This window comes from Castor canadensis, chromosome 5 (assembly GCF_047511655.1).
Source record: "Castor canadensis chromosome 5, mCasCan1.hap1v2, whole genome shotgun sequence".
Lineage (NCBI taxonomy): Eukaryota > Metazoa > Chordata > Mammalia > Rodentia > Castoridae > Castor > Castor canadensis.
The window spans coordinates 168,949,820-169,163,391 of NC_133390.1; the positions used below are offsets into that span (position 1 = coordinate 168,949,820).

Consider the following 213,572-nt stretch of genomic DNA (forward strand, 5'->3'; position numbering starts at 1 on the left):
TGTCTTAAACAGCCCCCAACCCCTGACCAAAAAAAAAAATCTAATTCTGTGTTCTCAGGTGTGCTTCAGTGGTCTCTCACACACACTCCTCTCAACAGCAGCGGTCAGACTGACTGACGTACCTGGAAAAGCCTTAGGGGTTGTTTTACCTCCTCCTGGCCCCCAGCCCCAGCCCTGCTCCAAGGTTCTTCTTGGACCCCAATTCCAAGGCAATAAAACCGCCCGACTTTCCCCAGCAGACAGGAGATTTCAACAACTGTTTCCCACAGTTTTACTCTTGATTTGTCTCTTGAGACACCCTGAATTCTAGCCCCAGAGAAAACACTGTCTCACCGATGCCATCCAGATAGGACAGAGATCTTGCGACTGTGTTACACTTTTTCAAAAAAGTCAATCAATTAGCTTTTCGATTTAAAATGTTATTTATTATTAGAACAACTCCTCCTGCCAAGGAAAACTCTATCTTTAATCTATTTCTTACACATCCACACACATTTCTTTCTGTCTTTGTTAACTGTTATCCACATGTCACAGATGGGGGGATGGTACAATGACAGTTTTGGAGTTTGCTTTTTCACACTTGATAACATTCTGCACACAGCGGGGGTCACAGTGCCTTCTCTGTGAGGAGCCAAATAGTAGGGTTGAGGCTTTGCAAGCTGTGTAGTCTCTGTGGCCTTGCTGAAGTGGCCCTTGTGACACAGAAGCTGCCCGAGACATGGCTGTGTGCAAAGAACCTGCTTTACAAAAACAGGTGACCAGGGATCACAGTTTGTTGGCCCTTTGTCTATACTTTTCTCCTTTTTTGGGCGGTGCCAGGGTTTGAACTCAGGGCCTTGTGCTTAACTAGGCAGGTGCTCTACCACTTGAGTCATTCCTGAGTCCTTTTGCTTTTCCAATAGGGTCTTGTGCTTTTGCCCAGGGTTGGCCTCAAACCTCAATCCTCCCACCTCGACCTCCAGAGCAGCTGGGAGCGCCTTGTAAGCGCTTTGCGGGCTCAGGGCCAGAGAACCCGGGTCCCACTTGGGAGCCACCCCTGCCGCACCTTCTTTGCCTGTGCGGTGGGAAGGAAGCAGCCACACCACAGCACTGCTGGGTTACCTGAGCCAACGTGCCACACCGGGACCTGTGGAGCCCCTGGTGGCTGTGTGACTCACTACCTACCAGAAGCCAGTGTCTTGTCTGCCTTCTTGTCCATCTGCCTGCATGAAAGGACAGTTTTTGGATGGATGGATGGATGGATGGATGGATGGATGGATGGATGGATGACTGTCTACTCTCACCTCCTATCCCCAGTCCAAGGCTCTACCACTTCCCTCGTCCCATTTCCTGCACCTGAGGGACCGTAGGGGCAGCAGCTACTAGGTGTGGCATTTCTCTGGCCTGGGAGAGCCAAGGGCAGACAGAGTCAACTGAGTTCCTCCTCGTCAAAGTTCTCGTTGGTCCTCTACAGAGACAAGCGCTCAGCCCCCTGACTCTTCCCTGCCATCGCTGCGTGCACTAAATCCTGTTGAGTTTTAAAGGCTCAGAATTTTGTTTCTAACTCCAAGATAATTGGAGTTTAAAACACAGTAAGATAATTTCTCAGACAGCACTGAGTGTTCCCACAAACATGGGACAGCAGGTGTTACAGAGCTGCTGGCAGGAGACTAATCTGTTGTTGTCAAGAGTCATGACCTGCAGTTTCATTCCTCGTTTCAAAGTCTCCTGTGCCCCAGGACACTCATGTGAGGGTGTTGATGGCGTTGATGGTGGCATTGCTTATAATAGTGAAAAACTGTGGGGGGGGAGACTCTCTAAGTGTCCCAGTGAATAGAAAAAACGCGTGTGTGCAAGTGAATATTAGGTGACTGAGAAGAAGGGCCACGAGTCACATATGGCCGTGTTCTATATGAAAGCCCGTATGATGTGATGTCGTCTATAAAAAAGTTCTTAGAATATGATGAGGCATCATTCACTCATTTGTATAGGGATGGAAGCTGGGCCAGGCATAAGGAAGTCCCCAGTAGGGGAGACGCCATCAGGGGACAGTGCTGTGGTTCCAGTGTGGGCTCTGGAGTCAGAGGGTCCTGGTTTGCATCCGGCTGATTCGTCAAGGCACTCAACTTCTCTGAGCCTCAGTTTCCTTATGTGAAAAACGGGACTGATAATGGTATCCACCCCAGGGTTTTGCAAGGATTAATGAGTGGTACACGTAAACCGCCGCACGGAGGCCGTGCACACGGCTGGATCCAGTGCGTGTACCCAAGGCTTGCGTGTTCAGGATGCATGCAGAGGGGGCAGGAAAGACACCAGCTTCAGAACTCGAACTCTTTCTAATTGTTTTGGTAATTACCGTCATCACAGAGGCCTTGAAATGTACACAGATAGTTATTTTAAAAAAGAAAGAAAGCAAATTAAGGGGACTAAGAGTGTCACCCCAATCCTTGAAAACCACTGATAGCATTTTAATGACTTCCCTTGCAGTTACTCTTTTGTGGTAATATGAATTCACACATACCTAGAGTGTGCCCGTTTCTGTGTATCTATACATCCTGGTCTGTCTGTCTCTCTATCTGAGACACCTTCCCACTCACGGTCTGCATTCTGCCCTCTCTGTTTCTCACGTGGGCAGACTCAATGAGTGTCTGAGCAATCCCTCCATCTTCTCTGCCAACATAACCCTATTTTTGTTCATGTACTTGGCCCAGAGTCCCATGATCTCGGAGAAGATGCATAGAGGTAAATGTATGTATGCTCCAGCTATAGAGTCAAGCAAGACTGAAGATAAGTTTGATGGGAAAGCTTTTAGGAAGAAGTTTTCCACTCTGATAAAAGGCAAGACTGAATTTCTGCCCCTCTCTTGGTCACTTCCCCTTCTTGTCTTTGAATGAGACTGTGATGTCTGGAGTGGTGGCATCCATTCTATGCTCATGAGGTAGCAATCCTAACGACAAACTGTTCACACAACAAGGATATTGGAACGGAAAGACAGACAGAGCCTGAGTACTTGATGTTACCATTGTGGTCCTAGACTAACCCCAAAACCACTAACCTTGAGATTTCTTAAAGAAACAAAGTGCTGTCATGATTGAAGATGCCAATTGTCCTATTGTCCATTACTTGCTGCCAGAAGCGCTGCAGATTCACTTACTGGAGACTTCTAGACAATTCCGGTCTGTTTAAAGAACACGGGTCATTGTTACCTGAAGACCCACTACCGTTTCCGTGTTCTTTTCCCAACTGCAAAGAGCAATGTCCTAGTGCCTTACCTCGCTTTCGCGTACTATGGGAAAAGAGCTTTCCCACGTTCTCAGAGCCTCGCAGCGTTGACTCCGAGTCCTCTGCCAGTGCCGCACCCTGTGGGTCTGCTTCTTCCCTTTCTGTCTGAGTGCACTTCGGCTTTTTCTTCCCTCCTTCCTCCAGGGTCGGCTTTTGCTGTGGATTTTCACTCTGCTGCAAACGCTCACCCCTTGGTCCAGGGTGGGAGCTCGCTCTTGGCAGAACTCAAGCTTCAGCTTGTTCTCTTACTCAGTCAAGCACCAGGGCAGCTCAGCATTCACAGGGGCTTTGCTTCCTCCTGCCTCTGAGGACATCCCCAACGGAGGCTGTGCTCTTCCTCCATACTGTGACCTTCCGTTCTGTGACCTTCGCTGGGGTGAGGCTTAGGTGACACTCTGATGTCACCAGCGATGACATCCCCCGCCCCCGTGCTCCTTCCAAGCACCGTTGCAGAACCAGGGCAGGAGGTGGACAGTGAAGACGGGTGGCGGATCGGCCACAGACACTTCGAGTTACTTTTAGGTACAGTGTGAGTGTGCGTGTGTGCATGTGTGTGTGCACTCGTGTGAGCGATCGGTGTGAAATGCATGGCTGTGTGCGTGTATGTGCACAGGTGCATGTGTGTGGGTGTCTGCGTGTGCACGTGTGAGCCTATATGTAAACACACGTGCCTGTGTGCACGCGTGCTTGTGCGTGTATGTTTGCACGTGTGCATGTGCGTGTGCGCGTGTGCATGCGTGCAGGCGCATGGGTGCTTGTGTGGTTCCCTGCCCCATACAGATGCACAGATGTTCAAAACATTTATCGATTAACTGCCCTTTCCCCACAGAATGTCCTTGCTACCTTTGTCACAAATCCATCCACTGCACACTTGCAGTGTACTCGGGATCCCCTGTCTGCTTCATTAATCTGTGCGTCTGTCCTTCCACCAGCACCGCCCCACTGGCTTAGCCTTTCTGGTGTGCAGTTGGATGGGCGTTGGACGCAGACCTCTTTACACTGATGTTCGGGAGAAAACTTTTAGGCTAGCTCTTCTAAGTAGTAGACACAAGTTTTATTTTTTGGTTTTTGGCTTTTATGAGCTAGGGACTCTCCGTGTAGCCCAGACTGGCCTCAAGCTTGGGGTCCTCCTGCCTCAGTCTCCAGAGTGCTGTGACTAAAGGTGTGTGCCACCACGCCTAGCTTAGTGGTTTTTAAAGATGGCCTTTATCAGGCGGAGGGTGCCTTCTACTCCAAATTCCTGTGAGCTTTTATTTTGATTTTTTAAAAATCAGAATGGTGTTGAGTTTTGTCACATATTTTAACCACATTTACAAAATGAACATGCTTTTCCTTTTTTATTTTATTTTTACAATGAATTACAGTGATTATTGATCGCTAAGCCAGTCGTTCATTCTGGAGTCAGCCCACTGGAACGTGGCAATTATCCGTTTTTATGTCACTTTATCCAACTGTCTGACATTTTGCTGCAGATGTTCGGGTCTGTGTTTATAAGTCACCGCTCTGCACTTTCCTTTTTTGGGATGACTTTGTCCAGATTGGAGGTCAGGACAATGCCACCTGATTAAAAGCCAGAGGCGTTGTCACCTCTTCGAGTGTCTGAGGCTGCGCTTTTCCCTCCTGCGACAGCTCAGCTGAGGCAAGCATTTTCTTGTGGGTGCTTTCAGATTTGCCATTCAGCTAATTTAGTCACTCTGGAGATGATCTGATTGTTCGTGGGACATTGCTGGTTTTAATGTGTTAGCACAAAGGCTTCACGGTGTTCCCTCTTGCCCTTTGCATGCACCTGGGCTCTGTGATGATTCTGACATTGGCAGTTGGTGTTTGACCTTTTTAAAAATCTGCATAACTGTGTAACAGCTTTACGGATCTTTCACAGAATCAGCTTTGGTTTCATAGACTTTTCCATCTTCCATCCTCTGTTTCAGTTTGTTCTTACCTTCACTATTTCCTTCTTCTGTTTACTTCGAGTTTAATTTGTTGTGGTTTTTAGTTTCTCGCTTACGTTCTAAACTTAGTATCTGAAGATTTAAAGTGTCCTCTAAGCACCACTTCAATCGTATCCTCTAAACATTGTGTTCTATTTTCATTGTTATTCAATTTAAGACATTTTATAATTTATGTTGTGATTTCTTCCTTAATATGTATTTTGTCTAATCCTAAAATACTTGGGAATTTCCCTAGGTATCTTAATAGTATTGATTTAATTCCAGGTGTCCAGAGAATATAACCTGCTCTCCGGGTGGCTTCTAGGCACGATGAAGTTGAAAACTGCACAGGATCTGATGGGTTCCAGGGCAGGACCACGGGTTTCATCTTTAGGCTTCTGTTAGCTGGCCTGTAGTGCCTCGCCCCAGGCCTGCACACGGAAGGCCCTCAGTGCACACGCTGACATGCATGCACTGACATTTGTACTAATTGCAGAACGGTCCATCCTTCCTTTGAAAGGCATTTCTGTCTCTGGTCTTGAACTCATCATCGATCTTGCAGCCGTGGGGTTGTGGTTGGTTGAAGTTCACCTGCCAAGTTCATTCAGGGGCGTGCAGGGTTCTGACATCACCGGTGCTTCTCTCTCCAGCTCTCAGTTCTGTTTTCTTAGGGGGTGGCCTTGTCCCACTTTTAAGAGAATCCTGCTGTCAACATTGCTGAACTCACCTGGTCCTTATACTTACTCCTCCAAAGTAAATGGGCTCTGCCCAAAGTCCCAGGAGGACCTGGCTTTAGTCACATGCCCATTCTCCAATCAAGCACTGTCGCCAGGGGGCTGGCTTGCTCTGATTGGTCAGTTCTGAGGCAGGAGCGGCCTGGTGGTGACACTGACATTCCTATGGGTGAGGAAGGAGGAGGCTGAGCGCTCAGGCACAGACAACTCTTACCACAGTAGTTGACATAACCAATGTCACGCCTGTTTGTGGCTTTCAACCAAGAAAAGAAACTTTAGAATTGAATGTGTGAAATGGACCCCCTTCTTACTCCAGGGAGGTTGGGCAAATTCCATAAGCCAGTCATTCCTGACTCTGACTGTAAATCAAAATCACCCTAAAAATTACAGCTGCTGGGACCCTCCCCAGACCTAAAAGATCAGAATCCACTGGAGGTGACAGGGTGGGGGTGGTAATGACCACGCCCTGCCAGCCTGTGTCCTCTCCTTCTCCAGTATCATCCCAGGAGGAGAGGGAGCTTACGACCTGGGCCCGGCCAGTGGGAGAATTTGGTGCCTCTGTCCACAGCAATCGGTTCAGGAAGGGTGGCACCGAGGTGTACCACTGAGCCAGTGAGACCCAGCCCCAGCATTTGATGGCACATCTTGGGAAACAGTCCCATCTCTTTCCGTCAGAAGCACTCGCTGTGCAGTGGCCGGGGCTGCCCCATGGGGAAGCACCTCAGGGAGGATTCTAACAACCCATGGCAAACAGCTCCAGGCCTGGAGAGCTGAGAGCACATGCCACAGAGAGGTGAGGGTCCCGCCCAGCTCTGCGCATGCAGTGAGAGCGCCCCTCACCTCCTGCAGAGAGAAGCAGCCAGACTTTTGCTTTTCTGTTTCCCATGCATGAAGCAAAAGCTTCCTTCTTTCTTTGCAGTGCTGGAGAATGGAACCCGGGGCCTCACACAAGCGCCCTACCTCTGAGCCCCAGCCCCAAATCTTCCTAAGTCTTCCATGCATAACCAGAGCTGACGCATTCACTCAGCAGCTGGTTTGTGAGCCTCTGCTCTGCACTGGGTAGCCACAGTAAGCACCGCATCCCCTGTGGAGACAGCCACCAGAGAACAGTGGTCTGTGACACCTGTCTGCGTTCATCACAAACCCCTGCAGCAAGAGCTAAAGCAGGGAAGGAGGGTGAGGGCAAGGTTGGGGGTGGAATCAAAATGGCCCCTGGGGAAGGTTTCGGGTGACATTTGTGACATTTGAATTGAGACCCAAGGAAGTGAAGAAGGAAACAGAGCAGATACTGGGACAGGAGAGGTCCAGCTGAGGGGACAGCCAGGCAGAGGTGCAGACCTGAAGCATTTTCAAGGAAGAACAGGACGCCTGTGTGGCCCAGGAAAGAGGAGAAGGAAGAGTAGGCATGAATAAAATCAGACACATGCCGGGAGCCACACCACGGGGCCCTTGAGCACCCACATCAGGCCTCTGACTTGTCCCTGGGCCGAGGAGGGAGCTGTGGCAGGAATCTGAGCCGGGGAGAGCTGCGGAGTGCTGACCTTGGGCAAGTCACTCCAGTTCTGAGGGCTTCACTGCCTCATCTCTGAAATGGGCTGATCCTGTCAGACAGGTGCCACAGAACCATGTTGCTGGCAAGATCCACCCAGCTGAAGTCTGCCGGTAAAAGACTAAGGAGGAACGGATCCTTACCTGGTCTCCGAGTTTCATCACCAAGACACTTGCTGATTACAGAGGAAAGCCCAGTAACTTGACAGCAGAAACAGCCAGCAGACACCACCAGGCACCAAGAGGTCAGGGGTAACTCATCAGTAGGAGATACGGTGACAAAAGGCAGTCCTTAGACCATGTCCACATCCCTTCTAAAAGGCTCCGGCCTCAAAATCACAGCATCCATCTAATCACAGGAAGACGCCTGACCAGCCCAATTTGAAAGACAACCTGCCAAATACTGACTGTGGTTCTCCTGGGCCAAGGCCATGAGAAACAGGAGGGTGGAGAAACTGTCCCAGATTGGGGGAGACCAATGGACAGAGTGTCTGATGGAATGTGGACCCCTGGATTGGCATTGGGGATGGAGAAAGGTCATAAGTGGGAACACTAGTGAAATTTGAATGGGGGAACAGGTTAGCTAACAGGATAACACCAATGAGAATTTGATAAACTTGGCATTTGAATTGTGGGTAAGTAGTTAATACTGAGAAAGGGCGTGACAGGCATATGAAAAACCTCTACCATTTCTATAACTTTCCTGACAGTAGTTCAAACTCCAAAATTAGCAGTTCCTACTGTGTGGGCATGGCGTGTTCGGTGTGTGGGTCGAACACCTGTGAAGCCCACAGTGCATGTGGGATGACCATTCTGTAGGCACCAGTGACTGCTACTCCTGACTGCATTGCATCTGTCATCAAACACGTGCTCACTGCTGCTTGGTGGCCTCCCCTATCTCTCGCCCTTGTCAGTGACTTCTCTGTTGGGACTGGGTAAACACAATACTGCAAATCAGTCCTAAGAAAGCAAGAGTTGGAACAAAGGCATTCAGGCACCAGTGGCTCATTCCTGTAATCCTAGCTACTCAGGAGGCAGAGATCAGGAGGATCACAGTTCAAAGCCAGCCCAGGCAAATAGTTTGAGAGACCTTATCTTTAAAAACCCTTCACAAAAAAGGGCTGGTGGAGTAGCTCAAGGTGTAGACCCTGAGTTCGAGCCCCAGTACCACAAAAAAAAAAAAGAAAAACCCCACAAAAACAAGAGGAATAAATGCAAAATACCTTTAACTGTCTGCATCACTCCCCCCATGACACAGATACCAGAGGCTCCTTAATGCCAAGGGTACTAGACCAACAACCTGCACCTGCACCCTGGGGGCAGGTGGAGAAATGGATCTGAGAAGGTCTTTGAGGGAAAAGACGGAGCCTCCATCCTGCATCCACCTGCCAAGGTGACCATAGCAAACAGGCTGCGTTTGGTTCTATCCTGGGTCACGGTTTCCCCCAATCTGTGGCCTGCAAACTTCTGACCAGGCACATCTGCTAAGGAAACCTTGGGACAATTCCTCTAATAAAATTTATTTGCCTAATTCATCATCTAGTCCATGAATAGGAAAGGATTGGAGCAGGGGGAAAAAGGTGAAAAAGTGATCAGGAAGAAATAAATAATATTTTGAGAAAACATGTTCAGTGACGTAAACAGTTGTTACTGTTATTACCTCATGGTTTACAGTTTAAAGTGACATGATGGTGTTTCTAGCAACACTAGGTTTCAGTGGCTGTCACACATGAAGCCATGGCCTTATGAAGACAGTCCGAATGGAGGAGGGAATGCCTCTAAAAATGCCTTCTCCCTTCCAGCTCTATGCACCATGTTTGCAAAGGTTTTGGCTGAAATTTGTCTGGCTCTTGCTATTTCCATTCGGCCTCTGGGTAAGTGGCTGGTCTTAAAAACAAAGTGTTGAATATCTATACTTTAACACGTGTGTCTAAAACTCAATGAAATGCTAGGTTGGAATAGTTTTGGATTATAATAGAAATTTGAGCCAGGCATGGTGGTGCACATCTGCAATCCCAGTACTCAAGAAGATTGAGAGTTCAAAGCCAGCCTGGGATACATAGTAAGGCTCTGTCTCTCAAATAATATAAATATATCAACAGTAATACCTTAATAAGAACTTCTCAAGCCCTGATTTTCAAAAGGTTCTCTGCACAACCCACTCTCTTCCATCCTTCCTTCCCTCTTTCTCCTTCCTTCTTTTTTTTTTTTTTAAACCATTTTTTCTCTCATTTGTTTCATAGAGTAAGCACATGGCTGACCAAGCATGTGGACCGAGATGAAGCTGACTTTCCCTCCTCCAGTGCTCATGTGACAACTCTCATCCTCTCCCAAGGGACTTCTTAGGCCACCTTTTGTTTCCACTTGGGAAGGTCTAACTAGAATGGCTGTGAAGTCCCTGTACGTGTGGCTAAGGGGTTGTGCCACCCACAGCCCACAGGCAGTCTCCAGATCATCCCTCTGGGACCATGGCCTCTCCAGCAGGGTGATGTAAGCCTCTTCCCCAGGGCTGTCCTCCAACTGCCCATCACATCCCATGGGCACTTCCCACAGCCAAGGGGAGGTGAGTGACAGCTTCACAGGCTGGCGGTGCAAACACTGTGCATGAGGCCCCTCCCAGGAGGAGGGAGCTGGGGACAGGAAGAAGGGGGGATGGGCAGGCTGGGCTCTGTTTCAGCCAGGGTAGGGAGAGGTTCAAGAATTCTCCATCTGAACCCAGCTCAGCATTTCAATCTAGAATTGTATTTGCAGAAGCAGGCTCTGTGTCTGACTTGGCATTTTGATATCTAGCACACAGTGCTATGGTTGAATCTTCAATGCCCCTCAAAGGCCCGGGTGTTGGGGGCTTAGTCCTCAGAGTGGCCCTATTAGGAGGTTGTGGAGACTTTAACAAGTGAGGCCTAGTGGGAAGTTTTGGGGAGGCCCCCAACAAGGCTCCCGGGACCTCAGCTGTTTCTCTGCCACAGGCCCAAGCAACAGGGCCAACCAGTCATGAACTGGAGTCTCCCAAACTGTATGCCAAGTAAACCTTTTCTCTTATAAGTTGATTGTCTCAGGTATTTTGTTATAGCAGGGGAAAGCTGACTGGCACACATGGTAGGTGGGCCTCAGTTCTTTGTTTTCCTGTCCTGGGTCCCACAGACTGATAGAAATAGCCAGTTCCTGGCTGATGCCATTCAGCTTCTCCCTGGCAGCAAAGACAGGATGGTCCTGACCTCCTTGGCGTTTGCTCCTGCTGAGGGTGTGCTGTCCCTCCCACAGCCATTGAATAACTTTGCAGGGAGAGGTGACAGGACAGCCAGGCATCCCAGACACACTAACATTTCTTTGTGCTGGCTTATGAACGGCTTGAAAATGTGTTTCTCCCTGTAAATGGGACCAACGTTGTCTTGGGATGAGGTGATGCCTGGCCCAGCAGCTGGGGTCCAAGTTCACAGCCAACACTGCACAATCCTTTCAGCACCCGTGGGGGGCCCAGGGTCATCTCACCGAAGCCCCATGCCCCCCTGACACCTACCTGCCCCCACGAGGGCGTTCTCCCCCTGCCCCTTTCTCGCCCATCCTCGCTACCTGGCCTTCACCTTAGTTGATGTGTGTCTTTGAGAGAATGCCAGGTTAATTCCTGTCCTCTTTGCTTCCCACCATTTCATGCTAATGGCCGCTATTTACACGCATCTCTCGAAGGGGACCTTTGTTTAAATTTGATCCTTCAGTCTTAACTCTGCCCCCAAGCTCGCCAGAGCCATCACCCAATGCTTCAATTTCTAATTTGATACAATTGTACAGAATTATGGGGAAAATAGAGTCTAAACAATGGACTTGAGTTTTTTTTAAAAAGAATCAAGCAGGAATTAATTTTCCAAAATAATTGTCTAGAGGTGATTCAATTTCACGTTCTTTTTAAATATGTATTTTTCAGTGCACTATGGCTGGAAGGGCTGATTTAAAATTAATGTGTATAGTTAAACTGTGAATAAATCATAAAATAAAACTCTGCCATGAAGTAAAACTCCACTCTGACAATGAAATTCTGCCTTCCTGGTAACCTCTCTTCCTCCCCACGCCCCACTGCCAAAATAAGTTTATGGATGGAGGCACAAAGACTTCACTTTTGACATGTTGTTCTGTTGTTGTTTGGGAGGTCCTGGGATTTGAACTCATGTCCTCACACTTACTAGGCAGAGCACTCTACCACTCAAGCCACACCCCAGGCCTGGCTTAGCCTACAACTTAGAGACCTTGTGACAGGCAGAATTCCTGGAAGGCACCTGTGATCTCTCTGCTCCCTGCTCCTGATACCCTGGGTTGAAATCCCCTTGAGAGTGGTGGCACTTGGAACTTGTTTCTGGCCAACAGAATTGGGTATGGGTGAAGGGATAGAACTCCCTTAACTGGGCTGTATTTTATGGCAAAGGTGGAGTATAAATATGTGCATACGTATTTCTTTGTGACTCTAATGTCTGTTTTTCTAAGATAAAAAAACATTTTTCTGGGCTGAAGGGTTTTTATGTTAATTTATGTGACCACACATAAGTTTAAAACATAAAATAATAGAAAAATATAAAGATTTCAAATATAATAAATATATCCAAACATATTTTTAGAGGATTTAACTTTTGGGTTTTTCTTCGGTTTTTTTGTTTGTTTGTTTTTGTTTTTTGGCATTACTGGGCTTTGAACTCAGGGCCTTGAACTTGCTCGGCAGATGCTGTACCCCTTGAGCCACGCCATCAGTCCCCAAACACATTTTTATTATTGAACTGTGAAAAGGCTGAACGGGGCGTGTAGCTCAGTGGTTGAGCACTTGCTTAGCATGCACAGGCCCTGGGTTCGATCCCCAGCACTGGGACAGACAGAAGAAGGAAGGAGGAGAGGAGGCTGAACAATTTCCGTGTCTCCCATCACCCATTGACTGCCTCAGCGTCAGACAACTGGTCTCACTATGTAACCCAGACTGGCCTCCTGTTGTCAGTGCTCCTGCTTCAGCCTCCCAGGTGCTGGGATTACAGGCGTGCATTACCATGCCCTGCTGATTTCCTTCAGTTTGGTTTAGTTGCTGGGTGGTCTTGTTTCTTGCTCTAATGCTGTAGAAACTGTCCCATGGTTTTTTCTGGCATCTTTCCACTTTCTTTTAATGACTTCTTTTTATTTCCTATGGAGGTTGTTCTTATGGCTGAAGTCAGGTAAGGACCAATCTTGTCCCCGTTGGCTGGGTCAGTTGTTCTACATATCCGCTAACCCACGGCTTCCCCCATGAGCAAAACAAACTTGCATCCGTATGCATTGGTCCCTAGACTCCATGTTCTATTTCCTTGGTCTGTTTTGTCTCTTTAGGACAAGGTTTTTCCATTTTAATTGTTACAGCTCCACTTGCTGTTCCCACACCCCAGCCAGGCGAGTTGTTCAGGGAACTGACTTATCCCAGCCGCACTTCCTTCAGGCCTTCCCCCTTCCCATTCCCTTCTGTTCAGTTTGCAGGTGACATCCCCGGTGCATGTGACATCCCCGGGACCACTTGGCCATTTCCCCGCATTGCACTTCCGTTCTCCCTCACTCATAAGTCCTAAGGCGGTTGCAGCGAGCAGGTTCTGCACGGGCTTCCTGCAGACGACCTGCCGGGTCCTCTGTGGAGAGGAGGTGGAGAAGGGAATGACTAGGCTGTGATTATTTATTCATTTGCAGGGCTGAGGATTGAACTCAGAGCCTTGAGCGTGCCAGGCAAGCGCTGTAGCACTCAGTCCCAGCCCACCCCACACTTCATGCCTTAAATAGGTATTTCCAAATTGCCCTCTTAAGTGGCCACACCAAATTTGAACTTGCAAGGATTATTTCACAAGAGAAGTCAGTGTCCTGACCGATTTAATGTTTAGTGTAGCAGAGATTGACAGCTGTCACTCAGTCTCTGTTCTCTCTTTTCACGGTAGTAATAGGATATTTAGCTTGGTACTCTGTTCCTGGACAAAGTGTACATTTCTTTTGAAATCCCATGCAACTAGGCCTGGCCGAATCACTAAGCCTTGGCCAGTAGGATGTAAATAGAGGTGATATTCAGCTTCTGCACAGTTCTCCAAGAAGCAAGAGTGTGCCCAACTGCTCTCTTCCTGCTTCCTCCTGGCTGGAATGCAGATATGATGACTAGAGTTAAAGCAGCCATTTTGGACTACAAAATGGAAACCACCTTATTGATGATGTGTAGCAACAGAACAGAAGGACCCAAATGATTGTGGGGCTATCAATTGGCTGTCTAGACTTTTATGTGAGAAAAAGAAATGTAGTCTGAAAGCCACTTTTTGAAGATGTCTTACAGAGACCATAAATGATCAGATCACTGAATACTGAAAGAGAAAGGAAGGCAAAGAAAGCCATGGGTCCCACTGGAGATGTCACTAGAGGTGACTTGACTTGATCACCCAACAACCCTAGGAGGAAGAGAGTCAGGATGTAGCTATGTAGCAGCTCTTATCTTACAGGTTGTTAAAAACACGGTTGTATACCTACTTCTCCCCTTGGGATTTTTCTCCCCGGTTGCTTCCTGAAGGCCGAGGGATTCTGAGGGATTTGGGATTAGGCTCGCTGGAGGAACAGGAGAGATGGCTTCCAGGGCACCTGGGGCTTTGGCAGGATTGTGCACTTGCTCACTAGCTGATTCCTCTGTCTTGAAAACTTAAGTGGTTCAGCCTTTTAAATCTGTTCCTAAACCCAGGGTAACGAATGACCTTTGTCCCCCTCAGGTCACTGAAAAGAATTTTCTTGTGTTTGTGGCTAATTCCTCAATAGCAGAGGCCCAAAGGGACAGATGCCTGGGCGGCTTAGATCAAAAATAAACACAGGAGGAGAGGGCCTGAGTTTCTTGTGTTCATCTGGCTTTCAGTCACTGAGTGGTGTGGGGATTGCAGAAGCTGTACAGGCATTCTAGGAAATCATTCTGAATTACTAAAGGTGCAATTTACCAAACCTAGTTTTTAAGTTTTTTTTTTTTTTTTGAAATCTGTTGTTCTATTTATGGGAACAGCCTCCCAAAAGCTGGTTATAATTTTAAAGAAAATCCATTATTCATGTCTGGCCCCATTCGTAAACTTAGCCTTGGAATGTCACATTTAAATGGCCTTAAATATTGTAAATGACATTTCTGAGTCTGATATTCTGGATTTTTCTTTGCAAGAACTTCAACTGGCAACATTTCCATCACTCAAGTAAATGCTTGTCATAATAAGTTCTACTTTACAGCAGATCTTAAATCCTTTCTTCCTTCCATCCTTCCTTCCTTCCTTCCTTCCATTTTTGTGGTGCTGGGATTTGAACTTGGGGCCTACACCTTGAGCCACTCCACCAACCCTTTATTGTGAAGGGTTTTTTTTTGAGGTAGGGGCTCATGAACTATTTTCCTGGGCTGGCTTTGAACTGTGATCCTCCTGATCTCTGCCTCCTGAGTAGCTGGGATTACAGGCTTGAGCCACCTACTCCCAGCCTTGAATTCTCTTAAATGTGCCGGTGATTACATACTAACTAAGGAAAACTTCTATTTCAAATTGTGCCCTTCTGGGCTATTTATGTATCTTCTTTTCTGAAGAGTTAGTTCAAAATTTTTGTCCATTTTTTAAATTATTTGTCTTCTTACTGTAGAGTTATAAAAGTTCTTTGCTATTTGTTATAAATTCCACATGTTCGTTATATCTGCCTGATTCGTGTGTTGATTTCTGCCACTCTTGCCTCTTATTTTTTCAGTTTTGATTTTTTTTTAACAAGAATGTTAAATTTTGACAAAGTCTAAGCAATGTTTTCGTTCTTGGTTTGTACTTTGTGTGTTCTAAGAAACCTTTGCTCAGCCTGAGGTTGTAATGATTTTCTCATCCTCGTTCTAGAATTACAATGGTTTAGGGCTCACCTGAAGTCTGTGGTGTGCGCTGGGCTGGTTCTCATGCACCCTGTGAGGTAGCAGGGGATGCTGACGGGGCTACTGCATGCATTCTTGTGCTTTTGGAAGCGTTGTTTTGAGAAGAGGTCCTTAGATGTCACCAGAGAGGCCAGAGGGAAGAGTCCTAGAGACCAAGGGATGGCACCACAGACCCCAGGAACGTATTCTAAGTAGCCTCTTCATCCCACAGGTCTGGGGAGACCCTGGGCCAGAGAACCAACTGGAGTCCTGGTCAAGATGGGGCTAGCAGCCCCAGACTCTCCCAGAGTCCTTAGGACTTCATAACTTCAGAGCGGGTTGTCACAGCTTGGGCTGGTCACAGGAGTTTGCAGCTGCCTCCTGTTTGATACTTCTTGTGTGTCTCACATCCTCGTACTTGTAGCAGATCTAAGTCATCCTGCTCTGTGACAAGAGTCCCAGTTGGCAGGGTTGCTCTTACTGTGTGCTTCATTGTCCATGGTGCCTCTAACACTCGCCCAGGAGCCCCGGGCTCCAGAGGTTTCAGGACCTCTGATTCCACCAGCCTCTTCAGATGTTCCATGTCTGCAGGACCACACACTCTTCCAAATGGAGAATGACATGGGGTGCCATTCCGGACATCAGTGAGGCCTCTCAGTCCCAGACACACACCAGACCCACTTGGTTCCATTCACCAGCAAAGCCCTTATGCTCAGCTGAAAGTCAAATGTATTGAGCCAGAAATCTTGTCATTCTGTTTGCTGCTTCTCTCCAGGGGGAAAAAAGAAAGTAAAAGTGACAGGTCTTTGAAGGAATGGGCAAGGAGGAGAGGAGAGGTAGAAATTCTTGGGGTTCAAATTAGAAAGCCAGCCTGCCTCCAGCCTGGGGGGGAACCTGGATTAGTCAACTTTCCACCAGTGGAATGAAATTCCGGTCAATCAACTCATACAGAGAAAGGATTTACAGCTTGTGGTTCTGGAGGTTCCAGTCTAGGATTGATGACACATTGTTTTGGACCTCTGGTGAGCTCAGCCCATCATGACAGAAGTGTGTAGTGGCACAAACTCTTGTCCCCAGAAGCCAGCAAGTAGAAAGAGACAGGACTAGGAAGTTCCTGGGGTCCTATGATCCCCTTGGAGGACAGCTCCCAGTGACCTACGGACCTCCACTGGGTCCCACCTCCTAAATGGTCCACCACCTCCCAATAGCACCACCCTGGAGCCACCCCAGCTTATTTCTCACCATTTCCAAAGGGAAAAACTCCAATGCATGACGTGTTAACTCAAGCCCAAACCAATCTCCTAAACTGGAACCAAACACTAAAATGCTGCCCTCAGTCTGATTGTTCTGCCATCACAAAACACCCGAGGGTGTGTATTTTATAAAGAACAGAAATTTGGAGGTTGGAAAGTTCAAGATTCAGAACTTCTCAAGGTTCAGAGCAGGTTCAGAGAGCAGGGTTGCTGTCTGATTCCAGCATGGCTCCTTGTTGCTCTCCTTCACAGGGGAGGACACTGTGTCCTGTGGGGAAGGGAAAGTGAACCTCTTCTGTAAGGGCCTTAATCCTCTTAATTCCAGCACATTGGCATTAAGTTTCATCACTGAGCCGTGGAGGGGACACATCTGAGGCACAGCAAATGTCTGTCCGATCAGACGAGCGTGATGGGATGGAACACGCTTAAAACTCGCTTCCCTATCATCGAGTGATTCCTGGCGTTTTCCACAGACTGTGTGTGGTGACAGCCACACTGGCTGTGTGGCACTCTTGTCGCTCTGCTGGGACTATTCAAACTGTGGATCTGGTGTTCTCTCATGGTGGGTGAAATAACTCTTTTCCTTTTGTTCTTTTGATAGAGACAAGCCAATAATTGAGAGAAGCACGCCTTCTGTGACGGTCGGGTGGTGAGGTCACTCCACGGGGAACCCATTTTCTAGAGGGGGGTTGGAAAGGACACTGATATTTGCCTGCCTGGATTGGGGAAGATGTGAGAATGTTTCTCTTCTTTTCTGGCAAAGGAATATTTTTGTACCTCAGATGTTTAAAAAGTCCCCACCCCCACATACATCCTGAGTCACCTACTGTCACTTTCATAAAGACCCTTTTCTATCAATATCAGGCAGCTCTGACCCCCCATGTAACTCTGCCTGTCACTGTCCTCTGTCGTCACTATCCTCGTGCCGTGAAGTCACGAACACAATGGAGCACCTGATCCCCTGGTTTTCAGTTTTGTCTCTGCACAGCTTTGGGAGTTCCCAGCCCCTTTACAGGTACCCACCAGAGAAAGAGGTGACGCTGAAGCTGGGATTCCTTCTTCCTTCTTTCATACTGAGCTCTATGCACACTTGCTTTTGAATACCACTGATATAATTCATCACATTTTCCTCTTTGCATTGGCTGCCAGGAAGCTCAGCATCTAATTCTCAGTCCCACTGGAAGTGTCCAAGACCTCAGTCCACATTTTGTGTGCAAACCTCACCCTTGATTTTTCTCTCCTGTTTCCCTGTCACCTTGCTTTCTTTAGTCTGCTGCCAGATATAAATTTTTACATGCTGTCTCAAATCCTTCATGAAAAGAACCAAGGTTTAAAAACTGCATTTTAAAATGGAGTACTTTTTTTTAATTTTAGCAATACTAGGGATGGAACTCAGGATTTGTGCGTGCTAGGCAAGTGCTCTAACACTTGAACCATGCTCTCAGCCCTTTCATTTGTTTATTTTTGAGACAGTGTCTTGACAACTTTGACTGAGGTTGTCCTCCAGCTCTCAATTCTCCTTTCTCCACCTCTCAAGTAGCTGGGATTACAGGCTTGCACCTCCATATCTGACTGGAGTACTTTTCTATAGAGGAGATCTTTGCAAGAGAGAAGGAATGTGCATTAAAAAATGAGGCATGGTTTTGCACAGGGAACACGTGTGTTTGTAGGAACATATATGTTGAATACACCATGATGTTCATGTTTTTCAAAGTTAACATGGTCTCTTGGCTTTAGAGTATCTTTCCATGGAAGATTCTGGAGAGAAGGGTATTTTATCGCTTAGCAATTTTAGATTTTGTTTGGGATTGTTTTGCTGGTCATTATAAGGAGAAATCAGAGGGAAAAGAGACAGAAAGAGCACTCCTGGAGAGGAAGGTGGCTGAATTTCCCGTGGTCTTGAATAAGAATTGGTGACTTATGTCCTCTCTGAGCTTCTGCTGAATCACCTGGTGTGACTCTTCCTCTCCCAAACAAGGGACCTCACTCTGCTGCACACTGAAACCACTTGGGGAGCGCTGACAAATGCTAAGGGCACAGTCCCATCCCCAGAGAGCCCGGCTTAATTGGTCTGGGTTGGGTCTCAGCGTGGGGATTTTTTAAAAGCTCCCCTGGAGAGTCTAATGTGCCCTGGGGTTGGGAACCACTGCCCTGAGAGAAGGAAAAATAAAATTAACAAGCAGCTGGCTCCCCTGTCTCTCAGGGGCGTGGGCGTGGGCGGGTGTGGGGCGGCCGCAGTTTGTGAGATAATGGGCTGGATTCTGGGAGAGGAAGAAAATTACCTTCTAGTCCTTCAAGTTATTAAGTGTTCAACATTTCCCCACCACCCCCAGGAAGAAATGTCTCGTACCCTGGCTCAGTATACGTGTGTAAATACTTACGTATGCAGCAGTCGCTCAGTGTACGTAGGAGATGGTTCCAGGACTCCATGGACACCAACACCCTTCCTGCTCAAGTCCCTTAGGTAAAATGGCATAGCATTTGCATAAATCCACACACTTTCTCTTGTGTATTTCTATTCATCTCTAGTTATTCCTCACACCTAATGCAATTTAAATGCTATGGAAATACCTGGGATAGCATATTTTTTAGGGAATAATGACAAGGGGAAAAAAAGTCTTACATATTCAGTAAAGATGGAATTTTTTCTCCAAATATTTTCAGTTTGAGGCTGGTTGAATTTGGGGCACAGAACCCGAACATACAGAGGGCCATTGGTGTTCCCCATTTCACTCTGTTTCATTTTAATTCTTCTTCAGAAAAAAAAAAAAATCGAGGCTCAAAGGCCAAGATAAACAAAGCACCCCCAGAGGACATGAAGACGTTTGCAAGATTTAGAACAGCGTGGAGCTCTCTGAGAAGATGCTACAGCAAGGGAATGTGTGCGTGCAGTGATGGGATCTGTTGAGGAATGGCTGGCCCAGCTCCGGTCATAGTAGAAGGTGGACGGCCACCGTGAACTCCATGCGTTTTCACAGTAACAGTGCAAAGCAAGAGACGAGAAAATGAGGGCCAAGGATACATGTGCACTGTGCTTCTAGACGGCAGAGTCACCATCTTCCTGCCTCTAGCTGGCCCCCTTGGAGGACCGCCATGTTTGCTGAATCCTTTGCTGCCAAGGTTGGGGGACAGAAAAGGGATGGAATGAGCTAGGATCAGAGGTGGGGCCAAGAATGGGGGGCCTGGCATATATGCAATATTGGAATCCCACTTAAGAAAAAGAGTACAAAATTATTCCAAGTCTGAAGCTAGATATAAGAGTGGATCATTTCTTTAAGTAAAGCAGAGAATTCACAACAAATTCAGGTTTTAAGAAGCTGAAAAAATTTTGCAAACATTACAATATTTCATCAACTAAATTGTCACACTGCCAGGTACCATCTCCATATCACCCTGCTCCAAGGCAAGTGGAGTCAGAGTGACAAGGGTGGGTGAATGTGACTGCAGCCACATGTGGAAAGTAGCTGACTTTTGTAAATTTTTCATGAACAAGTGACTATGGGAACCTATATCTAGTTCCCTGTTGGGCCTTAGAAGGGGTCCGAGGCCAGGTGTGATGCACACACCTGTAATTCCAGTACTGGGGAGGCAGAGGCAGGAGGATCTCTAGCTCAAGGCCAGTCTGGGTTTCATAGTGAGACCCTGTATCAAAAAACAAAAACAAAACAAACAAACAAAAAACCAAGGACTGGGGTACCTCAGTTGTAGAGAGCTTGCCTGGTGTTTGTAAGGCTTTGGGTTTCATCTCCAACACCAAAAGAAAAAAAAAGAAGAGAGAGAGAGAGGGAAGGAGGAAGGAGGGAGGGAGGAAAGAAGGAAGGAAGGAAAAAGAAAGGGAGAGAGAGGAAAAAAGAAAAGAAAAAGGAGCCCAGGAATTTAAAGGTCGTCAGCTTCCCAGGAACACTGCAGCTGTCAGTGAAGACTGGAGTCTGTCTCAAGAGAGGAGCTTTGGTGAATTTGCTCCACCTGAATGCGTTGGCTCAGCCTCTACCTCCTTGACCTTGCTTTCCTTGACCTTGGCCTTGGTCTTTCTAAAGGGAGCATGCATGCAGCAGCCTCCTCTTGGTGTCTGGGGCATTACATGAGATGAGGAAGTGCTGGGCACATCGGATGAACGTAGAGTTGCCATTTCAGAAAAGTTTTAGTGCAAGTGTGCACCACCGATGGCAAGGGGCATACTTATATTTCTGCAATTCAAATTTGGGCACTCTTTTATTGAGCTCAACAAACCTCAGTGGTTGCCATTGTTTTGGAGTTGGAGCATCCTGGGTATCCCACGAAGGCGTTCGTACACATTGGAGGGGAAAGCCTGCAGAGACCCCATTGAAGACCGTGTTTTGTGGGGGAGACTAAATAGGGTGGCCATGAAGTAAGTGGGTTGTCTTCATTTGAGCTTGTGGGTGGAGGGAGTCATACAAGTTACTTCCCAGTAAGCCAGAGAAGCTCGTGGAACCTCAGTTTCCTGGTCTGTAAAATGAGTGAAGCCTCCTCCCCGAGGCCTCACCGCTAGTGGCACTACCTATTCCCACGGTCAAATGTCACCTCCTCAGAAAGGTCTTCCCGGATTGCTAAGGTTCCGCACCCCACCCCACCAGCACACATTGTTCTCTCCTTCATAGTAACGCAATTTTGAATTCCTCCCTTTTTACTTGTGATCTGTCTGTCCATGTGAATAAGTTCCGGGAGGGCAGAAAACTAGTCTGTCTTGTTCTAGCTGAATGGCCCGCCCTGGCACGGCTGCTGCTGCTGTGTGTGAATGAATGAATGGGCGGGAGAATGAATGAATGCTCCAGCCATTGGCGAGGTCCCTTGCAATCAGCCCCTCCTTTCTCCGGCGGCGCCGGGCTGCAGGGAGGCCGCGCAGCCCCGGGAGGGAGGCGGTGGGGGGCGGGGGTGGGGGGCTGGGCCCTCGGCTCCTCCAGGACCGGCGACAGCGAGCGCTCGGCATGCTGCAGGCGCCGAGAGCAGCGCGGCGACACTGCAGGGCCTGAGCCCCGCGCCGCGTCCCGCCGGCCGTGTGCGCCACGGAGCCAGCGCCGCGCCTCGGCGCCCCCACGCGCCCACGCGGCGACGCGGGCCCGGGCGGGGGCAGCGCAGGGCCGGGCGCAGGGAGGGAAGGGGCCGCTCCTCCCGCGCAGGCGGCGGCCGCGGCAGCCCAGGAGGTGGAGGCAGCGCGGCGGCGGCGGCGGCGGCGGCGGCGGCGGCGGCAGTGGCAGCACCGGCCCGCCGCGTCGGACCCGCGATCGCCCGCAGCGCGCCGGGGCGCCCTCTCCACTGTGCGCGGTGAGTACGCTCGGGCTGCCCCGGCCTGCGCCTGTCCCCACCCGCAGCTGTGGCGCGATCGCGGGGCGCACGCATCTTATCGGGGATCCCAGGGCCACTCAGGCAGCGGGGCAGCGGGTCCTGCGCAGACCCCACCTCGGGAAAGCCCCTCCCAGGCTCCGGTCCTCAATTTCCCCCTCGTGATTGGGGGCGCAGCGACTTTGAAGTTGGCACTCCTGCGCGCGGGACAAGTGCATGGCGCGCAGGCCGTGGAGACACGGCTGGGTCCTCGGCGTATGCCTTGATGGCTGGCGGCGGAGGTCCGCGACGAGCCGCGCGCTCCTCATCCGACCCAAAGGCGCATCCCGGGGCTGGGAGGGAACCAATCGCTGGAACCCCGGGATGGGGCCGCCGCCGCCGGGCCCCGCTTTCTCGCTCCGATTCTTTTCAAGGTCCGCTGCGCTCGGCCCGCGCTGGTCCAGCTCAGGGGCTTTCGGACCGCAGCGCGCAGCCCTGTAGTCCGCCGAAGTTGGAGCTGAAACTTAACTTGGCGGCTAAAGAAAGTCTAGAAGGAGGCGAGGGTTCGCTTGTAAAGGGACGGAAAGCGGTGATGGGGTGGGTGTTTAGCCACGCAGTCTGGAGGTGAAGTGCCCTCGGAATCGTTGATAACACCCAAGGAATATATTAGGCAAGCGTGAATGGAGAAAATATCCTATCGCAAAACCCCAAAGTGCTTTCCTTGGAGTTGAAAGGGAAGCGCCTTTTGCTTGTGAGGTTCCTGTGGCGGCTCAGAGTTGACAGCGCGCACCCGCCGGTCGGGGCTCTTGTTAAAACCCCAGGCTGATGCCGTCTGGCTGTCGGTACCATTGTCTCTCTTCCCTCTTTCCCCGAAATGCTGCGTGATCTTCGCTAGCTTTTTAAAATAACGTGGAGGTAGAAATCACTCTTGGTGGCGGTGCTTTTTAATGACGAGGGGCAGTGAGGTGAGGGACATCCGAGTCCTGTTGGCAAGGGCGGAGGGAAGCAGGGTGATTTACAAACATCATGGAAGAATTTGAGTGCTGAATTAGGTTTGAGTTAGGGACCCCCCCCCCAAGGAAATTATAATCAGGGGACAATTGTATTTCAATCTGAATCTATTAATTCCATGAGCTGCGGCTTGCTGGGCGAAATTTCTATGATCAGACAAGGAGGACTGAGTCAGCAGAGAGACGCATGGTCAGGCCAGCCTGCGGCCCATTTGTCATCACCTAACATGTCCATATGTCCAAGAGGGGAGAGAGGGAGAAGGGGGTGGGAGAAAAGAGAGAGAGAGAGAGAGACCCTTTTCAAAATAATCTTTGTGAAAGAATCTTTAAGGCAATTTTACTCAAGTGTTCACCCCCTCTATACACACAGACATACTTTTCTCTCTGTATCACCTTAAACCCCTCAAAATTGATTTCTCCCTGATTTAGACACCCTCACAGTGGGGAGAGTTAATGGATAATTTGAACAGCAAATGATAATGGTTTGAATCTTGCTTTTGACTGAGCATAAAATTGTATTTGAATTCAAGATCTCGCATTTGGAGGAAACTCTTAATGTTGCCACTGTGGGGGGAAAAAAAACCAATGTGGCTAGATCAGAAAGAACTAAAGTTTCTTTCTACTTCCTTCCTTTTCTTCCTTCTGTCCTTCCTTCCTTCCTTTCTTTCCGTCTCTTCTCTTGTAACTTTAGCTTTTACAACACTGTTAACTATTTTGGCTTAAAGGAATTGGCATTTTTTTTCCTGTCTTGAAATAACTCACCTCATGCAGTGAGTGCCTGTGTGTGTAAGAATGCTCTGTAAACACATAAATCACTTATTTGTACTAGATAACGAAAGGAAATGCAATGAAATAAAAAGATCTGCCCTCCAAAACTTTGGGATTTTTTTTTTAAATAGCTGTTTTAATCACTTAAGATCTACAGTCTTCTTTTCATGCCTTGTGTGTTGTGTTAAGTACATCACAAGGAGATATGATTTGTTGACTTGTTATAGGATTACCATTTGGCAAAAATACCCAAGACATGCTGTTTCAAATACTCGCTATTATTCCTGCTTTAAATTGCATAGAAGAGATTGTGAGTCTTGTTCCAGACGGATAAATTGATAAAATGCTAGCTGCTGTTGGGAGAGCAGAAGAGCCCTCAGCAACAAGGCTCTGAGCACATTTTGAATGGGGTTAAGCAGGCTGCGGAAACCCTGGCAGTTGGTGGAGCGGGGTACGCAGTCCAAGCACGTCTACTTTAAGAAGTTTTTGGTTCCCCCATGACAAGATGACTCCCTTCCCACAAAGAAGAAACCGTTTCCTTATTTTTTCAGCTACTTTTCCAAAGATAACTTATGTCAGCAAGAGACCAGAGTTCTGCAAAAATTCTGCCGTACCCAGCTCACAGCCAGGGCTCCTCTCCTCTTTTCCGCCAGATGTGCTTTCAGTGTCCTCAGCTGTGATGCCCAGTTTGAAACTAATTAGGCCAGCAATAAACTCCTTGTATAATAAAATCGCAGGCTGTTATGAAGAATAAGGGGGGTTCCCAGGCGCTCACAGCAGATGCCTGTCTGGGCAGAGAGCGAGCTATGGCTGTCAGGGGAGAGGAAGGGAAGGAGATGTCTTCTTCGATCCATGCTGGTTGCTAAGTCCCCGTGTACAGTCCTATAGCAGGGTGGAGGTTGTCTTTGGTGGGCAGGGATCCTTCCCATGAAAGATGCTCAGGGAGAAGGAAAAGCCCAGGTTTTAGGCAGTGTCCCCAGGTCTGAGATGTGTTTGTTGTGTGTGTGCCAGGTCTTTGTGCCCCATGGCAGGGGAGAACTTTTCTGTGTCTCACCTGGGCAGTAGATAAAAAGTGATGCTGCGTGGCCTGACATAAACTCCTCTGGGTGGAAAAGAGTTCCCTCCTCAAAGACTTCTGATAAAGAGGGACTTTGCCTAATTCAGTGGTCTTGATCTGTGGGCCAGCGGGGGGGGGGGGGGGGGGGGCGGTCAGTCACCTGCCAAGACCCAGCTCTCTGCCTGTCAGTGACACTGGGTTTTGTTGGAGGGTGGGGGACTTTTTTCCAGCTGTTGTTCTGAAAAAGGAGTTGATGGACGGACTCTTCTCAAAAGGAATGTCCTTACAGAGAATTAAAGCCAGAGTTGAGAAAACATGGCCTGTTTACAGAACACACACACGCACGCACACTCAAGCACACACACACACACATTCCTTGCTCACTCCCAACCTCTTCCTGATTCCCATCCAGCAGATGACAGCGGCATCCCAAAGACCTCTTGACCAGTCCCAAACAAAAAGAAGATTCTGGAAGGAAAATAATTAGCTGAGAATTTGCAGGAGACCGTACCTCATTTTGGCTACTTGACGATCTTAACTGGCCTAAAGGTGTTTGATGAACACCCTCTTCTAATCCCAAAAAGATAAGCCCCTCCATCGGGGAGCAAAATGGAAGTCACACTCAGTGACAATGACTGAGGCTGTAGACCCACTTGTCCTGCTGTAAATGAATGAGTGGTAGGGGCTTGTATTTTTTATTGCCTGTGATTTGAAGCCTACTTGGAGATCGAAGAGTATCTGCGAGGCGTGTTAGGGGAAGGGGGGGGAAGCCACAGACCTTTGCATTTATTTTTACTTCCTTTTCCTTTTTTCTGGATCTCATATTGAGTGCCTTTGCCATTTTTCTCACTTGTAAATTATATTCTTAAATTTCATACTAATGATAAAAATGACTGCCTTTTACTGACTACTTGAACACCAAGGAATGACGTCAACCCTGTCCCGTTTCCTTCAGGAGGATTCTCACTTCCTTGTTAAGGAAGAAACTGAGTCACAGGCAGAAGGAGCCTTCCTTCTCTGTAGAATATGCCTCGCCATGTACCATGAAAACTCTGGGTCTGAGGGTGTTTCTGCTGCCCTTCCTTCCCCTTGCAGGGAGACTCTGAATGGGGATGGTTTGAAATGGCCCAGAACAAATTATTTCCTGAAGCTACCCTATGGTTTTTTTGCTGTTGTTGTTTTTTTAAATGGAAAAAAAATATCATCTTGCGTATTTAGAAAACACAAATACTACTCTCTGCGAGTCACATTTAGCGGGTTGGTATGAGTCTGTCAAGGAAAATGATTATTTACAAGGACGAATTTGATTTGTTCCTTCAATGCTAGCTACAAATTTCACTTCCTAAGATGAGTCAATCAATTCGCCAGCAGTGGAAAGGCCCTAAAACGTTACAGGAGGCAAATCTCAAATCAGGTTTACAGGAAGGTGCTGGGTCACTGCAGTGGCTATTGGTGGTGGTGTTTGGGGAGGTTAAATTATCAGCATTTGAAGAGCAAAGGAGAATTTGGAACAGGTGGTCCCAGAGTCAGGTAACTGGAGCGATCCATCTTCGAACATTAAAGGTAGCCATTGGTGGCCTGAATCTGTGACAGATGGACTGAGAGTTGGTGGGGAGTGTAAGGCACATCTTTGGGAGGAAATCGGGATACACTAGAGAGTCTCAGCATGCGCTCCTGTGACTGTGTAGAGTAAGGGTTCGTCCACACTACCAGCCCCTTCTGACACAGATGTGTCGGCTCCTCCTGCTTTGAAAAGCCAGCCTCTGCTTTCAGATGCATGCAGAAACTTAATATAGGAACTCAGCTGTGATCATGCCAGTTTAAACATCTTTAAACGTGCACAAAGCAGTTCACAGAGGTTGGAAACTTTGTATCATTTAATATGAATAGTGTTGGGTGGGCAAGACAAAATGTGTGTGAGCTCAAAGACATGGGACCTCCCCCTCTGTTTTCCTTTTGCCTCTCTAGTGAACTTGGATATTTAGTCTGTGGGTTCTCAGATGCAGTAGATACAAACAAATCTGATTCATTCAGAGAACTGTCAACCCTGGGAATAGAGCTGAAGGAAAAATGATAAAAATGCACCTATTTTTCCTGCAAAGAATAAGGGACCAGAGGGTCTCGCTACAGCATGGGGGTAGCAACTGACTTTTGTTTGCTTCAATTAAAGCTGCCCGTTCCCTTTTCTTTTCTGCTCATCTCCCAAGAATGGCCTTTCAGAACTGAAATACACAGTGTATTAGCCGAAAGACATTTTAATTTTGTAAAGAAAGATCATGCCAGAGACAGCCGGGTCTGTTTCACCATGATTGTTTCTGCAGTGCACATACTTTGGGTTTCATGGCAAGACGTGAGTTTGCCAAGAGAGAAAATTACAGCAAGAAACTATGCTGAAAACATACACACTTCTGTTTAAGAAATGAGAAAAACACAGGAAAATTCCACATGGTAATTGCTTTAACGTGAGTTTTAAATGTCATTGTTTGACTTATGTCAAAAAGTCCCCCCTAGCTAATTCTCCCACCCGCCATCACCGAGTGTCTCCCCATCAAAGCCACCAACGTGGATCTGCACAGATCAGCCTTGAGACATCAGGAGATAACCTTAGTTCTGGTGCAAACTCCACATTTTTAGGTTTTGTAGGCCCTCCCTTTTTTTTTTTTTTTAAGGGTTACTTAGATATCAATTTTATTTTCTTGACCCAAAATGAGAAAACACAGGGAATTCTCCAAAGCTTTTTACAGGCTGCTGTTAGGAGAAGAGAAGCCAAACCAACGTGTATGAGGTCATGGGCTTGAAGTACATAAATACAGCCCTAGGAAGGTCACCAAAACAGGGCGAAAACCACTGGAGCTCGTTACCAGGCCAAGTCCAAATTCCTGTCTGTTAGACGTGTTCCTGATGGGTTGAAGTGGACGCAGCAGCGGGGTTTCTGGTCCCGACTGATTTGGGTTCTGACTAGTGAAGATGTCTCGTGGTGAAGGGAGATGGCTGGAATTGTCCTTGAATCTGGAACTTTCACAGTTCTGGAGAAAAATTGGGTTCTGGGGTCATCTGTCACTCCAAAGCTCCCTTCCTGATGTCCGGATCTGTGAGAGCCAGAGGTCGCCGTGTTCTATGATCCTCTGGTCAGTTTCTTCACCACCCCATTCCCTCCTTATGGTCACTTTGTGGTTAAAGTATTAATAGTTTCAAAAACATTTCTGTTGTTGCTGTTCCTATTGTGTGTGTGCTTTTTTTTTTGTAGTATTTGGGGTGCAGTATATAAGGAGAAACCTTTAGATTGCCATTGATCAGTAGCTTTCTGGCACACAGAGATGTGTCCCTGAGTTAGGACCAACCCAGGTGCTGATGGAAGAATCATGCAGATAGTAAACTCCTCTTCTGAGAGGCAGAAGAGGTGTTGGGGCGAGGAGATGGTTTTCTTTTGTGGGTGTGTATTATTTGCTTGTATCAGGACTTTTGTTTTGGGGTGTTCTAGGTGCATTGATCTCTCCAGCAAAAGTCTGAATGCCCAGTGTGGTTGGGAGGGCCTGGAGGGGAAGGAACAAAGGGAGGATCCCACACCTCTGGCCTTTTGTACAGTGGGGGAAAGCCGAGACTCACTGCTCTGCTCTGCTTGGACGGTGTCATGTGGCATACAAGTCGTGACTTGCACTTGTGTTGTCAACAGAGTTTTGGTCCCATCCAGCCGTGACAAAGAAAGGAGCCGAGAAGATTATTCACCTCCGGTCTGCGATGGGTCTGGCTCTGTGGTTCTCTCTCGCTAAACAGACCATGCTCCCTGGAGAAGATAATGGCTGGGGTGTGGAGGGAAGGGGGAGAAGGGGGGGAGAAAGAATGTCTTCAACTCAGCAAATGTCTGAAACACTCGCTTGGAATGTCTCAGCATTGCTCAGGCACCCACTGGAAAGACTATGATCAAAAGGACAGAGGGACAGATTTTTGGGGAGCACACAGAGAGAGTTTTCTAACCCCTAGGGACCCCCAGAGAGTCTTTAAGAAGCTGATTTTAAGAATTTTGTCACTTTTTATACTTACTTTCAGTGAGTTAGTTTTTGGGTTTCGTTTTGTTTTCTAAATGAGTTGTAAGACTTTCTTAGCAGTAACAAATTGCCTGTATCTATTGAGCACTTACTGTGTGCCCGGCTCTATGCTAAGGAAACTCTATGTTTTGTCTCCAAATACTGCAGAGCAGAATGAGTTGTTATCACCCTACTTCACAGACGTGGAAACTGAGTCTCAGAAGGGTCAGATCCAAGGTCACATGGCTTGTGTCAGAGCCAGGATGTAGCTCAGTTTTGGTCCCTAACCACTAGGATACCCAGCCTGCCCTTTGGGGTAATAAGAACTCCCCTGCATGTATGTATGCCCCGGAGAGCTGGCTTTTGAAGTCCGTCCCCACTCGTGTTGCTGTGGGAAGATTAACCAGAAAGTAATTGGTGTGGGCTGCTTCTCCCAGGCCCTTGTGGAAGTTAATGAAGGAACGGAGCTGGAAGCAGTTGCAGCAGTGGCCGGTCCGTGCTGCTGTGTGGTCACTGCAGACTGTGGCGCCTGAGTGGCCCTCTTCAGAAAGCTTGCTCACCCCTCAGTTACTGCACTAGTAGACACAGTTTGTTGATAAGAAAGAATGTGCATGTGGCACATTTTGTAAGCCATCTCAAGGTCAAGGACGTTATTTATCAGGTGCCTCCTAGAGACCTGACACACTGTTGGGTGCTGGGGACAATTTCTGGTGCCCTCAGTCTCTTCTTCATTTATTCACATAATACTCCTCTAGCTATGGTCGGGGTAATGACTGGAGATGCCCAGGGAGAAGACTGAGTCCAGCACCTCCTACAGTGCACTCCAGTGCGTTTCCCCAGGAGCCCTGCCTCTTCTTCGCCAATGACCAGAGAGGGCAGAAAGGGTGTGGATGTGACGGGGTTGGGGAAGAGACCCCACTCTGCAGGGCCCTTACCCAAAGAAGCCTCGTTTACCTTGCATCATGGGCCATGCCAGTGTCCTGGCCCACCCCAACAGATAACGCTCTGCTTCCTTACAAGGTGGTTTGCTGTGGGCAGAGGGTGGAGAGCCAGACTTCCTGAGTGTGGCCTTGCTACCCACTTACAGCTGGAGATTAGGGCATGAGGCAGGAGCCAGGCTATTCGGACTGAAATCTCTGTTCTGTATTTCCCAACTATTTCTCTTTGGACAAGCCACCAAACTTCTGTGTGCCTCAGTTGCTCTGTCTGTCCAAAAGGGTGGATCATAACTCATCTTCCTCCGAGACGAAGGTGAAGGTGGAGTTAATAATGTCAAGTGTTTGGAGCTGTGCCAGGCACAGGATGAATTACATCCCTGCCAGCTACTGTTGTGGCTATGATTAATTATAAGCAGCATGACTGGGCCAATTCCTTAGGCCTCAGTTTCTCCCTTTTGCAAATGGGGGTGATAATAGTGAGGATTGCTTCCTAGGGCCCTTGTGAGAATTTAAAGCAGATGTTACCGTTACCCATAAACTCAACTTGGCTATGGCTCTTGCCTGCATGGACTAAGCTAGCAATTGAGAAGAGAGAAAATTGCATACGGCTCAATCAATAAGTGCCTGGAGCTATCAGTCAGACAGAGCTGGTCTGAGCCTCTGTCACCCGGCTGCTCACTGGCTCTGCCAGCCTCACAGCTCGCCACTGCAGGGAGATTGTGCACATTAAACCAGGTGGCACACATAAAGCCTGTAGCAGGGTGTTTGGCACATAGTAAGCACTCAATAAACAGTGACTTGTGTTATCATCACCCCCTTTCCATGTCACCCCCCTATGCCCCCCGAGAAAGCACTGAACATGGGTATATTTTAATTTGAAAATAAAAGGACACATTTTAAAACTGCCAAATAGGCTTAAAATAATATTCATTAAACAAAATTAAAATATTCTATTAAAGCCAGACTTTGGGCTCAGACCAAATTTTTATAACCCAAGCTTAAAGGCCAGGGAGTCCCCCAGCCACAATGGGGACATTGTCGTTGAACTTGAGACTTCAACAGCCACTATTGAGTAGTCTTTGAAATGCACGTTTCCCCATTAAAATGAAAGGGAAGTCATGGGAGAAAAAAATGAGGTCTCGCTCCCCTCAACAAGCCTTAATGAATTGAAAAAGAAAAACAAAAGATTTCTCTCTCTCTTTTTTCCCTACTGCTTATCCTGCCAAAGACGCGTGGCCGCCTCCTCACCCCGCTCTGCTCTGCGCGGTGCCCCCTCTGAACGGTACAGATCTGACAGGCGCCCCCAGCTAACCTCATCTAATTTAGATTCTCAAGACCTCAGATCTGGGAGCCCAATTTCCTGGGTTCAAATCCTAGCTCTGCCTGAGTTTCCCTATTCACAAACCGGTGACGATCTATCTTCCTACGAGTAGAGCTCACTGGGTGTTTTAACATTTTGCTGTCATCTATTGAAACTTCTCAGACTTGGGACTTTGGAGAATGAAAGTATGTGGTTATAGCTCTGGAGTTATAAATCAAGTTAATCTCAATATTTAGGAAAGGCCATTGCAGAGGGAAGAAACAGATTTCAAATCTCTCATGGGAGTTTTTATGTGCCACACACTTTCACAAAAAATAATCTTGAGCAAATAAGGAAACTGAGACTTGGGGTGAACAGCTATCTCATGACATTCTGTCCCAGGTCTGTCTGACCCACAGCACAGGCTGTTCTTCCACGTAGCCAACTGTGGCCATCCTGGAATGAGCCTTCTAGAACCCGCACGCAGACCACTGTAGCAGGCACAGGAGACGTCAGCCTGACCAACTGGTTATTTATGGTCTGTTCTTACATTTCAATAGCATCCTTCAGGGCAGGGCTGCAGCTCAGTGGTAGAGCGCTTGCCTAGTGTGTGCCAGGCTCTGGGTTCCATTCCCAGCACTGCTAAAATAAAACAATACATACAATTAAAAAGCAGTATCCTTTGTCTTCAATGAGAGGCGTTTTTATGGCCTTTTACTCTTCTTTCCATAGAGAACCAGTGGGTTTTTCTTGAAAGCTAATGGAAAAAGGAACCAAGTGGTCTGCAACGTCCTCTAGGCGGACCCATTTGAGAATCTCTGCTGCCCAAGCCAGCCGGGGTGACTTCCTTCTCAGTCCAGGCCAGGTTCAGGGCTATGATGGAGTAGTGGGGCTATGGGGTAGACTGTCAGAGGTAGGACAGTTGTTGCAGAGGGCATGGAGATGGATACCTATCACCAACTTGCTGTGTGACTTTGGGCATGTCACTAGAACCCTCTGAGACCATGCACCCTCACCAGTTCATGGAGCGTTCTGTATCAGGTGTGCTATACAACTTAAATAAAATGAGGTTATACAAGTTAAAATTCTCTTACGGAATTGGATCTGCCCCAGAAGGACTGAGAAAGGGTGAAAGTGAAAGTGATGTGTCTAGGAATGTCCCTGCTGCTCTTTGGCAGCTACAGTTGGACACCGCAGACATTCTGGAAGAATCTGTTAATCTTTTTAATAAGGCTCCTTCCCATATTAGCTTAAAATGTGCATGAGCATTTTTTCTCTTTACAGTTTTGTCGTTTTTTTAAGGGGTTTAGGAAAGATAGAACAAGCATTTCAAGCAAATGCTTTCACAAGTTTACTGCTAAGGCAAAAGCGGTTTCAAAGTCAAGTCCATACAGTAATTAACAGCAAAAGTGTTACACACGTATGGCCTCATTCATGACTAAAGTTTGAGAAATGTGGCCTGGTAGAGCACATCTGTAATCCCAGCACTTAAGGGCATCTGTAATCCCAGCACTTGAGGGCAGCCTGAGCTACACAGTGAGATCCTGTCTCAAAAAAATAAATAAATAAAACCTTTCACTCCAAAAATTCATCCATGTGAGCTGCTTACACCGAATTACCCCCAAATAACCTGACTCTCTTAGTCACCAGAATTGCGATTCTGCATGGCTTGCAGGGGACGAGGAAATCTCCCCAGAAGCCGGTAAAGCCACCTCCATGTACGTTCATGTCTGGCCACATTTAGTCTGTGTCTGGCCCTTTGAAAGAACCCTGATAACTATAATCCAAGTGCCAGCTCCTCCCTGAGTGGTCACAGTTCACGGGCAGCAATACTATTATTGTTCCCATTTCAGATGAGGAGAGTAAGGCACAGAGAGGTTAAGTGACTTGTCCAAAGTCCCACAGTGAGGCGGTAGAGCCCGGCTTCACAAACTGGAGTGTAGCGTAGAGTTCGTCTTCTGGTCCTGGCACTGGCCACCTGTTTATCACCACAGGAAGAATTCGCCCCACCTTCTCTCTGACCCTCACGGGAGTAATTAATGACAGGAATGAGAAGGGAACAGGAGAGACAGTCTCAGTTTTAATCTGCAAGGTTTTTTATAAGGATGTAACTGTGCTCTGTAATGGCTCAGGTGCAGCACAGTGTGAGTGCTAAGAGCCAGTCTGGCTGGGTCCAAATCCCGCCTCTGCTCTAGGCACACGTGGGGACACGTTGAGAGGAAGGAGTCGTTAAGAGACTTTGCGGTTGTGTGGACACCATCGGGCGCACTTAGAGAAACCTGTGGTGCAGGTGAGCTCCAGCACATGGCGTTAGTGTAGACAGCAAAAAGCACAGCTGGGAGATTAATTGGCCGCTGGTAACACAGTAGCGTATTATTTTAGTCAAGTCTTTTTTTTTTTGGTGGTGGTGGGGATACTGGGGATTGAACCCGGCCCTCGTGTTTAAGAAGTTACCACTTGAGCCAAAGCCCCTAGTCCTTTTGGTTTTCCATTTATTTTTCAGATAGAGTCTCATGCTTTTGCCCGTTTTTCCATTTATTTTTCAGATAGAGTCTCATGCTTTTGCCCAGGCCAGCCTTACACAGAGATTCTCTGACCTCTGCTTCCCGAGTAGCTGAGATTACAGCTACGCACTAGCACACTGGGCCTTGTTGTCAAGTCTCACATATTGTGTATAACTCTGTGCTGTGTGTTTATGCTGATCGGCAGCACGATAGGTTTATTTACAACATAAACCAGCACAAACACACCAGGAGTAATGGGTTGACTGCAGCTGCACAAGGGCTACAATGTTACCAGGCCATAGGAATTTTTAGCTGCATTGTAACCTTATGGGACCACCTTCATATATGGGGTCTGTTGTTATGGGGCGCGTGTCTGTACTTATTAGCCTCGGGACCTCGGGTTTACGTAGCCTTTCCCAGCCTCAGTTTCCTCCTTTATGAAGCCAGGAGAGTAGAGTCTGCCTTCTGGGCATTCAGAGATGTGGCCTACATTGGAGGACACCTGACACACACAGTGGTTGTTAAAAGCTGTTTCTTTCCTGTTGAGGACAAATTAACCAGCAGGATCCTATCTCCCTGTTGGGTACAAATGCGCTTTGGTGTGGTTTGCAGTGGAAGAGACGGAAGATGGCTGGAGGCGAAGTCCAAGTGCAGAAGAGTCAGGTGTCCCTCGAGGCTGAGGACTGAGCCCGAGACACTGGCTGTGCCCCCCCTCCCCCCACCCCGCCCATCTGAGAAGTCACCAGGCTGTCCTTGGCGGATTCCAAACTGCACAGATGAGGAAACTGAGTCAGCAGGGGGCTTTGCTCATGGTTACACAGCCAGCTGGTAGCAGAATGGAGACCCCAGTCCTGTCTCAAGAAGAGCCAGGGACCCAGGTGGTGTGGGTCAGAGATCACCAGGGACACGTTGAAATGCACGGGTCCTGGCATGAGTGTTCTGCAGAAGCCGTAGGGTCTGAGTGTAGGGTGTGCCTTTCTTGTGTTTCCCCCAGAAGCATCCCCCCGCTTCTCACACGGAGGCAAGTGGCCTCCCTGCTTTTTCCTCCCCCTCACCTTCCTCCTCCGCTGGGCCACCCACCCCCTTCCTCTTGAATATGGAAACTTCAGCGTTCACGGCATGCCTGTAATCCCAGCTACTCAGGAGGCAGAGCCAAGAGGATTGAGAGTTGAGGCCAGCCTGGGCACAGTCAGGGATACCCTGTCTCAAAGACAAAATGTAAACAAAAGGCTGGGGGCACAAATAGCTCAAGAGGCTGAGTGCTTGTTGGCAAGTGCGAGGCCCTGGGTTCAATACCTGACAGTGCAGGCAAACAACAACAAAAACCAAAAACCCAAATAACCAGAGAGCACTACCTGTGCTGTATTATGGACATGGGGAACGAGGAGGGGGAGGGGAAGAGGAAGGGGGAGGGGAGGAGGAGGAGGAGGAGACAGAAAATAAGCAGAGAAACATGTAATGAACACAGGACATCACAGGGCGTTAGGCAGTCATAAGCTGTGGAGGAAATAGTGGGAAATGTGGTTACGCAGTGCCCAGTGCCCAGGGGAAGGAGACCTCAATGAGGCAATGAGGGAGAACATTCTAGGAAGAAGAGGCACGTGCAAATGCCCTGAGGCCATGCAGGGTCAGTGAGGGAGGAGGAGTGGAGAGATGAGGTCATAGCCGAGGAGCTGCATCCTGTCGGGCCTTGTCCAGAATTCATTCCCATTCCATATCAGCCAGCCATGTCTGAAATCAAATTATTATAGTTTAAAAATGATTTTGAAAAACACACAGAGCTCTAAATCTGAAATCAGAGAGGCCGGATGTGGCGGTTAGGTACAGGCTCCATGTTGCCAGGTGTTGTGATTTTTTTCAAAAATCACCAAAATCTGATTTTTGTGAGGAAGGTCCCGATTTTTACGTCAAGAGCCAACTGTGGGCTCAGAGTCTGGGACCCCCTCCCAGACCCCGGCATCTAGTTTGAGTGAAAAAGACATTAATTACGGGCTCTCTCTTTTCTTTTTCTTACCAATTCTCAACCAGAGCGAGTGCCAGGAGATGCTAAAAATTCCAGGAAAAAGTAGGACTTGAGTCTCCCGGGGCCAGGGCTGAGCGCCTTCCAGGCAGCAATCAGCGCTTGTCCTTGTCTTTCTCGGGAGTTTCCTGATCCCTCATCACGGGGAGCGGCCGGGTGGCCAAGTCCACCCTCGGCTCTCGTTAGCTTTAGGACGATGACTAGGATGTCACTGGCATTGACTGAATTGTGGTGAAAGGTTTGCAAGTGTCACAAATGGTTGTCAGCCACTGTTCAGGACGTCAATTGTGGGGCTGGAGGGAGAGATCCAATGGCCACAGACACGGGGGAGGGGACCTCAGAGGAGTCCACGCAAGGACATGGGAAAGTTGAGTCGTTAGATGGCGATGGGGTGGGGTAAGGGAAACCCTCGGTTTTTAAAGACCTGGGGTGCCCAGGCTGGCAAGACTGAAATCACTGTGTGTCTTCTTTACCCCAAAGTAGTCCCCAACCAAAGGGACTCAGATGGCCCTGGGTGACAGTGTCAAGACAGCTCCCTTCTGAATCGGTCTAAGAAAAAAGAAAATTTACTGACCTGGGAAATGAAGGGTTCTGGGGCTCTGGGCTCAGGTATGGCTGGGCAAGAGCTGAAATGCAGGTCACAGGTCCATCTCTGCGTCTGTCCCTGCTCAGCAGGGTGCTATACCCGGGCCAGGGCCTGAGTGGGAGAGAGGTAGGGGTGGACAGGCCTCTGCGGCCCCAAACTGTGTGACACTGCCTGCAGCCCTGCTGTCCCCACCCTGCTCCCGGGCTGCGGTGCTGCTGATGGAATTTGTGTTTTGTCCAGGCCTCTGCTCAGTTTTTGCTGTGACTGTGACTTAACTCCAACACTCCTGCCAGTCGGGCATTCTCAGGACAGCTCCTGTCTTGTCCCCTCCATCCCCGGCTCCTTCATCCACCCTGGAGATGGTGTTGGGGGCGACTCGTCTTTCCTCACGGTCTCGTTTATGAAGTTGACACTCAGTATTTGGTGCCATCTAGCCAGATGTGGGACAAGTGCTGTCCTCCCCTTCCGAGAAATGACTCAGTTTCTTTAGGAGTAGAAGGGGGACCCTGGGAAAGCTCATGGTTCTGGGCCTCTGATGGTGGGGCTGGGCTTCCTTTTCTCCTCAGCTCTGTGTGTGTGTGCACCCCAAACACACACACTCACATACACCACACCCTCTTCCCTCCCACAACCCCCCACATCCCCCATGCACACAGACACACAGATACGCACACCCATTGCTTACGCTGGACTCTGCACACCCATCTCAGGCACCGCAGTGCCGTCTGAGGCGACAGTGGTTGCGAGCCGGCAGCCAAGATGCATTTTGTTTGCTCTGCAGTGTGTTTAAAAAGGAGAATAGGGCCAGCATCTGAAAGTCTGCATATTTCACACAAAACTGCTGATTTCTGGCTGCTATTAAAATGTCACAAGATCTGTCAACACTGTGTCCATATTTCCATATGACTTTGGCTGACTGGGGCTGGGAAAGGGCTGTTCCTTTCAGATGGATACTGGATACATTAATTCCCCACAGTCCCCACCTTTCCCTATTGTCTCCCTAATGCTCAGGGTTACTGACCATTTCCCACAGGAATGGCAGTAGCTGCTCCCCAGTATATTTAAGAAGGAAAAGAAATCTTTCCTATATCCAGGTCTTCATCAAAAGAATGAAAATGAGGTGAGGTGTTATGGTGCATAGGTCCCAGCTACTCTGGAGGCAAAGGTAGGAGGATCACAGTTCGAGGCCAATCCCAGGCAGATCCTATCTAAAAACTAAAAGCAAAAGACCAGGGCGTGGCTCAAGTGGTAGAAGGCCCTGAGTTCAATCCCTAGTAACCGGGTGGAGGGGAAGTATGAAAATGAAGTGTAGACCAACTCGGTCCTTAGAATTCAACAATGAAAGAGCACAGCTATCCGTGGGGAGGTCCAGTGCCCCTCATCCCCCTCCATGGCACTACCACCGTTTGAGGTTGAGTAGGTCTTTCTGGGGCATCTGTGTGTACAGGAGGTGTTTCACAGGTCCACGTAAGGACCTTGCCACTCTCAGCACAGTTCCCTGTGTCCTGGTACCTGCCACAGCTTGGCACAGTCAGCTTAAGTGGCAAAAATCACTCTCACTGTCTGTCGTGCCCCACGGGCTCCGCACTGGCAATAGGGGTTAGGGCCACCATGGGTCTAATCGTAGTGACCTTGCCAACCATCAAGGTCATCCGAGAAGGGGCTCGCACAGTGAGGCCGTTTCAAAGAGGATTCGCAGAACTTCATTTCCGGCTGAGAGCCCTGATGGCTCTTCTGGTTTTTGCCAACAGAGGGGTCTACCGTGGAGCCTGGGCAGTGATCAAGCTTGTCAGGCAGTGGGCAGAGGGACCGGATGACCTCTGGATGTCTCCTCCAGCTCTGGCCGTGGGAGCTGCAGTGTGGGCAGACTTCCCCAAGTCTGGCTCAAAACGTCACCAGGTCTACCGTGGAGACTCGTTTATGGTGTGACTGGCCGGGAGGAAAATTATTTTTCCCCTGGCTAGTACTGCGGAGAGCGTTTTAAAAATTTTAATTTAATTTAAAATAGGGTAGCTGTTGGCATGGCTTGTGGGCACACTGGCTGTCTGGAAATACAAGGATCTGATTTGGAGCCTTTGCCACTGACGCTGGTGCAAATTCTCTCACCAGAGCCCATGTCAAGCTCCAGTGGTTTAACAGCCGGCTGACAGGATTCACATAAAGGTGACGGTTTCTGTCCAGCGGGCTGGCCAGGCCAGGCTGAATCCAGCACAGACATCACTGGTGGGGACGGCCTCTGTAGCTGCTTTACTTCTGCACACGCAAGAGTCCTGAGTGGGCTGTGGCGGGCAGGAGTAGCTGGTAGTTTATTGTCTCTGGAGCCACACGGGGGAGAGGAACAGAAGATGTGCTCAGAGAAGTGGCATGGGCTGTGACGTAGGACATTTTAGGCCCTGGTCCAGGTTTTGGCTTCTCTCTGAGGTAAATGGGAGCTACGGAGGACTCTGAGCAGAGGAGGGACAAGATCTGACAGAGGTGTAGCAGCCTCGGGCTGTCCTGGGAGCAGATTATAGGGGCTAACGGGGTGCAGGGAGCCCCGAGAGGAGACAGCTCAGGGAAGGACTGGCCAGTGGAAGTGGGACTGGTGAGAAGGAGTTGGGTTCTCGATGCTTTTGGAAGGTAGAACCGGTAGGATCTTCTGGGGTTGGCTCAGAAGGATGGGAAGAGAGGAGGCCAAGATGGTTCCAGGGCTTTGACCTGCACGTGGGGAGGATGGAGGTGCCATGTCTTGAGGCTGGGTGGCAGTGGGAAGAGCAGGGGGGTGGGAAACAGCAGCCCTGAGCCAGCCTGCTTGACTGAGAGCCATCTTCTTCGCCCTTGTGAGAGAATATTTTATTGGGCACATTTTAGAGAGGTGCCACAGAGACCCAGGGAGGCCAATAGTGAGATCAAGATGGCCCCACCGACATGTGCTAGGCCAACTCTCTTCCTGTTTGTTTTGAAGACTCAACAAAGGACCCTATCACATCACCAAACCCAGTCCCTTGTCACTGAGAGCTGCTCAGTGGGCACATCCCTGGCCTGTTTTCTTGACAAAATTGCTGAATGAACCTCAAGAAGATTCATGTTTTGTGAAGAACTCACACTTTGACCAAAAAAAAAACAAAGAGTAGTCCCTGGTGTGGGAGGCTTTGATTTTGCTGAAACCTGGCCTCTACCCCTTAACGGCCTCACCTGTCTGAGCCTCACTTTTCCCATCTGGGGAGTGGGAGTAAGGAGGGAGCCTCCCAGATTAAATGTGATCACATGCTTAGCGCTTAGCCTATGCTGGGCCCATCGTCCACACTGGGCAAATGGAGGCTGTGACAACCAGTGCTGCTCCAGAGGGAGACTAGAAAGGTGTCGTGAGGTTTTTAATCTTATTTATTTGTTTTTTTGGAGGCAATACTGGGTTTGAACTCAGGGCCTCATGCTTTTTAGCAGGTGCTCTACCACTTGAGCTATACCTCCGCCTCCCCCCCTTTTCTTTTGCTTTGTTTTTAGAAAGGATCTCATGCTTTTGCCCAAGCTGGCCTCTGACTACGATCCTTCTATGTCTGCCTCTCATGGAGCTGGGATTACTGGTGTGTCCCACCATGCCTGGCCTGATGGCTTGAGTTTTAGCCAAAGGCCTGGGTGCTTATGATGCGGCTTTTCTGCTGAATCTTTTCCCTTGTGCTGGCCATGGGAGGTCCTGTGCGTCTCAGGAGACTGGCCTTGGCTGTTACTGTGTCCCAGGTCCCGGAGGGGCTGGCAGCAGCCTCACTGTGGCCCCTGCCTTGCGTTGTCATTTGTGAAGGCAGAACAGCCAGCTGTGACCCGCTCCGGCTGCCACGTTTTTCCTGATGAATTCCTGACTTGGTGAGTTGTGTTTTTTTAAAAAACACGCCCACTGCCTCCAAAAACCTCAGCCGGGGAAGAGAAACATTTCCGGTTGAATTACCAGTTTTTGAAATGGTGTCAAATTATGCCCCCCCCCCTTTTGTGGCCTGGATTCCCCATCCTTTCCACTGACTGCTTTTCCCAGGGGTCTGATTGGCCAGAGCACAGATATGGTCTAGGCTAGCCCTTGCATTGTACAGATGGGGAAACTGAGGCCCAGAGAGGCAGAGAAGTGTTTCACTGTAGTGAGTGGGTCTCAGAGCCTGGGCCATGCCCAGATCTCTGGATTCCAGGCCCATTTTCTTCCTTCTTCATCACAAGTCACACACAGGCAGTCTGTGGCCACCTCTGCCCCACAGATGTGCTTTCTTTGGCCCAAGGGTGTTTTGATTTGAATCTGTTGCCAGCATTTAAAAATCTGGAGAGTCCATATAAAAACCCAGGTTTCTGGCTTCTCTTGGGCCATTGGGAGGTATGCCAAATGAGGCTGCATTCCTGTGTGGTGACAATTGAGAATCTCAGCTTGGCCTCTCCCTCTAGCTAGCGCTTGTCCTCGTTAGTTTGCCACAGTCCCCACCCCTCCTTCTAGTATCCCCAGCCCCAGACATGGGGTTCAAGGTTAGATATCATCACAGAACTTGCCCTCTTGGCTCCCCCAGGGGAAGCAAGCTAGTTCTTGAACTTGCGTCTCCATCGAAAACAAAGAAACAAAAAAGCAATCACAATGGCCACTTGCTTAAAGATGAATGGTTCAGAACACTTTGTTGAAATAAATTGAAGAAATTGTCTATGAATATGCAAACAGAATATCAGTGTTGAAACTAGCCAGCCCCTGCGCTCTCTGAGGTGGCTGTCCCTTCTCTGCCAGCGTGACGTGTGCCATCCTGCCTGCCAGGGCATAGTTTCCACTTACGTTTTGAGGGCAAAAATTAAACTTATTTGACCTACATCTGCCTGCTTCTCTGAAACTTGAAATGCCATTAAACCAAATTAAGAAGTTTGAAAAGGTCTAGATAATCTTTAATTGCTCAAGAAGCAGTGTGTGTGAATGTGTGTGTGTGTGTGTTGGCATCTTGCTGTATGGGACTCCCCAAGACAGAGCTGGACAGCACGTCCCTGGCTTTGGGATGGGTCCTTCTGGGTTTTCCCATAAGTGCAGCCGGAGTGCTGAGCCAAGGTGGTGTTAGCTCTGCTTTTAAGCCGTATCACTGAGCTGGGGTGAGCTTGATTTTCCTCCCTGCCTGAGCATAGAAGAAGCTGGGGAGGAGACCGAGGCTCACTCTCTTCCCAGGACAGTGGAGCCGAGAAGATAGCTGTCACTCTTAAGAAGCCTACTGTGTGCCCAGTGCAAGCGAGCCTTTGGGCTGTACAAAGCCTGTCAGCATTTTGCCAAGCAACAATATTTGGGATTCAGGGTAGATGGTGGCAGCTGGCCCATCTCAAAGGGAGGGAAAGGAGGTGTTGGTGAATTTGTGAAGTGACAGTGGCTCGGTTATTTTTGTCTTCTTTCTGTTGTGAGGTGTTGACGTGTTTCCTTTTTTGACGAACACTTCTTATGTGTGACTTATTTATTTATTTTTGCTGGCACTGGGACTTGAACCCAGGGCTGTGTGCTTGCTAGACAGATGCTCTACCCCTTCAGCCACCCTTTCTGCTTTAGTTAGTATTTTTCAGATAGGGTCTCATGCTATTTTTCCTGGGACCAGCCTCATAGCCTGATCCTCCTACCTCTGCCTCTGGAGTAGCTGGGATTACATGTGTGAGCCACCACACCTGGCCCCTCACGTATGGCTTTTAAACAGTTTGCCTGACATATCTACGTGGAATTCCAGTTTTTACTCTTGCTTTTCTGTTTTTTTCAGAGATTTTAGCTGCAGGAATCCCAGAGTCTGGGAACCAGAGACGCTTCAGTCTCCTCCTGAGACAATCTCAGGACAGGTGGAGAAACCCCCTCCCACCACTCTCCAGCTCGTGCCCCTTGGGGACAAGGGCACAGGGCTCCCTGAATCAGGGACACATTTGCAGGGACCAGAGCAGTACCTCCAGGACCCATCCTCAGCTGCACACACAGAGCCTGCGCTTGCTGGGCAGGGCCACTGTCTCTCTGTGAGGACTGGTCACCACAGAACCCCTGGGGCTCCATGGTGGCTCCCCTCCGCTGGTTTCTGCACAGAGCAGATTTTCTTACCCTTTTCTATTCCACTCCAGACCCCTCTCCTCTAAGGTGAATGAAAGTTACCTGAGGAACCAGGTGTCACCTCTGAAAGTCCTCCCACTGTTGACTCTGAGGTCACTTCACCCAAGCTCAGAGGCCACCTCCCCACCCCTGCCAAGGCCCCAGCTGCGGCCCTCTGTCGGGGAGCTGCTGCAGAAGGAAGGCTGCGACAGGCAATGGAGACTTGGGGTTGGAGTACCCATGGGCTTGAGCCCCTGGGGCGAGGGCAGGGGTGCCCTTGGCCTGGGTGCCACCTCTAGCTTCTCTCCTTCCGGCTCTGTCTCGGCAGTGTGTGATGCACCCTGCCTTCTTGGCATTATCTCAGCTTCTCGTTTTCCTTTCTACTTGCTTCTGCCCTCTGCCCAGTTCCAGGTGTAGGCAGGTGGCCTCAGCCAGGGCAATCACCTGCCATCAGGGATGGGTTTGGGCAAGGTTGAATGAGGTCCAATTCTAAGAATTTGGCCGGAAGTGTTGGGGAAAGGTGCCCTCCTTGTTCTGGGTTACTAATCTCATAGAATGTGGCAGTCTTAATCAGAGGAGGCCTGCCTGAGATAAAAGCACCTCAGAGGAAAACAGAGACGAGCTATATAAGGCAAAAGATTACAGATGATATCACCTGAGCACCTGGATGCAGCCATTCCTGAAGCTAGGATCATGTTATCAGCCAGCACATTCTTTTTTGTTGACTTAAAAAGACTGGATGGGGTCTTCTCCCTCTTGCTCTAGTTAACACGGTTGCTTTTCCATGTACTGAGTTATGAGTTCCTCTAGCCATAACAGAATGGCCTTTTCTTTATGAGGTTCTCTGGCAAGCCTTTGGATAGCAACTGGACTCATGTCTGTGAGACAGCATTGGCCTGACTTTGTGCATGAGGCATTGAGGCACAAAAGGGAAGCGATGTGAGTTAAGGCTGGAGCCCAGGCTTCCTGATTCCTGCCTGGTGCTCTGTTGTGCTTGGAGCAGCGTCTCCAGCTTTGGGTTTGGGGAAGAACAGGTTTTATCCCCCAGGGCACCTCTGCTCCAGGGGAGGGGAGCATGCAGCCCTAGCAAGGCCAGGGAAAACTCTAACCACAGTCTGGGGACCGGGGACATCATAGGAGTGAAATTAACAGCAGCTCTAGATGCTCAGAAAATTTCTGGGGCTGAGGGAAAACACAGCGACCTGTGGGCACTGGGGTGTGGAGGAGGGTGGTGCTTGTTTCTAAGCTGTCATCACCATTCATCTGAAATCCCATATTAGGCCCATGAATTGCTTTAAAGTTCAATAAAGAGTGAATTTTGAAAAGTGGCAGTAACAGATTTTCATCTGGAACAGTCAGAGCAACAAATGGTGAATTCTAAACCACTGCAAAAAATACAAATCCACAAATCTCTACCAATAATAAATAGATAAATAAGCAAACAGGGAGGAGGGAGGACTCTGGCTTTTAGAGCAGGAGGCCAGGGGCCCACAGGAGACGTGAGGGGAGGGACAGGGTTAGAAACATGGCTGTAACCACTGTGGTAAAGATTTTCAGTGATCCTCAGAGCACCCTTCATTAGGGTGGGGAGGAGGATTTGCACGATTGTAACGGAGCTCTATGCAGATAGTGTGCTAATTTCAGGTACAAATCAGTCACTATGCTGAGGAGACGTTGGACAACCCAGTGACTGTGTGGCCAGTACCAGTCTTGTCAGAGGGACAAGCTGCCCCAAGAAGGACATGGCACGATCCATGGAATATCCTGGGAGAGGCTGAACCTGAGTGTGATTTCAGGGACGAGAAGGTCAACTGGAATGTGGCCCGTCCTGTTGCAAAACCAGCACCTTACACTTTAAAAACACCCATGTGCAAAGAGCAGAGAAATGCGGAGAAAGCATTCTGGAAGAAAGGAGCCCAAGAGAAATGATAACTAGATGTCCTAAGTCTAGACTGGATCCCATCTAGGAGGGAAAACAGGACAAGGGGCATTACAGTCACCAGTCAGTGTCAAAGCTACCACAGTGGACAGTAGCCCGAGAGCGTGTAAGAGAGCGTCCTTTAGCCTTCCATCTTCGTGCCAGGCATCTGGGGTAAAGGTCCAGGACAGGCCACTTATCTTCAAACGGTTCATAGAGGAAAACTGTGCACATTTGTGTTGGTAAAGCAACAGGTGGCGTAACAGCAGACCAAGTGGATGGAACACATGGAACCCACACTGGGCCAGTAACCTCCCATCGGCTGCCCAGTCCCCCAACACACAGGGCACTTTCCACACAAGTCCAAAAGTCAACACCAAACATTGGTGGTTTGTAAAAGTCTCAATCCTGTTAGCTCTCAACTCTTAACTATAAGCCCAGACAACAGGCTCAAGTTGGCGCTAGGTTTTTAAACACCCAAACACTTGCTCGTTCTCCTGTATAACCAAGAGAGCCACCAGGTGAGGCGGGGGCACCTTGGAAGAGACAGATTGGCTTTCTGTGGGTTCGCCTTGTCTTTATTTTAGTTCCCTCTGTCTCTTGACAGTGACTCATGGTTGTGATTTTAAAACCTTCCTTTTCGGGTAGATGAATCCAAGTTCACCTTTAGTTTGTCATAAAAAGTGAGTAAATTACAAGAAGATGCAGAGGGAGCAAGAGTGGCAGGGTGTAGGCTGCTTGTGGCTATGGCAGAGTTGGGGAAGAACCAAGGTTTGCCACAGTGGAAACTTCTCTCAAGGTCACAGTGTTTAAGTCCAGGTGACACTGTCCCCATCTTTGTCTCTACTTTCTGAAGACTGTCGTTTAGGAGGCACTGAATAGTCATTTCCTCCAACCCTTTATCTCCTCCTTCAAGGTTGTCACCAGCATTATTTCCATCATGCATTCCAGCATTAGTACTCCTTTGCGTGGATATACCATAGTCTATGTAACCCGTTCTCTATTATCTGTGAGCACCTGGATTTCCCCACGCATCTGCCGTTGCAGATAAGGTTACAATAAAAACTGTGTCCAAATGCCACACTTCACATGCACCATTGTAATAAGTTTGGAAAAGGGGATTGCTGGGTTGAACGGTAAGTGCACTTGTAATTTGGATACGTTATACCAAATTGCGCTCCAAACTCCTGCCAGTTTGAGAGGACCTGTCTGCATGATTATTTCCATTATGCATTCCATCGTTATTTTCCTCATTTTCAGAACTTGGGGAGTCTCCTGGGGTGTCAGGTTGGAGTTCACAGGAGCAGGCTGTCGTAGTCTCTGGGGACTGCTGTACAGCTACCCCAAAGTTGGTCGCTTTAAACAACAGAAGTGTATTTTCCCTGGTGTCAGGTGTTGGCAATGACTGTCCCTGAGGCTCTGGAAAGAAACTGTCCCCACAGTTTCAGTTTATGGTGGTGACATTCTTCTGCTTTTGGCTGCGTTACTCTGCTTTCTGACTTTCTTGCCACATGACGTTCTCCCTGTGTGTGTCTCATGGCCGTCTCACAGGACATTGGCCAGATGGGGTTGAAGGCCCCCACTACCCCAGTATGACCTCACTTTAACTAACACAGTGACCCTGTTTCCAAATAAGCCACTTTCTAGGGTCTGTGTCTGTCTGACTCCTATCTGTGTCTTTTGGGGGTATAATTCAATCCATAACTGAGGACCCCAAAACTCAAGGGCTGGAAAAGAAAAATAATTGATGATTGGCCTTATATAAAAATAAACACTGTTGTAGCACGAACACCCTGTGCAAAATCAAAGGCAATGACAACCTGGGGTGAGGCTAGTTTCTCTATCACACAAGAGAGCTTCCCAGAAATGGAGAAGAAGACCACAACCTTAGAGAAATGGGTGAAAGATATGAACAGGCAATTCACAGACAAGGAAATACAGAGGACTTTTAAATATGTGAGTGGATATTCGATCTCACCTAAAGTACAAGATACACGATGAAAACCACCCACACAATTGACAGTCTGTTCCCATGCTCTCTGCGAGGCTTGAGACAGGTCCTCTCAAGCTGGCAATAACGTATCCAAATTACAAGTGCACTTACCGTCCAACCCAGCAATCCCCTTTTCCAAACGTATTACAACGGTACGTGTGAAGTGTGGCATTTGGACAGTTTTTATTGTAACCTTATTTGTAACGGCAGATGTGTGGGGAAATCCTGGTGCTCACAGATAATAGAGGACGGGTTACATAGACTATGGTATATCCACGCAAAGGAGTACTAATGCAGCTATAAACCAGAATGACAATAAGCTCTAGGCACTCGCTAAAAACTTCCAGAATAATATTTCTAAAAGGCAGCAATAGAGTATGTGGCTGTTTACTTTTAAATAACAGGGATAAATAAATAAGCATCGACGTAAAGGATGTATGAATGGCCACAGGAGAAACTACCCAGGTTCTTGGGAGAAGCAGAACCAGAGAGACAGGAGTTGGCCGTGCAATTGTGAAGACTGCCTTCTGCAGCCTGGATGCGGGAAAGCTGCCGGTATAGCTCAAGCCCAAAGGCCTGAGGACCTGGAGAGCCAATGATGTAAATCTCAGTCAGAAAGAAAAGTTAGGGAGGGCGAATTTCTCCTTCTCCCACCACCTCTCGCTCTGTTCAGGCCCTCAAAGGTTGGATGACACCCTCGTATGTTGGGAAGGGTGGTCCACCCACTCAAATCTCACCTGCAGAACCCAGGCCAGACTCAGCCAAGAGCAGTGTTGAATCTGGGCACCTGTGGTCCAGTCAAGGTGACAGTTGATGTTAACTGTTGTCCTAACAAAAGTGGCTGCGGAGATGGTGGGAAGGAGGAGACTTACCTCTGTGTTTCTTTATCATTTTGATTGTTGGATCGTGCGATTGTAGCGTCTATTTAAACATTAACACTGTGTGAGGGCAGAGTGTGTGAGCTCATTGGTTGTGTCACATTGTCACGATGTATGTCCTGAGCTCTGTGACATCCCCAAGACCCATGGACCAATGCAGGACAGTTCTCATCCACAGTAGGTGGCGGGCAGGCAGGGGACAGCTGTGTCCCAGACAAGGAAGCAGCCATTCTCATTTCTTTTCATTGAAGCCGAGAAGTCTTGCCAAGCGTGTCTGCAGCACATGGGAGAGCCTGGTGCTCATTTAAGTACTAGTGGAGCTGACACTAAGTAAATGGGTGGGGTCCACAGAAGTCCCTTTCCTTAGTTAGGCAACTGCTGTCTGGCAAACAGAGGAACAGGAGCTCAGAGGCCGTGTGACATGGGCACCCCTCCCCAGGGATCTCCTGCTGCAGCAGGTAGAGGCAGGGTGGTTCAGTGGTTAAGTGAGACCACGTCAGAGCAGAACTCAAAGCCAGCCCTTACTCAACAGGTGACTTGGGCAAGACAGTTGACTGTCTTGTGGTGAGTGGACTTGTGAGGCTGGAATGGGCTGGCATGGAGGTGCACGCAGTGTGCTTCCACTTGACGGGATGCTCACGGTCACACAATCCAAGTGCTACTTTTTGTGCCGCAGCTGGTCTAAGTCATTCATTAGCCACTGTCCTATGTGACTGTATGAATGCTGATGATTCCTGGCTCAGTCACATGTGAGGGACAGAACTGTGGGCATTACAGGTCCTGACCCACCGACCAACCCGGAACAGAACCAGTTGTTTGGCCTCATCCCTCTGCTGAGTGAGTTCAGGGCCATGAGTCTGAATAAATGTAGAAGTAGGAACTTAACGCCTCAGGTGCACCTGCTGTGGACATGACTCTGAACTTTCGAGCACTGCTTGGGCCATTCTAGAACTTCACAAGCCCTATTTCCCTCCTGTGTAGGTGGGACAGGGATGCTAGGGGCGTCTGCTCTGAACTGAGCACCTGCTAGGCACAGGCACTGTGCCAAGCCCTTATAGGTCTCACTTTGTCCTCTCCTGAGCCTTAAGAGATCATCACCGTCATCCCTGTTCCACAGACGAGGAGACTGAGGTTCAGCGAGGCTCAAACAGCTCAGGCAAGCTGTGGGCGGCAGAGTCAGAATTTGGAGCGAAGTCTGTTTAATTGTAGAGCGTGACCAATTGCCAGCTCTGGGCTCTGTGCCCAGGGCACTGTCATGAGGATAGGACTTAGTTTTGGGGATGCGGGACACAGCGCCGATGTGTGCAATATCACCAGTGCTCGGGGAGTGATGTGCCATTTGCTTGCGTGGTCCCCTGAGCTCGCCCCTGCTTTTCTCCTGGTCACAATGCAGATGCTGGTGACTTTCAGGGCTGCTCTGTGGGCAGAGGCTCTAGAAGGCTGTGTGGCCTGGAAGTGCCACTGGGCTGATGTCAGGGCCTCTACCTCTGAACGACCCACGAATTCTCCCTCCGACGGGAGAACATTGTGTCCCAGCCCTGGCCTCCCACCCAGGCTGCTTGAAATGCAGCTCCGTCTGCCAACAGCTACTTTTAGCAAGGGCAGGCTATCATCAGAGAACGCGGGGAGAGCAGCAAAAGGGAGCCATTGTCCTGAGGGCTTGGAGCAGGCTCAGGGAGCTGCGGGGTGGAGAGTGTGGAGGCATACTGTGCCATCACAAATAAGTTGGGCAAAAAAAAAAGCCACTGCAAGTTTTTCCTTGAGACTGAGAGGAAGAGAGGGCAAGCAGAATGAACTTGGCAAGGATCTGAAACCCCGCAGTCCTGTGGTAGGTCCTCAGGAGGAGCCGGACATGACATCTCGAGGCAGAAAGGGACGCAGGGAAGTTGGTGGGTTGATCCTCAGTGATACTGAAGAGTGTAAGGCAGGAACCAAAGGCAGGAACTGCAGAAAAGAAGAAATTCAAGTTCATGAGCCTTTTTATTCTAAATGACGAAAGGTTGCCAGGGCCTTTCCAACTCCGCGCTGGTAGATCGCCTAGCGTTGTCAGAATGCTGCCTCAAGCAGTAGTGAGTGGAACGAACCCAGGAGCAATCAAGCAGAACTTGGGTGATGAGCCAGGAGGCAGGAATCCCGCAGATGCTCACGAACACTGATCCTTGGGCAAGGGCCACTGAATCGGTTCTCACATGCGTCCATGGTGAAGTGAGGACAAAGAGGACTGAGGAGGGAAAATCTGAACAATGAAATCCGTTTCACTGAAAGGACATCCTTTGGGATTATGCTCTCCCATACTGAGTGTTCCCATGTCCTTTAGGATTGCAGTATAAATGCAGAAGTTGGGAACTACCGGGGTGAGGTGATGTCCACGGCTTTTCCATTGTGGAGATTTGGAGATGGCAGGAAAATGTGTTTCTGATTTGGATGAAACAGGAGAGGAGGAAGGGGTGTAAAACCGAGCCTAAAACTGACTGATGTGGGGTACAGCCGTGTCAGCAGTTTATTTAGAGATGTGGCGTTAATTACCAGGAGGGAGCAGCGAGCAGGCAGCCCTGGAGAACTGGGCTGGAGGTGAGGTTCCTCCTTATGTTCAGCTCTGTATTGGTACTTGAGTTTTAAAAGGACTGCAGTCCTTTTACAAATGTAAAACCTTTAAAAATGAGAGATCATCGATCGCCTCCTCACTGGGTTCTGTGCTAAAAGAGTTTTAGGGAATTTTATGTAATGAATCCCATATTAGAGACGAGGACACAGGCTCAGAGGCTCTACAGAGAGGGCGGCTGTTGGGGTTTTTCAACTTGATAATACAAGCCAGACTCTTGAAATTGATTTGTTTTGGGGGATTTGAACTCAGGGCCTTGTGCTTGCTAGGCAGTCAGACTTATGTACATGACACTCAGGTAGTCCCTGTCCAGGGCGAGATCGTGTGTGTGTGTGTGTGTGTGTGTGTGTGTGTGTGTGTGTGTGTGTGTGTGGCAGAAAGGAGATGATGGCTGAAATGGAGGTTGTGAGTTGGTTTCTAGATTGCTTTTGGTTTGTTTGAGACAGGGCCTTGCTGTGTAGCCCAAGCAGGCCTAGAACTCACCATGCCCCTGTCTCCGCCTCTCGAGTGCTGGGGTCACAGGCGTGGGTGCACTGCATGCCTGGCTGTGGATGTACGTTAGGGAACTTCTGCAGCTGAGCATAAACTAAAAGCATTTATAAGTTACAAGAGCCTAACAACTGCTCGCGCAGACTCTTTTGTTCCTTTCTCCCTCTTTTGGGGCTTGTGGGAGAGTGGCCCAGGGAGGAAGCCAACTGCTTCAAAGTGGCCGTCAAAGCCAGGCTCTGTGCTGGTGCCTCGGGATTATCACATACCCCCACCCCCCCACCCCACCCCCGGTCTCAACCAAGACTCAGAAAAAGAGGTCACCCTGGAGTGCCATGTCAGGGGGCCTCAGCCTTAGAGCACTGAGTCGGAGCCATGCCTCGGGCCTGGGATAGGGCACTGGAGGACATCCAGCAGTATCCTGTCTTCTGGCCTCTGGATGCCAGCAATGCCCATCCCAGCTTGTGACAACTAGAAACATCTCCAGACATGGTCAGATGCTTCCAGGAGGCAAGCTCATCCCCAGTGTGAACCCCTGCCCCCTGTTCTCCAGTGACTGATGTGGCCTCACCATGATCTTTTCACCCTGCCCAGCTGCCATGGTGTCCACTTCATAGAGGGAGAAACTGAGGCAGAGAAAAGAGGTGGTGGGCTGAGAACTGGGCCCTCACTTTTTGTTATTGAATCCAGAAAACCAGATCTGAAGACCCAAACCCAGATCTCCCAGTGAGCTATAGGCAGCCACGGAAGTTCGACATCTTTGCTTTTATAACACAGTGCCCATCTCCAAGGAGGGGCTGATGGCATGGTGGCTGAAAGCCTTCATTCAATCCACTTGCCACTTCTGAACCTGGGTGTTGCTATCCCCTCTGGTCCCGATGGGCAGTGTTAGGATTAAGTGACTTGGGTGAGCAAAGCTGAGTCCAGCAGATGGGTGCGCAGAAGGTGCCCTGCGCTGCTATTCTTATTCCCCGAGGCCCCAGGAACATCCTTTGGGGCACCCTTTCTGGGGTGGCTGCCTCAATTTCTTTATGGCCAGACCCTTGGGTTGCAATTTGGGTGGATTTCTCGCTGACCACTGAGCAATCACCCCCAGGCTGCAGAAAGAGGCAGACTTGGCCTCCTTGTCCTGAAGATAAGCCGGCCTAGATGATGGAGCCTTCGCCTCCTCTCAGCGGGAGTCCCGGAGGAACTGGGGAGCCATCTTTGCACATGGAAGACATTAATTCACGTGGCCGCAGATAGTGCGAACACTGTGTCCTCACTGCTGCAATCAGCAGCCCCTGACATTGTCTCATGGAGTCAGCTCAGCAGCCAGAAAGCCACAGGCCGTCTCAAGCTGCCTGGCACACCTCGGGGACCCTTAGGAATTGTGGAGAGGGTGAGATTAAGTAGTGTAGTTGTGGTTTGTTCCACCCTCCTCCCAGGTATCTAGCCCCTCCACACCCTTACTTTCTGGCCTCCCACACATCAGCCAGATGAAGTGACAGCCCAGTCTCTGGGGTCTCATCTCCAAACCTCTGTCTGCCTATTTCCTCCTCACGGTGTGCCTTCTTTTATCCCCACCATCACCTTCCAAACTCCATGTGACTGAATACCGCCATTCTTCAAGCCCGATGCCACCACCTCCAACGTCCCCAGCAGGGGTTACATGGCACTAAAGGGTGTATGTGGGCTCTGAATGGTGTAAGCTCCAGCCCTGCTGAGAAGGCAAGGAAAACTCAGTTTCTGCCCCTGCAAAATGGGTGCTAGATCCCAAAAAGGGATCTTCATAGGATCCCTTGAGGCTGAAACCTGAGAAGGGGTGCTAGGAGCTCCACATCATGTAGAGCTGTGACAAGGACTTGGCAAGGTCAGCTCAGGGCATGCAGTGCAGAAGGGGCTCCAAGATAGGAGATTGGGAGAAAAACATGGGGTACAAAGAGGCTAGTGGGAGCACGAGTGGCCACACAGTCCCTAGGCAATGACTAGTAGCAGCTACCGGGCCAGCTGGCCACATGTCCCCAGATGTGGCCTGAAGAAGCTATCCCAGACTTAGACACAGACATAGGCAAGACCAGTTCCTATAGCCTTACCCCTCAGAATGACATCAAATGTGAAGGGCCATGTGGCAGATGACATGAGTGGTAGGCCCCTCTGTCGTTGACAAACTACCTCTGGCCTGTGGCTAAGTGGCTTTATAGTCTGCATGTGCCCAAGGCAGGAGGTCCTGTCTCCCTGGAACCTGGGTGGGGGGAGGGGACAGCAAGCAGCATCTTGCTGCAGTTCCGCACGGACTGCATCTTGTTATGATCCAGGGAAGGTCCTAGGGTTCCATCAAGACTCAGAGAAGACTATGGTTGAGCTTGGCTGGTGTGGAGGTGCCGAGGTCACCAGGGCACAACAAATCAATGGAAGAGGCAGAAGACGTTCTGTAAACACCCACAGCAGGGCTGGCCATAGTAGGTAGTCGGTGAAGAGCTGTTGGAGAGTGGATGAATTTACCCAACAACGTGCAATGCGCCCTGTGCTACAGGCTGGGATTTGGAGGTAACACAGACCTAGTGAGTGCTGTCAAGACCTCTCGCTGTGTCAAAGTGATCACTAGCAAAGCCATGCGCTGCTCAGAGGAGGGGTGGGCAACTCTGTGAGGAGGTATACCAGTATTAATAAGAACATTTGTGTATGTGTGTGGCGATAGAAATGTCGAAGCAGCTGAAGAAAAGAATGGGACTTTATTGGCTCACAGAACTAAAAGTCCACCCTTCAGGCATGGCTGTGTCTAGGTGCCCAAACAATGTCAAAGTGGTCTCTCCCACATGCCTTGTCCCCACGCACACACATCTCTTGTTTTCCTCTGTGTCACCTCCCTCTTTTGCAGGCTTTCTCTTTCTGTTTGTGGTGGTCCCACTGCTGTAGGTGCCCACCATGCTGAGGGCGGGCCAGGGCATCAGAGAAAGGGCTTCTCCCACCCCATACCAGCACCTGTCTCTCAGGCTTGCCATGAGGATGAAGTGGACAGTAGTGCAGGCTTGCTTAACATCTAAGAAGTGATAAAAATGATGGCATTAATAGTTGTATTAATTACCGTCATTATCATGAGTGTCTTCGGGCACATCGCCTCCCAACATTCATCTTCCTCTCCTGGAAAATGGGGACCATGGGCACATGTGACTTAATGGAGAGGTGATCCTCTTGGTGGCCATGTGACCTTAAGCAGCTGATGTCACCTCTCAGTGCATCAGATTCCTCATCTGAAAAAAAAAATGGGTCCAAGGTGAGAAGCCACCAAGGTGGTGTGAGTGCATCACCATCCACCACACTTGGGAGAGTCCTAGACATAGCACACTCTCAACAAGTGTCAAGTATTGTCGCTTGTTTATGCAGTGTTGTTGGAAGGGACGGTGATGTGACATTAACATAACACACGACAGCTTACGTTATGAATACTATTGTTTAGTAACAGTAGTGTATTACGAACAAGGAGGGGAAGAGTGACAATTGAAATTATGACAGGTAAGGGCTTAGTAATAGGAGCTAGTCGGAACAATGATGACATTTGTTTTGGGAGACAAAAAGGGCACCATTTCCTGCCATCAAAGTGGGTGTCTTTCTCTGTCTCCTGCCCAGTGAGTGGATGTCAGCTGGGACAGCTGCCTGCACACCTTTCCAAGCAGGACAGGAGACAGAGGCTGGCTTCTCCCTTATACCCGCTCCCACGATGGCTGGAACAGTGTCCCCCACTTCCCCTGACTGCTGTCTAGAGCCCAGAAGCCACTGCTAGCTGGCCTTTTGGTTTTGTGACTCAAGAGATTTTTCTCGCTCCAGCCTGGAAGACTGTGGCTCCACTTACAGGAGCAAAGCTGTGTGTGCCACCTGCTCAGTTCCCGTCCTGGGGCAATAAGGCAGGAAAGGGAGTTGGCAGGGTGAGTAGGGGACCAAGTCTGAAGTGACCTGGGGGGGCTCTTAATTTGTGACAGTCTTTCCCTGTGAGGAATGGGAGACCCTGCTCTGCAGCAGCGTGACTGCCAAGAAATAAATCCCAGTGGAGTGATAAAATCTAACGCTCGGTCAGAAGGACCCGAACTTGTACCTGAGTCTAGGCAAGGTACTTCCTGGAGAGTAAGGATAACGTTTATAAGCATTGGACTTTGCGTTTTTGAGACAGGGTCTCTCCATGTAGCCCAGGCTGGCCTCAAACTTGATCTTCCTGCCTCAACTCCTGAGTGCTGGGATTCCAGGTGTGCCCCACCACACTAGCTTCATCATACATTTTTAATTTACAAGGATTAGATCAGAGACTGCCTGAGTCACCACTTCCTAACCCATGTGACCTTGACCTTGGCAAGTTATTTCACTTCTCTGTACCTTTTCCGTTTAATGGAAAGAAAACAGTACAGTACGCAAGGTTGCTGTACAGATTGAATAAGCCATTGCTATAATACGGTGAGAGCAGTGAACACACCTGGAGACGCGGAGTCACTATCTTATGTGACTTTTATTTGAGGACCGGTGGCAATTTTCTACCTCTCCACGGAAGAGCAGAAACCTGTGATTGTCTGCGTCTCTTTGGTTTCTGGCTGGAGAGCCCAGTGCACACATCATCATGCCTTGGTTTTTTCTTTTTTTCATCCAACCTTTCAGGACATGCTTCCTTCCAGCAAGGCAATTTGGAATTCTCGAATACCAAAGAGACTTTTCTGGCCACAGCAGCTAGTAGAGGAGCTTTCAAAACCTAGCAAAGCCCTCGAGCCCATGGGTTAGAAATTGGTTCACTGGTTCATTCATTCTGCACATATGTCTCACGGGCTTACCATCGGCCAGGTCTCTGTGCCAGGCTGCAGGCCTGAGTACCAGTCTGGATCCATCCCACCCCCTGACATAAAAGCACTTGGTCTTTTGGGAAGCACTTCCTCCACGCTCAGTCCACCCAGCCCAGGAGAGCTGAGATCAACCCCTCATCCCCACAGGACCCTATGACTCAGACCCAGCCAATGAGCACACAGCATTGTCCTGGTGAAAGTGATTGGTTCAGGGATGAGCACATGACCCCGAATGAGCCAATCAGAACAAATCATGGATTTTCGCTGGTCCTGTTAGGGAAAAGCTGGGGTTCAGGTTGAAGAGGTGGTAGTGAGGGAGTTGTCTGTGCCAGCAACTCCTGGAGGAGGCTGCCAGGGAATTAAGCCGACATGGAGGAAAGCAAACCAGAGGGAGGGAGGAAGAGAGAGAGAGAGAGAGAGAAACAGAAACAGGGAGGAGGGAGGGAGGGAGGGAAAGAGAGAGAGGAAAGGGAAGGAGGCATGTGGAGTTTATTTTTTTAAACTCCCTCTGTCAAGCCATGCCTGAAGCTCACTATTCTGGAGATTTCCAGTTATATGAGTCAATAAGATCTCCCTTTAATTTGAACCAATTTGAACTAAATTTCCTGTTCTTTGCATGGGAAAGGGCCTTGACTAATACACACATCTTCCAGGGAGACAGAATGATTTACTGTAAATCTTCACCACAGAAACGAAGTTGTCTGCAGGAGAAGCTTGCTGGAAGAGCTGGGCCATAGTCGTGGACAGCAGAGCCGTTTCTGCCCTCTGTGCAGAAGAGTCTGAGCGATGGTGCCACGAGAACACTCGCCCCTTTCCTTCTGAGAGGGCTTGGCCTGGCTCTTGGAAGCTCATCACATTCCAGTTGTCCCACTTATCACTACTGTGCCATTGAATAAGTCACTTAACCCCTTTAGGCCTCAGTTTCCTCTTCTATACAATGGATATCTTATTAAGACATGAAGGAGAATAAAATCAGAGAATGTGTGTTAGGCATAGGGACAGTACTGGCAGATAATAAGTACTCAATAAAACTTAGTCATTTATAACTGTTATTAGTTGAAGGACCTTCTGTGTGCCCAGTATTGCACAAAGATCTAGAGTCTGATAGGTCCATCTCGGAAATGCTCATGGATGAGGAAGGAGACTGCCTCTGACTATTCAAGCATTCACCCAAATTTAAAACCATAAGAAATAACAGGAGAAGGGTTTTCCCCACCAACTGGCAGGAGCTCAAGGCAACACTAGCAGAAGATACTGTGCACTGAGCACTTAGGATGTGCCGGCTTTTGTTGCAAGTGCTCTGTCCAGGTCAGCCTGAGTTATGGTCCTCACAGCCCCCAAGGTTGGTGCCCCATGAGCACTTTTACAGGTAAGAATGCAGAAGCACAGTGAGGCTAAGTCATTTGCCCAAGGTCACAAGTCATCGGCCCAAGTGAGGAACCAGGTCTCAGAGCCCAGGTTCCTGGACCACTCAACTAATACCACTATTACTGCTAAGAACTAAGTAAGAACCGCAGCCGTGGTTACTGAGGCCACACACCCATGACACACACATGAGGATAAGAAAAGACAGGCCAGGTGCAGTGGCCACACCTGTAATCCCAGCTCGCAGGAGGCTGAGGAAGAGGATTTCGAGTTCAAGGCCAGGCTTGGGTGCATAGCAAGACACTGTTGAAAGGAAAGGCAAGGAAAAGAAAGGAAAGAGGAAGAGAGGAAAGGAGGACAGAAGGAAGAGTTACTAGGCTATCCGGACTCTGGCCTGGGTCTCTGGCTTCTTGCTTTCAGGAATGAAATGCTTTGCTCTGTTAGGGTGGCCAGCAAGGGACTCTGGGAAGGGTAGATACAGGGCTACTGAGGGAGGTGGGAACAGCGCTAGGCAGTTGGTAGCAGTGGGGGTTGTGGCCAGCTGTCTCCGACTGACCAAACCTTTGTACCCCCAGGCCTTTCATGAGCGAGACCCCAACAGCTGTCACAGTAGAATGGTGCCTGCCGGCCACTGGTGACCTACAGAGCGGGGCTAGTGACCCTAGGGTATAAGGCTCGCCTGCCGGTTCTTAGCCTCCTGCCTCGCCATCTGTTTCACCACCTGGAACTGTCATTTGGATTTTTCCCCTTTGGCACAAATGGAGAAACAATGGCAGGAGATGGGAAAGGCATTCTGTCTTTCAAAGACCCCAGCTGGCTGTCAAGGTGTCTGACTGCAAAGCTTGTGGGGTCCCAAGGACCCAGGTTCAAATCTTGCCTCTGCACATGGTCCCCTGACCTGTCATGTGCATTTCTGTAAAATGGGTACAGGCACCACAGAGGCACTAGAAGGGTGAATGAGGTAACTCTGGTCAACCCCAAGGCCAAGCAGGAGTCAAGGCCTCTGATGGTGGAACCCCCTACACAGGGCAACAGGCTTCTTAAGTTTCTAGAGCTCGGTGTCTACATCTATAAACTCAGGGTGATGACATCTACCTATCAGGACAATCAGGAGAAATGAAAGTGTTTGCTACCTGTGAAGTGCCTAGACCTCAGCAGACACTACTAAAAACAGGTAGCTTAGCAAGTAGTTACGAATCTGGGCTCTGTCACCTTCTAGCTGTGTGACCTTGAGCAAGTGACTTTCCCTCTCTGAGCTTCACGTTCCCCATTTGTGTCATGGAAAAACTCATGGTCCCTACCTCAGAGGTGAAACGCCTTGGGGCTTCACGGGCGATGAGTATGTGGCAGGCTTTGGCTCTCAAAGTGGCAGAAATGCTGGTTAATCAGAAAGTTCTTACTTCTAACAGTCTTCCTCTCACAAATGCTCCCCAGGAGAGGCACCAGGTTCTGCCAGAAAGAGACTTTTAGAGAAGAGACTGGGAATGGGGAAAGGTGCCCGCTGAATTTAGGGACATTTTTCACAACCCCAACCCCAAAGGGTACATCTCAGGGGTCACCAGCAACCTGCTCTGCAGCCTCTGAGATTCAACTAGCATGGGGTCAAGCCAGAGAGGAGCCACCCACCCGGGCTGTGCAGTGAGACTTCCTGGGGCTGTGCCTGGCTCTGTCTCTAGACAGATACTTTGGGCATGGCCAGCTGCTGACCCTCCGTGAGCCAGGCTTCCTCCTCTGTAAATGAGGACATGGCAAATCCACATCTGAGGAAGGGTCCCTGAGCGAATCCACGCAGAGCTGTGCTCCCCGGCCAGGCCCCCGTTGCTCTCTGGGGGACCTTTGACAGCCCCTGCAGACATATTTGGTTGTCATACCTTGAGGGTAGAGGCCAGGGCTGTGACTAAACATCCTGCATTGTCGTCTCCACCTAGAAGAAGAACCCACCCCAGCTGTCAGCAGTGTCCATACAAATCCCGACATAGAAGGTGGCTTCAGTTCTGTAAATGATTGCATTTGTTGAGTGACTGAATGTACTTGCCCTCCCCACCTCTCAGCTTTTCCTAGTGTGCAGAGATTGCATAGACCTCACAGACCTGTGGTGAGATTTCATGAGAAAAATACACCAAAGTGCCCATGGGCCCAAGGTGTGGCCTTTCTGGAGTCCGGAGCAACTGTTGAATGACTGACAGCAAGGAGACAGGGAGACCACATCCAAAGTTTAGACAGGAAGCTTCACCAGGGCTACTGCTTGCCTGTGCTCAACTCATACTTCTTCCAGCTCAAAGCTGGTTCTCGCTGAAGGATCTCGGGCATGACACATGGTGAGACAGAGAGGGTGGCAGCAAAGTACGCAGGATCCCTTTTGGCCACCTGAGTCCCCTCCTCTTCCTTTTCCAAAGCTGGAAGAATTTTAAGGGAAACTTCAGCCACATTCTGTGGTCTCATTTCTGCCTAATTCATCAAAATACTGCTTGGTAAGAGATCCTCCCCGTTTCCACCTCTGTGTCTTTCTGTCTCTGCCCATCCCGCTCTTCCTCCCTCCCTCCCCCCCTTCTATCCCTCCCTCCCTCTCTCCCTTTCTTTCTCAACAAGGAGAGGTCTTTGCTGTCCAGTGCACAGAGTTGGCTCCAGCTGAAATCAAGCAGGATAGATGCCGACTGCTCCTGGGGTAGCAGGAGCTTCCAGCACTGGGTCCTAAGCGGGTTCCTGGCTGGACCAGCACCCTCCCCTGGCTCTGTCCCTCAGGCTGGCTCTAGGGAGCCCAGGAATGTCTGTGACAGAGGGAGGCAGGTGTGTGCTGGGTTCCTCCTGTGAAAGGGGGACATCGCCCATGGGGCCAAGTGCTAGCTCGATACTCCTGTGCGCAGATCCCCACGGGTAGTGGGACACTTGCTCCAGGGTTGGGTTGATGACAAGTCGTCCAAAGGTTCCTTCCAGGGGTAGGCATCTCTGCACCATCCTCTCTCGGCAGTGGACAGAGCAAAGGGGTATGTGAGGAGCTGGGGTGAGAACCCACCAGCAGGAGGACACAGACCAGGTGCACCTGACCCTGCCCAGTGAATGCTCAGGTGTGCCAGTCACCCCTGCATCACTGCATCCCCGGGGCGCTTGCTGAACCTCAACACCTTCGCCTGTGAGCTGGGGGAAGACAGCACACCTCCTTAGCACTTCCAGAAGGTTCTGGAAGCTCTTTCCTATGCAGCTTCTCCCAGTAAGACCTGGCCAGTGCTGAGTGGTCCAGAACTGTTTGCTAGGCTTCTCACTCAAGTCTTAACTATGCCACGCATGCCAAAAGGAGCCCAGGTAGATGGGAAAAGAGCACTCGGGACAGAGGTCCCTCCATAGCCGGTGATCTTGGCCTCTCCGTGAGTGGGGTGATTACAGCACATACCAATGGCATTGGGGGGAGAAGCAAGATCTAGATAAAGCGCTCAGCACAGAGCCTGGCATCTCTTAAGAGCTCTTTCTGAGTTTGCCACACTGAGCTGGGTTGGCTGAGTGCTTGGGATGGACTGATGGGTTTTACCGAAAGCTCAGGCTCTCCATTTTTAACCAAGCCCAGGACACCTTGGGGAGTTGAGCAGCCTCTGGCCCTCACCTCACTGTTCCTGTCCCGTGAAAGGGGCCTATTTTCCCAACCACCTGCTGTGTGCCAGGGATGCACCGTGTGCTGTGTGCTAAGCCCTCAGAGGCTGCAGGGCACAGGGTGTATGGGTGCAGGTGCCAGAGCACCTTTTCAGTGCTCTGCAGAGACCCTGGCAGCTGGCTCCATAGGGACTTTTCATGACTCAATTCTGGACACCTTTGGGCATCTGATGACTTGGAGTTTGATCTCTGTGACCACTGGGCCCATTGCAGGCAGGGAGCACATCATTGCCAAGGCAGCTCTCGGCCTGTGCGGTGACCTCGGTCCCGTGATGCTGTGCTCCAGTGGTTTTGAGGCCTTCCTGCGCTCTGTTGTACAGACAGTGGAGGTTCAGTGACAGTCCAGTCCAGATGAGGACTGGATCAGCTGTTAACAGTGGGCCTGGTGAGGCCCCTGATGCCCCTTGGGCTTGCAGCTCAACACTTGGGATACGATGTGCCTGGGACAAGGACGCTCTTGACATTCAGAAGGCCTGAGCACCTTGGGTGGGAGTAAGTGAGTCTGGGTCCCCCAGCCCAGTGGGAAGTAGCATCTGGGTGGCCAAGCCCGTCCTCCCCCAGTGCCTGCTTGTATTTGACCTTCCTCCTCTGGCCCTGCTGGATCCTGTGGGGCCCGCAGAGCCGCTGCCAGGCCTGGCCTCCCTGCCCCTCTGCCACCTCCCTGGGAGGTCCCACCCATGGAGACGGCTTTGTGTTTTATTACTATTTATTGTTCTTGTTATTTTAACATTTACGGAGCACGTCTTAGCTGTGAACTCACTTCTCCATCGTCACTGCGGTCAGAATCTCTCCGGGGGCGGGGCCGTGGGTTCCTTTCACTGTTTTTTTGGCTTCTGCCCTATTTATTAAAGATATTCATTCTTCGTGGGGCTCCCTTTGTCTTAAGGGCTTTTTTGGATAGGTCCTGGCGTCTCCCCTAAGCCCCTAAGCATCATTCTCTGAATGTAAGCCTGGGCCTGAGGAAGGCCAGGCAGGCCGGGGTTGTCCTGTAGGGGGCCAGAGAGCGAAGATTCCAGGCTGGGGGGGTGGGGGGCACATGGTCTCCATGGCAACTGCTTAACTCCGCTGTCATTGCGTGTCTATGTCAAAGCAGCCATTGATAATACAGAAATGAATAAAACTTTATGTATGGAAACAGACGGAAGCCAGAATTGTGCCCAGAGGCCATGGTTTGCACTCCCCTCCCCCATGTAGCTGACTGGCTTTGTTCTAAGGGACCCCATCTTTAATCCTTCCATGGATCTAAAATGTGAGCTCCTCTTACTGCCCTTCCAACCTGTCTCTACTTTTTTGTGGGATCCCCAGGGGCAAGGGTTGGCCAGCTGAGCACCACAGGTCAAATCTGGCCTGTTGCCTGTTATGTAAATAAAGTTTTATTGGCACACAGCCATGCCTACTCACTTCTGAATTGTCTGTGGTGGCTTTTTGCTGTCCAAGGAAGAGACAGAGACTCCTTAATCCCCCAAACCTAAAATATTTATTGGGTCCCCTTTGCAAAGAATGTGAACTGACCCTGCCCTGGAGCTCAGAGAATGGCCAGCTGGAGAATGACCTTCTTTTCCCCGTGTACCTGAAGCAGTTAAAACTGACCCCTCTAGGACATCTAAGAGCCCCTCCCCCACTCTTTAGTCTTTCATGTATTTTCAGTGTTTCTCACTGAACTCTCAATTTTTCCCAAATTCTAGATCAGTGTTTTGAAACAACTTTTGACCATGATCCTCAGTGAGAAACATGTCTTCTACCCTGTAATGACACAGAAAAACTGTGTGCACACAGGCGTCCCCTGCCCCCATCCAAAACTCCTAGATAATTGAAGGTTTCCAGAAACAACACCTACCCTTATTATAGTGATAAGCTCTCATATTTTCCATTAACATCAGTCAGGATCAGTTTGAAGATGCTGAGGTCACAGCCAAGCCCAAATCCCAGTGACCTGAAGCAACATTCATTTATCCAGGTCCTTCCTACACTGTCCGGGACCTGATGCTACAGAACGTCACACACACTGGCAGCCTGACGCTCTCCTGGCGTCCGTTCAGAGGACACTCACCATTTTCTAGGACAATTCCTTGGCCAGTACAAGCCACATGACTATGATTTGGAGCAGGACGATAAAGTGCAGTCCTGCTGTGGGCCCAGGAAGGGAACCCAGAATTTTCAGTGAACAGCCTTGATGAAATATCCTGTTATTCTCATCCAGCAGGTAGCCAGCGCTTTTGTAAAGTGTCAGATGGTAACTGTGTTTGGCTTTTGGTCCTACAGTCTCTGTCACAACTATTCGCAGCATGAATTCAGCAACATGTAAACAAATGGATAATGTTCCAATAAAACTTTATTTATAAGGGGCAGACAAGAAGTGGGATGTGACCCATGGACTATGGCTTATCTATCCTGATCAACTCTCCGGTCAAGACTTTCAGCTACAAGTAACAGAAAACCCAATTTAAACTGGTTTAGCAAGTGAAGGGAATTAATGGGCTCAGGAACTGAGAGTCCAGGGTTAGTATTGAGTTCAGGTATAGCTGGATCAGGGCTCAGACGATACAGTCAGGATTCTAGTTGCTTTCTGACTGTTGACTTCACTCTTTTGATATGATCCCCAGTCTGCACTTGGAGCTAGATGGTGAGGGCAGCTCCAGCCCCACCTCCTCTCAAGCACACAGCAGGTGCTCAGGGAGTATTTACTGAATGAATGAACGCTCAAGTTTGGCTTAGAAGCTTGACACTTTGGTATCAGGAAACCACCAAAACCAGCTCCTCAACCTCCCTGCCCTCGTCAGAATCCTCACAAGCAGAAAAGATACTGTCATGGCCCTCCCCAGCACTTCAGCAAGTACCACATCCATGTAGTCCAACTTCCAAATCCTGGCCATAAAGCCTGTGTCCCCTCACTATGTCTCCAAGACCCCATGTGAGCTGACCCTGGGCTACTCCTTAAATGTGTTCCTCCTATCCCTGTTGCTCTCACTCACGGCATTCCATCTGCTCTTCTCTTTCTGTTCTTCAGCTGTGTCCAGCTTATCTCCACCACAGGACCTTTGCACATGCCGCTCTGCTTGACATTGCTTTCTCAACCTCTTTGAGTACCTGCTCAAACATCACCTCTTCCAAGAGGCCTCCCCTGGTTACCCTGTCGTCAGTAATTACATGTCTTCCCCGTTCGTTGTCTGTCTCCTCTCCTCCACTAGAGGGTCAAGTCCCCGAGGGCCGAGATCTTGTTTTGTTCACTATTCCATCCCCCAATCCAGAGCAATGCTTAGCACGTCATGTAAGGTCCGTACACATTTGTGGAAGGAAAGAAGGAGGCAGGGAGGAAGGAAGGATAGCTATTAAGGAAAATACCTGTGACTTCAGGAACTTAAATGAAGGAACATCTGTCACCCCAAATCCCCACTCATTTTGATTTGTGATTTGGGGACAAAAGATTTGCGTAGCCAACAGGCTGCTGGCAGCTAGCTCCCTTTGAGGGAACACGTTAATATGATAGTTATGCTTTGCCTCTTCAGAAATGCCACAGTGCCCTGTGTGAAAACAGCAGCCTCCAGGACGGGAGCAAGCAAACGAAACCCAGCTGCAGCATGAGGGGCGAGCCACTGAGCAGCCCTGTGTGTGCCCCAAAAGCCAGGATACCCCAGTCACTTACCACTTAACGTTAATCCAGCTCCAATCCAGGAAAATGGTTCCACTAACTCATGGCTGGTCCTCGCTGCAAGGCCTGTGAGGGCCAAGGGCAGGCTGAGCTGCTGTGCCAGACGCAGTGTTGGCCGAGGGCCGCCTCCAGGTTTGCTTGTGTGTAGTCTTGATTGTGGGCGGGGAGAAGCCCTACCAGTACCCCGGTCATGGTCACAGTCGGCATGGCACGTGGGCATGGACTCAGCCTGGGCTGGCCCCTGGGCTTGCTAGCGGGTGGGGGTGGGGGTCCACTGTTCCCTCTTCCACTTTTCTGAGCTACTCATGTCCTTCGTGACTTTTTAACCAGTCATCACTTAATGAACACCTACTATTCAGAGTTGGATTTTATGCCTGCAATTGAAGCCTCTGAAGAGGTATAAGACCTGCCCTGGGGCTGGGGACATGGCTCAAGTGGTAGAGCACCTGCCTAGGAAGCACGAGGCCCTGAGTTCAAAACCCCAGTACTACAAAAAAAAAAAAAAAAAAAAAAGAAGGACCCTCCCTCAACAAGCCCAACTCCCCAGCAAGCTCTGCACTCTTTGGAGTTTGGATTTTTGGAAACCATTTCTCCTTTATTTTATTTTATCTTATTTTATATTTTATTTTATTTCTTATTGTTTGTGGCACTAGGAATCAAACCCAAGGCCTCATGTTTGCTAGGCAAATCAGGTATCACTAAGACACACCCACAGGCCAGCCACTTATTTTATTTTTAATTACAAAAGTAATTAACATGTTCATCCTAAAATGTCACAATGACACAGAAGTTTATAAAGTGCAAAATGGAACCTCTTCCCACACCACCACTGCTAACCATTGTCCACATGGCCTACGGATGTGTTGTAAGGTGACATAAGTCACCTGCAGATGCTCCAATTTCTTTTTACAAAAACAGAACCAAACTTGACACTGGCAATTTGCTATTTTCCATTTTATGCTGTGGACACCTTTTCCAGTCTAATTGCTGTCTCACTGATAGTAATTCACGTGGCAGGTGGAGAGTACACGTTTTTTCCTGCATGGCTCACCTAGCACAGGGTTGGCAAGCTCTCCGTAAATAGCCAGATGCTGATATTTATGGATCTGTGGCCATACTGTATGTCACCTACTCAGCTTTGTCCACCTAACATGAAAGCAGCCATGGACAATATGTAAACAAAGGGATATGGCTGTGTTCCAATAAAACTTTATTTACAAAACCAGACAGTGGGCCAGACTTGGCCTTTCAGCCACGATTTACTCACCCCTGACCTTTTTGTCACATTTCTCCATACTCTGTGTTTCTAAGCAGTGCCCCTCAGGTTTTGTGTTTGGTTTGGTTTGGTTTGGCTTTTTTTAGGAGGGGGCAGAAAGCAGGAAGAATCACTTGATTGTTTTTTAAAGCTATTTCCTGTGCTTACATCTTGTTTCTTTACCCTCAGTGATGTTAATGGAATTGCCTGGCAGCAAATGTAAAAGCCTTATTTTTTATTTCAATGGCTGCATAAAATTCCTTCCAACCTAGAGACTGTATGGGTGAAGGCAGTGCTAGCTGCTGTAACAAATAGAAGCCGGAGACCCAGGGCTCAGCACAATCACAGATAATTTCTCTTGTGAAGACCAGTAACAAAGTTCCTGGTAAACCTGTGTCCTCCATGTGGTCACCCCGGGACCCAGGCTGGTCCTCCCTCTGGAAGGAAGCAAATTCTGTCAGAAAAGGAAAAAGGAAGCAAATTCTGTCAGAAAGTGGATGAGGAAAGAGACAGAACAACTAAGTAGTGGTCTGAGGCGTCAATGGTCCAGTTCCACACACTGCTCATTGTTTTTGTGTGCGTGTGGTACAGGAGTTTGAACTCAGGGCCTTGCTCTTGCTATGCAAGCATTCTATCACGTGAGCCATGCCTCAGTCCTTTTGCTTTTGTAGTTTGTTTTTTAGATAGGGTCTCATGCTAACTTTGCCCTGGCTAGCTTAGGATGGCAATTCTTCTGCCTCCACTTCCCAAGTAGCTGGAATTCCAGGTGTGCACCACCATGCCCAGCCCTGTGCAATCATTTCTGCTCCCGGCCCATGGACCAGAACTCAGTCATTGGCCACACCTGACTGCAAGAGGGACTGGGAAACAGAGTCCACATCTGTGTCCAGGACAAAGAAAGCTGGGCCTGGGTGAACGCCTCAGTGTCTGTACCTCTAGAATTAAATAACAGCAGGGCCTGTTGTGCACTGATAAATACTTCCTCTGTCACCATAGGCACACACCTCTTCCTGTTCTAAGGTGCAACAGTGCTCCTAGGACCTACCACGAACATTTTGCCCTGCAGAGAGCTGCACATGGAATGTCAGAAACTCCCAGCCCTGGGGTCCTTTTCCATCTGAGATCTCAAGAAAGGGTTGCATGGGAAGGGTTACAAGAAAATGACTTTAAAAAGAGCCTGTAAGGCTTGGGGTGGAGCTCAGTGCAAAGCACTTGCCTAGCATGTGCAAGTCCCTGGCTTTGATCTCCAGTGTCACACACATACACACACACACACACACACACACACACACACACACACAGGGAGGGAGGGGTTGCTCTAAACTAGGCGTGGTGATGCAGTCTGCAACCCCAGCACTTGAGAGGCCAAGGCAGGATGATCACAAGTTCAAGACCAGCCTGGACTTGCGTGGCCAAACCCTGTCTTAGAAAAAGTTGACACAGGTCTGAGTTTTGACTAGAGGGACATGCCTAGTAAGAGGAGTCACTGGGATTTGATCTCAGGGCGTTCTGATCCAGATAGCAGTGAGCACAGAGCTAAGCTTTACCACTGCTTCCTGGAGACCAGGTACTGTCCGGAGTGCGTCATACACGGTCATTTGTGCTGTTCTCCCAATGGCCCTGTGAGCGAGTGAGCGATCTCTACAACACCCAAGGTGGGTGGGGAAGCGAGGCTCTGAGCGCTCGTGTGAGCTGCCCAGGGTCACATGGCTGGCTCCAGGAGACCGTTCTAGTACAGAGCGGACAAACTGTCCACTCCACAGACCCAGCCCCTACAGGTGCTTCCCAAGATCATCTCCCAAACAAACCCCTTGCCTTGTCACCCCATCTGCTTCTGGGGGACTCACTCCAGCTCTGCATTCTCTCTCCTCCTTCCTGGGTGTATGTCAGCTCAGGCTTATGCACGCTTCAGTCAGTCATTGAATAGAAGCAGACTGAGCCCTGCAGTGTGCGAGGTACTGTGCTGTGTTGACCTCGGGAGCTGAGATAATAGTGGCAGAAGGACAAGGAAAGAAGCAAATAAGCTTGTCCCTCCGCTTAAGATCCGCTGCTCTGGAGAAAGTCAACGGGGTGATGTGCTGGGCCCTGGGCTTCTATTCAAGTTCACAGCCAGGCTTGTCTGATTCTGTTGGTCACATGCAGGGACCCAAGCACGGGTATTTTTTTTTTTTTCTCTTGAGGTCCCCAGGTATGGAATATGCAGAGAGAGCCTGAAGGAGTGTCGGTGTGATGGAGGCAGTGTTCAATGGATGGGCAGGTGAGCTCCTTCCTGGGGAGGTGTTTTTTGTCCATGCCAATGGACAGGCAACTGGAGAATTTGTTTTGCAAAGGCCCAGTGGCTAGAAGACAAGTACCATGCAAGGCTGCCCGTGGTAGGGAGAGAGGAGGCTGAAGAGCTGTGGGTCCCGGTCTCAGAGTTCTTCAGCCAATGTACAAACTGCAACTGCACATCTTAGCTCACGGTGAGCTGGGCAGTCAGGGTGCTGGGCCACAGCCAGCGTGGGGAGCCGGAGAGAATAGAAAATACCAGCCTGTAGCGTGCATGAGGTCAGCGTGGGTTTTTGAAACTTCCATTTCAAGTTTGATAAAGGGGCACACTGTGCTACACCGTAAAGCAAGTTTCTTACTGTGCGTCTCCGTCAAAGAAATTGAAAGCCTGTGTTTAGTCCCTGTGAACATCTGGAATTTAGCCCACGGGCAGTGGGGAACCATTAAAGACGTTTTAGTGGGGGCATGGCAAGGGCAGATTTATGTTGAAAAACCTCCCTCCAGGAGCCTGGGGAACAGAGCTGGGGGAGGCCGGCAGGGGAGGCTGGGAGGCACCATCCAAGGATGCTGGAGTTGGTTACCCGGGAGGAACAGAGCCTCGCGCGGGTCACTGTGGCAGGGATGCTTGTTCCTGAAGGAAGCAGAGGCTGGAAGACCAAAAGGCTGTTTTCAGCTTGGCTTCCCATTCCTTCTGGGGGAGTCCTGACCCCTGAATTGTCCCCCTTTCTGCAGCCCCATCATCCCAAGTGTGGCAGACACAGGGCTCTTATTTTAACACTTTGCAGACAGTTTGCAAAAGCTTTTCAAGCATGTACTCGCTTAATATCCTCACAACAGCACCATTTCACAGATAAGAAAACTGAGGCCAGGAAGGACTAAGTTACCATTGCCAGAGTTACAGGTGCCATCACGGTGCACAGCTGGCCCTGCCGCCAGGCAGCACGGCTCCAGAGTCTGTGTCCCTGCAGCATCCTTGGTGGTGGCGATGGAATTCAGGGGATAATGACGTGGGACAATGGCTCCATGAGCAGCGCATTCAGGAGACAATTGCTTAAAGCTGTGCACACCTGGCCACGGGTACCTGGAACTGAGCAGGGGAGAAACCAGACCATCTGTGCTGCTATGGGTCCCCACCCTGCTAGAGCTGTGTCCCCCCACAGACACATGACCAGAGTGGCAGAACAGCAGGATTCACACCTGCCTCCACCACTTTCTCCCTGGGTGGCTGGAGGGTGGCATCAGGTCTGATCCTGTGGTCAGGTCCTGAGGACCAAGCCTGCTGCAGTGACAGCCCCTTTGTTAGTGTGAGCTGCTGATCGGACCACACGAGGTCAGACTTGGGGCTGGGATGGACACACAGACATTATTTCCTGAGTCACTGGAATTCACTTTCAAAGAGGCCACGACACAGTCTGGCTCATCTCTGGCCCCTCAAATCTGTGGTCTTGTCTCCTCGCCTCTGACCTCTCACAGTGGTCCCAGCCCTGGGAGCCATCATTCGTGGGCCGCAGAGCACAGTCCACACTCAACCTCCAAGAGTGCTGGGAAGCCACGGTCCCAGGCGGCCATGCCAGGGCCTGGCTTCCATGCCTCATAGCTCCTGATCTGACCTGTGTGCCTCTTCCCATGGTAAGAACTGTTTTCCTTGGCGTGGGATGGAGACAGGTGACCCCACCTGGTTGGTTCGGGCCCAGGCTTGTTCGGCCTTCTGACTTCACCAGGCTTGGCACAACCTTGCCTGCTTTGGCTCCCATCCGCCAGGCCAGGCCCTGTCGGGATGAGTGGCCATTTCTAGAATGTGTTTGTCCAGTCAAGGTTGAGGAACTTCCCAAGCCACCGTCTGTTGACTTTCGCGGGGAGTTCTGGCTGCCTGGTGGTTGCAGATGTTCTGTCCTCTTTCCTGGGGTGTGGAGTCACCTGGGAGGGGGGAAACTGACTCTGTTTGTAGATCTGCTCTCTAGAGCTGGCAGCCATATTTGCTGGGATGAGGCGAGTGCAAGAATGATAATTTTTCCTTGTAGCGCTTGGTAACTCTTTGGAGAAATTTAAAATGCAACCGAGGAAGGAAGTGTACTTGACTGCCAGGATATGAGCAAGGCAGCCTTTGACAGTCTTTTTTTTTTTTCCAGTACTGAGGTTTGAACCCAGGGCTTTGCACTTGCTAGGAAGGTCTCTACCACCGGAGCCACACTCCCAGCCCTTTCCGCCTTAGTTTAGATTTCAGGTCGGGTCCTACTTTTGCAGGAGCTGGCTTTCAATCACCATCCTCCCATCACCCCTTACCCTCTGCACAGCTGGAATTACAGCCATGCCCTGTTTCAGTCTTTTTTTTTTTGTTTTTTTTTTGTGGTACTGGGGTTTGAACTCAGGGCCTACACCTTGAGCCACTCCACCAGCCCTTTCTTGTGATGGGTGTTTTCAAGATAGGGTCTCACGAACTGTTTGCCAGTGCTGGCTTCAAACCTTGATCCTCCTGATCTCTGCCTCTTGAGTAGCTAGGATTACAGGCGTGAGCCACCAGCACCCAGCTCCTCTTACAGCCTTTTAAATTTTATTTGCTCATTCATTCGTTCACCCACTCAACAAATGTTTATTCACAGCATATTCTGAGCCAGTTATTACCCTAAGCCCAGGGGTACAGCAGGAACGATCTTGTCACAATCTGCAACTTCATGGTCTCCCGCAGTGGTCCAGTAAAGCTGCATCTCAAATGCAAGCCACATAAAGAATTTCAAAGGGCTGGTGGAGTGGCTCAAGTGGTAGAATACACGCCTAGCAGGCCCTGAGTTCAAACCCCAGTGCCACCAAAAAAAAAAAAATTTTCAAATGTTGCAGTAAACATAAAACGAGCTTGAGTAGTAGAGAACTTGCATAGCATGTGCAAGGCCTTGAGTTCAAATCCCAGTACAGCCAGGAAAACAAAAATCCCAAAATATAAAAAGCAACATTTTATTTAATACCATATATCAAAATATTATCAATTCAATTTATGCTAAATGTTTTTGAGATCGCTAACACATTACTTTTACTAAGTTTTTGAGATCTGGTGTGTATTTGAACAGAACTCAGTCTGGACAAGCCACATTTCCAGCCTAGTGTGACCTGTGGCTACCATACAGAGTCTAAAGGGACAGGCAAGCATAGCACAGCTAAATACTCATCTGTTAGCTGCAGTGGTGAGGATGGATAGGAGGCAAGGTCAGGGTGCTGCAAAGATTCAGAAGGGAGAGTGGTGATGGTACCAGTGGCATCAGGGAAGGCTTCTTGGAAGCAATGACACTGTGCCATTTATGCAGAAGCCTAAAGATGGGGGAATGGAATAAGCATCAAGGATAGAAGGGACAGTGATGCATAAACCCCAAGGTAGCAAGGAGCTCGCTGTTTTGAAGGAACAACAGGTAGAATGCTCACGTCACAAGAGGATACACCAGTGAGGGATGTGTTGGAGCTGGGTCACATGAAACCACCAGCACAGCCGCTGGTGCCCAGCAAGGCTCTGCTGATCACAACAGCTGGCACTCGGAGAGCCAGCTGCTGCTGCAGTCACCTCACACATCTGGGCAGCTGGCTAAGCCAGGCATGGTGGGTCCTTTCAGGTCAGTCCCCGATGGGGCTCAGCCAGCCAGTAGCCATTGTCCCTCCTTCCAGGCCCACAGAATCCCGATCTTGCATAGTTGGCCATGAACTTGGCCCAAAGGGATGAAGGGTGAGTAGACTAGGCCCTGCATCCATGACTGGTTAGGCCTGATCATATGATCCAGGACTGACCAACGAGACAGATGTCTGCTGGAGGACGCTGGTGGAGAAGGGCATGTGGAGGAGGCTCTTGCCATTTCCCTCCTTCTTGTCAGGGCGTTTCTCCGAGCTGTGGTTCATGTACTCTTGAGACCACAGATGGTGGCCAAGAGACACCCAGGATTCTGACCTACCTGGGCCACCATCACTTGACATCTTATGCCTGTGATAAGCCATGTCTGTACACTTTACTGTCATGTGTGTCCTGGGGACTGAGCCCAAGAATAGCAATGGTTTACTGAGCACTTACTCTCTGCTGGGCATTCTGCAGAGCCCTCATCACAGTCTCTTATGTCCATCATACAGATGAGCCAGGATTCACACCCAAGCCTGTGGCCACAGAGTCCAGCAGGGAAACAGAAATGGAGGAATTTTCAAAATGGCAGCCACCTGAGAAAAGTATTAGATAGCATCCACCCTGGATTTTAGAAAATACTGTCACTAAGCTTGGCTAGCTTTTTAATGCTATGTCATCTCTCCATTTTTAGAAGACATTAGTTTGAAAGGTTTATTATCCCGTCCGCTCCCACCACCCCCCAAAAAAAAAAGACACATAATTCTTCCAAAACATGGTTTCTCAACCTGGGCACTTTTGACATTTGGGATCCAACGATTCCTTGCTGTGGGCTGTCCTGTGTGTTGTAGAATACTTGCCAGCTGTACCCTTTCCAGACTGTGACAACCAGAAGTACCTCCAGGCATTGCTAATACTAGTGGGCGCTCTCTAGTGCTCATTGAAGGCTAAGTGGTTTTGTTTTAATCCTCTCGTTCTGTGTTTTACTGTGTTTGTTGGTTGCTTTGTTCATTTGTTTGTTTTGTTTTAACCGTGACTTTTTATTTTTTTAACTACCCCAGAAATTCCAGACCCTAGGAATTCTTCAGCCAGCTTTCAGTGTTTTGAAGCTAAAGTGGCTAAGCTAACTCGGGAGCTCAAATCTACATTCATAATTCCCTTGGCCTGTTTCAGCCCCATGATGCACTCTTTTGGGGCTCTGCCAAGGGGCCGTACTCAAGGCTGTGTGGTTTTGCCTTCATTTGGAATTTGGAAGGGCCTCCCCAAGCCCCACTCTAATACACTAATGATTACACTGGGTCGGGGAGGGATGCAGAGGCCCACGTGCTCTGACGGCATAGCCCTAAGGTTCAAAGTGTGCTGGCCCAATGCGAGTCAACTCCCTGCATAGCTGTCCTTATCTCTACCAGCAAAAACCCTTGTTCCTTCCTATTATTGCTTATACTCTCTCCACAACAAAATTAGAGATAAGGGCAAAAGAGTTTCCACCGGGTATTGCGGGGATGGGGGAAGGGGGGAGAAATGACCCAAGCATTGTATGCACATATGAATAAAAGAAATTGTTTTTAAATGCTAAAATAAATAAGTAAAATAAATAAAGTGTGCTGGCCGTCAGAGTGACAACGTTATTCCCACCCCCAGGGCCACTCTTAGGAATGTATCCCAGGTACTTCCATTCGGTCCTTTAAGGCATGATGTTAAAACAAAACAAAGCCAAACTAAAAGAAAACCAGATCAACTCACAGGGTCCCTGGCCAACATGGTGAACCCGCGGCTGTGCACTGCAGTTCTTGTGGCGATTCCGCTCCAGGTTCTCCTGGCAGGCATGACGGGAGCATCGTGCAAGATGTGCTCAAATGCAGAGTGGGCGAGAGCTACTTCTCTCCACTGGTCACCATTTCCAAAACCCCTCCATTTCCATCTCCCCGCTGACCTCTGCGGTAGAAGTGGAGTTGAGTGCGTAGATGGGCAGTGCTAGTTTTCACCCCGAGGGACATTTGGTGATAGCTAAAGAGATTTTTGATTGTTAAGAGGGGAAAGGGAAGCCCCCAGTATCTAGGGAGGAGAGGGACAAGGGATGGTGACAATCAGCTGTACAGCTGTGACCCACAGCTGCCCCTGTACCTCAACACGCCCAGCCCCAAGCCGCACAGAAGCACCGTGATGGGTAAATGCTCGTTGCATCATGAATTAAAATGGCTGCATGTTATTTAAGTTCTTTGTCACACAGAGCCAAATCTGTGGGCATACATATGTACGTCTACCTACTTATTAGCTATTTCTCCATAGGAAATAACCTGAATGTCTATCGATTGAGGAAAGGCTAAACAAACCTTGGTTTAGCATTTCAGTGATGTTACTAAAAAGAACTAGGTCCCATGTGGACTGGTGTTGAAAACTGTCCGCAGTGGGTTTTGTTTTGGTTTGTTTTTTTTTAATTATTGTGTGGCATGGGGGTTTGAATTCAGGGCCTCACATTTGCTGGGTGGGTTCTCTACCACTCGAACCACTTTGCCAGCCCCACAGGATATTTTTATATATTTTTGTACACACACACACACACACACACAAAGAAAAAAAAAGCCACTGTGATAGCACACGTCTGTAATCCCAGCCCTCAGGCAGCTAAGGCAGGAGGATTGAAAGTTCAAGGCCAGGCTACATAGTGAGACCCTGCCTCATTGTGTGTGTGTGTGTGTGTGTGTGTGTGTGTGTGTGTGTGTGTGTGTGTGTGTGGTGTGTACATATATATTCGATGACATTTTTGCTAAAAATAAGCGATAATGTTTTTTTGGTGGTGATAAGGAATTTTGTAGGCATGATAATGGTTTCGGCTTTTTTCTTTAGCGATTCATACGGAAACATTTACAAGTGAAATAGTACTGTTGGATTCGCTGCAGAATACCATGAGAGGCAAGGAGAAGGGCAGAAATGGGGCGAGATTGGCCCGGAGCTGCTGAGGGTGTGGGGTCCTGGCTCTGCGTAGGTCTGAAATCCCCTGTGATGGAAAGTTGCTGTGCACGATCCCTCCCACCTGAGTCTGGGAGGACAGCAGCCTTGCTCTGTGACCCTCATCCTCAGCCTGATCCCTTCCTTTCTGGGTGCCTCAGGTGATGCCCTTCTCCCATTGCCCGAGGCAGCTGTCCGTCACATTGCATTTTACCCAATAGAAATGGGGGGCGGGAGAGGGTCCGCCCCATCCCTTTAAGGACTTCATGTTGGGAGCATCATCTTGAGTCCAACCCATGGCCTATCATGAGCAACCCCTGCCCGCAAGAGAACCTGGGAAACGCCATCTTTACTCTGGGTGACTGACTGTGCTCTGTTGAGAATTGGGGGCTTCTGATGTAGGAGGGGGAGGGGTCGCCTAACAGTCTCTACCACCGTGTCCCTCGGACCATGGATGGTGATTACACAGGCCAGTGGGCCCCAGGGGCCGTTATCCTGTTCCTTTGTATGTTCTGTTCAACTTTTTACCATAAGCATATATTTATTTTCTTTTGTAAAAAGAAATAAAAATATGTTACTGATAAATAGTGCATACATAATCCTCGTATAAAAGTCTGTATGAGCAGGGCATGGTGGCCACGACTGTAACCCTAGCCCTTGGGAGGCTGAAACAGGAGGATCAGGAGTTCAAGGCCAACCTGGGCTACAGAGTGAGACCTTGTCTCAAAATACAAAACGTCTATTTGAGGTTCTAGGGTCATTGTCCGTATTTGCTTTACTGGCTGGAGAGTCATTGCCAATTACAGTTACTACAGTAGCTGCTGAGGGAGCAACAGTGTCCCCTGTCCTCAGAAAGGGACAAATAATGTGCAAGACACTGCAAGAGAGTGATGAGAACTGAAAAGACAGATAAAACAGATAGGCTTGGAAAAGAGATTGTGGTGGGGGGAGGGAATGGGTTGATTACATGACCAAGAGTGGCCTCTCTGAGGAGGTGACACTTCAGAAAACACCTGAATGAAGTGCAGGAAGGAACCAGTTGGAAGAGGATTGGTGGCTGAAGGAACAGCAAGGCCAAAAACTATGGGGTGAGCCAGCATGGTGGTGCACACCTGTAATCCCAGCCCTTGGGAGGCTGAGAAGAGGGTCTCGAGGAAAAAACAAACCTAGGCTACATAGCAAGACTTGTCTCCAAAACAAAAACAACAAAACGTGAGGTGAAATCAACTTTCTGGGATTGAGCAATTGCAAAAAGGGTGACGTCCTGTAGAAGAAGCACTTCCGGGAGGTGAGGTCAGGGGGCAGGGAAGGCTTGGACAAGGTCTGGTATCAGGTTTTTTGGGTATTGCTCTAAGTCATCATGGCCGCAGGTGTTCTTATTTTAGCAACTGTGTTCCAAATGTGGAAGAGCATTCCACTGGCGTCGGGTCGTGCAGTGGAACAAGATCCGCCCTTGTTCCAGCTCTGCTGTCATTAGCTGTGTGATCCCAGGGAGTTACTTCATGGTGGCCTCTCAGTCTGTTCGCTTCTCTGGATCCGGCTCTGTCCTAAGAATTTTACAAGAAGGGGGACATTGGCTCCTCACAGCGGCCCTAGAAGACAGGTACTTACTATTTTATCCCCAACTGACAAATGAGAAAACTGAGGCAGAGAGACCAAGCCAGATGCCACCCCACTAGTAAGTGGCAGAGCCTGGATATAAACCCAGGCAGCTGGTCACCCCAGGCCACCACCCTGCTCTCTGCCACCTCCAGGCCACAGGAAGAGTACAATGAAGAGACATTGGTGACAGTGACTTGCAAGAAGTCAATGCTGAACAAATGTCATACTGTAGAATCTCACTCTTCCTTGAAAATGTTCCTTTTAAATTTTCTAAAACCCTAATTAAATAATTGATTCAGTCCACGAGCATTTGTGGGTAAAAGCATCAGATCCAAGGTTGGAGGGGAACCTTACCATCGGAGGAATCCACAGGTCCCTACTGGCATCACCAGTCAGGGTCCCCAGATATCCTGGGTCTCCTGACAAGAGGCAGTGCAGGGACTCAGAAACGCCCCACCCCACGCACACGTGAGCGCACACACACACACCATCCAATCTGAACTTGCTCACACTTTGAAGCTGGTTTATGGGAAATGCAGTGGAAAGAGAATAAATCAATCCCGTTACCTGTCTACAAGACAGCTAGCCTCGTCTCTGCAGTGCGTCAACCTGTTCTCGATTACAGACACGCAAAGGACACCACAAGCAAACCGATGGTGTGCATTCATGGATCCTGAATGCCATATGCCAGACCTTAAAGGGCAGGTGGAGGTGCTTAAGGAAGAGTGAACATGGGCTGCGTTCAAGATGGTCTGAGAAAATGGGGTGAATTATGTCCGATGTGAAATAGAAAATACACATCCATTTTTAAAAGGATTGAAGTCAGGACTCTGTGCTCACTAGGCAGGCACTCTACACCTGAGCCACAGCCCTTTGTGTTTCAGTTTATTTTTCAGGTAAGGTCTTGCTTTTGCTCAGAGCTGGCCTCTCAGATCATGGTCCTCCTGCCTCTGCTTCCCAAGTAGCTGGAATTACAGGTGTGTGCCAACATGCCTGACTAGAAATGCCCATATTTTTGCCGGATGTGGTGGCTCTCACAATCCCAGCAACTCAGGAGGTGGAGGCAGGAGGATTGCGAGCTCAAGGCCAACCTAGGCAAAGTTAGACCTTATCTCAAAAACAAAGTAAAAACAAAAGAACTGGGAGTGTTCATAAAAGAAATTCCCACTATTTGAATGAAGTGTGGCAGAGAAGAGACTTCAAGTCTAAATTTGTCTTAAACACTTCAGCAAAGAGAAAAAAAATAAATGAAAAAGCTTACAAGAGACACGTGTGGCCTTACGTCTTGAAGTGGGTGGTACCTGAGTGATAGGTACTCAGCAGTTTGTATCACTACTCAGTCTGCTTTTGTGTATGTTTGAAATCCAAAATAAGGAATAAGTCTATCCCTCACCATGAAATCACCTTTCCAAAAAGGGAAGGGAAAAAAAAAACCTTCCACTGTGTGAAATTGCATAAAATTGATCCAACCTCAACACAAGAATAAAACCATTTACAAACTCGTCAATCACTGAACAGCCCACTGGATTCAGGCCGATGCTGTAACTAGAGATCAGTCAGAGAAAACGGTCATTTTAAGACATCTGCTGCTGTCAGTGGCAGATGGTAGACAGAAGAATATTCCAGGCATGACATCCGTCAGATGGTGGCTTTAAATCCATCCCTTGCTACACAGTGGATCTAAGGCAAGTGCCTTAACTTCCCTACTCTCATCTTCCTTATCCATAAAATGGGATGGAAACTCCACCAGCCTCACAGGAAGGAGAGAGACTCAAACCTGAGAGGCACAGCCACGCCCCAGCTCACAGAGCAGACAGCGCTGCGTCTAAATGAACGTCAGTTGTGGATTTTGCAGGGGCCTGGGCTTCATGGATCACAAATGAGGATTTCCTCAGCGTTCCTCTCCCACTTAGTCCCCTTCCCCTAAATTAAAACGTGCTGCTCTGCTGCCTGAGAACAAGGCTCGCGGTGGCTCACATGGTTTCAGATGGGTCCAGGTCACCATGATGGGCTGTGGTCGGGGCAACCGAGAAGAGGAACAGTGCAGGCGCCCATGCTGTTGCAGTGCCTCCAGGCACAGAGCTGTGCCTGAACGGAAGGCCAGCGCTTTTACGACCTGAGGGATTCTGTCTTGCTGCGGGCCTCTGGGTGGGATCCAGGCTCCTCCTACAGCCTCCTAGCTCACAGTGTCCTCAGGCGTCCTTGGCGAGGGTGGCCTCCTCTTACAGTAAAAGTTCTTGCCATACTGTTTGAGGCCTTGTTTTGTTGGTTGTGGGTTGGGGTGTGGGTCTAGGATTTGTGATTTTTTTTTTAATAGCTCTGCATGAGAAATGTTCTATAAAGTTCTGCATTTTGCTCCAGGGCCCTGCTGAACCCAACCAGAAACCAGGCGGAACGTGTGTGGTCCTGTCTCAGTCGGCCACCGCATGCTGGGTGCTTTCTTGAAGGCTGCTTCTATGGACCCAGAGAATATCGGACCATGCATTGCAAAATACAGTCTCTAAAATTGCATTGAGCTTTTTCTTAAGTCAATTATAAGATGTCACAATTAAAAAAAAAAAGTGTGATTTTTTTTTTTTTGAGACAGAGTCTTACTATATAGCCCAGTAGCCCAGGCTGGCCTTGAACTCAAGATCCTCCTACCTCAACTTCCTGAGTTCTGGGATTACAGGCATGAACCACCATGCCTGAACTGTATGAGCCATTTTCATAACATTTTTCATTCATTTAGAGACAGGGAACAGATTAGTGGTTGCCAGGGTCCAGGTGGTGATGGGAGATGAGGAGGGTGTGTGTGCCACAAAGGGACTGCTCAGGGAAACTTTGTGTCATAGATATGTTCTCTGTCTCCATGACCTGAACCTACACATAAGCTAAAATGACACAGAGCTGCACCTGCTCTGCACCAATGTCTGTCCTGGCAGGGATGTTGTACAGAGGTTACTGAGGATGACGTCACAGGGGAACAGGTGAGAGGGGACTCAGCACCACTCCGTACTGTGCTTTGCAAATCTTGTGAATCTGTAATCATCTCAAAGTAAAAAGTGATAAAAAACAAAAACCAATCCCGTGGACAACCCACTGTACTAGCCTAGTGATGGGCCCCATTTTCCCTGCTACAGAGAAAGAGAAACACTTAGGGCAAAGCTGCCCCGTGGCCACTTCACTCCTCGCCCAGGTCACAGAGATGAGAACTCAGGCATTAAGTGAGACGGCTGAGATTTGGGACCCAGGCTGGGTTTCCTTGGGGACACAAGACTCCCTGGAACTTAATCAGCCTGGATGAAAGATGGCAGTGAGGAAGAGACCCTGCGGCCCATCTGGATCATTGCTTAGGGCTGGAATGGGCTCTGCGGTGCAGCACTTCCCAGCATGCACCAGGCCTTGGCTTTGATCCCCAGCACCGCCTAATAGGAAAACGGCCATAATTAAGGAGGCGTCTGGCATCATTCTTCCTTCTGGGATGACCAGGGGGACAACAGCCCCCCACTATTCAGATACTTCTGGCTCTGTCCTACATACAGCCCTGATGCCAGAAAGAAGGCCTTTGGGGGAGGGGAGGAAAGTTAATAAATTAGTGAATGACCAGCGGCGTGGCTTTCTGGCGTGGAATCAGCGATTCAGAGATTGGCAACCGACTGGAGGCTGGGATGAATTTACTATCAGTTGCACCCCTATTTTCTGTGCAGCCTTTGCAGAGAAGATTGAAAGCACCTTCTTTATCTGCAGCGATGGTTCCCAATGGATCACACCCTGCCTCCCCTTCCCCATTTAAGGGAGCAGGTTGGGGGAAGGAGGAGGTGTGGACAGGAGGAAGCTATGTGACCACACCCATGTGGTGTGTGTGCTTCTTCCCAGTGGTTGTGGAGGTCAGCCATGGTGAGCCCTTGAACTCCACTGCCTGCACCTGCAGCTGATTCCTGTTCTACCTTTCACACTGAGCACGCAGGAAGTGACGCACAGGGGTCTGAATGCAGAGGAAGCCTGGGGACCAGCACTGCAGGGTGGCCACCAACAGCTGCAGGTAGACACCTTCCACAGCTTGTCCACTGCAGCAAGAGGATGTTTCTTCTCTAGCAGCTCATGGGACCCCACTGACTCACGTGACCACACCACAGAGCCAATCAGAAGGCTAGGAGATGCCGGTTGCCAGGCTCAAAGTCTGTCGGCAGGTGACCTCACCCACTCCACGTGAACTGAGTGAAGGAGAGGCAGCTCTCCCAATGGAAAGAAAGATCACTTTTGCCCACAGAGCTACCATGGTCAAATGTCATGAGTCTGCTGCTCCTGCCGTGCTCCTTCTTAAGCAGTGGCTCTCTCTTCCTGTTTCAGCTCTAGACATGGCTGCCTTCTCCTCTTTGCTTAGTTCAAGACAGGACCACCAAGGTAGCCACAGGCAGGCAGACTTTAATAGTGCAATGGCATTACACTATTACAAGAGGCGTCTGTGTCACTTGGACCATTCCCCCTCCCGGGATGGTGGGACACTGTACTGCCCCTACTATATACCTCTGAATATGTCTTTCGCGCAGTACTGAGGCTAGGAAGAAGAATAGACCAGGGATTCTCAAGCTGTACATCCACAGGACCCGGGCAGGCAATATAAATCAGGGCAGCATCCAGGGACGTGATGATGGCAGTGACCAGCTCAGAACTTGGCACATAAAGCAAGCACTCAATAAATATTGGCTGGATGGGTGCATTTGTCATATGACACATTCATTTCTCACACCATAAGTCTTTATTAAGCCACTATTAAGGACCCTGTAGGAGACTTGGGGGATATAGTACAGGGGTTTAAAATAGACACAATCCCTGCCACTGAGGTTCTGCCTACAAAGATGGTAGTGACTGGTGTGTAAAAGAGGGACTCTGGCCTGTGGAATCTCACTCAGGGGGCCTGGGGAAATCTTGCTGGTGCTGAGGCCTCTGCGGGGCAAGCCAGAGGGAATGGTGTCTCAGGCAGAGGAAACAAACAGCATGAGAACATGGAGTGAGAAGAAGGCCAGTGTGCTGGCATAAGATTCCAGGCAAGGCATGGCCCAGTTGAGAAATCTTCATTTCAATCTAAGAATGGTAGGAAGCAATCAGAGGTCACACAATGATAGGAGGGACGGGGGTGTTCAGATACGTGTTGTCAACTGATATGCAGAGAACCAAGTGGAGGGAGGCCAGAGAGGTCCCAGGGAGATGGGCATGGAGACTGTGGTAATCTTCCAGGGCAGAGAGGGTGTGGCTTGGATGTGGACGATGGCCATGGAGGTAAACTTGACAAGACATGAGAGTTGAGGGCAGGGGACATGGGGTTGATCATATGCTTTTGGTGTGAGCAAGTGGCCCTGATGTGTGGAGCTGGGTCCTAGCCAGTTTGCTGTGAGTAGACATGTTTTGAATTGAAGTCAAATGGGGGTGATGGGGGCGTGCAGCCAGAAACATCCAGGTTTGAGCCGCAGCTGCTGTCTATGCAGACAGAAGTCTGAGATTGCTGTGTTGTCAGCAGGCTTCAATTTCTCAGCCCTCCAAGGATACCGGAGGTTGTCCCTCTCTGATGTCCTCTTGGCCATCTGTCCTCCCCATCTAGCAGACAGGGCCCCGTCCTCACCCAAGGTAGCTCCTGCTGGAGGCGGCGGGGAGAGAAAGGTGAGCAGCACACCCGCCTGGGTCCTCCATCTGCTTTTGATCCTTCTGTGTCTTTGAAGTCACCCCCATCCCTGCCCTCCAGCTGTCATCTCTCAGCTCCTCCAGCAGCCTGCATGCTCCCCCAAAGCTTCTCTGTCCCTGGGGACTGGGGTGGTGACAAGGGCAACAAATGATGCAAGCCGCCTGCCAGGCAGCAGCAGGCCCAGAAGAAGACTGCGGATGGGGGCTTCTGAGAGCCTCTTTCCTCCAGATCCTGGGGTCTGTTCCAAATCAGCCGAGGTAGCAGGGGCTTACAACAGTGCAACCCAGAAAAATCTTTTGGTAAACGAATCCGGTGGCCCTGCTTCCTTGTCCTGCTGGTCTTGGTGAGAGGGAGGCTGGGGCTTTTCCTCCCCCACCCCAGGAAGGCTGTCTGGTGGCTCCGGGCCTCCCTGCACAGAGTGAGCTGGTCTCCAATTTCAATCCATTGTGTGTGTGGTGGGGTGGGGGGCGCCTTCTTCCACAAATTGCAGAGCTCAGCTCTGCCCCAGACCACAGTTGGAACCAGCAGTTTCTAGGTGATGCTCATGACAGGTTCCATGTCCACCTGCAGTGCTGACTGTGTTCTGCAAGCCTCTGTGTGACTTCAGCCCATGTCAGGAGCCATCTTTGTGGAGCACGCTCACTCATGCCTTCTCAGACATAATTTGCAGGGCAACTTGGCCAGGAAACTTCTGTTATTGTTTCCATTCTTACAGCTGAGGCTCAGAATGTAGAATGACTTGTCCGAGGTCACACAATGGACCAGAGGCAGTAGCTGGGATTTGAACCCCAGTGGTGGATGGTGGATCTGGCATGCTAACCAGCTAGTTCTACAGGCTTTACAGCTGAATGGCCCTGGGGTCCAAGTTTGACTCAGTATTGCTCATAAGCCATGGCTAAGAGCACAGACTTGAGCCAGAATGCCTGACTGTGAATCTGGGTTCTATCACTAAGTAGTCAGTTTACTCTGAACCTCAGTCTCCTCATCGCTACCTAGTTCATAGAGTGAAATGAGCTCAGGGCCCTTGGCTTCAAAGTCAGTGCTTCAAATTTTTATTTGAATTTTCTATAAAATGAGGACCACAATCAGGGCCAGGTTAAGACCATTGAAGGCCTCGAAACTACAAGGATCAGCCTTCCTCCTCCTCTGCCTCCTGTAGTTGAACTATAAATCAGTGTGGCTCACAACACACAAAATCCCTGTGTGCTGATTCACAAGCTTCTGCTGGACTCTCATGCAGAGTTGGACAAGTTCACAAAACAGGGCCAGCTCACATTTCCTAGTGCCTGTTCTGTGCACAGCCAACCTGTTGGGAACACAGGGCAGATAATTCTTCTCCCAGGCTGGTTGAGGGAATTCACTAATCCTTTCTTGTGCCAGGTCCACTCTGGTTTTACTGATCTATTGAGTTCTGAGTTTTAATTATTTAATTTTTCGGTTTTATAATTTCCATTTGAGTTTTTTTTTTTTAATCCCAATTCTATAGTAGCATTTTCCATCTTCAATCTACTTTCTAGATCTCGTTGTCACAGTTGTTAAGGATTCAATGTTTGGCAACTCCAGGATCTGAATTTCATGTGGGTTTGTTTCTGTCTTGGTTCTTGCTTCATTTTTTGTTTTTGTTGTTGTTTTTGGTTTTTGCAATAGTGGGGTTTGAACCCAGGGCCTTGCGTTTGGTAGGCATGCCCTGTACCACTTGAGCCACTCCCTGAGCTCTGTCTTGGTTTTTGATCCTTTGGTCTTGTCACCTTGCATGCCTAGTAATTTTTTAATGTGGGTGAAAACTAGTGGAAGATCGCATCTTCCTGAAAAGCAAAGATACTTTTCTTCTGGCAAACAGTGATAGTAGAGGGCTGTCACTTTGATCCAGTATGGGATAAAGATGACACAAGGTGGAATCTACTTATTTTGCCATTATTCTAGTGAATAGCTGATCAGGGGTCTCAAACAAAAGCCTGGGGTGTTTATTAAGACTTCGTCCTTGGTGGGCCATGGACACTAATTTTTGTTTCCCTAATACTGGGATGTTGCTAAATTCTGCTTAGTTTCAAGCTCAGGTAATGCTGTCTACTTGGTTTCTCTGCTTCTCACTCACCGCCCACAGCTGATAACTGTCTCAGGCTCACACCTCTGTGATTCTGGAATTTCTAGGATTTTGCTCCTGAGCTGCCTTAGCAGCTCTGGACTCTAGGTTTGGTCTCCCCAGCCAACGAGACTGGGAAACTCTCAGTTGTCACTTTTTTCTTCTTTGCTCACTGCTTCTGGAGGGAAGCAGTGATAGAGGTTGGACTTAACTCAGCCCATTCCTCACCTTTCTGGTATCTTGGGCCACAAGTCTGCTTTAGTTGTCTTTTGGTGCCTTGAAATCATTTTCGTAGCTTGTTTCTTCTGTTTTTGATCACGACTATGAAACTGATGTAAGAGTACAAGTTACAGTACCATAAAATCAATCAGATACTTTAATATGTACTAGAAAAATGGCTTATTTTCATTTTTCCAATATTAGAGAAAAATACATATAAAAGGCAGACCTTAGATGAATTAAAGACTTAAGTTCCAGCAGGAAAATTCTGAGTGAGTAGCTTTTCATGTAAATAAATTTAAGTCCCAAGAATAAGGAAGTAATTTCTACACCTAAAAAGAGAAATTACTGGCAAATGTGCAAGGAATTTTGTTGTATGAAAGAAGCCAGAATGAAAACAGACAAATGGCGCGTTAAGAAAGGAAGCTTACAGCATCTAAAACCAACAATGAACTAATAATACAAGGCACTCAACAAATTAACAAGGATAAAAACCAGTAGAAGGCTAGGCAAGGATGAAGACCATGAGTCGACAGTTCCCTGAAACTCCCGAGGCCCCAGGTATGTGACTGTGTACTCAAACTCACTGATGGCCACAGAAAGCAAATGCAAGCAAATAGGAGACTGACGTTACTTTCCACCATTAGCTTGTGAAAAATTAGGAAGCCGGGCAATGTCAAGTTGTGTTTGTCAGAATTTTGTCACTGTCACAAATACTGGAAAGAAACAGTTTATAGAAGGAAAGATACATTTTGGGTCATGGATTCTGCTTTGTCAGTTCATGGTTCACTGGCTCCATCCCTGTGGGCCTGAGATGAAGCTGAACATCACGGCAGGAACATGAGGTAGAGCGAGGGACTGGGGACAAAACACATTTCCAGAGCATGCCGCAGTGTCCTATGTCCCCAGCTGCGCCCCCCCTACCACCACCTTCCACCTCCTCCCTCCGATGCTATCGTATTGTGAATCCGTCAAGGGATTAGTTCATTAATCAGGTCAGAGTCCCATGAGTCAGTCACCTCTCGGTGATCAGATCCACCTTCTGGGAACCAAGCCTTCAACGCATGAGCCTTTGGAGGGGGGTATTTGATATCTAAACCACAACACAGAGTTAACAGGAAGCTATAAACCGGAACCTCGTACATTTCTGCTGAGAATCTAGAATAGCACAGGAATGATGAAGACCAGTCTGCTAGTATTTGGCCAAGTTCAGTTCACGCACACCCTGTTACACAGAAAACCTCTCGCTTTGGATGGATGTGTGCATTTCAAGAATGTGAGTTTCCAAATAGATGATAGATAGATAGACAGATGATAGGTTGATAGATTGATAGATAAATGACAGATAGGTAGATAGATATAAATGATAGATTGATAAATGATAGATATCAAAGATAGATAAATGATAGGTTGATTGATAAGTGATAGACATAAATGATTGATAGATAAATGATAGATATCAAAGATAGATAGATAAAAGATAGATATCAATGATAGATGATAGATAAATATAGGTAGATAGATATCAATGATAAATGATTGATAGATATAGATATAGATGACAAATAAAAGATAGATATCATACATAGATAGATAGATAAAGTGGATGATAAAGGGACATAAGCTATATTTTTAGTGAAGCTATTCGAAGCCATATTGTTTATGGTGGCCTAGGGGTGAAGGCTCCCCAGAGGTTCACCACCAGGGCAGGGCACACGTAGCACACAGTGGGCATCAGTATGGAATTATAGCTGCACACCAGATGTCCATCCAGCAGTACGCATGTTTTAAAATCCTAGTGCAGAGGAAAATGAAAAGCCTAACGAGCATGTAAATTGAGACCCACGCCTCACACCATGGCATCCTAAGGAGACAGCGTCACATACTTCATACGTTAGAGTCATTGCCTAGGGTGGGGTGAAAATGGATGAATGCACTTTTAAAGCTCCTGGAAAGAAGCTGACCACTCAAGTCTAGATCTCCTCTCTTGTCTTTCCCTCCCTCTTGTCTTCCTTCCTCTCATCCTGCAACAGATGTGAATTGGATGAATGAAGAAGATTCTGTATAGGTGCAGTGAGGCAATAAAAGCAACTACTGTGCTGACTTGATCTTCTAGGAGCTTTGGTTACTGGAACACACCAGGAGCCGTAGCTGCTCTAACTCCACCCCAGAGCTAAAACTCAGTCACATTCCTGCTCTCTGGAAATCAATAAATGCTGTTTGGATGTGCTTGGAGCTCTTAGGCATGACAGTGCACTCTAAAATAAGCTATGTGACCAGGGCCAGAAATGTCACACTGCTGCCTCTTTCCTCAGCAGGCTTTTCTGAAAACGTATGTGCTGTAGGCCTGTAGAGGCCAGAAGGAAATACAAATGGAAAAATAAGTGTAAAAGAGTAGGGAGCAATGAGGCCTGTGGTAACCTGGAGCCTCTCCACCTGCCCCAGCCAGTGGTTGCCATGCAGGGTTGTGGCTTATTTTTCCATTTTCGAGACAGGCTGGAAATTCTAGAGTAATTTAAATGTGAAATTTGCCTCATTTAAAAATACTGCAACTACTTCAAATATTTTTAAATCTGGGGAGGGGAAAAAATAGTTCATTTTGTTTTTAACTAGATTTGGTCATTTAGCTGGGTTTTTTTCCCCCTCAAATACTCCTCTCATCACATCTGTACACTTGGAGACCAGTACTGTGTTTTATGTCATTTTTTTTAGCATTAAATTATTTGCACACACCCAAAAGAATGAAAGGAATGATTTAGGATAAAATGCAAATTTCTGACACCTACATCAGACAACAGATTCAATATCTGCCGGTCACAGAGACCTTGGTGTGTTCAAGAAGGGGGCACCCAGGCCTCCAACCTGTAGTGCCTTACAGCATTTGAGGAACAAGAAAATAGCCATTCGGGTGCACATGTTCTTGGGAACATAAGGACCAGCTAACATAAAGTCATAAGCACCGGAAGCTGAGTTATATGAAATTCTCTCACCAGATTAAAGCGTGTGTATAAAGTACTCAGGTGCAAGCACTGAGCTGTTCTCTTTCTTTTTAAAACATTAGGTGTCTCAGGTGTACAAAGATGTACAGTAAGCCACACAGTCGTGGTACACAAAGACTCCAGCAGGATTTGGTGGACTTTCTCTGGCCAATAGCAAATCCTTCCAGCTCTATGGGCTGCCTATGGTCTCTAAGGAAACTCCTCTACTCAGAGTTGCACTGCAGAGTAGCCACGGTCAGGACTGCAGACCTAGGAGCAGGGTGTACTCTCCTGGTAGGATTTTACTTACAGACGCTGAAATTTGAATGTGACATCATTTTCACATGTCACAAGATGGTGTCCTTTTGATTTTTTTTTCAACCATTTTAAAATGTGAAAGCCATTCTTAGCTCACAGGTCACACAAAGACAGGTCACAGGCTGGAGGTGGCCTGTGGTTCATAGCTCATGAAGCCCCCAGGCTACCACTTCCCAACTTGCATCCCCAGCCATTCTCCTGAAATAAATACCACCGTCTCGCCATCTCCTGCGTCTGCCCCTCAGTGCCTGCTGAGTAATGCTCATTTGTATGTTTTGAATTTCATAGGGATGGGGTCCCACCAGGAGTGCCCTTCCGCCTTTTGCTCAACCGCTGTGATTGTCCACTGTGCTGTGAGGGCTCCAGTTCAGTCCTTGTCATGGCCACTTTGAGCTTTGTCACAAGAACATACAGCCTGTGGTGATTCCTTCCCGTGGTTCATTGCTGCCTCCAAGTCTTCTTTTATAGCCTTGTCTCTTAACCTTCACCATGACCTTGTCAGGGAGATACTTCAAAAATTGACCCCCATTTTTCAGATGAGAAAACGTTGGTTGAGAGTGGTGGGGGGCAGGTAACATGTTCCAGGCAGCAAGTATCAAACTGGGGGTGGAGTCCATGACCTTCTCACTGTGCCATCCATCCGTGTGTTGGGTTCTGTTAACATGAAGATGACTGATTGTACTCAGGATGAACTTGGGGTAGAGACGTGCCTCAGTAAATGTAGCCTTTCTCTGACGTCAACTTGAACCAGTAGTAACCATTACTGGTTGTCATTGAGATGGTGTGGTGCTGTGTGCATTACCCAGAAAGCTTGTTTCCTGTCTACAGTTAGGAGGAAGTTACGAGGAGTAGCCATGGACATGGTATAAAAGTTGGAGGCATCATCAGTAAAAATAAGCAAGACCCAAGGAGCCTTGTCCCTCTTCCCCGCCTCCAGGCCAGGTTATCAAAGTCAGGAGTAATTTGCAAACCAGAGCATCTTTCTTGGAAGGCACTACAGTGGCGGGCTGAGGAGTTGTGCTGCTTAGAGACGCTTGCTAAAGGTTGCTGGGGCCTCAAGCTATCTGCTTGTGCAGATAACACCTCAACCAATTTTTTTTTTTTGGTGATACTGGGATTTGAACTCAGGGCTTCACACTTACTAGGCAAGCACTCCACCACCTGAGCCACTCCCTCAGCCCTTTTTATTCTGGTTATTTTGGAGGCAGGGTCTCACTTTTTGACCAGGTCTGCCTAGACCACGGTCCTCCTGTTTCTGCTTTCCACCTTCACTGGCATGACAGGCGTGCCCCACCACACACAGCTCTTTTCCATTGAGATTAGGGTCTTGCAAACTTTTGCCTGGGCTGGAACCTTGATCCTCCCAATCTCAGTTTCCCAAGTAACTAGGATTGCAAGTGTGAGCCACTGGCACCTGGCCCATTTTTCCTCTTAACCATGGTCAGCTACAAGTTCCCTCCCCCCACCCCCCTCCCCACCAAGCCTCTGGTCTCTGGAAGTTCAAATCCAAGCTCTGCCTTTCTCTCTTTCTCTCCTTCCTCCACAGTAGTTCATTCCCATGACACTTAACAGAGATCACAACCTCACTTTTCTAAAGGCAAAATACAGAACGAAGGAGGGGATGTTTTAATCAGGTGGGTACATGGGGGGTGGGGGGGTAGGAAGCAGTGTGGAATTTTTTTTTTTTTTTTGCAATACTGGAGCTTGAACTCAAGACCTACACCTTGAGCCACTCCACCACCACTTTTTCTTTTTAAATGTTGGGTATTTTCAAAACAAGTTCTCTCGAACTATTTGCCTGGGCTGGCCCTGAACCATGATCCTCCTGATCTCTGCCTCCTGAGCAGCTAGGATTACAGGCGTGAGCCGCCAGCACCCGGCTCTTCAGTGGATTTTTATTGTGTAGAATTTCTCCGAAGGCTGGGTTTAGGTAATTGGCTTTAATATGCATTACTCTCAGGGAAAGAGATAGGAATCACTACTAAGCGTGCATAATTGATGAATGAATAAATTCTATTTCCCTTTGTCTCCTCTCAGGTACAAGGAAATGTTAGAACTGGTGATCTCACCCAGCCTCACAGCAAACAGCCACCGCAAGGAAAACCTGAGGCTGAGTGGCGACGTCGCTGCAGCGGGGCCTCTGAGTGACAGAGAAGGTAGGCTCCGTGGTGAGATTGGTGCACAGGAGGTGGGCAGTGTCCACCCGCAAATGTGCTGAGGGACCCACATGCATCCTTCCCCAAGTTCTGTCCCCAGGACCAGTTCTCCTCTTGCCCTTTACATCAGTGTTCTGGACCCAAACTTTGGCATCCTGTCCCATCAGTCAAGGGACGAAGGCGTACATTTGCGCCCTGAGTTTCCTTTCTTGGTCACCAGTTCCACTGCCATAGAGTAGAGTGGTTTCAGGCATGTTCTGTGCCCAGGCCTGGTCATGTCCCATAGGATCTGCATCTGGCTCTGTCCCTCGATCCTCAACCTGCCATCGCCTCCTCCCAGCAAGCGTCTTGTTTACAGGGCTTGGTCATTAGGGCGAGAACTTGCTGCCTTTTGCTTTCAGGTCGGGTGGAAGTCAAGGAAGCAGAGGAGAAGTGAAGGCTGTTTTAAAAGTTTTTGGCAAGTGATGCAGCCAGACTAGTTTTCACCAGAACAATCCCAGCCATTGTTCGCTGTGCCGGGATCTGTCAGCCTTCCTGGCAGAGCTGGAGAGCAAAGGCATTAAGCTATTATGTTTAAGCCTCAGGCTTAACCCTTGCCTGGGCCGCTTGGGGTTGGCGGCTCGTGTTCTCAGACCCCTACTCCATGTCCTTGCTGTCTGTGTTTGACACCGCTCAGGGGGCACAAATGGTACAGAACTGTCATGGAAAGCCAAAGGGTCGTGTGTCCAGTGCAGGACAATATCACAAAGAATTGGCCTTTAAGCAAATCCAGGCTTCTGTGAGTAATTATTGCTGTCACCAAGACAATGACATTGTTCTTGATTACTGGTTAGGAAGCTGAACAGCTCTGCCCACCAAAAGCAGAGCGTCCGGTCTTCCATGCCCAGGACGGGAGCAGGGATGGCAGAGGGCACTCCCTCCTTCTCCTGGCACTTTGGAGCATCTGTGTCAAGCACCCGGGCTTTTGAGGGTTTCAGAGGAACAGCTAGGCCTGGTTCAAAGACAGTCAGCCTTTTCTCTCAGGGAAAGGGCACCGTCAACTTCAGATGCCTGTGTCTCAGACACAGAGGGCACAGCGGAGGGCTTGGGCTACTGACAATTTGTTCAGCCTTTCTGAGCCTCAGTTTTCTCCACCCATCAAGTAGGGCTGAATAACGAGACCCACCCCATAGGGTGCTTACGGCAAGGATAAAATGGGGGGATGCTGTGTGGGGTGCCTACCCCATTTTGGGGACATGGGGGATGATTAAATGGACTCGGTTGACATCCTCCTCTGAATCAGATAACCACAGAGAGTTCAAAACCGGACTTACAAACTACCAGCCCCCGGCCAGGGAGTCTGGACTCTCATGCCTTTCGTTTTAGGTAAAAGTGATGAACCTGTAAAGCTTGGGTGGTTCACATAAAATCCCAGACTTCTGGTTTCTTTTGAAATGTGAGCACTTCTGCCATACTGGGCCCACCTTCCTGCCTGGCTGCCACAGGGTGGGGTGAGGGGTGAGGCTGTCTCTTAGGGGCGGCCCTGCCATTCCCTTTCACCCATGACATTGGTGAGCAGGCTCTGTCCCAAACAATATAGATCTGGATTCACTTCCTCTCCTGCTCCATCACCGTTGGGGAAAACAGTCGGCACTTGCTCTAAGCCAGGTGTTTATAGAGTAACTCACTTAATCCCTGCAACTCTGAAAAGTGGATACTGTGCTTAGCTCAATTGCACAGAGAAAACTGAGGCACAGATACGTTGGAAGACTGTTGAAATGGCGCAGATAATCAGTAACTAAAATTTAAACCTGGGTGGTCTCACTCCAAAATCTGCTATCCTAGCCAATACCCGAACTCCTTCTCATTCAATTTTTACCCCCTGGTTGAGCTGTGAGCCCATTTTGCAGATGTGGGAACTGCAGTTTGGGGGTCTGAAGTAGCCAGCTTAAAACCATCCAGGAATCAAGCTGAAGCACCTTGGCTCTGATTTCTGCTTGGCAACTAGTTCTCGTTTCCCTGTCTGCCAAGCACTAAGAGTCTGCAGGCCCAAGATGTTTGGTTCATGCACAGTGGCAGGACCCCACAGACACTCTTCCTGTCTGGGACTTGGAGTTGGCAGCGCCCTACCACTGCCCTGGTGCAAACTGGCCACCAGGGCAAGTCGGCCTTAGAGTATGAATCACGCAGTGTTTGATGCCCCTGCTCCATGGGGGTGTTGGAGATGTGGTAGAGAACTGAGTCCACCACTGCCCGCGTTCAGGAGCTCTGCCTCCTGCCGTCACTCTTCTCCTAGGACACTTTCTGCCTCTCTCCACAGTCATTACACATCACAATCTATAGGCTTGGAGTCATGGTGCATCCCAGCCACTGCTCGATCATTGTGTGAACCTGGGCCAATCCCTGCCCCTCTCAGAGCCTCAGTCTCTCTTCTAGCTAAAGCAGATTTTCCTTGCTGCGCATTTTGTCCAGCAGGTAGTTCCCCAATGCCTGCTGTGGGCCAGGCCCTAGGAAGGAAGATAGTGGGGACAGATAGGCCCTGCTCCCAGAGCAGGTACAAAATCTTTAGGCAGGTGGGAATTTCAGGTAGTGGGGATCTCTATGGAGAGATAAAGCAGGAACATGGCTGGGAGTGACCTAGGTTAGAAATTGCTGTGACAGTACCTGGTAAAGCTTGACTTCTCCAGTCTCTAAGCCTGGCACTTAGAGACTGGAGAAGTCAACTGTGTGTCTCTGCCTCTTTAATGTGCCCAGGGATCAGCTGGGGACTCTGCAGCAGCTCAGATTCTGATCCAGCTGGGACTTCCAGGTGACCCAGCAGTATGAGTTCAGCAGCTGCTCCATGAGGGGCGAGGCTGGAGCCGGCTGCCCTCCGCTGTCCTGTGCGTCAGAACACCTGGGAGGGTTGGTCAGCACAGAAGCCCAGGCCATCCCAGACCTTCTGACTTTGAAAAGGTGTGGGCTGGGGCTGAAGAAGGTAAAATGCTTCCCTCAGCTTCTAGGCAGTGTCCCAGGGACCACACTTTGAGAACCACGCTCCAGCACTGATTTTCAAACTCGGCTGTGTGTTGGAACCCTCCAGGAAGTGGCTTGCTGCTTGCTTGTTTGTGGTAATATCTGGGTCCCTCCCCCAGAGAGTCGGTTTGATTGATCAGGTGGGGCTCAGGCATCTGGGTTTTTTAAAAACCACTTACTGCAGACAATCTTGGTGCACCAAGATTGAGAGCCACTGTTGTAGATGCTCCTTTCCTTTAGGACAAAGATCGCGTCTTGTTTCTTCCTATGCATTTAAATTCTTGTTCCTGGGCTGGGGGGCGTGGCTCAAGTGGCAGAGCACCTGCCTAGCAAGGGTAAGACCCTGAGTTCAAACCCTAGTACACCAATAATTAAACAGATAAATAACAAATAAATTCCTGTTCCTATTACAGTCAATACTGGTGTCAGATCAATACTGGCCTGTGCCTCAATTTTCACTTCTGTTGAGCACAGATAATAATTTCGTCATCAGTTTTTACAGGAATATAAGCAATAATGCTTACACAGCCCTAGGAACCAGGAAACGTGGCCTGTCCTTTGTTTTTTCCTATTGAAGGGACAATTGAGTTTGAATTGCATCCTGCCTTCTGGAAGGACAGGGGAAAGTCATGGACACTAAGAAAGCAAGCTGAGCGAAAGATTTCTCTTTCAAAGCACAGGTGCCTTTCTCCAAGGCCCTGTCGTAATCTCATTAAGCATTTCAGGGGAGGGAGGCCACTGCAGGGAACAAGCTGGGCTTGGCTTCCCTCACTTCCTGCCCCACCTCTGCCCCAGACATGAGGAGGCAGATTTCTCAAGTTCATTCTCGCTGGTTCCAGCCTCAGGCTGGCAGGCTTGATGGTTTCACCCAAGCCAGGTTGAGCTGCTCAGAGCGTTGCCTGGGTCCTGGCCTGGAGAATCACTGATCGATTCCCCACCCACTTTTCTGAGCCCCACAGTGGCTTCCAAGGGGCCTTTGCACCCAGAGCAACCTTCACCTGCAGGCCACGGAGCACGCAGTGTGTGAGGAGTGCTGCAGTGCCCGGGGAACTGCAGACCCCTCTGTAAGAGCAGGGATGCTGCCTACTGTGAATTTCACCTCACCCTCCATGGGTACAGAGGGTCCGCCTACAGCCATGTCTCACGGCACGTCACATGCCATTCTCCATCTCCTGCCCTGTGTTCAAACCACCTGTGCTGCCCTCACTTGCTAGTTTTTCTTTACAATTTATTTAATGACTTTAACTAGCTCCAGATAACTTGGATCATCTTATGATTCTAATATATATTGGAATAAATTTGCGATGGTCTCAATGGAAGAGCATGTATTTACAACCCCTGCCCCATCGTCACACTTTGGGACGTGCTGCCCACTCCTTTCTGTTCTCAGCAACACCACCACGAGACACAAGTGACTATTCAGTCACACACCACTCCAAGAAAGAGGACTCCAAGTACAGTCATCCTGGGCTGCCATCCATGGTAGGGAAGAATTTAAAAGGCTGCTCAAGGAAGATGAGCCTATATCACTGGGACGCCTGGGGATCCAATTATGCTACATGACAGCAGTGGCTGTTTCAGAATCATTACCTTAAGTCCTCCCAGTGAGAAGGGATGGACGGGTGGACATTCCAGTGGGCTCAGGGTTGGATGAAGTAGCCTGAGCAAGGGGCCCAGGACAGTGGGGAGCTAAGAATAGGGTGGGGGGGTAGTTACCATTTGTAGGGCTCCACCTTCTCTGGAGGGAAGAGCTGTTGTCCAGTTTTCAGGTGAAGAAACTAAGACACAGAGAGAGGTGTGACCACTTAAACCTACCTCCCTTCTTTGGAAAGAACTTTAAATTAATAAATGATGAGATTTGGGTTGTAGTCATCCCACAGTAGGTGCAAGACAAACACTGGCCAAATGCACACATGGATGACAAACCGGGGTGTGTAAGTGACACAGTCACTAACACCTAAGTGTGCCCTCACACACAGACTCCAGCTGAGACTCCCTGTATTAAAATTAGGTCTTCGCTTTGCTCATTTGCATAGGTTGAGCATCCCTACCGGAAATCCAAAATCTGAAACGTTTTCAGACCAACACAATACCCAAGCAGAAAATTCTATACAATGAAACTTGGCTTCATACACAAATTATTAAATATAAGAAATAAAATTACTTCTGGCTGTGTGGATGAGGCATCTATGAGACATACGTGGATTTCCTGTTTAGATTGGAGTTCCATCCTGCTGTAATTTTGGATGTTGAATGTCCCCCAAAGGCCTCCATATTAAAGGCTTGATTCCCATGGTGACACAAGTGCATGAAGCCAGGGACCTTTAGGAGGTGAGGCCTGGTGGGACGTCCTTAGGTCTCTGGGAGCTTCCCTCTACAGGGATTGTAGGGCCCCAGCCTCTTCTTTCTTTTTGATTCCCGGCTCTTGGGCTGAGAAGTTTCCTCTACCATGTTTTCCTGTCATGCTGTGCCACCCTTGTCAGAGGTCCAAACAATGAGGGGCCCATCTTGAACTGGAATCTCCAGAACTGTGAACCAAAATTAAGTTTTTCTCTTTATAAGTTAATTTCATCAAGTATTTCATTATAGAGATGGAAAACTGACTAGTACACATTCCCCCAACATATCTCTTTTTAGTAGCTATATGCAAATACTCCCAAATCTGCCAGATGGTGGCTCACACCTGTAATCCCAGCTACTCAGGAGGCAGAGGTAGGAGGATCGTGGTCCAAGCCAGTCTGGGCAAAAGTGTGATAGCCTATCCAAAAAAACAAACCAAAAGCAAAAGGACTCAGGGGGTGGCTCCAGCAGTAGTGTATCTATGTAGCAAGCTTGAGGCCCTGAGTTTAATCCCCAGTTGCCCAAAAAAAAAAAAAAAAAAATCCAAGATATGAAAAAACATCCCAAATGCAAAACACTTCCAGTCCCAAGCATTTCAGACAAGAGATACTCAAGCTGTGTTACTATGCTTTTGAGTTTGTGACCTCCAGAAGGCAGATTTATTTTCATGAACCCAGACTTGTGCAAACTCTTAGAACTTATTGCAGCCTGTGTCACCTGGGAGCATCCACGGCTGCAGACATTGAGTGTCACTGTGGAAAGGTCCCCAGGGGAAGGATGGCACATCTGGGTGCACTGGGCCACACCACCTGCTTTCTTCCTTTGTGCCTCATTGTAATCGTAATTAAGTTCCATTCATTTGGTTATGGTCATACCCAGTAGATAGCAGCTCCCCCCAGGGCCGAGGCCTGGCTGCCTTTGCTGGCTCTGCAACCCAGTTCCAAGCACCTGTGTGGCACATGGAGGGCCATGAATGAATAAATGACTGAGCTGGCTCCAGAGGTCCTGCCATCTGCCAAGTTCATCCCTCTCCCCTTACCCCTAGAAGGCTGGAGGTGGGGCTTAGAGTTTGCCATTCAGAGGACAGTGGAGCAGCTCTCTGTCCTCCCCACCTAGGAGCAAGCTGTCATTTCAGGTGTCACACACACACACACACACACACACCCCTCTGGAGAAGTTTAGAGTAAACAGGTCTGACTGCGTTGGGAGCCAGGTTCACCTCTGGCAAAGGGGCCTTGTGGCCTGCATGCTGTATTGTGATGTCATTGTGACAAGTTCAATGGCCTCTACAAGGCTCATCTCCATCTGCCATTCACCAGATCCTACCGACTTCAAAGGGAGCTGCCACTGAGCAGTGTTTCTGTGCTGAGGCTCAGCTGGAGAGTGGCAGCAAAGGGACCTCATCTCTGTCCTTTGTGCTGGCCCATATTTAAGATGGGGGACCTGGAAGTTGTATGACCATAAGCATTGCTCATCTCCTTCCCCTGGCCTGGGTCTCATGAAGGGACTCATGACTGCCACCTCTCTGCCCCCTGGCAAGCTGTGCAACGATGGCCATGACACCATCCATGGCTCTGTCCCTACCCTGTTCAGTGCACTGCGAGGTCATTGCTGAGGTAAATGGGAAACTGGGGCCTGGCCTCCTGGGTCTGCACCTCTGTGCTTGTCTGGGCCTTGAAGAGATGTTGAGTCTGATGACATTAAGAAAGTGGTGAAGGTCATTGAAAGACATCCTGGCCCCACAGAGGGCCAGTTCATTTCAGCAGCCATTACAGAGATGCCACTTCTCCACCTGCCACCCTGGGGCTGGCATCATCCACAACGACCACTGTATACAGTGATGGCAGATTGCTAAGACAAAGGCATCTTTGTCCTAAATGACCACCAAAGACATATCCCTGGAACAGCCATCGCATGGAGAAGAGAGAGGTGCCGGCTGCGTCCCACTCCTGGGCAGTCCTGGCCCGGCTCTCATGCCCAACACTGAGGCTGTCCAACCTTGACAGAGCCCCATCTAGGACCCTGAAGGAGGGAAGGGGCTTAGAGAGCCGCTCAGCACATCTAACAATGGAGGCTGCCCCCTCCTGACCAGGGAGAATGGGAGGCAGAAAGGGAGGGAGAGGGGAAAGGCAGGAGAAAGGAGGCCACCCATTCGTAACTCGTCTCAGTTCCCCCAGAGTCTCAGGATGAAGGATCAAAGGAGATGCAGCCTATTTTTGTAAACTCGCACCCTCTGCCAGAGGAAGATCTTTACCCGCCATCTTCCTGGTGTTTGTGGGGGAGGGGTGCGTTACAGGTGCACACAGCCACATGGGGAAGGCAGGTGGCTTCACAATTCAGAGGAATCGGTGGAGGTGACAAAGGGAGGGAGGCCAGGCAAACATGCAAATCCCACCTCGGAGATTTGCTCCAAGTGGATGGAATGCCAGGTTAACGTGAGCCCATAGGAATCTTGTTCCTGTACATTCAGATTTTATGAATATTTGCATATTTATTAATAAAATGTTTAAAATGTTTAATTCAGTAAGTTATGTCTTGCTAAACACTCTCGAGTCGTGAGCTTTCACCAATAATGAGACTGTAGCTGCTTCAGAATGAGACGGTTTGTTCTCCGTCCTGGGGGAGGTAGAAGAAGGGGGAATGTGTGGCCTTGCCCACAGTGCAGGCCTGCAAAATCAGGGGACACCTGCTGGGTACCAGGCTTTCCTTGACATTGAACCACTGCTGTTCTAACCTTTTGTTTTTTTTTTTAATGTGGTATGTGAGAAATACATAACTACATACACCACCAGTCAATTCAGATACAGCACGTCTTGCCTTCTCAACAATCCCTTCTGACTATGTGTGCTGACATTTCTCTAGGTTTGAACTCCAACTCATGAACTTTAAGGCCACTCCACCCCCACCCCTACTCTCACCCCAGAGGGAAGGGGCCTTGGTTCCAAGTGTGCACTGTGGACTTGCTCACCCCGTGGGTTCAAGGCTAAGCACTCAGCGTTTGGAGCCCCAGCTTCTCTGTGTGTGCCTGCCTGGTGGCCCTGTGGCGAGGACTAAGATCACATGGCTAAGCCATTAGCATGGGGCCTGGCACATAATCAGCTCCTAACAGAATGCTCACTGCTTTGACACTGGTGACTGTCATCATGGCTGCAGTGCTCCAGGGATGGGCCACCTGGGATCCGATCACAGATCTACACCTTACAGCTAGTGTGACCCTGGGCAAGTTACTTAAACTCTCGGGGGCTCCAGCTCTTCATCTGGAGTCGTGAATAGTGTCCCCCTCATAGGGTGATTGCTAGGATAAAATAATTAACTCAAGTAAAGGATTTGGAGCGTCATTTAATCTTCATGCATGCTTGTGAGAGCGGTGACTTTGTTCCATTGCACAGAGAAACTGAGGCCGGAGATCTGTGTGACCTGCTGTTCTCAGCATTCAGCAGGGGTGGAGTTGGAGGTGTGAGTTGGTCCACTGAGTCTCCAGCTCAGAGCAAGGGTCCCCCAGCCACTGCTCTGCATTTAAGGAGCGTGAGTTGGCAGGTGGTGCCCGCTGTCCCCACCCGTGGGCACATCATGTAGAGTTTGTCACTCTGCAGTGAGGACATTGAGTGACATTGTTAAAGACAATGCAGCACAAAAATATCCCCCATCTGAAAATTACCATTACCCTCTGGCTAATATCTCTCTCTCCCAGCCTAATTTCATCACTTCTTGTCATATCCTGAGTGTTGTCTGTCATGACGGTTTGCTGCTATGTGTCCCGTGGTGTGGCTTAAGGCACCTGTGCCAGGAGCTCAGATGATCCAAGAAATGTGGGCCAGCCCTATGAGTGCGGATGACCTGGGGAGGGAGGCCCAGCAAGGTGTTGCCATCAGGAGAAGGGAAGTGACATCAGAGGAGCAGAGCCAGCCAACATTTGCCTTGTGGGGTTCTTGGGGCTGCTGCTGGGGCAGGAAAGGAAGTAGTTCTGCTCAGAGGAAGAAATGGCCCTGACCTGGGCCAGGTCTCAGGTGTGCTGCTGTCTAGTTACGTGACCTGGCTCAGGCAAGTTCTTCCTGTCTCTTCAGCCTCAGTTTCTCCATCTGTACAAAGCATGGGGGCAGGAATTCTACTCTGATGTGTCCAGATGCCTGTTGATTCTTTGTGTGCCCCAAGAAAGGGTCCTGAGCCCCTGTGTGAGGAGAGCGGGTCAGTGCCACCTCAGAGGAGCTTTGATGGCTGGGAAAGTCCCCGCAGCACTTCTCCAAGCCTCTCCCTGTCTGAACCACTGTCTGAAGGCACAACTTCAGCAGAAGGCCATTTCAGTAGATAAACCCTGCCTGTGTTTCTTTTCCCCTCCAGGCACCTCTGAACCCAGCCCTCTGAGTGTGGCCCAGCTCTTTGCAAGGTGAGTACCTGAGTCTGACCCTGGCTCCAGAGCCGGCTCCCCAACAGGAGGCTTAGCAAGTGACTCTACCTGGTCCTCAGGCCCAGACTGGCTGAAACACCTACTTTCCAAAATGGGGAAAAGTGAACCCTATGTGTGCTTGTGGGTGTGTGTGTGTGTGTGTGTGTGTGTGTGTGTAGCCTTCTGGTTTGAAAATACCAAAAAACGAATTCAAATTAAGATTAAAAATAATAACTACACTGCTTAAAGAAATTATTCCCATGGGTCTGTGGATTGAGTAGCCCCTGGCCACCATCTTTTGCCTCTGTGTTTCTCCATCTGGGAAAGAGGGACAGTTAAGTGGCCTGTCCCAAGAAATAAGCAAAAACATGTGAGAGAGGGCGTAAGACCCTGCTCTGAGAGTAGTGGCTGCTGTTGCATGTCTTCTTCTCTTTCTTCACTTTTCTATATTTTCCTTCCTTTTCCCCGCACAGACTTGATCTCATTTCTTCCCTCCCCTCCTCCTTCCCCGCCTTTCCTTTCCTCCTTCCTTCTTTCTTCCTTCTTTTCCCTCTCCCTTCTCTCCATCCCTTTCTCTTCCTCCCTTCCATTTTTTCCCATCTCTGCTTTCTGTCTCTTCCTCCCTTCTTCCATCTTTTCTTCCTGCTCCAACATTCACTGCATAGTCCTGGTTATCAAATCCGGTACTGAACCTGGGACAGAGATGGTGGAGGAGACCTGGCCCTGCCCCTGGAGGGCTTCCAGTCCAGTGGGATGCTGAGAGTGATTCAGAACCCCACCTGGTGGTATCATTGCCCCACCACAAGGACACATGGGGCAGCAGGAGCCCAGTGATGGCCAGAGCACCTGGGCCCTTTGAGTGTCACCCTTGGGAGCTGCCAGTCAGAGCCCACCACTGTGTACAGAGCTTTGGGTTCGGCCTGGCTGGTGGCCAGTGTCCCCTTAGACCACATGGTATTGTCCTTGGCATCGGGAAGTCTTCCTTTCTCCCCAGCCTGGTGGAGACATTCGCTCAGTCTGCTTTCCCATCTAGAAGAGCTTTTGGGGTAGTGATAGCAACTGAGGATTGTGACATCTCCCTGCTTTTTTTAGGGCCTCAGGGTTAGAGAGCACTGCTGTTCTTTCTCTGGGCGTCAACGCTAGCCCCGGTTCCATCCTGGCTTTGATGGGAAGTAGTTAATTACCTCAGATTCCCACCTCTGCTTCTCTTCTAAGGAGGGGTGTGACTTGGAGCCTTTTCAACTAGGTCTTCTGGTCAGCCCTAACCCGCTGACCCACCTACCACCATAGCTGCGGACGATCTGTCCAGAGCCAGGATGCTGACTGATGAAACGCCTTCCAGGACTGGATCTGGCATCTTAAGCTCAAATGAGTTTCTTAAGCATTCGGAACAAGTTTCTCCAAAAGATTCATTTAATTCAGTAGTAATGTCAGAAAGAAAGCAGGGCATGAGGACACCTGTTGATAATGACATCAGCTTTGTGATCATCGAACACCTGCCACAAACCTTCAGATGTAGGAGAGCCAAAGTGACTTTGTGTCTGGATGAAACATCTGGAATCGAACAGGTTTTAACTGAAGTCATGTAATGGAACCAGGCATGAATTTGGGCTCCCATCACATTTATGGCACACACACGCCATTAGACATAAATGTCAGGTTGTCCCCACTGTGGTGTCTAGAGAGAGCCAGGGAGTGGAGGGCATGGCCGCTAGAGGCAGGGTTCAGTCTATGCCAGATGTGTGCTTTTGGCATGTTATTCAGTGTCTCTCGGTCTCTGTGTTCTTATCTGAAGATGGAAATATGAATATTAACGGTCTGTACAGCTCATCGGAGTTGGAGAATTCAGTGAGCCAGTCCACATAAAGTCATAATTTGGACAGTGCCTGCAGAATTGTTGGCTGTTTTTATCACTAAGTGAAGTGGCACAGAAAGGACTGCTGCAGACAGAGGGTGACACTCAGTCTAGAGGTGGTCACAACTCAAATCCAGCTGAGCGCACACAGACCCAAGCTGGCTGAAACACCTACTTTCCAAGAGGGGAAAAATAAAGCCCGTGTGTGATGTGTGCACATGTGTGTGTGCACATGGGTGTGCATGCATGTGTGTGAATGTGTGTGTGTGTGCAACCTTCTGGTTTTAAGATCTCAGCAGAAAAATCAAATTAAGGGAAAAAATAGCTACACTGATCAAAGAAATTGTATCTGTGGGTACGTGGACTGAGAGGCCCTGCCACCATCTTTCACCTTTGGGTTTGAGCCACTCTCCGTGACAGAATATTACTGTGGGGGCTGGGTGAACCCTGGTTCTGTGTGGGAGAAGCGGCAAAGCTTCGGGGTTCTAAGCGTTCTAGACTGACTCTTCCCACTGGTGACCTCAGGCCTCTGAGCTTTGGTCTCTCACCTCTAAAATGAGAAGTATAAGAGCTCCCACTCAAAGAGTTGCTGAGACACCTGAGAAGACATACTGTTCATCCCAGGTCAGTGCAACCCGATCCCCAAGCCGTGGTAAGAATACAGACTGGTGGCGGCCACTGAGTTACAAATGTCTCAGGGACATGGCTTTTAATAGCCTGGTCCTTTGAGCAACCTGTTACTCATCACGGACCTCAGTATCCATTCGTGAGTTTCTTATGGGAAGTGGAAATGGACTGAGGATTTAAGGCCCCAGGGCCCAGTCTGATTGGATGACCTTGCATCAGGTGCCCACCCATTGGCTAAGAGCAGGATGTCTCGACCAACAGCCCTGTTAAATGTGGAGTGTCGTATGAGGATGGATAGTCAGAGTGTGACGGGCTCTGCTGCAGTAACAACCAAGCCCTGAAGTCTCCCAGCTTCCTACAACCGGGGCTCTTCGTTTCTCACACATAGTGCAATATTGGCAGGTGGCTGTCCTCCACAGGCTGACTTGGGGATCCAGGCTTTGCCACTGCAGACTTGCCTCCCACCGTTACTACCAAAATCAGGAAGGACAGGAGGGTTACAGGGGATGCTTTTGTTGACCACGCCTGAGTGTGGTTTACAACACATCTGCTCTCATTCTGTCTGGTGGAGCCCCACCTCACGGTCACATTTAAATGCAAGAGAGACAGGAGGTGCAATTTCCCTGGTTCCCAGGAAGGGGAAAATGAAACGGAACTTTATGAGCACAGAGGTGTCTCTGTTCTGGAAGGGGCAAATGCCCAAAGGAAAATGGTGGTGGTGATACCCAGATCTAGGGGAAGGGCTACTGGGCTGGATTGGGCTGGGCTGGGAGCCTTAACCTTCTTCCCTTCCACGCAGACCTTGCCCACACGTCCTCCCTAGCTGGCCCTCCCCAGCCATGGCAGCCTACGGCCAGACGCAGTACAGCGCAGGGATCCAGCAGGCACCCCCCTACGCCGCTTACCCACCTCCAGCACAAGCCTACGGGATCCCCTCTTACAGTGAGTACCAAACAAGCCCTGCTCTCCCCCTGGGGTCCCCAACGTCATGGTTGTCATTCTGCCATCTTGCTTCAGTTAAATGCAGAATGATGAATATAGCCAGATTAATTTTGGAGTGGTGATAAAGGAAAAGAAACACTAAATACAGGTCAAACTTTATAGACTATGTCAAGGCCTCTTTTGATTGCATGAATCAGAAACATAACCCAAGCTGGTTTAGGGAAAAGGGAAATTTAATGATACAAATACTGGCAGATCTGAGTTACAACTAACATCAGGTATGGCTGGATCCAGGGGCTCAAATGACATGAGGAATACAGCTCACTTCGTCTTCAGGTGCTTTATTGAGTGGGCTTTACTCCCATAGAATTTGATCCTGAGTAGCAGCAAAGACAGCATCTATAAACTTGACACCCTCTTGGGTCAGCAATCCCCATGTTCATCTTCCCATGAGAAGCCCATATTGGCCTTCACTGACCCAAACTGGTCATGTGACAATGCTTAGAGCAAGGTAAGGGGGTGGAGTTAGGGAACCATGGAGACTGAAGCCTGGGGATGAGGTGGGGGGTAGGGAGGTGGTTCTCAGAGGAAAACACAGTGGTGGTATCAGAGGAAGGAGAAATAGATGCTGGGAACACAAAAACCAGACTTATCGACTTTGCCTGCCAGCCTCTCACTGCTAAGAGCTGCAGACCGGGTGAAGCTGGTGTGTGTTCCCCTTCTTACCTGCCTCTGCCTCAGTCTTTATTCACCCAGTTCCCTCCCCTCTGAATCAATATATCCACCAGAGTTCTTTGGGAGTGAATGACAAAAAAACAACCTTAATCAGCTTAGGGAGAAAGGGATTTTCTCACTTACGTTACTGAAAATTTTTAGGGCACGGAGTTCAGGCAGGGTTGGATCCAGGCACTCAAGGAGTCGTCTAAGTCCTTCTCCATTTCCCTTCGTGTGGGCTTCAGTCTCCAGCAGGTTCTCCCACTGTGGTGGCAAAGACAGCCTAGCACTCCTAGGCTGCAAGTTCTCAAAACAGCTTCTCCTGTCCACGACTGCCACATAGTCCAGGGAGCTCCTCTGACTGGATTCCATGCTATCTCTAATGATGGAATATTCTGGATGGTCTCATGTCCACCCAGGGCTGAGGCTAGCCTCACCCAGAACAGCTGATCTAAAGTGAGGAAGGGTTGATCCAGAAAGCACAAGGGGCTGGTGGGCGCCCTGATGTCCAGTAGGGGAGGTAGAATTGGTGGGCTGCCCTCACTTCCTCCAGCCTTGGTCTCCTCAGCTGTACAAGCGATGGACCCGTCTCTCTCCCCAAACAGACAGTGTTGCTTCTGGGCAGAGACAGAATCTCTGCTTCTTTTCTTCCTCTTCTTCCTTCCCGCCTCTGCCCGGCTCGTGTGCTCATTCACTCACGGTTCATTCACTCATTCAGCATTGGGTTGCATCGTGAGCACACATAGTGTACACATTGAAGCAGAACAGTCTTCTCATGGCGCCTACTGTCTACAATGGAGGTGATGGATAATGTAGCTTTTGCAATTTTTTTTAGCCTCTTCAATACACTTTACATTTTTTAAATCAACTGCCAGTTTTGACGTGGCAAATCTGAAATCCATAATCGCACTGTCTTTAACAAACAGGTGACCGGGTAGCACTGAGCCCACACTGAGAGTACCTGGCTCTGGGAAGGCCTGTCCCCATTAACCCTGAGTCCCTTCCCAATCCGTGTCATTGCTTTTCATCACCTGTCATCCCAAGAAGACATTTGAGTTTGCATTCCCTGGCCTAGAGGGAGAAAAAAAAATTAAAAGTCTAAGTTTCTCTGAATTTCTAACTATGCTGTACAGTAATGAAGGAAGACAAGAGACTCCCCAGGGAAAGGACAGGGAAGACTTAGTCTAGCTCCAAGGCCAGGGATGGGCCTTTAAACAAACATGGGGCTGGGGTGACTCTGTGATAGAGTGCTAGCTTCCCTGGTGTGCCTAAGGCACGGGTTCCATTCTGGGCACCACAGTAAGCGAACAAATGAACAAACAAGCAAGCGTTGAGAGGAGAGGACTTGCTATCTAGCAAGCCCAGGATGGAAGCATCCAGAGGACAGCCGAGGACCGGCAGGAACTTGGTGGGTCCAGGGAGGCCAGTGGACAGAACATGAGGGAAATGAGTGACTAGGTGGGCAGAGCCTGGGAGGCCCCAGAAAGTTTTGGGATTTATTCCATGGGAGCCAAGAGCCATTGAGACCTCAGAAGCAGGGCCGGGGTACTACACTTCAGGAATTCAAAGATGTCTCCAACTGCTGCAGGGAAGTTGACTTAAACTTGGAAGCCTGGCAAGGCCTCGAGCAGGGTGCTGGAGGCCGGGGTAAGGCCATGAGCTGCCAACAGCAGAAGGCGCCAAGAGCTATTCCAGAGGGAGGGGTGACAGGTTCTGTCGGCACATCAGGTCAGGTATTGACAACAGTCGCCATGGTTGACTTCCCCTCATAGCTCTGCTCTGTGTCTTTAATTCCTTTAATCCCTACCACCCCCCTGCAAGGAAGGTCACATCACTATCCAACTTGAGGCTCAGAGAGGGTAAACATCTCACCCAAGGTCACCCAGCTGGCTGATGGTAGAGGTGGAATTCAGCTCTGGCGGCTGAGCCCCCAGCTGCTGATCCCCACTGCCTCATAAGTCCCGGTGGGTTACCTATGACAGACCTGGGCCAAGAGGTGTGGGTCCTCTGTTTAACAGTCCCTCCCTCCTGTGCTGGATGTGACACACAATCACGTGTACATTACCCTGCTGGGCTGACAGCCCAGAACGATGCAGCCATACTATTTTCACATAAAAGAGAAAACTAGCCCTGTTCCCAGACGAAACAGCATCGGATGGAAATTAATGTGGTCTGAAGATATCTCACTGACTCAGTTACTGTAGGCGATCCAGGGTGGTGGTAAGATCTCAGGGCCTGGAGTTCGGCTGCCTGTCTTCATATCCCACCCCTGCCCGGTGCCAGTCCTGAGGCCCTGGGCTAGTGACCTCACCAACCTGACCTCAGTTTCCTCATTCATCTGATGGAAGTAATACCAAATCTTTCTCCCCATGGTGGTTGTGAGGATTGAAGAAAAATCACTATCAGAAATTGTCTAACCTTCTCTCCCATTTTGTGGATTGGATGCTTTCTATCGCAACTATTCAGCTGGGCCATGAAAGCACAAAAGCAGCCAGACACTGTGTGTACTAAAATGTGTCTGTGTTCCAATAAAACTTTATTGACACAAACAGTCAGGGGGCCAGATTTGGCCCCTGGGCCCTGATCTATATAATTGGGCTTAGGTCACCAGGCCCAGCCCACAGGAAGTGCTCAGTAGTGGCAGCTGGATCAGTAGAGGCCAGCTGCCACACAGACCGAGAATGTCCATGTCACAGAATAATGACAGGCGGGGCTGGGAAGCTGTGTCCCCTTGCCTATGCCTGTGCCCAAGCAGGCAGTGTGTGCTCTTCATCCGAATGGTGGAGCCCTGCTGAATCTTGTTGGGAAATGTCTTTCATTGCTCCTTAGCAAACAGCAGTATGGTTAAATAGCTGGGGGGGGGGGGGTAGGGGGGATGGTGCAACCGAGCAAACTGGAGACAAGGGCCTTGGGAGTACTGAGTATTTCTTTACCATGCAACATTTGAGACATCGAGAAAAGCCTAAGGAGTGATGCCACCAATGCCCCGAGTGACCATGCAACGTAAAAAGATTTCTCAGAGACACTTGCACCAGAATCAGAGGTTTACCAGTGCCTGCAGGAATAGAACTAAAGACCAGAGAGTAAGTGCTCCTGACTTTGCAGGCCATACCATCCCTGTCACAGCCACCCAACTGCCATCGTAGTGTGAAAGGACCCTAGACGGTGCTCCCGTGAGCGGCTGTGTCTGTGTGTCACTAAATCTGTGTTTACAAAAACGCGGCAGGTCACATTGACCCTGGGGCTCTAGCCTGCTGACCCGGGATGCAGAGTATGTTACAAGTTTTGAACTTGGCAGTGTACATTGTACCTCTTGCAACTTGCCGTTTCCTCCCAACTTTATGCAGTAAGTTTGTCCGTGCCAGCTGTAGTCACTCTTTGATTTGTTCATTCATTCACTCATTTCTTCTCGCTGCGGTGTCATGTTCCACTTTTCCTTCCACACACCGTTTCTCCATTCTCCTTTGGACAACCATGTAGGACTGGGGGCTTCGCTTGTCCCCCTCACACAGGATGCTCAGTCCACGTCTTTGTATGTTCCTCACGTGCAGAACCTAAGCATGGACGTTCTGGGCCATGGGGCACAGTGGAGCGTGGCCAATGTCTGTGCAGTTAGAGGTCACCCAACACCCAGTGGCTTCAACAACCACTCTTTCTTGATGCTAGGGTTGGCAGGTGGACCTTCGGCTGGTGGCTGTCTCTCAGGCTCTCTTGAGCAGGTCCTCAAGACCACTCCCTCTCAGCAGGGCCTTGCAGCTTGGCCGCTTACATCCGATGGCCCTGGGCTACAAAGCCTCCCGGTGCCTGCTGTCCAGTGCTCACACCCCCTGCAGCCCCTCTGCCAGTCCGTGCCAGGCCCAGGCCAACCTGGGTTCCAGGGCTGTGCGAAGAAACTTCACCTTGGTGGAAGGACCACAATGCACTGCAGCCATGGCTTTCAATCTGCCCCACACATCAGAGTTCTTTCCCACTTTTCCTTTTTCTTTTTATTTATTTAGGTTTTTTGGTGATATTAAGATGTAAACTAAGGGCCTCAGGCTTGCCAGGCAGTTGTTCTACCATTTGAGCCACGGCCCCAGCTCTTTTTGCTTTAGTTGTTTTTCAGATAGGATCTCACTTTTACCTGAGGCTGGCCTCGGATCATGATCCTCCTACCTCTGCCTCAGAAGCGGCTGGGATTACAGATACGCACCACCATGCCCAGTTAGTTCTTTGAGGTAGTGTCTTGCTAACTCTTTTGCCCAGGTTGGCCTAAATCTCAATTCTTTTATCTGCCTCCAAAGTAGCTGAGATTACAGATGTACACAACCCACATCCAGCTCTTTTCTTTTTATTAACATCTACTAACCGTAAATGTTAAAGAGATCCCTGTGTGATATTTTATCACATGCGTATGGTGGGCACAGATCAAATCCATCCTCCCTTTGTTCACTCTGCAGCCTCTGGTAATCACGGCTCTGCATTCAGGTTGTCTTTTTTTAGCCTTCTCTCACGTCTGAGAGAACACTCAGCACTCCTCTTTCTGTGTCTGGCTTCACTTCCTGGCCCCCAGTTCCACCTACTTTGCTGCAAATGACAGGGTTTCATTCTTCTTCATGGCTGCATAATGCTCCACTGCAGTTTGTGGCTGAACTCCATTGCAGAGACCACATGTTCTGAATCCATTCATTGTTTGATGGCACCCAGGCTGATTCTGTATCTCAGCCACGTGGATTTCTTAGTGAAGCCCAAACAAAAGTAATGGTAGAAGGAGAACCGGGAACCAGGAACGGGCAGTGCCCTGAGCACGCATGAGCTCGCCCGTCCACCTCGAAACTCTCAGCATGTGCCTGTGCCACCAGGAGGAACACGTGAGGTCCGAGCTTTTCTTCCGCTCATTCCTGGGGTGGGGGTCAAAGGCCCAACTCCCTTTCCTTTGCTTCCCCTTGGCCTGACCCATGAGGCCCAACCGAGGCCCCAAGGATTGGTGCGGGGCGTGGGGAAGCAGGCACGCTCATTGTCTGGAACACTGTTTAGTGCGCCCGTGGAAATGGGAGAGGCCCTTGCCCTTGGACGGCTGGAATTTACCCAGAAGACACACTAAGCTGCAACAAGCACACATGCTGTGCGCGCACAGGTGTACCCGTGTCTCATGCACATGCGTCTTTATGCGCAGGAAATACTACAGACAGCTACAAACACAAAATCAGGAGGGCCCGCGTAACTGATGGAGCGATGGCCATTGTCACATATTGTGAAGTAATGAAAGAACAAAGGAAGTTGTAAAATAGTGGTTATGGAACACTCCCATTTGCACTTTTGAAAGCATGACTATATTCTGCACACGTGTTATGAGATATCCGTGTCTGTGCGTGCACAGATGCTGGTAACAGTGGATACAGAAAGGAGAGCAGGGGCTTGGGTCAGGAATGGGGAGAAATGTTTTTCTTTATACCTTTGAATTTTCTGCAGTGCATTTATTGCATTTAAAAAAATTATTATTTGGCAGTTGTGGAGTTTGAACTCAGGGCCTTGCATTTGCTAAGCAGGTGCTCTAGCACTTGAGCTTCACTTCTAGCCATTTTTGCTTTAGTTATTTATTTTTCAAACGGGGTTTTGCATTTTTGCTAGGGCCAGCACTGGACCGTGATCCTCCTATTTAAGCCTCTCAAGTAGCTGGGATGACAGGCATGCACCACCACACCCTGCTTATTGGTTGAGATGGGGTCTTGATAACTTTTTACCTAGACAGCCTCAAACTGTGATCCTCCCAATCTCTGCCTCCTGATCTCTGGCTTCCAAGTAGCTGGAATTACAGGCATGAACCACAATGCTTGGTCCTTCATTTTTAATAAAAATAAAATGAATGAGCCACTAGGAAGGGACCATCCTCAACACCACCCTTACCCCAACTGGTGGCTTATGGAATTGGTACCTATGCTTTGGGTAAGGATGCCAGAGCAGATACAGATCCGTGATTGTGTCTGCATAAGCGGGTCCCCATGGGAGGAGCAGGGAGTGCATCTTACCATTAAGTGACATCATCTTTGCAAAGGAAGGAAGGTTGGTTTAACATTTTCAGCCCCAATTCTAATGGACACTTCATCCATCCATGGCACTGCTCAGTGGGTTTGGGGGACAGCAAACCCAGGCAACTATAAGCCAGGCAGGTCGAATGAGACTGGCTGCAGATACAAAATATGAGCCCTACTTGGCCTGCCTTTCCTGTCCCCCTTTTTTCATAGTGTCCTAGAATGTGAAAAATAATAATAAAAATAACAATTTAAATTTAAGTATTTTTTAAAGTCCAACTGCAATAAAAAATAGTATACTCTCTCAAGACTCAATGTCACAGAAAGTTTGGGACCAGTGAATGATCTGGGAGGGACAAACGGGGGTCCTACCAGGGCAGCCTGTCCTCACTTGGATCACAGACATGGCACTGCTGAACCTCTGGTCCATGGTTTCACTGTTGTGGACAGAGCCTAAGTTCACATTTTTTGGTGAAATCTCATGATTTTTTTTAAAAGCAATTAATTCAAATTTTGCTTAAAAATAACCTGGGCCAGGGTAAATGTGGGCTTACTTCAGCTCTCAGGCCACTCCTGGTGTGGAAACTGGTCACAGTGAGTGCCATCTCGCCTTGGTGGCTCTCCCGAGGGTGACAGAAAACATCCTAACCACATGTCCTTGGTGCTTCTCTTCCCTCCTTCCAAGGCATCAAGACAGAAGACAGCCTGAGCCACTCCCCCAGCCAGAGCGGGTTCCTCAGCTACGGCTCGAGTTTCAGCACCGCGCCCGCCGGACAGAGCCCGTACCCGTACCAGATGCACGGTCAGTGTGGCGCCGCCCTCCCCGCTGTGTGTCCCCTCACTCGTCCACTCACTCAGCAGATCTCCTGAGCACCTACTGTGTGCCCGACCCTGGCTCAAGCAGTGCCATCGTGAGGCTAGACAGGACAGGGGATCTCCCTCGGGGTGGTTCCACTGCTAATTTCAGAAGGAACCTGGTGTAATGAAGAAACTCAGTGCTGACTGCGGTGGTGAGCAGTGGAGGGGTCAGGGGACTTGGGACATGTGCCTTTAGAGCCAGTCTTTAAGAAAGGCTCTCTAAAGAGATGACAGTGGACAGAGACCCAAAGGGTAAGGGGGAGCCACCCAGGAGCAGCCCTCAGGGGAGAACACCGCAGACAGAGGAAACAGTGAATGTAGATGCTGTCTGGTGGGAAATGGCTTCTTGTATTTGAGGCACAGAACCGAGGTGGAACCAGAGAACTTGTAGGAGGGAACCTTGGGGACAGAGCAGGCCTCGGGGCTGTGGAAAGGAGCTAGCTTTGAAGTGTGATGGGACAAGCAAGTCGTCCAGTGTAGAGCCTCCTCAGAGGTGTGTGGGTGGTGGGAAAGGCACCCTTCCTTCCCCCAGGGAAATCCAAGAGGGAGGAAAGAGCTGCCCTGTCCTGCGTCTCCTGGGGAACTGCCCTGCTGGGTCCTCCTGTGTCTGCCTCCCCTCTCCCGCCCTCTGATGCCCCCAGGAGCACCTGGAGCTGACACAGAGAGCCAAGGGCCAGTGGCAGTCACTTTGGGAACCCCATCCTGGGGTCTTCCCCTCCAAACAAAAAATGGCCATCAAGGATCTAAAAAGTAAAACGCAAAAGGGAAAGTGTGCTGCAAGGCGGTGAACTCAGGAGGGACTGCAAAAAACATCCTATTGGATGATACTGTCATTTTGTGATTCTTATTTTAATTTTTGTTGAGGTCAGCTTGTGATCATAGGGCTGTGTATAGAGAAGGGGGTGGACATTCATGCCCAGCCCTGGGAAGAGCTTCCAGGCAAAGGCCTGTGTTCATTTCCTGATGATGACATCGGAGCCAGGGTGCCAGCCCTGTTGTGGGGACTCACCTGGCCTCCATGACACTCTTGTTGGCAATGGTGCCACTCCCGCTTTATGAAGGAAGAGAATGAGGTGTGGAAGGAATGATTGATTTACCCAGTGTCAGGACGAGGAGTTTAGATTTTACCGGTACAGTAGAAATGGGCCATATCCAGTCTCTTTGGGATGTGGTGGAAACCCAAACCCCCAGCTCATCCCAAACCCTGTGCCCTGAGCGGGCCATGCTGTCTTCCTGCTTCTGTCACTTCTGTCTCCCTGCTGGTGGCTTTTCTGAGTCCCACCAGAAGGAAAAAGCTGCTGAGATCAATCTCTAAGTGGAGAGTGAATTACAGCACCAATCCCACTAGTAAAGGCTTGTAAGAACATTGAACTTGACCTTGCATTTGGGTCCATCTCAAGCCAGCTTCTTTCCAACTCTTCAAATAGAAACTACACTTATTGACTAGGGGTTTGTAAGGCTGTAGAGAGTGCAGAGTTAACCCAGTGTCCCCCACTCTGACACATCTTCCTCCCCAGCTGTGTATTAAGTGACATAAGTTATGTAGTCTGACACCCCATTCGGTCATTCCCTCATTCGTTCCTTTTGTGTTATCAATTGAGCACCAGCTTTGCACCTGCTGTCTTTCTAGGAACTGGGGGCCCAGCAGTCAGAAAACACTACTTCTTCAGGAAGGGAAATGGACAATAGTCAATTAATAAGTAAACAGATAATTACAGCCTTTGTTGAGGCCGATGAAGGACAAAAGCAGGTGTGGTGATGGACAGGACCAGAGGACAGTGGGGACAATCATTAACCAGGTGGAGAGGGACCCAAGTAATGAAGATGAGGCAGCCATGTGAGGGTTGGAGACAGCAGTCCAGGCAAGGGGACTGCTGGTCCCGAGGCCGGATCCAGTTTCCAGAGTTCGAGGACCACAAAGGAGACATAGGCACGTGAAAGATAGATAGCACGTGGAAGATAGCACGTGGGGGCGATCCACAGCCCTCATTCAGCTTTTGCATGGCTGTTCTGTTTTGTTTTGTTTTTGAATCAGGTTTTCATTATAGAACCCAAGCTGCCTCAAACTCAAGATCCTCCTGCCTCCGTGAGTTCTTTTTTAAAAGTACATCCCAAAGTTTTTATAGCCAACAAGTATTTCTTATGGCTTGACATTTTTTATTTCCTTTTGACCTCTCCTGATTAAAAAAAAAATTGCTATTCACAAAGATTAAACACAAGAAAGAACACGCAGAGAGTGGGTTGTCAGAACTTGCTAGGAGTGAGGGAGTTAGGAACCATGGACCTGGCAGCGTGGGTCTGATCTGTGTCCCCCACAAAGCAGCAGGACTAGGGGAGGTGCGGGCACTGTGTGGTGCCTCAGTTTCCTCACCTGTGACCATGGCATGGCACAGGAGAGATGACCACATGGTGCTTGGGAGGGGGACTGATGGAAACAATTCACAGGCTCATCTGATGAGGTCCTCACAGGCTGGATCTTCATTATTCCTACTTTCCCTCTATAACGTGTTCGAAACCATTAAAAGCACCAACGCCGAAGTCACACTGAATCAGCATCCCAGTCCTGAAGTCCCAGCCATGTGACCTTGAGCTAAGTTACTCTCGGTTCCGCCATTTCCTGCCCTGGTACTAACGGGGGGACTAAGAGCACTGACCTCATAGGGAGTTGTGAGAACTAGGTGTGTTTGCAATGTATGTGAGGTACAAGCTGAGTGCTCCACGAATGTGGCCGGTCACCCAAATTTCAGGTCTGATGGTCTTTGTTCCTTCCAAGTTCACCTCTGACACCTGAGCCCTCAGTTCGAGTGAGTGGTGGTGTTAAGAAGAATGCCAGTTTGAGAGGATTGGGTCATCTGTGTTGTAGGGAACCCTAAGAACCCAGGGAAATTCCTCTTGGAGTGTTAAAACCCTGAGCTCAGACCCCGCCCCTATGCACCATTATCCATTCAGGATCAGCATGGAGAAGGGCTGGAGGATGTATAAGAAAATCAAAAGTTCTAGGAGGAGGGTTGGTAACCAGGGACCTCCCAGGCTGGTTTGCGTTGGCTTTATGAAATAAACCAGGCACCATGTGTCCTTTGGCACCCCCTGTGGCCTTTAAGGAAGACATTATCCCACTGAGGCTTCCAGAAGCTGTAATCTCGTTCTCATAGATCAGATGCTATGACTCACACTTTCTTACTTCACTTAGCTGTGCACTTTGGAGAACTGTCTAAGTAGGTGTGCAGAAAGAGCATCTTCATCATTTTTCATGGGTACATATTATTCCATAGCTCATGTGCTATAAATGATTTAACCAGCTCCTGGTTGGAGCCATTTAGCTTCTTTCCAGTTTTTTGCCATTACTGCCAATGTGCCTATGAAAAAACCCTACATGCATGGTCTTTATTTTTTGTACAAGTGCTGTCGAAGGGCTCATTTCTAGAAATGGTATGTTAGTTCAAGGGCAAGTCCACAGGGTTTTTGTTGTTGTTTGTTTGTTTTCCAATGCTAGGAATTGGACCCAGGGCTCTACCACTGAATTACATCCTCAGCCCTTTTTAGCTTGAGACAGGGTCTCACTAAGTCTCCCAGGCTGGCCTCAGACTTACCATCTTCCTGCCTCAGCCTCCTGAGTAGCTGGGATTACAGGCATCTGCCTCAGGCCTGGCTTGCAAGTCCTTGTTTAAACTTGGTAGATAATCCCCAAGTTACCCTCTGTGGGGTTCTACCTACAGTGTCTGAGAGTTCCTGTCTCCTCCAAAACAAACCAGCAGCCCAGGGTCATGTAACTGTTGAGGCCTTTGTCATTCTGCCTCATGAAAATCAGATGCAGTCAGCTCTGACCCTCATCTCATATTCTGGTGACATTGTTCATCTTTTTGGAGCCTTGACCAATTTGTATTTCCTTCTCTGTGAACTAGACTCAAGCTAATGTACAAAAGAAGAGCGATAAGGTCCTCGGCAAACCATGTGTAAAGGTGTTGTAAAGCCCCAGCCACCCAGGCAGCACACTTACGATGAACAGACCCATGATGGGGGGGGGTCACACGACCTGGAAAGTGACCTGTCACGTGAGGGACTCAGCATCTAAGTCACTGGGGAAAGAGGGCCCATTCAGTCACTGGTATTGGAACCACTGCCTATCCTGGGAGGAAAGAATCTATCCTTATTTCCATACACCAGAAAAAAAAATGGAGCAACAGTTTAAATGTCAAAAAGGAAAACCATAAAAGTACTAGAACAAGATTGAGCAAACATTTTATAAGTGGGAAAGTCTTTTCTAACCACGACTTACCAAAATTCATAAATGAAAAAATGCACAGATTCAACCATAGAACTTTGGGGTGGAGGAAGGCATGGCAAGAGTAGAAGTGAGATCAAACTCACAAAAACAAGCAAACAAAACCAAAAACAAGCGAGAAAGAACTATTCACGTTTTGAATCAAATGCTGCTCTGTGTAAAATGATCCCATGATTCTACGGGTTGGACCTGCTCTGGGATAAGGGCTTCAAAGTTAGATAGCACTGGGGCTGTGCAGGTAATGTAAGAGAGACCTGAGCCGAGTGCAGTGCTATAGGGGCTGGTGGGGACTGTGAAAAACTGGAGGCTCTGCCCCCAAGCTGGAGTGGAGAGTGTTACTTGACTTCACCCACTCCTACCAAACCACACTGAGTCCTGGGCAGACCAAATATCCCTATTTTTTCATGTCCCCAGAAACCTGAGTGGTGGCTGTGGTTATAGCAGAGGTTGAAGCCAGTGGCGTCCCATGGCAAAATGGAGTCTGTCCCCGCGTCTGTCACCTGGGCAGCAGCCGTGATCAGACCATCCTGGCCCAGGCGAAGCCGGCCTGATCTCCCTGTGTTGGTCAAGACAGAAGCTGGGTTGGCAGCCCAGAGCCACTGGCTGACATTGAGTTTCCTGGTGTGAATCACCACTGCTCTGCACACGGTGATGCATGAGTTTCCCAACTCAGGTCACTCTCCCCCCTGCCCCGCCCCACCTGAAGGTCACCTTCGTGTGGGATGACAGCCCGCTAGCCCCAGCTTGGGCTGGAGAATTCTGCATTTAGGGCACAGGGAGGTCAAAGGGATGGTCTCCTTTGCTTACCCAACGAGCTTGACTGGTCACCTCTCTCCTAATGCCGTGGGAGTGGCAAGTGATGACAGCAGAGAGACAGAGGCAGCTGGGAAGGGAGTTCAGTCACAACCTGCAGAGGTAGCGCCATCGGGCAAAACTTTCTGCAGTGTTGGAAATGTTCCTTGTCTGCCTTACGTGGTCAGGCAGCCACTGGCCACCGCTGGCCACCAGGGCCATGGGACACTTGAAACCCGGCTAGTGTGATCCAGGAAGTGATCTTCACTTTTGCTGAGTTTTAATTAGATATGATGTAAAGGCGCCTGAAGAAGCGGGAACCTGGTCTAAGGGACGGTTAAAGCCAACTCTTAACCTGATCAATGCCAAGGTGCTCAGAGGGTAATTGGTAAGCGTAACGGACCTACTAACTGTGTCCCCAAACGCTTCTGTGATGCTCCTGCCCTCAGTGATTGGGGTTTGAGGAGGTCGTGAGGATGGGATTGGTGTCCTTATGAGAAGAGAGAGCTCTCTCTCTCTCACTCTGTCACCCCACTCCACGCTTGCGCTATGGAAAGGCTGTGTGAGGACATGGCGGGGAGGTGGCTGTCTGCTAGTGAGAAGAGGGTCCTCACGCAGAGCCCTGACTTTGGCCTTCCCAACGTCGAGTCTGTGGAATTTGAGCCACTGGACCTGTGTGTCTTGTTACAGAAGCCAGACTGACTAAGAGACAAATAGAGGTGGAGAGCTGAATGCCTGGGACCTTTTCTGGGGCCCCTGCGAGACCTCCCTCCTCTCCTTGGCCCACTGTGGCCAAGCAACAGAACCAAGGGCCCAAGAAGACACCCTGCAGGTCTGCGTGTGGTGTCTGGAGCAGGTGGGGACAGAGGCCAGTGTGTTCAGGCAGCCGTGCTCCCTGAAGGTAGTGAGGTGCTGAGAACAGAAGTGCACAGGACACAGGTGGCTCTACCCCAGAGGTCAAGCCCTGGGTGGTGGTACATACCTGTAATCTCAGCCCTCAGGAGGCTGAGGCAAGAGGACTGAGTCCAACCTGAGCTGCATAGTGAAGCCCTGTCTCAAAAAAGAAAAAAGAAAAAAGAATTGCATCCCTTACAATACCGTTCCAATTGAACACATCACAGTTGCATTCTGGCAAAGGTTGGTGCATGATAAAACCCCGAGAAGTGCCCCGTGGTCAGACTTTTCCTGAAAAAACTAGAGAAATTCTTCAGCTCTTGGGGTCATCAGCCTCTGTCCCTACACTCGTGGCCTCTGCCGTTGTCTTTTGAGGGCAGCTGTGGTCAATGTGTCAGTGAACTGGCAGGACTGATCCCCAGCACAGTGTTGTTACAAAGCCGGGGGTGAGAGTTGGCTTGGATTCTGCAAACCCTGTGTTCTAGGATCCTGACATTAAAACCCAGACTTTATCTATGTAAATGTCTGGCAGGACATTCCAAGGTCAGGCGGGACCTGGGAGCTTTCTCCCTTTGGCTGAGCCATCCTGTATGTGGCAGTTTACCCCCCACCTGTCTCCTGCCCACTGAATGCGTCTCCAATAAAAGTGTCCCCAGAAATTTCCAAGTGCCCTCACAGGATCTACACCGCAGCATCTATGGCATGGGGAGATGCCATAGGGTGGGGATGACCGTCCATCATTCACTCAGCAACCATTCAGAAGCTCAGGCTCTGTTTCAGGCTGCAGGTGAGGTGTGGGCCACATAGCCCTGAGCTGACGGCCATGTCTGACCTGCATAGAGTTCATGTCACAGTGAGAGGACTGTGTCTATGTCACTCAGTGCCGCAGACCAGGTGCCTTAAACAACAGAACTTCATTTGCCCACAGGCTGGAGGCTAGAAGCTTAAGCTGCTTGCGAGGGTGCTTCTTGGCTGTGGTGGCCACCTCCTCACGGTGTGGCCACTGGCCCTTCCTCAATGTGTCCATGGAGAAAGATTTCTGGCACTTCTTGCTCTTCTTGTAAAGACACCAGTTATGACCTGATGACCCAGTCCTGTCCCTGCAGGTCTCTCTGCAGATAGTCATACTGGAGTTTGAGCCTCGATGGACACATAGGGATGGGGGACACAATACAGTGCACATCAGCCAGCAATCAGGAATGAGCAAATGACAGATGACCTCCAGCTGTGATGAGGGCTGCATCAAGAGGACTGGAAAGGGGACAGGGTCCAAGAGGTGACCGTGGAGCTGGTACACACAAATCACAAAGAGCCAGCCAGGGGCCAAGTGCACCCAGCAGACAGGAGGGTCCTGGCTGAAGGGAGCAGGGGACAGGACCAAGGATGAGGTAGAGGTGGGGGGAGGCCAGGCCTGGCAGAGCCTGCTGGCACAGTGTGCTGGTTGTGGGCTCTTGTCTGAGGAGAACCGGAAGCCATCAGGGTTGTGAGACAGGGGAGGTGATCTGGTCTGCAGCTCAGAAAGGCCAGGTGACTGCTGTGGGCTTGCCGTAGGCTGAGGGGACAGCAAGGGGCTGACAGTCAGGAGCAAGCCCTCTCCTAAACACAGTGCCTGCCTCACTCTGGCCCTCACTCTGACCCCCTCCTTTAGGTCAGGCCCAATGGAGCCAATATTCTCAGATGTGCCTGTGACCCCATTCAGAAAATTCTAGAATCATCAGTTCATCCACAGGCCCAGAGAGGAGCTTTGATGGGACTGCTCTTGTGGCCTTTGTTTGCCATTTTTGTTTCTGATGTTTCAGTGAAATAAGAACCAGGCCCAAGCCAAGGTCCACGCCTACAAAATCTTTTGAAAGATGGCAGAATAAATCCCTCTCCCACCTGGTAATTACTGGGAGGAGAGGGAATGAAAAAGAAAAATACAAAGAACCAAGTTAAAAGGAAAAAAAAAAATGCTCCAAATACACACACAGAAGTGGAGGGTGCTGTTCAAAGCGCAAGTACTTGGAGATGGGGTGGTGGGGCGCTCAGCCCCCAGCAGCCCAGCTTCTGTTCAAGAACTGAAAGGGATAATTAATGGGTGACAGCAAGGGAAGGGAGACAGCCTCAGGCGGGGAGCTGTGCCTTGGAACAGACAGAAAGACACCACGCTCAGAGAGAAGCTGCAGTTAGGACCGATGCCAGGTTGTGGGGTACACAATACGCACCCTGGAGCAAGTCAGACTTGATCTGCTCCAAAAAGCTCAGGTGGTGAAGGGACCAGAGACCTGAGACCAGCGCTGCGACCTTGAGATGCCCTTGAGACAGGACTTCTCACCCTAGGCAGGAAATGTTGCAGGGATTTCCCCTACTCAAAGCCTGGTGTCCTGGACAGGCAGCCTGATCTGTAGGCCCAGAGCCACCTGCCTCATTAGACTGCTGCTTATTTTTCATGTATTTATTTTAAACCACATAAGTAATATCAGTGTGCATCTTTTCAGAACTTTCTCTGTGCATTTATGTGTGTGTGTGAGTGTGAGTGCGTGTGTGTTTTCTCTCCCAGTAGTAGAGAATTCTGGAGTTTTTCAAGAGCATTACCATGCTGTATATCTTATTTTATGAATTCATCTTTATATTTTCCACTATAATAATACCTGAGATCTTTCAGAGTAATTACAAATGCCTCTGGTCTGGCTTCCTAGGACTGCACAATTTCCCGCGCCCCAACTAGCTGCCTTTGGGTGCTGGTTCCAACACTGAATCGTGAAAAATTGCCCAGAGAGGCAGAATTGCATTTCTTGCATCTTTTTTTTTTTTTTTTTTTGTGCTACTGGGGATCGAACTCAGGGCCTTGTACTTGCTTGGCAGGTCTCCCCCACTTGAGGCTCGCTCTATCCAGGATGGCATTTCTTGCTCTTCTTGAGGGCAAGCTGTGGGGAGAGGCAGCTGACAAATGCTGGCCCCTGAGCTGAGAATGGAAATGACTGGGTCTCTCCACGTCAGAGTATTCAAGGGCCAATGTGAGACCCTCCAAAAGTTCTTTTTCCCTTTGGCAGTGTTCAAATTGGGGGACACTCTTTTAGCTGGTGTCCCTGAGAGACTCCAATAAATAGACCCCCTTGCTGGTCCCCAGTGCACATAGAGCCAGAGAGGTATCAAGCTGCTGAGGGTGGGCGTCTGAAAGCAAGGTATCTGCAGGCCAGGTTCACACTGTCTGTCCCCTGGCTTCCAGTGGCTTACGAGCCTTGGCATCCCTAGGCCTGCAGGCCCCCATCCCAATCTCTGCCTCCATCCCCTCCTCCAGTGTGACCTCATCTTAACCTGCAAAGACGCTGTTTCCATATAAGGTCACATTCACAGGCACCGGGGTTGGACTTGAACCTGTTTCCCCAATTTCAGCATCACCCACTTGAGGTCCTGGACTGAGCAGCCAAAGAGGGGAGCTAAGAGCTGTGCTCTGTCTCCGAGATGGCCGGGCTTAGCAAAAACTGAAACCACCCAAGCAAGAGAGGTCAGCAGAGGCCCCACGGCTCAGCTGGCTTGCATTAGTCTCAGTGTAAGGGGGGGAGGCGGCCCTGGCAGTCCAGACCCCAGCAAGTTCAGCCGTGAGACGCCGCCGCCCGCAAAGGTCAGGGCACCCTCTTTACAGTATAAATAGAACCCCAGCCCGCCGTCCCCTCCTGAAGCCACATAATATCTCTTTCAAAGATCTCAAAACACCGAAACAGACCGTACCAAATTGACTTTATTGTTTTAAAAGCAGCCCCTTCTGTCAGCCGCCACCGCCACTCGGTCCCCCAGGGGAAAGAATTCATAATGGGTGTCTCAGCACAGCGGCTCTGTGCTTGTCCCTCAAATGGAAGCCCAGTACCCTGAGGCAGTGACATTTCACAATATGTCCTCACAGTCAGCATTTAGGGATCACCAGCCTAACTGTGTCACCACCAATTTAGCAGCAGGGCTAAACGACATGAAAATGATCAACACCGCCTGGGGACTTCCGGGAGCCTGCATTGTCCCCTTTGTCCCCACCTCAGTTGTTGCCCTCTGACAGAGGAGAAAACCAAGGCTCTGAGGAAGGAAGTCACAAAGCTGGAGGATCGGGCCTGGGGCAGATCTGAGCAGGGCACTGGGCTGGGTGTGAGCGGTAAGTGCCACAGATCTCAAGGAAGCAGGGCACCGTTTACAACGGTCAAGGTTAATGCAGAAACTCCCCAGTGAGCGAGTACCACATGTTCAAGTAAAGTCAGACTGACTACCAGCGTTTGTTTGTTTTTATGACCCGGTGTTATGTTCAGGACACACAGTCACCACAATCCTGCCAGAGGGGTCCAGAATGATGGCAGACAGACTTGGCCATGTGGGGTGTGATACGTAGTCATTCTGTTTGCCATTGCAGTTTTTAATAACTCCCTACGTGGGTCAAAGTATAGGAGGACATGGTGGTAAGTGTGCCTAGGAGGGCAGGGGTTTGCCTTTCGCCTCAGGCTCCTCCTCCAGATGGCTGGCATCACAAGTTCTTCCTTATTTCTTTTGATGGCACTGGGGTTTGAACTTGGTGCCTTATGCTTCCTAGGCAGGCGCTCTACCACTTGAGCCACTCCATCAGCCCTGAGCTGGCTTTGAACCTTAATCCTCCTGATCTCTGCCTCCTGAATTGCTAGGAGACGTGAGCCACCAGGACCCTGCAAGTTCTTCCCTTTAATTGTTCCCATCTGGTAAGTTCCGCAGCTCTATACCGTGACCTCATGTCACCTGAGGAGGCAAGCATGGCTCAGAACATGACCTCTGAGTTCAGACCATCTGAGTTCCATCCCAGCTCTGCTGCTTATTAGCTGGGTGGGCAAACAGCTTCGCTTTTCTGGGCCTTGGTTGCCATATTGTAAGATGCGGTTGATAGGGACTCCCACCTCATGGCAAGTCATTGTCACAATCAAAGGAGCCAGCAATATGTGTCAAACATTGAGACCAGACAACACCCCACAGTCATGCATGCTACTGTGCCAGGCCCTCTGTGACACACTGCCACAGACTCAGAGCCTTCGTGCAACACACATTTGCTGTCTTCAACTTCCGGATGTCAGAAGTAGGACACAGGTATCCCTGAGCTAAAATCAAGGTTGGGGGGGCGGGGGGGGGCTGTGCTCCTCAGGGCCTCCCAGGAAATCTGCCTCTGCCTCTTCCAGCTCTAGAACTACCCACACTCCTTGGCTTGTGGCCCCTTCCTTCCTCTGCAGAGCAGCAACAGCAGTGCCTCCTGCTCCCGTCAGCTCACTCTGGTCTGCCTTTCTGTCTCTGTGGCTCTCCTGCCTCCCTCTCCTGCTTTAAGGCTCCCTGTGCTTGCATTGGATCACTGCATGGTCTGGGGGTAACCTCCCCAGTAGGCCAGCTGATCAGCTGCCTTAATTCCCTTTATCTGGATAAGCTGCATATCCACAGGCCCCAGGGACTAGGATTAGTGGCAGGGCAGGAAGAGGGGTGGTTTCTACTGACTGCATGCTTCCAGTGACACATATTTACTCACTGCATGGCATATTTGGGGCATTTAAGGCCTGTACTGGCAGAGGCTGCATTCCAACAGGGAAGACAGGTGGTGATTCTTTTAATTTAGGTAAAATGCATAGTGTTTTTGACAGCAATGGATTGATTCACAGAAAACAGTGGCCGGGAGGGATTAGGAAGTCTGTGGTTGCAGGTGAGGCTGGAGGTCAGGGAAGGCAAATTTGAGCAAAGGCCAAAAGAGAGGAAGTGAGCCCATGGGAGGTGTGGGAAGGGATTCCAGCCCAAGGACAGCTCCTGGAAGGCTGTGGTGCCCCTGGGGGCTGTGAAACAGTAGAGACCAGCTCAGCTGGTGTTGGGGGGTGGGGGAGTTCACAAGAAGGGCAGGAGAGGACCTTGGCTCTGTCTCTGAGAGAGGAAGGAGGGGCAGGGTAGGTTCTCTGATGCTTTCCTGGGTTGCTGTAACAAGTGTCACAAACTAAGTAGCTTAAACCAGGCACAGTTCCTCTGTCTCCTCTCCAAAGTCAGAAGTCTGAAATGAAGGTGTGGAAGGCCACCTCCCCCAAAGGCTGCAGAGGCCTCTTCTCTGCCCCCCGCCACCCGCCGCTGGTGTTAGGGACATTCCCATCTCCACTGCATCACCTTTTCCTCTGTGCCCTGGTGTCCCTTTCTGCCTCCTGTAAGGACAGGAGCACTGGGTTGAGGCCCCTGATCCAGTAGGGTCTCCTCTTAACCCTTCCCTAGATTACATTTGCAAAGACCCCATTTTCAAACAAGGTCACCTTCTGAGGGGATATGAGTCTGGGGATATGAGTCTGGGGACACAGTTCAGCCCTCTGCGGGTTGCAACGGGATTGCGTGTGGGGGACCCTCAGCTCCTGTGGCCCAATGCAGAAAGGTCAGAGATCAAGTTGTAAAAAGTCTCCTCTGTCCCCAGCAGGTCTGGCTCAGTTTGCAAATTCTGCTCTGTAGAGAAACAGAACCAGTGCTATCTGTCACTGAGGAATGGTAAGCTTGGGTAGAGCCTATCTCTGTCTGCCTGAGTGGGAACCTTGAGCAGGTTCCTTCCACAGTCTGAGCCTCAGTGTTCCCATCTGTAGAATGGAGGTAGCCCCCATCTACCCCGCAGGCCTGACCTGAGGACTGGCAGGAGAGCACAGCCAGAACCATCAGTGGTGTGGCCATCTGTGCTTTTGTCCATCTGTTTCATTTTATACCAGGGCAGCTCCCCTCCACCCAATGCCCTTTCCTTTAACGAGGCACAGAATGCTTTGAACTGCCACCACACAGTACAAGGCAGTGGTGAGTCTTCTGCCACCACTCCTGTCACCTCTCCTGGGGCTTCATCAGAGGAGCCTGAGGTCCAGGAGCCATGCACGCTGAATGCATCTCACACATGGTGGAGTCCATGTTACCAGGACTCAGCCCCTGGTGCCTGCCAGGCCTCTGCTCTGGTCACCTGCCCTATAGCTAGGGCACAGAGTAGGGTCTGGGCTCTGCCCGGGAGAATCAGCCTAACCCAGTGACTGTCATTCATCAAACCTCAGAGTCCTCGTCCCACTGGAGGAAGGCTTTTGGGAAGGATTGTGGACATCTACCATGGCCAGAACAGGCATGGAAGACAACACTCAGATTTTTCTCCTCTGGTCCAGTGAGTGCTTCCCAAGCCTCAGGCCTCAAATGTATTGGTCATGATTTTGTCACGTCGAAGGACCACCTGGACTATTGTTTTTTTAATTTATAGCTTTCTTTTCACTCAAAAATAAATTTGAAGTACTGCTTCCCCTGGAAACCAGCATTATTTACCATAAATGTAAGGTAATTGGTAAAAATAAATTCGCTGAAATAAAACAGTGTCATTAATCCCACGTAAGGCTCCAACACTCATGCCTCCCCTGTGAGCACAGAGGTTAGTAAGTGTGGGAGACCTCTTTACCCTGGTGACGGTATTCACCTAAGGCTCACTGGGGTCCCGGTGCCACCTCGTTAAATAGTCACTTAAAGTAGAGATCATTATCACACTCACCCCCACTAAACGGGGAAAACTGAAGTAAGAGAGGTCAGTGACGTAGGAAAGCCAGGGTTCAGTCCCACACGATGTAGCCTGAGTCTGAGCTCTTAACCTCTGATGGGGCTCCCTGGAGAAAGATTGAAAGTGAATCGAGGCTGGTAGAGTGGCTCAAGGGGTAGAGCACCTGCCTAGCAAGTGTGAGGCCCTGAGTTCAAACCCCAGAACCGCCAAATAGTTAGATAGACAGATAGATAGATAGATGATAATTTTTTTAAAAAATTGAATCATTAGGGTTGCCATCTGAACTCATCCTTCCTATTGTGACTTGGTGTCTGTCACACTAGGCAGTCTGAGCTGGTGGAAAGAGCAAAACTAGACTCAGAGCCAAAGCCTGGGTTCTAATCCTGCACCTGTTACATGTTTTCTGGTCTCTGGGGTGGTTTCCTTGTGTGTGAGGTGAGTCCCCGATAGCAAAAGTCGTCCTTTCTCTTTCGGGAGCTGCAGCATCCGGTATACATTGTCCATCAGAGGTCACTCGGCCATAGCAACAGAAAATCCATTATCCCTAGCATCCCTCTGTCGGTAGCCCTGCCGAACTCAGCCTCAAGCATTCATCCGAATCCTTTTTTTTGTGTGTGTGTGGTACTGGGGTTTTGAACTCAGGGCCTCACACTTGCTAGGCAAGGGCTCTATCATCTGAGCCTCCACCAGCCCTTTTTTGCTTCAATTGTTTTTCAAATAGTCCTGTGATTTTTGCCCCAGGCTGGCCTCAAACCACGATCCTCCTACCTGAGCCTCATATAGCTGAGACACAGGCATGTGCCACCACATCCAGCTTTTTTTTTTTTTTTTTTTCGGTGGGGCGTACTGGAGTTTAAACTCAGGGGCTTGTGCTGATAAACAAGCACTTTACCCCTTAAGCCACTCCCCATCCCAGCTTGTTGGTTGAGATAGGGTTTCGCTAACTTTTTGCCTAGGCTTGCCTCAAACTGCAATCCTCCCAAGTGTCTGCCTCCTGAGTATCTGGGATTGCAGAGGTGAGCCACCTTGCTCATTCTTATAACCTTATAGTCACAGAATGGTTGCTTTACCTTCAGCTGTCACCTCCACATGCTACACAGGAAGAAGAAGAAAGCAAAAAGAGCCACAATCAGGAAAGCTAAAGTTCCAGGTTTCGTTTTATTGGCTGGATTTTTAGCTTGTGGACATCCTGAGCTGCAAGGGAAAACAGAGAAGTGTAGAAACCGTGTGCACTGCGCTCCAGGCAGATTCTCTTTTAAAAAGGAAAATGGAGAGGAAATGAACCCTGGGTAGGCCATCATTAGGTAATTATCAACGCTTAAAGAGAATGGAGGGTGGAGGACAGGGAGGACTCACGGTCCAGACCCGCCTGTGCTCTGGAGTGTGACAAGGCAGCTCACCCTCCTTTCTCACAGACTCTGTGCCCAGTGCAGGGCTCCTCTGCCGACCTCAGCAAACCAGGCCATGTCTGTTTTTGCAGCAGACGTGCCCCAGGGGACTGGGAGTTCAGCCCAGGGCAGGAGGCACAGGCGGGGAACACAGGGAGGGTGTGTGGCACACACAGTGGGGGCCATGTTTTCTCCTGAACTCACCTGGGTCTTCCTACAAGGCTCCCCTCCGTGTGATGTTTAGTCAGCCTGTCCTAAGTCTCCCTGAATCTCTCCAGCTTAGTGGCCTTGGACAAGTTTCTCAGCCTCTCTGTTCCTCAGTGTTCTCGTCTGTAAAATGGCAAGGCCGGGAGAGGAAGAGGACTCACAGTTAGATGGGGAACTGCACACGCACGGGGTGGAGGAACCCTGGGCAGCCTTGGGTGAGAACAATGCAGACAGCCTGTCTCCAAAACTCCGCCCAAATTGGGGTGCCTTATCCATGATCTAAAGTTCATTTTGTACATTTCTCAAACCATGATTTTTTTCCCCTTTTCTTAGCTTAAATGTACTTAAGCTAATATCCACTTTGTGACATCATTCGGGGCAGGAACTGGCTCTTCTTTCCCCATCATATTGCCCAGTGAGTAATTGTGGAGCCCCCAAAGGGCATGTGTGGGCACAGAGTGAAGGACCTGGTGGGACAAGACTCTTCCCTGATGAGCCACAAACACACAGGCCCGCAGGAGCAGGGCAGGACTCATGCATGGATAAGGCAGGCTGAGCCCAGAAAGACTGGGCAAATTAGAGACATGGGTACTGTAATGTATCCTGTTGGTGTTTGTATTAGTAAGCTTTGAATGACCATAATAAAATACCTGAAGCAATCAACTTATGAAGAGAAAAGGTTGGTTCAGGGTTCCAGAGGTTCCTGTGCAAGACTGGGTGGCCCATCACCATGGGCCTCTGATACAGGAGTGTCTGGTGGAGGAATCTGCTTACATCTTCAGCCAGGAAGCAGAGAAAGACTGAGAGAGCAGAGTGACACAATCCATTTGGGGACACGCCCTCAATGACCTAAAGACTTCCCACCAAGCCCTGACTCTCAGAGGTCCTGTGCATCCCAGTAACTCCACTCTGGCATCAAGCCTTTAACCCACTGGCCTTTGAGATCAAATCCACATTCAAACCACAGCAGTGCTCTAACAAACTGCCATAAACTGGTGACTTAGAACAACACAAATTTATGACCTTCTAATTCTGGAGGTGAGAACTCCGGAACCAGCATATCAACCAGAGGCCCAGGGAGAAGACATTTCTGGCCCAGGAGGCCGCCCACAAGCCTGGACTCTGCCTCTCACTACCACGTCTCTTCCCATGAACCTTCCTGATGACCTCGGACTCCCTTGGTGACCCAGGACGAGTGTCCAGCTCAAGACTCTGACACAGTCACATCTGAAAAGTCCTTTTGTCGTGTTAAGTGACATAGTCACAGATTCCAGGATTAGGGCAGGGACATTGTTGGAGGCTGTTATTCTGCCCACTTCAGATACACAGAAACTTCTTTTGTTCTTGAGATGGGGGTTTCACTTTGTAGTTGAGGCTGACCTCAAATTCAGGATCTTCCTGCCTCAGCCTCCCGAGAGCTCAACAACATTTTTTAACTGCAAGAAAAAAAGGAACCCAAGGTCCACGTGTGATATCACATACCTGAAATCCCAGCTACTCAGAAGGTACAGAAAGGAGGGTCATGGTCCAAGGCCAACCATGGCAAAAGCAGGAGACCCTCTCTTGCAAACCAAACTGAAAGTAGAAGGGCTGGTGGAGTGGCTCAAGAGGTAGAGCATTTGCCTAGAAGTGAAAGGACTTGAGTTCAAACCCCAGTACCGGCAAAACAGCGATGATGACGGTAATTCTGGGTGACATTGTTTTGGCATTTCTGAGTCCCAGTGCAGTTCTCAGCACCTTGCATGTGTTCATTCCTCCAGTTCTCACGATGGACCCTGTAAAATGGGTGCTGTTTTTAGCATCCATTTTGCCGATGGGAAGATTGAGGCACAGAGGGGTCTGTGACTTGCACAGGGTCACGTAGCCAGCATACAGCAGATTCAGACTGTACCAGTCAGCATCTACTGTTTCTTTTAACTTTTTATTTTCAAATCAGTTTAGACCTACCAGAGATGGTGCAAAAGAAAGTCCTGCCCGCCATCCCCCAGCCTCCCCAAACTGGGAACATCTTATAAAATTCAAATTTGCATTGATGCGATGGTGGGTGGATTTCACCAGGTTGCCCACAAACGTCTGTTACCTGTCCCAGCTCCAGCCAAGGGTGAGCCCCACTTTGCACTGAGTCATTTTGCCTCTGTCTATGCTGCCTGTGACACAGCCCGTTTTGGGTTTTTTTTTTTTGTTGTTTTTTTTTTTATCTCTCTTGACCTTGACACTTTTGGGCTACTGTCCCTTCACGTGTGTGGTCAGGTGTCTCCTCCTGCTTAGCCAAAACTTACAAAAGCTAACTTTGGGCACAGAGAGCCCATAGGAGGTCAAACCCTCAGTGACAGCATCGAGCCGGGGCTGTGTGACACGGAGATGTCCCCTTCCTGATGATGTGAGCCTTGATCAGCAGCATGCAGCCCCTCTCCCCCTGGTTTAAATGATTTCCTTGTCTAGAGAGAGGGTCAGATGTAAACTAAACACAAGACATCCAGTGGGACCTGTGCAGGCCTCGTCTGTCCCCGGTCAGAAGGCTTAAAAATGACCAGTGGTGATGGCGGGGGTGGGAGGAGGGCAACACCAAATTCTGGGCCTTTGGAAATAATTGAATCTAGAAAGATGGGAAGAGAGGGCCAGTGAAGGGGAACTAAATCCCGCCGAGATGAAAGCCGGGGTCCGCAGCTGCTCGGACCATCAAACGTTTAAAAGTGAGGTTTGAGGGTGAGGAGTGAATTATGACTGTTAAGATGAGCGGCTTTGATCTGGAGGGGAGGCCACGCAGGGGGCTGAGGCTTTTGCATAAGTTATCTGCCCCTCTCCCCGGGGCATCAGATGGACCCACTTGGAATTTACAGGCCTGTGGAAGGGGCTTCTTTCCTGCCCATGAACTCTGCAAGAGACAGCTTTCGGGCCCAGCTGACATGTGCAGAGCGGGGCTGGGCTCCTGCCCCGTACCTGAGCAGCATGCAGGGTTTTACGAGGTTCCTTGCCTGTCAGACAGACAGATTCGGGATTTGTGATCCTCTGAGGCTCTACAGGATTGCCCTGGGGGTCACTTTGCTGAGTACTTGATCTCTCTCTTTGAAAAAGTATCAATTTGGGAAAGCTTGACTTACCGCCAGGAAACTTTAGACCAGAAACTGTAATGTGACTTTGGGGATGGCCACCCTGTCACTAACCAGATGTTGAGCTCTGCTTGCCCCAAGGGGAGGCCCTGGCTTCTGCCACACTGTCCCCTCACTGCTGAGCACGGCTGCCAGGGACTTATGAAAGTTCCTTCTGCAGGGCTTCCCCATGCCAGTGTTCCCATGGGCAAGGGGCTGGCACCCGGATTGGAGCCAGGTGCACCGTGGACGAAGTCCACAGGGTAGTCGTCACATCAACACATGAAACCATCCACGGGGGGATGTCCCCACAGGGAGACAGCTGCAAAGAGAGAGCCTTCTTCTACCAGGACCCCTAGCCCAGTGAGAACCCAGCAAATGCAGCTCACAGGTATTATTCTGTAGGGAGCAGGGAACAGAGCAGGGGCAGCAGGACATGTCAGTGGACATGGTGAGGCTGAGTGCTGTCCCCGGCTGCTTGCCCTCCCCTGGCCACAGCTGCCCTGCAAATGCAGTGGGGTGAACGGTGTCCCCCACTCCTCTATGAGCAACCTTGAGGTTAGGTCTTGCCTTACTGCTCTGTATACCCAGAAAGTCACGGAGCATCAGCCCAGGCCGGCAATGAGTGAACACTTGCTAATCTGCCCTGTCAGGACTTCAGGAGGATGGATGCCATGTGTCGTCACAGACTCAGTCACCCTAGAATCACTGCGCTCATGGCGCACAGGTGTGCAGGGCTCCGTGTGCAGGGCCCCGTGTGCAGGAGTCGAGAAGCGCACAAAAGCCCACCTCCCATCCTCCTTCACCTGGGGTGACAGAGCACAGCATACTCACCCTCTCCACCCGGCACCCTACACCTGGCCCCAGGGCCTCCTGTTTGGGTTCTCCGTGAGTCTGCCCTGTGTTCCTTACATGTGTAGCCCCGGGTCTCAGTTTCCTTGCTGTGTTCCCCTCTCCCTCTGGTGGCTACCTATGAACTTTTGAATTAGGGCTGTTTCAAGACACAAGCAAAATAAGACCCAGCTTAAGTGGCTTAGTTATTTTTCATAAGAATTTATTGCCTCAAACAACTAAAAAAAATTTTTTAAATCAACTATTAAAGACTGCAGGCATGAATGAATCAAAAGCTTGGAAATATGGACCACATCTGGCTTCTCTGTCTCTCTCTCTCTGTCTTCTCTGTCTCTCTGTCTTGGAGTGTGCTTTAACTTACAGATGTGCTTTAACTAGCTGCCCTCATGGTGACCAAGTGGTTGCAGCTGCTCCAGCCTCCTTACCGTATAACATCTTGAGATTCCCTCTCACTGAACCTGCTTTGTTCAGGTGCACACCCCTAAAGCTGTCATTGTGGTCAGGGGACCGTGATGCACTGATTGGTCCAGGCTGTCTCCCTGACAGATTCCACCAGGGAACAGTAAGGCATCTCTCCTTCATGTCTTTCCTGGCACAGTGACAGTGGAAATCGCCCACTGGCATGGATGACTTGTTTCAGAAATTCTGACCTTTATGGCTGCCATTCCCCAGAATCCTTCTGGAAGGGATCAGCAGCGGGAAGAATAGTGTGTTTGATCTTGGGATCCACTGTGACCCTCCCCACCCCCCGCTCTGCTTTTGCCACACTGGACGAGGCCAGCCAGTCTCTCCTTCCCTGGGTAAAAGCCTCCACTAGGTTTCCCATTACAATCAGAAGCAAATCCCAACTCCTTGTTCTGTCCCTGTCCGAGCCCTGCCCTGTTTAGCCCCCGAAGACCTCTCTGGCCTGATTTCCCATACTGCCCTCCTACTCTCTCCAGCTCACTTGCTGGCCTCAGGGCCTTTGCACTTTCTGTTCCCCCAACCTGAAACTCTGCCCCACACCTCCATGTGGCCAACTTCTTCCACTCCATTTACTTTTTCTTCAATGCTGTGCCCCCCAAGAGGCTTCCAAATTCCCTCATCCTCTACTCAGATGAAATCAACAAGTATCGCCATTCCATCCGCCTACCTTTGCACCCGGCACCACCCCATCCTCTCTCCGCTGCATATGTGGCCTTGCTGCCCCCTTCCCCCTCCCTCCCCCATTATGCTGCATTTTGTCGGCTTGGCTCGTGTAGCAGAGGCCTGATGACAGGGCACCTCTCTGAAATGGCATTCTCAGGAACGCAGGTTGTTTTATGACCAGTTAAATGTGCTCTATGCTACCTGTGAATGAGGCCATTGTGACATTTAGTGACTGATTTGATTGAACCCAGATGTGGGTTGTACTGCACGTGGAGCAAAGATGCCCGGAACACAGGCGCGAGCTGGGCATGGCTGGGTCTGTTCAGGTGGCAGCATGTTCCGGGCAGCAGTGCGACAGGGAGGACTCAGGCCACGTGACCACGTGACCCTGTTGGTCTCAAAGCTGAGCACTCAGTGGTGTCTGAGCCTTGTGGTCACCGCGCTCTGCTTTCTGACCTGATCCAAGCTGCTTTCTTGTTTGGCCTTCCCGGGAACCCGCGAATCACCGATGTCCCCAACCCCTCGACCATCCGCTGACTGCTCAGCAGAAACCAAAGACATGCACCTTGCCCGGGTCCATTTCGCAGGTGGGGAGAGTGAGGCACAGGTCAGTGCACATGTGGAAAACCACCAGATCCGTGTGGCTTCTCTGTGGTTTCCGCCCCTTCCGGCTCTTTCTCAAGACACTCCACACCGGGCTTGCTGGGTGCCCAGCAAATATTTGCAGAACGGGGCTGGGGGGAGTGAGTGCCACACGGGTGAAGGTTTACCCAAGGGACAAGGGGCGAGTCAGGGCCTGCCAGGTCCGGCCAGCTCTTGGCCTTCACCACTTACAAAGCAGAGAGTGACCTGAGGAAGTCTGCGGCCTGCCCCTCTCTGGATCTGGGACAGAGTTGGGGTGCCTGGGTGTGTGGGGAGGGGCTCCTGCCAGGCTCACCCTTTCCCGCATCTGCTTTGCCACTGTTTCTGCCTCATGCATGGACTCCTTTTGGACCAGTTCTTTGGACATCTTTCCTGCCCCCAGACCTGGTGTGCTGTCACCATGCATGTCACTGCCAGCCCCCTTGGACTTTGTTGAGATCAGAGTCACTGTGACTGGCCATGGTGACTTTTTCTCAGGAAAGAAATTGCAGGGAGGGTTCCAGAGCTACTGCACTGACCAGAGGTGCCTGTCCCTGGCATCTGTCCACAACGCTTTCTCTGCACTGCCAGGGAGGGCATGGCAAATTTGTGGCTGTCAGTGACATCACTTTAGGTTGGCCCAAAAGAATTGCGGCTAACAGTGGTTTGTGCCGTGTCCCACAGGTGCTCAGAAGGCACCCAGCATCTGGCTGAGCACCTGGTCTTTGGGGTCAAGCTGACCTGGGCATGCCCCCTGCCCCTCCCAGGAAGATCTGCCCAGTGGGGATCACACAGGTCATTCCTATGCAATGAGAGGCCTCCATGGCGCTTAGCTGCTTGCATGCAGTTAAGGTAGGGCTTGCCCTAGGAGGGGGGAAGGGTTTCCATGGTAACCGCACCATCTCCTTAGAAAGAGATGGTGTCCAGAGGGCAGGAAGCCCAAGGGTCACCAGTAACAAGAGAATGAGAATTAGGACCCCAAAGGGGAGCTCGTGTTGGCCCTGCCAGGGTGGCAAGTGTCAGCAAAGCCAGGTGCAGGACTCTGTGGGTGTGGGCACTGTCTGTGACCTGGCAGCTTTCTGAAATTCCTGCCCAACTTTGGGGAAATCAGGTCTGAGCAGCCTTAGGACCCGGCTGTCCCTCTCCTGGGTCTGGGTCCCAAGGGCACTGGCCCTAGGGGGACGCTCACAGCTGCCCCGTTGGAGGCAGGCACAGCAGGGCCCTCCGCAGGAAGTGAGAGGAGGAGAGGAGAAGAACATACATGGCAGAGGACCGGGCACCTGCCGGGCAGTAGATGAGCTGTGCCCAACCACGGGGAGGGATCTTCACCACTTCACGCTGGGTGGCAACCTGAGAAGCCACACAAAACGGACCACGTGGAAAGTGCAGCACCCAGCACCTGCCCGAGTGCTAGAGCGCTTTTGCAGGAAGAAGAGAGTAAGCAGCCACTATGGTTTGGGTTGGTTTGTCCCCCACAGATCCATATGTGACAGTTTTGTCCCCAGGGTGGTGGTGTGAAGAGGTGTGGGAGCTTTAAGGGGCAGGGCCTGGTAGGAGGTGTGTAGATCCTGGGGGCTCCATCCTCAGAGAGATGCAGTAGTTCTCATGGGATCCCTGAATTTATCCTCACAGAAGGTTGTTATGAAAGAGCAGGCAAGGCCCTGTGTGGCTCTCTGGCTTCCTGTCTCGCAGTCTCTGCTGTCTGGCAGTCTCTTCCCGTCCGGCAGTCCCTTGCTCTGCAATCACTCCCACCACACTCATCTGCAGTCAGGGCCCCACCAAATGCCAAATCAATGGGGCAGCCTGATCTTTGACTCTCAACCTCCAAGACTGTGAACTAGACAACCTCTTTTCTTTATAAATTTAGCCTACCTCTGGCATTTCATTATAGCAATGGAAAAAGAAAACTAATGCAAGATCAGGCACCCTAGGATTATTGCGTGTAGAGAACAAGAAGAAACTAATGAAAAGAGGGGGCCAGGGCAGACTAATTAGGAAAAAGGGCCACAATCTGAGTGAACCCCTCATTGGCACGACAGCACAGAGTGACAGAGAGGAGGGCCAGTGTGGCGGCTTCTACTCAGGATCCCTGACTCTGGTGGAGACACAGCTCCAAGTACATGAAAAACCCCTCTGTCCCTCGCTTAGTAGGCATAGAGCTCAATCTGCAAGGTCAAGGCTACAAGAAAATAGGCCTGACTTTTTTTCTCAGCATTTCAGTGTAATTTCTCAGCTCAGCTGCCATGATCCTGGGACAGGGAGGCAGTTTTGTCTGTCTTCTAGAGCTTTTCTGGAGCTCTCCAGAACCGTGGCTGTGGCACTGGACACCTATGTGAGGCCGGGCGTCTGGGTCGGGGCTCATCCTATCCATCACTGCACCACAGGCTGCAAGGACCTTGGTCCTTTGGGTCCGGGGTTCTGCTACACCCAGCCATCTTTCATTGTTCTGTCTTCCTGAACCTTCTCTTGGAAAAGCAGCTCTGGCCACATTCAATTCACATTCCTGCAAGGGAGAGGTTGACTGGAATAAGGAATGCTTTGAGCTGCAAGTGATAAAAAAGCCCCACTAACTCAGCTTAAACCCTAGTCACACTTGTCATGTATTTAATAAGCCATATGGCTCCAGGGTTGGTTTGGCAGCTCAACTGTGTCTCCAAAGACCAGGTTCTTCACATCTTTTCAGGCCTTCCATCTCAGCATTGTGGGGCTTTTGCTTTACCCTCATGGCCCAAGATGGCTGCGATAACTCTAGGCATCACATCCTCATATGGTGAAGGGGAAGAGGCAGACAGAGGAAGAGACAGGGAACAAAATAAAAGTCTTTCCCAGAATGCCCTTGGCCAGAACTAGACAACAAGGCCATCCTGAAGCTGCAAGGGATGCTGGAAAAGCAAGATTATCTTTGTCATCCTTTGCAGGGAGAAGCTAGCAAGGCAAAAAGGAATTGGAACTGCCTACCAGGGAGCCAGATAGCATCTACCACAAACTGCTGCCCTTAGGTGGAACCAGCATGCTCAGTTTGCCACAGTCCCCACCACTCCCTGTTGCCCCCAAAACCAAAGCCGTTTATCATCATGCCTGCACCACTTCCCTCCCTCACTTGTGTCACCTGCTGGGCCTGTGAGGTTTGGGTGCTGCCTGCCTTAGCCTCATCACACAGCCAGTCCTCTCAGCTGTTCACTCAGCAGTTGTGTGGGAGTCCAGAGACTGGAATCCACATGTTGGACTGCTCATTCTTTCTCTACCCACCCTTTGTCTTTGCTCTGCCCTTAAGAAAATCCCTCTTCCTTTTATGAAGTCATTAGCCTGCACAATTGGCCCTCCAGCTGGGGTCAGGGAAGGAGCCATTACTGGTCTGTGATCATATCAATCCAGAACTGAGTGAGAACCGTGTAGCATCCAGGCTTGTGATCAGAGGCCTGCCTCCTTGAATGGAGTGTAGACCTGTTGGGGAAATTAAATTACCCATGGCTGCCTGTGGCCCGAGCTGCATGCGAAACACATTCAGTGAACTACGTCCATCCCAGAGTGTCAGAGTCTTAGAATCAGAGAACCACCATCTGGTGGGGTGGTGCAGCTCACACCTGTAATCCCAGCTACTTAGGAGGCAGAGATTAGGAGAATGGAGGTTCACGGCCAGCCAGGACAAAAAGTGAGACCCATCTCAACCAACAAGCCAGTCATGGTAGTGTGCACCTGTCATCCCAGCTACATAGAATCATGGGTAGGAGGGTCAAGGTGTTAGGCCCTACCAAGAAATAACTAAAGCAAAAAAGGGCTGGAGTCATGGCTCAAATGCTAGAGAGCCTGCCTACCAAGTGGGAGGCCCTGAGTTCAAGCCTCAGTACTGCCAAAAAGAATTCCCACAAGTATTGGCTACACTTCTAATCCTCCCAGAGACTCAGGTGTAAGCTTTGAAATTCAAGAAGAGTATTTCTCACTTAAAAGTCCAAAATAGTGTGGCAGTTCTGCTCTGTGGATATGACAGGGGTCCAAGTTCCTTCCATCTGTTTCTCAACAGTATAATCCAAGACGTCCCCATCCCATGGGGAGGAGAGGGCCTGTAAGGGCACAATGAGGAAGTTGTATGCATTCATTTATACAAGTTCACGTGGCCACGCCTGTCCACCAGGGAGTCTGGTGGGTTTGTTCCAATCAGCCCTGGGCCCAGTCTCACAACAGAGGTTCTGTTACTAGGAGAGAGTAACAGAACCTCAACAGGATCTACTGTCGTTACCTTAAGAGGAGACGTCTTACTCACCTCCTCTAGCCTTCCCAACCCTTGCCGGGCATTGCATCAGATAGAAGTGGCTGTGTTTAGCATCTCAGTACCCAGGCAAGTCTACAAAAACCCTCCAGGGGCTGTGGCCCAATACTTCTGAGACCACATGTCCCCTCCTCCCAGATTCTCTCTGCCCCTGCGGCTGCCCTCACACTGCTCCATTCTTCCAGTTACCTTGGGTCATGAAATAAAAATAAACAAGAATACCAAGGGACAAGACTGTAGCCAATTTCTTTCCAAACCTTCCCTAAGTCCTCCTGGGACAGGCAGCTCCTGAGTTTCAGCAGGTGGGGTCACCATGGTAATCAGGACCAAAGAGATGACCTTGAATGGAATGGGCCAGCCTCTGCCTTGTGCTACACGTGTCTGGGCAGGCGTTGAGGATGAGTGGAATTCCAGCATGTGGCACCGGTGTGGCACTGTGTGACTCCAGGCCTTAACAGTGCTGTTATGTAATAGAGACAAGAGTAAAGACCTAGTGTGGCCATGTTCCTAGTTCTGGCTGTCCTTGCCCAGCTGCCTCCACATCCTCCTTTGGACATTAGTTCAGATGTTTTTCCTTCCAGGAAGTCTCCCTGACCCCACCCCTTCCCCAGTCAGCTTTCAGGACCCTTTTCTGTGCTCCCAAGCTTGTGGGGTAGCAGTTGACAGGAACTCCTCCACATCCTCCCCAGCACCCAGCTTCTACCCACAATATGGATATGCTTTATTTGGTAGACTTGACTTTGGAACTCTGAAAATATTCTACACAATTCTGAGACACGTTTGACACAGTGGTTCCTAAAATTTGATAGAAGACTGAAACTAATGACCCAACTCTATGCTGAGTGGCTTGCATAACCACACAGAGGAATTGTCTTAAGTGACTTTATTTACCCTCACTACTCTTTTCTTTTTCCTTTTTTCCTTAAGATTTTTTAAATCATTTTCTTTCATCAACTTTGAGAACTCCTTGTACCGATTCTCTCAGATCTGCTGAAACAGTTTCTCTGGGTTTTTCTTCATCTGAGAACGCTTGATTTTCCCTTCATTGCTGAAGGCTGTGGAATTCCACGCTGATGGTTCTTCTCTTAAGGATTTGAGGAATGTCATTCCACTTCCTTCTAGTGTCCATAGTCTAGGATGAGAAATCTGCTGCCATCTGAATTGTGTCTGCAGCGCCAACAGACTTTGTTTGCTTTAATAAAACAGTAAATTTCAGCTCCAAAGTCTACTAGCTCTATAACCTGGGGTAGGTTGCGTTCCTAAGCCTAGTTTCTCTGTACAGAAAATGGGAAAAATGCAGGAGAGCTATAGATAGGTAGGTAGGTAGGTAGATGATTGATAGCTATTTAGATGTATAGACAGCTATAGATAGACAGCATTTATGGACTTTTACACAAATGATCATTTTATCGTATTATCTATGGCTGTCAAATGCTGGATGTTGTGCATGCTTCTGTGGAGTACTATTCAGCAATAAAAAACAAAGATGGACTATGGATACATACTGCCATGTGGATGGATGAATCTCCCAAGCTCCTTGCTAAATGATCAAGGCCAACACAAACAAGTGCACATTGTATGGTTCCATTTCTATGTGCTTCTAGAAAAATGTCTACCGAATCAGGAACAGACCTACAATGGCTTGGGGCTGGGGCTAGGACTGACAACAAGCAGGCAGGAGGGGTTTTGGGGGTGAAGACAGTTATACAACAGTGCCGGCTTACTTAAGCACCATTAAACTTTCAGTGGGGGGACCTTGCAGTGTGTAAGTGATGCCCCAATAACCCATTGTCCCAAGAAGCCACAGAGGCAGTATGGCGTGCCTGAAGCACACAGACCCAAGCCTGACTGCCTGGGTGCCTGTCCCACCCTTGTCATTACTACCTCTGTGGCTTGGGGCAGTCACCTAATCTCTTTCCCCATGAAGAATTCAAAATGGTGCCTGGTGCACAAGGCCCTTCTCTCTCTGGGCTCCTTCCCTATGGTCCTTTTTCTGTTTCTTCAACCTGCTGAGTTACTCCCATCCTCGGTCTCTACATTCGGTGCTTGGAACTATCCTCTCCCCTAGGACATCTCCATTGCTAGCCTATCACCAAGCACATCTCAGCTTGGACGTCTTCTCAGTAATCCTACTTAAGTGACATTCACTTAGTCACAGAACAGCGCCCTCTAGCAGTACTGGTAATAATAGCATTTTATCCCTGCTTTATAGATGGGGCAAGAGCAGTTCAGACAGGTAAAGTCGCTTCACTCATTCATTCAGAACAGGCTCATCAGCACCTCGCACTCATTAGGATGGCCACTCTAAAACCATTGGCAAAGGTGGGGAGAAACTGGAACCCTTGCACACCATTGCTTGGAGTGCAAAATGGTGCCATGTATGGGAAATAGGACGGAGTGGCGTCAAAAAATCAAAACTGGAACCTCCGCATGACCTAGCAGCTGCATGGGAATATACTAGGAAGAACTGAAAGCCAGGCCTAGATTCCTGTGCGGCCGTGTTCATACCAGCAGTGTTCGCAACAGCCAAAAGGTGGAAATCCCAATGTCCATCAGCTGAGGAATGGGCAAATAAAGCAAACGATGGAGGATTATCCAGCCTTACGAGATCACGAAGTTCTGATACCTATCATCACTGGATGAACCTTGAAATAATGTTCTGTTTATCTGTTCACAAACAGATAAATACCATCTGGTTCCACTTACAAGAGGCACCTAGACTCCTCAAACCCATACAGCCAGGAAGGAGAATGGCAGTTGCCCTGGCTGGGGAAAGAGAGGTATTTAATGAACACGGTGCTTCCGTTTTACAAGATGAAAAGGTGGTGCTGGCTGTACAACAGAAGGAATGCACCTCCTGCCCATGAGCTGAACCTTAAAATGGTTGCAATGGTAAATCGTTTGTTGTGTGCATTTTACCACAATTTTCAAAAACAAATCATTTAGAAAAATATGATTACCAAGAGCCAGAATCTGTGCTGTACGCACTAACCATTTAGTTCCCGCCCCAACCCCTCCAAAATATGTTTGGTTTCCTCGTTCGTTAAGTTCAGAGAGATTTAGTCACCAAGGTCACAGGTTCTGGTCCAGCCCCATTGCTTCTCCTCCTTGTCCCTTCCTGACTAAGAGAAATCTCACTGTCCCCTGTCCTCCTCTTGCAGGCTCATCGGGGCTCTATCAAGGCGCCAACGGACTGAGCAGCACAGCCAGCTTTGGGAGCGTGCCCCAGGTTTGCTTCACGTCCTCCCCTGGTCCCCCCAGAAGTCCCCCACCATCCCACAGACACTGTTCTCGGCCTGGCTTTGGGGGGTCACTGGACAGATCTTATGAGATTTCCAGGATGTTTTGGCATTACAGGTGCTATCCTGACCTGAGCCACAAATACATGCTGACCGTAGAGTTCACACTATATGAGTGCCAGGTGACCTTTCTCAAGACTGTGAGCCTCTTGGGGTGTCCTGCACCTCTGCTCCCCAGTGCCGACAGCCCCTGCACGGTGGGGGCGTCCCAAATGTTACTACATCCAGATGACTCCAGAGTTCCCATAGAGAGCTCGTTAAGCACCAGCCTGCCTGACCCCAGCCCTTGGGAGGCTGAGATGGGAGGATCACGAGTTCCAGGCCAGCTGGGGCTCCATACCAAGACCCTGTCTCAAAAACCCAGAAACGCAGAAAGAATAAACCTGCCGAAGGTGCACAGAACTCTTGAACACCTTTCCTATAAGTCTTAACACTATTTCAGGATGAAAGACCCCAAGTTGGCTTTGTCATGGAGTTAAATATGAGAAATACAAGTGAGATGAGGAAACTAAATAGCTCAGAAGAATTCAAAAACTGTCTCATGTAATTCTGTATACTTCCAGATAAAATGCTTATAAGAGAAAAAGGACTTTGGAATGCAGAGGTCTTAATTCTGGGTGTTTGTCTGTTGGAAACACGAGCTCCCCAGAAATTCTGCCGGTAGAGCCAGGCTGGGGCCCAAGACGATGAACTTTCTCTGAGTTCCCTGCAGGGTGGTGGCAATGGCGGGGCCCACTTTGCTGGGGGGTGGAAGGGCTGGCCTGTCAGAGCAAAACTGGACCAGAGGTGACTGGCAGGTGCTGCCTTGCTGTCCATGACTCCCTCATAGCCCCTGATGCTACAGGGGTGCTGTCTTTGCAGCTTCTTCCCTAAAACGAGCCTAAAATTGTGCTTCCTGGGACATGGGGTCTTCATCACTCCCCATTTGCTCACTTTTTCTCCAGTATTCATTGAATTACTGTAGATGCCTGGGACACAATAGTGATGAACAGAGACTGTCAAGACCACGCAGCCCCCAGCTTCAGGGTCACCTGCTGACCTCTAGCCGCATCCCTGGGCCTGGGTTTTTTCTAGAACCAGTGCAAGGGCAGGCAGGAAGTTCCAGGGAAACACAGCACTGCGAGCAGTCCTAGGGACAGACAGGGGCTGGCTTATCAACGCCCCAGCTCCCTGTCCCCCGGGAGCTTTTACACTACGTCCTCAGATCCCCAGGGCCATTTGGCCCAGCCACCCATGTCAGAGCCAAAGCAGGGCTGCCGCGCTTTCCTCCGCGTCTCTTCCTCTCCCTGGTGTCACCTTTGCCTTCCACAAGTTCCTTGCATTTGACTGCTCTTCTCAGAAGCTGCTTTTGAAAAAAACAAAATGAAGACAGTCCCTGCCAAAAGAGACTTTTAATTCTGTGAGAGAGATGCAGAAGGCCTGTGCTGACTGGGGCCCAGCCCACCAGGCTTCCTCGCTCATGTCCTTGACTTTGTCTCTCTTTCTAGGACTATCCTTCTTACTCCAGCTTCCCTCAGAGCCAATACCCCCAGTATTACAGCTCATCCTACAGCCCTCCCTACGTCCCCGCCAGCAGCATCTGCCCTTCGCCCCTCTCCACGTCCACCTACGTCCTCCAGGAGGCTTCTCACAACGTCCCCAACCAGAGTTCCGAGTCACTGGCAGGTACGTATGTGTGGCACCTTTTCTGGTCCTTCACGACTGGATCTGGGGGAAGGAGGGACCCGAGCACAGGTTCCAACGGTAATGAACTGGCTCCCCAAGGGCTGAATCCAAGCTGCAAATGTCGTTACCTTTCTGAGTGTGTGGTTAACAGCATCCATGTTTGAAAGTACAGCTGTTAACCTAAAATTCTTATTTCTGGCTCCACTCGAAAGGCCCCGCCCGTCTAGCCACATTTCTAAGGAACAAAGCTTAACTGAAACTATGAATGTCTATCCCATTAAAAAGGACACACAGGATTCCACATCCAACCAGCTTACCTCAAGTTCATTACCTGCCAGGCCTATGTAGGCCTTGGAGTTTGTGAGCCCTGGTCCAAAAAGGAAAGGAAATCAGTATTACTCGCTCATCTGTTATGTGCCAAGTGCACACCTGTGTGGTCCTCTCAAGTCACTTGTTTATAAACTTACTAGCAAATATTCATTTATATACTTGCTGGAGATGGGGCAACACCACCCAAACCACAGTAACCAGAAGACGGAAAAGACCCTGGATGAACAAAACAACAGGTACCCAAAACCCCATTTGGATCCCGTCTACACTGCATGCAGCCAGGCCTGACCAGGCCTGTTTGTGATCAGAGAACTTGGTACAGAATCCTGTGCAACCATCTCCCAAGCTGGGGATTTGTCCATCAGCCATCCATGGGTCTGCCAGGCCCAAGGTCTTCTCCTCTCTGAGGTGATCTGGGCTCATCCACCCCAAATAACATGGCAAGAAAAACTCAGGATGTCTAAATTTAAAGTTAGACACCATTGAATTTTGCTGGGATTTTTTTCCCTTTTTTAAATTTATTTATTTATTTTTGAGACAGGGTCTCACTATGCAGCCCAGCTGCCTCTGTCTCTCAAATGTTGGGATTGCAGGCAGGCACCACCCTACCCAGCTTTGGGTTTGTTCTTTTGTCTTCTTTTCTGGAGCCTACAGATGTTCTAGGCTAGGTAGAAGCTAAACTATCATGGCGGTTGTGTGGCTGTTTGTTAATTTTAAATAGTCATTGGTTGATGGTCGGGAAAGGAGCAGTAGGGACATCCCCCCCACACTCGTTTGCTGTTGTTCCTGAGGCTCTTGATGTGGCTGTTGGTCCAGCCCTGGGTGTCCCGTGTCTCGGGGACAGTTAGTTATCCTGGGTTTGATGACTATGGAGACCACGCGGCCAAGCATTTTAAGTCAACTCTTGGGAAAGTGCAGGCTTGTACCCTGGGTTTGGTCATTGCAATCTTTTTCCAGACTATTTAGTGAGCATGGCTCCTACCCTGCCTACTTCCAAGTGACTCTCTTTGAAGAATACGACATCCACCAAGCTTCTCCTCTTGGTTATCTTGAATTGTCTCTGACCGTTCAAGCTGTGTCAGAACACAGCTGCAGCAGACTGGTTTCAGCAAAGGAGAAAAACAAACAAAAAAACTGAGGAGAAATTAGGGCAGAGAGGACCATAAGAGGGAAAACGTCAAGTAGAGGCCGCCAGGAGCCAACTGGACACCAAAGACCCCGACTCCTTAGAGTTTCTGAACTTGTCCTTGCTCTTCTTTCGCCCCTTGGTCACAGGGCTGACAACAAGTGACAATGAGATGCTTTCTACTGCGTGTCTAACACACTCACATAAGATGTCATGACCCAGGCAATCGTCACGCTGCCTGAGGTCTCTTGCCCAGTCTCCCCAGCACCTATGGTAAGGAAAGGCGTGTATGCACCCTCACACTCACTCACACACACACCATACACACAGAGGGCACTTTTTTAAAGTTGCCTATAAAAACCCCACTTTTGAAACTATCCAGAACAACCTTGAGTGGTTGCTTCCCAGCTGCAGAAGCCCCAGCAATTTGTGGTCACAGACAGACCGATCCCACCCACCCGTCATGTCCCTTGATCCCGCCCTGCCACAGGACACACACATCCATGCCAGTGTCTGCATGGGTGCCAGCCATCCATGTGCAAGTGACAGCAGGACAGCTGCTGGTGCAGAGAGCAAAATCGGAACAGCTGTCGCTACTCAAAGGAAAAAACACAGCAGTAGCTGTCACCTAAGGATTTGTTCTTTTCACACATCTAAATGCACTACAGATTACCTAAAGAGAAGCTGGAGGATTCTTTTTAACTCTTAGGGTCATCTCCCTCAACCAATGGAGATTTTTTTTTGTGGTACTGGGGTTGGAACTGAGGTCCTCATTCAGGTCCTCATGCTTGCTAGGCAGGCGCTCTACCCCTTGAGCCACTCTACCAGCCCTTTTTCCTGTTGGGTATTTTGGAGATAGGGTCTCTAACTGTTTGCCCATGCTAGCCTCAAACCTTGATCCTCCTGATCTCTGCCTCCCAGGTAGTTAGGATTACAAGCGTGAGCCATCAGCGCCCAGCCAAAGGAAATTTTTTTTTTTAATTCTCAAAAAGAAATTTGGTTCTTCCATGCAACTGGATAACATCCAACAAAATTTAAAATGCATGTACCCAAAACCCAGCTGTTCTACTACTAGGAATTTGTCCTAAAGGTAAAGTCCTACATCGATACAAACACTTGCACTGGCATTGTGGCAAATGACTAGAAACAACCTGGAGGTTCTTAACATGAACCAGGCTAAAGACAATGGTGGTCTCACCTGTGGCATACTATACAGCTCTCAAAAGGGTGATGCAGATCTGCCTGTGCTTATGTGGTCCTCTGAGCTATTATCATAGGTGAGAAAAAGCAAGAGGCAGAACTACGTGTAAAATGTGACCCTCTACCTAATAACACAACACACATTCTTTCAGGAGCACATGTATTTACCAAAACAGACTCATATCTTGAACCATAAATCAAGTCTCAGTGCATTTAGAATTCAAGACAGGCAAACTGTGTCCCCTGACAATGGTGGAATTAAAGTAGTGATAAATAACAAATATTTCTGGAAAATACCCAAATATTTAGAAGCTAAATAACACTTCTACATAACCCCTGGGTCAAAGAAGAAATCAAAGCGAAATTAAAATACTTTGAACTGAATGAAAATAAAAACACCGCATATCAAAGTTTAGGCGACATCATGAAAGCAGTAAAGGAGAATTGATAGTGCTAAATGCCTAAATTAGAAAAGAAACGTTACAAAGAAAAGCCCTCAAGTGGTAGAGTGCCTGCCTAGCAAGCAAGAGGCCCTGAGTTCAAACCCCCGTACTGTCAAAAAGTAAAAAAAAGAAAGAAAATAAAAACACTAGATAAAGAAGAGCAAATTAAGCCCAAAGTAAGCAGAAGAAATGAAATAATATCAGAGTGGAAATCAGTGCATTCTGGAAGCAGAAAAAATATTAGAGAAAAGGAAGACACAAATTGCCAACAAGATGAGAGAAAAGGTGTCACCACAGACCTTACAGGGGTTGGCAGTGCAACCTGAAACTTACAATTTAGATGAAATGCACAAATTCCTTGCAGGACAAAACAAATGCTCACACAAGAGGAAAAAGAGCACCTAAGTAGGCCTGTATGGTTCAATAAATTGATTTTTTGCTGTCATTAAAATCATAAAGAAAATGCCAGATCCAGATGTCCTCACAGATTAATTCTGCCAAGCACTTAAGAAAGAAATGCCAGTTCTGCACAAATTCTTCGAGAAAGTTGAAGAAGCAGCGGACTCCCAGCTCATTCTAATGAGACCAGCCTTACCCTGACACCAAAAGCAGACAAAGCATTACAAGAAATCTGCAGACCAATGTGCCCCCAACATGTCTGAACAAGAAATGAAGCCTCACAATAGATTAGGAAGGGCAAAAATACATGGTGACCAAGTGGAATTTATCCCAGGGACACAGATTGGTTTAAAATTTGAAACTCGATCTATATAATTTTCAATATCAACAAATAGGAGAGAAGAAGATTGTCTCAGCAAATGCAGAAGAAGCATTTGAGGAAATCCATCGTCTCTTCCAAAATCTCTGGATGAGGAGGAGAGGGTAAAAGGGACGTCCTTTAGCAGAAGAGCACATTGTGGCCTGAATGTTTGTGCCCTCTACACCGAAACTCACACGTGGAAGCTCTAGTCATCAGACGTGATTCTGGCCTGAGGGTGGAGCCCTCATGAATGGTATTTGTGACTTTGTAAGAGTGTGAGGATACAGCAAGAATGTATCCATTTAAAAGACAACAAAGAGCCCTCATCAGGAACTGTATCAATTGGCATCTTCATCTGTGACCTTGACCTTGACCTCTTCCTTCTCAAGAATGTAAAGTTGGATAAAGGGCTATTTGCCCTCAGCTGGGGCTTTGAACCACGAGCCTCCCGAGCCACCAGGGCCCAGCCTATGGGTTTCAATTTTTTGTATCCTCACTAAATTGGTTTCACAGACACACATTATTTTAGACTTTGCTTAGGTAGTGGGCATTTACTTTTTTAAAAGTAACGTTTGTCTGGGTTTTAATGGAGGAACAAATGTTCTCTAAGCCCCGATAGACTTGAACAAGCACATGGGTCACGACAGACCTCACTGCATCACCGTCCAGCATCTGTGCGTTTAGAAGACCTTCTTTCTCCTGAAGGAAGGCTTTGCGAACTTGTGTTTGGGAATCTCTGATGCTGTGTCCTGAAAATGTGGGATGTAGGAGACAACCGTGCCATCGGAATCACATCTTTTCTTATTGTGCCCCTACTGTGCTAGAAAGTTTTATACATATTAAATAAACAAAGTTGAATCTCCTGAGTTTTGGAGGGTGATAGGAAAAAGTGTCAGATCATGGTCAAGAACTGTTAGACAAAGGCATTTGTCCCTTCCGCGCCACCGCTCCCCACCCCATGACCAAGAACTGGCAGTTGTGGAGGGAGGGATGGTGTCTGCAGGATGCATTTGGGAGCTAAAACAAGTGAAGTGGAGTGTGGGGCAGGGTGTCCTCTGAGGTTCCACACCAGGTTACGCTTCTGTCGCTCTTTAATGACAAGGTCAGGCTCAAAATTTGCCACTAATTTATAGGGCACAGCATGCAGTTCCAGTCACCTGGGCTCCCTCATTAGGTAAACCAGATGATAAAGTATATTAAAAGCCATGTTTTCAAGGCCCTCTGTACAGCACAGCTATGCTGGCATAGGGACAGATGCTGCCCCCTGGCCTGAGCTGTGGACAACTGCCCAAGGCCACAGCAGGCAGCCCTCCATGTGGTGCCGCCCTCTGGGCCCCTCTGCACTGATCCACAGGGATTTGTGGCCCTGTCACGCTGGAAGACAAGCCGACGCCAATCACCTCCTCAGCACCAGGCCTGTGCTAGATGTTTTCACACACACTCCCACTTAAGTCTCAGATCAGCAAGTCTCGGCAGGGAAAGCTTTGAAGGCTGCTTTTAGAGAGAATGGAGCTGGGCACCAGTGGCTTATGAGAGTGTGGTAACATTCACCTGCCGTCCCAGAGATGGAGAATTGTGATCCAGGCTGACCTGGGCAAAAAGCAAGATCCTATCTCCAAAATAACCAGAGCAAAAAGGCTGGAGGCATGGCTCAAATAGTAAGGTGCCTGCCTAGCAAGTGCCAAGCCCTGAGTTCAAACCCCAGTACTGCTGAGAGAGAGAGAGAGAGAGAGAGAGAGAGAGAGAGAGAGAGGGAGAGAGAAGCAAGTCCTGCAGGAATAAGACATAGGGAACTCTCACATACACCATTTCCCTCTGTGGGACTCTCTCAGAGAAAGATTTGCTTTTCATTGCCCTAACAAAGTGCCTGAGGTAGGCTAATGTTATAAAGAAAAGAGGTTTATCTTGCTCACAGTTCAAGGTATCAGCCCAGCTCTGGTGAGGAGCTCATGGCCAATGGCATCCCAATAGCAGAAGTATGGCAAGAGTTAGAGGTCACATCACCAGACAGGAAGTCTGAGAGGCTGGGATCCCATGCACTTTAGGGACATGCCCCCCATTGACCTGAGGACCTCCCAGTGGGCCCCACCTCTTAACCACCCCACCACCTCCCAGCACCAGTACTCTGGGGATCAGGCCGTCACCTGTGCACACAGGGAACACAGTTAAGCCATGACAGTAGGAGGGTTGGGTGCACAGGTACGTGTAAACCTCCTGTGGTTGGTCTAGAGAGTCTCAGGCTTCCGAGGATCTAGATGATACACACAAACTGCCCACTGTACCTAGAGCTCCCCGGCTCTCTGACAGAAGTCCTCTCACCCATGAGGCCCCCTGACTCTCCCTGTATGAATTAGCAACCTCTCTGAGCTCTGATTGACTGGCTCCATGTGACACGTGGCCCACTGGCCCACTAACAATTGACTTCTTTGTCTAACGTCCTCCCGCTAGGTGTTTTAAATGCTGTGAAACCCAGGACTGGGCCTCCAGTGCCCAGAACAGTGCCTGATTGACAAATATTTGTCAGACTGATAGAACGCTGTGACGTTACGAACGGCAATTGAAAAGCAGTTTTCATTCTATGATCTCTACCTCCGTTGCTGCCTTTGGGGCTGGACGTGCTATTTAGGGTCAGTGTGTTAGTTCCTGGGAAGAAATGCCCAGCAAAGCCTCTGACCTGTTCACCGTCCTCTTTCTTGCTCCAGGTGAGTACAACACACACAATGGACCGTCCACACCTGCAAAAGAGGGAGACACAGACAGGCCACATCGGGCCTCCGACGGGAAGCTCCGGGGACGGTCAAAGAGGAACAGTGACCCCTCCCCAGCAGGGGACAGTGAGATCGAGGTAACAAAAAGGACTTGAGTCTGGTGAACATGATCTCTGTGGTCTCCACAGAGAGTGGGTGGAGACAGAGACTCTCCACGCAGGTGGCGCATGGCCCTTTGTAACTGGAAGGGAGAGTGAGGAGGAACTGGGTTGGCCGTGTGGAGCAGTACTGAGTGACCAGGCTGGAGAGGAAGGCCTTGAAGCCAGAACGAAACAGTGCCTGTCCCCCCATACAGCATGCAAGTAGCCTGAGGGACCCCTGGTACCCTCTCTGAGCCTCTTGATTGAGTGGTCCCCAGGCAGGGCCAGAGTTTGCATGTGTGACAAGTCCCGTGGGATGCTGACGCCCTGGGCTGGGCCACACCTAGGAGGCCCTAGTAAAGAAGAAGATGGATAGGGCATCAGCTGTGTTGGGGTGGTGGCAGAATCTTCATGATGCTTAGTTGAACACAGATGCCTGACCCCATCCCAGACCAAGGGAGGATGGGGCATAATGGTTTTAAGTGGTCCTATCTCCCTGCAGGCAACTTTAGATGCCTTTGCAGCCTTTCCATGGTTCTGGTGTCTCAGGCAGTTGATGCCAGCCCAAGCACACATCAGGCTCACCATCATCCCAAACTGCACCCCAGGCCCCCAAGGGGCACCTAGGTGTCCACCTTTTCAAACTCCCCCAGCACACAGCCCAGGCTGAGAACCACTAGTCCTAATGCTGCAGCATTTGTCATGACAAAGCACGTGTAGGATGACCAGTCAGACTGAAATTTCTCCCAGAGACAGCCCACAGTGGAAACATGGGCCTAATGGGTTCCCCAGCAGCAGACAGAAGTGGCCATTATCTGTCCACGGAGGAAAATGAGCAGACTCCTGGTTTGTACTTCGCCTGTTGGCTGGATGTACCTTGGAACATGAGAAGGGTCAGCAGAGCCTCAGCTGGTTCCAGGCGAGGCCCACGCACCATCAGTGTTCCCCACTTGTAATGCTTTGTGAACAGCCACAAAGCTCAGTCACAAACTCAGACACGATGACAAACACAGCCTTCATCACTGCCTTCAAGTCAATGTGACCTTGACCCTGAATTCCCTCTAGGCTAATGGGAATTCCATCTCATTAATGGGGCCTCTTCCCTCCCAGAACTGTAGAGTCCTGCAGTTCTGGGGAGGCACCTACTGTCCTCTGTCCTGTGTGACAGAGGCTTGGTTGCCTCTGTTGTCCTCAAGGTCAAAGCCTGCATGGTCAGCAACTCCAACTGCTTGCTGGTCACCACACCCACAGGACATGGGAACCTTGCTGAGCCTGAGGACTTTCGAGCACTGGCAACACTCTTTGGTTGCAAGCAACTCAACCCAGTCCTTTCACTTGGACAAAAAGAAACCTATGAGTTGGGAATGACAGGGAGAGGAGACCGTGAGATGAAGATTAAAAAGGAAGTGCCAGGGGACCACCATGGTGCCCACCCCACCAAGAGCAAGGCCTTTTACAGCCAGGTCACTTCTTCAAGGTCAGATTCAAGGAGATAGCATCCTGTGGGCTTGGCTTGGGCCCTTTGACTGACAGCCCCACCAAGACAGCCCTCAAGGGGGGGTCGAAACAACCAGGATGCTCTTACCCATCCCAGACCCAGACCACAGTGCCACTTCTGAGACATTAGAAGCGTCACTAGCACAGCTGCACAGGTGTTTACGGCTGGCTTCTGTGCTGATTGTACTAGAAAGCATGACACATTTTGAACATCACACTTGTCCCCCCATTAGTGAACCTCCTGAGAGACTCCAGCTAGGGTTCCACCACAATGCAAGTGTTCCCATTGTCCTTGCCCTTTGTTTTTCTTGAGGCAGGTCTCTGTGTGGCTCAAGCTAGTCTTGAACTTCTGGACTCACCAGTGCTGGGAACACAGGCATGTGCCACTGTGCCTGGCTTCTCACCCCACCAAGTCCAGGAGGCCCTGCAAAATCGTTTCACTGGGTTTGAATCTTTGCAACCTGCTAGCTGGCTTTAGGTTGTCACCACTGCCTGTCCCCCACATTCCAGCCACAGAGCTGTGGAAAACACAGTGAGCAACACATACATTATAATTCCTCCAAAAAACTGTTTGGTCACCTACCATGGCTTCTGCTCCTGGTGGGGACAGTGGGAATGAAGAGAACGTTCTCCATGAAGCAGAAGGGGCTGGGGGTGGAACATGGAAGTCGGCGTCATAGGGGTGTTACTCTGGAAACATCTGCTTCTCCATCCCAGAGGAGGTACCATGGGGGAGAACAGCGGAGAGGTGGGAGCCACACCTCAATTCTGGGCTTACTGTTAGCGGGGAGGTCAACCTGGGTCGCACCTCTTAAATCTCTGCCAGGTATGGTAGTGACTGAAGCCCAGGAGAGACAATCATGTCCAAGTGGAAAGGAGGAAAATTCCGAGTGTGTATTAGTTAAAATCCTTGGACTACAGGTGCCAGAAGCCAGCTTGAGCTAGCTAGCAGAAAAGCAAAATTATTTTAAGGACAAAGGACCCTCTTAGAACTCAGGCAAGGGTGCCGCAGAGGCACTGGAACTGGCTATGGATTGCGAGGTGCCATCCCTGCCCATGTGCTGGGGAAGATCCTCCAGTCGTGGTGACTTTGCAGTGCTTGGCACTGGTGCCCGGCTTGTCTCTGCTCCCAGCCACTCTGCTAACGACTGAAGCCATGTTCTGGGATAGAGTGGGCCCTTCCATCCCCACACTGTGCTCCTGTCCCTCTGCAGACCGTCCTCTCCTCTTCAGATCACATGGCCAGGCTGAGCCACCAACAGCCCCGAAGACAGTGACCTTCTTTCTAGGCCTCGGTTTTAAGTTTCCCAAAGAAGGTCTCAGACCCATGTGGGGTTAGGAACCCACTCTCGTCCAAATCATGGGGGACTGGGCAGAACAGCACCAGAATCCCCTGGGAACCTTGGCTGGGGAGGGGTGAGGTGGTGGAGAAGGGGACACAATGGATTCGTTAATGAAGCTGCACTGAGTTTGAAAATAATCAGTGGCCTTTTAAGAATCCTGTAACTAAGCCAATAGTGGTGGGTAGACACCTGTACTTCCGGTACTCGGGATATAGAGACAGGAGGAACTCCAGTTCAAGCCCAGCTTGGAGTACACAGACAGACCCTGTCTCAAGATACATATATAACCAAAAATTCTAAGGTTAAATGATTCACTCCATTAGCTGAGGTGAAGTAAGATTTAGCAATTTGAACCTCAGAAGTCCTTCTCAAAAGCAGTGGTTTTCAAACACTTTTTTAATCAGGACCCATAATAGGAAACTTACTTGTGATGGTGCACACCTGGAGTCCCAGCTACTCAGGAGGCAGAGGCAGGAGAATCTCAAGTTCAAGACCAGATGGGACAAAGTTAGTGAGATCCTGTCTCAGAAACAAAATACAAACAAAAGGGCCAGGAGTGTGGCTGAAGAGGGAGAGCACTTGCCTAGCAAGCGTGAGGCCCTAAGTTCATATCTCAGTTCTGCCCCCCACCAAAAATAGAAAAAAAGAGAGAGAGGGCACTAGAGCAATGACCTGGGTTCAATCTCCAGTACAGGAAAAAAAAAAAGGCTTAAAATTGTGATCCAGGACAACATAATTGAGCAAAAAAATTCATGAAACCATACTGAGTTCTACTGATTGCTTCAAAAACCTCTGAACTAGAGAACCTGAGATGCTACTTTGCCTTTTGCATTCTAGTGACTTCTCTTTTCTTCCAAATGCATGGCAAATGCCATTGTATAAACAGTCATTGACCTCCGGAGAATTTTAAAAGGTGACCTGCTCAAGGTGGCAGAGTGAGTAGGTACACTTGCCTCTCCTCCACACTATCACCCACACATATAATAATAATATCATTAAGGTACCTTGTTCTTAAAAGTAACAATCACAGCTGGGCACAGTGGTACATGCCTATAATCCTAACTACTTGGGAGGCTGAGATCAAGAGGATCTTGGTTTGAGGTCAGCCTGGGCAAATAGTTCATCAAGACCCCATCTCCAAAATAATCAGAACAAAATTGACTGGAGGTGAGGCTCAAGTAGTAGAGTGCCTGCTTTGCAAGTGGAAAGCCCTGAGTTCAAACCCCAGTCCCACACACAAAAAAAAATTTAAGGAGATTTTTACATCCATAAAATAAGAAGTGGAGGGTATTTGGAAAGGAATGTTCAGATAATAAACAGTTATTGGAGCTGGCGGAGTGGCTCAAGCAGTAAGAGCACCTACCTAGCAAGTGTGATACCGAATTCAAACACCAGTACTGAAAAAAAAAAGTTATTGGAAATTTTTATATTTAATAGATGGATTGGAAGAGAATTCTCTCAGAACACAGGTCAAAAAGACCAAAAACAGAATATATTGTTTAAAAGGAAAATCAATAATAGTCCCTAAAAATTTTGATGATTGGGAATGCCAGAGAAAAAACAGTCAAAACAAAACAAAAAGATGAGAGGGGATTGGAGGCCTGAAATAAAAATTTTCAGAGCGGTAGAAAGACGCACATCATTGGACTGAAGGTGTTCAAGTGCTGAACTGTACGCATGAAAAAAGTGAGCTATGTCCTCGTGGGATCTGAGGACACTGAGTGAAAAGAAAAGATCCAGACTGAGGAGCATCAGTGTTCTTATCAATGGTCCTGGGCACTAGAAATAATGGAGGAATTTGTCCAAAGATCTAGAGGACGTTGTTTTCAAATTGGAATTCTATACCCAGAGCAATGATACAGAAAATAAATATAGCAGATTTTCAAGAATTCAAGAAGACTGCTTTGCATGCACCATTCAGAAAAAGAAACCTAGGGATATACCCAAGTAAAACAAGGAATAAAACCAAGAAAGAAAAACCTGAAATCCAGGTAATAGTGGCTCCATCCCAGAAAGGCCCTCAAGGGAAATCTCAGGAGGCTAGTTCTACAACAAGCCCAAAATAATCCCATCCACATTGTCCCTGAGGTTGCATGTCTCTGTGACAGAGGGCGGGGCTAAATGTGAGATTGATAGTGGTACATTATGGCAACCAAGAAAAAATAAACACAATTAACAAATTATAGTAAAAGCAAAAGTTAGACGAGACAGGTGTGATTCCTCTATGAATAAGCTGAGCTAGGACCTGTTTTAGTCAGGAGGAGCACAAGATAATGAAGGTTAGAAAAGGAGAATACATGAGCTTGATGGTAGAGAATCTTTCTTAATGTGGACCCGAGGCCGTGGGGAAGGTGAAGTCCCAACCTGTCACTTGGCTATGTGGTGAACAGTGACCACTGTTAATGTCCTCCACTGGTTCCCAACTTGTAAAATCAAAGCACGGAAGGCCTACAGATACAAAACCAAACATGGAAGAAACCAGCTTATCCACATTGACAACACAAATCTGAAACTAACGCTACTAGCTATCAGAGGGAGGGGAAAGGTAGGTCACCAATGCCATGTCTTCCATATTGGATTGACTCTTTCAGCCCAGGAAGGATGTCCGCAGCTGATGGAATTGAAAATCAGGGGGAGGGGAGCTTCGCATATGTAAAATGTAAGGTTCTGGAGCAATTTGGGAGGTTCCCATGAACCAAACTCTCACCTTTCAGATGGCCCAGCCAAAAGACATTGTCAAATTGTTGACAAATCCATGAGTAAAGATATAAATATGTTATTTAGAACTGTGGAGTTAGCTGGGCATGGTGGCTCATGCCTCTAATCCCAGCTACTCAAGAAGCAGAGCTCAGAAGGATCATGGTTCAAGACCAGCCCAGACAAAAAGTTGCCAAGACAACAGCTCAACCAATAAGCTGGGCGTAGTGGCATGCCCCTGTCATCCCAGCTACTTGGGAGGCAGAGGCAGGAGGATTTTGGTACAAGACCAACCCCTGGGAAAAAGTATTCAAAAAGTAGCGAAAGCAGAAAGGACTAGGGGTTAGGGCTCAAGTGCTAGAGCGGCTGCCTGACAAGCACAAAGCCCTGAGTCCAAACCCTTGTTCTGCCAAAATAAATAAATAAAATAATAGAATTGTGGAGGTGACCAACAGACTTGCTAAAAACAGAAATGATCAGAAATAGCTGGGCTTAGGTGCGTGGTGAATTAAAATGGCAGTATGTCATGTTGTCAAATGAGTTGTGAGGTTTTTATTGTTGTTTTTGGCCTGGGGTCTCCGTCTTTGAGTTTTTAAGATGAGCCTGGGTCACCTGTGCGATGCGACGCCTCGCGTCCAGGACTCATCCTCCGAGGGAGGTCATCCTGCAGAGCTGAGCCAGTGTCCTCTCTCCCCAGCGCGTGTTCGTGTGGGACTTAGATGAGACCATCATTATCTTTCACTCGTTGCTCACGGGGACCTTCGCGTCCAGATTCGGGAAGGTAAGCTCCATCACGTCCCTCTCTCTTGGGCTCACCATGGCTGTCTGTCTGTCTGGCCGCTTTGTCCTGGGAGTCGTGGGGACAGTGTCTGAGGCTGCACCTTTGAGTCAGCCCAGCGTTGAAAATGTCTGTGGAATTTTGTCATGTGAAAATTTCATCAGCTGTCCCTGGACTTTTCTTCCAACACACGAAGGGATCGACATCTACCTGAAAGCATGCAAACCCGCCATCTTAACTGTCTCCTTCCCAAAAGGGCTGGATGCACAGCAGCTAGGAGCAGCCATCAAGCTAGGGAATGAGGCCAAGGGCTTTTCTTCTCCCGTGTTCATCTGGTGTGTCTGACAAATGAATTTACTTTTCCTTCCATTTTTCTGAGATGAGGGGGAGGAGTGGATCTTTATCATTGACAAGTTGTGCTGGTGAACCATCCACACAGAAAGAATTCTAGGCACAATGGGTGTGGTAGGTCATGACTGTAATCCCAGATACTTGGGAGGCAGAGATATGGAGGATGGAGATTCGAGATCTCATCTCAATAAATAAAGCGTGAGTATGGTGACTCACGCCTGTCACCCCAGTTACACAGGAGGCATAAGTAGGAGGATCAGCTGTGAGGCTAGCCCAGGGAAAAGCATGAGACCCTCCCTGAAACATACCTAAAGCAAAAAGAGCTGGGGACGTGGCTCAAGTGGCAGAGCACCCACCTAGCAAGCAGAAGGCCCTGAGTTCAAACCCCAGTACCATCAAAAAATAAAAGGATTCTGGGCAAGGCCATCGGCCAGTGGGTGGCCACAGAAGGCACTGAAGCCACCTTCCCAGGCACTGTTGAACCCAGTTGATACAACTGTCACCTCACCCGCTCTGCACGCGTCCCATGGGCTTCTTAACAGACCACGGAGGGTGCCCAGGCATCCGCCATCTCTTTAGGGGACATGTAGGGGCAGAGAGAGGTTCCTAAGAGATGAATGACGCAGGACAGCTGCTTCCACGCCGGGGTGGGGACGCTGAGCCTCACCAGCGCCTGGAAAATCTTTCTGTTTGTGTTTGGAGGCCGGGACTGTGATTTGACATCGCCTCATGGCTTTTCCAGCTGCTCGCGGTTTTATGGGGTCATAACGGGCTGGACGTGTAATTAGTGAGATGGATTTACTGTCTGCCGTTCTGCCGTGAGGACATAAAGACGGTATTGGGGGTGCGGAGATCTCTGGCTGTGGAGGAGGACCGTGCCTGTGGGGACACCGTGTGCGCTTCCAGGCTGTGCGTGGCTTAGACGAGGGTGGCAGAGCCAGACCCACGGCATGCTCGGGAGAAGGCTGGGCAGCCATCGAGGCAGGTGTGCCACCCCCTAAATCAGGCCATTCAGGTTGTCCCATGCACCCTGGTGTGGTCACCCCCAGGGACACAATTCCTCTAGTCTTCTTGTCCTTAAAGATGGCCACCGTGAAATTCTATAGCCCTGGGCACCCACTCACTTCCTATGCACTGGTGGGGCCTGTGACATTGGGTGTGGCCTTTGTGGATGTATCTCACTACCACCCCTTGAGTCAAATTGGGAGCTCCCTCAAGGAAAAGACACACCTAGAGCTCCTCTCTGGGCCCCGGGTTCTAAGCTATGTCATTCGTCCTTGCCACCCTCACCCCAGTCTCTGTTACCCCAGTATGGCCTCCTACCTGATAGTCCCCTCTACTTTTGCCCCTTACGGTGCCCGAGCGAAGGGTCATCCTAAAATACAGCTTGTCACTTCACTCTCTTGCTGAAAACGCCTCAGCAGTGTCCCCCACTCACAGCCCTGGCTGCAGGCCCCAAGGCCCTCCATGGCTGGGCCCGCACCCGGTACGGCCCCATTTCCTGCCACTGTCCCGATCAGCTTTCCATCTCTACTGGGTTCCTCCCAGAAGCAGATCCTGACATGGAGATGTGTGTGGCCATGTATTTGGGAAGTGGTCCAGGAAGTACTGGGAGCAGAGAGGGAAACTGAGGCAGGAGAGGACGCCAGTGCAGGTCCCACAGTGCTTGTGCACCTCACGTGCAAAACACACCTCAGGGGTGATCCACCCAAAGGCGAGGAGCTGGGAGCTTAGCCACAATCTCCTTGCTGTCATGGGCTGAGGGCTTTTCTGGGGGTGTCTGCCTGCACTTCTGCCCTGCCCCCCTAAGTCCCTCCTGGGGAGTCTCAGGAGCTAAGTGTAGAAGGCCTCTGCCTTCACAGGAGTGGGTACAGCTGAGGAGATGTGGGGAAGGGTATGCCGGAAGCCTTTGCTATGATTAGAATGTTCCAGAATGTTCTTTTTCAGAGTTAAATGCTACCTTCCATTCTCTCTGTCTCTCTCTCTCTTCTTAATTTGAAATGATACCTTGCTTTATTGCTGCTCTCAAACTCGTGAGCACGATTGTCTTGCCTCAGCCTTGCGAGCAGCTGGGACAACGGGCACATGCCACCACACCCAGCAAACAAGGGCATTCTCATTTTTAATGTCATCAAGATGCCTTTCCTAACCACTTCCTGCCGTCTAAATCGCATCTCTCCCCACAAATGCATCGTCCATTTTACCATAATCATGACCTGGTGCCCCCTTCCATGTAGACTACAGGCACCGTGAGGGCAGGGACAGTCAGCATTCCTCACGCTCCCCGTCACTCACGGCTCGGAGGACAGAACTGATCAACGAGTACTTGTTGGGGGCAGGGGCAGTGCCCCGCACACGTGATCCCAGCTGCGGGGAGGTGAAGACAGAAGAATCACAGTTCAAGGCCACGCCCCTTGAACTAGCTCAAAACTAACTTGAAAAGTTAACAAGACCCCCATCTCGACAAATCAGCCAGACGCGGTGGCGTGTGTCTGTGATCCCAGCTGTCTGGGAGGCAGAGAGAGGAGGATTTTGGTCCGAGGCTGGCCCAGGCAAAAAGGAAAAATAACCAGTGCTCAAAAACAAAAGTGTGTGGACATGGCTTGCTGCCCAGCAAGCGTGAGGATTGAGTGCCACCAAATAACCAAGCAAATAAATCACACTTGGGGGTCAAAGGGGACGCCTCCAGAATGTTTCACTGCATTTCCTGTTTCGCTCCTTGCTTTCCACGCAGGGCGTAGAGCACCGCCTCCCACTCGGCAGGTATAAATATTTGTTCCACGTAGGAAGGAAAATCACAGAACAGAAATTCCTAACTGGTGGCCACTGGCCAAACGCAGTCTGCAGATATTTTTGTTTGGTCCCCAGAGTGTTCAGAAAAATGTGAATTTGTCGCCAATATTTAAAAATCAGGAGGTTGCACGGACCAAATCGGATTTCCAGCTCTTCTCAAAAAATTGGGAAATGTAGCAATGCTGCCATCCCATGTGGCCGCAATCAGCAGGGCTGAGAATCTGCTGCCCTGGAGGGGGACATGTGGCCTCCAGTCCACCATGGCCCCACCTGACCCATTTAACCATTTATGGGCTCTCGGGTCCCGCTGATAGCTGATCGCACCATCCGTCCTAGAATCCCCAGACCCACAGAAGGTCAGAGCTGGATGGACTCAGGAGTCCATCCTATCAAATTAGTCTCCCGTGTGCATCAGGAGAAACTGAGGCCCACAGGGAGAAAGATCATCCAAGAGAGAGCGACAGTCACACACACAGGCTCACCTGCCTTCTTGTGTCACCTCTAGCCATCTTCATTCTTCTTCTAGAATCTTCCATCTCATCTTATTTCTCAATAAGGTGAGAAATGGGTATTTTTTTATTTGCCAACTGCAGCAGTGCTAAAAGAAACCCAAAATAACAAGACAAAAGTGAGTGCACACACACAGAGTCCAGCAGCACCACGAGTAAGCCTGAGCACCCAGGACCTGAGGCTCCTGCAGCCTGGTTCTCAGCCATCCCTCCCTCACTGGCAAGACAAATCATTCCAGCCAGGAAAAGGGCAGACACAAAACCTCTCTTTTGGTTTGGTTTGGTTTTTGTCCCTCTCTTTTAAGAGCCAGACCCAGAAGTTACACATATCCCTCCTGCTCACATCCCATTGGCTGGAACAAGGTCACATGGTCACACCTAGCTGCAAGGGAGTCTGTGAAGAGTCTTTATTTGGTGCAGCCATGTGCCCAGCTGGAGGCATGGCTCAAGTGGTAGAGGGCTTACATAGCAAGCACAAAGCCCTGAGTTCAAATCCCAGTACCAGAAAACAAACAACAACAAAAAAAATGTGGGATTCTTTTACTCCAAGAAGGAGAAAGGAAGAATGGAGAGTGGAAGACAGCTGTCAATTTCTAGCCCAAAGTAAAAGGAAAAATAATGCCAGTGACAAGGAAAAAAATCAAATTAGTTCTGTTTGTGAAGCCTAGGAGGCAGGTGCAGAGAGAAGTCAGGGAAGCAGAAAGTGCACAGAAGCCAGGCTGTGAGCCCCGTTTTGTAGACAGAGTAACTGAGGCCATGGGGGGGATTATGTACTTGGGATAGTCATGGCCCTAACTTCTGGCCCCTCATTCTTTCTCTCTCTACTTCTCCATCAGCTACAGCCCTGCGAAGCTCGTTATTAAGAGGTGGTGTCAAGCAGGACTCTCAGTTTGATTCACAGAGTGCTTAAGCTACACAGGGAATTTATCAGATCACAATTTTTTTTCACAATATTTGGAAAAAAAAAAAACAGGAATACATGGAAGTCAGGTCTGGATGGATCCAGGAGTATAGACAGTGTCTTCAGGTCACACCTCCCTCCATGTGGCAATTCCCATTCAGCAATCCCAACTACAAAGGGGCAACTTTTCTCCCTAAGTTGCAGCACAACTCCTAGACTTGAATCTCATCGTCCCAAACTGATCACATGTGCTCCATAAACCAACCTGTACGCTCTGACTGGCCCGCCTAGACCTTGCCCACTCCTGTGTGGATGGAGTGCAGAACCAGTGCCACATCACCCCACCCAAATGGACTGAGTGACAGAGGGGTGGTTCCCCAAAGGAAACCAAAGTGCTCTTTCCAGAAGAGTCTGAGAACCCAGTTGTGCAGGGAGGCCAAGACCCTCAGAGCATCCATCCTGGCCAAGGACCAGTGACCTTGTCGTTGCTCATGGCTGATGTGCTGAGCACCGGGCAGGAAGCAGAGGTCCTGGCCGAGGGAGGAGTTGCTGTTTACGTAGGGAAGGAAGACCAACAGAGCTGAAATGATTAAGAAATGAGTCAGAACAGGGGGACCGAGTTTTCAAATGAAGCTGGGCTCCCATCCTGTCTCAGTCAGGGTCTCTGCTGGAGGCTGTCAACTCTCCTGTCCTTTCCATCTCCTCCTCCCCAGAGCAGGACAACTCCAGATGTTCCTGTAGTTTAATTAAACACTTTCTTGAGATACAGTGTGCTTATGACAACAGTGACTTTTAGCATAGCCACAGAGCTGTGGGATCCTCACCTCATTTTAGACCATTTTTCATCATCCCCTCAAATAACCCCACAACCATTGCCACCTCCCAGCCCCCTCCCCTGGCTGCTGGAAGCCGTGATCCCACCTTGGGCCCCCAGATTTTCCTCTTGTCATATAAATGCACCCACACAAAGGTGGGTCGTCCATGTAGCACCATCCGCCCTTTGTTCTGAGCTCCGCCTTGTGTACCCCACTTACAACTGATGGACAGCGGGGGTGTTGCTCTCATGTGCAAGGCTGCTGTGAATATTTACGTACAAGCCATCACGTGGACATGTTCTTGTCACTTCTCTCTGTCACCTTAGAGTGGATCTGTTGAGGAGATGGTGACTCCGAGTTTCACATTTGGGGACGTGCCAGATGCTTGTCCTCGGTGGCTGCACCGTTTCCTATTCCCGTGGACAATGTAGTGCAGTGCCACCTTCCCCACATCCTCAGCGCCATTGGTCATTGTCATCTTTTTGGGTCCAGGCCTCCCATAGGGGTGCAGTGGCACATCATGGTGGCTTGGTTGGCATTTCCCTGATGGCACATCCTGATGGCCAATAGCCAGCATGGCTCATGCGCCATTTTCACTGCCTGTTTGCATGTTGTCCTCAGAGAAATAGCCAGTCAAACTTTTTTTTTTTTTTTACAGTACTGGGGTTTGAACTCAGGGCCTACACCTTGAGCCACTCCACCAGCCCTTTTTTGTGAAGGATTTTTCGAGATAGGTCTCTTGAACTATTTGCCCAGGTCTGGCTTTGAACCGCCATCCTCCTGATCTCTGCCTCCTGAGTAGCTGGGATTACAGGCGTGAGCCACCAGCACCTGGCTTCAAGCCCTTTGTCCATTTGTAAGTTGGTTTTCCCATCTTTTCTTGACTGAATCTTAAGAGATTTTGCATATTCTGGATAACAGACTGTCCTCAGATACGTGACTGGCAAATATTCTCTCCCCTTCTATGGGCGCTTTCACTCTTGACAGCCAAGACTTTAATTTGGATGAAGTCCCATACCTGTGTTTTCCTTTGTCACTGTGCTTTTAGCATCAGATCTGAGACATTGTCACCAGAACCGAGGTGGGCAAGGAGGTCCCCAGAGGGAGAGGACCTCAACTTGGGGTTACCAAGTTCTCAACATTATCACAGACAAGACTCTCAGGACATATCAAAGTAGAGATCATTTGGAAAGCAAAGGAAAGGACAGTCCCCACCAGACTTGGGTGCAGGCCCTTGCAGAGAAGGTGTCCTTTAGGGGTATTTGTGCCAGATAAACAGGGCGGGGCGTGTACACATTCCTTTAGCTCACTGCCCCTTTGACCTGGCGCCTGGTAGGGCCCAGTCATTCCGTTGCTATAGCATTCTGATGTCATCAGCATAAGTCTGAAAAGAGTTAATTCCAAATCCTTTTGACATAGACATCTGCTTTTTGTGACTAAAAGGCCACCTTTTAAATGGAGGCTGTGGAGTGAACCAGGCTCCATCCCTGGAGCAGAACAAAAAGCAAGGTCATTCCTCGTTTTACTACTCAGGGAAGGAACATGAAGCTTAAAATGATGAGCCAGGCATAGTGGTATACATCTGTAATCCCAGATACCTGGGAGGTGGAGATTGAGAGGATTGTGGTTCAAGACCAGCCTCCGCAAAAAATTAGCAAGACCCCCATCTCAACCAAAAAGCAATGCATGGTGGTAGGTGTCTGTAATCCAAACCACACAGGAGGCATAGGTAGGAGGATCACAGTCTGAGGCTGGCCCTGTCTGAAAAATAACTAAAGCAAAAAGGGCAGGAGGTGTGGTTCAAGTGGTAGAACACCTGCTTTACAAATGTAAGGCCCTGAGTTCCACCTCATACAGCCAAAAAAAGAAAAAGAAATAAATAAAATGGTGTTTTAATCAGGTTATAAATTAATACAATGTTAACTTCTGAATTCCTGCTTTCTGCTTGTCATGTCTCCCTGTCCCTAGTTTGCGCTGCCTCAAAGCCATTGCCTGACGCAGACACCAAGACTCCCTCCTAGGAACATCGTATTGGCCTCTGTTCAGGTCTCTGGCCATAGTGAGGTGACACAGCCTCAACTTTGTGGGGGATGGCCACTCGCCCCAGCACCCCTGGCTGAAAAGACTTTCTTTCCCACTGAGTTGCTCCATACCGTATCAAAACTCAAGTGACCACTCGTGAAAGTGTCTTTCTGCACCCTTGATGACTGCACCTTCACAGGAAGTTTTGGAACCAGGAAGTCTTGGTCCCCACTTTGTTCTGTGACTGGGCTTGACCTTTGTACTGGTGTCTGCACCAGGCTTCTGCACGGCCTTGGCACCTGTCCCTCTGTCTGCTGGGAAAACTCTTGTCCCCGATTTCTGCACTGCTCCCCCTGACTTTATTCCAGAGCCTCCCAGATTTCCCTTATCAACAAGCCTGTAGCCCCCGGCAGGTTCCAGCCATGTTATTCCTTGTCCTTACACACATTTGAAGGGAGGGGCGAGGGTACCTCAGGCACAAAATTTAAATGGGAGCCCCAAAACTGAGTCAGCAAGATAAGCCACATTGCAGCTCAATATTTTAAAAATCAAAATTAATGCCAAAAAAATTTTAAAAATCAGGACTGGGCGTGGCTTAAGCAGTAGAGCACCTGCCTAGCAAATGCAAGGTCCTGAGTTCAAACCCAGTGCCTCCAAAAAGAAAGAAAATGACGTTGAAATAAAGGCAAATGGTGGTTTATTTCACAGCTCTGTGTCATCATGCAAAGGGAACAGTTTCCAGCCAGCCCACAATTCTGTGGCCTGAGTGGTCATTGTATCCCCATGGAACAGGCTTACGAGGGTGACAATGGTGGGGACAGATTGGTCATAGAAGGGCTTTATATGATTTTTATTCTAACAATTATATTAGCTCATTCATTTGATTCAAAATCTGGAAAACTGTTTTGATACGTGGTCCAGGCTCAGTTTTCTACCTGCCACAGGCCCAGCTGAGAGCCTGGCAGAGCCCAGGAAATGTCTGTTGACTCCGTGACTGTTAGCAAGGAATATCTTTTATTTTTTTGGTGGTGGTGCTAGTGCTGGGGTTTGAACTCTTGCTGGCTAAGCAGGTGCTCTACCACTTAAGCCAGGCCTCCAAACTTTTTGCTTTTTAGTTTGTTTTTCAGATAGGGTCTCAAGCTAACTTTCCCCAGGCCAACCTTTGTCAGTGATTCTCTACCTCTACCCCCCAAGTAGCATGGATTACAGGCATGCACCACCACACCCAGCTCTTCGGGGAAATGTCTTACGTGTTTGTAGCAGGGAGAGATCACAACCCAAGCATGGCATGGAATTCTGTTTGTCTGTAATGGGAGCACAGCCCTTAGCAGTTTCCTCCTTGTTCAAGCAGCCCCTGGGAGCTAGGCACTGTTCTAAGCACTAGAGATGCAGCAGGGACCAATTTGATGGAAAGCTCTGCCCTTGTGGCATTGATGTCTTCAGGGAGAGAAGACAATAAACAAATAACAAATTTGAGAGCAGTGGTGCACACCTGTATTCCTGGCATTTGGGAGATGCATTGAGTTTGAGGCCAGTCTCAAAAAAAAGAAGAGAAATACAGACAGAAAAACTAAATTATTAGGGGAGGGATGGGGTACATGAAGGGGAAAGTGGCTGAAATTAAATTTGAGGAAAGGTCTCACCGAGAGCTACATTTTGAAAGAGCCCTGAAGGAAGTGGAGGAAGTGGCAGGCGCAAAGACCCTGAGGCAGAAATTGGCCTGGTGAGCCAAAGGACCAGGAAGCCAGTGAGGTTGGAGCTGAGTCACAACTCAGCTGGCTTTTACTGAAACAGGATGGGGGGAGTTGGGGGCAGAAGATCAGGGTCTCAGCCATGTTTCTAAAGAAGCCCTCTGGCTGCTCCCCAGGGAAGCAGACCGAACAGAGGCAAGGCTAGAAATATTAAAAGTCACTGGATGAGCTTTCCTGCCAGACTGGGCACTCTGAGAGCACACAACCCTGGCTCTCAGCATGGGGCCCGGCACCCCCGCTGGGCAAATATTTATTGAATGAAGAAAAAGAAACAGCTAACAAGTGGGGAGTTTGCAGCAAACAGCAGAAGTGAGATTCCTGGTGCCTGCTCTCCAGGGAACAAATATCCGTGCATGTGACAGGCAGGACCTGCCAGCATCCATCCAGCCTGGCCTGGTCACCCAAAGCATGGCCCACTGCAGGGGTCTGCAGTGGCCGTGGCGTGCTGACCAACGGTCAACTCTGGGCCAGGGCCACTGGCAGGTGGGGAACCTGGGCTCCGCCTCTGAATGACAAGTGATGAAGACCTGTGCTGACAATCTTGCAAATGGAGAGTGACAGCACCAGATAAGGAGCTGAAGGAGGTGACAAAGGGGGTGGGAGGGCACAGCAGGGAGTCCCACTGAACTTTGTAGGCATTTAACTTCCATAAAAAATGAAAGCTGAAAGAATAAATGGTTTAACCTGTTAAACCATTTATGCAAGAAATGCAAGGACAAGTTATGCAAGACTGCAGAGCTGTGCTGAGCACAGAGATTAGCCACCGGTCAGAGACAGAAGTGTCCTCGAGGCTGAGACAGAGCAGGAAGACTTTCCGTAAGAGGAGACATCGACAGGTAAAAAAGGAAAAGAAACCACCACCCTGTCTGGGAGTTTGCAGGTCCCGGGTGCATTACTTCACTCAAGCCCACCACTGCCTTCAAGTGGATCAACCAGGAATTATTGCTCCCTTTCTTATTCGCAAAGAGGAAACAGAGTCAGCGAGCAGCTACACAAGTTAGATTTCATAGTCAAATCCAACAGTGCCAACAAATAGCCAAGTAACCGCAAGCGATTGAGTGGGAGGGGAGGAGGGAGAGTGTGGGCTCCCGTGAACAGAGCCAAAGGAGCGGCACCTCCTTTCCTGGCTTTCCGGCCACTGTTTCAACCTGGGATTTTTCCAGCCCAAGGTGCGGGGACTGATTGGCCAAGCCTGGGTCCTGTGCCACCTTTTAGCTACAGGAGGTCAGACACCTGGATGAACATCTGCTGCTTACCTGCAGTGGGAACGGGCAGATGACCACAAGGAACCCACAGGCTGCTGGCAGAAAGGGGGGAAAGAATGAGACTAGTGACCCTGGTGCCAACTGTGGGAGCCTGGCGCTCAGAGACTAGTCCAAATCACTCACTTTTACTCAGGCACTCCAACACCCCCGGGAGACGCCCCCTATGGGAACCACCTATGCTGCACGGCACTCCTGCCCAGTCTTTTGTGGCCTCGCTGGTTTCCAAGGGGACAGCCCTCCTGTGACTGCAGGTTCTAATCAAATGGAGCCGCAAAGATCCACAGTAGTGGTGACTGCCGTCAGCAAACATCCCCTGGCTTTCACCTCTAACGACCATCCACCATCTCTCTTTTTTGGTGGGACCAGAGTTTGAACTTAGGGCTTAGCACCTGCAACACAGGCTCTCCAGTCCATTTCACTCTGGTTATTTTGGAGATGGAGTCTCATGAACTATTTGCCTGGGCTGGCCTCAAACTGTGATCCTCCCAATCTCAGCCTCCCAAGTAGCTAGGATTCAGTGTGAGCCGCCAAACCAGCTTATTTCTCCTTTTGAGACAGGGTCTCACTGTGTAGCCCAGGTCCCCGCAGGCTTACTGAACTGTATCTTATCCTAGGCGGTGTGCAAGCAAGATATAAGTCCTAGATTCCCAGGGTGTTGGCTTTGCTTGGGTCCCTGCAGCCATCACCTCTGTGTCCTGAAGAGGCTGGGTAGACAGGGCTTGGCCAGAACTTGGCTGTTCAGTCCCCAGCCACCGTCCCTCTGCCCCTTCCAGCCAGCCACAGCCCTTGTCCCCATCGGTTGCTACTCCATGATTCTATCTCACATTGCAGAATCCAGCACCCAGCGCCAGGCCATAGGCAATGTGGCCTGTCGTGCCTGCTTTACAAACTGAGAAGAAATATTTTTTTAAAACCCAGTTTTATGACCCGGCAGTTAAAAACTATTTGTAGAAGTTGCTAAGGTTCAAATCGTCCGCGCCCTCCCTGGAGGACTATTAGTTCAGTCTGTTCTTTTCCCCCTCCCTCCCCGAGATGTGGCTCTAACTCACGTCAGCTGCTCAGACATCTAGAGCTTTCCATCCTTTGACAAACACAAGCCAAAGTGCTTAAGGACATCTGTTTATTTTAGTTCTTTAATGAGAAAACCTTCCAATTCCTCCTGAGCTCAGCTGTGTTTATTTACATTTTCCTGGTCATGTGAGCACCTTGGACGTTTGAAAGCCTGGCAGGCCTCAGGTCTGAATTAAGAGCGGGCCCTACCCAAGCAAAACAGAGTCCTTGGAACTCTATAAAGCAGATTCTCAAAATAAATACTGCCTAATTCACTCGGTAGAGGTGGATTAAGTCAAGATGAACACAATTTGGAGAGGATTTGCTGAGGAAGTTGGCGATTTCTTTCTCCCACTGGGGGTTAGAGCTCGCCCTGAAATCCGTGCCCCTCTCCAGCTCTCCTGCAGTTAAATGAAAGGTATTTGGACTTTGTGGCTAATAAAGAAAGGAGGGCTTCAGTAGGACTTCCGACCCCTGATTATTTTCTTTGCAGGCCCGGGATGGGGGGTGGCTTCCGTGGTCTCTTTGTTCCATCCCGTAAGGAGTCAGCATGGGACACAAACATCTGCAGTTGTCATTTTGGCAGAGGTGGACGGGGAACAGGTTGGAGAGGCTTTGAAAGATGGCATGCCCGTGAAGGGACTAGGTACAGGGGCAATGGGCCAGGGGTGGCACCCCTTGTCAACTTAATCCCTCCTGATGGTGCGACCCCAAGTCCCAAGCAGGGGACTCCAGCCAAGGGCCCTGCGTGTATATTTTGGAACATTCAGGATTATTTTCAATAGAAGTGCATTTCGGTGACTTTGTTGCAAGTACTGTGCTCTGTGTGCGGCTCCCCCACCACATTGCCTGCTCAGGCCCAGGGGTTTCTAGATGCTAAAATCCCCTGATCCCACCCACTTTTCCACCCACAAACTTAGCGAATGCCGAATGCCGTCAGCTCTCCTAGACTTCTTTCATCACCGCTGCACCCCACCTTTCGCTGAAGGCTGAGGGCATCTGAAAGGGGAAAGAGAGGGATTTAGTTCAAATTGTCATTGGGCTGGAGTGAGAAGCTCTTTTGTCTTCCATAAATACAGGGGCTGCGACTCACAATGACACTCAGTGAAAACCCCAGGCGCCAGGAAGCCGGAATAAGGACCCAGTCCCTCTCACCTTAACTATGGGGTGGAGGAGCCCACTCTCCCAGTCCCCACTGTGTTTTTTAATGCTACTTATTCCCCAACAATAGGGTTTTTGAGCTGGTCCAAAAATTGCTGGGATTTCATGGTGAGCCTCTGGTGACAAGGTGTCACTGCTGTGTGGCAGACAGGTGTCAACACTATTGTGTTTAGGGTGGACTTTGACAGGGAAATGGAGGGTGTCCCCTCTTGCTTCCCACACTTCCTCTTCGAGTTTGTGAACTTTTGGCCCACCTGATAGCAGACGGGGAGAGCTTGGTGCCCGTCCCGCCTCAGGGCCTCATTCCAAGTGGAGATGTGGAGTTTAAGGATCCCTTTGAAGACAGCCATCAACCTGTGAAGGGATAAACGAACTTAGAGGAGTCATAAAGTGGAATATTATCCAGCCAGGAAAATGAATGGAGTGTTACCATGCACAACGTAGATGAACCTCAAAAGCATTATGCAAAGTGAAAGAAGAGGACACAAGAGGCACAGCTTTGTCCAAGTCTATGGAGTGACCACACTTGGTCCACACTTTTCTGTCACTTGGCAGCTTGGTGTCCCTGACAGGGCCTCAGCATGCTGTAGGGTGGAATCATTTTCATTGGCACGTCTACTGTGTGAGTTTGTCTTGGTGACAGGAGGTGACCCCAGGTGAGGAGTCCGGCCCTGTGATGGTAGGTTTCCGGGTGTGGGCTGTGTGCCATAAACCGAACATCATCAAAACACAATTTCATTTTTGGTTATTTTTAGGTCTAGTCGCATCAATTTAACAATGAATGAACTCCCCAGAACCCCCCCTCCCCGAGACGACATCAATACAAGCATTACAGACTTGGGTCCGTCCCACCCCAGCTCCAGGATGGCCTGGAGGAGCTGGCCCGGCCTCCCCCAGCTCTCCCAGAAAACACAGAGTAGGGGACACTGCCTTGCCCTGACGCCAGACCCAGATGCAGTCAGCGATGACCAGCACTGCCACAAAAAGTGAGGGAGACGACCAGGTTTTGAGTAGAAAAGTTCATGTTTTGCTGCCTGCAGGAGCCCATGCCTCTGGGGAACAGAGGGGAACTCTTGGCTCATCCTGAGAGGTGGTGTGCGGGAGGGGAGATGTGGTGCCAACATTATAGATGAGCAAAGTGACACCCTAAGAGAATGAACTGTGGCTTTGCTCTGGGATCCAGGAGTGGAGGTGGGTTTCAGTCCTAGGCCTTTGGACTCCATCATGCCATGCCACCCAACAAGGGTCTGATCAGAAATGGACCAACAGCTTCCTGCCCAGTGGGCCCAAAGACAGCCTCCTCCCTCCCTCCCTCCCTCTCTCCCTCCTTCTCTCTCTTCATACCCAGAACCCAAAGGCCCTCTGAGGCCCTCGGCCACCCCATGGCCCACACAAGCCTCAAGCCTTCAGTCCAAGCCCTGCTCCTCCCTGTGCCAGCGTCACATTGGGGCAGAGAGTCCTCAGGCCACACCTGTCTTAAGTGTTCTTTTCATTGCTCTTTTAATTAGTTGCTGGTGTTTAAAAGCAGGTTTCACATAAAAAGTCAGATTCCTGTGCTGTCATCTGTGACAACATGAATGGAACTGGATGACATTGTTAAGTGAAATAAGCCATTCCTATGTGCAATCTAAAAATGCCATTGTCACAGAAGTGGAGACCAGAATGGGTTACAGAGACTGCGTGGGAGGGGGACAGGGACCCAGGAGAGGTTGGTCACTGGCTACAGTGACTTGAGTCCCGAAGATCTGCTGTGTGGCAGAGAGACCTCCGTTAGCCATCATGGGCTGTCTACTTCAGAGTCACCAGAAGAGTGACCTCTCCACAAAGAGGCACTGAACCCGTGCTGACGGACAGTTACATTCTGTGTGTCAATTAGAAGAGGGGGAAGAAATCGGATTTCTGGGTTCTCTTGGAAAACCCAAGACCTGGCCATCCCGAGCCCACAGTCACAAAGGATGACTCCATGGGGCCACCGCCTCCACCCACCCATGGCATCTCCGACACCAGGGCCACCCGTTGCCATCATTCTGCCTCACTCACACCACTGCCTTTCTCTAAGAAGGGAAAACAGAACAGTGAAAGGCTTCTGTATCAGATTTGGAAAATGAAAGACCCACAAGGCTGGGCCATTTGTCATTTACTATGCCAGTAGTTTCTGATAAGAAAAGAACTCACAGTCACTTCAGAGGATAGTTGGTCATGAGTGTGGGATGAATATGGCAGACCTTGGGGGCTGCCTGGCACATGGTGACACTTAGGAAGCTGGTAGAGGTGAGCCACAGGCCTCAGGCCCAGGCCCTAGCATCTGTGTTCTCGCACAGGGCCCTACACAACCTGGCCCGAGGCCCCCACAATCCTCATCTCCTCCTCTTCACCTCCTCCTTGGTGGTCAGGCCTTCCAGACAAGCTCCCACCTCAGGGCCTTTGCACTCCTGCTTCCCTCTATACAAAATGGCCCGACTTCAGACTCCTGAAGGACTTCCGGCTCCCACAAAGCTCAGCGAGGGCTTCCCTGATGGCCCTTGAAACTGTAACACCTCTTGCACACCCTACGCAAGCATCTGCCACCTCCTGACAGGGCACACGATTGTACAGAATGGGCATTCCCCGACTCTAGGTAGGACTGCCACTTTCACGGCGGTACGTGTAAATGGTACCCCTGGGGTGTGCAGTCCTCAACCTGTGCAGCTGTACACAGCAGCCCTGCCATCGAGCATACAAAAACATAGGTTGCTTTATTCATTTATTTTTAGCTATTTTGTTGAGGCTGTGTCCCAGCGCTAGACTAGTGCCCAGTTCTTAGAAGACACTCAGTGAATACTAGTTGAATGAATTGGTGAGTGAGTGAACTTTTGTCCCCCTCAGTTATGTCTCACCTTGGCAGCTAAGTTGGGGCCGTGAGGGGACAGGAGCCCCGTGTCCTAGGGAGTGCCCGGGAGGAGCAGTATGCACAGTGCTCTGACCATGGCCATTTAAGAGCAAGTTGACTTTGCTCATCAAAAGCGGTGTTTGTTCTCTTCTTCCGCCATTCTCGGGGCTCCCTGGTATGAGGTGACAGGGCACTTACCAGCCATCTCTCACACACAACACACCATCACCATGTTTGTGAGTTGTTCAGCACTCTGTAAGCAACATGTCACCAGTGGTCCAGCACAGAGGTCAGCAAAGCACATCCACCCTAGGAACCACAGCCGGCCCACTGCCTGTCTTTGTAAATAAAGTTTTATTGGCACACAACCACACCCATTCATTTACACATTGGCACAGCTGCTGCTTCTACAGCAATGAAGTTGAGTTGTTGCCATGGAGACCGTGCAGGCCACAGAGACTAAATATCTGCTTTCTAGTCCTTTAGAGAAAAAGTTCGCCCACCCCCGTCTAGAGCATGGGCTCTGCGCTCAGAAGTCTCAAGATCAAAGCCAGCTGTATTCAATAGCCACGTCAGAAAGTGGCTTGGCTTGGCTGCCCTGTGCCTCAGTTTCCATGTGTGCAGCATGGGTGCCCTCCTAGCGTCTCAGGGGAGGATTACCTGAGTTCACACGGTCAGGTGCTTAGCGGGGGCTGCTTCACAATGCAAACGAATGTCAGCACTTTGTATGGACCTGAAGCTTTCAAAGCACTCTGCTGGCGGCGTGTGATGTCCTGTCACGGAAGGGATGCTGAAGTGTGACCCGTAACACAGTGTCATGGCCCTCGCTGAGTGGAGCAGTGGGAGCTGCTGGGTGCCAGCTGTACCCACCTGTTCTTAGCTTGTTTTATTTTCTTGTGGCGCTGGGCATTGAACCCAGGGCTTCGTATGTGCCAGGCAAGGGTTCTACCACTGCCCAGCCCAGCGCAGTAGTTCAGGAGTTCACTGACACATGGGGCCCCTGTGTACCACGCTCCTTGTCCCCGGACAGTGACTCACAACAGGGCAATCTCTCATCCAGCCTTTCCACAACTGTCCCATGTTAGCCCTGAAAGTCCCCTACCCTGGGACATCCCCAAGTCCTGGACAGGCCAAGATGACAGTCACTACTACTCCAGTTGCTAACTCTGTCTATCCACTTAATTCCTTTCTCTTTTTCCTTTACCTTTACATCCTAGTAAGTTACTTGCAAAGCCACTGGCTGTCTGTCTCCATCTGAAAGGACTTTCTTCAAAGGATAAAACAAATCTAAGAGGCCCAGGGGCTGCATGAACCGCAAAAGGGGCATGGGAGGAGCACCTGGTGCTCCCTGTTTGGCTCTTGTGATACAGTGATGAGGGAATTTCTCCTGCCATCTTTGGGTGGAGCTCTTTTTAGTGTAAATAGCTCCATTTGCTGAGCTCAGAATAGCCTTCCTATGTTCTCTGATCTTTGAAGGCTGAAAAAGCTAAAGTTTGTTGAGGTTTTTGGCTTCACTCTTTAAATATGTGAATCAACCTGTTTTTTCTTTATAACCAGCATTTGCTTGTCTTCCTCTTTTTAAAAAGTTTGTTGTCTTTTTTTTTTTTTTTTCTCAACAAGCTGACCTGTTTTCCAGGGGTTTCCAAGTAATTAAACCCAATTAAAACCATTAAAGTCTTTCTTTTAATGACAACTTTATTAGGGAGGAGAACTGGCAAAGGTCTATTGTGTGTTAATCTGTTCCTCACCTCTGGCTGACACTTGCAAGAGATTAAATGCACAGAAGAGGGAAGCTGGTTTAATGAGTAGCTTTAATTAATACTTTTCTTCCTGGTGGCTGAGTAATTATTTGCTCAGCTTGTAAACAGCTTCTTGGCTGGGGCTTTTAAAGGCCCAGTTGGCCTGACTGGTGTGGTGGTTTTAACTAGTTTGTGTACTTGGGTGTCTTTTCTTTAAAAGCAGAACAGGGAGGAGAGCCCCATACCAGTGCATTGTCCCGAAGTTATTGTCCCAGGAGAAAAGCCAGGTGAAGGCGGTCAGCAGGCTGCTGTGTTTGTCAGCTGTCTCAGAGTGTACATGTCCTCCACCCTGAGCTGTGAGCCCAGACAGGATCCCAGAGACACAAAGGGCAATCAGCACTGATAGAAGACAGGGCAGGGATCAGGCAGTGCCAAGCCAGTGCCCCCCACACCTTCCCTTCGAGAGGCATCTGTGCAAATGATGATGGGGCCAGAGAGGCCTCAGAGAAGTGATCTGTGGATGCTAGCCAGTGCCAGGACCTGCTGGGGACAAGGAGGGCCTTCTCCAGCCCCAGCATGGCCCTCCAAAAGCCCACTTCTGGGAGGTGGCACCACGGGATTAAGTGACCTGCCCTGAGTCACCTTCTAGTAGTGAGGGAAGGGCCCAAGGTGCATCCTGATGCCTGGGTGCAGGGGTGGCACTTAGCATGGTTCCCTAGAGATGGGAGAGAGGCACCTCCCATTCCACTGTTTGTTCTTTGTAATTTCACTTGTTGCCTGAAGGCTTCACTTAAGAGGTTACCTTCCTAATACTAAGGACCTCGGTTCATCATTCAAGGTCGTTTACAGCTGGGGAGATTTGGCCCCTCAGGGCACATTTGGCTACGTCTGGAGACCTTGGTGGGAAGTTGTCTGTCTGGTGGATAGAGGCCAGTGAGGCAGGTCACCGTCCTACAAGACAGGGACAACCCCACAACAAAGAGCTGTCAGGCTTCAAATACCAACAAAGCCGAGACTGAAAAATCCTGATTTGTAGACTGCTGAAACTTTTCCCCCTGTAGACGTTTTGTAAATTAGCAAAAATAATGTGCCCAAAAATCTCCCTGAAAACAGATCCAGTCCCTTCTTAAAAAAACAAAACGTAATGAACGAACCCATAGAAAGTGCTCACGGTGCCATCAGCAATTTTCGGAAACTCATCGTGACCAGCAGCTACTGGGGAGGTTGCTGTGCAGTCTGCAGGTTCCCAGCACTCAGATGAGCCCAGGTTGGTGGACAGGCTACGGGCTTCCCGCCTGTCCTGGGGACCAGAGCTGCACCCCGGCCCTGGCGAGGACGAAGGAGGGGCAGGCCATTCCCACGCTTTTGTTTAGTTTAATTTTGTGAAAATTGTATTTTGGGGACACTGAATTTGGTGACATTGTGGGTTTAGAGAGCCCCTAAAGTTGGTGTCCAAAGCCAGTCTTCCCACCGCCTCTTCTCTCTGCCAGGGGGATGACAGGAGACAGATGAGTTGGGGGGAGGCTGGGCATGGAGATGGGATGCTGAGCCTTGGGGCGCCTGCCGTGAGCCTGGAGCAGCTGGCAGGAGTCTGGTCCCCGCAGAGCCCATCCTGGGCTGGGGAGGATTTACTAGACGGGTCCAGGAAATGAAAGGCACAGGTGTCCAGAAGCAGTAGGGGAGGCTTCTGCCCAGTCTACCTCCCACCCTCGCCAAGCAGGCGGTCACTGGGAGGGAAGAACCAGAAAAGCACTGGGCCGCTCTGGGGGTGGCTGCCCCCCCAATCCTTGGAAGGCGTGTTCCACGAAGGGAGGCTTTTACGTCTTGCAAAGTTGACTGCAACCCTTACCCCCACCACCAAAAAAGAATATAATCTGCTTATCTTCTTTTCCTAATAAAGCACTTCGTTTTGTGATCTGTTCCTGTGAAGGCCCGTGCAGGGTTCTTGAGTTTCACAGTCCTGGGTCTCTGCCACTTAGCAGTGTGGACCTTGACAAGTCACTTCATGGCTGTGAGTCTGGGGAAAAGATATCTTGAGGAGGACGTGTGGTGGTGTCCATTAAGTTCCTCACGCATCGTGAAAGGACTTAAAGGAGCATCTGCCGGCCCTGCTGTGATCCAGTATGAGGGACATAGCAGCTCCTGCACTTGTGGGCCTTGCAACCTTGCTCCTCCTGGGTGGAGAAGCGCCACCCAGGAAATGCATGAGGCCATTTCAGATCATGACAAAAGCTATGAAGCATTTGTTACAGCAGGGCACTGGTGTGTACAGTGAGGGACGTGGGCATCTTTGGTTATTTTAGATAAATGGGCAAAGATGGTCTTTCTGGCACTAGACATGGGAACTGACATTACCAAGACACCAGCCATACAAGTGAAAGACTTCTAGGCAGAGGGAACAGCAAGTGCAAAAGCCCTGAGGCAGGAGCGACATGGCATAGGAGCAGAGAGTCAGGGTGGAGTGGAGAGGTGGGCAGTGACCAGAGCACACAGGCCACAGAAGGATGTCGGCTGTACTCAGAGGTCCAGGGGATGCTAAGGGAGTTTCCATGGAATGGTTTTGCCCTGACCTTTAGTTCAGAAAGAACCTCTGACTGCTTTGTGGATAACAGATTGTGGGGCAAGGAGAAACTAGCCCTGTTCATACAGAATCCTACACACAGACGCCTTGTGGTCCTTCTCCCTCGCCACCCTGTGTACCATTGATGAACTAAAGGCCCCTTGGAAATAAGGTGAGCGACATAAAGCAGGTCAGGAGCTAAGCACAGGCACACAGCAGGCACTCTCAGTCAGGGGCTCTGACAAGGAGGACTGTTGCTCCAGGGAAATGGCTCTTAAACCTTTGCTCCTGGAGAAGCAGGAAGAAGTCAGGCAATGGCAGTATAGGGCCGAGGTGAATTCCAGGGCAGGGGAGGACAGGGTAGAATTTGTGAACTGCAGGCATTTGGGCCTCTGCCCTGGCCACAGAACAAGCTGGCATTGATTGGGTGGAAGGGGCCTGCTGCCCAGGGTTTAGCATCAGGATTTGAGCTGCTCCAGCTACCAGCCTTTTCTGAGGTGGATTTCATCTCTGTCATACATCCAAAGTCCCTTCTGAAATAAATGCCTGGGCCTGGTGTGGTGGTACATGCCTGTAATCCCTGCTACTTTCTCAGGAGACAAAAGTAGGAGGATTTCAGTCTAAGACCTGCCCAGGCAAAAAAGTAAGACCCTATCTGAAAAACAAACTCCAGCAAAGAGGGCAGAAGGCATGGCTTAAGTGGTAGAACTCTTGCTTAGCAAGCACAAGACTGATACCATGAAAACAAAAAGAAAAAGAGTACAGTTGTGTGCAAAATACCAAGTTAAATTATTATGTGGAAATAATCTAATTGGGAGTAGTTTTCTGTTGGGAAATTCTAGACCTTGCTGCTTTTTGCTAATAATATCCAGGTGCCAGGTGTTTTTGTTTGTTTGTTTGTTTTTGGCAGTACTGGGGTTTGATCTCAGAGCCTCAGCGCCCCCTCTTGAGCCACTCTGCCTGCCCTTTTTTTGTGTAAGTTTTTTTGAGATAGGGTCTTGCAAGCTATTTTCCCAGGCTGGCTTCGAACTGTGATCCTCTTGTTCTCTGCCTCCTAAGTAGCTAGGATTACAGGCATGAGTCACCGGTGCCTGCCTATGTTATATAAAGACACATCACACCCATTTTCCTACAGAGGCCTGGAAAGCCTCACAGCGTGTGTTCAGATGAGGAAACTGAGGCCCCATGGAGGGTGAGCGTCTCCTCCCAGGTGACGTCCTTGGGGAATGGCCTCCCTGGATGTAAGCATGTGTCCTAATGGCTCCATGGTTGATGTTCTGAACCATTTGGCCTCATGGAGACCCTTGTCTATGGCCACCATCATGCACACCTTAGGAACAATGGGGGCCATTGGTAGTGGTCACTTGCAGGAGGCTACTTGCCCCATCAGGCAGCGCTTGTGAGAAACAAAGGGGAGATAGTCGTTTCCAGATCAGCCCCCTCCCAGATGTGGCTGCAGGGTAGGTGTAGGAAGAGCCAGCACGGGAAGAGAAGGCTCTCGGTCCTTCCGAAGCTCTTCCTGGGAAATCTTGGTCTCCCTGAGACAAGTCGAAGCCCTCAAGCCAGCGTTGCTCTGAGCAGTGCCGTGCTGTGAACGTCCACTTTCACATGGACGACATTCACACAGACAGCTTTCACTTGGACATGGCAGGTTGCACAGTCAAGAATCTTTTGACTACAAATGACAGAAATTCAACTCACGTTAATTTAAACCAAAAAGGAAAAGTTATGTGCTCGTGTGACCAAAATCTCTAGTAGACTGTAGTCCCAGTGGGGTGCAGATGCCACTTGAGTCTGGAGGCTCTGCCTGCATGGTGACAGGGCAGCCAGCTCAGCTCCCAGGAGGAGATGGGCCTCTTCCCCACGGTTGCAGCTGAGGTCCTGGGCCAGTTCTCTTTGACTCGGTTTGAGCACATGGTCAGCCCTGAATGATCCCTGTGACTCTGAGCAGGCCTCACTATGAGGTCACCAGCAAGGCCGAGGGGCATCACTGTTTCTAAGAGTGATTCACTGCTCGTTTATGGATGGGGCGCACTGCAGAGAGGTAATGTTCTTGTCACACTGTCACGCTGCCGCCTTCGTTACCCAGTTGGTGTTTTTTAAAGGTGTGACACCGTGTGACTCCCCAACAGCACAAGGACTCAAGACTAAGAAAAGCGGTTATACTCACAGTTACAGTCATTCCAGACAAAAGATGCAGACAAAAAGCGGCCAAGGGGGCAGGTAGGTGGCTGAGTCCAAGAGAGAGCTGGTCCAACCCTCCAGGTGTCCCAGAAGGACACGAGCACTCCACTGCTCCTCACGGCAAGTGTCTGACAACAAGTGCCAAGTGGTGCCATTAAGCCCACTGAGCCTCCGTGGTGACCAATCATACAAGTGTACCACATGGCATGAGTGACCTCAGCTACTGAGACCCCAGCCCCATAGTGATAACCGGCATTGCCCACCAGCCACACGGTCTCGTGGATGGAATGCTTGGTTCAAGGCCTCGGAGCTCACCCACCAGGGGCCAGGGCTGCCCACAGACATTTCTTACAGATGTGCAGGGTGTGAGTGCCACGGACCTGCTGAGCGAATCTTCCTGCACAGCAGACCCCAGATGACATCATCTCAACTATGCAGCTCCGCTGGAGACCCCCAGAGACAGTGGACATCCGGGGCGCATGGATGCCCCAGGGAGCACAGCACATCCCGCCTGTCCAGACACAAAGCCAAGCACCGGAGAAGGCGCTCCCTCAGAGCAAAGTGACCACAGCGTGACAACCAGAGGACCGTGGGATCTGGAGTCATATCAGACCTGAGTTTCAGTCCCCACACCCTCTGCCAAGCTGAGTGACACTGACACAGCAACAGTAATAGTGTAACCGGGAGTCCTAGGCCAGAGGCCCAACTCCAGAGGGCCACATGTCAAGCGTGGCCACTCACCCAACACGCCAAAAAAAGAGATGAATCGTGGTGAGGGACAAAGAAAGGAAGAGACAGAGTGAGTGCTTCAGCCGTCTTCCCGTACAGACGGGAGTTTTAGCTTGAAATAGAGGAAGAACTGTGCTGGCAGAGTGGCTCAAACGGCAAAGCGCCTGCTTAGCAAGCATTAGGCCCTGAGTTCAAACCCCAGTACCACCAAGAAAAAAATAGAGGAAGAATTGGGGCAGGGGATGGAGGCGTGCAGACCTGGCCACAGGTGTGGTCAGTAGTCAGAGGTGACAGAGGTGTGGTCCAATTGCTTGTTACCTCAGGACTGGTCACTGTTGCCTGACCGGGGCAACTTCGTCATCTGTTTTATCCATCAGCCCTGTCCTTCCAGGACTCCAAGGTGGCTATGGCTACAGGTGACTGTAGAGTGAACTTTTGACTCAGAGCATAGGACACAGACTCTTACCCCTGGGGCATTTGCAGGCCAAGTTAGAAGACTGTCTTTAGCAAAAGCACCTGCTAAGTCCCTGTCATAACGCCATGTTAGGAGGAGGTGACAAAGGCTCACATTGCCAACACTTGCTTCACAGTCACTAACTCACTGTTTATACATTTTAATATCACCATACATGGACGCAGGCACGCACATGCACTCGCACACACATGTACACACATGCACGCACACACTCCCCAACTAAAATGTGAATGACGCACTCTAATATTTTGTTGTCTTTTGTAGGGACTGGCAAACTTTTTACATAAAGGGATAAAAAAACATTTTAGCCTTGAAACTCTAGGTGACTGCCCAGCCCTATCATTGTAGCATGAAAGCAGCTATAAACATTAAGTGAGCAAAATGAGCATTGCTGTGTTCCAATAAAACTTTATTTACAAAAACAGGAAGCAAGCCCTCATTCACTGATCCCTGGAACCGGCTTACGTGACTGGGGTCTTCTGAGACGGTCCTGAGTGAGTGAGTGACGATGGCTTCTCTTTACTGAGTGCAATGGGGCTAGAGCCTGGGCTCGGAGCCAGCCTGCCTCTAATCAAGGCCTCTAATCCAGTGTCAGGTGGATGAACTCTCACAATTTATTTAACCTCCACGTGCCTCAGTTTCTCACCTGTAAAAAATGGGTTTACTCGATATGGCAGTTATGAAAATCAGTTTTCAAAGTGCAGGTTATAACGCTTTTAATGAAAGCTTAATGACCAACATTAAAACAGAGGAAGTGGGAGGGTGCCTTCCTTCTCTTTGTCCATGAACTACAGTCTGAATCTCACCGCATTGGGACAAACAGGTCGCAGAGCCATCCACAGAAGTGCTGTGCACTTTACAAACACAGTTCTGATCCATTAAAAGAAGGTTTGGTAAGATCTTGACCTCTTCATTTTGAGAGAAACGCTTGCCTGCTGGCACCTATGGGCTGGGAAGAGGCCTTGTCAACGCGGCTTAAACTGGAGAGCCTGCAAATAGGAGGGTGAGGGAACTCTTGCTGGAAAGCGACTGTGTCCTCAGGCGCCCTAGGGACTTTGAAGCCTCTGAGAATCCCAGCCACTTGTTTCCTTTGTGTTTGTTCTACATCGGGTTGATTTTGTTTCAGGGAGAATTTTTGTTACGCTCTTACCCTCCTCCAAAGAAATGCAGCCACACACCTCGAGATGACTGAGCGACCCACCAACCTGAGCTCCCAATGGCACAAATGATGAAAGTCCTAGGCACCCCCCCTCCTCTAATTAAGGGAATTTCATCAAGATGCAAAATAATTAGATTACAGGGCTGCCATCCAAGGCCACAGAGTCTGCCCTGAGAGCAGCACCAACGCTCAGAGCCTCCTCACACACACACCCCACCAAATGCTGTGCAGCCCACCACGGTCCTCAAAGCCCAACCCCAAGGAATCTGCAGAACATCAGTGCACCTCGGAAAACTCTGCAGTGACTTCATGTGATTTTTACCTTCCCTGGGAGAGAGTCACCCACAAACGCCCAAGACGAAGGCCAACATTCCGCCGGCCCCAGCCCCGTCCAAGGATGAATTTTGAAAAATCTCTGTTCTGGTTTAAATCGAGCTTTGTTTTATAAGCGATCCACGTATGCTGTTGCTTGTTTAGCGAATGAACCGATGACTGTTTTAATACGGAGAGTATGGAATTCTGCAGACGGTGGCTTTCATGTTCATTTGGGCGCTGGATCCCTGGCACTCTGCTGGGTTTACAGAGTCAGGGGCTTTGAAGGGCTACGAGGAAGTGGGTGGGGGAGTGAGGGCTGCGCCCGAACCAGGCACCGGCAAGGTGTTTTCACATGTGCTCTGTCATTTAACCTCTCTGCTCCGTGAAGTGGAAGAGGGATCAGAGTGGATTTGGGGGGTCAGGGCCATGGATGAGCTGGAGAGTGTGGCATGAAGCTCCCGTAGTTTAGGTTGTGTCTGGCTGGGACAGACAGGGGTGACTGAAGCCGCAGGGTGGGTGGTGTGTTTATGGAGTGTGTAGGATGGCACAGAAAGCTTTCTTCCTGCCCTCGCTCCAGATGGACTTTGTATTACCACTGAGAACCCCCCGATTGTTTTTCTCTGTTTCTCGGTCATTGTAACCCTGGAGACGCATTTTCTACTTGGACAAAGTGGTCTGGCCCAGGAAGCATTGTGTTACCTAACCTGGGGACACATGTGCTTTTCTGGGGCTGTAGACTTCCCTGCGCCTGGATTAAGCTTGGATTAACGTCCTCCAAAAGGATTCCCACCTGCCTAGCTTCGAGCCATCTAGTAGGCACCCTGCAAACCCCAAATAAGAGGACTGCTCAGAGAGGATGCAGGGCACTAAAGAGCCTCCAGATATATTTGAGGGTCTTTAATTTTTAAACTTTTAATTGCATAATAAATATTTGAATCTCTTCACATTTAAAATTTTTAGAATATTCTGGCCAGGCACTAGTGACTCACACCTGTAATTCTAGCTACTCAGGAGGCTGAGATCAGAACTGAGGGTCCAGGCCAGCCCAGGCAAAAAAAGTTCGCAAGACCCTGTCTCCTTAGAATATGCTGGACTTGGTGGCACGCACCAGTCATCCCATCCACTGTGGAAAGACTTAAATAGGAGAGCGTGGTCCCAGCCAGCCCTGCCAAAAAGCAAGACCTTATCCAAGCCAAAACCAGAGACCCTAACCAGAGCAAAAAGGACTGGAGGCACAGCTCAAGATGAAGAGCACCTGCCTAGCAAGCTCAAAGCCCTGAGTTTAAACCCCAATACTGCCAAAAAATAAATTAGAATACTTTTGATAACATGAAAATTCATTTTGGCCATCACTTCTAATTCCTGCTCCCTTGATAAATACACAAGTGCCCACAAATGTTACAGTGGCAGTTTTACGTGTTGCCAATAAATGGTAATATGTGATTTGTATTATCCAATCAGGGAGTTTTCCCACTCAATACATTTATTTATTTATTTATTTATTTATTTACTTATTTATTTATTTATTTTGTCGGCACTGGGGTTTGAACCCAGGGCCTCACGCTTGCTAGGCAGGTGCTCTACCCCTTGAGACACTCTGCCAGCCCCGAATCCTTTCTTGGCACGCTCATGTTAACGCCTGGAGCGCAAGATCATTTCTTTCCATTGAGAGTTGGATTTCCATCCTGGGAGTAGACTTTTTTGTCTGGTCTCCTTTGATTAAATTGGCTCAGACTCTCTACAATTTTCTAACAATTCTGTAAGGACATCTTCTGGCATGTCCTCTCCTTCATGAGTGTGAGATTTTCTCTAGGCTAAATAACGAGAAGAGAAATTACTGAATATATTGCCTATTAATTTTAATTTTTTAACCCAAGAAATATCAGTGCATAGTTTTACATTCTTGGGGTTCTATGAAGGAAACATGAAGAACCTTGGTCCTCAGTGACCCTACACCCTTCCTTTCTGCCAAGAGACCACAGCTTTCAACTCGGGCTGACTTTTTTGGAACCTGCCTCCGAGTGTCTCAGTGACTGGCTTGTGTTGCTACCCCTTGGTATTTTTTCTGTTGTTGGCATGATCTCTGATTTGGTGAAATACATCGTAAGAATTTAGTTCTGGGGTGGGGATGTAGCCCAGAGGTTGAGCCCTTGCTTGACATGCACAAGGCGCTCGGTTCCACCCCCAGCACCCCAGAAAAAGAGAAAGCACTTGGTTCTCTCTGCAGCCATCACACACCTGAATTCTTCCTCCAATACCAATGGATGATGACCTTGACTTTATTCGTGCATGGGCTTTGCATTTTATAACCTCGGATACTTTTCCCAGAAAAGCTGTTTCGCACGGTCATTCTGTTCCCTCCCTGTGCCAGCCCGGGAGATGACATTTTTCTGAAGAAGTCCCTTCGGCCTCGGGGCTGACCCGAGGCTGGCGGCTGTCACTTGGTGTGCAGCACTCTGACAGCTGGGCATCCTGACCAGGGCCTGATGACATGCCTGGAAAGAATGCATGTTTGTGTGGAGATGAAATGGTTTGGGGACAAGGAAGCCATGGGGACACCCGAAACCTTCCCATCACACATCCCTTCCCAGGCTCCAAAGGTTTGTTTTCCTCATTTGCTGTCTGTCTTTCACCGAGTTCCCTGCCCGCCTCTCCTGGCCAGGACCCCAAGCACTGGGCTTTGGCTCCTGGAGCACTAATGAGGTGTTTTACCTAATGGCCATGTTTAAAAAGGTTTAAGCCGTTAATTTTTAGAAAAACCCAAACAGGAAAAGAAGCATATGGGGTAAGCGTCCAGGCCCTCCTCAGGCTCCAGATCCAGCCCTCTAGGTACTGCTTAGGACCATGTTTGCTCTGGGGCCAGATTACCTGGGTTCAAATCCCGCACTGGCCGGCTTATGTGGCCTTGGACGAGCTGCCTGGCCTCATGTACCTCAGTTTTCTCTTCCGCAAACCACAGACTGCCGGTGTTCACCTCAGGGACTTGGTGGGGATGAAATGAGGTAACACTCTAAAGCAGTACAGAGAAGGCACGGGATAGACACGGCGAACACCATGTCACATGACTTTTAAACCAGTGGTTCGTACCCGCCACACTGGAAATCAATTGGGAAGTTTCAACTTCCTGGTGGGTGGACCCACCCTCAGTGAGTCTGATTTTGCCAGTCTGGGGTGTAGCCTGGACATCTGGATTTTTAAATGCTTCTCAGAGTGTCACAGTGTGCAGCCAGGGCTGGAAACCTGTGTGCCACCTACTTCCCCCTTGTATCAGTTAGGATGGCTGAGGGTGTGTGCTGCAGTAACGAGCATCCCCCAGTCTCTGCTTCTCAGTCTACTTTTCCCTATGGTACAAACCCATTGTCAGCTGAAGGTCTGGTCCACGGCACCTTTCCCCGGAAACCCAAGCTAACGGGGTGGCTTTTACTTACAACGCAGACAGTCCTGTAAAGTGGGAAGAGTGATAACGTGGGGACCTCCTTGCACTGACTTCGAAGGCCTCTAACCAGACGGGAAATGTCACTCCTGCCTACATACTACTGGCCAAAACCGGTCACATGGTCACACCTGGGCTTAAGAGGGAGCCTGAAGCAGGGGCTGGCGGTCCTTTTCTGCCAAGTGCCAAGTAGCAAATCTTTAGGCTTCGTGGGGTTATGTGGCCTATGTCACTCCTACTTTCCTCCACCATCACACACAAAAATACACTGCTTTAAGAAAATGTAGAAATCCACCTAATTCGTGAGCCACACAGAAACAGATTGGCCAGGTTTGGCCTGGGGGAGGAACATAGTTTGTGGTCCCCTGACATGTTGCACTCTCCTTCAGGAAGAACACGCTCATGGAGAGACCTCAAATATGGGTGGCCAGCCATGCAGTCGGCCACGAGGTACATACGGGAGAGACCGAGGTGACTTACTGCACCGTGTGTTTCACGTGTAACCGCGCAGTGCGGCTTGCTTTTCTTACTTCACACTGTGCGTTCTTGATGTCTGTAGCTCTAGCCTGACTTCACTTCATAACGGTGGCATATTTTCTCTGGCATGGGTGCCCTTGGTGGGTTTGCTTTTATAAGCAATCTGATGTTAGCCAACAGCGATTTTTAAACCAGCAGGAGGAGAAAGGCAGCATCCACACAGAGAGGCGGTTGGAGAGGCAGGCTCACATCTGGGCTCTCTGAGCAGTTTATCCGTAGTCTACACTGCCTTCCCTGGAATCTCCCTCAGAACCAGGGAGCCCATGAAAACAGTCTCCAAGATTCTCCCCAACCCCTGCCAAGCGTTCTGTAAGGAGCGTCCCTGCACCACTGAACCCTACCGTGTCCTTGCGCTGAGAGGGACATTTTGGGGCAATTTGGATTTGAAAAAAGCCCATGGGAATGGCGAAGGACTGGCAGCTAGAAGCTGTGTGCCATTCCCACCCAGACCTCACACAGGGCCATGGTCACAGCCACAGGGGAGTGGGGCAGGGGAGGAGACAGGAGGCTGAGATCGGGAGGCCACGCTTGCAAGGGATTGTCCCTTCTGTTTCCCGCAGGACACCACGACGTCCGTGCGCATCGGCCTGATGATGGAGGAGATGGTCTTCAACCTGGCAGACACCCACCTGTTCTTCAACGACCTGGAGGTTCGCAAGGGCCGGGCTTAATCACCTGCACCTAGTTTTGGGGAGGACGCTGCTTTCCTTTCCTTCTTCCTCTTTTTAAAATGTCTTTTTCTCTTAGAGGCTTGAAACTTACGCTAGCAGCCCCTGAAAGGTTCGGATCTGAGGCTGGCCATGGTTACCGGAAACACACCGCGCTGGCTTCTCCCCGGCCTTCCTGGGCAGCTGACAGGCTTTTCTCTCCAACCTGGGCATGTCCACTGGCGCGCTGGCTAATCCAATGAAGGCGCTGTTGTTTCCTCCTCCTGAAATTCGCTGTTTAATAAGTTTATTAAGGCAAATTAGCGCAGATCCTCCTGGGTCAGCAATAATTAGCAGTGGGCCAGGATGGAGGCTTTTTACAACAATTTACCTTCCCCTGGAAGCCTGTTTTACAAAGACAGAGCGTGAGTGTGAGCACAGGGAATACTTTTATTTAGTGTAGCAGCTCTCAAGCCCCTAGGCAAGATGCAAGGGAGGTAGGAAAAGGGGGAGAGTAGCTTCGGAAATGAATTTAACTCACTTGTTTATACCCAGTCTATGTCACAAAGATTTGGGAAGGACTTCAAATGGAAAACATATTTAAAGTAAAGCTATTAAAACAAAGGCAAGGTGGTGAAAATCTGTACAATGAATGAGGATAGCAAAAAAAACCCAGACTCAGGATGACTACTGCAGTCAGGCGTAGAGTTGACCTCTGAGCTCCCTGGTAGCCAATGCAAGGAGGCAAACATGTTCTACTAACCCTCTAATGAAAACACAGGCAGCTTTGTCAGCTGAAGAAGGACTTGGGGATGATAAAAGGATTATGATGGGGCTCTTCTGACTGAGTGACAATCACACTATTAGTACAGTGATAAATAGGCAAGCCTACAATGAAACTGAACGAGAAAGAACAATTGTATTCATCCTACCGGAAATTTTTTTCTCCCAGAATCTGGAAACTCACTGAGGACTGAAGTATGAAATTGAAACTTACAGGCCACGAGTTCCAAACCGGTCCTGGCTGATCCAGGATGTCACTAACATTGATCATCGGGAGAGGTTGCAGGGTTTCTGTCTGGTCTGGCTGGCTAGAGAGGAGACTTGGTGTGGCACACAGTTCTGTGTCCTGTCCACTCTACACAAGCCGCTCGGACCCTGGGCTGTGCGTCTACAGAAGGAGGCGATGGCTCGGCCCTGTCTGTTTCGGGCAGAGGCTCTAAGGAGGAGCTTGCTGAGGAAGACGGCTTTGGAGCAGTGGAGAACGCCTCTGGCAGCAAGCCCAGCGCTGTTTCTTTACCCAAAAGCTACATGCAGCCACCCTTGACAATGACCTTGCAACTTAGGGGAAAAAGAGCCTGAGAGAAAACTTAAGCACTTAAAAAAAAAGATCATTGAATTCCGCAAGCAATTGTGGAGCCCAGTGCAGTAAAACCAAGCTGATTACAAATATGAAAACCCACGTTACTTCGGGGGAAATTGGGGGTGAGGGCGATTGGCCATGTAAGCCAAAAGTCCAGGCTAGATTTTATTTGGGTCTGTCTCCCCCATTGGTCCCAGCTCCACAGGAGCAGGGTCCACTCTGAGTGTCCCTAAGTCCCCAGGGCCCAGGCAGGAAAAATCCAATCAAATTTATTAACAAGACAGTTTGTGACCATGAAAGGGATGTCAAGATAAAAACCAGTTAGTCACCTTGAGAGTGAGTGAGCGATGGCAGGAGGGCAGTTTCCTGGAGGGGGTCGGGAAGGCTGTCCTAAGGAAATGACTCTTCGGTGACAGGAGCCGGCCAGTGGCGATCAGGGGAGTGAACGGCAAGTGCCAAGGCCCTGGGGTGAGAAATGAGAAGTAGTCTGAGGTCAGGAAATGCAATGAACATCACTGACAGCAAGGAAGAACAGCCTGAAGGGGCGACGTCCAGAAACCAGACTTGATTCTAAGTGCTAAGCACAGCCAAGGGCCTGGGGCACACCGCGTGGAGCAGCCTTGTGATCTGGCTTGCACTGGGGAGGGGTGACAGGAGGGAAAGGAGGATGCTGGGAGACCAGCAAAGAGGTTCCTGAAGTTGTCCAAGCCAGAGAAGAGTGAGCAGGAGCTGACCACGAGGAAGTGCGGGTTTCAGGAGCGGTGAGGCCAAGGTGACTTGCAATGACTGGACATGGGCTGGGGCGAGGCTCTCCAGGAGGTGGCACCTAAACTTTGCTGAGCCGAGCCGGCAGGGAGGCAAGGGCACACAGCAAGTCGTCCCCCTGTGGGCTCATCTGACAATCCAGCAAAGACCCCCAGTCACAGGCAGGTGTGAGAGGGATGCACTGTGCAGTGCCAACGCCAGACCTGTGCAGAGGCAGAGCCAGGGACTCCGGGGCATCAGCTCAGACCGATGTCTTCAGAGGTCCCCACACAAAACTCCCATCTCTCGCTGGCTCCAAAGTCCAAGTCCTAACTCCCAGCTAGAGCTACTCAGGGAAGTCAGTTTGTTTTTCTTCTCTAAAATTTTTTCAAACCTCTCCCCAGTGCCAGGAGTCCCGGGGCAGCTCAGGACTGAACCCCGTTCACACGGAGTTGTTGAAATTCACGGAAGTGGAGACATTGTTGGAGGTGGGGGGGTGCAGGCAGCCCCAAGGCCCCCAGTGAGGCCTGTGGCCAGGGCTGTGGCCTATAGGAGGTGGCTCCAGGTGGCCCCGCCCAGTGGATGCCCTCTGCAAACAGGGACCCAGCCCCTGCATCCAGCAGGTCCTTCTGCAGAGCTCAGCTGGACCTCCACTTGGTGCTCTGGACTCAGCTGTCCGCAGAACGTGGTGAGAACCACGTCCTTGAGATATTAACTGAATTTCAGCTCCACACAGGGCTCTGAAGAGCCCGGAAGAGGCAGGGAGGGGCTGGCGCGGGTGATGGCTTCACTTGGTCTGCATTAGAGTAGAGACCTGCAGGAGGTCAGGAAAGGGCCGTGTGGATAAATGGTGGTATGTTCCAAATGGAGGGAGTTGCAGTGCAAAGATCCTGTGGCATGGTCAAGGTTGGGCCCCAGGAACTGGGAGGAGGAAGTGCAGCTGGAGTGGAAGAAACTGGAAAGACTATGGCAAGCCATGGGTGGCCTTTGAGCTACTTTGAAGCTTGGATCACATTCTAAAATGAGGAACCAAACAGGGTTTGGATGGTGTGATATGGCTGACGGGCTCCTTGTAGCTGCCCAATGGAGGGAGACTGGCAGCAGGTGTCTACCTCAGGTCATTGGTCTCCAGGCCCTCAGATGACAGCACTTGCAGAGAAGTGCCCCTGGAGTGTAAGCACTGGTCAGGACAAGATCGACCATGTCTCAGGATATCCGTGATGTGTGTCCTCAGTTTAGGGCAAGAGCCTCGAGTCCTGACTCCACCATCTGCCCCAAGGCTGCACGCCCATAACCAAGATGCTGGAAGATTCGGTTTCTGGGGAGGCTCTGCTCCTGGCAGGGAAGACAAGGAGGAGCCAGCAGCAAAGGGGGAGATGTCCCTAGAGCAAGTGAGACAAAAATGAGACCATCCTGTGCCAGGAGCTCACCTGGTGTCTCGTGCAACGCAAGGAGGCCCTCGCACCTCAGGGGGATGCACCACCTGCAGGGCAGCAAAGCACACGCGGGGATCCAGGTGTCTCTCTAGAAAGAGGGACGAGACCTGTGGACCAGGGGCTATGATGTGAGCAGACAGAACACAGGAACAGACACGACCAGTGACCACGGGGCAGCAGCAAGCACACTGAGGACTCACCACACACCAGACAGGAATGAGAAGCTGACCTGATGCCTTCACTTAACCTTACAACAACCACAGGCCACAGGTGCTGTCCTGTGTCCCCATTGTCCAGATGGGGAAACTGAGGCCCTGAGAGGGTCACTTGCCCTGCACTGACACGGAATGAGCTCCGATCCTGTGCCAGGCATCACACATGAATGTCTCACAGAGTCCTTCCTGCCACCCTGCCAAGATGTTTTGCTCTTTTGGGGGGTAGGGGGAGCAAAACGAGGGTTTGAACTCAGGGCCTTGTGGGCGCTAGGCAGGCACTCTACCACTTGAGCCACGCCCCCGGCCCTTTCTGCTTCAGTTTGTATTTTAGATAGTGTCTCAAGCTTTTCCTCCAGGACTGTCATCCTTCTACCTCCACCTCCTGACCAGCTGGGATTATCGACATTAACCACTACACACAGTCATTTGTTAAGATGGAGTCTAACTTTTTTCCCCGAGCTGACTTCAAACTTCCATCCTCCCAATCTCTGACTCCCAAGTAACTGGGATTATAAGTATGAGCCAACATGTCCGTCCCTCAAGGAAAATTTTTTCCAATCTCCATTTTACAGATGTGGAAACTGAGGACAGAGAGATCACTTGCCAGTGTCCCACAGCTAGTAGAAATAGTGTGGAGTCTTGATCCCAGTCATCTTGAGATGGACTGTGGAGGAGAGAAGGAAGGGGATCAGCAGAGGGGATAAAGAGGATACTTTTGTGAAAAGCACAGTGAACCCAGCAGAAGGTGTGGCTGGCCAAACTCAGTAGTGACCAGGCCTTCAGGTGGGCAGGGATGGGGTGACTTACAAGATCCCTCCTTAGCTTTGGGATGGACCACGTTGGAGGGAGCCGGACATTGCTGGACTCGCAGGCCAGGCCGCTTGCGGCTCCCGGGCCTGATCGCTGAACTCTGTGCCGTCGGATTTATGATTCCAGGAGCTGTCAGGGAGCATGGTATTTCACCGTGCGCGCTCTGATCTGCTTCCAAGGCGCCCTGCCCAGCTGGCTATAACACAATGCCGGCGTCTTTCATGCTCTTGAGATAACTTAGACACTTAGACAGCTTGAGGAGACGGCTGGGACTCCCTTGCAGCCTCCCCGAGGCCAGTCCAGAGGCAGCACTCAGCCATCCCACTTCAGACCTGCCCAGCCCAGAGGACAAGGACCGGTCAGGAAGCCCATCCAGGCCCAACCACAGTCATTTTTCTGAAGCCAACCTGTCAACCATTTCCCTTCTGCATTCAGCTCTCCAGGAGCCAGTGACAAAAAGCAGTGGGCTTGACCCACAGTGGGCACCAGCTTAATCCAAACAGCTTGTGATAAGTATTTGTCACCAACCTTACTGCCCAGAAATGTACCAAAAGTACCAAATACCATGCCTGTGCTGTGTAGCATAGGGGTGATCCAGAGAGACCTTTATAGCCTTAAATGGCATTTATTATAAAAACAAGAAAAATAATAAGAACTGGCAATCAGAAAGACTGTTGCAGCTGGGCAGTGGTGGCTCATGCCTGTAACCTTAGCTACTTGGGAGGCTGAGATGGAAGATCGAGGTTCGAGGCCAGCCTGGGCAAATCATTCACTAGACGCCCCCCATCTCCAAAATAACCAGAGCAAAAGGCACTGGAGGTATAACTTGAGTGATAAAGGCCCAGTACTGCCAAAGAAGAAAAAAAAAAAAAGAGTAGATAATCCTTTGGCATCTATGATCATGGGAGAAGGAAGAGAAATCAGTGGACAGCTTTCAGAATGAAAAGGCAGACATTGCCACAGATCACATAGGAGCTTCAGTTTCTACGTAGTGAAAGGAGGCATCTGGACTGGGTTGGTACTGGTAACTGAGTGCCCACTACTTGCCTGGTAGCACACCTGCAGGCAGATGTGTTGGCCAAGTCTCACAATGTAAAAACCAACACTGCCACCTGAGAGGCCTGTAGCTATGGGGCACACCCAGCACTCAGACCTTGGTTTTTTGTCTCAGTTCTGCCAGGTGCTGGTGGCTCACACCTGTAATCCTAGCTGCTTAGGAAGCAGAGATCAGGAGGATAGAGGTTCGAGGCCAGCCCAGGCAAACAGTTCATGAGACCTATCTTCAAAATACTCAACACAAAAAAGGACTGGTAGAGTGGCTCAAGTGGCAGAGCGACTGCCTAGCAAGCATGAGGCAGCACTGCCAAAAAAGATAGAAGAAGTTGGAATTCATGAATTCGGTGCACAGGCTCTCAAGACGGAACATGTTACGTTGCAGGGTCACCCTGACGAAGTGCCACAGACGGGGACTTAAGCATCATTGTCTCCATGCTGGAAACTAGAAATCCAAGGTCAAGGTTGGCTCCTTCTGAGGGCTTCGAGGGAGAGTCTGTTCCTTGCTCCTTACTCAGCTCCTGGAGGCTCAGGCTGTCCTTGGCTCTCAGATGTATCACTGCCTGCAGATCTGTCCTCATTGTCACGTGGGATGCTCCCCTGTGCAAGTCTGTCTCTGTGTCCAAGTCTCCCCTTTTGAGGGGATGGCAGTCATTCTGGATTAGGGCTCCCCAATGATGTCATGTGATCATTGGCAAAAACCCTATTTTCCAAATAAGGTGACACTTGAGGGCACTGGGGGTCAAGATTCAACATCTTTGGGAAGACACAACTCAACCCATAACAGGCACGTCCTGCCCTTCTCTCTACCTTGTTTTCTTCTCCACAGGATGGGACGGCCATTTCCCTGTTAATTATTAATGGGCTCATAGTCACCGGAGCATCGCAAGCTCGTGTTAAATGTCAGCTTCTAGCCAATGTTCTATCTGTGTCCTCCCCAGGGAGGCAATTAGATTATTTTTTTGAAACAGGGTCTCACTATGTAGCTCAGGCTAGCTTGGAACTCAAGATCCTCCTGCCTCATCCTCCTGAGTGCTGGGATTATAGGTGTGTACTATGACATCTGGCTTTAAATTCATTTTTCAAAAGCAATACCTAAACAGATCCTCATTCTTAAAAAAATGAGAGCCCTTCAATGAACTAAAGCCCCTTGGACCACAGCCAACCCCAGTGCCTTCCATACGGAACTGCTGCTTCCCACAAGGTGGGTGAACCTCTAGACCTTTCTTCTCCCACTTAAGTATTACATGTCCATATAAAATATCCGATATCTAATAGATTGCTATAACTATATGCACGATCTCATAGTGCAGTTTCATTCTTTTTTTTTTTTTTGCAGTACTGGGGTTTGAACTCAGGCCTTATTTCCCTGGGCTGGCTTTGAACCCTGATCCTTCTGATCTCTGCCTCCTGAGTAGCTAGGATGACAGGTGTGAGCTAGCAGTGCCCAGCTGTGATTTCATTCTTTAGCCTGCTTTTTTCACACTGTAACGTGTCCAGGAATCACTTCTGCAAGCTAACATAAAGATTTCGCTCATTTTTCTGAGCTGCTGAGTAAGGGTCTCCTGAATGGATGTCTGATGTTTTACTGCTCTATGCTCAATCCAGGGGACGCAAGGGGTCTCCTTGTGTCGCTCGCTGACAGACAGCCTTGCACGAGATCTTTGCAGCTGTTTTTCTGGGTCAGGAATGGAAATTCTTCCAAGCAGGGTTGGCACTGGGCGGGTCTTCCTGTCTCCGGATCGCATCTATGCCATGGACTCCTTCTGTCAGTCTTCTCCGGCTGGTCCTGCTCAGAGCCCCAGGGTAGTCACACGTGGACCTAGGAGACACCAGAAGTGCCCTGCCATGAAGTAGCTGGCTTCCTCTCCATTCAGATCCCTGCCCCCCATAGCTGGGGTGGGGACAGAGTTAGGGCATCGGATTCTCCTCCCCAAATCGAATCTGGCCCCTGCCCTCTGCAGTGTCCAGCTCCCCTGGTCGCTGCTCAGTGGGTCACGTGATCCGGGTCAGCTGGTGGAGTATGAGGTAGTGTCTAGCGCAGCATCATGGTATTTTATGAAGTCCGAAATGTGATCGCTACTGTCGTCACACTTAGTGCCCCAGCGATCGCCTCGCAGATGAGAAGACCAGAGCCTACCCACATAGCTTTCCTGTGACATCGAGGCGAGCTGTGGAACCCTGCCAGAGACCCGCATGACCCTGCGGGGGCTTCTGAGCCAGAGGAAGGATGGGGGGCTGGGGAGGTGTTTTCCCAGGGCACTGGGGGAAATCTGTTGTTCATTTTGCTTTCTCTGTGTCTGGGTCTGTAAGTCAGCCTTGACTCATTAGCGCTGGTCCTAGAATGCTTCCATCTAGAAAGGATGCTGGGACCAGAGATCCCAGACTCAGGGGCCAAGCAAGCAGATACCGGCTGGAAAGTGAAGCCACCCTTGCAGCGACTGGGGAGCTGCACGGGGTGCCAGGCCAGGCGCACCCCGGCTCAGCTGCAGCTGTTGGTGGGATGTAAGTTTGCAGGCTTGGTGACTTGGCACTGCGCGATGCGGGGATGAGCTTATGCTTGGCTGTTGTTGAAAACCGTATTCTGCAACACTGGGCGGGCTCAGCGATGTGTCCAGGCCAATTTTCATGACACATGAAGCCCAGTTCCTTTGTCCCTCTAGAGCAGCGCTGTCCATGCAGCTTCCTGTGATGGAAGCACACACCACAGGGCCCTTGAAATGGGACTAAGTAAGGAAAGGATACAGAGAGGCTTGTCACCAGATGACTGAGTGGCTGGCGTGGGGCAGTGCTGGCATAGGACAAGCGATCACTCAGTGGTGCTCACAGATGGTGGGGTGCAGAAGGACGTCACCACGGGGTAGAGGAGGAGGCATTCTGAGCGAAGGAGACAGCTGAGCAAAGCGAAGGTGGCCACCTTATGACCAGGGTGACTTGTCCTGAGGGGCTGGGGAGTCCCATCCCCTTTTACTTTTAAACTGTCTCAGACGAGAGGATAAGCTACGTGATAGCCCTCCTTACGGCCACCTGCTCATTTACAAAGAAACCAAAGAGAAAGCAGGGACAGGACCTAACCCGAGACCTCTGACCTTTAGAGGAGGAGAAGGGAAACCCAGACTAGACCAGACCCCAAGACTGCTGGCCCCATCCAGCGCTCATCCCACCCCTCCGCTTCAGGAGTCAGCTCGTAAAGACAGCGCTACGTCAGGCTCACCAGAAACCTTTGTTTTCTCTCGTCAAATCCTCAGGACTGTGATCAGATCCATGTGGATGACGTCTCATCTGACGACAACGGCCAGGATCTAAGGTAGGAATGGGGGCTAAAAATGCCTCTCGGTGGATGGATGGGTTTCCAAGCTCACCTCTCAAAACTCACAGCAAACCCCCGCCCCGGGTCTTCCCATCACCTCCCACCCCTGCCTCTACTTACCTTTCTCTCTGTCTGTGGGTGTTTTCTCCTGCTTACAAACTTAACACACTCAAATGGTAAAAACTTCGAACGCCTGACCTCCATTCCTAAAATCACATCATTTAAGAAGTCAGAGTACATTCCTTGCTTGCATTCATGAGGGTGCATTTATTCTTAATATAAAAAGTGATAGACTTGACACTCAGAAAATATTTCTCGATGAGGAAGTGGCGCATCCAGCTTCTAAGGAAATGCTCTAAGACATGGATTCCGGAAACCAGGTACCCAGCCGCCTGAATGAGGCAGCTTTCCAAAGAATGTGCCTGGAATGTCCCCAGCCTGCCCCTGCGGAAACCCCATAAAAATGTAAGCACAGTTAATCTCTGCTTATAAAAATTATCACAATTCCTCTCCTCTAGGCCAGCAAAACTATTTTTAGACCAAATAGTGCTTTGGTTGGAGGCTTGTCGCTGTGACATCACTCGGCACTTGTTTCCAAGGCATCTCCCAGCTTGCTCCAGAACTGAACACCAGAGTGTCTGTCACTGGGTTCTGTGAGTCTTCACAGCCCAGCACAGTTGGAAGTGATGGTGGTCTGAAGGAAATCTGTGTCCCTCTAATGAGCCAACAGAAAGTCCCTTCATCACACTGGCAAGGAGCGACTCAGGCCCTGGTGGAAACAAACTCCAGATCCAGGTTAACTGTGTCATTTCCATGATATCATTTTGTACCACCCCGTTTCAAGGCCAGGAGTGACCACAGTCACTCTGAGCCCTGCCTTATGCCAGCTAAGGGATTACTCACTTCCAACATCCACAGTGCAACGATGATCCACACTACAAACCGCACTCCCACCTGCCCGCCCTTGGGTGTCTACCATCTGCTAGGCACCATGCAGCTGCTACTCCTGCCTTTGGGGTTTTTCGTTGTTTGGGGCTTTTGTTTGATTTGGTTTGGTTCTTTGAGGTAAGAACTGACCTCATGGAGCCCTCCTTTAGGCCATGCCCTGCCCCAGTGCTCTGCCCAGGTGACCCCCCACCACCACCTTTCCGGAGGTGATAGACGCTCTTACCACAGCTCCATTTCACAGTTGGGGAGTGTGAAGCCAGAGAGAGCAAGCAGCCCACCCCAGCTCACGTGGGAAAAGCAGGATTCAAATCCAGGCAGCCTGGCTCTAGGACCCAACTCTTTCCAGACCCTCTGTGATCCAGGCATACCTCCCTGCCCTCCAGAAGAGCCTCTGTCTCTTGATCAAACATCAGTCATCTCCCTCCAGGGAAAGTCAGTTTTGCTTCCTACCTTTTCTACCCCCCTCCCTTTCTTTTCTTTTCCTTTCTTTGCTTTGCTTTTCTGAGGCAGGGTCTCATTATGTAGCCCAAGCTGGCCTAAAACTCTTGATACTCCTGCCTCAGCCTCCTGAGTACTGAGATTACAGGTGTGCACCACTGCTCGTGGCAGTGTTTTCTCTTTCAAGAATAAATTCTAACAAGATGAGAACCTTTACACTAGTCAGGAGGGGCCGTGACACTTAAGAGTGTGGGTTCTAGGACTAAGGTTATGGCTTAGTGGAGAGCACTTGCCTGGCATGTGAGAGATCCTGGTTTGATACCCAGCCCTGCAAAAGAAGAGAAGAGGGAAGGGAAAGAATGTGCTAGCCTGGACACAAGAGGCTCACAACTGTAATCCCAGCTACTCAGGAGGCAGAGAGCCGGAAGATCTTGGTTTGATTTGCCCCCTGGGCAAATAGTTTGAGAGACCCTATTTCAAAAGAACCCATCACAAAAAAAGGGCTGGTGGAGTAGCTCAAGGTGTAGGCCCTGAGTTCAAACCCCAGTACTGCAAAAAATAAGAAAGAAAAGATGTGCTTGGAAAGTGCCCAGCACAGAGTCCTTGGAAGACTGCTGTCTGTATGGCTGACACCTTCTGCTACCTGGATGTATCGCAAATGTCTTTGGCCCCTGGCACCACCACCCAGAGCAAGCTGACAGACGAAGACCCAGCACGTCTGTGTAATAACCATGGCATCTCTTTTGGGGAAAAGAAGTTTCTGGGCAAACGAGTTCCTGGAACAGTCATCTCATCTTCTCTGGGGGTCTTTTAAATGCGGGGTGATTCAGGAAAGGGCAGGGAAGATGTAGTCCTCAGGTCCCCTTGCTTCTGTTTAATGTACTCCCACTCACGCAGACACCTGTGAAAAGTGACAGTGGCTGTCCTCCCCACCCGGCTCACACGGTCCTGGACTCCGTCCTGCTGCACGCACACATCCCACACATCCACCCCGCTGTTCCTCTGGGAGACAAGGCCAGGGTTGCGATTTCCGCCACTGGGAACCTCAGGCACCCATGCTCCCCCTCCAGAAGGGTGCCACCTCCCCCAGGTGTCCTGCTTTCACCTGCGTGGTGGTATTCTCACCCCAAGCTGGGTCCTGCACTTTTGGGAGCTTCTTCATGCAGGCTTTGTTCACCCTCCTCCTTTAGCTTGCCAAAGCAAACCACAGTTAACACCCTGGAAGGGCACGGGCAGCAGAAAGGGCCAAAGGCAAGGTCAAGGGAGGTCCAGACTACTTCTCGTCTTCCTGATTCCCAGAACACTGAAAAATGGAGGAAGGACCAAATCAAGTCAGAATAAAATTAATGAGGGTTCCCACACAAATACCAGTCGATGAAACCACACTCTGCTAGTCTTACAGTAGTTGAGGTTTACAGAAGGCCCTGTGTCACTCACAATCCACAGACATCTATTTGGCTTGAAGAAATGGGCTGGCAGAGTGGCTCATGTGGCAAAGCACCTCTGCAGCAAGTGTGAGAACCTGAGTTCAAATCCCAGTACTATCAGGAAGGAAGATTCCAAACTGGGCATGGTGGTGCACACCTCGTGATACCAGCCCTCAGATGGCAGAAGCAGGAATACCATGAGTTTGAGGCCCGCCTAGCTTACACAGCAAGACTCTGTCTCAAAGAACAAAGGCAATGTATCCCTAGTGCTGGCAAAAGATCGGAAGTGCTAGCCAGGTGCCGGTGCTCACACCTGTAATCCTAGCTACTCAGGAGGCAGAGATCAGGAGGATTGAGGTTCAAAGCCAGCCCTTGGCACATAGTTCTTGAGACCCTATCTCAAAAAAAAAACCATCACAAAAAAGGCTGGTAGAGTGGCGCAAGTGGTCGAGCACCTTCCTAGCAAGCGTGAGGCCCTGAGTTCAAACCCCATTCCCACCAAATCTGCAATATAATTGTGCTGGTCCAAAATAATTAGTGATTTGTGTCTATACACACAGAGATGTGTGCATAGGTACATATGTGTGTACACAAGTACACAGAAGCCCTCACTCATATACACAAGACACATAGGAGGACGTGTGCACATGCATGTATACATATTCACGCTCTTGCACGTGTAGAAATATGTGCATACATTCACACATATACATGTACGGGCTCGTGCAAGTGTGTGTACACACGTGCTTACACAGAATATACGTTTATTTGCACATACACAGATCCACGCATGCATCCAACTGTGTGGCATATACACCAGTGTGTACAGATGCAGACGCACGCGCGTTCCCTCAACACCAGGCCTTGCGATGCAGAAATAGGCAAGGTTGCGGTGGCGCCTGTGGACCACTCGTGCCATTTCCCCGTGACCGGGAGCCCCAGGGAATATGCTGCTGTGTGTGACATCGCCCTGTTCTGCCTGAACCCCGCTGCAGAAGAGCAGGTGACAGGCAGCGTGTCGCACTGCACCATGTCCTGGGGCTCCACACCCTCAAGGACCCTGCTTCTGGGCCACCACAGTCATTCCACCCAGGGACTCAGGCACAATTCCCAGCTATTACTCATCCCTACCACTTCTCTCTTCTAAACAAGAAAATTCTTTCTTTTCTGTTCTTAAAGTCATTACGGAAAATGCAGAAACAACCAAATAGTCAAAAGGGGAAAAAAAATCAGTCCAGCTCACACCCTGACAGCCACACGCCACCACTCTTCTTCCCCAAAGAGACCTGTGTTTGTCCTAAGAGGCTTTGGTCGGTGCTGCGACACACATGGCACCCTGGCTTTCCTAGTGATGTATCGTCAGCACGCCAGACCAGAGCTTGTGACAGAAGAAAGAGAAGGGCACCATCTGCAGAGCGGTCCCCTCCCTATTCTCCCCCCCACCCCGTGCCTCCCAGCTGCCATTGTGTCGTTAACTTTGTGTCACTTCTGAAACGTCCACATGCAGAACATCTTATCCTGACATGCTCTTCCAGAGTCAAGGTGACATCCACAAAGCACCTCTGGCTAACTTAAAAAACTTAAATAGATGCGATGATCGGAAGGATCACAGCTTGAAGCCAGCCCAGCAAATAGTTCGTGAGACCCCGTCTCCAAAATAAGCAGAGCAAAATGGACTGGAGGAGTGGCTCAAGCGGTAGAGCGCCTGCTTAGCAAGCTCAAAGCCCTGAGTTCAAACCTCATCCCACCAAAAAATAAATAAAAATAAAATTAAAATAGGGACGAAGTTGCTCAGAGAATGGAAGAAGGTAAGCACACAGGCCTTAGAAGGGGTCAGGACAGATTTGGGGATCCAAGGAGCAGGATTCACTGACATTTTCTTCTGGACACTTCTGTCAGTGGACCGGCTACAGCCATGTTGGGGAAATTCCCTTTGAACTTTGACCTCAAAGGCCAGGGCGGGATATTTCCCTGAGCTTAGCCACCATGACCAGGGGTAGCAATGGGTCTCCCGAGGAATTTAGGGGTGCTGTTTGATATCAGAAGACAGGAATGCAGGTGCTTCTTAGGCCAGGGCAAAGGACATGCCCATGTGTTAATCAGAGTTGGGGAACTGGCCCTGACTCTGGCTTTGGCTCTGGGGGCTGACAGAGGAGGCCCGGCCACCCGTCCCAATCTGCCAGTTAAAGTGGTGAAGGACAGAGAAAGGAGATTCAATCAAAAACACGCACCAGAAGGAAGAGATGGCAGCCCTGTTCAGTGAGCCCCGAGTCCATGTTCGAGTAGACACGATCTCCAGGTTGTGCGGGGAAGGGCCAGGAAGCGTGCACGGTGAACCAGTCTCGGTCAAACTTGGTCACCTTGTCAGGATTGGCCGGGCGGGGCCTGGCCGTAAGAAGCCATTGCTCCCCGGGAGCGGCTTCCACTCTTGTCACGGGACATTTAGCAATCAGTCCTGTCCTCCCTGGAGTCCAGGATGGCCAAGGACAGAATGGCTCGGAGCAAAGGAGACAGATGCAGAATGAAGGCAGGGACGCCAGGCTTTGTCCTTTTAGTCACCTGGGCCCAGGTGAGGCTCAGCGCTTGCAGCAAAAGCAGTTTGTAAGGACCTGTTCTTCCTCTTGCAGCTCTGCAAAAGCTGGGTTCTTGCTCCTCCCCGGGGCACACGCCGGGCACCCTGTGCGCACCCGGGGTGCGGGTGGACGGGCCTGGGTCTCCCACACTAATGCCGCCCCTGCCGTCTCCCCAGCACCTACAACTTCTCCACCGACGGCTTCCACAGCGGGGCGCCGGGGACCGGCCTGTGCCTGGGCACGGGCGTGCATGGCGGCGTGGACTGGATGAGGAAGCTGGCCTTCCGCTACAGGCGCGTGAAGGAGATGTACAACACCTACCGCAACAACGTGGGCGGTGAGTGACATCGTGGGGACGGGACCACGGGACCCTAGGTCGCCCCTGCCCTGAGGCACGAGGCTCCAGAGTTGCACACCAGCCCGGGCTACGGTAGCAAAGGTCTCATGCTGGGCGCTGGTGGCTCACCCTGTAATCCTAGCTACTTGGGAGGCAGAGATCAGGAGGATCAGGGTTCGAGGCCAGCCCTGGCAAGTACCCTGGCAAGTAGTGAGAACGTCATCTCCAAAATAACCAGCACAAAATGGACTGGAGGTGTGCCTCAAGTGGTAGAGTGCCTGCTTTGCCAGCGTGAATCCCTGAGTTCAAATTCCACCCACACAAAAAAACCCTTTCCCCTCAAAATGAAAACAAATGCATGACCCAAGCCCCACCCCAAGCAACTGCCTGGGGTTCCGCCGGTGGAGGCACAGAAGTGGCAGAAGTCTCTGGCTTGCAAGCTTGGCTCATGGTGGCATCACATGGCAGGTTTCCATGGTCCGGCTGCAACCTGGGCGTGGACACTCAGTCCCCAGGGATCCTCACGCCCCGCCCGCCATGAGAACTGCCAGCCTGGGGCCAGGGCAGCCTCCATTTATCACCCCGGACATGATGCCTGGAAGGGGCGAGAGGCAGGGCCGGCCGGGCAGTGGCCGCGCCCCAGGTCACTACTTCTGAATTCTCTACGCATGAGAGGTGGCGCTGCCCCCACCATGGCAGGCTTTTGGGGGTCTCCTTGATTGTCACCTGCTACCAGGCCACCAGGAAAGGGGCAGAGCGGTGCTGAGTGTCTGCCAAGCGCTCCTTGGCCCCAGAGCTCCTGGAGCTCCTCGCTCTCTTCCAGACCTGGGGACATACGGTTCTCACTCTGGACGGGACCTGCCTCCCATCCTGTCCCCCCACTGTCTAGCTGTGTGACCTGAGGCCACCCACACGACCGCGCTGAGCCTCTAGGTCTACTAACAGCAGTTAAAATAATTCTCCTTTCCCAAGAGACGGGGCGGTTTACTGTGCAGGCGCGACTGTGCCTGGTATACAGCAGGCACTCAGGAGATGGGAGTAGCTCCTTTAGGTTTTGCACGGGGGTCTTTTGGGGTCTCTGGCTAGCACATTTGTCCATTTTACCTGGGCTGCGGTCCCGATGCTGCCACACACAGGGAGCACTGCTGGCAGCGCTGATGCTCCTGTCGCTTCCTGGATACGGGCTCTGTCGTGAGGGCTGTCCACGGTCACAGTGCTCTTAGTCTTCATTTGGAGGACAAATGCCCTTGGCCTTCGTTGTTTACAAAAGCAGAAACTGAGATCAGAGAGTCTAAGTAACCTGTCCAGCATCACACAGCCCAGGCAGGAGAGCCAGGCAGGGCAGCATCGCCCTGGCCCTCAAGGCTGTGCTCAGTGGCCTCCAGAGGCACGTCTGTGGACTTCAGGAGTGACACACCAGTCTCAGAACAGGCTGGCCCTCCATGGTGCCCACACCTACCCGGAGCAAAGAGGGACAGGTGTACGTGGGTAGTGACCAGGGATGGAGTGGACCCCTGCTCGCATTGGCCAAGTCCCAGGATGTGCCAGGGCTGACTGGCTGCTCTGCCTTCCACCAGTCAACGGCAAATTGCCAAGGTCGACATTGAGGAGCCCAAGTGGACAGGATGCCCACTCCCCAGCTGCTTCTGCATCGTAGAAGTAGCTGGCTGCAGGGCTGTGGCCAGGGGGTCCCTACAGCCCAGGACCCCAAGGTTCTGGAAGGCGTGCTGGGAAGAGGGACATCTGCAAATCAGGAGAAACTGAGACAGAAAGGCAGAGAGAGGGCTTAGCGAATAGCCCAGAGGCCCCAGCTGGATTCAGAGGCCTTCACCTGATCCCAGGTGTTCCTCAACCACTTCCTGTGTGACCCTAGGTGGGTTACTAGACAGACCTCCCTGGGCCCATTCCCGCATGTATAAATAGGGCTGATGATGCTGCCAACTCATAGGATTCGTACCAGTGTACCGAGACCTCACAGGGAAGGTGGAACCCACACTGCCCTTCCTATCTCTTTGCCCTCTTGTTGCTCTACCATGCCCAGACTATGACTCCTACCTCATGGCCCATAGTGGCTGCTCATGCTCCAGCCATCATATCAGAGCCAGCAGGAAGGGAGGAGGAAGAAAATAAGTATAGGCCTCTTCTCTTTTCGGACATGTTCTAATGGTCACACACCACACTTCCACTGGTCACGGGCCAAAATCTTAGTCCCATGACCACCCCGGCTGTGATGGAGGCTATGGGACGCAGCCTTTGTCCAGCAGTCATGCCCACACTTAATAATCACTGACAAGAAGTGGCCACCACAAATGCAAATGAAAATCCAGAGAACAAAGGAGTCTGGTGCCTTTCAGAAAGACAGGGGAGGCCAGTGCAGCTGGACACGGGGCACCTGGCGGGGACCAGGATGGAGGGGCATCAGGTCACTGGGCCTTGTGGGCCTCCGGGAGGCATTTGGCCAGCGTTGAACACGGGGTCTGCACAGCACAGGCACAGGGCAGCTTTTGTCCCAGTGAATTCATTTTCCCCTCAGCACAGCCTGGGCACTGAGCCCACGCCCGCCCTGGAACAGAAGGGCAGTGGACGAGAGAGCTAAGGGGGCAGGACCGTCCCGTGGGTCTGGACTTTATCTTCACATGCATGCGTGCGTGGATGGCCACAGGGTGGATGGGTTGGGCGGGTAGCAGGGCGGGTGACCCCAGAATAAAATAAACAGTAGATCGAAGTTGACGCTGGGTAACTCTGATCTCTCAGGGTACCCTAGTTAAGACTCCTCTCCCTAAGTCTGTCCCCCAGACCTTTCTTTTTTTTCTTTTTTAGCTGGGGTTGGGGGAACGACTGGGGTTTGAACTCAGGGCTTTGCACTTGCAAAGCAGACTCTACTGCTTGAGCCACACGTCCAGTTCATTTTGCCCTGGTTATTTTGGAAATGGATTATTTTGGTCATTGTCCCAGGTTGGCCTTGGACTGTGATCCTCCTGATCTCAGCCTCCCGAATAGCAGGGTTTACAAGCGTGAGCCACCGCACAGGTCCCCAGCCCTTTCTTACTGACGGTTGCACCTTTGTTTCCTGTGTCCGCAGGCTTGATAGGCACCCCCAAAAGAGAGACGTGGCTACAGTTGCGGGCTGAGCTGGAGGCTCTGACAGACCTGTGGCTCACGCACTCCTTGAAGGCCCTGACCCTCATCAACTCACGGCAAGTGGACCCCCGATCCCTCCCTGCACTCTCCACGTCTACCAAAGCCTACCCACGCCAGGTGCCCATCAAAGAGCCGTGGAGACTTCTGCGGGCCCAGCAGGATTCCAGGTTTCTGGACTCTCAAAAGATCAGAACTGGCGTGTGCCCGCCCATTTACCCCAGTCCTCACCTCTCCCTGCTGTCCTCCACTTCCTCATCACTCATTTCCATTTCCTGGAGCCACAGCTAGTGAGGTGTGTGGCTGGTGCAATGCACTCCTGCTGCCTCATAAAACAAGAACGATGACCACGGTGCCTTCCCAGACTGGCACTTCCAGCTTCAAGGAGGAACAGCTGTGGATCTCGGGATCCCACCCCACCTGAAGATGGCCCAGCCAGAACCCCCCAGCCCAACCGGAATTCCCACCCGCTCCAGGCTCCTGCTACACGGTGGAAATGGTACCACTGGGTCTGATCCTCCTTCTGTTTGTCCTCAGGCCCAACTGTGTCAACGTGCTGGTCACCACCACACAACTGATCCCCGCCCTGGCCAAGGTCCTGCTGTACGGCCTGGGCTCCGTGTTCCCCATCGAGAATATCTACAGTGCCACCAAGACAGGTGGGGAGAGGCCGGGCCGGGGCGGGCAGGGGGGAGGAGAGGGACCACATTCCTTCCAGTAAGGAAAATGTCACCCGGCGTGACTCAGAACCCCAAACATCCCTCACAAGCAGGGCGTAAGTGGCCGGGATTGGACAATCAGAACAGCACTGCCTCGAACCGAGTCACAGAGGAGGCAGCACTGCTTACAGCCCACTACCCGGCTTTCTTCTCACGTGGGGGAACTGGCTTTTTATTCTTATGTCACCTGCGAATGTACGAGAATACACAGAAGTCCAGTGAGCCGAGGTTTTTAATTTAAAATGTTCGCCTCTGTCTTTTTCTGGAGCAAAAAGAAACAACTCGGTTCGTAGTCACTTGGAAGCGTTTGCTTAGAGCCGTTGTTGCCGGGCCTGGACCCGGGCCTGAGGGTGATGAAAGATGACAACTGTCACAAGTCAGGCAGCCTTGAGAGCTTTCTCTCTTCTTCCTGCGTGCCTCTGGTTGGGCGCCTTGAGAGCCTCTTTCCTTTTAGGAACTTTTTATTGATTGATTGACTTTTGGCAGGACTGGAGTTTGAACTCAGGGCCTCACCCTTGCCAGGCAGGCGCTCTACCACTCCAGCCACTCGGCCAGCCCTTTGTTTTTTGTTTTTGAGACAGGGTCTCGCTCTCCTTGCCCAGGTAGGCCTCAAATTCCAGATCCTCCTGCTTCTGCTTCCAGAGTAGCTGGGATTACAGGCATGTACCACAGTGCCAGGCTTCTTTTATATTTTTTAATTTTGGTAAAATAAACAATATAAAAATGTTTGCCTTTGTAAAAAAAAAAAAAAAAAACGCAGGGCCTTATGTGCGTGTAAGCCCCATTCTTTTTATTGCTTGGTTAGTTGGTTGGATTTGGGGAGAGGGGTTAGTTTGGGGACTTGGTTTGGTTTGGGGGGGTTGGGGCCTTGCATTTGAGTCCTGTGACACTTGAGCCACACCCTCAGCCCTTTGGGGGAGTTTTAGTTTGGGGTTTGTGCAGCTGGGGGAGGAGCCCAGGGCCTCGCACCCACCCTTACGTGTGCACTGTGGTGGCACCGCATCCATTTTCACTTTCATTGAGGACTGAGAGGCTGGGTGCTGGCCTGGGTCCTCACCAGCCCTGGTCCCCTCCCGTCCCTCGCTCTGTGCAGGGAAGGAGAGCTGCTTTGAGAGGATCATGCAGCGGTTCGGCCGCAAGGCTGTGTACATCGTGATCGGCGATGGCGCAGAAGAGGAGCAAGGAGCCAAGAAGGTACTGTGTGGGCGCCGCGCCTGGGGCTCCAGGATGGCTTCTTGAGGGGCCGGGCGGGCCACGTGCAAGCACCCTGTCTCCTGTGCTCCCTGCCACCTCCCAGTTAATCAAGTCGGCATTAAGTTAATGAAAAAGAAAATCCCTCATCTGTGATCCCTGCCTGCCAGCCTGGGCCACGCAGGGACTCTGGTGGCCTCAGCTCTGTTCTTGGAAAAGAAACAGCTGCCCACGTCCAAGGTCTGGATCTGTCAACAGCGCCCCTGAGAGCTGCCACCCCCCACGCCAGGCCTGGGAAGCCCATGGTTAATGTCACAGAGCTTAATTCAGGGACCTGGTTTTCCCTCCCCTCCCTGGCAACAAATCCCAAGGAAATGCAAAAAGCCCAGAAAGAAACTCCCCGGGGCGCCGAGGGTCTGCAGGGGGGGAGCAGGGGATGCATGGCTGTTCCCCCACCTGGCCTGGAAAGCCCCCCACTCCACCTTCCTGCTAAGTGGCCTAAGCTGCCTATCTGCTTTCTCCGGGGCCTTGTCCCCTCTTGTAACAGAGCAAAGACTTGTGTGAAGGTTGCTTAATCACAGCCACTCCAGCCAGAGTGGGAAGCCTGTTAGGCTGAGCACCAACTGTGTGCCAGCCGCTGTTCTAGGTGCTGGGGATCCGGCAGTGAGCAGAACAGATGCAGCCCGGCCACTTAGCCAGCTGGCTGCCTGGGACAAAGAAGTGTAAAGTGGCAGCAAGAGCTTGGGAGAAAAATGAAGCAGGGAATGGGAACAAGGAGGGAGGTGACATCTGAAAAGAGGAGGAGACCGGGAGCCCAGTGGCTATCAGAGGGAGAGCAGGGCTGTGCCGTTTTCCTCCTGCCCACCAGGAAGGCTTGATGATGGCCTCAAATCGAGTCCGTTCTGAGCAGGGAGTGGGCCCTGGGGGACAGAGGTCAAGGGTGGTTTTGCCCCGCGTGCACAGCTTGGCGGGTGGCGGGTGACGGTGACAGTGGCTTTCTCCTTGCAGCACAACATGCCTTTCTGGAGGATCTCCTGCCACGCTGACCTGGAGGCGCTGCGCCACGCACTGGAGCTGGAGTACCTATAGCAGCATGGCGGGGTGTCGTCCCCTGCTGTCCCCGCACAGCCCTGACGCTGGCCACCAGGCAGGGTCCCGCGCCCAGGGGACCGTCCAGGCCCTCTCAGAAGTGCCCCTTCAGCCCGAGCCAGTGTCCCGAGGAGCGCGGTGGCCGGCCTGGGCTCCAGAAGGTCCCTGTGGACCAGGGCCAGGCGTCCAGCCCCTTCCCAGGGCCCAGCAAAGCAAGCGGGGTGGGGCTGGCCAGCTGGGGACGAGGACAGAACGACTCCTTTTCCTTTCTAATTTATGGACTGGGCATTGGCGCTGGCCCTGTGTCATCGGTTTTCTCAGTTGTCCCTTGGGGTTGGGTTTGTACCTGGCGCAGAGGTTCACAGTGCTGATTGACTAAAGCAAGCTCTCCGCGCTGGCCTTTGGGGACAATCGCTCTTTGGACATGGGGGGAGGCCCGGGGGGCTGTGGGGAGACTGCTGTGTACCTTCATTTTCCGTCCCCTCCCTGACGTCACGTGGACAGTGCCCGTGCCTTATGCTGCCAGCTTGTTTTCTAAGAAGAGGGGACGCTGGCCAGGAAGTAGCCCTTTGTGATGCAGGAATGCGTTAAATGAAAGCCGCTTGATTCACACTCTTCGGGCCTCCACGTGTGCTGGTCTTTTTCAGCGACAAAAAATAAAACCCAACATGAACTGGCTGAAACTGAGAGGGGGCAGAGGGGCTGCGCGGCGTTGGGCGGGGGTCGGGGCGGCCGTGGTTGAACGACTGGGAAAGCAGGTGGCTTCTTGGGGGTTGGGAGATGGATGAGCGACGGTGACTGGTGGCAGATGGTGGCGTGGGGTGAACGCATGGATGGTGGGATGGATGACCGAGGGCTGCATGGACTGAACGAGTGGTGGGCGGTCGTGTGGGTGAGATTGGTTAGAAATGTGGCAGATGGTTAAGAGTGAATGAGCAGACGAGTGACAAGGTAGATGAGCGAGCGGAATGACTGACGGTTGGATGGACAGACGTGAGAATGGGTTCAGGTTACATGGATGGCTAGCTGAAGGGAATGAAATGATGAGTGAGGGGACAGTGACATGGAGTTAAAGTTTGAGCGTTTGATGACAAGTGTGACAATTGACAGATAGTGACATGGAGGTGGTGTGTGGGGGTTGGATGGATGGACAGGGTCATGGCGCTGAGTCTACTGTGGTGACTCTGTTAGTTCTCATAGAGGTCTTCTAGCTCTCCCCAGGATGCTTCTCAAATGGAGCAGACCCACCTGGGGATCATGACATGGGTGTCCTGGGGCCCTGTCACTTCCACACATGCATCTGTCCTTCCCTTCCTCCTTGACACTCCCAGATTTACTGTTGGTGAAAATTTTGTTTAGAGTCAAACAAAGAATAAATGACTTACAGAGAAGAATTTTTCTGTTCATCGGCTTCCACTGTAAACACGAGTAGAGCGTTAACCACGCACGCAGGAAGACGTTAGGGGATGGCCGGACCGTCTTCCCCTTAGCCCTGAAGTTAAGCTGCAGAGGTAGCCAGCGGCTTTGCTGTTTTGATGAAATAACAAAGCTGGTTCCCACAGAAGCTATGGCCCCCAGTCTCCAAGGTAAGCATTTCAGTGTGAAGTCTGGATGGCTCAGAGCTGCTGGGAGCAAGCACGGTGTCTTCCTCATCTCCGTGTACACAGCGCCCCTCAGAGAGCCTGTATATGAATGCTGGAGGCATGGATGGCGGATGGGTGGCGGGTGGATGGGTGAGTGAATGGATGGATGAGTGGGTGGATGGATGGGTGGGTGGATGGATTAATGGATGGATGGATGGATGGGTGGATGGATTAATGGATGGATGGATGGGTGAATGGATTAATGGATGGATGGATGGATGGGTGGGTGGATGGATTAATGGATGGATGGATGGGTGGGTGGATGGATTAATGGATGGATGGATGGATGGAGGATGGGAGCTGCGTGGGTGGATGGGTGGGTGGATGGATGGGTGGATGGATGATGGATGGGCGGGTGAGTGGATTAATGGATGGATGGGTGGATGGATGGATGGTGGATGGGAGGTGGGTGGGTGGATGGGTGGGTGGATGGATTAATGGATGGGTGGATGGATGGGTGAATGGATTAATGGATGGATGGATGGATGGTGGATGGGAGGTGGATGGGTGGGTGGATGGGAGGTGGATGGGTGGGTAGATGGGTGGGTGGGTGGATTAATGGATGGACAGATAGAACACTGAGATTCCATGGTCCCAACCTGCCTACTTTTGCTGTTTCCTTAGCAGTGACTGCTACTCTCAGAACATTCTAGAAGCAGAGTAGTTTGACTATGCTGGTGTTGCCTAAAGCTTTTGACCTCTCAGAAGACCAAGCATGACTTCAGGACTTCCTGAGCTGCCCGGCGGAAAAACGAGCCCACAGAAGAGAGGCACCAGAAGTCCCCAGGCCAGCCCTGGACTGAAGGAGTTTGCTCAGTGACGGATTTCAAAGTCAGAGCTCCTGATGGGACTTTTCCATCGCAAATGACGGAACACACAAAACAGACTTCATTGGTTCATTTAACTGAAAAGTTAGGGTATATGGGGCCTCAGACACCCGCAACCCCAATGCAGAATCCAAGGTCTGTCTCTAAAACTCAGTCTCTCTCCGTCCTGAATTGTTCCTCCCCAGTGGCTTCACTCGTGTCCATGATGAACCTTCTTTAGCGTGGAAGCTTGGATGGAAAAATCCCACCAAGACTTTTCTTGGTAAAACATTGCTAGGTCTGAAGAGGATGTTCGCCCAGGAAAGATTGCCAGGGTAGATTTACTACATTAGTGAATAAATACTCTTAGGTTTAAGTATTTTGTTTTCTTCTGAATTTCTAAATTTCTTGCAGCCAAACACACCTCAACTTATACAGCAAATAAGAAATCGTGTTCCTAGTGTTACCATATCATGTGGACTCTGTTAGCTACTCAGAAAGTCGGTCGTTCATGTCACCAACTAGGGCAGGGCATCTGTTCATCAGACCCTCATGGGAAGAGGGGGATCTTGGAGGCCACAGGAAAGACGAGTGGAGCTGGGCACTGGTGGCTCATGCCTGTAATCCTAGCTACTCAGGAGGCAGAGATCAGGATAGTGGTTCGAAGCCAGCCTGGGCAAATACTGCTCAAGACCCTATCTTTAAAAAAACCCATCACAAAAAAGGGCTGGTGGAGTAGCTCGAGTGGTAGAGCACCTAGCTAGCAAGTGTGAGGCCCTGAGTTCAAATCCCGGTCCCACCAAAAAAAAAAAAAGTTGGGGTGTTTGTTCAGGGAAATATTCAGAGTCCATATTGAGTCCTTGGGGTAAAACCCCAAGGATCTTGTTGGGTGAGACTGTAGCTTTTGACTACATAGCATGGTTCTGATTCCCCAGAGCTCGGGGCTGCCTCCTTACCAGCAGTGTGACTTCAGACAGTGCCTGGGGTCTGGAAGGAAGTATTGGGGTGACACAGTGTAGGCTACCTGGAATAATGAAAGGCCATGGACTGGTTGGTCACCAGTAAGGCGCCCAGACAAAGGTGGTGAGAAAGGCCAGAAAAGCATCCTGGAGAGACTAGCTGGAAGTACAAAGGTTCTCCATGACAAAGGAAAGGCAAGAGGTATGGCTGGAGGTCCAGGTCAAGGCCAAGGGCAGAGGGTCCAAGGAAGAGGGCCAGGCCAGATCTGGTGGGAGCTTTGGTTTTTACTGAAGTTTGGATTTTATTCTAAGTCTGGTGGAAAGACGTGGACGGCTCCAGCAGAGCACCGGTGCGGTCAGGTTTACACCCTTCCGCGGGAGGCCAGTCTGGCCCAGGGTTCCTTCATGGATTTGGAAGAGCTGTCTGTGTTTCAGTTCTTTATTTTACAATCAACATAAACTTTATTGCACAAACTCAAGTGCACAGGCCATGTATGATCACCTGTGGGTCCGCAGGGGCCTTGCACGTCCCAGATCAAAACAGAAAACTGTCGCAGGCCTCCTTCCCCATCTGTATTCACATCCCACAGCTGCTGGCTGTCATTTGGCCAGATCTAGACCCTCACACATGGGCTCGCACAGAGTGGACACTTTGGTGCCTGCTTTAGTCACTCAAAATGTTTTTGAGGTGCACCCATGGGACTGTCCCTCAAAGGGTCCCTTGAGTCAACAGCCCTGGGCCATTTTCCCACCAGGCTTTGAGCCAACAGCTTGAGTCCAAGGCCAGTGACAGTGCTCACCAGTGACCACCAGAGGGCAGTGTGACTCCACAGCTGGCCAGAGCCACCTACCGGTGCCAGGGAGTGCAACCAAGCAAGATTGCCTTCCTCAGGCTCGGAGTTAAAGGCAAGGTCACCTTCTGCAGCAGCCTCGAGGTCAATGAGGGTTGCAAATGGACACAGGTGACCTGAGAGCAATCAAGCAACCCTGGAGCTGGGGACACTCGTCCCTTCTGCCACCTGATGTGAGCTGCTCCAATTTTTGTTAGGATAATTGTCATGATAGTTTAAATTGTTTGGGAAAAGGCAGGGATTTCGTTTTAAACCCAGAAGCTCCTCCAAGGATGGTGATAATCCAGCTCTGCTCAAGCACCGATTTCTTTAATCGTTTTTAATAGTATATGACATACACGGGGCTTCATTGTGACATTTCTGTACATGGTACAGCAGTTTGGTTCCTCCCTCCATTATACTCCCTCTTCCCACACTCTCCTTTCTAAAATGACTTCGACAAGGTCCAGTGTTCCATATTCATACATGTGTAGAAAATGCCTCATCCATATTCACCCCCCTTTTTATTTACCCACCCCCCCCCCGCTGTTGCCCTCCCCTTAACATGACCTGTTGCCCTCCTGCCCTCATTGTTCAGGGTCTGCCCATTGTGCAGTGGATTTCACCCTGGCGTTTCACCTGTAAATATGTTATAGTTTAATGAGTCTGACCCTCCACTACTGGTCCTCACCTCTCCCCTGCCCTGTACTGTTCCACAGTTCTCAGTGCGTTTCTGTGTCTTGTTCCTGCCAGGTGTGACGTTGTCAGAATTACTCACTTCCCATCACTCTCTTCTGCTTTTCCTCTCTTCTAACGGTTCACTGTCAGAAACATGTTCTGCACACATATATACATGTGTGTATTATGTGTGTATACATGTGTACGTATCTGTGTATACATGTGTGTACATGTGTGTGTATGTATGACAATGATGTTTTCTAATACCACCCCTTTACCTGCAAACAACAAAATTTCATTCTTCTTTATGATTGAATGATAGTCCATTGTGTATAAGTACCACATTTTCTTAATCCATTTATCAGTAGTGGGGCATCATTAAAATAGCGTGGCTATCGTGCATAATACTGCAGTAAACACAGGTGTGCAGGTGCCTTTATTGTAACCTGATTCACATTCCTTCAGGTATATCCCTAGGAGTGAAATTGCTGGCAGTTCTATGTTTAGTTTTTTAGGAAGCCTCCATACTGTCTTCATAGTGGTTGCACTAGCTTGCATTCCCACCAGCAGCGGATGAGGGTTCCTTCCCCCCACATCCCTGCCAACATTTGTTGGTGGTATTCTTGATGCTAGCTATTCTAACAGGAGTGAGGTGGAATCTTAACGTGGCTTTGATTTGCATTTCCTTTATGGCCAGGGATGGTGAGCATTTCTTCATGTGCTTTTTGGCCATTTGGACTTTTGTCTTTGACAAATGTCTGTGTGGTCCCTTTGCCCATTTCTTCATTGGGTCATTGATTCTTGGGAATTTTGTTTCTTGAGCTCCCTTTATATTCTGGCTATTAATCCCTTTTCAGGTGTATAGCTGGCAAAGGTCAAACATGATTTTAAATCCAACATCAGGTAGTCATATGATCCAGCAATACCACTCTTGGGGATACACCCAAAAGACTGTGACACAGGTTACTCCAGAGGCACCTGCACACCCATGTTTATTGCGGCACTATTCACAACAGCCAAGTTATGGAAACAGCCAAGATGCCCCAGCACTGACGAATGGATTAAGAAAATGTGGTATCTATACACAATGGAATTTTATGCAGCCATGAAGAAGAACGAAATGTTATCATTCGCTGGTAAATGGATGGAATTGGAGAACATCATTCTGAGTGAGGTTAGCCTGTCCCAAAAGACCAAAAATCATATGTTCTCCCTCATATGTGGATATTAGATCAAGGGCAAACACAACAATGGGATTGGACTTTGAGCACAAGATAAAAGCGAGAGCACACAAGGGAGGGGTGAGGATAGGTAAGACACCTAAAAAATTAGCTAGCATTTGTTGCCCTTAACGCGGAGAAACTAAAGCAGATACCTTAAAAGCAACTGAGGCCAATAGGAAAAGGGGACCAGGAACTAGAGGAAAGGTGAGATAAAAAAGAATTAACCTAGAAGGTAACACCCACGCACAGGAAATCAATGCAAGTCAACTCCCTGTTTGGCTATCCTTATCTCAACTAGCAAAACCCTTGTTCCTTCCTATTATTGCTTATACTCTCTCTTCAACAAAATTAGAGATAGGGGCAAAATAGTTTCTGCCTGGTAGCAAGGGGTAAGGGGGGGTATGGGAGGGAGCGGTGGAGGGAGTAAGGGGGAGGGCGGGGGGAAGGGGGAAGAAATGACCCAAACAATGTATGCACATATGAATAAAATTTTAAAAAATTTAAAAAAAAAGGATGTCAAAAAAAAAAAAAGTAGTGACCAAAAGTGTGCGTCTGGAGAGCTCTGGCTGCAGGTGAGTGGGGGTCGCTTTGCCCTGGCAGCCCCTACCCCACTGCAGCAGAATCTGGGTCCCCAGAGACCCAGTCCACCTCTCCTGCACCCTGGGACCCTAGCAGCCACGTGGTGTGACTGCATGAGGAGCTGCCATCACCAGTCAGCTTCCAAATAAAGTGGGGGTGACAACAGAACCGACCCCCAGGATTCACTCCAGCTCTGAACGCACTCAGACATGACCAGCACTTAGAAGAGAGGCTTTCGAAGTTTATGACCGGACTCCATATTACTGGTGGACATGGTGGCCCACACCTGATGGGCCATGGGAACCAGTGGGCGTCAAGTGCCTGAAACCTGGGGGTTCGACACGTGTTCATGACACCGTCTCCTCCATCTGTCCAAAAGATAAACCCAGGCGAGTACTCAGCGTCTTAGCAAACCTTGCAAGGCTGGCTAGCCCAGGCTGGGGCCACCAGATGTGCCCAGAACAGGGAAGGACCTGAGTCAAGTAGCAAAGCAGAGGATTCTGGTTCCACCACACTTGGCTGAGACCTGGCTTTTCCCATATCTGCCCCTCCCTCCTCATGCTGGACCTTCCTGAACTGAGGAGGAAGCTGAAAGCTCCCCCTTTCCCTTCCAGCTGGGCCTGATGTCCAGCTCCATCAGGCAGCTGTGCTTGCAACAGGCTGCCATTTCAGGCTAAAGGGAAGGGAGCCTGTTCCTCTGGACCCCTGCACAGCAGCTGGCCCTGGGCTCAGCTAAGTCATCTATTACAGGACTGAGAGAGGCCAAGGTAGCACAGACTAGGGGTCTGGAGTCCACAAGCAGCAACCTGAGAATCCCTGAGCGCACTCAGCCCGTCAACAAGCCAGGCTGCGGAGGGGCCTCCCTGAAGACCACTGCCCTGTGGTCCTGCAAGCAGCTGAGGTAGGCCAGACCCTGTGTCCAGGGGCCAGGATGAGACCTGGACACTGGAGGAGCCCAAGAACCAGCTGAGCCTGCTGGCTGCTCCACAGCAACCTTGTGACAGCAGAGGGCACTGCTTACCTCCTCTCCGAAGCCTCACACTGACCCTCTTTGGTCAAATCTGCCTCGGGGACACCTGAGAAAGGAGCCCTGGGAAGTGGGGCCTGGACTAGTTCATCACTACATTGCCTGCTTCAACTGACTGGCAGACACTGAGCAGACCTTGAACAGTTATCCAGGACAGGATCAGCCAATCAGAAACACCTACATGGTACCCAGGCTCAGATAGACCCACACAGGACCTAGGCTCAGCACATCCAGACAGCCCCCACAAAAAAGGAATGGAAGTGGATTCTGAGGCATGAACCCAATGAGCCAGGGGCCCTGGATGTTAGTGTCACCAGCAAGAGCAGCAGTGCCTCAGCTGGTGGCAGTGATGGGGTCTTCCCAGGCAGGTCCTGCCATGGAACTTGGGCATTATTAGGGGCTATGCACTTCCCTGCCTGCCTCTCTAGCTGATACCTTTTAATAAATTCTTGTCCTGCTAAAATTTGCTAGAGTGGATTCTGTTATTTGCAACTAAAACCCTGAACTCTGCAGATTCATTTAACTCTCCTGTTTTCCAAGCTGCACAGAGAGCAAAGCAACGGCCACCCCAGAGCATGGTTAAGGAACCAGGGCAAGGGTGTCACAGTACCGCAGGGAGAGGCTGGCTGTGACAGGACAGTGTCACCTGAGGGCTCCCTACACTGGTTTTGGAATTTGGCCAGTCTGGTTTGAATTCTGGCTCTGGCACTGACCTTGTGCAAGTCACTTTTTCCTCTCTGAATGTGTTTCCTTATCTGGGAAAGGGGACCATTGTCAGCTCCTGCCTTGTGCACAAATTGTCATAAAGCCCAAAGATGACAGCGTGGAAAAGTACACAGCCCAGCAGGCAGGATGTGCCACACCAGTGACACCTGGAGGACTGTGGTGAGCTGTGTTTTGCTGGATCAAAGACAGTAACAGTGCAGGTGGTGGCTTGGTGCATCCTGACTTGAAGGTGGTCCAGGGAAGCTGAGCTTTGGAAAACCCATCTCTGGCTCATGTCACAGGTTTACAGCAGAAACGGTTAAAGTGGTGACGTTTATGTTATACACATTTCACCGACATATCTTATATTAATAAGGTCAAACACTTCCAAATCATTAAATTATACACCATAAATGGATGAATTGTATGGTAGGTGAATTACATCTCAATAAAACTGTTAAACTCCACCCCCCACCCCAACCAGCTTCCCCATGCCCTTAGGAGCAAGGGGCTGCACCCCCCTTCACTTCCACCCCCAGGCCTCTCACCCTCCCCCTCATCTACACCCACCCCACCCCCAGTCCCTCCCTCCTGCCTCCCTGGCCTTCCTCTCTCTGGACAGATGCTATGGGACCTACCCCAGGTCTTTTGCCTTTGCTCTTCCTTGCACTCAGACGGCTCCTCCAACTGGCGTAGTGACTGTCAATGCTCACTGCCCATCAGGGTCACAGGAGCAGCTCTGGGAAGTCCCCATATCCACGCCCACTGCAGGGGGCTGATGGCATGGGGGGAAGGGAGATCTGGACAGTTACTGAGTTTTTTATTTATTTTTATTTTTTATAAAGATTTTCCAGGTGCTTCCAACATCCAGCTAGCACTAAGACTCTCTGCCTGACATGTCTGGCTCAGTAACCCCTCCTTCAGGTCCCAGACCAGCTGTCAGCCCTTAGAAAACTCTACCTCACCACGCCACCTCCCCCCCCTTTCCCACCCTGCACTAAGTCACCCAGCTGCACCCAGCCACCTAGGATTCTATGGTGTGATATGCTTTCTCTCTGGTGAGATGCCAGGCCAATGAGGACCGAGACTGAAACTGTTTTGGTCATGACTGACCTCGAGCTTAGCTCAGTAAACCGCTGTCTGTGGGCTGCAGTTCTGCCTGTGGCCACTAGGTGGTAACAGTGCTGGATTGCATGAAAAAGTCACCCCAGACGTCCAGGCTGGTAGTCCCAGCCCACTCCTGTCCCCTGCCTGGCCACTGCTCATCAGGAGGAGCAAGGATTGTGACAGTTTCTGCCAGGTACACCAGAGTCCTCCCTTCTCTTCCTTGTTCATGGATTCTGAGTCAGCATCTGAAAACACTCCACCCAGACCAAAGCCATAGCAAAAGGCTGCAGCCCTACCTGGAACCTCCATGGTTTTCCCCTCCAGCAAGCCATCAGTGCAGCCACCTTGCAGGTCTGTGCTGTAGCCAGTGCTGGGACGCAACCTGAGGGCTGGCTGCAGGCATGACACTGTCCACATGGTAGATCGCTCTGGTCAGGGACAGTACTCAGGATTTCAAGTGAAAAGCAACAGAACAGATGTGCACCCAAAGCAACCATCTGTATTAGTAAGAAAGAAAGGCCAGGAGCCCATGGCTCACACCTGTAATCCTAGCTCTTCAGGAGGCAGAGATCAGGAAAATCTCGGTTTGAAGACAGCCAGGCAAAGAGGTCTCGAAACACTATTCTGAAAAAAACCTTCACAGAAAGGGTTGGTGGAGTGGCTCCAGGTGTAGACCGAGTTCAAACTCCAGCACCATAAATAAATAATAAGAAGAAGATGAGGAGCAGAAAGTGCGTCTGCCTCTGTCTGTAAATGCTGAGAACTCTGAGGGACATGCAGGCGGAGGCTGGAGGGGCCCGAGTGACTGAAGGGGCTTTACGGGACTTTTCATGACTTCAAACTGGAGTCTTGTGATGTTGCTGTTGGCTAGTCAAATAAACAGTAAGACAAAGACTCAGGGTTTTCTTAAAAAAAAAAAAAGCAACCATTTCTCTACCCACACATAAGCCAGTCAGTCGCTTCTTCCTCCTGTCCTTCCTCTGTGGGAGGCTGGAAGGTTCAGGGAAGGGGACCTCAGGAGGAGGGCAGATCAGCAGCTGACCTCTGCGTGTGGTCCCCAACGACCCTGATAACCCTGGGGACACACGGGGTACAGAGACAGCCTCACAAGCAGTTGGGATATGCATGTACACACATGCACACAGGGAAAAAGGGGCCACAACCAGCCTCCCCCCCGCTCTGGTCTTCAGGATAAATGAGGTAACAAGTGCACGCCCAATAAAACATAATCTTTTTTTCCCACTTAAAAAAATAACAGCTAATGTCCCATCTACTGGAAAGAGCACTTAAGCGGGAGTCCAGTCAGAATCTCTCCAAGCCTTGACCTTGAACTAGTCACTTCCTTGTGCCTGTTTCTACAGCAGCTAGTGGGAGGTCACGTGGACCAGACTCTTCTCTGGGTAGCAAAGAGCCTCTGGCCTGGTTCCCATCCATGGCATCAAGGGGCGGGGGAGAAAAATCACAGCCCACCACACCAAAGTCACAGGCCGCTGACTCTGGAACAGCATTCTTTCCACCCTCCTTATTCCTTCAAGTCACACAGGGCTTGCTGTACACTAGGCAGGTCAAGCTCATGGATACCCCAGGACCTTTGCACTTTCGGCTCCCTCCCGCTGCCTGGGACTTTTACACACTGTATTTCCCCCAGCTGGCTCCTCATTCAGGCTTCAGTTCAAACATCCCTT

General features: G+C 50.0%; 1 protein-coding gene and 1 long non-coding RNA gene across 2 annotated transcripts; one reads left to right on the forward strand and one right to left on the reverse strand.

The window, feature by feature from the left end:
* Positions 1–21,794: 21,794 nt before the first annotated feature.
* Eya2 (EYA transcriptional coactivator and phosphatase 2) lies at positions 21,795–202,945 on the forward strand. Its single transcript, XM_020163953.2, has 16 exons — positions 21,795–21,880; positions 88,418–88,536; positions 98,209–98,254; positions 101,536–101,678; positions 109,089–109,205; positions 137,450–137,517; positions 139,075–139,252; positions 145,814–145,956; positions 152,194–152,277; positions 181,453–181,542; positions 190,409–190,467; positions 196,033–196,193; positions 199,276–199,390; positions 199,869–199,990; positions 201,144–201,244; positions 202,250–202,945. The coding sequence occupies exons 2-16, from the start codon at positions 88,428–88,430 to the stop codon at positions 202,328–202,330; spliced, it is 1,617 nt and encodes a 538-aa protein (XP_020019542.2). The 5' UTR covers positions 21,795–21,880; positions 88,418–88,427; the 3' UTR covers positions 202,331–202,945.
* On the reverse strand, positions 52,713–63,563 carry LOC141423142 (uncharacterized). The gene is made up of 4 exons (XR_012447792.1): positions 63,452–63,563; positions 58,038–58,090; positions 57,468–57,615; positions 52,713–53,232 (listed from the first exon to the last, which is right to left on the reverse strand). It is a non-coding gene; the product is annotated as an uncharacterized lncRNA (long non-coding RNA).
* Positions 202,946–213,572: the final 10,627 nt, after the last annotated feature.

Coding starts and splice junctions, on each gene's coding strand:
- Eya2 (XM_020163953.2), top strand. CDS start 88,428: ATGTTAGAACTGGTGATCTCACCCAGCCTCACAGCAAACAGCCACCGC. Junction 196,194..199,275: donor CTACCGCAACAACGTGGGCG/GTGAGTGACATC, acceptor CTGTGTCCGCAG/GCTTGATAGGCACCCCCAAA. Junction 199,391..199,868: donor CTGACCCTCATCAACTCACG/GCAAGTGGACCC, acceptor GTTTGTCCTCAG/GCCCAACTGTGTCAACGTGC.